The 288358-nt window shown below is 40.9% G+C and overlaps 1 protein-coding gene and 3 long non-coding RNA genes across 5 annotated transcripts; 3 read left to right on the forward strand and 1 right to left on the reverse strand.

The window, feature by feature from the left end:
* The first annotated feature begins 135519 nt into the window (after positions 1–135519).
* MTPN (myotrophin) lies at positions 135520–198203 on the forward strand. Of its 2 annotated transcripts, none has more exons than XM_033432385.2 (4): positions 135520–135868; positions 173115–173228; positions 174078–174161; positions 192421–195066. In XM_033432385.2, the coding sequence occupies exons 1-4, from the start codon at positions 135797–135799 to the stop codon at positions 192451–192453; spliced, it is 303 nt and encodes a 100-aa protein (XP_033288276.1). In that variant the 5' UTR covers positions 135520–135796; the 3' UTR covers positions 192454–195066. The 2 variants fall into 2 exon arrangements, with proteins under 2 accessions (XP_033288276.1, XP_004272213.1); XM_004272165.4 differs by having other exon boundaries at positions 135524–135868; positions 194991–198203.
* Positions 179811–216922, reverse strand: LOC125965479 (uncharacterized). Its single transcript, XR_007479385.1, has 3 exons — positions 214784–216922; positions 204321–204376; positions 179811–180219 (listed from the first exon to the last, which is right to left on the reverse strand). It is a non-coding gene; the product is annotated as an uncharacterized LOC125965479 (long non-coding RNA).
* On the forward strand, positions 199124–207570 carry LOC125965478 (uncharacterized). The gene is made up of 2 exons (XR_007479384.1): positions 199124–206172; positions 206988–207570. It is a non-coding gene; the product is annotated as an uncharacterized LOC125965478 (long non-coding RNA).
* Positions 216923–279670: 62748 nt separating the features above from the next.
* On the forward strand, positions 279671–286103 carry LOC125965475 (uncharacterized). The gene is made up of 4 exons (XR_007479381.1): positions 279671–279793; positions 280343–280554; positions 282567–282685; positions 285982–286103. It is a non-coding gene; the product is annotated as an uncharacterized LOC125965475 (long non-coding RNA).
* Positions 286104–288358: the final 2255 nt, after the last annotated feature.

The following is a 288358-nucleotide window of genomic DNA, read 5'->3' on the forward strand; positions in this document are numbered from 1 at the left end:
TAAATTGTATTTATTCAGTCATACATACTAAAGCAGACAAGTCATTTTCTCAGCCAATTCAAAAATGAGATGATAATATAACTTTTAAAAATCCTGTTTACTTGGTATAAAGAAACCTATTCATAAGAAATTCAGTGATTCAATTGATCATTTTTCTAGATAGCATAACCAGCTTGTTATATTTTCCTAATCTTGAAATGGGATGATTATTATCCTATTTGGATCATTATCTGGAAAAATGATTTTTTTCTTTTACCTAAACAACTTGTCTAATGGCACAATTGTCTGAATATTTCATTTTTTCAGTAAGTTACTTTGACTTTGACAAAACCTCTTTTACTCATTATCTTTAAATAGTGAACCTCATGTTCTTGGTTACTGGTCATTTATTTGTTTAATCATTCATTCAGCCCACCTTTATTGATCATCTGCAATATATCAAGAACAGTACTAACATTCTGTGGGCTCGGACAACCCCTTCCTGAAAGCCAGGAGTCCCCCTTTGACAAAAGCATCACCACTTTTACCCATTCCATATAGCATCTGAGTGCTTCCAACTTATCCAGACTTTTAAATGTGCCCATTTCTTAACATCCAAATAAAATAGGCCCAACTTATAAACAGAAAATCTAGTCACTTTCTAAATATTTCTGAGGATTTTCTGGGAGTGCTTACATGTCTTAATTGATTCTTGTCTTCTTGGAATCAAGATGGCTGTTCCTCTTTCTCCCAGATCGCTCCTGGATGTATGTCTTCTGCTTCTCCATGAGTTAACCTCTCCACAGCTGGAGGAGGGAACGCAGCCAGCGGCCTGCATTCCCCAAGGCAGCTTGCACACAAGACAGGCATTTTAGCTTTACTGAAATCTGAGAATATCCTAAGAGAATGATAAAGCAGAAAAGGAAAACAAAACTCAAAAGCCATATTACTGCTCTTAGAGTCCACCGGAAGGAGTTTTTTGGGGTTCTGAGCCTCAAAGCCCATTCCCAGGCCTCAGCCTGTCCCACTCCACATCTGCCACCAGAGGAGGCTGAAAAATCAGTCAGTTAATATCTTGGGAACCCCTCAGACGAAGAAAACTACCCTTTTGCTTTATTATGGTTCTCTTTACCCTTACTCATTCCTTTCAGGTCATGCTTAGGCCTTGCCTTCACATAACCTATTAACTGTTTTCCCAAACAAAAGGATATTCCTTCTTCTAAGATGAATTCTGACACAATTCTTAGAATGTAAAAACACTTGCAGTCCACATTTTGCTACAATATTTGGATTTTCTGTGTACTTTCTACATCTATCATATTCTACTACGATTTTTTTAAATGAAATATTCTTCTTCCTGAAAAAAAAAATGTGAATAATTTAACGGGAGTCCTTGAAGGTTTCAGAACAAAAGGAAGTGATGAGAACTAGGGAGCTGCCTGAGGGGCCTTTGCCCTGAAAAAGAGTTTACTTTTGAGACACATAACATTTTCACTTCTGGATGTTTTTAATTGATCTCCTACTAGTCTTCATTATTTCTAAAAGACTAGTAGGACAAACTCTTACTAGGTTTATTTTAATACTGTGTTTCTTTAAAGACTTAGATGCAATAAACACTTAGTACTAAGCAAGGGAACTCTATTTTGGTTGAACATCTTTGGCCTAAATTAAGAATTTATTTCTTCGACAGAATTCTGTGAGAAAGAGAATATTTGTTCCTTTTTCTTTCCTAGAGATCTCCCTCCTGATAGCCCCTTGGCCCTATTTAATAAAGGGGGAAAAAGAAGATGGAATTTTGTTCCTATGTCAGATATTTCCTGTAAACTCCTCTCGTTATCACTCTGCCTATACAATATCAAAGCACCCGAACAGAAAGCCAAAACTGAAATCACCTAGCTATGACTGACCACTTTTCACCTTTTGCCTAGATGTTTTGAGGCCCTGAAAATACCAAAACCAACCTGAATTCATCTAAAGAGATTAAAACATAACTGTTCTTATTGGGCCCACTAAGCTGCCTTGATTTTCTCAGCGTGACTGAGAACAGATCAAGGAACTAATATGAAAGTATTCAGGAATTTGGTATGTGCTCTTTGTATTACACCATCATCATTATCTGTCAGTTCCAGCTCTATTGTTTGCCAGCTAGCCTTAAATTGCTGGTATTTATTCTCATGAAAAAGAAAGTTAATATTTTTCTGATGATTAAAAGTATGTATAATAATTGTAAACAAAAGTGAAAATATAACATAAAAAAGGAAAAAAAAATCAGCTCTGATTCCACAACCCCAGAGATAATCAGTTATAAATTAGTACATTTCCTTTCTATCATTAAATGCGTATACTAGAGTCTAACATTGGTGATCCATTGACATTGTAATTTAAATTTCCTTGTCTGCTGGTGTTTCATGATATTTTAAAGTCTTGGTCTTTCCCCAACTCACAACCATCCTGATGAGCAAGAAGCTCTATTTAGTTTCATCAAAGTCCTCGGAGCTTAAGTCCAGCCTGAGCCTAGACAGTACCTTCCCTTGGACACGAGGGAATGCCGATGGATGCCGATGGACAACCCATCGGAAGTCAGAGGAAAACTCTTCCCAAGATGTCAGACACAGAGACGTGGTCCAATAGTAGAGCCTCAGCCGTTGGAGGGGAGATGCTGTCTTCAGCATGGTGTCTGTGGCTCAGGTTTGCCTTCTAGATCATTTCTGGTTGATTTGTGCTCAGCAAACCAGGAAGCAGATAGGGCTACAGGTCAAAGTAAATGAAAGTACTGTTCACTAATATTTCTATAAAACATTGGGTTAAAAGTAGCTCTGCTTTGGGAGCCATGTGAAAAACCTAAGAGAAAAGGAGGCAAGATTCACTTCTGTACAGAATCCAGCACAGCTTTGGTTCATTGAGATCCCAGAAAACATTCCTGCCCTTTGGCCCCTGGTGATCTCCCAAGCACCCCTAGTGGAGTCACCTTAAATTAATGACAGCTCAGATGGGGACACTGAAGGCAGTAACTATTCACTAAAGGCAGTTTTAAAGACAGTGGAAACCCTGTCAATAGCTTCCACCCACAGGGCCAGACTGGGAGAGGTGAAAAAAAATCACAGTCAATGCATAGTAGCTTATTAATTAGCAAATGTGAGATAAGCCGAGGACGGGTATTAGCAGTAAGGGTAGTGAGTAGGGAAGGCTTTTTAGATAGAGGTCCTGCATTAACAGGTGGAAATAAGAAACATGGACCCCACCCACAAAAGGGAAAATTCCTTGGCCCAAGAAAACCCTTTTGTAGAATTTGCTTACCTTATACATAAAATTGTATTCCTGAAAAGCCAACAAATATGTTTTTCTGTCCTTAGTAGATAAATTAAATGGTTACAGCATTCTCTACATATTCATTATGTGTATACTTGAAGACTATGAATGGTCTTTAATCTCTATTAAATTAATCCAATTATTTTTGCCTTTTCTGAAGCCAAACCCAAAGCCATTTCTTCTGGAATGAATTTAAACATCCCTAGCTCTGGAGCCTGGCTAAGGAGAGGCACTGGATGAGAGTCAGAGTGAGACCTCCTTCTGTCCCACCCACTAGGGAGTTTACTGTTTTACCCTGCAAAGCGAGAAAGCAAGAACAGAGCAGAATGCCTCTAAAATAAACCCATTTGCCAATTTCTCTTCTCAAAAGACAAATACTACTTGCTTCAACCCTGAGCAAATAAGGAGACAGAAGGACTAATGTCCTTTCAGTCATCTGAGTCATCTGTGAATTAAATGGTCGTGAAATAGTAAGGAGAACCCAGAAAATGACAAGCAGCATGAGTTGAACATTTGTACAATGATTATAACCACGGGCTGCAGTTTTATCATCACAGACAATTTTGGTTGAACTTCTCTGAAAGATAAATAATGAAAATTCACTCTTCATCATCAAAAAAAAAAAGTTTGATGCTGAGTCAATCAACCTGCCAGGATATGATGATGATGATGATGATGATGATGATGACGGGAATTAAAACACACTTACAGAGGATACTCCATGCCAGCTATTCTTCTAAATGCTTTATTTGAGGAACTCATTTAATCCTCACAACAACCCTATTAATTAAGTGCTCTTATTAGCCCCTAAAATAAGGCATGGGGAGATTGAAAAATCTGTTGGGGTAATGTGGTAAGTGGAGGAGCCAGATTTCAAACCCAGATACCCGCGACGTGACAATTAGCAACATGCCAACATCTAAATCAAACGTTTAAAAGTTTAATCTACCACCTTGATATTGTTGATTCTTCAGAATTTTGAAGTTGCTTCAAGTGACTGATTTGTTTTCTTTTCATCTAAGCAGCTTAATCATAATGAATAAAGTCATTACATAAAAGGCAAAACATAAAAATTAAATAGATTTTGAAAACTGAATAATGTTTCACTTCTAGATAACTGAAGTTCAATTAAATAACAGTGTGAAACTATGAGATTCAACCATTTGCATTTTGTATAACAGAGGTCAATATTTATTGGAATGAGATTCATGTTCTACATAACCCCATTTTCCAGAACAAGGGAAAAATGACATAGACTTGAATTAGCCACAGATCAAGTCTTTGGGACAAAATTCATTTTTCATTTCCTTGTTGAGAATTAAAATCACGTAGGGTAAAGCATCATTTTTTTCCCTTCCTTCTTGTTTCCCATTAGCACTTGGGGGTCTTTCAGGGAAGAGTCTGGGTTTTTAAGCAAGCACACTGCTCACAAGCACCATACCATCCCGCCAGCAGCTCACTGACCCTCCTGATTTCCACCCTTCCCGCACTCAACTCCTTTGAGACTTACTTTTTTCTATGGCCAAGTTTTCTATGAGCGAAAAAGTAATTGAAATACTCAATCGGTCTTTTACTGTTTCTCGATAAATTTTACTAAGCAACAATTATCATCAATGATATTATTAAAAGTGGATTCAATTTATCCAACAAGCCGAAGTACACCCAGAAGTCAGTCTATTCAGAGGACTTGGCAATGGTAATAGGAATGGCCCCAAAGCACAACCAGCGGTGTACCATGTCTTTTGTCTTGCTAGTCCCCATATCTACATATCCTGGGTTCTCAAAAATGTTGGTTGGATTTAATTAACTTGAAATGTGAATACCAAAGCTAATAAACAAATGAGGTTCTTCATGCTGCCAAACTTGAATCTGGTTACAAGATATGTCCAGTTATGACTGCTAGTTCTGGAGAAGCTTGACATGTACGACTAGAGGAAGAGAGAGAGAGAGAAGGAGAGGGAGAGAGAGCAGTAAGGGTGAGGTGAGATGGTTGTGGAATCCCAGATGGGTGATAAACATGAGAAGGGCTGAAGCAGGGCAGAGAAAAATCAGAATATGGGGAGATTGAAGGACACTGGAAGAAGTACCACCAGGAATAAGCTTGCGCCAGATGTGATCTCCTCCATTCTGTCTCAGTTCATTTGGGCTCTGCTATAACAAGAACACCATGGACAGGGTGGATTAAACAACGAGCATTGATTTCTCACAATTCTGGAGGCTGGGGAGCCCAGGACCAAGGCACTACAGATCTGGTGCCTGGTAAGAGCCCCCTTCCCGGTTCACAAATGGCTATTTTCTCTTTGTGTCCTTGCATGAATGAGGGGGTAAGGGAGCTCACCGGGGCCTCTTTTATAAGGGCGTTAATCCCACTCATGACGGCTCCACTCTGGTGCATTAAGCACCTCCCAAAGACCCCACCTCCTAATACCATCACTTTGTGGATTAGGATTTCAACACGTGAATATGGGAGGGACACAAACATCCAGTCCATAACACATCCCTATTCAGGTTGAAGTCCTGGGTTAAAGCAGAAGATAGTCTTACTGGCTGTTTCCTCAGGACTTCCATACCCTCCTCTCCTCTGTACTCTGCCTCCAGTTTGGTATCTCTGTTGGCCTTTGAAAGTACAGGCTTAAAATTTCCAGTTCAACCCTTTTTCATTAAGATATACCCATGGAGCAGGTTTCTCGAGAAAGTAGCTCTTCATTCCTTATGTAAGCAACACAATGAATGCACATCTTAAAAGAGAATCATAAAGCAGTTAGGAGAAAGGAGCATTGCATGCGTGTGAATGTGGATTTGACCCATAAACATAAAACCCCTCATCAGCAAGATGTTTCATCCATCTTAACACTGGAGCCACTTTGCTCTTTGCTGTACTCCAGATTGCTCCTCACTAGTGTTTGACGGAAGTTCATTAGTGTCATAGACTACAAAAACTATCATTGCATGAACAAAATCCCGGCGCATGCTTCAGTGGAACGATTCCCAGAACTTGCCGTTCCTGAACTTCTTTACTGCTTCCTATCTGTTCCTCCCCCATCTGACACTAAGCCTAAAACGTATAACTGACCCAAATGAGGATGAGTTGAGAGTCGAAAGATACTGACTTTGTTTTCCTTTCCAGCCTTAAGTTAAATATTTCTCCTTCTTTCTCTCTCTTTATTTTGACATTTTTATTGTGGAATATATCATGCATAAGGAAATGTATATAATGTTTACACACACACCTACAGTTTAAAGAATAATATGACACACATCTGTGTGATTTAGCTCTCTTTCTCTCTTAACGGAATTTTTTAAACACTTACTGGACTACTTAGGAAATAAGAATGAAAACGATAAGTTCGAAGGAAGAAAATACACATTAAAGCCTCCTGAGAAATAAGAAAACAATCTTAAGACTGGGGAAAGTTTCCTTTTAAGTTGAAAAAGAATTAAAACAGATCCAGCTGCCTGCTTTGACTTTGTCCACTTCCCTTCTTTATTTTCTTTCTTCTTTTCCTCTCTCCCTCTTTTTTCTCCCCTATCTCCCCTTCCCCTGAACCTTAAGTGACATGAGACAGGTAAGAGACAAGCCACAAGGCAGAGAGCTCTTCAAAGAACAGTTCTGACAGCAGCTAACATGAGACTTAGGCCAAGGATTCCAAGGAGATGTGAGGACATGCAATCCTCTCCCAACGTTCCAACTACACGTTTTATAGCAGTTTCAGTGGAAGAAAACTGCTCCCTGAGTCAAGACCAGGATCACATACCGAACTCTTCTCCTGTCTCTGTTGAAACTCCAGCCCCGCTTCTGATGAGGAAGTTTTCTAACCCTGAGGTGCTCCCTGATATGCATCAGCTAACAGAGCCTTTAAACTCTATATGAGTTGCCTGAACCATTTTTTCCCTTTTTTAAAATTAACGGGCACAACGCTTTACCGCATTGTCTTTACTTTTCGCCCGAAAGAGGACGCTCAAGGATGGACTTGCCCTCCCAGACAAGCAGGATACCCAAGATTTCCTCACCACTCACTAGGCTTTGCCAGTAGAGGGCAGTGGAGTGGTTGGAAGTAGTAACCTGTCATCCCTAAATCTGTTGCCCACCGCGGCTGGCATCATTGGGATTTTCCCAACGTCATCTTTGGAAACTTCCTACCCTGAATCCCTCCTCCACTCACTCCTCCATCAGGTTTTTTCTCTCCCGTGTCTCTCCGTCCATCCAGAGAGAAAAGCAGCCATCTGCTGACAGGAACACTGTGGGGCAGGATGAATGATTCATCTCTCCTCTGGGGAGCCAATCTGGTCCCGCGTGAGCGTTGAGTGACCAGTCATGGTGGCTCACTCCCCCGTGAGAGGAGACGAATCGGAGAACGGGCGTTGTTTCTTGCATTAGATTTCTGCATTCTTCCGAAAAACCCTCTGAAACCCAGACCGCTGAACTGACATGCCCAAGATCACAGAATTAGTGTCCAGGCTGAAATTAGAATCTGATATCCGTCCCAGAGACTTACACTGAGTGTTGATAAGTAATGGTAATAATAATGTTTATTGAGTACTAACCATGTGTCAGGCACTATTCTAAAAACTTTACATGCATTCACTCCTTTCATGCTTACCAGAAGCTCTTTACTTTGATGTAGTCCCACTTGTTTATTTTTGTTGTTGTTGCGCTCTTCCAAAACCTGATGAGTCAGAGGTCAGTATTATTTCTATTTTAAGGATGAGGAAACTGAAACTCAGAATAATTAAGGAACAGCTAGTGAGGATTTGATTCTAGGATGTCTTATGTCAGACCTAGAACTTATAAAACCACTGACATTTTCGCTGCTCTGTGGTAAATGAAAGAAATAAGGATGGCACAGTGCGTTTTTCTTAAAGCTAGATTTATTCTATTTTAAATACTATCCTTTATTATATTCTGTACTTCTTATTTTAGAAAATTAAAAATGCCCTTTCTTTTATGAGAAAATAGTGAGAGGACATGGTAGTTGTTGGTGTTTTATGAATTTTATTTTTTAATGGAATATATTTTCAAAGTTGTTTACGTATATGAAATTGCAGAGTCTGGAAATCACTTCCTTGCATTTTTTGCCTCCTGTTAGGAATTCTGGGAGAACTTTAATACTTTTATGCTTCCTCTGCAGGGTTCTGGCCTTAACTGGGGGAATAGGGAGGTGCAGAATGACAAAACTTTATTATGTTCCTTATATCAGTCAGGACTCTTGACTGCAAGTAAATAACTTAAGTAAAAAATTAGTATATATTAATTAATTTAGCTGAAGCATTTGGGGATCAGTGGCTCAAATTATGTCTTAAATTATATTTCTCAGCTTTGCTCTCTACATATATCAGCTTAATTCTGAGGCTCTGTGGGAGCAAAATGGCTACCAATGGCTTCAGTCTTTCTCTATGTTCAAGTTCAGAGGGGGAAAAGGTATCTCTCCCTAGCAGCTCCCACATTGGATTGTCTTTTGAATGGCCTGATTTATGTTGATCCCTGAAGGAGTCATATAGCCAAGGGTGCATTGATGCTACCTGACCACTTCTGAGTTACACGTTATACTCCTGAAGCTGGTAGTAGAATCAGCTCCACTGGCAGCGCTTCCTCAGACAACAGGAAGAGGATGGTTCTCAAAAGGGAAAATCAGATACTGTCGCCAAAAGAACGGATGCTTGGTGGTCCAGCGGGCAAATGTTCATTATTCACCTACCGTATGTCATTCGCTGGGCTGGGTACTACTCAGGGATCACTTCATGTAACTCTCATAACAATTCTGTCAGGCAAATAATAACGTACCAGTGAAGACACTAAGGCTCAGAGAAGCCAAAAAACACAGAAAACGTCAAAGACTAGTTGCTGGGAGATCCAGGAATCAAATTCTATTCTGACTAACTTCACTTCCCAAGCTCTTGATTTTTATTTTCTAATTTGCCTATCCTACCCATCCCTTTACCATTAAAACTGAGGATAAAGTAAGTCATGCTGTGTATTTCAATGATGGCTTGGTCCAGGGGCTCAATGACCACCTTTCCCAGGCCCACTCCTACGGAGGGGTGAAGCGTTAGTGACCTCTGACTACTCCCTTCTCCCACTTCACCAAGGACTAAGAATTCTTTAAATATGTATTTCTGCTGTCCTCACCACAGTTGAAAAGCCAACAATCAGAAACACTGATTACGTCTCACCGCTGGGTTGAAAAGAAATATAATCTGGAGCAATTCTAGATGGATGTTAATCAAATAAGAGAACAATGTTTCTTTGAAGTTTGATTTAGAATTTTCCAACATGTTAATCATGTGACATCCACACCTCAGAGAATAGGTCCTTTAGCCTTAAAAAAGAAGTGCATTGGAAGAGAAGGATTTCATCACTAATATATTGAAGAACAGTTTCTCTATTCACTCTGTAGCAAACATCATAATCACCCCACGACAGTTCCAGGAAACTATTCTCTGAAACAGTAAATCTGTCCAATCAAAGTTAAGTGTTCAGAGTCATAAATAGTATTCAATGCTTCATCAAAAATCTAAAACAAGACCACTATTTGCAGCTCCAGATATCATTAGGCATCCAGACTTGGGTCATAAATAAAATTCCTTTAATCAAAGACAAAGCCAAGACTGAGATCATGAATCTCCAGATTCACTCAATGTGAAAAATAATTTTCATTATTTTCCAAGGAAAGTGTTCACATTTGGAAAAGAATAATAGTCATAAAATAAAAAGAATTCAAGACTTTAACATTATTGTAAAAGCAAAGTAGTCATGTTAAATCTTGGCTGTCCCCTAATATCAGGCAGGATGGTCCATGGCCTCACATGGACAATATTTCATTTGGAGGGTTCTCTGCTCAGCTGTCAGTCCACACACCATCTCCGTGTGGCTCCAGAAAGCTGACTTGGATCTATTTCTTCCTCCTTCTCACTGCTTCTCTCCACCCCCAGCTCCTCTAAGCATAGATAATGATCATGCTTACTGGACATTTTAGTTCTAGTCACACACACCATGAGGCTCCAGGGTAAATTACGTTTCCAGGGTAAATGGAAATTACAATTTCCATTTCTTCATGGTTTGAAGAAGGGCATTCAGCTTAAGCCTAAACTATGTTCATCACTGAAGTTCAGATATGTGGGGACACGTCCAGTAAACTAATGGGGGACTTGCCAAAAAATAATTGAGGAAAGAAAGACTAAGCACTTCTGGGGAGAGAGTACATCCCAAGAGAATGAGGCAGCCAAACACAACAACCTGGATCCAGTTTTTTAAAACGTCTTGGCTCTTCGAAGGGTCATGAGCTTGGGCAGCAGTGGCCATGTCTGCTCTGAGAAGTGATGCCCTAGCAGCAGGGGCAAAGGTGCCTGGTGAGAGAGTGGGGTGTGGTACTCAGTGGACTTTCAAGGCAGCTCAAGGTACCTCTAAGCAAATGGGGCTGGAGCAGTGTACCAGGAGTGGAATAGCAAGAACCTTATGGCAACCAACAAGGAGCTTGATCAGACACTTGTTTTTCAGTGTACAGGGACTGTAGAGGGAGGGGGAAAGAGCAGGGGTCTGTGATCCTATATTAGGTACTAGCAAAACAAGGATTATATAAAAAAAGGGTACGGAATGTCCTTCCTTAATACCTTCCAGCTCTGAGTTTGAACAACTTTATAATTCTAACTAGCTGATGGTGGGGAAAAGAAACATTGCTCTCTGCGCCCTGCCCCAAACCTCTGCCCCAAGTCCTCACCAGCAGCAAGTTAAGCCTCCAGAAGACAGGAACAAAAGCAACCACTGCTGAATAGGATACCCTTCCCTCCCCCTTGGGAGGGTCAGAGTGTGACTCCTGCCCAGCCTGCCTTCCTGTTCGTGCTTCTCCCTCTTATAAAGGGGCCTCTTCCCCGACTGGCTCCTCCCCCCTACCCCTCATCACCTCGCCCTGGGCATCCCAGAGCATAGGCTTCCAAGAAAAGGCTATGCTCATCTTTTGTGACTCCAAACCTCACTCCAGCTACTTTCACTGAAAAATAGATGTAGGAAACTCCTGATCTCCCTTTGTCCTGGTCCCTGGAAATCCCAAACTCAGGTTCACTATTACTAAGAACATTCCAACATTTCAAATGTAGACAGTCTATGAAGGAGTTTCAACTCAATGGTTAGTAACACAAAATTGTTACTTTTTTCAAATCTTTCTCTCAATCGTGTTTTTTCCAATAACCCTGTCCTACTTCCTAGCAATGACCTCTTGGCACCGTCCATAACTCAGCAGTCCCTTCTGATTATTAACACTACTTATATTAAAAATTCTAATACCTTAGCTAATTAAAAATTGTTCATCTCCCCTTCCTCAAAATAGTTAGATCCATAGGTCCTGGGTTCTTGCCGTAAAGGATGAACACGGTTTGACTCTGAAATAACTTCTCTCCTCTTCTCCTTTCAAGATCTGGCTCTTCTAGCACCTTAGGGGCAGGGAGGAGAAATAAGTGAAGGCAGTGGTGATCATGTCCATGAGGGCAGATGTCCTGGCCTCCCGGTCTCTGCCTAAACACATGGTGTTTTGGGGCAATGCTAATTTCACCTTGCCCCTCCCCAAGCCCTGAGGAGCCCCCCAGAAAAAAGGCCTCCCCATCTCTCATCTGCTCCATCTACAGCGCACGCCTCCAGCCCTTTCTCGGGTTGGGTGGCCCCTCGCTTGACCCAGCAGCCACTGGGTATCCCTGTGCTCCCGCCCTTCCCCTCACCTCTGGGTGGTCCCTTCTGTGCCCTCAGAAGAACTAGGGTGGGTGTGGCCCCATCCTGTTCTCCTCCAGCACCTTCTCCTCACACCCGGGCCGCTCCTTACCCGGCTGGGGACAGCTCTTCCAACAAGCCTCCTACTCAGGAATCTCCAGACTAGTAGCGGCCGTGTCCCCAGGCCTCACACATGGACAGAGGCGTGTGTCAGACTCACCTAAAACTTTCCCGCCCTGCTCTGTACCATGCCCAGGTCAGCACAGAATGAGCCTGCAACTTCTGGAGTTCAGCACCCCTCCATCAGGGAGAAGATACGATGCCCTCAAACCCTATGACTGATGCCCCTTGAAAGCCCTTCCCTTGGCTTCTTGGAGAAGAAAGAAACTCCCATGGGGAAGGAGGCTGGAAACCTCTTACCTGGGCCCTAGTGACACCATGCAGACAGGGATGGGACAGGGGGTTATGGTCATGAGGTGGACTTAACCACCTCTTAGTAAACAAACCCAAAGGGCCCCGGAGGTGGTGACCCTTTGATAACTATCTTCAGGGTATGGGGTACTTAGCTATTTTGTCCTCAGTTTTATACTTTTGCTGTAATTTCAGCACAAAAAGACAAAATCATTCTCTGGCATGGTGCCAGTCCTCTCTACACCATCAAACAGCCACATCCCCAACCCTCCACCTGTAAGGACCTTCCCCCTTAGGGATTAATCTCATCCGTAGTCGCTTGGCACAAATACAGTGAGACCTCCAGCCGTTTAGGAATATAACAATCCTTTTATACAATAACCTAACATCTAGAGACAATAAGAATAACATATAAACAAACCACAACATGACTTTGATACCACCCCTTATTCTTATGACTTTATTTCACAGATTGAAAAATTGAGACCCATCAACTCCCCAATTGCATAGAACGGTCAAAATCATCACTTGAGACCTCTAATAACTTCAAACTACTCCACAGCTCAGTGAAGAACAATGATTTTGTATTCCCAAACGAAAGTCCTAACATACCTTCCCAATGACATTTCTTGCTAATTTTACCTAAAGGTTATTGGAGGAATTCTGATCTTCAAACCAGAATAAAATTTCATGTAATTTTATGTGAAGCCTGATACATTTTGGACATGAGTCTAACTGTCCATTTGTAAAGTTGAAGTTCATCACACAGGGTATAGCATTGTCCCCTGGAAGGTTCTTTCATTTTAAATATATCATTTTAGGGAATATTATAGTCCGGCATAATCTGACACATAGAAAAGTTTGTGAGTGCTTAAAATATTCCAGGCACCGAGTCAGCGTCAAACACAAAATAGGCTTCTTGTTTATCTAAAAATAAACATGAAAGATCAGAAGACTTTGTCGGCCTGTAGCAAATCATTTTCTTAGCTTTTCTGACGCAGTAGCTATTCTGTTGACCATCTGCACTTAGAACATGATTCATTTGCCCATGGCGGTAATGTGAGAGCCCGTTTGTGCTTTTCTTAGCGACCTCCTATGGAGATGGAAAAATGGAGCATCCACATTAGAGTATAAGCCCACCCCCTCGAAGAATGCTTTTAGAAGCCTAGATGTTTTTTTCTTCAAGTTGTGTGTTAATGAAGGCAGTTATCAGTAAGATTCCCAGGCCCATACCAGAGTGACCCAATACCAGGTCTCTCCCTAAATCGCAGTGCACAGTGGCCAACAAATATATCATCATCTCGTTTTGCTGCTGCTGTTATTATTGTTGTGGTTTGTCCTACGGCACCGGCAAAGTTGGCTCACAGCAGCCTTTCCAGGAAGCCACGTTCTCAGTCTAGGTAGCACATTAGGGTCACCTGAGACCTTTTAAAATCCTGATGCCCAGACCACGTAATTCAGAGTCTCTGGGAGGTGTATCCGAGCGTGGGTAGTCTTTAAAGGCCCCGGATGATTTCAATGTGCACCATAGTTAGGGATCCACGGCTGTAAGATAATGATGCTGAAAATGTGCTGAGAAATGTGAGACAGAAGCAAAGAATGTTGACTAATAATGGGAACAGTTCAAAGCGGTGATCAAATAAAATTTGCAAAGAAGTCTCCTTTCTACTTCTTATGCTTCAAAGTATCAATGGTAGCGCTGAGTTTACCTGAAGGTGAGGTTCAAGAAAGTGAATATACAGAAGTAAGTTTGGAAAGGTAGGTCGGCGCCCTAGAATGAAGGACAGTGAATGCAGGCCTAGAACAACGGGCTTCAGGCCAGTCACTAGGGAATCCCTGAAAGTTTGGGTGCAGAGATGTGACATGATTAAGGGGTATTTTAGGAACACCAGTCTGCCAACAATAGTAGGATGGATCAGAGAGGGAGAGAATAGAGTCAGGGAGACCAATTAAGAGGCGATTAGGGTAGTGCAGAATTGAGGTGGCCAGAGCATGTGTACTGAGAGCGGCAGCCCCGGAAATGGAAAATAACTGTAACCATTGAAGGAATGATGGTGGAGGACTGAAAATTGAGGCTTCAAGTCAGGTCAGAGACAAACGGGATGCCAGGAAGAGAAAGAGTTTGAAAATAAGAGAAAACAATTTTCACCTTTTATTTGTGGTCACCGTGAAACACCTAGAGAAAAGGTTTACTGGGCAGCCAGAAATATGAGCGTGGGCCTCAGCAGACAAGTCAAGATGAATCAAAACCAGATCTTTCCTGTTCTCAAAACAGGAAAGGTCATTAGAGAGGTCAGACTCAAGTCTTGAAGGCAAGAGTTATATCTTAATTATCTTTTTTACTGCCAGGATCTGGAAAAGTTCCTGGCACATAATAGATGTTCAATAAATGTTTGTTAAGCTGAAATGAACAGTCTGAAGTGATTAACAGGGAACAGTCGGAGACTCTGAAAATAATTTTTGCCAAAGTCATAGTTTGGGCTAACATCTGCCCTCTGTTGCTTCTGATGGTGTGAAGACCAGTAGAAGCGTGAGGACAGACAGGAACATCCTACCTCAGAGACCCAGTGGGAGCCACAGGTCCACAGGTGAGAGCTGAGGCCCATGGTGGCAGGGAGGAGTGAGGAAGGAGCAGGTGGGATCCAATAACTGACATTTCTCAGGGCTTGATTCCTAAAGTCACTGAAGGAGAATCTCTATGCAGAGAATGAATTAGAATAAATTGAGTAGAAGATTTATATTTTGAATAGAACTCCAAACGTGTCCAACTTAGAAAAAACATTGATACCTGGAGAAAAAGCTAAATGGTTGACAACTCTAGGACAAATGGCTCCTAATTTAACATCATTCATTGTTCAGAAATGGAAGAAGTATTACTTTACACCACAGTGCCACTGTTATTCAAATATGCAGGGATACTGGTATAATTAATAAGAAGTGAAACTTTATGTTAAAAATCATTCTCATACTAAAATATTTAGGAACTAATGTTTATGGCTTTTGACAACATCCAGCCATTATTTTTTCTAAAATTTTTAATTTAATTGTGAATAATTTCAAAAGCTCTATAAAATCCTCTTTTAAATTGTCAAGATTAAATTAATATTAAATTTAAATGTATTAATTTGTTAAATAGTAATCACATTATATTATTACTGTATTAAATTTAAATGTAAATTAAATAATTAAATGTAAATATTTTATCTTTGTTTTAAAATATCTTTCTGTCTTCTTTAAAGGGTATGATTTTTATTACCTACTCTTTTCTCCCCTCTCCTTTCCTGGAGATTGATATGCAATATTTTTATGTTTATAATTAATATTTTTATATGTGTGTATTCAAAACCACCATAGTTTTGAATACACAGTTTTGAATACACAGAAAACCACAGTTTTCTGTGGGGTTTCTAATAAATGGTCTTATACTGTATAGATCCAACTTGCTTTTTGAACTCATTTTTATTCATATTTATCCATTCATTTTAACTGCTATATAGTCTTCCATTGTTTGAATAACTAGAGTTTACCAGCCCTTTCCTTTATTTAGGGTTATTTAGATTGTTTTCTTCTCATTTTTCTTTCTATTGTAAACAGTGTTGTAGTGAAGCTCCTTGCACGTCACCTTATATATATGTGAAAATTTCTCTAAGCTGACTTGCTAGATTTGAGATTATGCACATTTTATAGAATATTAAAATCAGAAGCTTTGCCTGAGATCCTAAAATGATAGATATCAGTTATCAAAGTGAGATGTCAGACCAAGACAAAACATACCATGGCTTCACTACTCTTACACCCTCCATCTGTACTGAATGTAAAAAAGGGCCAGCTTGTTGCAAATGAAGGAGAGAGAATTTGTGATGAGAACGTCTTGGAGAGAATGGCGCTATATGTCCTAGCCTGTTCTGTGAACACCCACCAAGGAGAGAGTCGGGTGTGGAACTACCTGCTTTTCACCTCAATCCAATGAGTAGAACCTGAAAGGCACAATCTGTGACTCATGCAGTATACAGGCCAGCTCCTATCCGGATCATATGAAGGGCTAAAAAGAGCTTGTGGATAAGGGGCAAGTGAAAGAACAGGAGGCTGCATTAGCTCAGCCTACAGCAGCCTCTTCTAACCTCAGCCTCTGCTGAATGTCCAGCACTCAGCAAGAGAGACTGAAGTGGCCTAGTATAAAGCATCATTCCTTGAGGAGGTCAGGCAGCCACCTGGTGGTGGGTCGGTGTTACAACATCTCTTCTGACTCCCGGGGCAGCAATTCCTTTACTTCGCATTATGTGTTTGTCCTTCTTGACCACAGTGCCTCTGCCAGCGCCATGCTGTCTACCAATATGGAACCCCACAGAACCTCACCTCAGAATAAGGAACTCATTTTATAGCAATAGTGATGCATTTATAGGCTTGTGGCCACAGGATTCTTTGGTCTTAACGATGTACCCATCGACCAGAAGCTGCCGATCTGGTGGAATGGTGGGACAGCTTGTCGAAGGCTGGCTACACTGCCAACTGGGGTTCAACACATGTGAAGTTAGGGAGCACGAATGTAGCATGTGCATTGAATTAACAAATCATATTCTCTAGTTTCCAATGGCTGGAAGTGAACTAACAGCCAATGTATTTTGGTCTCTGATCACAAGAAAACCAGTCCACTCCGGTAACCAAGGAGTGAAATTAAAAGCAGCCCCTCTCATAATCATACCCAATGGCCCACTTGTGGAATTCATACCCCAAATTTGGACTCTGAAGGGTTAGAGGTACTGGCTTTCTTGGAGGAGGGGACATCAGTAAGACTTACACTAAACTGAAGGGTACAGTACCGCTTAGCCAGCAGGCAAAGAAATAACTGTAAGCTTGGTGGCTTACTGGTACCCTTGAAGAAGTAGGATTGCTACTTCACAATGGGAGCAGGAATGAGCATGTCTGAACACCGGGGTTTGGGGTTCACTGGGTATCTCACAGTACTACCAAGCCTAGTATTAACTGTCAATGAGCAATTACAGCTAATGTGTCTCAATGTGAGATTCCCAGAAACAAACCCTGAAAAGGATTTGAGTATGAGTAGTTTATTTGGGACTAAGCCCAGAAAACACCAGTAGGGAAATGGGAAGCAGGACAGGAAGAGAAAAACCAGTATTATCAACCAATTTACAACTGCGGGCAACAGGCATGCAGCCCTCCTGGGCAACTCTAACTCAGTGTGGAACACACAAAGCTACACAGTGGGGAGCGGGCTGTTATCCATCTCCAGGTCCATCTGTGGTTGAGGACTGGTTCCAGGGGATTCTCTTTATGATGCTGCCAGTCTTCTCCTGGAGTATGGGCTTCTTCAGTCGTAGAGTTTGCAGGTGTTCTCGGCAAGCAGGCTTCTGCTTGTAAAGGTGAATGCTGAGGGTACATAAGCAGGACACAAAACCGTCTGCTATACACCACCACCCAGCAAGGGCAGAAGAGCAAAAAGTTTGGGTGAAGGTCTGGGCCACTACACCAGGCAAGCCATCCAACCCAGCTTAATTGCTGACCAAGCAGCGAGGAATCCAAGATGGTGGTGGTGAAAGGAGACAGAATATAAAGTACAGCGTCAAGACCAACTACAGGAGCAGGACCGTCAGACATGAAACACTCACCTGTTGCCATATATCCTCCAAGACATCACAACTGGCTACCACTTTGAAGAGGACTTCTTCTCTTTTCTGAGAAGAAATTAGAATAGCCCAAGAATAAAAATGGAGACTGTATTACAAAAAGGAGCCTAAAATAAGGGGAGAGCGTGATTAGATCTGAGAGGCCACAAGAAAGACACTGCATCTGACCCTAGTCATTCACAGCATCTCAGATTCCCTTGCCTCCTGGACCATGCTGCCGCACCCAGGGGTTGACACGCACTTGTCCTGTGTGTGCCCGGACCTCCCCTTCATCACTGTCGTGCGACCCAGAACAGCAGTCACACAGGTAGTTTCTGCTTCTCCCACCACTTCTGGCCCCAAATGAAACACCCCACGTAGAGCATGGATCTGGCCTCCTGAACCGTGCTGAGCGGGCAGATGACTCAACCCAGAAGTGTGCTGGAGTGGCCTTCCCAGAGGAGAACTTTGACAGGAGGCAGGAGATAGAAGGCACCAGGTGGGTAAATCTTTGTTCCTCCTTCCTCCCCTCAACCCATCTTCACTGCTCTGAGGCATTTTCTCTGCACAACCTCATTTCTGAGCACCTGCTCCACAGACTTCCTCACTGAGGATGGCCAGGGCAGGAGGACCTCATGACATCACCTCCCATCTCCTCTGCCTCGGTTCCCTCTCCTTCATTCTAGCTGCCCTGGATTTGCACTTCCCAAATAAAGCCTCAGCACTTTAAATCCTTGCTCCAGGATCAGTATTTTAGAAAACCTGGCTAACTGCATAACACTTAACCGGGGCCGCTCTAAACTCAGCACACCTGTGGGCGGGGATGGGGTACTGGTGTTTCAGATCACACAGGTAATGTGAATTCCAGCACCAACCCCATGGAATGCACACTTATGATTGAGAATTCTCAGAAGATTTTTAATTTAATTTAATTTTATTTATTTATTTTTTTTGCGGTACGCGGGCCTCTCACTGTTGTAGCCTCTCCCGCCGCGGAGCACAGGCTCCGGATGCGCAGGCTCAGCGGCCATGGCTCACGGGCCCAGCCGCTCCGCGGCATGTGGGATCCTCCTGGACCGCGGCACGAACCCGCGTCCCCTGCATCGGCAGGCGGACTCTCAACCACCGCGCCACCAGGGAAGCCCAGAAGATGTTTTAAATTACCATGCCACGCTATGCTTTGCCAAGACGGATGAGACAGGTAAGTCTCGTTCTGCAGGGAACATTTCTTTCACCCTCAGCAGGCTCAAGTTGTTCATCAGAGGTCTCTCCTTTCTCGGGCACTGAGCTATCTTTGTTTTCTTTCCTGCTTTGTTCTTTCCTCTCTTTTCTTTCTTTCCTATCTTTCTTTCCTATCTTTGTTTTCTTTCCTGTTTCTTTCTAAATAAAGCTCAGGCTCCAGGTACAGTGCGATCTGGGGTCCGGAGCTCACTCACTCCTGGGGAATCACGCCTTTCTGCATCTCTGGTCTCTGAGTGTTTTTCTCTTTTACTTCACGCTTTTAAGAAGTTGTTTCTTTTTGTTTCGAATTCGGCATTTTAAGTACCCAGTCCTGGAAGGGTTTTCTTGAGACATCTAGTCCACAATGTTGCCAGAAAAAAAATTGTTTTGGAGAACATTCTGTTTTTGAAACTATCTTGAATGTACAGAAAAGTTGCAAGTACAGTATGATTTTTCCAGAAACATTTAAGGTAAGTTGCCAGCATGAGCCTGTCATCCACCAGTCCCTAAATACTTTAGTACGTGTTTCCTGCAAAACATATATATATATTTATATATATATATAACAATTATAGTAATTCTCCTGAAACGTCATTTAACCATCAAAATGAAGAAATTAACACCAATATCCTAATCCCCAGATCCTGCTCAAATTTTGCCATTTCACCTAATAATGTCCTGCTCGGCAAAAGGATCCAATTCAGAATCAAGTTCTCCACGTACTTGTCGTGTCTCTTTACTCTCTTTTTATATGGAACAGTTCTTCCTTCTTGCCCTGACTTACACAACGTTGACAACTCGATGAGAAAGGCTGGTAATTCTGCCAAAGTCCCCTGAATCGTGGTTTGTCTGATGATTATGCATCTTTGGCAGAAACATCTTGGAAGTGAGGCTGTTTCATTATTATTGCATTTTTTTCAGTTGGCACATGATTTTGATTTGTCTCAGTACTGATGACATTCACTTGATTGAGCTTGTGTCTACCAGCCCACTCTATTGGAAAGTACCTCTTTTTTGTTTTATAAGTAATCAGTATTTTGTGGGGATTTTGAAATTATGTAAATTTTCCATTGCTCGTCAAAATTTCACTGTACTCATTTGGTAACCTCTATTGGTTTACACACGTTGTGTTGTAAACTGTTACCATAGCTATTTGACGTGACAGTGACATTCAGTGTGATGCTCCAGGTGTCCCCTATTTCAATCCCAGGCCATCCCAGTGGAGTGCGCTTAGAAATAGCTCATGTATGCATGTAATACATACGTACATGTATATCTGTGTTTGTTCCTACATCTACCTATACTGAGAACCTTGACTCCACGCAGATGTCTCCAATTCCAATCCAACAACTACATGATTGTGGTTTCGTCCCTTTCTACTTAGTAATTCTCTCCCTCTCTCTGACAGTGGGGTATCTGGCTCCCAATTATCTTAATATATTTATTTATTTGAACAACACCCCATATGTAACTAATCTCCACTCCCATGTGGACACCCTCGTCACCCTACTCAACTTCACCACCTCCCACATAGGGAGACTTCCTCCTTCCCTGTCCTGGGCTCTGACACCCTGGGCCAGGTAGCCCCTGTGCAGACGCCGTTCTCAGGCTGCTGCAGGGACACCCCCCTCACCCCACTCAAGCTTCCACACCACGCACCAGGCCGCCCATGGTGTAGATGCCCACCTTACTCTGCTTGGGCTCTGTCACCCCACCCTGGGCCACTGGGACTAGTACCTGCCTGCCCCAGCGTGGATGCCTGTCTTGCCCTGATAGCTTTGAAACTGGATTGTTCCAGAAGAAAAGGGCAAGGAGAAGAGGTACCAGAGATTTTTAATGTACATGCTTAACACAGAGTAAAGTTAGCCAATAATCCTATCTTGTCCCTAATTCAAGGACTCTAGAAAGTTTAACTTCTATCCTCACTATACTCCCCACCTCAGCTTCTTACATGTTATTGTTGTCAGAGTTTTTTTCTCCTTTTTTATATCTCCAAAATTTATAGTCACCTTAATTATTATTTTGTTTAGTCAATGCTTATTTATGTTAAGCGATATTTTACTTATTTGTCCCCCATTGCTTCATATAGTCCACTCCCTCTATCTGGATTCAGTTTTCTTTTTTGCCAAACTCTATCCTTCATTGGCTATCCTTCAGTGATCCTGTCAGACCATTGGTCTGCAATAGGTGAACTTTGTCAGATGTTGTTTTTTCACTCTTACTCTCTAATGACAGTTTAATTGCATAGAGCAATTGCATAGAGTGTAGGGTGACCAAGTGTCCTGGCTTGCCTTAGGCTGGGGGATTTCCCAAAACAGGAATTCAGTGCTAAAACCAGGACAGTCCTGGATGAACTGGAATGATTGGTCACTCTACTTCTATATTCTTTTTTTTTTCCCTTGACAGTATTAAAATTATTATTCTATTGTCTTCTGATGTCTATCAGTACTTCTGAGAAAACTTCTGTGTGATAAACTTTTTTTCTTTGAGAATAACTTATTTCTCTCTGGCTGCTTCTGTGATTTCCTCTTTCCTTTGATAGTCTACCAGAGTATTGTTAAATAGCTTTATTTCTTATTCATCCTATTCAGGATTAGTTACACTTACTGAATATGACGATTCATCTCTTTCATTAATTCTAAAATATATTTAGCCTTTATCTCTTCAAAGATTTCTATTTCTTCTTTTCTGTTTATTCTTTCCTCTGGAACTCCTGTTAGATACATTCTGTGTTCTCATTACATACATTGTGCTTCTTAACCTCTCTTTCAGATTTTTCCATCTCTGCAATTCTCAGTGATATATTCTGAATAATTCAGCTCTGCCTTCTGGGTAAGTACTTATCATTTCAGGAGTGTCTAATCTGATGTTTAACACATTCACTGAGTTTTCAATTTCACTGGCTAAAATTTCATTTCTAGAAATTCTACTTGGTTCTTTTTCAAATGTTTTTATAATTTTTCCAGAGTGTTATGCTACTTACTTATATAGACTTTTTTTCTTTTATCTCTTTAAATCCTTTATTTAAATCCTTTAAATCCTTTAATTTAAATCCTTTATACAAAAAACATTTATTTTGTATTTTCATTCAGATTATTTCATTTAGTTCAAGGACTTTACCTCCCTGTGTATTTTGTTGACTTACTCTCTCCCTTTCTCTGTCTCCCTCACTCTCATGATGGATTATTTTCTCACATGAATTAATATTTTGATTATGAGATAATAATTAGAGTGATTTGACTTTTCTACGAAAAACCTGCAGGCCCAGTTATGGGAGTATATTTTCAAAGTGTCTTTATCCTTGCTACAGCCAGGTGCCCCAGGATATCAATACATAGTGATTAACTCTAATTATTTTTCAGTTTAGGGATTTGGGGGACACCTAAGTGGTTTTTAGGAACCACACTTGTGAGATACAGGCCTGAGTTATAAGTTCTTCTTGGGAGAATTTTTTTTTTATCCAGAGCTCAGACCAAGAGAGGGAATATCCTCTTTATCTACCTACAATGGTGGACTGTTTTCTAGACACTGTTTACATCGAGGGTACAGTTTTTGAGGATTTTTGCTTTATGCAAGGGTTGCATTTACAAAACATCTTTTCACTTTGGCTTAAGGTCACCAAGACAGAAACTCTCACCCCAACCTATACCCATATCAGGACAGATACATCAACATCCATAACACTCCGGTTTCATTTTTTCTTCATTTCTGACGTGGTATTTTCTTTCTTGTGACCAGAACTATGTATTCAACATTGTTTTATCTAGTATTTCTATGTATTTGTAGTGGGAGATTTTGGACACTGCCTTAGTCCACCTCTTGCCAAAACTGCAATTCCCCGACGTAGCCCACACCTCTTATGTACCACTTAACAGCATCTCCACGGCACCTGCCTCTTCTGGCCTCTGCTGTACTTATAACTCTGCTTGGATTCTGACCAACTTCATTAGGCACAACTTGGCAGATTTTCTAAAAGTTCCCATTTTCTTCTAAACAAGGAAAAGAGACTGAGAAGTTGTTCTTCGATAATGACAATAGTATAAATAACAATCTCTAGAGTTTTTCACTCATTTCCATGTTCTTCCACATGTGCATCTCATTCAGTGTCTATAACAACACTGGTGCCAGCTCAGATCAGAGCTCTCAACACCAATGCTGATTACACATTCTTGCCACACAGCTTGAACACCACCCCACTTTCCTGTTTGGATACCAGACTTTCCCGTTGTTTCCAGCTTTAGTCTGCACCCCAGCGTCTAACTTGATCTTCTTCTGAGTAATTATACCATTCTCATTCATTCTACCTGTGGATCTGAAAGGAAAGATGTTTCCTGCCTTTGAAGAAAACTTGACAAAAGCCAGGACCATTTACACTAGTTGCAGAATCAATGGGAATTTTTAAAGAATTGATTCTTAACTAAAACAAATTTAGATCTCTGAAAGAGAACCCCCAGGACAACATCAAATAAATTAGGAAAAAATTTTACTCACTCTTAAGGTCTGTCCCAATGCCAGCATGCAGTAGCTACAATGACCAGAACTCATGCAGTCAACTACCCCCACCCGTATACACACACACACACACACACACACACACACACACACACACACACAGTGCCAATATTGTCTGACCTGGCTTCATGACTTTCATATTTCTCCACCTCTAAACAGTCACTTTTCTTTTACTCATACTGAGGAACTGCAGATCTCAGTTCCCAGCACAGGTGGAGGGTCTGGCTGCAGCATATTTTATTCTGGATGTGTATATATCTTCAGAAATGCTCTGTAAACAAAAGAAAAGTTAGAATTTATGGGAGCGTTTTATGAAAAGTGTGTAATCTCTCACATACAGTCATCTCTTGGTATCCAGAGGGCATTGATTGATTCCAGGACCTGCTATGGCTACCAAAATCAGCAGATGCTCAAGTCTCTTATATTAAATGGTGTAGTATTTTCATATAACCTACTCACAACCTCCCAAATATTTTAAATCATCTCTAGATAACTTATAATGCAAATGCTATGTGAATAGTGTAGATACAATGTAAATGCTATATAAACAGTTGTCCACACACAGCGAATTCAAGTTTTATTTTTTGAAAGTTCCTGGAAATTTTTTTAATATTTTTGACCTGAGGGTGATTGAATCTGTGGATGCAGAACTTGTGGATAATGAGGGATAACTATATAAATAATTCCATACATACAAAAGAATTAAATACTATCTCTTATGTTTTACAAAATTTAAATTAAAAAAAAAAGAGCTGGAAGAATAGAAGATCCCAGTCAATTCCTATCAAAAATTAGAACTGGTACTGGGGATTCTGAACATGTAAAACACTCCAGGTCTAGATCAGAGAAGAAGAGTCATTTTTACTCAAAAAGATACTGGGGACTCTGCATGAACCCTGACTTTTGACAAAACTAAACCTGGATAAATCCTGACAATGTTGGAGATAAGTTAACAGAAAAACAAGCAAATAAACAACACATATGGTATAATAAAATATTTTCTTGCAAGGAAAAGAAAATATTACTCTGAATACACATAGGGAGAATACACACTGAAAATTATTTTCTGTAGGAAACATAATATAATTTTATTGTGGTATAATATACATAACATAAAATGTATCATTTTAATCATTTTTAAGTGTACAGTTCAGTGGCATTAAGTACATTCACATTGTTATACAGACATATTTTTTTATATTCCTTTACAATATCTGCTTCCAAAAAAAATACAAAGAGAGCTTCTGAGTTTAAAAAAAAAAAAAAAGTACAGGAAGCCAATAGAAGAGAACAGATTGAAATAAAGACAGAAATAAAAAGGAGGTGACTAAAAACTAGGGTACAAGTTTTGATGAAACTGCATTAAAATTCACGTTGAAGGCTGTAAAAATCAAAACTGATTAAAGAAGAAAACCCATTCAGAGGTGTGGAGGACAAACCTCAGAAAGTCTCCCAGAACAAAAAAGAAAGATGTAAGAAATTTAAACATTGAGAGAGGTGATAACAGAAATGAAAGGAAGAGGTTGACTGGTCAAGGCAGCCCTAGCCCCACCCACCATCATAGTGATTGGTTCAGAGCAGACATGTGACCTATGATTATCCAATCAGAGTCAAACACAGAACTTTTATTCAGCAAATGTGAGAACAGATGTCCTCTCTCCTCCTAGACGTGAATAAGGAAGCTGGTAGCTCTAGAAACTGCTGGCAACATGTCACTTAAATGTGAGAATGTTTGCTGAGAATGCAGCTTACAAAGGATTAGGGAAGGGCAGAGCCAAGAGAACTGACAACCTAAAAACAACATGAATCCAGGATATATGTTGCTTGTACACTTTTCTATCTCTGGATTGTTTAGTTTTTGATCTAATAAACACTTTATTATTTAAGCTAGTTTGAGATGGAGTTTTCTTTATTTAGATTAAAAAATATTTCAATGAATACTATTAGTAAAATTTCTCAATTAGTAAAATTCCTTTAAATCAGAATGCCCAATCTGGAAACTGAAAAAACTAAGAATATTTCTAAGAAAATTAATTTTTAAAAGACCTACACTTAGGTCTAACCTGGTGAAAGTCTTAAACGTCAGTGGAAAAAAAAAATACTAGACGTTTTCAGACGGAAGATACAATTAAATATCAAGCTGACCTTAGACTTCTTGGAAATACTAAATACTGGTGTACCGTTAAACAATGACTATAAAATGTTATGGGAATTCTTGTCTTGACTGAAGAATTCAAAAATAGGAAAAGCCTTCTTTAGATGTGAAAAAAACAAAGACCTCACAAGCTATACAAAGATTGTGGAAGTATACCAGTAGCCTTCCTAAAAACTGCTCAAAAACACAATATAAGTAAACAATTGATGACTCAAGATTATAAATGCAAGAAAGGAAAAACTATAATATAAATAGACTGACAGTGAGCACAAAAAATAATCAGCTGTTCTTAAAATGCTTGAAAAATTCAATTCAAAGTCCAAGTTACCAGTATGTCTCAAAAGATAATTTCCATGGTTAAAACAATAATTGAACTCTTTTGTCTTTAGCTGATGATGGCGTTTAAGGTGAGGGCTTCAGCCATTTTGGTAAGTTATTTGATTTTTCTGGGTCTCTCCCACGTATACATCTTATTAAATTTTTATTTGATTTCTCTTGTTAAAAAAACAATAGGGCTTCCCTGGTGGCGTGGTGGTTAAGAATCTGCCTGCCATTGCAGGAGACATGGGCTCAAGCCCTGGTCCAGAAGATCCCACATGCCGTGGAGCAACTGAGCCCAAGCACCACAACTACTGAGCCTGTGCTCTAGAGCCTGCAGGCCACAACTACTGAGCCTGTGTGCCACAGCTACTGAAGCCTGCACACCTAGAGCCCATGCTCCACAACAAGAGAGGCCACCACAATGAGAAGCCCATGCACCACAACAAAGAGTAGCCCCTGCTCGCCACAACTGAAAGCCTGTGCGCAGCAACAAAGACCCAACACAGTCAAAAATAAATAAAAATTAAAAAAAAACAATAATTGATATTTAATAAAAATATGGCTCCTTTATAACAATTTAAATTAACAAGCATTGATAGTGGAGAACAGAGGACTTCCCTGATGGTCCGGAGGCTAGGACTTTTATGTTCCCAATGCAGGGGGCCCAGGCTCAATCCCTGGTCAGGGAACTGGATCCCACATGCCGCAACTAAAGATTCCACATGCTGCAACTAAAAGATCCCACATGCTGCAACTAAAGATCCCGCATGTCACAACTAAAAGATCCCACATGCCACAACTAAGACATGGTGCAGCCAAATAAATAAATAAATAAATAATTTTTTTTAAAAAAAAGAAAGTGGAGAACAGAAAATGTGGGACTTGCAGGTATAGACATATGAAATCCCTCACTGGGCATAAGGAGTCAAAGTTATCATTCTGTTCTTGACTTCTATAAAGAGAGAAATATAAATTAATTAGATATTTGGTAATATTGAAGTCAATCACTACTACAAGTAAAAGGAAAACGTTTAATTTCAAAAACACAACGGAAGACAAACTACGTAGCACATGTAGTCAAAGACAAAAAACACTGGAAAGCATAAAGAGACACAAAAATAGAAAAAATAAAATAAGCATCAAGGAAAACCAAACATAGGTAGATGAAAAAAGTATAAAGGTAATTGGTTATTTTATTGAAAGAAATTTTTGTCATTAGAATTTTTTTTTTTGGCTGCCTCGGGTCTTAGCTGCAGCATGTGGGATCTTTCATTGTGACGCATGGACTTCTCTCTAGTTGCAGCATGCAGGTTTTCTCTCTCTCGTTGAGGCACATGGGCTCAGTAGTTGTGGCATGCGGGCTTAGTTGCCCTGCGGCATGTGGGATCTTAGCTCCCCAATCAGAGATTGAACCCGTGTCCCCTGCACTGGAAGGTGGATTCTTTACCACTTGACCACTGGCGAAGTCCCATCATTAGAATATTTTAAAACACAAACCTATGTTAATAAAAATTATGGTAAAACAAAAACAACAAAGAAAGATTAAAAATACAAAAAATAGCAATGATAAATTTTTGAGGTTGAAGGGGACATTTCCTGTTGTTTCAGAATTTATTTAGAGCCCCAAGGCTGAGTATATTAGAAGCCAAGTATCACCAAATTCTAAAGAAAGCACTAAGTAGCTCTCATACGCCTCCAAAGCTTATAAGACGCCCACACCCCACCCTGCTGACATAAAGAAAAATGAACAATTCAAAGGAAGCTTGGTTGAATTGGAAGAGGTTTTAGAGTAGACTTCATTAGGAAAATGTGCTGAGGCTTTTAGCTCCCCTTGTGGAGGAGGGTAGCGAGTACGATCACCCAGATCCTTGAAAACAATCTAGAAAGATTGGGGGTGCCTTTAAGAAGAGGAGACCTGCATCTCAGTTTCCTGTCAAGTACACAACATGCTAAACTATGGAAACTTGTAAACCCTTCCTGTTGTTGCCATCAGAGCAGAGGAGCAACAGGTAAGAAAATTCTTTGAAGTTTGACGTGCATCCCAGGGAGACTGGGGCCTTAAAGAACAGAGAGACAGGTGTCTGGTACTCCTCTGAACAATTCTGAAAGCTGGAGCCTGGCCGGAGGAGCATGGAAGGGAAAAGAATAAAAGAGGCAACAGTGTAGTGGAACAAGGGTGAGAGAGTTTTCTCTGGGCCAGGAGGACCCCGGGAAGGCAGGCAGGCTTGAGCATGGTTGAAGATAGTCCTCCAGGGAGAGTGGCTTTCTAGGGTTAGGAAACCCAACAGGAAGAAGAGTGCTGCTGGGGTAAGAGTCGTGGGCAGGGTTCATGAGATGATTTATGCAGTGGGTCTGTGACCATTAATGTTATGCATCAACTTGGAGAGGCCACAGTACCCAGATATTTGGCCAAACATTATTCTGGATGTTTCTGTGAAGTCTTTTTTAACAAAATTAACATTTAATTAAGTAAACTTTGAGTAAAGCAGATGAGCCTTCAAATGTAGGTGGGCATCATCCAATCAGTTGAAGGCCTTAAGAGAAAAAAGACTGGCCTCCCCCCAGGAAGAAGGAATTCTGCCATCAGACTGCTATGGCGCTCGAACTGCAGCACCAGCTCTCCCCTGGGTCTCTGGACTGTTGGTCTACCCTGCAGATTCTGGACTTGCCCTCTCGCACAATCATGTGAGCCAATTCTTTAAAATCAATCAGTCAATCCCTCATATTTTCTCCCTCTCTCTTTCCCTCCCTACACACGCGTGCCTGCATATGCACACACACATCTCATTGATCTGTTTCTCTGGAGAACCCTGACTAATAATACAGGGTGCTACCACACAGGAAGTATCTAAGGCCAGATGGTGTTACCCAAGAGATTACCATGATGCAAGGTCAGTTTTTTTTTTTTTAAATTTTTAAGATTTTTGCTTTCTTCTCTTATTGCTTCTCCTATATACACACCCACGGCCCCGACCCCAGAAGAGCTTCAAAAGGAAGGGAAAAGAGGAGAAAATAGTGGGGGAAAAAATAGACCCTGCCTGTCCCATCAGTGTCCTGAGCTTAGGGTTCTTGGGGAGGGGGAGCTGGGGAAAGCTGCAAATGGTTGAAAAATTAGACTTTTGCATTAGACTGAAATTAACATGGTGGTCATATCATCAGAGAGGAAGGAAGAGAAGTAGGCAGGGCACATTTAAAGACAGAGACCTGAGAGAAATAATGCGCTTCATAATTGTGTCCCAAACGTTTCACAGATTTCAATAAGCCAGTTATTGCTAGATCAGAAAAATAACAAAATGTAGGGGAAGGAAAGAGGAAGAAACCAAGGAAGAAAAGGAGGGAGAGAGAGGGAAGGAACAAAGACATAAGTAAGCAGCTGAAGCAATATAATTACCAAAGTAGGAAGAAGTCAAGGGAAAAAGTCATTAAACTGGACTGTGGATCACTATACATTAATTAAAGTATAACTCACAGTAACATTAGAACAGACAGGAACCTACTAAATTAAATAGTACAACATAGATATGAGGAAGAAAATGGAGGTAGGGGAAGTCTAATCTTCTAGAACTGATTCGAAAAATATTAGCCTGAAGGGGTCAATAACCACAGGAGGAATTGAAAAAGTTATCAAATCATCATTTTCCATAACAGGTCTCAGTTAAAATATTTTACAGCTACATATCCAAATACTTGAAAGAACAGATAATTCCCAGGCTACGTAATTTTTTCAGGACAAAGAAAAAGATGAAGAGTGACCCAATTCATTTTGTGAACCTAGCATAACCAACTCTGACCCTAAAACCTGACAAAAATGTTTTAAACAAGAAAGCTGTATGTTAGTATCATTTTTTAGCATGCTAATTCTAAATAAAAAACTAGCAGATTCAACCCAGTTGAACTTTAAAAGCATAACCCACTATGATCAAGTAAAATGTATCCCAAAAATGCAAAAGTGGTTCAATATTAAGAAATTAAAAATAACAAATCAATAAACCAGTAATAGATAAACCATGATAGCTTATGCAGAATAGGCATTTAATAAAATTCCAAGCTTGTCCCTAACAATCTATCTTAAGCCTAGAACTAATATATTTAACAATGAAATATTAGAGATATCCCCATTAAAATAAGAAGCAAAGTATATGATACTCCATATCATCTCCGTTATTTAATATTCTGGAGGCTTTAGTCAGTATAAGACTCAGAACAGGAAATAAGAGAAATAAAAAAGGAATCTTTCTTTGCAAACAAGAAATAATAATATATCTAAAATTTCCAAGAGGATCAATTGAAAATTTATTGGAACATAAACATATAAAAATCTATCACCTTTATGTATGGCAGTAATAACTAGTTAGAAAATATAATTTAAAATTCCCTTTGTATTACAGCACCAAAAACAAAAATTGTAATACCTCGGAATAAACTTTTAAAAAGTAGGACTTCCCTGAAAAAGAACTAAACTTTACTAAAAGGCTTTGCTGTATAAAAATCATGTAAAAAAATAAGAAAGAAAATAACACCCTTCAACCAAACACATGATCATTAAAGAGAAAGGTAAACTGAACACATATTTTCAAAAGTAAACCTCATTAATAATCAAAGAAATGCAGATTAAAGCAAAAACGACACCACTTTTCACCTAGCAAATTAAAGGAGGTCTTTATTTGATTAAGTCTCTGTTTTTAATGATACCACCCAATACTGGCAAGAGTGAGGTAAGGTAGATACTTTGGTGTTTTCACATACTGCTGGTGCCATGTAATTGCAACAATCTCTCTGAAAAAAAATTTGTCCATGTATATCATTAATATTAGTTATAATATACATTTGCACCTAGTAATTCTCCTTCTAGGAATCCTTAGGGAAATTTTTGGGTATATCAACAAACATTTGTTCTAAGATGTTCACAGCAACATTATAGCAAATAAAAGGGAGGTGGGGGACTTCCCTGGAGGCCCATAAGACTCCAGGCACTTCCACTGCAGGGGGCTCAGTTTTGATCCCTGGTTGGAGAACTAAGATCCCAAATGCCAAATGGTGCAGCCAAAAGAAAAAAAAAAAGGGAGGTGGGGAAGTAAATTTAAAACATCAGAAAAACGCTTAAGCACATTGTATTTTTACACATAATTTTTAATGGTTATATAATATTTCAGTTTATATACTATTTATAAATATATGTATATATTTACCATTAAAAATGATGTCTACAAAGAGTTTTTCATTTCATTGGGAACTGCTTATTATACTGTTAAGCCACAAAATCAATATATAAAATCATATTAATAACATAAGACCAACACATTTTAAAAAACGAAAATACAAGGATCGAAAATAAATATGTCCAAATACTGTGAACAATAGCTGTTTTGGTGCTGAAGTTAAAGGTAATTCTGCTTTTTGATATTAAAATTTTAAGAACATATAGTATTACTTAAAAAGAAAAATATTATAAGCATTCAGACCCTGGGGTTGGTGGATAGATGGACTTCAGCATGTCCATGACTCAGGTAAGACTGCATATAATTATTTGTGTTACTGAATTTGCCTGGAGAGAGAGTGATAGTTTTCAAAGGGCTTCATCATGCCAGAATTATTAGAACCCACTGATTTAAAACTTTTAGAAAGTGGTTTAGAAGGGTCATTATTACATATTGACCATGTTCCAGGTTTGCTCCCACTCATTTATATTAAAGGTTTATGATATTTTAAATATCATTATTTTAAAAACTAAGCCAGAAAAATTGTACTTGTCTTTTATTCAAATGGAAAAACTCTCAAGATATTCATGAATATCTTTCTCATTTAAATTGTAACTGCTACTAAAATTGTAATTCCATAAATATTTATTGAGCACCTATATAAGCAAGGTCCCATGAAGCTTGAAAAGCTTTTTCAAATAAGAACTCCAGGTACAGTGAAATAAGGAAGATGAATGACACCTTCACATGATGATTTGATTACTTACGTGTGCTTATGTGTGTGTGCACATAAGTATTGGGGTATTATTTTTATTCATGCCTTTGTTCAAAAAAATATTTAAGGAAGCTTACCCAAATAAATATAACATAGAATGAAATGTAAAATAAGTAGGCGAGTCAACTGGGACAAAGGCTAAAACGAGGTAGAAAAGGTAAGACGAAGCCAAGAGCAAGGTCAGTACTCCCAGTTCATGCCAAAGTTTCAAGTTTCCTTGTAGTCTAAACAAAAGGTAAACATGATCTGTTACATGATTCTTGGTGCCCAGAAGATAAAAAGAAACCAGTTACTCAGGAGAAGTCCAACTATTCCAAGTTCTACCACCAAAGGGAAAATTCTCCCACGGGGCCTCATAAAGAGGACACTGTGTAATATAATGAACAACATCTTCACAGGGTTAAGTAATGAACAACATCCTGATGTAAAATACTCAGCAAAATATGTGGATCATACGCGGCATCAGTTAAGAGTCCTTCAGTGACAACCTATTTAAAATCACAACTCCCCATCCCCCTTTCTAGCTTTTTTTTTTGCAGTACACGGGCCTCTCGCTGCTGTGGCCTCTCCCGTTGCGGAGCACAGGCTCCGGGCGCGCAGGCTCAGCGGTCATGGCTCACGGGCCCAGCAGCTCCGCGGTACGTGCGATCCTCCCGGACCGGGGCACGAACCGGCGTCCCCTGCATCGGCAGGTGGACTCTCAACCACTGCGCCACCAGGGAAGGGAAGGGAAGGGAAGGGAAGGGAAGGGAAGGGAAGCCCTCTAGCCTTTTTTGTTCCCATAGCACTTATCATCAACTCAGACTTTATCTTTTTTTAATCTGTCTCTCCCTCCACTAACTTAAATATAAATTCAATGAGGGCAGACATTTTTGGCTATCTCATTCATGGGCATTCCCAGGGTTCAAAAGAATTTTTGACACCTAGAAGTTGCTCAGTATATATTTATTGAATGAGTGAATTCTTAAATTATCATATAATTAATAATGAGTAGTATTATCAATATATCAGTGTTATTAGCAGGATTCATAGAACTCTTTTATATTATATTCAAGGTAAACAGAGGATAAAATTAAAACACAAATTTGTGAAAGCAATTCTATGAAAGTCAAAACGATATGGCATAAGAATGTAGCTTTCAGCAGTCAAGATACGAATTTCCAAACGTCTAAAGGAAGCAATAAACTGCATATTTTTGGACAGTCCTTCTTAAATAAAGATTTGATAATTATGATGAAGCTACAAGTTAGGGTTATATTTCCTGAAAGCAGTTGGAAAACAGCTCTTCCATGTTCCCGTGAAGAGCACAGCTATATGGCTTGGTTCAGCTAAGCTGGGTTAGGAATAGAAAAAGTGGTCTAAAAATGAGGTATTCCTGAAAATAAGTTTTAATACCTGCAGAGACAGGCCAAGAAATCAACCCTAGCCAGAACCCAGTTTTTTCTCAGGAAGAGATTAGGTGTCCATGTTAACATAAAGACAGTTAGATGATACGGGCCCCAAATGTTTATGCTATAGATTAATAGCCCTAAAGATTTTAGCCTAGAAAAAATTTAAAGCAGGATTCCCAAATGTTCATCTGAGCCACACGACATCTTAGTAAGACTCCCATACAGTGACATCCTTTCAGTATATCTTGATTGCAAAACATAAACTGAAATAAGCAAATAAGTTAACTTGCTAAACAGGGACGTTTTCCACAAGGGATTTAACTATGGAGAGCCATTTACATATCTGAGAACATTAGTTTGATAACCAATACTCTGTAGCTATTCTTCCTGAAACTATTATATAACAGAATCAGATGTCCATTCAAGTCAGTCCTGGTTGCTGATACTAAAACCACATATTGGGCATCGAGGAGAATATCTTTTTTTTCTCTTGGGGATTGGAGATGGGGAGGTCATTCATCTAGCTCAACTTGAACAGGTTCCTTTCTTGTTTTAAGTGAGTGAGAGGAATCATAAAGCCTCCCTGTTTTATTCCTACCGAATATCATTATTTGATTCATAAAAGCCCATGCACACCAACCTCTCAGTGACAGCTGAGTCTCAGTGACGCACAATGGGAAGTGATGTGTGTCTACAGTGCGTGCTGAGGTGCACCCCCAGGTCCCCCTTTAGGATGTATGCCCCCGACTGCCAGGAGTGCTGCCCACATTCCTGCCTCACCTGTCAGCCTCTTTGGGGATCTGCTGAGGCAATCTGTGCCTGGCCCAAATGCATAGTGACCCCCATGTACCCCTGGTGTGCTCTCCTGGGCTGTCCATCTCTGTGTGTCCAAATCCAACCTGCCCATCGGGGTCCTGCTCAAATACCACCCTCTTCCAGAGGCCTTGCCAGATTCTTTCCTTTTCTGAATGACCATGCTCCCTTCCCAGGGAGCGTTGCCAGATAAAATACAGGACACCAGTTAAATTTGAATGTCAGATCCATAGCAAATAAATTTTAGTGTAGTTATGTCTCAGATATTGTATGGGATACACTTGTACTAAAAAACTGATCAGTGTTGATCTGACGTTCAAATTTAACTGAGCATTGTGTATTTTTATTTGCTAAATCTAGCACCCTTATTCCCAGGCAACCAGAACCCCGTAACTATTCTACACAGAAGGATAAAGGCCCAGCCCCTCACCCCAACTTGGTATAATTCTGAAGAGTCATCCCAGTTTAAGAGCTCCCCCTGGGGTCAACTGAGGTCTTTCACTGAGGCTGTATCTCAGCCCAGCTTCTCCCTCTGCCCGATCCTACTTCTTTGTCTACGTCAGTCATTAATCCCAAAGAGCACTCCATAATAAACGTCATGCACACGAATCTCCCTCCTAGAGTCTGCTGCCCTGAAAACTCAACTTGGGACAGGGCGTAAGAATGGATGAAAAGCCTTTTGACTGAATCACAAGGTGAATGATATGAGAGGTGGGAGGTGGTCTGGAGAGAAAGATTCAGGTCAAGTTATGAAGCGTACACACACTGTAGTTAAATGTTGCAAGATGGACTAGTTCATAAAACACACTGAGTGTTATAATTTAGAAGTTAGTATCTGGAAAATCCCAGTCACTCCCCGTGGAGAGGCTGAAGAAGAGGAGGTAGAATGGTGAAGAGTTAGTTATTTACTTGTCTCTGATCAGTGCTTCCTACACCTTTCCACCAGCACAGGGTATAAACCTCCATGGTCTGGGGTGGCATGAAATTCCTTTGAGGTCTTTACTTCAAATATTGGTATAAATCATGACTTTGGTTTCATAATTTATTACTTTGCATTTTTAAAAATGTTTTTCCCAAAATTATTCCATTAATTGACTTCCAGGAAGATGTTCCCCTATGTCCTGTAGCTTCACACACTTCACAGAATCAGCCACTCACCTCTAAGGATATTTATATCCCAGATCGTGTAGCACAGCTTTGAAGGATTTGTTTCCCTTCTTTCCTTCAGGGTTTAATCTAAGGAAAGTCATGTCAGCTTCTTTTTTTTTTTTTTAAACAACAGACATTTATTTTCTCAGAGTTCTGGAGGCTAGTAGTCAAAGATCAAGGTTTTAGGAGGGTTGGTTTGTGGTGACAGCTCACTTCCCAGCTTGCAGAGGGCCACCTTTTCTCTGTACCTCACACGGTCTTTCCTCAGTGCACATGCATGTCTGTGTCCGAATCCTCTCTTATAAGAACACCAATCATATTGGTTTAGGACCCACATGTCAGCCTCTCTTGAGTCCAGGATCTCTTTCTCCCTCTAGCTTTCTCCTGGCTAAAAGTTTCTGCTCATGTGAAGAAAACACTGTACCATGACAGGGCATCCTAACTCACCATTGCTTTTCTACACCAACTCCAGATTTGTTTAATGGGCACACAATGCCTGAGGTTAATGTACGTCTTTTGTCTAGGTTGCCCTAGCAACTAGATTCAAAAATTATGTTTAAAGATATCGGATCAGAAGCTGAAACAGCCCATAAAACATATAATTGGGTGGTATTATTACCCCATAACTTGGGTCAATTTCCCCTCAATGTACTGTCTGCTACTTGCCCACACAGAAGTTAGTGAAGTTTGACATTTCACTACGAAGAAAAGAGCACGATTATGTGGAAACCTGGAGTTTCACTGTACAATCCTAATTCCAAATTATCTATAAAAATCCTCATTTAAAATTCCAGATTTATTACTAACGCTCTCAGGTCCCAAATGTTACCACTTCTCCATCAAAAGAAAAGCCCATTCATCCCTGTCCCACATTTTCTCTTGTGAAATCAAATCTCTACTGCATCATTTTTCTTTTGCTGCTGTAACAAATTACCACAAAGGTAGTGACTTTAAGACAACACACGTGGATGACTTTGCAGTTCTGGAGGTCAGGACTGCCACATGGGTCTCACTGGGCTAGGATCAAGGTGTCAGCAGGACCGTGACGTTCCCTTCCGGGGGCTCTAAGTGATAACCCACTTCCTTGCCTCTTCCAGATCTAGAGGATGCCTGCGTCTCTTGGTTAGTGGCCCATTTCCTCCATAGCATCTCTCTGACTTGTTCCATCATCACATCTCTTTCTGATCACAGCCCAGGAAGGTTCTTTTAAGGACCTGTGTGATTAGATTGCATCCCCCACCCCAGATAACCCAGAATAATGTCTACATCTCAAGGCTGTTAACTTAATGACATCCACAAAATCCTGTTTGCCAAGTATGGTAATATATTCACAGGCTCTGGGAATTGGGGGCAGGGAGTGGAGGAGGAATTTTTCTATATATCACATCTGCCCATAACAAAACATACTTGCTCATTCTCACCCTCATCCTATGGTGAGTCACTAAAACAGACTCAAAAATATTTGGAGATTTTAAAAAATAAATTAAATGCAAGTATATCAGATAGGAAAAAATAAACGAAGTTACAGTGAGCCACACACCAAGCTTCCCCTTCTCTACAGGATTCCCCGTGAAAAGATGTTGGTTAGATGACCAAGATATAATCTCTCCTTGCAGAAACCCATCCCCCAAATTCTGTGTCGGTTAATGCAACTTCTAACAATGCAACAACTAATTCTGCATCCTAACAGCTCTTCTATGAAGGCTAAGTCTATGTAGAATTAACAAATTATTTTAATACTTGTAGAATTTTCCTGAAGGTGAAAAATAAAGAGTGTTCATGGACTGTGAAATGAGTCCTATGTTGATCTGAATGGTAGGTAATTGTCTCATATATAGGAAAATTCTTGAGATAATTATGATTTCAAACTCGGAGCTATGGAAGTGACTTATTTCTATATGAAATACATTTCTGTCATAGTCCTATCAATGCAATATTTATATTCCTCATTAAGTGGAAGTATTAGAGGTACATCCTTCTTCTGCAGCAAATAGAAACAAAGAATGCTTACCTCTGATTATTTGCATATTGTTAAGATAATCTTCCACTTGGGATATCATGAGAGTCCTAGAAAAATAAATAGCATCATATTTACTTTATGGGGGAAAATAATCATCTATCTACTTTTCACGATATAAAAGATATTGTTCTAAGCTCACTTCCAAACTCTTTGACTTTTTCAAATTTCTTGAGAAATCTATATGCAAATTCTTATGCAGGAGGCAGCTTTTGAAACTAAATGCAGCCAAGATTTATTGGTTTTCCTTCCTCTGTGAAAATCTATTATGCCCATCTGATTTTCTAAAAGACCTCAGAAAACAAACCTTTGTGGGCCTTTTAGACATTTTTAATATAAAGTTATGAATAATCACTTCCAATAGACATCAGATACCCTCTCCTCTGAAACTGTCAGTGGCACTGCTACCACCACCACGCCTTCAAGAACTAACTGGAAGCTAATGTAAACAGTGAAAATGAGTCTCAGAGAGGTGCTGATAAAAGAGAAGAAAGGAAAGTCACAGGGAAAAATGAAGAACATGAATAGGTTGCTCTAAAGACAGCAGTGCCTAGGGCAGGGGCTGGCAGGCAGTCCACACACAGTAGATATTTGTTGAATGGGGGGGCTCTTTGTTATCTACTGAACAGATTTTCACTAGAGCCATGAGCAACCTGCCATTAAAAGACAGCACCTGGGGATGAGAATATCAGTGGGAAAGGGGTTGGCAAATGGGTGGCTGGAGACCTCTGTTCTGGTCACAGCTCTGCAACAGCTAGCTGTCTGATTTGGGGAAAGTCACTTAAATGTCTGGATCTCAGATTCCTCAGCTGAAAAGTGAGGGTATTAGACTCTGATCTGTAAGATTCCTTCAAACCCAAATTCTACGATTCCTACAACACAAGAAGGGATGCAGTTGTCATGACACTGTGCCCTGGCCTTGGCCTTGGCCAGGAGTCGGGTTTTGCCTGTCTTCCTTCACACTCTCTGTGGCTGTGACCTCTGACCCTATCCTACTGCTAGCTCCAGCCCTACCTTCCTCTGATCATAAGGTCAGCCAGTGGTGGAACCACCAACAGCAATAAGATTAGTGACCAGCCTGCACAGGGGCCTATAGAAAACCACTCTCCCCTCAGTTTATATTCTCAAAGGTTTTTGTTTTGTTTTGTTTTTTGATATTCTCAAAGGTTGTATATTATGGACCCATGCTTTTTTTTTTTTTTTTTTTTTGGTCTTTCTTTTGTTTTTGTTTAGTTTTGCTTTCGGTGTGGAAATTATCCTGCCAATAGATACATAGCTGGGTTTGGGGCATGTTAATAATGAAGTTAAGAGTACCAGGCAGATATACCTTCTCTCTGTTCCATGAACAGGCACTGAACTCTAGTTACAGCGACCTATCTCATTGACTGTGAGAAAGAATTTAGGCATAAACCAAAGTCAATCCTGGAAAAACCTTCCCAAGAGCATTCTCCATTGCTGATCCTGAGTTCTATCAGCTGTACACAAAAGGAAAAGCTGTACATATTTCTCTCATCTCTTCTCTTTCACTTAACCCTGGCATCAAAATAGCAGGTTCCTTATAAACAGACTGAAAAACAAATCATATTCCATTTAGAGCAGAGGTCCCCAACTCCCAGGAGGTGAGCAGCGGGCAAGTGAGCACAGCTTCATCTGCCGCTCCCCATCGCTCCCCATCGCTCGCATTACGGCCTGAACCATCCCCCTCCTGCTTCCGTGGAAAAATTGTCTTCCACAAAACCACTCCCTGGTGCCAAAAAGGTTGGGGATCACTGACTTATAGGGCCAGATTCAAGAAAAGAAAACGTTTATGTAAGCCACTTCCCAAATATTCAGCTTTTAATAGCAGCTAGAAAACCTCTTTAATGTTGTACCCCAAGGCTCCCTGAGGATCCGAAAACACAAATGAATGTAAATGATGTTCAGGAATTCTTACTACATTGATCAACCTCCTTTCATTCTGACCTGTCCCTGAGATATGATCAAGTGAGCTCATTAGTAAAATCCCTTTTTAAATAAAGAATGCTTTTAATGCAAACCAGACAAGCAGATGGGTGGCAGCACTCAGACCCACCATTCCACCTCATTTTTACTGATCAGCCAGTAAACATTTCAAACACTCAATGAATTATATGGTTTCCTTAGGGTGGAAATGCAGGGGAGGAACACAAGCTCTTATTCTATGGACATGGCTCTTTTAAAATAAATTCCAGAAGAAGAGGCTTTGGTTCATTAATTTTTATATCTGCTGAAAAGTTCAACTAGTGGCAAAGCACAAGTTCAAAGTCTAATTTGTCAACTCAGAATCTGAGTATGCAAATTTAAGGAGACATAAATCAATAAGGTTGACTCCTCTAAATTAGTAATCAGTTAATTCTTCCAGTGCGAAAAGGGACTAAAGTTAAGATATTTTCAATAAAATATCATGAAAGGGCTTCCCTGGTGGCACAGTGGTTGAGAGTCCACCTGCCGATGCAGGGGACATGGGTTCGTGCCCCGGTCCGGGAAGATCCCACATGCCGCGGAGCGGCTGGGCCCGTGAGCCATGGCCGCTGAGCCTGCGCGTCCGGGGCCTGTGCTCCGCAACGGGAGAGGCCACAACAGTGAGAGGCCCGTGTACCACAAAAAAAAAAAAAAAAAAAAAAAACATGAAAGATATCAAATAATAATTATTTTGCCAAACTAAAGTCCCTTGGGTTCTACTTTCTGCCTGAGCAGAAAGCTCATCTACCTCTCTCCTATACACAACTTTGCACAGGGTCATGAAGCCAAAGCCTTCCCATAAATGAAGGTACTAAGTCCCACTGGATGCAGTGATTCTCCAAGAAGATTGAGGGATTTAAATCAGTGGTCCAGATATCCTTGGACGCTATTTCCTGGACTAAAACAGAAGTAAGATTTTGAAACCAAATAGCTTTGATGTTATAAAATGATCTCTTTCAGATCCTAATTATATTTTAAGGGGAATCATTAACTGAGAGAATGAAATAAATTCCATCTCATTAGATAACGATGGGCATTTTGCAGCAAGCAACAAAATTGAAACTTACATAACAAGTCAAAACAATGAGGATAACTTCAAATCAATTTATAAAATAAAACAATGTGACAGGGAGAAGTCCTTGAAGAAGTGTCAGACCAAACTGATATTTAGAATCCACAAATTTTATACAGGGCATACATCAGCAGAGACATTGGGTATTTTCCTGTGTCCAGTCTCAATTTACATCTGAGTTTATTACAATGGAATGGATAATGAAGGTTTTAATATCCTGCACAGATTATTAGACCAAATGTAAGGTGACCTCAAATCAATTTCATCAGGTTACTTTATTCCTTCCCAAGACCAACCTGAAATAAGGCACAGTAGAAATGGGATTTGACAGGGATGATTCTAAGTGTTGAAAGGGAGGTCAGTCAAAATGGGGAAGGGGCAGGAAAGGAAGGGCTTGGCAGCCAGATGGCATCATGGGAACAGTGGGTGCAGAGGGTCAGGAAGAAGGTAGGTAGTAAAGATGAGCTTCCCCAAAACCCTTCCTGGGGCTGGTTCCACATGGAATGTTCCCAGATCTTCCTTCTCCTCCATACCCACCTGCCTCCCTTTCCTGAAGTTTAATTTGAGAGTTATTTCCTAGCAGTGCTTATATGAAGAATACGAGAAGAGCCCCACCACCACTTACCAAACTTCATCCTCAAGGTTAAACACTTAGTTGTACTTGGTTTTCTTTCCATTTTTCAAACTGAATTATAATTGATGCAAATTCTCCTCCATGTAGCAGGGAATGAAAGAAACAGCTATCAAATATCTACTTCTAGCCCCTTTTCAACCCTGGCACTTGTTCAACCTATACCTTCCTAAGGTGACAAGGCCTGGAACTTAGTAAAACTAGCCACAAAAATCATCTATCCCTTTCTTTCAATACCATGATTTCTAGAAACTACTGGAAATGGCAAACACAAGTACAGATTTTTTTCTCTCAGCTGGAAAACATACTAATAGATTTTAGATTTCCCAGCCACTGCAAATAGGTGTGCCTACCCACAGTTTACACCAAAAAAGATTCTGAATAGATATGTCCTTTGAGCAGCCCTTGTCAAGGAATGATTCTCAGCATTGAACCCCTAACTTTTTCTTCCAAACACAAAGAATCCCATGTAGATTCTCAGCTCAATGCTCATAATGGCCTGGGACTAGTTTCTGCTCTAAGAATCTGCTTGGTCCTGTTGAGTCATGGTCTGTCCCTAGATAGGGGTATGTATACAGGTGCCCTCTTGCTTTGCTTAGAGAAGGAGGAGTTATAAGTTGGGAGTAGTCAGTAAGTGTCTGCCTCAGTCTTTGAGATTTCTCAGTGCATCTAGCTGTTCTGGCACTGACACTCACCTGATGGCCTCTTAGCTATGCCTAATACAGTCCCGGTACCCCAAACACTACAGTGTTGTGAAGTCACAAGCCAGAAAACTCAAAAATGGCTACAGCTGTTTTATCAACAAGAGATTGTCAATGGGTTGATGGAAAGGGATCTCCTTAAAAATAATTCTTTACATATACGGAGCACTTGACAGTCCACAAATTATTTTCTTATGTTATATGACAGAATCCTCGCGATAATCTTATAAGATGGGAAGATAATTTTATCTCCATTTTAAAAGGAGACAGAGACTCAGAAAAGCTAAATGGCCTTTTGACAATTGTAGGGTTAATATGTAACAGAGCCAGAACTTGAACCCAAGACTCCAGATTCCAAGGTTGAGTGTGCTTTTCAAGGTGCCACAGTGCCTGTCATATCAGAAAATAAGAAAACCAAATCTGGAAGCCCAGCACATACCACCAGGGATGCTTGCAGACCAGATATGACGCAGCACTACAGACCAGGAAGAACTCAGCGAAGCCAGAATACCACCATTGGCCCGTTGTCTAGATGTGGCTACTGAAGGATCACCTTTGGTTTATCAGTGCCCTTGGCATCCTAAGTGGTGTGTCAGAGTTATCCAATGAGGTCTAAACAGCAAATCTCTGCCCCGGCAGTTTATAGAATCTTTTGTTGAGTGTTATTAAAATTCAGATTCACAGACCTATTAAAACTCAGATTCCCAGACCTGGCCCTAGACCTACTAAATTAGAACCTCTAGGTATGCAGCCTGGGTAAGTGTACTTTTTATAAAGCTCTAAAGGGACTGCTGACACAAACTTAAGGCTGCAAACCCCTTTTCTTGAGCACAGTGAACTCAACATATCAATTACTCTCATAAAGCAACCATCAAATGAAGGGGGCTCGAGATTTACTGGATACGGTAGTAATAGGCTAAGTTATACGTTTTAATAAATGTTTTTCAGTTTTCATAGCCATAATTCTTCACATTTTTAAGAACTGTAATTTTTCCTCTCTCTGAAAAGCCAGGTTGGGAGAGAGGACCATCCTCTTCCACCTTCTGTCATGCTTATCGTTGAGGCAAGGCTCATTAAAAAACAAACAAATTCCCTGGCTTAGAAATAATGATAATAGGAATTTCTGCAATTGCAAGGAGGCAGAGTTGCCCTGAATGCCAGCCTGAAGCCCTGCAACTTGGTGTAGACAGCTTGCGGTGGGGGACAGTGAACAGGAGTCCGGGTCCAGAGGCAGCTCGGGAGAATGTGCCTCTCCCAGCAAATGCTCGTAGCCATCTGCATATCTAACCCACCAAAGCCAGAGCGACAGAAGAACCCCTGTAACTAGCACTGACCCTCACGCAACCCCTACAGATAATTAGTTATGAAATGACTTTTAGACGTGCATCCGTCAGACTTTTCATCTACTCCTACTTGTCACCTAAGAATGGACACTGCATCATGCCACCCTCTCTGAGTTGGCTGCTAAAAATTTTAAATCTAAATTGAGTGTACGCCTAGCGAAATTTTAAAAGTCCTTAGAACATTCATCAGTTGGTTCTGTTTACTAACCTCACTTCTAGCATCACCTTATCATTCCACCTTTTTAAAAATATTTATTTAATTATTTATTTTTGGCTGCATTGGGTCTTCATTGCCGCACACAGGTTTTCTCTAGTTGCGGCGAGCAGGGGCTACTCTTCATTGCAGTACGTGGGCTTCTCACTGCGGTGGCTTCTCTTGTTGCAGAGCGTGGGCTCTAGGCGCACAGTCTCAGTAGTTGTGGCACGCAGGCTCAGTAGTTGTGGTGCACGGGCTTAGCTGCTCCACGGCATGTGGGATCTTCCTGGACCAGGGCTCAAACCCATTACCCCTGAATTGGCAGCCAGATTCTTAACCACTGTACCACCAGGGAAGTCCCCCAACTTTTCTTTTAATCCACTTGCTTGACTCTCTTATATTTAATTGTATTTTATTTTGTTACATGCTATATATTTTTATAAGTTGCCCCACATCCTTTGGGGGAACAAGGAAAGAGAAGGAAAAAAATTAGAAGGGAAGGGGAGAAAGTGGGAGAGAGTACTCTAGAGCAGCTGGAGACCAAATTCTCTCTCTTCACTAAGTGTTTTGTATTATTTACTTATTACAGATGATATTCTTAAGAATATGGATATCATATTACTTCAAGATATTCATAGCTCATTGCTGTGGTTTTCTAAAAATGTGTTTATCTGTTCTAATAAATAAGACAAATAAGACTATTCTTACATTTCTCAATTTAGAACTGTAAAATAAGTGAAGCAAGGGATAAAATTAATTTATTTCTGTAGCAAGTTCCCTACTAAGCACTTACCACACTACATTGTAATTACATATTAGTCTATCTCCCCTAAAAGACATGTCATGCTGGCCACAGCATCCTGGCACGTGATAGTTGTACAATAAATTTTTGTTGAATGAGTGAATATGATCAAAGCAAAGTGTTATATATTTGAGGGTACAATCATGCCTAAAACTGGCCCTCAGCTCTCTGTAGTCTCTAGACTGTGATAAACATATATTAATAAAACATATAAACACATATATGCAAATGATTGTCCTATAAGGTAAGGTGTGATAAGTATTATTTAAGTGGCAGAGAAAATAAGTGTTATAGGAATTCCAAGAGGGGAGAGCTTCCTTTTAGGGTAGCACTCAGGGAAAGACTGATGGAAAAGGTGACGGTCACTAGCTGGAGGCAGCAGAGGACATGCATTTCAAGCAGAGAAAAACCCACAGGAACAAAGGAAAAGTGGGAAAAAGCAGATGTGTTCAGGAGACAAGTTGACTAAAAAAGTGAGTTGAAACTGAAGGATTATGGGAAATAGCGATTGATGTGAAAGAAATAGTTCAATATTTCCCAATATCTATCAACCCCTTCTACTTTAACAACAGAACTCTGATTTTAGCTGGTCCCCTCTTGCTGCCTCACTAAGAGATTCCATTCCCATCCTTTCTAGAAGTTAGGTGTTTCCATACAACTATGTTTTGACCGATGGAGTGTTACCTGAAGTGTCGTGTGGGACTTCCAACATGGCTCTATAAAACCTACAGGGGTACACCCTTCTCTTCTTCATTATGTACCTAACACTCATTTGTGTAGACTGAAGCCTTAGCAGTCATCTGGGACCATGAGGATGAAATACCTAACCTAAGGTTGGTGAGTCCTTGAAGAAGCCTTGGTCCTTGAGGATTTCATAGGGCCACACACCAGGCCTGCACTACCTACTACTTGTTTTGTTTTAAAAAAGAAATAATTTCGGGCTTCCCTGGTGGCGCAGTGGTTGAGAGTCCGCCTGCCGATGCAGGGGACACGGGTTCGTGCCCCGGTCCGGGAAGATCCCACGTGCCGCAAAGCGGCTGGACCCGTGAGCTATGGCCGCTGAGCCTGCGCGTCCGGAGCCTGTGCTCCGCAACGGGAGAGGCCACAACGGTGAGAGGCCCGCGTACCGCTAAAAAAAAAAAAAAAGAAGAAATAATTTCTATAATGTCCAAGACTTTCATATCAGATTTTAATGTTATGTGAAGCAAAACCTAATCCAAACGGATACATTAAAAGAAATATATGTAAGCACAACATACACACACACAACCACACAAAACAAAAAATATAACCCTACTCCCTTGAATTTTTCAGCCAATTTTTCCACTTGTAACTTTTTGACTTTCCTAAACCCGGATGACACAGCTCTGCTACCTTTAAGTAACGTTTACCACCAACATAGCCCCTGAGAAATCATCTTCAATAGCAGCCTCGAAAGCAATTTTCCAGCATCTGATTTTGGTGTAAATCATTAAGATTTTTGCTTTGGCATGCCACAGTTACAGCTAGGCAGGGCTGCAGCATGGAGTTAATCAAGGCATTGTAACCAGGTCAGCTTCAAAGGACTTCTTAGTTTCCGCAGGAGATGACGGCAAGGACAGGGGAAGGAGTGCCACTAAAACTTAACTGACAAGGCAAAGAGCTGCTTGTTCTCCCTAAGCAGGTATGAGAAATACCAAAATCATGTGACTCCTGGATTAAAGGGGACAGTGGTGCAGCAAGATGAAATTCTTATATTTATTTGCAAAGCAAAATCTGGAGTCTTCTGAATAAGTACAGGAAGGAAGGTTCTGTGGTAGGAGTTCCATGGAGTATTAAAAAGGAACACAGGGTGCGCAGGAGTAGACAGAATGGAGTTTGGGAAATAGTGGTGCTGATGAGAACCAGAAAGAGAGGAGACTGGCTGATCCTGTCTGATTAATCATCCAGCTGCCCCCTTCCCCAGAGACCTGAGTGGCCCCAGAAGTTACGTCAACATTTGCCAGTGACTTGGAAAGTTCCCCTCCTACCGACTGAGCACATTGCCAACTCAGGCCATGCGGAATGTGGAGGTTTCTTATCCGCTACCTCCATCATCAGAAAGCTCAAGACAAAACCCATACTTTTATTACACTTTATTTATTTATTTATTTGGCTGCATTAGGTCTTCATTGCTGCGTGCGGGCTTTCTCTAGCTGCGGCGAGCAGGGGCTACTCTCCCTCGCGGTGCACAGGCTTCTTTTGTTGCAGAGCACGGGCTCTAGGCTTCAGTAGTTGTGGCACGAGGGCTCAGTAGTTGTGGTTCACAGGCTCTGGAGCACAGGCTCAGCAGTTGTGGCGCTCCGGCCTAGTTGCTCCACGGCATGTGGGATCTTCCCGGACCAGGGATCGAACTCGTGTCCCCTGTATTGGCAGGCGGATTCTTAACCCCTGCACCACCAGGGAAGTCCCTACAGTTTAAAAGCATTTCCACATATAACTTTTGATGCTAAGAACAATTCCAGTGAGGAACTGAGTCCCAAAGAGTTTCACTTCATTCACAACCACTATTGAGTGATTCATGTTTTGCAGGTCTGCTCTAGGTAGTGCTGGAGGTGCCGATGGAAAGGAAGAGGGAAGGAAGGGAGGGAGAGAGGAGCCTTCGTGAGCAGTGGCAGAAGCCAAAGAGTACAAGGTACACTTGAGAAGAGGTGTTTGGTTTGGATGTGGATCCATTACCTAGAGAAGGAGGAGGTCAGGATGGAAAGGTATTGAGGTCCAGATTGTGGAGGACTGACTCAAAGGCCAGGCAGAGACCTGTATTTTGATTCCATGGTCAATGTGAAGTCAGCGATGAGTATATATGTGCAGGCTAGTCGCATGCCTTCAGAACTGGCTTTAGGGAAACTAATCTGAACGTGATGCGTGAGTTGTACACAAGTGGAAAAGCCTGAGACCAGGAAGACACTTTGGGGAAAAGTTTATGAGGTAACAAATAAAAGTTTCTCTGTTACACACTATAAACCCATGGTTTCCTTTATGACCAAAGCAGTTCCTAAGCTGAGCTTTCCTTTCCTTTTGGATGCTCCTACATGCAGAGGCTAAGCAAAGCCTGAGCGTTTGAGAAGCCCATGCGTACATCTCTTAAGGGACCCTACTCTTTCTCCAGCAACTGCCAGCCATCACCACAAAACAAATAAGTGTGACTGTTGACAGAAAGCAATAACCCTTCCTCAGCTGTTGAATAGATTGCCTATTAGCAGTCCCACACCATAATTCATGTCAGATTATGCAGATTCAGCCCTTATGAATGAGTGGAAAAATCTTATCATTAAATGAAGTTCTAAACCAAATCCCTAAGCATTTTCTTGTTATTTCCTAAAGCTGCTCCTCCTTCCGGCTCATGCCTGAACTTTCTGAGAGCCGGCAGAATCAAAGATAAGCAAAAAGTCCATACTCTCTGTATACCGTTCCTCTGGGGAAGAGCCTCTTGGGTCCTTGGGATTTATATTTTGGAACCATAATTTAAATGCAGATTTTTAACTCCCATGTTGGGCAGCCAAGAAGGAGGTTTCTGACTTGATTAAAATACCAAAGCATGAATTTTATACTTAATGGTTTCTTTCTACAGTGGGGTGGTATTGAAGAGATGTTTTTAATGAACTTGTGGGACATGATTGAGGTCTCCAAGAAAATTTGTTTTCATAGATCAGTTTTCTAAATCTTAAAGGAACAGCAGCCTGCTACTTTTTCAACACTATTTTTTTTTTTTTTTTTTTGCGGTACATGGGCCTCTCACTGTTGTGGCCTCTCCCACTGTGGAGCACAGGCTCTGGACGCGCAGGCTCAGCAGCCACGGCTCATGGGCCCAGCCACTCTGCAGCATGTGGGATCTTCCCGGACCGGGGCACGAACCCGTGTCCCCTGCATCGGCAGGCGGACTCTCAACCACTGCGCCACCGGGGAAGCCCTTCAACACTATTTTTTAACCACATTTCTTACCAGTGTAAGCCCGTAAACTGATGGGACACATTACTACTTGGTCTAGTTGGGGGGACAAAGGCAAAAGCTAAGAGACGGGAGATGAAATGTGGAATGAGCGGTCAGGCTGACTGGCATTCTACGGTTTGGGGTGGGAAGATGTCTTAAGTATTCTGAGCCTCAATTTCATCATTTATAAAGGTGGGAGTGGTTACCATGATGAAATGAGATAGCAATTGGACAGCAGCTGAAACGCAGACGTCACACAGTAGACATTAGTGCCTCACTCCTGCACCGAGGGCATCTGGTTTGCCATTTACTTTATGAACTTGCATAAATCACTTCATCACTCTGGTCCTCAATTTCCTCTCTTATAAAAATAAGAAAGTTTAGATTAGGTGATTTCCTAGGCCACTTCTAGTTCTAAAAAGAATGACTTTGACTCTACTCTAAGCATCACAACAACTAACCAATAAGGACACAAACACTGTAAGTGGTAGGCAAGCAGTGATAAGTGGTTCAGTATACGAGAAAATATGTATATAACAAATAGTATGCGAAGTGTGAAAGAAGGGGGGAAAGAAAGCAGAAATTATCTATTGCTTATTTTCTTCTCCTAGCTGCACATAGGCCATCACTTCAAGGAAAAGAAAGGAGGATGTCATGGGGGAGATGGTGATAAACAGAAAAAGTCAAGAAGGAATTAAAACAGAAGATATACAATATATAACTTAAATACCATATAAGATATACCATATAAAGCAGAAGATATACAAAAATTCTATATTAGAGACAGAAGACCCTCTTAATAGCCATCCCAAACGGTCAACATCTTTCCTTCTCTTTCACAATTAAAGCTCTTATAGTCATGAAGACCACCTTGGGATCTGAGTACAAACAACTCTCAAATGCAGTTCTAATTCTCTTAGATCTTGTTGACAATGACTAGGCAATCTAGTAGACAAAGAGAATGAATGTCAGTTGTGTTCCCCAGCTGCCAAAAGGAGATCGTTAGTGAAAAATGTTTCAAATCACAAGGACCAACCATCCCCACTCCTTAGGAAGCAGTAGGTCTTATTTCACTATGCACAGCAGTGTTCTTGGGAATTCAGCAAGAGTCAAGCTTCAACCACCGGCAGCAAAAGACATGGGGTTATTCCTCAAGAAAGTTCACCTAGAGGGGTGGGATAGGGAGGGTGACGCAAGAGGGAAGAGATATGGGAACATATGTATATGTATAACTAATTCACTTTGTTATAAAGCAGAAACTAACACACCATTGTAAAGCAATTATACTCTAATAAAGATGTAAAAAAAAATTAAAAATAAATAAATAAAAACACAGCTCTCCACAAAAAGAAAAAAAAATTAAAAATAAATAAATAAAAACACAGCTCTCCACAAAAAGAAAAAAAAAGTTCACCAGCCTTTCCAGGCATTTCATCACTCTGTTACAGACAATTAATAAAGGAACATGTTGGTTATACTGAACTCAAGTATAACAATCATACTAATGTCAATTAACCAGAGGAAGCAGAAGATACTCTTACCTTTAACCCCACTAGGAGAAACCATGTTGATGATGGACTTTGAGATCTTAAGCCAAAAAACGATATGAACTTGGTTGCTTGAAAAAAATCCCTAAAAATTACATTTCTGGCAATACTACTTGCTAGATACTTTGTAATAATCTTTCTCTGCCTCCTGCCGACATTTTCATACCTCTCTTTACTAAGCGGATTTGTCAATAGTGCTTTGTTTTGTTTTAGTTTTAGGTATGATTCGCGTGCCGCCTGCTGCTTCTGGTTTTGCCTTTTGCCATTTGTGAGCCTGAATTCTTTGCAGTGAAACTCGCGTCTGCAATCCCGCCTCTGACCTCACGCTGATCCTGCTATGGTCCTCCCGCTGTAGAACCAGGCTTTCCACAGTTCTCCCTCTGGTAGGACTGGAGCCGAAGGATTTTCAGCAGACTGCACTTCACCACACGGAGAGACTTGGCGTTAACACGTTAGGGCACTCTTTCCGAGAGTCGGCAAGGTCAAAGCTAGATTCCTAATAACGTTAAGGACTTTTTCACTGTCGATATTTGCAAAAGCAATAGTGGATGAGACAGCCGCTTAGTAGAATACAAACCAAGGCCATGGTGCCAAGTACACATAAAGCCCTTCTGTACATCCAGGAGTGCCATGTTGTCTCAAGGAAAAGCACTTGTGTAAATGTTTGAGTTGTGAGCTGAAATAGCTGCTTTTTCCATGGAACATAATTTTGACTTGGAACAACTGCGAGATAAACTATAGTTACTCAGACATCCAGATACTTTCTTAAAAATGAACAAAAGGAATCTATCACTTCAAGGAAAACGACTGACAGTGTTTGTTGCCAATAATAACATTGGAGCTCTCAGGCAAAAATTAGAATTTCAGAAGACTTGAATCCACTACCTGAGCTGGACATGTCCCAATTCTTAAAGATTATTTTGGTAAGATCAGTGGTGATATTAATGAATATGATTTTTTTATATTATATAATTAAATGTCCAGATATTTGGAAGCTCAATATAATTCTATGAATCAATTTTTTCCAAATCACGGATGCACAGTGTTATAAAATCATGCATGTGTAAAAGATCCATTCAAAGTGCAGGACAGACCCATAGATTTTAATGTAATAGCGTAGGAACGTTTATTAAAGTGCTTTCAGATTCCACATAGCAAAGAACCTTTAAGGAAGTACAACTTGTCAAGTTTTGGCACCACATCAGAGAAAACTATCCACAATCATCTGAAAAAACTCTGAACGTACTTCTCTCGTTTTCAACGACATATCAGTGTGAGGCCAGATTTTCTTCCTGTATATTGATTAAAACACAATCTCAGCAGATTGAATGTACAGCCTGTGCCCTGTCCAGTGCAGCCTCAACAGCTGGTTAGATCCCTAGCTTATGGAGCTCCCAGTCTCCCCCTAGGGACCCCTTCACTCGTGTTTGCTGTAAAGGCTCTCTGTATCCCTTACTTTCCATTGACCGTTTAATCATCCAGCAACACTGGGTGTTAAATACTATCACTATTGCCATTAACCTGAAACAAGGTGATTCCCATTAATCTGGCTGCTAAGTGGCAGCACAGAGGCTGAAACCAAGGTGGGCCGGCTCCCGAATCCAGCCTCCCACCTACCACACTTCACTGCTTCTGTGACAGAACCCTCTCCAGGTGAGGGATATGCTGTATCTTCAATTCAGAGCTTAAACCATCTTCTCCAAACCAGCTGAAAACACCTCTTGCCTCTTTATTGATTTCTTGAAACTAAGACTTTTCCTTCCAATTTTGCCTCTAAACGAAAATACGAGCTGCTATGGGCTGAATTGTGTTCCTCCAAATTCATATATTGAAGCCCAAACCCCCAATTTGGAGGCTGGATCTTTGGGAGATAATTAGGTTCAAATGAGGGCCACGATGTGATTAGTGCCTCTATAAAAGACAGCAGAGAGCATGCTTCCTCTCTCTCTCCCCTCATTCCTCGCTCGCATGCAGTGAAGAAAGACCATCTGCAACCCAAAGGGGAAGCCTCACCAGACGCTGACACTGCTGGCTCCCTGACCTTGGACTTCTAGTCTCCAGAACAGTAAGATATAATTTCTTGTTGTTTAAGCCACCTAGTCTGTGATATTTTGTTATGGCAGCCTGAGCAGCCTAACACATGAGCACATAACTTTTTAAAAAATTAATTCTCCATTTCACTTGACCTGCAATGAAGGTGCCTCCTGGTTCAGTTTTTCTCAGTAACACATGACTAACTAGTGCTGTCCTGAAAATGAATAAGTTGATAGAGGACTATGTCGTGGTAGAGTGGCCATCCTTCCCCGGTAGGTCTCCAGGCTCTGGAAGATCCACATCCTTGTTTCCAATCACAGAAAGCCAGAAGAGGTTTGCCCTTGGAGTTCTTACCCACATATGACATTCCTGCTACCTCTAACCTTTCTGTTTTTTTAAACTTCACATTCTCCTAAACTTCTTGTGAAACATGTAATGATATTTAATCTTAATTCCACGCGACAATGGATTTTGCTGATTAGAAATGGAGGCTTCTTGATGCCTACGTTAATCCTCTTTAAAAACAGTGCCTGGGGCTTTCTGCAGCTGTAACTTATCAAAACAAAAGCAGGATTAAAAATACACATGTGTGGTGAATAATTATTTAAAATGCCACACATCAGGTTTAAAAAGTATGTAATAAGAATGTATCCTTGGGATAAATGAGGCATTAGAGGTATAACTCTTGATTATTGGTTGCTCTTCTCTGGTTTTATAATGTAGTAATAATAAAAATCACTCCAAAGGGAAAAATTAACTCATATCTTTCTCTTCTTGGGCCCAGAGATAGAGACAGATAACAAACATGAGGAACCCTTCTGCTTCTGTTACAATAGTCACCATCTTCATTATTCCCATGATTCCTCCATTACCTGCACTCAGAGAACATTGTCTTTTCTTTCAGACACATCTAAATTTATAACCACAGTGTAATTATTTGCCACTAGACTGTAAGCTTTATGAGAGCAGGTCCTATGTTTATTTTTATCACATCATACTCCTAGCTTAAGGTGATGTATAATTCCAGGTTGCTTGGGACTGTCCCAGTTTTAGCACTAAAGGTCCTGCATCCCAGGAAATGCCTAGGGTGCAGGCAAACCAGGATAGTTGATCCCCACCCTCTAGCACCCACTTCAATAAACAGTTTTTGAATGAAGGAACAGCCATAGGAGTAGCAAATGTCATGCCTAAAAGAAATAACACGTATGAACGATAGAATGGTGTTGTTGTTAAGAACATGACTGTGGAGCTAGATAGCCTGGGGTCAGCTCCAAGCTCTGCCACTTAGCATCTATGTGAACTTGACCTTGGGTTACTTCTTTGTGTTGCAGTCTCCTCATCTGTAAAATGGAAAACTAATAGTACCAACCACAAAGGGCTGTTTGAAAATCAAGTTTGTTAATACACGTAAAGCATTTAGAATGGTGCCCACTGCGTGTTATTAAAAATCATGAAAACCTCTAACATAGTACTTGGTCCAGTAGATGTCAGAGCTTATTTAAATTAGTATGGGCAGGAAAAACCCTGAGCCAAACTGTGAACTAAGTAAGATTGTTTTTCAATTTCTTTGCCTTTTTTCTAGGCTTGTCAAAACACAGATCAGATGCCTCCCTCCTGAGTATTCCATATAAGACCTAGCTAACTGGGCCCCCACTGTGGTGCACTCTCCCTTTCCTCTCTAACCGCGTACCACATGCTCTGGACTCATGCCTTCTTTGCTCATCAACCTGCGCTCTGTATCTATCACTGCCTTTGTCCTTTTATGGAACTGAGTTGTTGGTGGCTGATGAATTGATTTGTGCTGAAATGCCACCTCCCCATCTTACCTCACGTCCTACCCACAGGGATTTAATTTTCAAAAAACTCCTAGAAACCTCATCTTTAATCTACGGGAACTGATCTCTAATGACTGGGATTTGAGGCTATGTGGGAGGGGAAGGGAGAGTTTGGGTACAGGGTCGTTTCAATGGCATCTTGCAAATCACTGTGAGGGCAACTGCCTGCTCCACAGAGAACTAATCTGGCTGGATGCTCTCTCTGAAAATTCTTACTTTGAGACACATATTCATCACTGGCTATCTAATATGTCCCGATGCTCATTATGTTGGAAAGTTGCAAACAGATGAAGACTTATACCTTACACTTGAGTAGAGATGCAAGGAAAAGTCTGAAGAGATAATTTGGACAGAATAGAAGCTGTCACCAACCACCCATTTATTAGGGTGAATTTCTGGAGGCAGGCAATGCCTTGAGATGATTGAGGATGAAGCTCAGGATGAGTGAAAAACACCTCCACTTTGACCTTCATCTTTACCTGGGAAAGGAGTCTTAGACATACCCAGCCAAACACAGTTGTGAAGTGACCAGAGGTTAATTTATAACTTCCTTCCATTGCTAACTCCCTCTCTTGTTATAACCTGGTCTCAGACATTAGATGCCAGCTAAACCCACCCTGATGATCGTTGTAAGTCTGTTTTCCTATATAGTATCCCATTCTTCCGACTCCCCTCTCATCAAAACTTACCTGTTCCATGTCTCAGTTCCTCAGAACTTCATTCCAAAGCAAATCTAATAGAGTAAGTTGCACCAAGAGCTGATGGATTTTGGTCACCATGTGACCCCTCCCATTTGTATCCCTGTAGTGCCTTAACCTGAAGGCGTATCTCAAGCATAACAGATTTCAGGTAGAATAACAGGCACGTAGAGGAAATCCTTAATTAAGAGTGTGCATGTTGTACCGCAAAACACACCCTGAAGTTTTCCATTGATAATTAATTAAGGTAGAATTGAGGGCAATAGTCTCTTTCTATGGCAAGATTTTCAAAAAATTCTGATCTTATTTTGTATTTAATGACTGCTTAAAGATAAGGCATCTTTAGCTTGGAATTTTAATTTTACAAAAAAGAAACATGTTTAACAGCTCAAGTTGACACTTGGTGACTGCCTACTGCCCTTCTAATGCTCCTTGTTTAAGAAAATCAATGCAAACATTAACAGCCCTGAGTACTCCAGGGACAAGACTCCTACCTCCTTCCTCAATAAGCCTGGACAGGCCCTGACCAAGACTACTAAAACCAAAGGTTAATGAATAAGGAATTGTCTGGAAGCTCTGAAGTTCAAGGTTAACCATGGGAACTTCTACAATAACATCGTTGGTTAACACACAGCACTCAGTAATCAACAAACTTTAATCAGAAAATGCCTCTGGAATACAGCTGGTTACTTGGGTTGTAATATAAACTCCTTTTCCTTGATTCAGTTTTCCAGAGTATGGAAAACCAAGGTGTGGTGTCTGGTCCAGACGAGTGGCATGAATTCTTTCATATATGATGTCATCTGGGGGGCTTTGACTTATTCTCCCGACAAAATATTTTCCTTTCCCAAATTTCCTTTCCCCACTTTTCCCCCCAAGGCTGAATCTCTCTAAAATTCTCTGAGTACCACAGAAGTGGTAACACGTTAACACAATATCTATCATTAGCACTTTTTTATTGCTATGGAGGATGGAATGAAAAGAGGAACATAGTATTCTGATATGGAAGATCTACTGAATAAATGAGTAAATGAAGTAAGTACTTAAACTGATGTATTGGAGACTTCCCAATAAAAGTGGATTTATGTACAAGTAGGATGGGCTGAATTGTGTCCCCCACCATATGCATATATTGGGGTCCCAACCCCTATTAACTTAGAATGTAACTGTATTTGGAAATAGGATCTTTAAACAGGTCATTAAGTGAGGTCATATGGGTGGCTTCTGATCCATGTGACTGTATTTGGAGAGAGGGCCTTTCAAAGAAGTGATAAAGGTACAGTGAGGCCAGTCGGGTTGGGCCCTTTCAAGAAGAGGAAGAAACACCAGGGATGCATGCAAATAAGAGAAAAGGCCGTGTAAGGACACAGCGAGAAGGCTGCTGTCAGCAGGGCAAGGAGAGAGGCCTCGGGAGGAACCGAACCTGCCAACACATTGATCGTGGACTGCCAGCCTCCAGAAATATGAGAAAATAAATCTCTGTCATTTAAGCTACCCAGTGTGGTATCTTGTTAGGGCAGCCCGAGCAGACTAATCCAACAAGGATCCCACTTATATGTGAAATGATGCTGCATTTGTCTTCTTCCGAAATTACAGATAACCATGCATGTTGGGTTCAGGGGAGTAACTCAGTACCCAGTAGTGCCAGCTCATAGTGAGCATCTAGTTGCCTAAATGATATGATAGAGGAACAAAAAGGAAACAAGCTACTGGTATCAAACGTATTTAAAGTGTTGCCTGCCTGAAAGTTAAATAGTGAAGGAGAGCAGGAAATACAAGTTTTTCTTTTGCTGGTTGTCTGCTATTCCTCATTATTAATGTTATAAATGTAGGGGAGGAAACATAGTTTTCCCTCTGCCTTCTAGGTTCTTGGCTGAGACCCCCCTGTAATACAGAGTGAGAGGAGGAAGAAGTTTAATATGTATTCCTCCTGTTCACATAGGAGAGACCCAGCAAAGCTGAGTAACTCCCTGAAATGGCCCAAGCTACCATCTTAAATGCCATGTCCAGCTAAAGACAAAGATGCTGCAGGGAGAGGCGCAGTTAGGGGAGGTGACCAGGAAAAGCACAGGAAATAAGGGTAAGGTTGTCCTGTAGATTTGTCTTCAGTAGGTACCTTCTCCATCGAAACGTTTCATGTTGTTTCAGTCATCTTTCTCTTTTTGTACAGAGAGGACACCCTTACAAATGGAGGTTTTCCTTATAATGTAAATGTCTTTTACAAAAGGGTAACTTTTACTCGGGTTTTCAGAATTTCTCCTGTGTCTGAAGTTTCTTGAAATAATCAGCTCAAGATAATCCTTATGCCAAGGAGGCATATTTTGGGGGCTTATACTCTGCTCCCCTTCACTTGGTTGACTAGCTTTCAGCCACCTTGCTCAGAGCACAAAGATTCCAACTTTTGCCACAAAGCAATTTGCTGACCTTAAACCACTAGATATTTTAGGTAGCAATTATCTTTCTCTGTGTCTCTCTCTGTACCCCTTTTCTTTATCTGTCTCTACTCTTATAGCAGAATAATTTTATGGCAGATGAAGAAATGGTAACAAGTGAAACAAAAAGAGGCTAATCTTGGGAGGCTGTAGCAGATCCTTTCGGTGACCAGTCCATATACCTGTGGGCCCAGCACTTAGCACACATCAAGAATTCCAGCTAGCAGCATGTGTAACTCACTGCTCAGGTGATTCTTACGACTGCCACAACCAGGTCCCCATGTCTATGCAGTGCTGGATAACTAATGCCCCGCACAGGCACACCACCCCCTGGCTACCTTCAACCAATGACTACAGGAGTTGGTGCATAAGTACTCCAGCTCCCTTGCCCCTTCGGTGGGAGTAGCTGAGGCATGTACTACACAGAATGAAGAAAGGCCAGTTGCCCACACTAGTAACTTACTAATTAAGTTCCCTGCATTGTCTGTCTTCCTCTCATTTTCTCACTTGTTCTTCACATCCCAAATAAACTAATTGTACTTGAATCCTTAATTCAAGGTCTGTTTCTAGGCAAAGCCAAATTACACAGGACAAATAGACCTGGTTTGGAATCCTTGTTCTACCACTTACAAGGTTAGGCAAGTTAATCATCTCCCACAGTCACAACTTATCTATTTTTAAATGGAAATTGTTAATACCTACTTTGTAGGTTTATTTTTTATTTTTTTTAACATCTTTATTGGAGTATAATTGCTTTACGATGGTGTGTTAGTTTCTTCTTTACAACAAAATCAATCAGTTATATATATACATATGTTCTCATATGTCTTCCCTCTTGCTTCTCCCTCCTCCCACCCTCCCTATCCCACCCCTCCAGGCGATCACAAAGCACCGAGCTGATCTCCCTGTGCTATGCGGCTGCTTCCCACTAGCTATCTACCTTACGTTTGGTAGTGTATATATGTCCATGCCTCTCTCTCGCTTTGTCACAGCTTACCCTTCCCCCTCCCCATATCCTCAAGTCCATTCTCTAGTAGGTCTGTGTCTTTATTCCTGTCTTACCCCTAGGTTCTTCATGACATTTTTTTTTCTTAAATTCCATATATATGTGTTAGCTTACGGTATTTGTCTCTCTCTTTCTGACTTACTTCACTCTGTATGACAGACTCTAGGTCTATCCACCTCATTACAAATATCTCAATTTTGTTTCTTTTTATGGCTGAGTAATATTTCATTGTATATATGTGCCACATCTTCTTTATCCATTCATCCGATGATGGACACTTAGGTTGTTTCCATCTCTGGGCTATTGTAAATAGAGCTGCAATGAACATTTTGCTACATGACTCTTTTTGAATTATGGTTTTCTCAGGGTATATGCCCAGTAGTGGGATTGCTGGGTCATATGGTAGTTCTATTTGCAGTTTTTAAGGAACCTCCATATTGTTCTCCACAGTGGCTGTATCAATTTACATTCTCACCAACAGTGCAAGAGGGTTCCCTTTTCTCCACACCCTCTCCAGCATTTATTGTTTCTAGATTTTTTGATGATGGCTATTCTGACTGGTGTGAAATGATATCTCATTGTAGTTTTGATTTGCATTTCTCTAATGATTAGTGATGTTGAGCATTCTTTCATCTGTTTGTTGGCAGTCTGTATATCTTCTTTGGAGAAATGTCTATTTAGGTCTTCTGCCCATTTTTGGATTGGGTTGTTGGTTTTTTTGTTATTAAGCTGCATGAGCTGCCTATAAATTTTGGAGATTAATCCTTTGTCAGTTGCTTCATTTGCAAATATTTTCTCCCATTCTGAGGGTTATCTTTTGCTCTTGTTTATGGTTTCCTTTGCTGTGCAAAAGCTTTGAAGTTTCATTAGGTCCCATTTGTTTATATTTGTTTTTATTTCCATTTCTCTAGGAGGTGGGTCAAAAAGGATCTTGCTGTGATTTATGTCATAGAGTGTCCTGCCTATGTTTTCCTCTAAGAGTTTGATAGTTTCTGGCCTTACATTTAGGTCTTTAATCCATTTTGAGCTTATTTTTGTGTATGGTGTTAGGGAGTGATCTAATCTCATACTTTTACATGTACCTGTCCAGTTGTCCCAGCACCACTTATTGCAGAGGCTGTCCTTTCTCCACTGTACATTCCTGCCTCCTTTATCAAAGGTAAAGTGACCACATGTGCGTGGGTTTATCTCTGGGCTTTCTATCCTGTTCCATTGATCTATATTTCTGCTTTTGTGCCAGTACCATACTGTCTTGATTCCTGTAGCTTTGTAGTATAGTCTGAAGTCAGGGAGCCTGATTCCTCCAGCTCCGTTTTTTGTTCTCAAGATTGCTTTGGCTATTCGGGGTCTTTTGTGTTTCCATACAAATTGTGAAATTTTTTGTTCTAGTTCTGTGAAAAATGCCAGTGGTAGTTTGATAGGGATTGCATTGAATCTGTAGATTGCTTTGGGTAGTAGAGTCATTTTCACAATGTTGATTCTTCCAATCCAAGAACATGGTATATCTCTCCATCTATTTGTATCATCTTTAATTTCTTTCATCAGTGTCTTATAATTTTCTGCATACAGGTCTTTTGTCTCCTTAGGTAGGTTTATTCCTAGATATTTTATTCTTTCTGTTGCAATGGTAAATGGGAGTGTTTTCTTGATTTCACTTTCAGATTTTTCATCATTAGTGTATAGGAATGCCAGAGATTTCTGTGCATTAATTTTGTATCCTTCTACTTTACCAAATTCATTGATTAGCTCTAGTAGTTTTCTGGTAGCATCTTTAGGATTCTCTATGTATAGTATCATGTCATCTGCAAACAGTAACAGCTTTACTTCTTCCTTTCCAATTTGGATTCCTTTTATTTCCTTTTCTTCTCTGATTGCTGTGGCTAAAGCTTCCAAAACTGTGTTGAATAAGAGTGGTGAGAACGGGCAACCTTGTCTTGTTCCTGATCTTGGTGGAAAATGCTTTCAGTTTTTCACCATGGAGAACGATGTTGGCTGTGGGTTTGTCATATATGGCCTTTATTATGTTGAGGAAAGTTCCATCTATGCCTACTTTCTGCAGGATTTTTATCATAAATCGGTGTTGAATTTTGTCGAAAGCTTTCTCTGCATCTATTGAGATGATCATATGGTTTGTCTCCTTCAATTTGTTAATACGGTGTATCACGTTGATTGATTTGTGTATATTGAAGAATCCTTGCATTCCTGGAATAAACCCCACTTGATCATGGTGTATGATCCTTTTAATGTGTTGCTGGATTCTGTTTGCTAGTATTTTGTTGAGGATTTTTGCATCTATGTTCATCAGTGATATTGGCCTGTAGTTTTCTTTCTTTGTGACATCCTTGTCTGGTTTTGGTATCAGGGTGATGGTGGCCTCGTAGAATGGGTTTGGGAGTGTTCCTCCCTCTGCTATATTTTGGAAGAGTTTGAGAAGGATAGGTGTTATCTCTTCTCTAAATGTTTGATAGAATTCGCCTGTGAAGCCATCTAGTCCTGGGGTTTTGTTTGTTGGAAGATTTTTAATGGCAGTTTCAATTTCAGTGCTTGTGATTGGTCTGTTCATATGTTCTATTTATTCCTGATTCAGTCTTGGCAGGGTGTCCATTTCTAATAATTTGTCCATTTCTTCCAGGTTGTCCATTTTATAGGCATAGAGTTGCTTGTAGTAATCTCTTATGATCTTTTGTATTTCTGCAGTGTCAGTTGTTACTTCTCCTTTTTCATTTGTAATTCTATTGATTTGAGTCTTCTCCCTTTTTTTCTTGATGAGTCTGGCTAATGGTTTATCAATTTGTTTATCTTCTCAAAGAACCAGCTTTTAGTTTTATTGATCTTTACTATCGTTTCCTTCATTTCTTTTTCATTTATTTCTGCTCTGATTTTTATGATTTCTTTCCTTCTGCTAACTTTGGGGTTTTTTTGTTCTTCTTTCTCTAATCGCTTTAGGTGCAAGGTTAGGTTGTTTTTTAGAGATGTTTCCTGTTTTTTAAGGTAGGATTGTATTGCTATAAACTTCCCTTTTAGAACTGCTTTTGCTCCATCCCATAGATTTTGGGGCATCGTGTCTCCATTGTCATTTGTTTCAAGGTATTTTTTTATTTGCTCTTTGATTTCTTCAGTGATCACTTCATTATTAAGTAGTGTATTGTTTAGCCTCCATGTGTTTGTATTTTTTACAGATCTTTTCCTGTAATTGATATCTAGTCTCATAGCGTTGTGGTCGGAAAAGATACTTGATACAATTTCAATTATCTTAAATTTACCAAGGCTTGATTTGTGACCCAAGATATGATCTATCCTGGAGAATGTTCCATGAGCACTTGAGAAAAATGTGTATTCTGTTGTTTTGGGATGGAATGTCCTATAAATATCAATTAAGTCCATCTTGTTTAATGTATCATTTAAAGCTTGTGTTTCCTTATTTATTTTCATTTTGGATGTCTGTCCATTGGTGAAAGTGGGGTGTTAAAGTCCCCTACTATGAATGTGTTAGTGTTGATTTCCCCTTTTATGGCTGTTAGTAGTTGCTTTATGTATTGAGGTGCTCCTATGTTGGGTGCATAAATATTTACAATTGTTATATCGTCTTCTTGGATCCATCCCTTGATCATTATGTAGTGTCCTTCTTTGTCTCTTCTAATAGTCTTTATTTTAAAGTCTATTTTTTCTGATATGAGAATTGTTACTCCAGCTTTCTTTTGGTTTCCATTTGCATGGAATATCTTTTTCCATCCCCTTACTTTCAGTCTGTATGTGTCTCTAGGTCTGAAGTGGGTCACTTGTAGACAGCATATATATGGGTCTTGTTTTTGTATCCATTCAGCCAGTCTGTGTCTTTTGGTGGGAGCATTTAGTCCATTTACATTTAAGGTAATTATCGATATGTATGTTCCTATTCCCATTTTCTTAATTGTTTTCAGTTCATTATTGTAGGTCTTTCCTTCTCTGGTGTTTCTTGCCTAAAGAAGTTCCTTTAGCAGTTGTTGTAGAGCTGGTTTGGTGGTGCTGAACTCTCTCAGCTTTTGCTTGTCTGTAAAGGTTTTAATTTCTCCATCTAATCTGAATGAGATCCTTGATGGTTAGAGTAACCTTGGTTGCAGGTTTTTCTCCTTCATCACTTTAAAGATGTCCTGCCAGTCCCTTCTGGCTTGCAGAGTTTCTGCTGAAAGATCAGCTGTTAACCTTATGGGGATTCCCTTTGTGTTATTTGTTGTTTTTCCCTTGCTGCTTTTAATGTGTTTTCTTTGTATTTAATTTTTGACAGTTTGATTAATGTGTCTTGGCATATTTCTTCTTGGATTTCTTCTGTATGGGACTCTCTGTGCTTCCTGAACTTGATTAACTATTTCCTTTCCCATATTAGGGAAGTTGTCAACTATAATCTCTTCAAATATTTTCTCCATCCCTTTCTTTTTCTCTTCTTCTTCTGGAACCCCTATAATTCGAATGTTGGTGCGTTTAATGTTATCCCAGAGGTCTCTGAGACTATCCTCAGTTCTTTTCATTCTTTTTTCTTTATTCTGCTCTGCAGTAGTTATTTCCACTATTTTATCTTCCAGGTAACTTATCCATTCTTCTGCCTCAGTTATTCTGCTGTTGATCCCATCTAGAGTATTTTTCATTTCATTTATTGTGGTGTTCATCATTGTTTGTTTCATCTTTAGTTCTTTTAGGTCCTTTTTAAATGTTTCTTGCATTTTGTCTATTCTATTTCCAAGATTTTGGATCATATTTACTATCATTATTCTGAATTCTTTTTCAGGTAGACTGCCTATTTCCTCTTCATTTTTTAGGTCTTCTGGGTTTTTATTTTGCTCCTTCATCTGCTGTGTGTTTTTATGTCTTCTCATTTTGCTTATCTTACTGTGTTTGGGGTCTCCTTTTTGCAGGCTGCAGGTTCATAGTTCGCATTGTTTTTGGTGTCTGTCCCCAGTTGCTAAGGTTGGTTCAGTGGGGTGTGTAGGCTTCCTGGTGGAGGGGACTAGTGCCTGTGTTCTGGTGGATGAGGCTGGATCTTGTCTTTCTGGTGGGCAGGTCCACGTCTGGTGGTGTCTTTTGGGGTGTCTATGTCCTTATTATGATTTTAGGCAGCCTCTCTGCTAATGGGTGGGGTTGTGTTCCTGTCTTGCTAGTTGTTTCGCATAGGATGTTCAGCACTGTAGCTTGCTGGTCGTTGAGTGAAGCTGGGTGCTGGTGTTGAGATGGAGATCTCTGGGAGATTTTCACCATTTGATATTATGTGGAGCTGGGAGGTCTCTTGTGGACCAGTGTCGTGAAGTTGGCTTTCCTACCTCAGAGGCACAGCACTGAGTCCTGGCTGCAGCACCAAGAGCCTTTCATCCACATGGCTCAGAATAAAAGGGAGAAAAAGTAGAAAGAAAGAATTAGTAGAAGTAGAAAGAAAGAAAGAAGGGAGGGAAGGAGGGAGGGAGGGAGTGAGGGAGGAAAGGAAGGAAGGAAGGAGTGAAGGAAGAAAAAAAGAAAGAAGATAAAGTAAAATAAAATAAAGTAAGATAAAATATAATAAAGTTATTAAAATAAAAAAATAATTATTAAGAGAGAAAAAAAAGAAAAGTGACAGATAGAGCCCTAGGACAAATGGTGGAAGCAAAGCTATACAGACAAAATCTCTCACAGAAACATACACACTCACAAAAAAAGGAAAAGGGGAAAAAATTATAAATCTTGCTCTCAAAGTCCACCTCCTTAATTTGCGATGATTCGTTGTCTATTCACTTATTCCACAGATGCAGGGTACATCAAATTGATTGTGGAGCTTTAATCCACTGCTTCTGAGGCTGCTGGGAGAGATTTCCCTTTCTCTTCTTTGTTCTCACAGCTCCCAGGGGCTCAGCTATGGATTTGGCCTACTTTGTAGGTTTAAATGAAATACTGTATATGAAGCTTTGAGTCTGACATAGCATTTGCCTAATAAGTGAGCTTCTCCCTCTTTAGTTTGGCTCTCTCTGCAAGAGATTTCAAACCAGCTAAGAGCTGTATAGTTTGGATTTGCTGTGTAGCAAACCACCCACAACTGAGTGGCCTAGAACACCAATGTTATTTAGCTCACAATCCTGAGGGTCAGCAATAGGGGTTTGGCTCAGTTGGATGGTTCATCTGCTGATCTGAGTGGGGTTCACTCACACAAACATGAGCAGGAATCAGTCAACTGGGTGTTTGTGCTCCTGGGAGTCAACTAGCTGCTGGAGTGACCAGATTGACTGAGCTATATGTCTCCTATCTCCTAGAAGGGTAGCCCAGGCTTCACATGGCACCTCAAATCCCCAAGAGCAGCAAGATGGCAAGGCCTAATGCACAGGTATCTTGCAAGTCTCTGCTTGTGTCATTTTTGCTATGCTACTATCTCTTTGGCAAAAGCAAGTCCCATAGTCTAGCCCAGATGCTAGGAGTACGGAAAGATTCTAGTTCTTAATGGGAGGAGCTATGAAGTGATACTTCAAACTTGTGGATATAGGCAGTGCAGGAATTTGTGGCCATTTTTGCAATCTACCAGAGACTCTGCCTTAAATAAATGAGAGGCTTCCATAGGATGTCTGGGGGAGTGGCGTGGAGTGGAGCTGCCGTCGATACTGGCTCTTCCCTCCTCCCCATGGTCCAGGCAGCTGGTCAACTGGCTCTTGGCCCTCAAGCTGAGCCTGTCCCTTATTTAGTTATGGGGAGTGCCTGGCCGACGTGAGGTCTGTAGAGAAGGACATGGAGGGCAGAGATTGTTGAGAAGTCAGAGGCCTGAGATGTGAGTCACGAGAGAGTCTAGAATGGGCTTTCTGCTGAGATGGAAGTAGGCTCTGTGCAGCAGTCCCAGAAGACTTGCACAAAAAGAGTTTCAGACAACAGAAAATAATCCTAAGCAAATGTGCAGTAGGTTTTCATTGAAAGTGACTTTTGCTGGATTTGGGGGATGTAAAGTTGTAAGCATTGAATCTTTGAATGAGATTCATCCATCTGAAGATAGTGGAGAGTAAGACGTGGAGATCACCTTTCTCCCCACAAATACATCAAAAATACAACTACATGTGGAACAACTCCTACAGAACACCTGCTGAATACTGGCAGAAGACTTCAGACTTCCCAAAAGGAAAGAAACTCCCCACATAACTGGCCGTGTGGCTGACAGGGTCTTGGTGGTCTGGCCAGGTGTCAGGCCTGAGCCTCTGAGGTTGGAGAGCTGAGTTCAGGACATTGGTCCACAAGAGACCTCCCAGCCCCTCATAATGTCAATCGGCGAGAGCTCTCCCAGAGATCTCCATCTCAACACTAAGACCAAGCTCCACTCAATGACTAGCAAACTACAGTGCTGGATACCCCATGCCAAACAACTAGCAAGACAGGAACACAACCACACCCATTAACAGAGAAGCTGCCTAAAATCATAATAAGTTCACAGAAACCCCAAAACACACCACCAGATGCAGTCCTGCCCACCAGAAAGACAAGATCCAGCCTCATCCATCAGACCACAGGCACCAGTCCCCTCCACCAGGAAGCCTACACAAACACTGCACCAACCTTACCCACTGGGGGCAGACACAAAAAACAATGGGAATTATGAACCTGCGGCCCGTGAAATGAGACCAGAAACACTGTAAGTTAAGCAAAATGAGAAGACAGATAAATACACAGCAGATGAACGAGCAAGGTAAAAACCCACCTGACCAAACAAATGAAGAGGAAATAGGCAGTCTACCTGAAAAGGAATTCAGAGTAATGGTAGTAAAGATGATCCAAAATCTTGGAAATGGAATGGAGAAAATACAAGAAACGTTTAACAAGGACGTAGAAGAACTAAAGAGCAAACAAACAGTGATGAACAACACAATAAATGAAATTAAGAATTCTCTAGAAGGAATCAATAGCAGAATAACTGAGACAGAAGAAAGGATAAGTGACCTGAAAGATAAAACAGTAGAAATAACTACCACAGGGCAGAATAAAGAAAAAAGAATGGAAAGAATTGAGGACAGTCTCAGAGACCTCTAAGACAACACTAAATGCACCAACATTCGAATTATAAGGGTCTCAGAAGAAGAAGAGAAAAAGAGAGGGACTGAGAAAATATTTGAAGAGATTATAGTTGAAAACTTCCCTAATATGGTAAAGGAAATAGTCAATCAAGTTCAGGAAGGACAGAAAGTCCCATACAGGATAAATGCAAGGAGAAACACACCAAGAAACCTATTAATCAAACTATCAAAAATTAAATACAAAGAAAAAAATATTAAAAGCAGCAAGGGAAAAGCAACAAATAACACACAAGGGAATCCCCATAAGGTTAACAGCTGATCTTTCAGCAGAAACTCTGCAAGCCAGAAGGGTGTGGCAGGACATATTTAAAGTGATGAAAGGGAAAAACTTACAACCAAGATTACTCTACCCAGCAAGGATCTCATTCAGATTTGACAGAGGAATTAAAATCTTTACAGACAAGCAAAAGCTAAGAGAATTCAGCACCACCAAACCAGCTTTACAACAAATGCTAAAGGATTTTCTCTAGGCAGGAAACACAGGAGAAGGAAAAGACCTACAATAACAAACCCCAAACAATTAAGAAAATGGTAATAGGAACATACATATCAATAATTACCTTAAATGTAAATGGATTAAATGCTCCAACCAAAAGACATAGACTGGCTGAATGTATACAAAAACAAGACCCATATATATGCTGCCTACAAGGGACCCACTTCAGACCTAGGGACACAATATTCCATGCAAATGGAAATCAAAAGAAAGCTGGAACAGCAATTCTCATATCAGACAGAGTAGAATTTAAAATGTTACAAGAGACAAAGGACACTACATAATGATAAAAGGATCAATCGAAGAAGAAGATGTAACAATTATAAATATTTATGCACCCAACATAGGAGCACCTCAATACATAAGGCAAATGCTAACAGCCATAAAATGGGAAATTACAGTAACACAGTAATAGTAGGGAACTTTAAAATCCCACTTTCACCAATGGACAGATCATCCAAAATGAAAATAAGGAAACACAAGTTTTAAATAACACATTAAACAAGATGGGCTTAATTGATATTTATAGGACATTCCATCCCAAAACAACAGAATACACTTTCTTCTCAAGTGTTCATGTAACATTCTCCAGGATAGATCATATCTTGGGTCACAAATCAAGCCTTGGCAAATTTAAGAAAACTGAAGTTGTATCAAGTATCTTTTCCGACCACAATGCTATAGAACTAGATATCAATTACAGGAAAAAACTGTAAAAAAATACAAACACATGGAGGTTAAACAATACACTACTAAATAACCAAGAGATCACTGAAGAAATCAAAAAATACCTAGAAACAAATGACAATGAAGACACGACAACCCAAAACCTATCGGATGCAGCAAATGCATTTCTAACAGGGAAGTTTATAGCAATACAATCCTACCTCAAGAAACAAGAAACATCTCAAATAAACAACCTAACCTAAAACCTAAAGCAATAAGAGAAAGAAAAACAAAAACCCCCAAAGTTAGCAGAAGGAAAGAAATCATAAAGATTAGACCAGAAATAAATGAAAAAGAAATGAAGGAAATGATAGCAGAGATCAATAAAACTAAAAGCTGGTTCTTTGAGAAGATAAACAAAATTGATAAACCATTAGCCAGACTCATCAAGAAAAAAGGGAGAAGACTCAATAGAATTAGAAATGAAAAAGGAGAAGTAACAGCTGACACTGAAGAAATACAAAGAATCATGAGAGATTACTACAAGCAACTATATGCCAATAAAATGGACAACCTGGAAGAAATGGACAAATTCTTAGAAAAGCACAACCTTCCGAGACTGAACCAGGAAAAAATAGAAAATAAAAACAGAGCAATCACAAGCACTGAAATTGAAACTGTGATTAAAAATCTTCCAACAAACCAAAGTCACAGGCGAATTCTATCAAACATCTAGAGAAGAGCTAAAGCCTAACCTTTTCAAACTCTTCCAAAATATAGCAGAGGAAGGAACACTTCCAAACTCATTCTACGAGGCTACCATCACCCTGATACCAAAACCAGACAAAGATGTCACAAAAAAAGAAAACTACAGGCCAATATCACTGATGAACATAGATGTAAAAATCCTCAATAAAATACTAGGGAACAGAATCCAGCAGCACATTAAAAGGATCATACACCATGGTCAAGTGGGGTTTATCCCAGGAATGCAAGCATTCTTCAATATATGCAAATCAATCAATGTGATACACCATATTAACAAATTGAAGGAGAAAAACCCTACGATCATAGTAGATGCAGAAAAAAGCTTTTGACAAAATTCAACCCTCATTTATGATAAAAAACCCTCCAGAAAGTAGACATAGAGGGAACTTACCTCAACATAATAAAGGCCATATATGACAAACCCACAGCCAACATCATTCTCAATGGTGAAAAACTGAAACCGTTTCCACTAAGACCAAGAAGAAGACAAGGTTGCTTACTCTCACCACTACTGTTCAACGTGGTTTTGGAAGTTTTAGCCACAGCCATCAGAGAAGAAAAAGAAATAAAAGGGATCCAAATCGGAAAAGAAGTAAAATTGTCACTGTTTGCAGATGACATGACACTATACACAGAGAATCCTAAAGATGCTACCAGAAAACTACTAGAGCTAATCAATGAATTTGGTAAAGTAGCAGGATACAAAATTAATGCACAGAAATCTCTTGCATTCCTACATATTACTGATGAAAATCTGAAAGAGAAATTAAGAAAACACTCTCATTTACCATTGCAACAAAAAGAATTAAATACCTAGGAATAAACCTACCTAAAGAGACAAAGCACCTGTATGCAAAAAACTATAAGACATAATGAAAGAAATTAAAGATGATACCAATAGATGGAGAGATATACGATGTTCCTGGACTGGAAGAATCAACATTGTGAAAATGACTATACTACCTTAAGCAATCTACAGATTCCATGCAATCCCTGTCAAACTACCAGTGGCATTTTTCACAGAATTAGAACGAAAAATTTCACAATTTGTATGGAAGCACAAAAGACCCCAAATAACCAAAGCAATCTGGAGAAAGAAAAATGGAGCTGGAGGAATCAGACTCCCAGACTTCAGACTATACTACAAATCTACAGTAATCAAGACAGTATGGTACTGGCACAAAAACAGAAGGATAGATCAATGGAACAGGATAGAAAGCCCAGAGATAAAGCCAAGCACCTATGGGAGGCAAGAATATCTTTGATTAGGGAGGCAAGAATATACAATGGAGAAAAGACAGCCTCTTCAATAAGTGGTGCTGGGAAAACTGGACAGCTACATGTAAAAGAATGAAATTAGAACACTCCCTAACACCATACACAAAAATAAACTCAAAATGGATTAAAGGCCTAAATATAAGGCCAGACACTATAAAACTCTTAGAGGAAAACATAGGAAGAACACTCTATGACATAAATCACAGCAAGACCCTTTTTGACCCACCTCCTAGAGAAATGGAAATAAAAACAAATATAAACAAATGGGACCTAATGAAACTTCAAAGCTTTTGCACAGCAAAGGAAACCATAAACAAGACCAAAAGACAACCCTCAGAATGGGAGAAAATATTTGCAAACGAATCAATGGACAAAGGATTAATCTGCAAAATATACAAGCAGCTAATGCAGTTCAATATCAAGGAAACAAACAACCCAATCCACAAATGGGCAGAAGACCTAAATAGACATTTCTCCAAAGAAGATATACAGGTTGCCAACAGACACATGAAAGGATGCTCCACATCACTAATCATTAGAGAAATGCAAATCAAAGCTACAATGAGGTATCACCTCACACTGGTCAGAATGGCCATCGTCAAAATGTCTACAAACAATAAATGCTGGAGAGGGTGTGGAGAAAAGGGAACCCTCTTTCACTGTTGGTGGGAATGTAAATGGACATAACCACTATGGGGAACAGTATGGAGGTTCCTTAAAAAACTAAAAATAGAACTACCATACGACCCAGCAATCCCACTACTGGGCATATACCCTAAGAAAACCATAATTCAAAGAGAGTCACGTACCACAGTGTTCATTGCAGCTCTATGTACAATAGCCAGGATGGGGAAGCAACCTAAGTGTCTATCGACAGATGACTGGATAAAGAAGATGTAGCCCATATATACAATGGAATATTACTCAGCCATAAAGAGAGATGAAGTTGAGTTATTTGTAGTGAGGTGGATGGACCTAGAGTCTGTCATACAGAGTGAAGTAAGTCAGAAAGAGAAAGAACAAATACTGTATGCTAACACATATATATGGAATCTTAAAAAAAAAAAATGGTTCTGAAGAACCTGGGGGCAGGACAGGAATTAAAAACTCAGATGTAGAGAATGGACTTCAGGACATGGGAAATGGGAAGGGTAAGCTGGGACAAAGTGAGAGAGTAACACTGACATATATACACTACCAAATGTAAAATAGCTAGTGGGAAGCTGCCGCATAGCACAGGGAGATCAGCTCCGTGCTTTTTGACCACCTAGAGGGGTGGGATAGGGAGGGTGTGAGGGAGAAGCAAGAGGGAGGGGATATGGGGATATGTGTATACATATAGCTGATTCACTTTGTGACACAGCAGAAATTAACACACCATTGTAAAGAAATTATACACCAATAAAGATGTTAAAAAAAAGTTGTCTGCGGACCACCAAAGTGAGTGGCAGGATTTGCCTGGGCTGGGCAGCTTGCTCTATAATTGAAAGACAGGCTGACTCTCACAGGACACAAGGCAATCCCTAAGTTTCACTTACTAAGTAAGCTGAGGAGGCAAAAAGTATAGCTTTTATCTTTGATCAAAGCTAGAAAGTTTTGTTGGAAGAAGATAAAGAAGAGGTTTTTAAAAATCCAAAAATATATTTGTTATTCTAAATTGTTTAGGTGTGTTAACACCATTTTTCACCATTGTTGTTGTGGTCATACTGATCACTGAAATGGATGCCTATACTCCTAAATACAGATATTCACACAAACACGTTCTTCAAGATTTTGTCTAGAAATGTAAGTATAATCAATCCAGGGCACTGTTTTAAGCTAGGGTGCCGCTTCCTTCCACCAAAGACCAATTAATCACAAGCCTGAAGACTAGAGAAGGAAGATAGCAGTAACTGCTGCTGCCTCATGAAAGCAAACCATTTTTCTAAGTTGATTATAGGTCGTAATTACTCATCTTAATTTCAGTAATCATTACCTTTATAAAGTTCCTTATAAACATGTCTTTATAAGACTCTGCTTTATAAAAAAAAAAACTTTCCTAATAAAGGAAGAAAAAAATTATAAATAACCTCAGAGAGGAAAACAGTGCCTTCGATTTGGTAAATTGCAAGCAGCATTTCTGGCCGCTGAACAAAATTTGATCTGCTCAGTAAAATCCAGAAAGGCTTGGGGCATAGCTGCGAGATTGAAATAATTCTTAGGCTCTTGTAATTGCATTTATTTCTTATTCATCTGCTACGTACTTCTGATATCTTGTTAGACTCTGTGTGTAATTAGGATGAAAGAATCACGGCTTGAGAGTCAGCCTTCTAGGAGGCTCCTGAGAGGACTGGGATGGTGGGGACAGTCCTCTCCCCAGCGCACATAAGAGTAACCGCCATCAGCTTGAGCCAGGCTCACGCACTTCCTCTAAGTAATGCGACCAGGCCCTCAGGACTCAGGGCAGCAGCTGAGACAAATGAATAAGTCTCCCTCTCCTGTGTGTATAAACAGAAGAACAAGTCAGTTTCTTGCCAGTCACCGTGCAGCTCTCTCTGGGCCCCTCTGGAGGAACACCTCTCCAAGGCAGGACTGAGGTTTGAGTCATCCTCTCTAAATATGGAATCCATGAGGATGACTCTTCTGCAGGCAGAGCAAAAGGGAAGTTCCAGGCATAAGGGAACTCTGGGCTCAGCTAAACACATTAACTGCACAGTGAGATAGGATGGCATGCACTGGCGGGTGACTGTATCATTTATCACCCAAACCAGGATATGTTTAATTGTGTCAGGAAACAGGCATAAACCAGAGCGGCCCCCAGTTTGAGCAATGTCTATATGAGAGAGCTAATAATTTATCTGATGACTTAGGGGGAATTTTTTTTCTGGCCTTGTGAGACATGCTGATCAGACCAAGCAGTTACAGAGCAGGAGGCAGCTCTGTCACAGGGCCTCTTTCAGCACCCAGCATCCCAGCAGGACTGTCACAAGCCACACAAAATGTAGACTCGGCTTCAAGTAGGTGACCGCAGCCCCCGGGGCCACCCGGGGCCCATCCCTGTGACTTTGGGGAGAGTCAGGAAAATATATGGGAGGTTCTTCTAGCCGTGGTCCTTCTACTCTACTCACAACGTCAGCCACTAAGGGAGAAAGAAGGATCCGTATTCACGTCTAACACAAATGCTCAGTGGGGCCGAACTGGTGGTTTGACAAAAGTGCTCAACACTAAAATGTCCTCTGGGAATTCTCAAGAATCCTGACCACCCTCCCCATGTCAGACCTGGGGGTCTTTCCAGTATTTTATCTCCCTGTTCATACCAGGGATTCCTTCCATGCACCTTTGGAATGATCTGGCCACATTCATCTGTGTCCTCCTGGGGTCAGCTCTTGATGTCACAGGCCCAGAAGTAGCTCTGTTAATTACCCCCATAGCCTACCCTCAACCCTTGTGCGTTGGCCTCAGGGGTTCAGACAACAGAGAAGGCTGCACTGTGGTTTTACACCTCTCTCCCTTTCAAGACAAGAGAGGGATTCGAATTTTAGTCTTCCTTTTGATTATTTTTATTTCTATTTTTATTTTTTTTATAAATTTATTTATTTATTTATTTTTGGCTGCGTTGGATCTTCGTTGCTGTGCGAGGGCTTTCTCTAGTTGCGGCGAGCTGGGGCTAATCTTTCGTTGCAGTGTGCAGGCTTCTCATTGTGTGGCTTCTCTTATTGCGGAGCTCGGGCTCTAGGCGCGCGGGCTTCAGTAGTTGTGGCACGCAGGCTCAGTAGTTGTGGCGCACGGGCCTAGTTGCTCTGTGGCATGTGGGATCTTCCCAGACCAGGGCTCGAACCCATGTCCCCTGCATTGGCAGGCGGATTCTTAACCGCTGTGCCACCAGGGAAGCCCCCTTTTGATTATTATAGAACTTCATCTAGGCACTTCATGGGAGGAGAAAATGCCCTCTCCTGCCCTAAGTGAACGCTTACGCCACAGAGGACAGTGGGAAGATCTTATAGGGGCTCAATAAGTATTGAAGTATTAGAGTTTTATCTCATTTGAAAGAACCGACTCATGCCGTGTACATGCCAAGTTTCTTTTCTATTGCAAAGTCACCAAACATTACTGTATAAAAACAGGTTTGCTGACATAATGCAAATTGCCATGAAATCTTTACGGCTAACACTCCCTCCATCATGCCAGGCACCAAGTGTTGGATCCTGCCCCTCATATTAACCCCTGCCATCTGAAACAATGCCTGCCTTAATCCTTCCTCTCTCTCTCCACCACCCACAGCCAGTCACTGTCATTTCTTCAGGATGAGCCCCTTCCTGTTATGCCCGCTTCCCTCACCCCAGCTACTGATCTGTTGACCTCACGCCAGCACCAGAGCAGCAGCCTTCCGACTGAACTCCCAGTTCTCAGTCTCATCCACCTTTATTATCAGTCCTGCCCTTTAGTCAAATTAACCTTCTCAAAACACCATCTCTTGAAACATGCCATCAATCCGTTTCAAGTCTGTATTAGTTCTTTCTTACCTTGGAGAGAATGTCCAAATGCTTCAGACCTGCCAAAATCTAATGTCAATCCAATCACCATTGTATCCCTTCCTATTCACTCCCCAAACGGGCCAGAGACCCCTACATTCCCGCGGTAGGCCGGGACTGCTTCCCTCCAGGAGTGCTCCCCAACTTTCCCAATGCTTCTCCCATTGTCCAGGTTAGGGGTCAAAGTGGTGCAGTTGCTGGTTTTGAAGGTGAAAGGGGCCCACGAGCCAGGGAATCCAGGCAGCCTCTAGGAGCTGGAAAGGCAAGGAGATGGAATCTCCCCTAGAGCCTCCGGAAGGAAGCTCTGCTGACACCTTGACCCATTTCAGACTCTGGCCTCCAGAACATGGATAATAATGTAGTGTTTTAATCCCCCAGTTTGTGGTAATTTGTTATAGGAGCACATCCTAATCACTTACAATGAGGCAGACGCTACACTAAAAGCTGAACTCTCACTACTTCACTCTGTCACCCCACAGCTCTATGGGGCAGTTACTCCTATTACCCCATGTTATTTTTTTATTTATGAGGCAAGATATTTAAACTACAAAAAGTAGATAAACGATTAATAAACCCATGAAAAGATATTCAACATCATCAGTCATCATAGAAATGCAATTAAAACTGCAATAAATATCACAATAAACATCATTAGAATGGCTAACATAAAAAGTACTGACAATACGAAGTCTGTATGTGGTGCAGTTGGAGCACTCATACTTTGCTGATGGGAGCATAAATTGGTAAAACGGCTTTGGAAAACCAATTCAAAGAATCTACTAAAACGGAACCTATGTAGGTCCTATGACCCAGCACTCCTGGATACATACTCCACAGAAAGACACAAACGTGGTCACCAAAAGCCAAAAGCTGTGTGTTGGAAGCATTATTTGTAACTGGAACCAAGCCAAACGCCCACTGACAAAAGAATAAAGAAAGAAATAGTGATGAATTCATACAAAGGAATGAATAAACCACAGCTCCATGTACCATAAAGTTGAATGAAAGAAGCCGGACACAGAGTCCATTTTTATGAGGTTCTAGAACAGGCAGCACTAGACAATGGTGTTAGAAGTCAGGATGTTGATCACTCCAGGGGACCAGGGGCGGGGGAACACCAGCTGGTATTAACCCCATTTTATAGGTAAAGAAACTGAGCCCTAGGAAAGTTACCTAAGGTCACGCACACACAGCTGCTAAGTGGTGGAGCCAGGTATCAAACTCAGGATCCTCACGCCAAATCCCACGCAATAATCACCTCAAACCTTTCTCAGCTGTGGGTGAAGGCGGGCTCACAAGGTAATAATGATAGGAAGAGGAAAGGAAATGGCATTGCCACCCCGGGGCTGGCAGACGCCTGGGAAAGAAAGGCTGTTGCTCTTTTTAGTGGACCTCCTAACCAGTAAAAAGAACAGCCTCTTTGCCGGAGCCTGGTAAGCAGGCAACTTCTGGGAACTCTCTCACACACAGTTTTTCTCTTTTCTTCTTGCATCTTCTTAAAAACAAAACAAAATCTTTTTGTAGGCTGTGGGAATAAGGGGAGGGGAGTATGGGAGTGAAGTTGCTCTGGGTACAAGTCTGACTCTTTCCTTTGCTAAACAGCCTCCCCCAGATAAAGGAGAAGATCCTGGGCTGGAGTAAATGGGATGTTCCCTCTGAGTATCACTTCACATTTAGATTTTTAGTCCAAACTGGCTTTCCCAGATCTCCCTCCCCCAATCACACTTGTCTTTCAACCATCTCACAGCACTGAAAATCCTTCCTTTGAAACATTGTCACTGTTAAACTTTTCATTGTATTTGGGGGGTTATTTAATTAAATGTCTCCCCAGCCTCCATGTAGTTAGGGGTCACGTCTATCTTGGTTCACATTCTATCCTCAAGGAGTCATCCTTGAGTTCTGTCTCTCCTAAACCCCCCACAGAGGACCTTAATCAGCAAATCCAATCAACTCTACCTACTAATTTATATCCTGAATCCCTCTGCTACACCATCTTATTGCTATCATCAGTGGCCAACCCTTCATCACCTCTCATCTGGGTTATTGCCGCAGCACCCTGCTGCTACTTCTGCAAGGCAAAGTGCCTCTCTGCACAACAGCAACTGATTACAATTACAATAAAACCCAGACCCTTTAACCTATTTCCAAAGTGCTGCAAAATCTGACCCAAGCCTTCTTTTCCTAACTCATGCCATGCCAACCTCATTTGAAGGCCTTTCTGCTCACTCAATAGGTCAAGTTCATCCCAGCCTTAGGGCCTTTGCCCTCATGTTCTCTGCCTCAAGTGCACTGCCCCCATCTTCCTTCACATGGCTGATTCCTTCTCAGCATTCAAGTATCAGCAAAGTCACCTCCTCTGATGTTCCAATCTACAGCAACCATCTAATTACCCCTGCTCTATGATATTTATTTGCTTCTTTGTTGATTGACTACTTTTTTCGTTTAAATTAAGCTTCATGAGAGCAGTGACATTGTTTTTCTTGTCTCCACTGTCTCCCAATGGCAAGAACGAGGTGCTCACTAAATGTTCATTAAATAAACGTATGAATGAGTGACTTCCTGGCGCTTTGCCTGGTGTGCTTTCAGCAAATATTTGTTGAATGAATGCACAGTAATTTGTTTTTAAATTACAATTTTCTGCATTTTCTATTCAGTTTGATGACACAGTTATCTTCAGTATTTGAACATTCTGATTTCAAAGCATTAATTTGGCATACATAAATGAAAACCTAGCAAAACTTTAAGATACAAATCTGAGATCCAAGAGTATGCAATGCAGCTTCACTTTGAGCAATAAAATAAAAGCTTGCTGGTTCTGGGTCCCTACTTTCTACACATTCTGAGGTCTACCTAGCAGATAGAAGCACAAAGAAACTTGTAAGATGCCTTCAAAATGATCCCTTACATTTGCATAGCTACCTAACAAATAACACTCAAGTTACTGGTCGTTCCTGCTGGGGTGAAATTAGGATTCACAGTAAAAGCCATGAAATGGTAAACATTTGGAGGGCTCTGCTCCCAATTTCTCTGAGAGGGCTGCCTGACCAAACTTCCCACCCACGTTCAAATCTGTCACAGAAGATTTTCCCTGGGGCTGTCCTCCACGTGCTACATGAACTAACCTCCTTTGCAGTCACATGGAAACATTTCCCTCCTTTCCCGCTTTTATTCACTCTGGTAGAAGCTCCAGTTGCTGCTGCTGACAAGAGCCCACCAAGGCCGCCGCTGGTGAGGCCCCGTGGGGTGGCCCCTTCTCAGTAGCTCTCATCTTCTCTGTGATGCTGCTGCCAGGTCTCACATGCTGAAGGGGGCATTAAAGTGCTCTGAATGACACCGAAGGTCATTTCCCATCACTGCTGAAACGGCTGCCACCCACCTGCTGAGAACTTCTTTGTGGTCTCAACACTTGCCAGACGTTTGAGAGAAGCCATGGTTGTTAGTATTGACTTGCTTATTTATTGGAAACTACCCTCAACCCATCCCTCCCCAGAGTAGACAAGTTATATTTTGCTCTGAATCAGGTTGCCCTCCCTGTGGCCATGACTCTTGAACCAAACTTATGTATTTTAGCTTTCTCTTTTTTTAAATAAGCCATTTTTCAGGGTGCCGGGTGGCCAAGCGTACAAATAAATCATTGATAGATATGCCCTACTAGTCCTTGGTTACTCTGAGATGAACACAGCTTATGCTTATGTTGACCTGGCAGCTTGCAAATTACTCACGTATATTTCATTTGCTTCTCATAGCAATAGTGAAGTGGAAGCAAGATGGCAATTTCTACAACTATTCTGTATATAAGGAAATAGAAAAATGATCAAATGAATTGCCTAAGATCACACAGTCAAGTTACTGCTGGAGCTGGATTTCAATTCAGGTCTCTAGACAACAGCTCTAGAGCTCTTTCTAATATATCAAGGTGCCTCTACCATCTCTGAAACTAGCTGCTTCCCCAACTCTTCCCCACACTTGAAACGTCTTGAATCTCTTGAAGTTCTACTGATTTCTAAATGAAAGTTTTAGTTTTCACTTTGGTTTTTACTGAAGCAATTGTCAAGCCCCCAGTTCTGCCCCTCATAACAGTCACTGATGTTCCAAGGCTGAATTCTTACAGCTTCTAGAATGGGATCTACCAGCCCAAATCCCATAATATCCACCAGGGTCATCAGCTGTGCTTATTCAGAATAAAGGCACAGAGCTGAGCAAGTTGAGCCCCTGTTAAACTGAGTCCCTTCACCTTTATTCCATAAGTAAATAAATTTTCCCGAAAAGGATTTGCCTCTCTTCTATGAGTACATGCATTACTCCCATATTATTCAAAAGGATGACGACACCTTTTATCTTCTTCACATGGATAATCATCTTCTCTGACCCTCAGTTTTCTCATCTATGAAAAGGAGAAATTAACACAAATTCATAGGTTATTGTAAGCATCAAAAAGATAACCAATAAAATTGCCAACATGGGGTTTGGCACAGAGCAGGCACCAGTAAATGTGTCCTTACTTCCTGGCCTACAGAAAATTTAACAATTAGAATTTTACATACATTCTCTGTTCTCTTCAAGTTTACCTGACACGTTGTAAAGAATCTATGCAAAATTCTTCATAAATTATTTTTTAATCCTTTGTCTTGTTAGAAAATTTTGATTCTTTATATTATACAGAGTAAATTGATTTTGGCCAAAGTCAGAATAATGTAACTCCTAACTAGTGACTTAACTGAACATAGTAACTGTAGAGGGATTGGGAGTAGGAAGGGAGAAATGGAGAGGGAGGAGGGAATTCATCACTGTAACAGGAAATCAATCACTACTGACTAAAATCAACCAATCAAGAAGTAGCAGTAAAGGCATACTGTTTAGCTATGTAGAGATAAATATGAAAAGAAGCAGCTAAGTTTGTTGCAAGTGGCTGTCTCTGGGAAGCACCTAGAACATTGCCCAGCAGACTGTGTATTAATCAGAACTATTGCAGTTGCAAGTGACAGAAACTCAGATTAAACTAGCTTTAGCAAGAAGAGGGATATGTTAACTTATATAACTTAAAAATAATAAATCCATGCATCAAGGTAGCTGAAGTCAGATTTTCAAATAATGTCTATATAATGTCTACAAGAAATAGTCTCTGTTCTCCATCTCTCAGCCGTGTCTTCTTTCCCCTAGGTTGGCTTAAGTTTCAAGCAACTTTTCCCCATGTGGGAGCAAAGATGGCCCCTGCAGCTCTAAGCTTACTAGGACTTAACACCCAGACTCTGAAAATGGGACAATGACTCGTTCCTGGTAGTTCCAGCAGAAATCCCAGGAAGGGCTCTCATTGACCTGGGTTTGGTTTTGTCCATCCTTGAAGCAGTCCCTTTGGCCAGGGTAATTTTATGCTATGATTGTATGAGCCTGTTTCGCATGCTCACCCTTGGAACCAAAAATGAAGGCAACGCCATCTGAGGCCCATGGACTAAGGGTCAGGAGAGCAGTTCTCCGGAAGTAAGGCGGGGTATGTGACAGTTAATTTTTTTTTTAAAGAGGATGACCCAACTTACCTTTTTAAAAAAATATATTTATTTATTTATTTTATTTTTGGCTGTGGCAGGTCTTAGTTGAAGCATGCAGGGCTCTTCTTTGAGGCACACAGGCTTCTCTCTAGTTGTGGCACGTGGGCTCCAGAGCGCGTGGGCTCTGTAGTTATGGTGTGCAAGCTCCAGAGCGTGAGGGCTCTGTAACTGTGGCTCATGTGCTCAGTAGTTGTGGCACTTGGGCTTAGTTGCCCCACGGCATGTGGGATCTTAGTTCCTGGACTGGGGATCGAACCCTCATCCCCTGCATTGGAAGGTGGATTCTTAACCACTGGACCACCAGGGAAGTCCCGTGATGGTTAATTTTATGTGTCAACTTCGCTAGGCCATGGTACCCAGATATTTGGTCAAACACTAGTCTAGATGTTGCTATTAAGATATTTTTTAGATAAGATTAACATTTTAATCAGTATACTTGGAGTAAAGCAAATTATCCTCCATAATATGGGTGAGCCTCATCCAATCAGTTGAAGGCCTTAAGAGGAAAAAAAACCTGACATTGTCTCTACCCACTCCTTTCCCCACTCCTGAGAAAGAGGGAGTTCTGCCTGCAGACCCTATTCAGACTCAAGCTGAAACATCAGTTTTTCCCAGGGTCTGCCTACCTTACAGTTTTTGGACTTGCCAGCCTCCAACTATTACAAGAGCTTACAACTATTACAGTTCCTTAAAATCTCTCTCGAGATAAAGATAGAGATGATAGAGATAGACATATCCTATTGGTTCTGTTTCTCTGGAGAACCTAACATAGAAACTCTTACCTAAAGAAGGAAATAAAGATGCTGGGTAGACAAAAAAACAAACAAAAAAACATATCTACTCGTTGATAGGTTAACGATTGCTACAGAAGGCAGATTGGCAGATTTTTTTAAGTAAGGCAATCATTTCTACCTTAAGTGGGAGGACAAAACACATGAGTGTCCATAAATCCTCAGTAACAAATGCCCTTGCAAAGCTAAAGACATGATTTATGCAAAGTGAATAAGTATTTGTCTTTAAAGTCCAGCTTCCAATTGTTTTCTAACATGGAAGATAAAGTCAGTTTAAAGACTTTGCCAGACGAGGAAATGAACAGAAGTGGGTCCAAGAAGCGCTTTGTGGATGACCAGAGACCTGGAAACAGCAAAGAGCAGGAGCTGGCACTACAGAAGCCAGTGTAGCTGAGAGATTCCAACCAGGCCGAGGACTTTTCGGGAACACCTGAGTACCCTGGACTTCCAGGGATGACTGTACAGAGACTTCATGGAACTTTCAACTGTTCTGGTCTCCCTACTATTTAAAGTCTAATTATTGTTTGGGTTTCTTTTGCTTGAAAACAGGATCCTTTTGCTAAACCATGGCCAGCATCCTTGCAAGTGAGAGAATTGGTGTCAATATTTTAGGGATCGTGGAAACAGATTTTTTTCGAAGTCTTTGGACACGGCCCCAACTTGTTCTAAGGAAAACAACCTTAAAAATTAATCCAGGCCATTTCAGTCTGTGACACAAGGGTTGCACAATGAAGCTTGCTATACAGCTTCCTCCAAAGGATAGAGAGGAAGTTAATAAACATTCCTCACCCACCTTAAACAATAACAATAATAATTTTTAATACTACATACAGCATGCCTATTTCTGAGGCGCACAAGTTTTTTAAATAAAAATGACAATTTAAGGAATTTTAAGTTACTGGCCTCTGGTCACACCACCTTGCAGTCCAGTCTATACTGAAAAGAGCTGGCATGCTGACACCATGCCAACACCCGCTAAAAGGACTAGCTTCTCATAAAATTTCCCTGAGGGCAGCACACGTTGAACAGTTTGAATTTCAAACAACTCTTGAGTGAAACATGCTTCTTATAAAGAAAGTATAAATAGGGAACTGAGATGATGACAAAGCAAGTCATAAAAACTGGTACAAATCTGTCTAACTTGAAATTCATTTCCTATACTAAACAAAAATGCAAAGAATTCACCCCAAATTCAATTTCACTGTTTACAAAAAGTCATAGCAAAAAAATAGTCATAGCTATGAAATGATCAAGTTGAATAGATAAAATTAAAACTTAAAAAGTGAATAAGAAAGAATAGTGTAAATGAGGCATGATTAAATAGATGTATTAAAAAGGTAAAATGGTAAATTGTTTTAAAAACAACAACAATGTTAGGTAAAAGTATTCTAGAAGATGTAAGTAGCATAAGAATAGTTAAAAAATAAATATCAATTAAAAGAATATCAGAAAACAAGAAAATAAAATTACAAACATTTCTAGAAATTCAGAAGTCCTGTGATTAATACCCTGTTGAGAAGTAAACAGGGTCTCTTAACTACCATTAGATGACTAACGGTAGTTTTCCCTGAACTGCAAGTCACTGCTGCAGTTTCATGAGGCTTGATACTTCTGGGAAAATATCCCTAAATAGGTGCAGGTGGTCCAGAGAGTGTCTCAAAGTAAGGTCTGTAGATCACATTTCCAACTACTAATCACCCCCAAAAAAATCACATCATGAACAACACAACCACAGAAGCCAACCAACTTCTTGGCAGACTGCCTAGAGAGGAATAACAAGGCTCTCACAGAGTCCCCTCTAAAATTCTAAGTTCTCGGAGGGGGGACCCCATCATGAAGAACAGAGTCTGAGAGGAGCTCTCAACTGACCTGGACAGAGCTGACCCATTCCGTAAACTACTAACCTTAGGGAAAGTGCGCGCTAATGACATACTTAGTCTACTCCTTTAATCTCAAAACACGTCACCAACTTCATTCTCTTCCTCAAGGTACATCACGGAATGCACCTCATCTCAAGCTAGAGAAGTCCAGTCCCTTCAGGATTTCAGCACCTGAATGAGAGCTGTGAGGACAGAAATTGGAGGTGGACTGAGGCCACATACTGGAATTAGCATAGCAGGGCACAGAGTGTCATTCTTGTCAGGTGTTGTTCCAAGGTAAGGCCTGTGGACCCCCTTTCTCAGAATATCTGGGGATGCTAGTTCAAGGTGAGGTTCCTGGGGCACATCACAGACCTAACACATCAAAATCTCTAAGGTACAGCTCAGGAGTTCTGCACTCTGAACAAGTACCAAGTGACTGGTATGTTCACTAACACTAGAGATTTACTGACTTCAAGGGAAGGTGGGATCAGGGAACATTGGAGTCAATAAGCCAAAAATGCCTACTCTGGGTAGGAGCAAGGATGTAAAGCAGAGACTGTGGGCAAATCCAGCAGCAAAAGCAGGGTCACAGGAATCAAGGTCACAGATCCAGAAAGGTAATGTTAGGGTCTCAATACATTTTCTGGATCCCAGCAGCATGTCTTTGGAAAACCACAGTCTGCCTTCCCCTCCAGGCATGCCTCTGCAGCTATTAAAGGCATGGTGCACTAACAGATTACAGCTCCTTACTAATTAAATTGTAAATCTTGTTTCAACTGTCTAAAAAAAATGAAGGACACTAACACGCAAGCATCTTGAAGCTAGCGTAGAGTCACTGTCTTAATCTTGAAAGAACACAGCACCCCAACAAAATCTACATCAGGGGGAAAGCAATGAGTCCTTGAGAGCTGGAGAGGGAGCTGCTAGCTTGATAGAGTGCAGTTAAATGTTACCAGGACAAAATGTCCTGCACAGGCCCTTGAAGTCTCAGCAACAACCTGAGAACCTTCTTTCCATATTTATAGCCTCCTCAAAAGGTCGCACTGCCACACACCCTCAATCTTGTGCTCAATTCTAGATTTCTTCTAAAGACCTAGGTCTCTCACACTTTTTGAACCTTAATGTTAGTGTTTCTCAAATCCACTGATTTTAATAGAACACAAAAGTCTAGAGTCCCTGATCTAGGAGATTCCTGGGAGATCAACATGTTACCCCTCTACTCTAAAGAAGAAGGCAGCTACAAACACTGTTTACAAAAGATATCTCTGCTTGCCACACCAGTTCATGATAAGGATTCAAATAAAAATAGTCACAGGACCACCTTTCACATACACTTCTCACCCGTGTCAATTTCTTAAGATGAGGAAGTGGGATGACAAATATTAGACTTGGACTTGGTAGGGACCATCTTCTATTACCTGGCTTCAGGTTTCCGTAGAACATCAATGTAGCTCATGACCTCTCCCAACACACTCACTCATTTTATGCCGTGTTTGGTGGAATGATTTCCGGGCCTGTTGAGGTCTTCAGCCTCAGTTTCCCATCCTCTGCCTGCCTGCAAAGAATTCCGATCTGATCGTCCATCTCCTCAGGGTTGCAAGGAAGCCCGTGGTTTACAACTGAGTAGGTGAACCTCCCTAATTCTGGGGTAAGAAGCCAAGAAGCTCAGTATTGCCAGAGGCTTAAGCCACATTCTCCAAACTAGCCATTATTACTAACAGAGGGGATACTTGGCGTTCCATCTGGCATATTCATTCTCTAGCTCTCAGTCGGCTCAAAATCCCATAGAAAGGAAAGTGGAATAGTGTCTTGGCTGCCTTCAAATCTCCAACATTTGGCTTCTACTTTCAGTTTAGGAAAGAGCATAAACCCCTCTGGTCAGAGCCATAGAGAGCTCCCCTCAGCCCGACACCACTGATTCAGGCTGTGGGGCAGAACAGCTCCCACTATGGCTCATTACTTATGTCTCAGAGTGATTGTTGGGAGAAAACCAAAAACAAACCGAAAGCACTGGTTGCACAGGACTTACGTAGGTATGCAGGTCTGGATTACTATTGGACTGTAGGTGTCATTGCTCTGTGATCTGCCCTCAGTTTCTGGTTCTGAGCGGACTAAGTGTATGCCCCGTTTGCCATTTCCACGATGTTTGATATTTTCTCACCTGCACACCTTTGCACATGCTATCCCATCTGGAATGGCCCCTCTCCTACCCACCCTCCACTTTAAAAACTCCTGCCTCTGCTTCAAGACTTAATTCAAATTTCACTTCATCCTGACCTTTTCAGACAGAGTTAAACACTTCTTTGTGCTACTAAAACGTCTCATTTCTATCTTTATAAATTGCTATCATTACTCTGTCCATGCCATTCCCCTCCTCTCAACCCCTACCCTGTTAGACTGAGAATTCTGGAAAGCATAAACTGCCTTCTTTATAATCTCCCACCCCTAAACCAGTGCCTGGCATGTGGTAACATTTAATAAATATGTAAAGAGAGGCAGATGGAAGAAAGAAGAGAGACAGGAGACAGAGAGACACACACAGAGTCAGGAGAGAGAAGGAGACAGATAGGAATAAAGACACAGAATGAGAAACCAGAAAAGGGAGGAGAAGCCATGAAGAGGAAAAAAGGAAGAAAAGAAAAATTAAGTCATAAACATAACTACATAGCCCCCCCGCTCCTACAAAAATATTTGCTAAGTTCTTGCTGAATGCTGAAGATAGCTATCAATGGAAGAAAACTAGACAGCACAACCAGGTACAAGGGTACAGGGAAACGGCTAAGAAGCAAAGTGGCTGCTTTGAAAACCGATCTGGAATCTAGGCAGACCTGCAGACCTTGTTCTTCTGCTCGTCAGAGTTTAGAGGGAAGAGAGAGTCGGCTTGCTGCAAGTATTCATGAACCCTCCCACGCATGGAAGCTTTCTATTTCAACTGTGCTGTGAATAAATGACTTATCTCTTGCTAAGAGCATTTCCCAATCCTTCTTGAACTTGTCTCATTATTTAAATGAAGAAGAAAAAGAGTTTAAATGGATTTGTGTTTAATTTTGACCTCTAAGCCACATGGCCTGACTGTGGGACTTTCAGGAGATAACTTAAACTTTAATGTTTGCAACCTGTAGGCATGCAGTAAACCTGCAAGATGAACTGTGATTCACTCCTGTAGGTGTTAGTCTGTGATTATGTAAGCATTCCCAATAATTAAAAAAATCACTGGAAATTATGACAAAGGACAAATGAAAGCAGCCATATCTAACGAAGTGTTGCATCTCCCTATCGTAATAAAAGATGATCTGGGAGTAAAGTAGTTTATAACAGCTAGCAAGCCAATCAACATTTTTTAGATGATGATCAGCCAAGTCATCACGTACCAAAGAAGAAAAACACAGAACAAAACATAGCCATGTATATAGAAATAATTAATTAGAGGTCCTCATTTTCACACTGCTTCCTCCAATGAGTTGGATTATTCCTTCAGAGAGTAAAGAGGCCCATGATATATACAAAGCATTTCCAACGCCTACCTTAGTGTGTCTATACTAGGCTGGCAAGTCCTAGTGGTCAAGGACCAAAGTAATTCCTTGGTTAGCATTTAGGACAAAAGCATGTAAATAGGCTTTTATGTTTTTATCTTGGTGGTAGCGGTGGTTTTGTCTTAGGGGTGCTGTTTCTTTTATGTTTTATTTCCAACTCCACGCAACCAACATTTTACTGAGCACATTCTCTTTGGCAAATACTGTGCTAAGACCTGAAAAAATGTTTTAAAAAACAAATAAGGCTCAGGCCCTATATTCAAGGATCTCAGGGACAGTGGATTTTTACAGACATTATGTCTTCTACCAACATGGTCCCCAGAGTTTCCCCAGGGAACTTAACAGAGAGTGAGCTTAGAGGTCCAGTCTGCCACCCTCCATCTCTCACTTTCCCATCAAGCATGCCTTGTTGGGTTTATTCTACTCTTCCAACACCTATGCCTCTGTGTCAATGCCATGTGTCTACTTGCAATATCCTCTAAGAAGATCATAGGTGTTTTGAGCACAAAAATAGGTCTTACTTGTTTTGGTATGATCCAGAGCAAGGATCCCAGTGCCTAGACTAATAAACTGTTTTGACTTATCTTCCTAATGGCACCATGAGTTCTTTGAAGGCTGAATTATGTCTGATTTTTTTTTATGATAGCCAAATACTCCAGCATAGCACAAATTCCATTGAACACTCTTAGGAAATATTTGTTGGATGAACTAATAGGAAAACGAACTACCCAGAGCAGAAGCATTTCTGTCTGCTAGCCTGATCCCGTTCTCTTCTGGTTCTGGAATTTTGTTCTGCTACTTTGTTTATTCCTCTAAGAATGGTTTTATGTATCTCAAAGTGTATTATAAAAATGAAATACTTTGAAATGCTCTATCAGTTCTTGGCACTCAGAGAGTGCCCCAGTAATGGTAGATGTTGTATAATGTAACTCTCAAGACTACAGGGTTAATCTCAGGATGAAGGAAGACCCCTAACTCTTACCTTGAGGGGTGAGAGAAATTGAATCCCCCATGCTCTGGCCTTAAATATGTCTTCGCCCTCAAAAATGCTTGATTTGTCAGATTTATAGATGGAAACTAAAGGAATTTCTCAGGGTCTGTATAAGAGTATGGCAAACAGTGGTTTTTAGCTTAGGGGTCATGAATGGGCTTCAGCCAGTTCATTAGTTCATAAATGCATCCAGAACATACATGTGGGCATGTAGATGCATTTTTCTAGGCAATGATTGCACAACTTTGATTAGATGCTCAAAAGAATCAGGGGCTCATAATAGAATTAAGAACTCCTGTTATTGAATAAACTTAGGGTAAGTTCTGCTTTTCCCTAAAAATCATTGAAGAGAATTTTCTTCAGGAATTGAAGTGTCCAGGAAGATCCTTGCACCTAGGGTGAATATCATACTTCATAAAGTCAAAGAATTAATAATTTTACAAAACAGAGAACTGAGAAAGAAGAGGAAGATCTGATACCCAGAGGAACAAAATAGAAATATACCCTATGAAGAAACAAGTACCAATGATTAAAACCTGACACATGCTGACTTCAACACCTGGGCTTGAAATACGCTAGAAAGAAATGTCATAGTAATTAATAAGCTTCTACTTCCTCTCCATATTCATTGGGAAAAAAGAAGTTGAGCAGTTGCAAAAATCAAAGAGTGGAGTTTTTTGTTAGTTCCACAAGAAATTCCAAGGAAGGAAAACGTATTTTTTTTTAATGAAATAAGCCACCAGCAGCTGAAAGATAATATAAGGGAAATTTTGTGGCAATATAAAAATATTGTTTCATGGGGCCAGCTCCGTAAGTTTGATTTTAACCATCTCAGACTTGAGAGGCCCCTAAAACACCACATTTGCAGATATTCTTCTGTTAGCTTTACTACTTAAAATTATCCAATTATTTCCTTAACTAAAATTTTACCACTGCTTTTTTTTAATTGCTTTTTTTCCTAGCTTGCTGTTTGTTATCATTAATAAGTGTTGATTTTATTGAATGCTTTTTTTCTGCATCTGTTGAATTGTTCATATTTATTAAAACATAGTTGATTTACAATGTTTCAGGTGTACAGCAAATGATTCGTGTATATATACATGTATATATATATTCTTTTTTATATTCTTTGTCATTATGGGTTATAGGTTATTACAAGATATTGAATATTGTTCCTGTGCTATACAGTAGGTCCTTGTTGTTTATCTACTTTATATATAGTAGTGTATATATGTTAATCCCAAACTCCTAATTTATCCCTCCTTCCCCCACTTTCTCCTTTGGTAACCATAAGTTTTTTTTTTTTTTCTCTATGTCTGTGGGTCTATTTCTGTTTTGTAAATTAGTTCATTTGTATCATTTTTTTAGATTCCACATATAAGTGATATCATATGATATTTGTCTTTCTCTGTCTGGCTTCATTTAGTATGATAATCTCTAGGTCCATCCATGTTGCCACAAATAGCATTATTTCATTCTTTTTTATGGCTAAGTAGTATTCCATTGTATATATTTACCACATCTTCTTTACACATTTTTCTGTCATTGGCCATTTAGGTTGCTTCCATGTCTTGGCTATTGTAAATAGTGCTGCTGTGAACGTTGGGGTGCATGTATCTCTTTGAATTAGAGTTTTCTCCATGTATATGCCCAGGAGTGGGATTGCTGGATCACATGGTAACTCTATTTTTAGTTTTTTAAGGAAACTTCATACTGTTTTCCATAGTGGCTGCACCAATTTACATTCCCACCAACAGTGTAGGGTATGCTGTCATCCCTCCCAAGTTCAGAGACACCTGTTCTATGTCCCAATTCCAGATTCCTGGGGAAGGGATGCTGGCTCAACTTGAACCAGGGGTTCATGTGTTGTCTGATCAACTGAGGCCAGAGGAATGATGTTCCCTTGTGTAAAACAGCTGCCAGGGAAGTGCTCTGAGCTGGGCACACACTCTAAAAAGATATTGCCATATCCAACATGAAGCTTTTAGTCACCTTGATTATATTATAGTCCCTTGATTCTAAGACATCAGCCATTATAAAAAACATCAATTACTGACAACTTTTCCAGAAAAATCAAACACCATATTAAATATATATACACATATATATATCTTAAGAGTCTATAAAAGTTTGTATTTGTTCATATCATCACATTCCACTTTCTTCTCCAGAATCAGTATGACCATCATACTGATTTGACTCTAAGCTTCACTTACAAAATATAAAAATAATTCTGAGTCACGTTGGGGTCATAAAGATATTCTAATTTTCATTACCCAAGTCCATTGTCTTGACAGCTGTAACAGTTTTTGGATTGGTAATATAATTTAAAAACATATTGAAGAATCTGGAATTTTGTCAACATTTCTGCTTTGATTATACTTATAGGATTTTTTTTTTTTTTTTTTTGGCCACACGGCATGTGGGATCTTAGCTCCCCAAGAGGGATCGAACCTGGGCCCCCTGTATGGGAAGCACGGAGTCTTAACCCCTGGACCGCCAGGGAAGTCCCCTTATAGGATTTTTTAATGGACTTACATGTCACTGGAATTTAAACTGCTTTCCTTGAAAGTCAGCTAAAAGCTTTTATCTGATGTTCTGAGCTTGAGTGATAGACCTTCACAAAATTGGTTATACACACCTTTTTCCTAGCTTTGAAAATTCCATGATGTATTCTGAAAAACTTGGCCTTCTCTGATGCCTTTAATTGCATTGCCTGACATGTAAAAGGCAGTCTTCTATTGAAACAATAACTTTTTGTTTCTATGCTGCACTATGGTACAAGCTTGTTTAAAAATATTTTTGTTGGGCTTCCCTGGTGGCGCAGTAGTTGAGATTCCGCCCGCCGATGCAGGGGACACGGGTTCGCGCCCCGGTCCGGGAAGATCCCAAATGCCGCCGAGCGGCTGCGCCCATGAGCCATGGCCGCTGAGCCTGCGCGTCGGGAGCCTGTGCTCCGCAACAGGAGAGGCCACAACAGTGAGAGGCCCGCGTACCGCAAAAAAAAAAAAAAAAAAAAAGCTTCCTAATTAATTGCATAGTAGCCAGCAAAAGTCATTAAGATAAGATTAGTTAATAATAAGAATCAATCTATCTTGATATTATTCAATTAACTGAGCTATTGCTGTTTTTCTGAGAAATGTGGACAGAGCTACTAAGCAGCTATGGTATATGTAAATATCAATTCTGGTACCAAGTTGGATAAATCACAAGTCACATGTACTTAGTTCTCTCATCTAAAATTCGTATAACCATTTCAAATGACAATAATAATAAGTGGAAAATAACTCGCAGTTAAGGTTTTGTGAGGCGCTCAGCTCTTTCCTCACCTCCTCTGGTCCAGGTGGCCAAAGCAGGACAGCACCATCCTCACCATCACTTTCACAGGAAGGGAGACAGAGCAGATGAGTGTGAAAAGGCTCCTTCCCCTTTCACGTAAGGATTCTGCCTCTGGAAATGGTACCAAGGGGTGGAGTGTGGGACAGCAAGAGGTCATTCACCTCAAAGTGTCAGAGGGCAACTCAAGCACAACAGCCTTTTTTAGGAACATTAATATCATCTAGGGGCCTATATCCTTTATCAGGAAACTGTTATGCTTCCTCATCCTGACCTGCCAGGGCTGGGTGAGGAGGGCCTTATTCTAGCCACAGCCAATAGCAAACGTCTTGACTAGTGAGTAAAAGTGAGTCAATAAAGTTTACAATTAATGTTATAATTACAGCACAAGGAACATTTGCAGTCCAAGAATGGTAACTCATTCAGGGCACCAGAGGGTTCATAAGATTTCCTTCCCCACCCTGGAAAGCCTCAATGACTTTCCAAAGATTGTGCAAAGGCTGTGATTGTTCTTTTTTTAATAGATTATCTAATGAACTGAAGAAATGCATTATTATTGTTTAGAGAACTAAATAGAAGACACAGAAACCTTTATGTGAGGGCTTTAAATGAGTTTGCCTTGTTTTTCATTTCCTTCTATTACTTTCAGGCTCAGGGTTTGCTCTATCCCCATCTTTCTGGTTTCTTCCCCTTTGACATTTCCATTTCCCTGCTGCTAATCATGCTCATCTGTGTGGCTTTTAGGTTAAAACTGGCCACCTTCTGGTTGATTTGTCCTTTTCTTTCTTTCATTTATATTTTCATTTATTTGTGCTACAAACATTTATCATGTCCCTACCACATCTCACGTCCTGCTAAGTATGTTTATCTATGGTACTAATTCACTGGGAACATTGCAATCAGTTCAAACAAACACTTTGTTTAATAACAAACAGAAAATTCAGTTCTACTCTTCCCTAGAACTACAGCTAGCTTCTGAGTTGCCTTGGGGCACCTTTAGAATAGAACCTAGATCTGCCCATCCTTATGGCATCATCCCTGCTGTGCTAGGGGAACCTTGGCAGTTGGAGGATTGTGGATTTGGGCATTGGTCAAATCTCGTCCAAATTCTATATCGCTTACCAGGTGTGAAACCAGAAATAAGTTTTCTAAATTCTCCAAGTCTCCATTTCCTCATTTACTAAACATCATTCACATCCATCTACAGGGTAGTTCAAAGAATCAAACATGTTACTGTAAGTAAAGTAATGCAGGCGAGAGAGTGAATGTTACTTCTCCAAGCCCCTCTCCCTTTCTTATTTACTTATTCCTCCTATTTACATTGTGTTAAGTGTTCATTCTTTATCTATTTAATGAGTACCTGTTATGCGCCAGGCACTTGGCCTGGCTTTGAGGACTCAGTGGGAAACAAAACTGACAGGAAGCACATCCCATGGAACTTACTGTCTGGTGAAAAAGATAAACTCTAAATAAATATAAAGAGAGTTAGACATTTGTCTTCTAAAACAGGGCAGAAAAGAATGACAGCTCCATAAGTTCTAAATAGGAAGGGCTTACAGGCGCTCTGGATGGAACGGAGACTTGCCTTAAGGCTTTTTGTGCAGAGCAAGCTAGCTTCTTCTTAAGATCTCTGCACATGGGGCTGGGACTGGGAATGCTGATTCCCACCCTCACTGCACCAGCCAACCTCCCCACAGGGAATACCTCCTTCTGCTTAGACCTGAATGGTCTCAGCTACTGCAGGCCTGACCCGTGCACGCCGGTGTTTCAGGCTGCCCTCACTTACAAATCAGGTGAAAAGAAGATTCCACTGCTTCCCACATCCTTGTGCAGAGTCCCCAGCTCTCCTTCCAAACTGGCTTCCAGGAAGGTAACTGACTTCTCTGCTGGTTAAGCTATTCTGCCCTGGCTCTGGATGATGAGACCTCTTAAGCCAGCTTCCTTCAACGCGCTTAGTCACTGGATTCTTTTTCTTCTACTCACAAACCCATCATTTACAAGCCACCCATTCTTCATTTATTATTGGTGATAAAACCTTTTTTATTTTTTATTAAAAATAAAATTTAAAGGAAATTTTTTATTTCCTTTGTGCTTGAGTTTTCTGATTTGGAAGTGAAATAATTTTATGTGTGTATAACTCTTGTTTAGTGGTTTTTTAGGCCATATTTCACATATATTTAACTCTTAGGACAACCCTGAGATGTAGGTGTTATTACTCCTCCTATTCTGAAGATTTAAAAAATCAACTCTTAGAATACCATGTAGGAGTCTTCAACTCCATATGCTCTTCCCATTACCCCAATATTGAAGAATTACTACAAATATTCTGCAAACAAATTCACAAGAATAATAGGATACAAAAACAATATATGCAATTGACAACTGATGCATACACGGAAATTGCCTTTATTCTTTCATTTGTTAGATATTTGGTCCTAAGCACTCAGGCATCTTCTATTCTGAAGACAGCACCTGAGTCTAAATTTTGAGAAGCAATATCTCAACTAATTCATCCCTTTTAAGGAGCTATTCAGTAGTATATTTTCTTAAGTGTCTGTAGGCCAGAGGACTTTATGAAAGTAATAGAGTACAATTATTACCATACACATCAATTATTTGTGTCTGTATTGTATTTATTTACTGACAAAGCCTTTTTTCCTAGTGTGAGCACTATATCTTTAATATAGCTTTAGAAGAGAGTTGTGTTCTCCTCTGGCTCATACATCACTAACAAAATTACTAGGAAAGATCCAATTCTCAATTACAAGCACAAAAGAGTCCTACGTTTTAGCATATATCAAGCCCATCTAGTTCAACAACTGTTCTCTGACATTGATGTATTTCATCAGTACGGGACAAGTCATTAGAAGACCTTGCAAGTTCCCCTAATATGATATTATTAGGTTGTATTTTTCTTTTAGATCTTCAGCTTTTGCCTTCACATCATAAAATCAACAGTGACCAGTTTTAAAGCAGATTTTTCAAGGCATGTGTAACTCTGACACTTCACCATCATGGTGGGAAAACTTTAGCAAATTCGGTCAAGAAAATTCCTCTAATTTTACCAGTCAAGTTTCCTGGGGCAACCAGCCTACTGCTTTATTCTCACCCACCCTAGTAAATGTCCAACAATATAGCATATTGTAAATGTTACAATATAAAGGCGTGCCTTAGTCTGCTCGGGCTGCTATAACAAATTACTATAGACTGGGTAGCCGAAACAACAGACATTGGGAAGTCCAAGGTCAGGTGCTGGCATGGTCAGGTTCTGGTGAGAGCTCTCTTCTTGGCTTACAGATGGCTACCTTCTTGCCATGTCCTCACATGGCAAAGAGAGAGCATGCAAGCTCTTTGGTCTCTTCTCATAGGGCATTAATTCCATCATGAAGGATCTACCCTCATGACATCATCTAAACCTAATCACTTCCCAAAGTCCCTACCTCCAGATACCATCACATGGGGGGTTAGGGCTTTAACATAGGAATTTTCAGAGGACATAAGCATTCAGTCCACAAAAATGCCCTAATCATCTGTGATGTGATCTGTCTAAAAGGCTTTAAATTGCTAGTCACATCGCTGGCTTGTGTTCAACACCAACCATCCCTAAAGTATCATTTTGCTAATTGTAATAGCAACAAAAAGCCAAGGTACGACTAGGGAGGGAGAGTAGAAGAAGGGGATAAGTTAGGATAATAAAAAGAAGAGACAATGAAGAGTCCAGGGACCTGGATCTTGTACAAGCTCTGCCACTAATTCTGTTTACTTAAATTGCATCATTTCCTTGGGCTGTACCTTGCTTACCAGAAAAATGAGTGAAGCAGGATGATCTCTTAAGTATCACCAGCTTTAATAAATAAGTAAAGATTCTATGACTATGAATAATGTATATCCTGAGATTGTTGAGAATATACTGTAGACATCACTGAGAAGAACTTTGCAATGAATGCATGTAAACAAAGCAGCTTACTAAAATAGTCTTCCTGCTCGCTTCTTTCTTTATTTCTAAAGGAAATGAACTTAAGTGAGATCAACAAAACTTTTCCATTTGGAAGAGATTAACTCTTCACATTGTAAAGTATGAATTTATAATCTATAGTACAAATAATACTTGCCATTTGTTGGTTTGATACTCTGTGCTGGGCACTTTATGTCTTTAGCTCATGTAATCCTTAAATAACCTGCAGAGTAGACTCCATCATTTCCTTCCTCTCTGTGCTCCAATCACACCAGTTTTCTGAGTCCTTCAGATACAACGAGCTCACTCCCACATCTCCTGGCTCATCACACACCTAATTTCTTCTCATCATTTGGGTGTCTACTCAAATGCCACATATCATCTGAGTGTTTTCCCTGGCTAAAGTACCAACTCTGCCTTTCACCCACAGTCCCTTTCTATCCCATTGCCCTGTATTCTTCATACCACTTATCAGTACGTGGAATTACTTTATGTGTATTTTTTTCTCCCTCCACTTTCCACCCTGACTGTACTGTGAGCTCTATAAAGGCAGGTACTTAGTTTGCTCACAGCTACTTCCTTAGCACTTAGGACAGTGCCAGCTTAGTTACTCTATGTTGAATGAGTGAAGGTCATCCACTTTACAAATACAGAACTTGAGGTCCACAGAGGTCTGATGACCTCCCCAAGGCCACATGCTAAAGTGCTAGAGCTAAGACCCAAGTCCAATGTTGCCAAGCCCCAACATCCGTGACCTTTCCAGTGTTTCCCAAATTCACGGGGGTTGGAATCCTCTGTACAGTAGTTTGTTTTTTTAGTTCTGTCGTTCTGTTTTTCTGATAATCTAAAAGAAACCATGTTCAGAATGATATAGCATGTCATCTTATCACTTTATAAATGAATACTGCTCCAAAATTTTAGGGCCTACTTTCGGATTTGCCATGAAATTAAGTACCCATTCACATAATGAAAGGTAATTTAGTATTTAACAAACTATCATTAAATCAGTGTTGTAGATTTGGGTTCTATTGGTCTTCTAGGTTGTATATAACTAGTTTGTAAATTTGATTTTTATTATAGTTATATAAGAGCTATAAGCATAAAGTGTTGCTGTCTGGTTCTAGATTTATTCATATGGGCATACCTCATTTCATTGTGCTTTGCAGATACTGCATTGTTTTGTTTTGTTTTGTTTACAAATTAAAGGTTTGTGACAACCCTGTGTCAACAGAGTCTATCAGCACCATTTTTCCAACAGCATTTGCTCACTTCATGTCTCTGTGTCACATGTTGGAATTTTCAAAATTCCAACATTTTCATTATAATTGTATTTCTTACAGTGATCTGTGATCAGTGATCTCTGATGTTACTATTGTAATTGATTGGGGTCATTGCAAATTGTGGCCATATAAGTAGGCAGGTTGGCCCAAGAAACTCGACTGATAAAGTTAGAGGAATTTTCTTGGCCAAATTTTCTAAAGTTTTCCCATCTTGATGGTGAGGTGTCAATTTCAAAGTTACACATGTCTTATTTTGAGAAATTGTTGCAGCTAACCCCAACCTTCAGCGACTACTGCCCTCCCCAGTCAATAGCCATCAGCATGGAGGCAAGAGACCCCACCAGCAAAAAGGTTATACTCACTGACGTCTCAGATGATAACATAGTAATAAAGTGTTTTTTAATAAGGTATATACATTTTTTAGACATAATGCTATTGCACACTTAATAGACTTCAGTATAGTGTAAACATAACCTTTATATGCACTGGGAAACCCCCAAATTCATGTGACTCTCTTTATTGTGATATTCGCTTTATTGCAGTAGTCTGGAACCAAACCTGAAATATTTCTGAGGTATGCCTGTATTTAATCAATATTTTAACAAAATAATTTAAATCACACTTGAGGTTGGAAGACATTGTTATGTTTGTGAGTTCTGGGCTCTGCTCAGGCTCAGGTCAGTAACTCCAAGAGTTTTTTTTTGTATTTTTTTATTGAAGTATAGTTGATTTTAATGTATTTTTTTATTGTATTTTTTAATGTATTTTTTAATGTATTGTATTTTTTTAATGTATTTTTAATGTATTTTTTTATTGAAGTATAGTTGATTTACAAGGTTGTGTTAGTTTCTGGTGTATAGCAAAGTGATTCAGTTATACATATATATATTATTTTTCATATTCTTTTCCATTATGGTTTATCACAGGTTATTGAATATAGTTCCCTATGCTATACAGTAGGACCTTGTTGTTTATCCATTCTGTATATATCCATTCTATATATACAAACAACCTCATTGTTTATCCATTCTATATATACTAGCTTGCATCTGCTAATCCCACTTTCCCAACACACCCCTCCCCACACCCCCTCCCCCTTGGCAACCACAAGTCTGTTCTTTAAATCTGTGTGTCTCTTTCTGTTTCATAAGTTCACTTGTGTCATAGTTTAGATTCCACATATAACTGATATCATATGGTATTTGTCTTTCTCTGACTTACTTCACTTAGTATGATAATCTCTAGGCCCATCTATGTTGCTACAAATGGCATTATTTCATTCCTTTTTATGGCTGAGTAGTACTGCATTGTATGTATATGTGTATATACATATATATACATATACCACATCTTCTTTATTCATTCATCTGTCAATGGACATTTAGGTTGCTTCCATGTCTTGGCTACTGTGAATAGTGCCGCTGTGAACATAGGGGTACATGTATATTTTTGAATTATAGTTTTGTCTGGATATATGCCCAGGAGTGGGATTGCTGGATCATATGGCAACACAGTGTTTAGTTTTTTGAGGAACCTGCATACTGTTCTCCATAGTGGCTGTACCAATCTACATTCCCACCAACAGTGTAGGAGGGTTCCCTTTTCTCCATACCCTCTCAAGCGTTTGTTTTTGTAGACTTTTTAATGATGAGCATTCTGACCTGAGTGAGGTGGTACCTCATTGTAGTTTTGATTTGCATTTCTCTAATAATTACGATGCTGAGCAGCTTTTCATGTGCCTGTTGGCCATCTGTATGTCTTCTTTGTAGAAATGCGTATCTAGGTCTTCTGCCCATTTTTTGATTGGGTTGTTTTTTTGTTGTTATTGAGTTGTATGAGCTGTGACTAGCACATTTTTGTTTTCCCATGGAAAGAACTACCTAAGAGGGTGCATCCTGGTAAAACTGAGTTTCTGTAGTACTACAGTGACTATTACCTAAGTAGCGTCCCGAACATTTGGGTATGAGGAAGCCTGAATGAGGAGGACATTACTCACTCCTCAGTATTAGAAAATGTACTTTGGGCTGACTTTCCCTCTGCAGTCATGAGTTGTACTGAATCACATTTTCTCACTTGGTTCTCCTAGAGGTTGATGGGAGAATCCCTTGGTATAGAATTTTTCTTAGCCTTAAACTACTTGTGCAAAATCTGACCTTATCAAAATTTAAGATTCACCTGGAATATAGGAAGGGAATATTCTAAAATACTCCATCCATACTGGAGGACTGAAAATATTCCCTTGAGTTTTCTTATGGAATCAAGCAGTCCCAGTCCCCCTTTATGACACCAACATTGAATTTGCATAAGAAACTTAATGAGAATTATATCAGACACAAGAACCAAACCAACTAGTACAAAGGTGAAGGATAAAGTCTCTGGACACATTCATTTTGCTCTCTCTCATTGAAGTTTATCAAATCTACAACCCCTAGTCCCATTTCTACCTCTCCCTCTTCCTTTAGGGAACTCTTGACAAGCATGTGATCACTTGGAAATTAAGCCCTAATGACTGCATCTCTAGTCAAGTTAAGTTGGGTTCTTCTCTCATTTGTTATTCCATAAATCATTTGAACTTTTAAGTCTTCCAACAAGCATAATTCATAAATTTATTTGCTATTGAGTTTCTCAATATAATTTTAGTCCTGTAGTTTAACGAACTGGCTATGGCAATATTCTGAAGACATCACATCTCACTATTGATCCTGTTTTGGTATACTGTGTTCACCCTGCCTCCTATCTATGTGTTTATTCTTTCAGAGAATTAACTTATTAAGTCAAATTTCCAGAAGAGGGCAATATTTAATCCCACCACTGTTTGTGACTCAAAACACATACAGTAATTGGTTTTGTACAGAAAAGAAGCAGCCAACTATATTAATATGTAACACTATCAAAATGTATATATCAAATGCTATTTTAATATGTTGACTATTGTTTAATAAATTATCCAAATATTATCAAATATGTTAATGTTTACCTGTACTTTAAATCAAGCCTCTGTTTTACACTTTTTTTAGGAAAGGGTTTATATAATTGATTTCCTGTTTTGTATTGAATTAGACTAAACAGAGCATTAGAAAGCTCATAGGAACTGTTCAGACACCTGAGGTAAAAGCTTAAAAATAGAACAATACTTTTTAGTGTTTATTAAAAACATTCCCCACAAGGCTTTTGAAGGGAATCATTTGAAGGGCTATAGCAGTTTAGTTGTTCTGGAAATGAGGTTTTATTAAAGAGAGAGGAGAAAACAAGATGTTACTGAAGAAATGGAATTTCAAAGGAACTTTGAGTTAAAACTAAAATGTAATTTAATGTCTCAGTTCACAGGATTCTTAAGACTTCAGCTCAAGTTTTAGTCATGACTGAAAATATGATAGGAGTATTCGGATGACCACAGTCTTCTCCCCTCGGCGACCCATCGCAAGCTTCCCTCCTGCTCAGGCCCTTCATTTGGAGAGACTATGAGAGAAGACTGCCTTCACCCCTTCTTTAAGAGTGTGGGCATCTCAAGAAATTAAGATATAACATGTTACAGTTAGGAAAGGGAAAAAGACAAAGATTCTAGTACCAGAGAAAAAAAACTCACCCAGAGATAGGTTTAAATATTGCCCAGAGAGGCTGTGTGTGTGTGTGTGTGTGTGTGTGTGTGTGTAGATATATATATACACATATATAGTATGTATATGTATATGCATATATATACCATAATCCATATATCTATATACATGTATATGGATAATTATACCTTATATGTACATGTGGAGAGAGAGAGCTTGTGCTTTCTTTAGGAAGATTCTGCTCATTTCTAGTTTAGCCTTTTTGTGCATAATCTTTTAAATATATAGTATATATTTTAAAGATCATCTGTATATCGATATCAATATAGATATCGATAAATATATAGATACAGATATGTTAACAGTAGCAACAGAAAGTTTTTTTAAAATACTTTGGGATTGACATGTACTCACTGCTGTATTTAAAATAGATAACAAACAAGGACCTACTGTATAGCACAGGAACTCTGCTCAATACTCTGTACTAACCTAAATGGGAAAAGAATTTGAAAGAGAACAGATACATGCATATGTATAACTGAATCACTTTGCTGTACACCTGAAACTAACACAACTCTACTCCAATACAAAATAAAAATTTTAAAAATACCTCGGAATAAATTTAACTAGAAATGAGCAGAACCTTCCTGAAGAAAATGTTATATCTCTACTGAGATCCATAAAAGAAGATTTAAATAAATCACATACCTTGTTCTTGGGATAAAAAGCTTAAACTTGTAAAGATTTCAATTCCATTTAGATTAGTCTAAAAATTTAGTAAGATCCAAGTAAAAATATTGGAAAGGCTTTTAACCTTGTGTAATTGCAATTTTTTTCCGTTTGTATAATTTTATCGGCTAATTCTTTCAGAAAAAAATTAAATAATAATGGTGAGGTTTCATCATTGTCTCCTTTTTTATTTTTACTTGAAATACTTTTCATCATTAGGAGTTAGGCCAGCATTGGTTGATACAACACACACAAACTGTAATTTTTTAGTTACATGAAATAAACTTAACACTTCTATATTCTCATTTTACTTAACTTATTAAATGCAGTCAACGCAGCTTATCTCTCTTTCCACTTTTTTCCTGTGGCTTCTAATACTACCATACACTCCTGCCTCTCCTTCACTATAGTCCTTTGCTGTCTATACCTCTTTAATCTGACATCTACAAATTGGAGATACCTCAGAGTTTCTCTTTATCTAAACCCTTGTTCATGTAATCTCATCTGGTCCATCTATAAAATCTTAAATTAAAAGAGCCAACCTGGGCCTCTTTCCCAAGCTCCTTCCTCATATCCAACTACCTTAATGACATCTCCACTTGCTTGTCAAATAGGCATCTCAAAACTACCATGTCCAAAATAGAACTCTTTATTCTCTCTGCCCCTAAATCTGTTACTCACCTCACACTCTTTGTCTCAGTAAATACCACCAACCCACTCAGGTGCTTAAGTCAAAAGCTGAATTATTCTTGATTCTTCCCTTTCTCTCATCTGGCCCTTTTGATTGTACCCCCAAAATATCTTTGAAATTTATTCCTTCCTATCTCTACTCCCACCATCCTAGTGCAAACAACCATCATTTCTAACCTGGATCATTGTAGCTGCCTCCTGGCAGGCCTCCCTGCTTTCACTCTACTTGTATCCCCCACCCCACAGCCCATTCTCCACTCAGCTGCCAGAATGATTATTTTAAGCATTAACCACGTCTTGTCACTCCTCTAAAGTCCTCCACTGGCTTCCCTTTGAAAGTAGCATAAAGTCTAAGCCCTTCTCTTCACCACAGCCAACAAATCCCTCCCTGGTAGGACTCCCACTCACCCATCAAACCTCAACTCACACCAGACTCTTCTTTCCATCACAGGTTTCCAGTCCTCTGGCCCTGAGGCCTTTGCCTTTGTTGCTCCCTTGGAGTAGGATATTCTCCCTGTCCCTTTCCATTCCCCATTTACATGAAAAAACTGCTATAAAATCAACAAGGTCCTACTGTATAGCACAGGGAACTCTACTCAATACTCTGTAACAACCTATATGGGAAAAGAATCTGAAAAAGAATAGATATATGTATATGTATAACTAAATCACTTTGCTGTACATCTGAAACTTATACAATGTTGTAAATCAACTATGGTCCAATATAAAATTTTAAAATTTTTGTAAGTCAAAAGAAACTGAAAAAAACATTTGGAACACATCGAAGTCTCATTACCTTAATATATAAAAAGGTCTTTAAAAATATTTTCATGCAGTAAAATTTTTTAAAAATATAAGACAATTATCTTGCTGTGGAATACTGAAAATAATAATTATAACTCATCTCTAGTTTCTGTAGAAATTCCAGAGGAATGGGGGGGTGTGAAAGGGTGGTAATGAGTTAGAACAGCTAAGATAATTTTGAAACTAGAGTAATTGAAAGAAAACAGCTTTATTAGATGTTAAAACATATTATAGAGCTACAAATAACTAAAAACATTAAATAAGAGCTATAAATTTAGAAAAGTAAGGGACAAATATTTGCAAATGATATGATTGTATACTTACAGAGCCCCCAAAAATGAGATTAAAAGCTTTTTAAAAATGGGAATTTAGTTGGAGGACTGACACTAAACCCAGCTTCAAGACTTACTATAAAGATACAGTAAACATGACAATGTGGTAAGAGTGAACGATTAGGTAAATAGATCATTGGAACAGAATAAAGAGCCTGGAAATAGACCAATACAAAATAGTCAACTGATCTTTGACAAAGGAGCCAGGGCAATACAATGGAGAAAAGACAGTTTTCTCAACAAATGGTACTGTAATAACTGGACATCCATATGTGAGGAAAAAAAGAATTTAAATACAGACCTTACATCCTTCACAAAAATTAACTCAAAATGGATTGTAGACCATAATGCAAAATACAAAACTGTAAAACTCCTAGAAAATAATATAGGAGGAAATTTAGATGACATTTGGTGATGACAAATGGTGATGACCAATTTGGTGATGACTACAAAAGCATGAAGTATGAAAGAAATAATTGGTAAGCTAGACTTCATTAAAATTTAAAACTTCTGCTCAGCAAAAGACACTGTCAAGAGAATGAGAAGACAAGCCACAGACTGGGAGACAATATATGCAAAAGACACATCTGATAAAGGACTGTTATCCAAAATATGCAGAGAACTCAAAACTCACCAATAAGAAAATGAACAACCCCATTTAAAAATGGGCCAGAGAACTGAACAGACACCTCACTAAAGAAGATATACTGATGACAAATAAGCATATGAAAAGATGCTCTATGTCACAGGTCATAAGGGAAATGCAAATTGAAACAACAATGAGATACCACTACACACCTATTAGAACAGCCAAAATCCAGAACACGGACAACACGAAATGCTGGCGAGGATGTGGAGCAACAGGAACTCTCATTCACTGCTGGTGGGAATGCAAAATGCTGCAGCCACTTTGGAAGACAGTTTCGCATTTCCTTACAAAACTAAACATACTCTTACCTTACAATCCAGCCATTGCACTACTTGGTAGTTATCCAAATGAGTTGAAAATTTATGTCCATGCAAAACTCTGCACATAGATGTTTATAGCAGCTTTATTCATAATTGCCAAACCTTGGAAGCAATCAAGATGTCCTTCAGTAGGTGAATGGATAAATAAATTATAGCACATCCAGACAATGAAATATTATTCACTGCTAAAAAGAGATGATTAAGCCATGAAACGACATGGAAGAAACCTAAATGCATATTACTAACTGGGAAAAGCCCATCTGAAAAGGCTACATACTATAAAATCCCAACTATACGACATTCCAGAAAAGATGAAACTATGGAGAGAATAAAAATTCCGTGGTTTCTGGGAGTTAGGGGAGAGGGAATAATGAATAGAGCATTGGGGAATTTTAGGGCAGTAAAACTATTTATATTTTTCAAAACTCATAGAATATACAACACCAAGAGTGAATCCTAATGTAAAGTATGAACTTTGGCTGACAATGATGTGTCAATGTAGGTTCATCGGTTGTAACAAATGTACCATTCTGGTGGGGATGTTGATAATGGGGGAGACTATGGTGGGAGCAGGGAAGTAAATAGAAAATCTGTACCTTCCACTCAGTTTTGCTGTGAACCTAAAACTGCTCTAAAAAGTAAAGTCTATTTTTTAAAATGAGGGTTTAGTAAAATTACAAAATAAATATGGAAAATAAACATAAGAATCTATATTTTAAAAATTGATACTAAGTAGTAACATATAAAAACAACATATGTAGAAACGTAACATTAAATAAATAAAGAGACATACTTAGATATTTGGTAGGAAGACAACACTGAGAAATATAAATTCTTCCCAATTTTTCCTCTAAGTTCTAAGTAATCTCATTCAAAAGGGAACTTGACAAAATTATTTTAAAGCTAATCTGGAAGAATAAACAGTCAGTAAATTTCTTAAAGAAGAATATAATGAGCAGAGTTCTAATACACCAGCTATCAAAATGTATCACAAAATATTGGGGAAAACAGGTCAGTGGAGGGAAAACAGAGTTCAAAATATACAAAGGAATTTATTGTCTGATGAAAAGGCATTGCAAATCCCTCAGTAAAAGAAGAACCAGGGTGTTGAGTCAATTGACTAGTCATTTAAAAATAAGCACACACTCACACACACACACACACACATGCACACGTAAGCAAAACTGCGGAAATCTGATTAAGATTGATGGATTGTATGAGTATCAATATCCTGGTTGTAGTGTCATACTGTAGGCTTTCAAAATGTTACCATTGGGGGGAAATGGGTGAAGTGAGCAAGGAATGTCTATGTTATTTATTACAACTGCCTGTGAGTCTACGGTAATGTCAATAAAAATTTCAGTGAGAGAGAGAGGGTTCCAAGATTATATAACTCTTTACACCAAAACTTTTCCAGATGGCTATTGTATTTACATTTATTAAAAGAAAGAAAGGGCAGAGAGGGACAGGGATCTGATTAACTTTTAATTTCGTTTTTTAAAATTTTATTTATTTTAGTCTTGGCTGTGTTGGGTCTTCGTTGCTGTGTGCGTGCTTGTGGCGAGCGGGGGCTACTCTTCGTTGCAGTATGTGGGCTTCTCATTGCGGTGGCTTCTCTTGTTGCAGAGCATGGGCTCTAGGCACATGGGCTTCAGTAGTTGTGGTGCGTAGGCTCAGTAGTTGTGGTTCACAGACTCTAGGGTGCAGGTTCAGTAGTTGTGGCGCACGGGCTTAGTTGCTCTGCAGCACGTGGGATCCTCCCGGATTGGGGCACGAACCCGTGTCCCCTGCATCGGCAGACGGACTCTCAACCACTGCACCACGAGGGAAGCCCGCTAGTATTCTATTTAAACAATTCTTGTCCTTTGCACTAAATCTAAACTCCCTTCTACCACATATAGTCAACACTTTCCCACCCCATTAAGTGCACAAGAAATTTTTATTGAAATGATCTTATATTTAGCGAAACAGGCAGACCAAAGAAAAATGAAATGTTGAATAGGAGGGTAATTATGCTGTACAAACCAATATTCCTGCTAAATTCTGTGCATGTGCACCTGTGCTTGGGGGAGACTTTTGGACACAGCTTCTGATTGTGGAACTGCATCTTATCTTCAGCATCCAATCGAAGACAGTTAACTGTGAAGCAGTGGAAGTTTGTTTGGGGGTTCCCTGGCCCCCTTTTCTTATTCCTTTTCTTACTGCCTGCCTCACAGCCCTTCATGATTCCTCCATCCCACTCCCTCCGCCCCAAACCGGAAGTCACTCAGCATCATTCACCTGTCTGGTTTGCATTAGTAAATATGATCCAAGGCTCATTGCAAGCATTTGTCATTTAAACTTTTATAAAAATAAAGAAGAGAAGGGCTTTGTTTCCTATTAAGGGCTTTGGGAAGCTTAGGGAAACCCTCCATAGTCACACTAGGTCATTCCCTTTAGGTAAAATGTATACGTTCTTTAAGGACGTGTATCCAAGCATATGTCGTAAATTCCTTACAGTGATTGCTTAAGATGGTGGAAGAAGTAAGTACAGAGAAATGGGATTGGTGATTGTATTCGTTTCCTATTGCTGCTGCAACAAATTACCAAAAATTTAGTAGCTTAAAACAGCACAAGTTTATTTTCTTCTAGTTCTGGAGGTCAGAAGGCCAAAATGGGTCTCACTTGGCTGAAATCCAGGTGTTGGCCAGGCTGTGTTCTTTCTGGAGGTTCTAGGGAGAAATCATTCATTGTCTTTTCCTGCTTCTAGAATCCGTCAGCATTCCCTGGCTCGTGTTCACCTTCCATCTCCAAAGCCAGCGCTTTCATTACCCCTGACCTCTGCTTCTGTCATCACATCCCCTTCTCTGATGCTGACTCTCCTCCCTCCTCCTTTCATTTATAAGGACCCTCGAGATTACACTTGGGGCTACCTGGATAATCCAGGATAACCTCTTCATCTCAAAACCTTTAATCACATCTGCAAAATCCCTTTTGCCATATAAGGTAACATATTATCTGGTTCCAAGGATTAGGGCATGGATATCTTTGAGGGGGAAGGTGCGATTAGATTGCCTACCATAGTGATGAAGGGGAAAGAATAAAACAGAGCAAGAGAAAGATAAATTAACAATAGAGATAACAATGTGTCTGTTAACTCCATGCATCTGAGGTTAAAGACTCCTTGTTTCACCAGAGGACAAACCAGTGGTTCTCAGACTTAGCTACACATTTACAATCACCTAAGAAGTTTTAAAACCTCCCAATAACCAGTTCACACCCTATGCCAATTAAATCAGAATCTCTGAACATGGGAAACATCAGGAGTCTTTAATGTTCCTCAGGTGACTCCAATATGCAGCCAAGTTTGAAAACCCGTGGTGTAGGTACTTGGTGATTAGTGAAGGCCTCTTCCTGTGGGTTTTTGATTAAAGATGTGTTCCTAATAGGTTAAGGGATCTGCAGCTCTCCCAGTTAGCTGCCACCTACTTCCAGATACTTTTCAACCCTGACTGTTTCCTCCATCCTCGGGTGAACGGCACCCTGTCCTAGTCACTGTCTCCAAGGGCTTCTGTGTCCTCCTTTGGACCCGAGCCTCCAAGCTACCAGGATCCAGTCCACCATCTCACTGAGCTCTCCCCCTGCTTCATGATAGAAGCTGCTGCCTAAATCTCTTCTACCCGATCCTAGCCCCCTCCCAAAGTGTGGCGACAGTGCTTTGCTTTCTGGAAAGATCATTCCCACTTCCTCGGCCCGGTCTCTGTTTTAGGCTTCCAACATCCAAGACACCCAGAGCAGAGCAGCACAAGAAACACTCAGAGGGTGGAAGTGAGGATGTGGAATGAAACACAGGAAGAAGACAGCTGCCTAAGCCCCCAAAGAATCGAGAGGTTAGCTCCAGATGGAGTGTGTGTACGTGCGTGTGTGTTTTAAACTGCATGTGTAAAAAGTACTAGTGGTTTTCATTTTGAATAACTAATGGGAAGAAAAACTGTAACATCTCGTCTTGATTCCATAAAAAGTAATACCAAGTGATTTTCATGAATTGTTTATTATTTGCATAGTCATTATGCAGCATGAATATTTTATATATATTATATATAATTTTGTGCTGCATAAATATATGTGTGTATCTATCAGATTATAAATTTCATTTGACAGTGATGCTTACAGCTCCTTGTATTATGCATATTACAGGTTATAGGTTTGTAACATCATATCAAAAGTTTTGGTATATGAGGTTCAGTTTTGAAATCCATTGTTTGACCTACAACATATCCAGTTAGTACAAACTGAGTCCTATTCTATCCAGTGATTCTTCACAGAGCTTTTTACAATATTCTGTCTGATAAGGTGCCACCCTCTCTCTGTGACCTGGTCTAGAAACAGGACTGATTAACTGAAATATTTTCAGTACACTGCACATAGCTATAGATAGTGTATAGAATATCCATTCTTCCAGCAGGGGGCTCTCTCATCATTAGAAGTATAGATGGGAAAAGTTATTTAAAATTATTCACTCCGTTGTTCATTCATTCATTCATTCATTTGTTCATTCACCAAAATATCATTGAGTTCCTACTAACTGCCAAGTTATGTTACTTTCCAGGAATAGAGTAGGGAGGCCTTTGTTCTCAGGGAACTTAGAATCTGATTTTTAATTTTTAGCTACCTCTACTGGAAATAATCAGTTTCCTATGTAAAAGCTTTTATTACTAGGACATTCATTTGGGGAGGGGATGATTCCGGTTGCTGAGAAAGTAAGTGCTTTGAAAAGACTTGGAGTACACATTCAATTTTATTTCTTTCTCCTCTGTACTCTGAGAGATGTATTCCCTCCTGCAATTAGAAGAGAAATTGCCTCTGTTCCTTCGATAGCCTCTCCTGAGATCCAGCCAATGCTGGATTCTGAGAGGAAATGACTGATCTAGAGGTAGAAGCTTCTTGTGCCAACAATTTCAAATTTCTAATCTTAGAATCTATTATTCTAAGAGCAGTGAGGGAATTAGAAACAATATTCAAGATGCAGAGATCATAAACATCATCTAGTACAACGGTCGTCACATGGTTTTATACAAGGACCAAATCAATCTCAAGATTTTTGAGATTACATTTTTGTCTTCCTTCCAAATGATAATGACATCATTGCTTCTTATGGGAGGAAACCATTCCTACAACTTGGATTATCCACTTTAACAAATTTTTTACATGTGAGTGAGAAGATGGGTACTGTTTTATGAACCAGTAAAACATTAACATGAGAACATATGTGAAGGGTAAAACATGGTGGCAGCTTCTAATCTTTCTACTTAACATTTCAAGCTGGGCACAGCTTCAGGGCCACGGAACGTACCTTGATCCTGTGTCCAACCATCTCATTTTGCAGATTAGGGATCTAGAGGCCAGCGAGGGGCCAGGACTTGTCCACGTCATACAGTGAGTTCTCAGGGCATCTTTTTTCAGGATTAGTTCTTAAAGATTGTGAAATCAGAGATTCTATGAGTTAAAACACGTCTTAAAACCAATCCATCCTGCCCAAAGCGAAAGCCAGTTCAGGAGCCCCTCTGGAAAGACATCATTTAAGCAGGGACAGAATGCTAACTGTCCAGATTCCACCCCTCAAAGGGACCCACTCCATCCTGAGAATTCCCATCGTATAAAATCACACATTGGGCCCAAAGACAACTTCTCATTGTTTCTAGTTTTGTTTTCTGCTTCTGTATAAAGCGTTGCACTGCAATTATTTAAGAACAATGATCATAACTTCAGTTCTCTTTTCCAAGTTAAACACCCTCAATTTTTCAGCCATTTTCCATATGTCATAGTTTCTCCTCAAATCCCACCCAGATCCTAAAATGTGGTGTGTAATGTGAAGTTATTTCAGATGACTCTGACAAGCAGTGAGTACAAAGCAGTGAGTGGGATGTATGCAGATACAAAACACGTCCATTTCCCAGAAAACATTTTATCTATAGATGAGTGAATAAAGAATAATCACTCTGAACAACTAAAAGAAAAACCGCCTTTCATGCCATTTCAATCTATGGAAGGCTTTTTCAGTTTAGCCAGTTCTCCAATCTAAAGACTGAGTTTATTTGGAAAAGAAAAACCAAGACATCTCATCAATATGATAGCAGAGTACAAATCAACCCAGAAATTCTAAACACCGCTCTCTCCGCCCCAAAATCCCAGGACTTGAGCTCAGGGTTAACTGTGTCCAGATGGATCAATGAGTGCCGAGAGATTCAGTGCTCTCTTGGGGACATTGCATTGTCCTGGAGCACATATTCTCCAGTATCTAGGGATATAACTATAAGGTGTCTTCTGATTCAAATAATAAGCATACTAAAAAAAAAACCACCAAGGAGTCAACAGTGCAAACTGCTTCTATTAATAAATAATATATTGATACGTATATGCAAATCAATGAGTAAAAAATACCCATTGCAACATTTTCCAAATAATATCCAGTTCCTAAAACTTGTTTTACCTAATTAACCATGGTAAAAACAAATCCATTGTCCTCAATCTTGCTGAAACTCCTTATGATACATTGAGCGAATCAGCAGTTACTCAAAATAGTCCCAGCTTAAGGCCAGAAAGTCAATATTGGAAGTTGCTCAAATTTCACACTAGCCCCCAACTACTTACCTGTTTTGTCCTCTGCACCTTTTCAGCCAGAAGCCAGCCACGTGTTCACCTTCTTGTCTGTGTGTCAGGAGAGACTTTCCTTTCAGAGACTTATAGTGACCATATCCACTGAGTCAAAAAAAAGTTGACTTATGGGAACAATGGGACAAAATATTTGAATTAGTATCCTCAGAAAATTTGGAAGTCACATGACTAATGCTCATCCACATTTGGACTTGGACTTGTTCAATTTGCTGAGATCATGTCTTAATGGGTAAACTATCAAAATATTGCATGCACTCAATTTACTTTCTTTGGGAGCATTTTAACCCCCAAACGTGGGACATTAAGATAGTAGCTAATAATATACTTAATGTGATTTGTTGGGTCCCTTACTTAAACTATTTCATTTTTCCTTCATAAAAAATACTTTCATATAGGTACTTTATTCATCCACATTCTGCAGATGAGAAAACTGAGTTTTAGAAGAGTGAATTCACTTGTCCAAGGTCGCTTAGCTAGGAGGCGACAGAACTGAGAATTGGATCCCAGGTCTGCCTCCAGAGTTTATGCAAAGCACCACACTTCACAAAGTATGCTTCTCATTAAGGAAGAGAGCATCTGGCTGTGGCTCTGTGTCTTCTACCTGGAAAGAGTAAAACGTACCTGGGCTGGGAAGGACGCACTTCCACTTTTGACAGTTTCCCTAGACAGCAAACCAAATATCTACACCCACTTACAAAACACTTATTTTTGAAAATTCTAAAATCACCTTAAACTCATTGTTGAGATCCAAATCTGTTTGCTCTTCCACACAGAGGCAGCTTTGTGGAATGAAAATTATACAGAATTGGAAGTCAGAAAACTGCATTCTAATTCCACCTTCCCCATCTACTACTGTGGGTAAGTTATTCCGTGGAATCTATTCCCTCAAACCTAAAATGAAAATAATAATGTTATCAACTTTCTAGAGTTGTTATAAGTATTCAATAAGAATAATATATGTGAAAAATATTTCTCAAAATCCTACATGAACATTATTATTATTATGCTTTGTGTTTATATGATTTTCTCCTTTATTCATAAGCTATAACCATCTGGAATATTTTCATATTTCCACCTTTATTATGGCTAAACAATAATAAAATGTCAACATAGTGAAGTAATTTTCAAATGTTAATTTTCATACTTTGCCAAGCATACAAAAAAAATGCTCTAACTTTAATGTTCCTACCATTTTATTTTACATGTTCTAACAAGTACAGAGAACAATGAATTTAGCTAAGAATGATTTCAGATTAACTTCTCTAACATAAAGCACTCAACTTTTATAATATATGTGGAGCAAGTAATAAGCACAGGAATATGCAATTGCTTTTTAAGAAATAATTGTTTTCATTTTATTTGGTTTCAGAGTAATCTGGAAGACTAAATTATATTATTTTAAATGGTTGTTTGTCAGGTAAAACTTTCAGGGTCAGTAATAGATTAGGAAATAGAAGCATAGTCATAGAAAAAAGAAAAATAAACTTTAAAAGCATTGGACCTTAAGCTCTACCATTATTCCATAAACCACAAGAAGACCACACAGTGATTATATAATATTCCTACCTACAGTTAGTTGTACTCTGTTATAACATTGTTTGTTTGTTTGGTTGGTTGGTTGGTTGGGTTTTTTTGCGGTACGCGGGCCTCTCACTGCCGTGGCCTCTCCCATTGCGGAGCACAGGCTCCGGACGCGCAGGCTCAGCGGCCATGGCTCACGGGTCCAGCCGCTCCGCGGCATGTGGGATCTTCCCGGACCGGGGCACGAACCTGTGTCCCCTGCATCGGCAGGCGGACTCTCAACCACTGCGCCACCAGGGAAGCCCTATTATAACATTTTTAAGTGTAGATTTTAATCCAAGGTTTTCTTTTTTATAACCAAGAAATAAATGTATATGTGTTCATCTTGGTGCTAACTTATAATTTCTTTCATCCTGTATCTTATTTTCATGGTTTTTAAAAAAAATCATATTTAGGAAATGCTGTTCAATGTATACCCGTAGGGTCCTTCTGACCCACAGGTTTGGTGACCCACCCCCATTTCCTCTGACTTTACACTATTCCTGAACTAAATTCTCAGAATTTCCTTACTCAACGTCTGCTGTTATTTGCAGCATGTCCCTCCTGCCAGGCCCTATCCTATTCTAGCTGCATCCAGCTGTTTGCTTTGTGCATCTAGTTATCTGCAGGCCAAACTGCTCCCTTCATGGAACTAATGAAAGACCAGGTAGACAGGATATCTTCATCCTCAAAAGAAAAATCCGACTTCAAAAATAGCCTTAGCATGCTCTCTGCCCAAAAGTAGGGATGCCAGATGGGCCTTAGAACAATCATTTGTGCATAAGTTCATTCCTGTAGCGATGATGTAACCAAGCGGCAAAAGCACCATCTCTAGAACAACTTCCATTCCCAACTCTGCCACTTATTCGCTGTGACCTTGGGTGACTTAACCTCTCTGTACCTCAGTTTCCTCACCTATAAAATGTGGGAAATAATTGTACCTATCTCATAGAGTTGTTGCAAGATGTAATTGAGTTAATATGCGTGAAATACTTGAAGAGTGCCTGGTGCATAGCATATGCCCGATGTGTTCCTATTAGTATTACTATCATTTTTTGTTTTTATTCACTCATTAAATATCTACTGGTCTCTGCTAGTGCTGTTACTCTAGGCATTATAATACAACCCTGAGCAAAGCAAACAAGAAACAGCCCTCATGGAACCTACAGAGAGACCAACACAAATCAAATAATCTCACGAATATATAATAATAAACATGATATACATGCATGAGGGATGACTGCCCCCCTAAAAGTCATGAGTCTATCTACCACAGTTCTTAATACCTGCAGTGCCTCTATTTTTTCCAGGTGACAGGAAGGAGTCTGCCTGGTTACTGACTAGTGAACTAGTAATGACTTGCTTATCTGATTCCTTTGTGTCTTATTTCCAAGAAAAGGCCTGGTTCCCACTCCTCCCCATCTTGTTTTGGAACAGCCCTATTCAGCAGTAGAACCCATATCTCATGCTTCGTCCATCTCAGAGCTGCCCCTTTGAAACTCAGCCCAGGCCCTGACTCTATTTAAACCAGCAGCCCTCCTGGGTTCTTCCACTCAGAGGGCAGTGCAGCCTCACTGTTTGCGTACTGCTCCACGTTGCCCATCTTCCTGCAACCTTCTACGGCACACGTTTTAGGATACCTGGATCTGGCTTCAAACGCTGCCTCTACCGTTTGTTACTGTGTGAGTTTTACCAAATTACTCAGCTTTTCTCAGCTTTTGTAGTCTCATCTGTAAAACAGGAATAAAAATATCTACACCGTAGACCTGAGCAGCTTTACCTCCTAAACAACTTTTAGGGTCTAACATTCAATAACTAAATTCGTTCATACAAATATTTATCCCCAGGCACTGAGGATATTTATCCAACCAGAACTTACCCCCAAGCGCTGAGGATACAAAGGTAAAAAAAAAAGACATCAATTGGTCTCTTCGTTTGTGAAGATTATATTCTATCAGGAGAGGCAATTAAAAAGTAAAATAATGTCAACTGTAGTAAGTACTATTGGTGAGATAGAAAAACATAGGGACCTTACTAGAGGTAGAGTGGTCAAGAAACCAGAGGTAGGCAGAGGAAGGAGGAAGGAGCAAATATCCCAGAGGTGGGAAAGATTAGCAAGTTTGAGGGTCTGAAAGACCACAGCGGCTAGAGATTGGTGAGCCACGGGCGGTGTGGCACAAAATAAGGTTGGAGAGTAGACCTTCTAGACCTACGTGAGAAATGGTTTGGCTCTTTCTTGTAAGTTAATTTCTTTCCCTCCTACTACCACTTCTAGGCCCCAGTTTTGTTCTCTAAATAACAGATAGGTATTGTTACACAAAAGTCTAGTCATCTCCATTTTAGGAATTAATCTTGTTACTACTAATCCAGTTCCTTATGGAATAAAGAAGGGAAAAGGAGAGCTGGACAGTGTGATATACATAATGTTCTTCTGTTTTCTTCCTTCTCTTCAAATGGTGGTGTGCCCTGAGGGTTCAGTCCTACATCCATGCTTTCCCTCGTAATCTCCTTCAATTCCGTGGTTTTCTGTAGCATTGATATGGCAGTGACTCCAGTTTATATAGCCAGCTCTGACCTCCCAGAGCTCCAGATGCATATCTAACAAAGGGTCTGCTCTACCTCACCACTTGGGTGTTCAACAGGCATCTCAAATTTAATGTGACCAGAAGAGAGACATTCATCTCTCAGACATTGCCCTCCAAACCTGTTCTGCCCCATCTTCCCTATCTTTACCACCATCCAACCTTTTATTCTGCAGATAAAGTCCTTGACCCTTTCTCATGCCCTCCCCCATCTAATCCATCAAGTCCTATCAACAGTACATCTAGGAACTGCCCTGGTGACACAGTAGTTGGGAATCTGCCTGCCAATGCAGGGGACCCGGGTTCAACGTCTGGTCCTGGAAGATCCCACATGCCACGGAGCAGCTAAGCCCGTGCGCCACAACTACTGAGCTTGCACTCCAGAGAAGATGAACCACAACTACTGAGCCCACGCGCCACAACTACTGAAGCCCACGCACCTAGAGCCCGTGCTCTGCAACAAGAGAAGCCACCGCGATGAGAAGCCTGTGCACCACAACGGAGAGTAGCCCCCACTCACTGCAACTAGAGAAAGCCCGCGCACAGCAACAAAGACCCAACGCAGCCAAAAAATAAATAAATTTATTTTTTTAAAAAACAACAGTACTTCTAAAGTAGATCCCTTATCTATTTCTCACTCTCAACAGCCATCCCTCTCCCCTGGTCAGTCTGTAATCACTTGGACTACCTGGGCTACTGCAATAGTCTCCTAAATGACCTACCTATTTCCCCCATTAATCATTTGTTGATTGTTATCCCTGACAATCAATTCTCCACGCACCAGCCAAAGTGATCTACTGAGAGCATGAACACGAATCACACCATATTACTCCCCTACTTAAGACTTCCGGTGCTTCCCACTGCACTTAGAATACAATCCAATCTCCTGACTCTGGACATGAGATCTTACTGGCCCCTTAGCTTCCCTCTCCTGCCTTACCTATGACTCCTACTACTCCTCTCCTCCTGTATTGCTAAGCTCCCACCATACTGTCTTCAAACACACCTGTACAGACAGGCCACTCAAGATGGCTGTTCTTTTGCTCTCTATACATCTTCAGGTCATGCCTAAATACTTCTCTCTCAGAGAAGCCTTCTCTAGCTTCTCATTTTAAAGAAGTCCCTCATTCTCCCAGTCATTTTCTACAATAGCACTGCCTAACAGGATTTCCTGGGATGGAAATGTTGGAAATGTCCTAAAACCAGTGCTGATCAATATGGTAGCCAAGACCCAAGCCACATGTGGCTACTGAGCTAAGGAACTAAATTTTTCCTTTTATTTAATTTTAATTTATGTTAATATGAACAGTCCCATGTACAGCTCTATAACATCACCATATTTTCTTTTCTCAGTGCACTAATAACTACCTGAAGTTATGTTCATTTCTTTCATAAGTTCCATGACGGCAGGGATCCGGTCTACCTAGAAAAAGTGCTGGACCCAAAAATGGTACGGTATCAGTTATCTATTTCTGCATAACAAATTACCACAATCTCAGCAGCTTAAAACAACACTCATTTATATCACAGCTTCTGTGAGTCAGGGACCCTGGGCATGGCTTAACCAGGATGCTCTGCTCCAGTGTCTCTCACAGCTCTGCAGTCAAGGTGTTGACCAGGGCTGGGGTCTCACCTGAAAACTTGACTGGGGAAGGATCTGCTTCCAAGCTCATATCGTTGTTGGCAGAGTTCAGTTCTTTAAGGACTGTTAGAAGGAGAGTCTTCTCCTAGCTGGCTGTTGCCTGGAAGCTGCCTTCAGTCCCTGGCTATGTAGGCCTCCCCAACATGGCAGCTTATTCCATCTCAGCTCAATTTATCAAACATTCAAGCCAAGAAGGAAATGAAGAGATTGTGCGAGCAAGAGAGAAGTTGCAATCTTACATAAATTGATCATGGAAGTGACATCTCATGACGTTTGCTGCATTCTGTTGGTTAGAAGCAAGTCACTAGGCCAGCCTACAAGCAGCGAGAGAAGATTACTCAAGTACGTGAATACCAGGAGGCAGAGATCATTAGGGGCCACTTGAGGGGGTCTGCCTGCCACAGGTGGTTATTAAATGTTCTCTGGATGAATGAGTGAATGAATGAAGACTCTATTCTGGCTGAGTGGTTTTGCCAGGTGTAGCACTTTTATTTCTCACTGTGCAGGGTAAAGTCTCTTGAAGTGATCAAAGAAAAGAAAAGGGGATCCTTCCCTGAGGAAATATGAAAAATTAAAAGAGCAATGGAAAAGGAAACTTCTTACCAAATTAGGCCGGTCTCTACTTGATAACCGTTAAGAGCACGGGCCCTCACATCAAATTGCTCAGGTTCAAAGCCCAACTCTGCATTTTCCCAGTTGTGTCCATAAGTTCTCTGTGACTCAGTTTGCTCATAGGATGGTTGTCAGGATTCAATGAGATAATAGATGTGGTGAATTTTGAACAGTACCTGGCAGAGAATAAGCACTCAAGAAGTTATTATTGGGCTTCCCTAGTGGCACAGTGGTTGGGAGTCCGCCTGCCGATGCAGGGGACACGGGTTCGTGCCCCGGTCCGGGAGGATCCCGCGTGCCACGGAGTGGCTGGGCCCGTGAGCCATGGCCCCTGGGCCTGCGTGTCCGGAGCCTGTGCTCAGCAGTGGCAGAGGCCACGATGGTGAAAGGCCCGCGTACCGCCAAAAAAAAAAAAAAAAAATCATGCTCATCATGGAGAAATCATTAATGACCACTTTAATGGACATTCTCCTTTAAAAATTATTTTGACAGTCCAGCATTGGAATGCTCATCTTATGTTTTAGAAATTCCCCTTCTAATGAATCTTGGAAGGAGGCAGGCTTAGCCACAACCATAGAAGAAGAAGATGCTATATCCTTGCTATTCTGGCATCTCTCTGAGACCTAGCCTCCATCAGTCAGATGGTGCCAGCTGAGAGCCCACGCCAGCCACGTGGGGGCTATGAGACTTGAATTCTGTGGTGGTGACACAGCCGAAGGAAGACCAGGCTCCTCAGGGCAGTTGGCTGTATGCAGCATCTGGAACTTTACAATAGTGTGGAAAAGTGCTGAGACACGATTCATGTGCAGGTTGGTAAAATTGAAGTTTAAATCTTCATTATCTAATTCAGCTTGACTCATCTTTTTTTTTAAATAAATCTAGTTATTTATTTTTGGCTGTGTTGGGTCTTCGTTGCTGCTCGCGGGCTTTCTCTAGTTGCAGTGAGCGGGGGCTACTCTTTGTTGCAGTGCACGGGCTTCTCATGGCGGTGGCTTCTCTTGTTGCGGAGCATGGGCTCTAGGCACACGGGCTTGAGTAGTTGTAGCACACAGGCTCAGTAGCTGTGGCTCGCAGACTGTAGAGCGCAGGCTCAGTATCTGTGGCGCACGAGCTTAGTTGCTCTGCGGCATGTGGGATCCTCCCAGACCACAGCTCGAACCCATGTCCCCTGCATTGACAGGCGGATTCTTAACCACTGCGCCACCAGGGAAGTCCCAGCTTGACTCATCTTAAATAATGGTTCAACCAGGGCGACTTTGCCCCTTGGGGGGCATTTGGTAATGTCTGGAGATACTCTGTTTGTCACAGCTGGGGACAGGGAGGGGCAATGCTACTGACATCTAGTGGGTAGGGACCGGGGATGTTGTTTAACACCCTACAATGAACAAGACAGCTCCCTGCGACAGACAAAAAATCATTCCACCCAAGATGTCAATAATGCCCAGGTTGAGAAATCCTAATGTGAACACAGTGACTTTCGTAGGCATTTCCAGTTTTCCTTCTTCACTCCCTAGTCCTTTCTCTTCCTGGCTAGAGATCTCTTCTGGTTCTCAGGTCTTTGAAGAAGCAAGATTCTTTCTGAGTGGTCACCCCAGAGCTCATCCTCACGCTTGAGCTGTAGTAAATGATGTTACCGCCTGCTCTTCCATTCTGAAAATTCTTTGAATAAATTTACCTCAGTAAATACTCCTTGGGTTTGAGCCTTTTCTGAAACACTCAATTATGTGTATTTGAACCTGAGATTTAACACACTTAACTCCTGTTCTCACCAAAGGTGCACATCTGCCCCCCTGTTTCTCTGAACAGTATAGTCCTCTGTGGGCATCCTGCTTCTCCACCTAAAGCTCACGTGGCCTTGGAAAGTCATACAAGCTCTCCCTACTTCATTTCCACACCTGCAAGATAATATAATAAAAGTAACTTCACAAGGAGTTTGATGCTCAGATAAAATAAAGTAAAAGCATTTAATAATCTATGAAACAGTAGAATGTTTTTGCCATTATTATTCTTTTCCTCGCCAACTCTTTTCCATACCTTACTCCCCTGAGGTTAATCTGTGTAGGCCTCCTTGATAAGGATGTCACACAGCATGCCAGTTAAACATTTGCTTTTAGCGACAAAATCAGCATATCTGTAACATGCTTTTTTGTTACCCTTGTTCCTACCTATATCGGCAGTGAATCTACGTAGTTATGTTTTGAAGAACAGAGAATGGATGACACTGCAATTGGACCCTCCCCAAACCTAGTAGGAAAAAAAATTATAGATGGTTCAGGATTTTTACTCTAAGATACCTGGGGATAGAAAATAAAATGAATCACCACAAAATGCTATATTTTCTCTTAGGAACAATCATGATTTGTGGTTTGGGGGGAAAATGGCATCAAATAAATCTAAGAAAGAGCAAACAATAAACAAAATTCTATAACCTTTGAAACAGAAATTTACTCCAACCAATAGAAAATAAACATAACTGTGTCATTCAGATTGATATGTAATATTTGTGTTAGTCTTAACGTTTATAAAACTTTTTTATTGATGACTTGGATAGTTTATGTTATGAAAACACAGCTCATGAAAGTTTGAATTACTATCTTCCTTTTCCCTTAGTAAGTTTCTCTAAACTTAGCAGAAATAATCCATTTACCTTGGAGGGCCTTGAGTCACTCAGTATCTAAGCATTTGAAGCTTTCCCAAAGAACCTGAGTTCCCCATTGCCTCTGTCCTCCACTATTAGATGGGAAAACCAGACACATAAGGAAAGCTATAAAGAAATGAGTGGCATAAAGGACAATCCCAGTCCTTTGGCTGTAAACATTGGAAGGTATTAATGAGTCGACTGTTGATGACAGAGCCTTTTGAGCAGCAGGTCATGGAGACCCATCCTCTCCCCTCATCACGTTGTTCCCCGAGTTACTGCCCAGAGACAGCAGCATGAAACACTACTCCAGAGACTGCACAATGAGTGTGTCTATTCACAACAAAGTGAATCCTGGGGGTCAACCATCCAGTTACACACATTAGTATCTATTTGTCTCTACTAGTAAACCAACTTTCAATTTTATAAAATTTGATTCCTTCTCCCCTATATGTATTCTTTAGTAAGTATATACGAAGAAGACATTTCAGCATTATTCAGTCAGGAATGTTATAAATGCAGATATTTTGATGTGTGTGTCTTGAATGGAAAATTCACTTCCCTGCAGCTACAAGCCTGTTTCTGGAAATTATTCTTGATGCATATGATCAGACTTTATGCTGTGTCTCCATCCTGTTACCACAGTCAGCACTGGCCATCTACTGATGCGCTCCTGAGGGCAGATTGTTGTTTAATAGTCCAGTGAGATTTCAGCTCTTCCTTTAAGAGGTTGTTAGTTGTGTCATGAACTCAACTCAATGTGGCAGACTTTGCAAGCTAAATCTGTGTTTCTTAATCCATCCTGTGTCGTCTAGTTCCCTAAGGGTCCATTTCAGCAATTGCTGTCACTTGTGGCAGCATGACATTTGCCTTTTCTATCTTAGGTTCAGGATTGCAAAATTAACACCTCAGAGACGATTCATCTCAACCCAGGGATGTGCCTGAAAATTCAAGTACTGCCGAAGGCGAGTCGTAGTGCCTGGCGCTAGGATCCACATAGGTATGGACTGATAAAAGGAAAAACAGCATCCTTTCCAACTGATTGTATTTTGTTTATAACAATATATTTGCTTCTATAAACCAAGGCAGTAACAATAAATTATCCTTTAATAATTAAATATAAAGTGAAACATAATTCAGAACAAAGAAAAATTTTAAATATCTCAGTAAATTCTCACAAATAAACATCTGCAGTAAGTCAGGATCTTCCCTTGTCTCTAAACTAAACATCTCTGTTTGGTCAAGTTAACTCACCATCTTCCTAAAATGGTTGAGGCTGTTCAAGTTCAGATGACTCTCATTCTAAACATGAATCTAGATCCTTTGAAGTGGAGGCACCTAGACAGCTCTAGCACCATACTGATAACTCGAGTTGTGTGCCCAGCCCATATGTTAGGACCTCCCAGATTCATGGCCATCCCCGTTCGCCCACACATAAGCACACACAGCATGGTCAGTATGCTGCCCCCCGGCCCAGCTTTGGTCTTGGACTATCAGCCATCAGCACCTGCTGCCTGGAACTCAGTGCTGATACCATGTGTTAATCTTAGAGCACATAATCAGGGCATGGTGAAGAACGGGGCTCCCTGAAACCTCATCTTGAAACTGTTTAACTCTAAGGATATTAACTCTTCATGACGTGGAATCTACCTGAGGCATATAACCTAAATAAGAACTTGAGGGAAGCAAGAGAAATAGGAAACTGAATTTTATACTCATTAGACTTTCTAGGTGATGTTAGTGGCATTTTAGCACTGCACTGTCCTTACCACAGTGGAAAAGTTTGTCAGTAATATTCTGCAGGTCAGACTTTCTTTTCCTCCAAGAAAATCCCTGCAACACATTCAGTAAGTCCACATTACTGTTAGGACTTGCCCTGACTATTCACTTACACATACCTACTCTCTGAGCACACCCAATCCCTGATTCTGCCAAGCCTATACCTGTCTTGGCCTTTGCAATTGCTGGTCCTTCTGCCTAGAATGCTCTCCTTCTGCCTAGAATGCTCTCCCTACAGAAGTGGTTCACTCCTTCTCATCCAAGTCTCAGCTCAAATATTCTGCTCTCAAAGAAACTACCTTTCACCACCTTATCTAGCGAACGTCGCCCCCCTCCAACAGCATTCACTATTATAACACCTTTCTCTAGTTTCTTCATAGCACTAAATACTACCTAAATTATCTTACTAATTTACTTGTTTATTATCCTCCACTAGACTACTTATCTCCCTGAGAACAGGTATCTTATCTGTTTTAGTAACCACTTTCTTCTCAATTCTCCAAACAGTGTCAGGCATATTTATTGAATTAATTATTTGCTGTGAATTCATATTATGTTTGAATATCTGATAAAGCTATGTCCACCTCATTACTCTTTCTTGTCACCTCACTTTATACACTTTTGTTTTATCACAATGACTGCAACTCATTTAATTGAATTGGACATAAATTCTGCTCTACCTAGATATATGACTTAATAAAAGTAATTTTATTTTTCTGATTCTTAAATTAATATTTGCTGATAGAAAACTTAGAAAATACAGGAAAGTATAGGGAAGAAAGCAAGAAATCAACCAAACTCCCATAACTCAGAGAATGGTATAATTAACACACACACAATTAAGGGTTCTGTATCCAATTCCATTGTATATGGGGAGGAGGTAGGGGGAGGGTGAGAGAGGGGTTCTCCACACCAACAAGAAATGTTCAGATACCAGCTGGGTGTCCTACAGTTCAACCTAATTATGACACTATCTACCAGGAGATAGCATCAGATTCCAGAGGTTAAGGGTTCAGTCCTACAAGACTGCCCCGCCCCCCTCAGTTTCAGAAGCCAGCTGAAAGCCCAGGTTGTTATCTGTGCTTCTGACTGACTGGCTATAAATCAGGGATGCCTTGACCCTCTCCTTAGGTTCGGTTACTTTGCTAGAGCAGCTCACAGAGCTCAGAGAAACATTTTACTTACCTGATTACTAGTTTATTATAAAAAGATGTAACTCAGGAACAGCCAGATGGAAGATATGCATATGGCAAGGTGTAGGGAAAGGGCATGGAGCTTCCAAGCCCACTCCAGGTAGCTTACTCTCCCAGTACCTCCACACATTTACCAGCCCAGAAGCTCTCTGAACCTAATCCTTTTGGTTCTTATGGAGGCTTCATTATAGCGTCATGATTGATTAAATCATTGGCCATTGGCAATTGATTCAACCTCCAGCTCCCACTTTCCTCCTCTGAGGTCAGGGAGTGGGGATGAAAGTTCCAACCCTCTAATCACATGGTTGGTTCTCCTGGCAACCAGCCCCCATCCTTAGGTGGGGTCCCAAAGTCATCTCATTAACATAATATAATTCACCTTTATAGCTCTCACCGCTCAGGGAATTCCAAAGGTTTCAGGAGCTCTGTGTCAGAGACAAAGACCAAATATATATTTCTTTTTTTTTTTTTTTTTTGCCGTACGCGGGCCTCTCACTGTTGTGGGCTCTCCCGTTGCGGAGCACAGGCTCCGGACACGCAGGCTCAGCGGCCATGGCTCACTGGCCCAGCCGCTCCGCGGCATGTGGGATCTTCCCACGCTGGGGCACGAACCCGTGTCCCCCGCATCGGCAGGCGGACTCTCAACCACTGCGCCACCAGGGAAGCCCCTATATTTCTAATTATAAATCACAGTATCACAATAATCTTATAAATCCATTTTTATATGCTTTACTATCTCAAATTTAAAGTGCATACCATAGTTCACCAGTTCTGCTGAACTCTGTCAGTGCTCACCTATGGGAAAGTAAGTGGAATGATGTAAGAGGGAGATCAGAGACTGCAAGAAAGGGTATTTTCACTTTTTTACTCTATGTACAGGGATGTTTTCTTAAAATTAAAAAAATAAGCATGCGTTCATGCGGTACTTTTTAAATGGAAATTAAAGAACATGGCCTTAGGTAAAATTGTCATGGCCCTACTTAAGATTATTCTTACTGTGTGTATTTTGAAGCAACCTCAAAATTAGTTTTGAAAACTCTTTAGGCCCTGTTTGCTGGCATTATCTTGGTTCATCATCATGCAAAAGTGAGGTGACCTTTCAGGCACGAATCTTGGTTAATTAAAATTAAGGTCCCTAATTATGCTAAGAGAATTCACCCATGTATTAATTCAAGAAATATTTATTGAGCACCTACTATGAGCCAGTGTAGTGATAAATATCTGGTATATAACTTACAGCAAGATAGACAAGATTCTTGTTCTCATTAGGCCTACTTTATAATGCAAATGGCAGACAATAAATAGGTATTATTCAGGATAGGCTAGATTATTCTGCAGTAATATACAACCACCAAAACTGTAGTGACTTAAAACAAAAGACTTATTTCTCATTGATGCTACTTGTCTATCACAGGTTGGCAGGGGAATCTGCTTCTCATAGTTACTCAGGAACTCAGGCTGAGGGTTGCCACCCTATTGAAAAAGTATATTGGAGGAACTCACAATGCCAATTAAATGTTTGAATGTTCTTGGGAATTCCCTGGCTGTCCAGTGGTTAGGACTCAGCACACTTTCCCTGCTGTTGCCTGGGTTCAGTCCCTGGTCAGGGAACTGAGATCCCGCAAGCCACACTGCACTGCACGGTGGAAAAAAAAAAAAAGTTCTGGCCCAGAAGTGATATATCACTTACGTTCATGACTTGTTTGCCAGAACTAATCACATAGCCCTACCCAATCACTAGGGGGCAAGAAAGTGCTCCAAAAGAGACAGCATGAGCAGGCAAGACTAGTGACCACCAGAGTCCACCCTGATCATCAGATATTAGGGTTATTTTTCTTCCCACATGCAAAATATATTTATGCTCTCTTCTAGAGCAATAACACAAAAAGTTTTATCCTATCACAGTATCAAGCTCAAAGTCCAGGATCTCACAGTAGTCAGGCCTAGTTGTATCGTCTCTTGATCTGGAGACATATGAGGTAAAAAAAATCTGTGCCACACCCCATACCTAATAGATAATGGCAGAGTAGGAACAGGATAACTGACATAAATGCTCCCATTTGAAATGGTGAAGAATGGGATAGAGATAGCAATCACTAGTCTATGGCAATTGTGGAATCCTACCAGGCAGAAATTGCAAGGATCCTCTCCACTAGTGTGGGGAATGTTTCTTGATTAGGCCCCAGTCCTGATCCACGGTAGGCTCCCCTCCCCCATTGCATTGTTTTTCTGTGATCCTTAGGCTGACCTTCCACCTTCTAGGGAAGTTCTTTTTAATCATCCCCCCATGTTCTTATATTAAGTGAGCAGAAAGAATAAGTCCTCCTTAGATTTTGAGCAGCTTTCTCAGACTACTTCCTGACCACAGAAAGCTGAGGCCCAAGGGTCCTTTTAAGTCTCATTCACAGTTGCCTTTAGCACTTACTGGTAGATATTTTGGCACTACCCAAAAAATTTAATCATCTTCTATATTTGATTCAAGTCAGTCCCATATGCCATAGTCACAGCCACTATATTTTCTGAGATACAAATTTTTTCTTTTATTTCTCTCTGTGGGTAACTTGAGCCCATCAGGCTTTGTTAATGGGAAGACCTGGACCATTTTATCCAACTTACTGGGAACCGGCCCTGAACCAAGATGGCGGAGAAGAAGGATGTGCTCTCACTCCCTCTTGTGAGAACACCAGAATCACAACTAGCTGCTGGACAATCAATGACAAGAAGACACTGGAACTCACCAAAAAAGATACCCCACATCCAAAGACAAAGGAGAAGCCACAATGAGACGGTAGGAGGGGTGCAATCACAGTAAAATAAAATCCCATAACTGCTAGGTGGGTGACTCACAGAGTGGAGAACACTTATACCACAGAAGTCCACCCACTGGAGTGAAAGTTCTGAACCCCACATCAGGCTTCCCAACCTGGGGGTCTGGCAAAGGGAGGAGGAATTCCTAGAGAATCAGACTTTGAAGCCTAGTGGGATTTGATTGCAGGACTTCAACAGGACTGGGTGAAATAGAGACTCCACTCTTGGAAGGCACACACAAACTAGTGTGAGCATTGGGACCCAGGGGAAGAAGCAGTGACCCCAGGGGAGACTGAACCAGACCAACTGCTAGTGTTGGAGGGTCTCCTGCAAAGGCAGAGGGTGGCTGTGTCTCACCGTGGGGACAAGGACACTGGCAGCAGAAGTTCTGGGAAGTACTCCTTGGTGTGAGCCCTCCCAGAGTCTGTCATTAGCCTCACCAAAGAGCCCAGGTAGGCTCCAGTGTTGGGTTTCCTCAGGCCAACAGGGAGGGAACCCAGCCCCACACATCAGCAGTCAAGAGGATTAACGTTTTACTGAGCTCTGCCCACCAGAGCAACAGTCAGCTCTACCCACCACCAGTCCCTCCCATCAGGAAACTTGCACAAGCCTCTTAGATAGCCTCATCCACCAGAGGGCAGACAGCAGAATAAAGAACGACAATCCTGCAGCCTGTGGAACAAAAACCACATTCACAGAAAGATAGACAAGATGAAAAGGCAGAAAGCTATGTACCAGATGAAGGAACAAGAAAAAACCCCCGAAAAACAACTAAATGAAGTGGAGATAGTCAACCTTCCAGAAAAAATGCAGAATAATGACAGTGAAGATGATCCAGGACCTCAGAAAAAGAATGGAGGTAAAGATCGAGAAGATGCAAGAAATGTTTAACAAAGACCTAGAAGAATTAGAGAACAAACAAACAGAGATGAACAATACAATAATTGAAATGAAAACTTCACTAGAAGGAATCAATATCAGAATAACTGAGGCAGAAGAACGGATAAGTGACCTGGAAGACAGAATCGTGGAAGTCACTGCTGTGGAACAGAATAAAGAAAAAAGAATGAAAAGAAATGAAGACAGCCTAAGAGACCTCTGGGACAACATTAAACACAACAACATTCGCATTATAGGGGTCCCAGAAGGAGAAGACACAGAGAAAGGACCCGAGAAAATATTTGAAGAAATTATAGTTGAAAACTTTCCTAACATGGGAAAGGAAATAGCCACCCAGGTCCAGGAAGCGCAGTGAGTCCCATACAGGATAAACCCAAGGAGAAACACACCAAGACACATAGAAATCAAATTAGCAAAAATTAAAGACAAAGAAAAATTATTGAAAGCAGCAAGGGAAAAAAGACAAATAACATTCAAGGGAACTCCCATGAGGTTAACAGCTGATTTCTCAGCAGAAGCTCTACAAGCCGGAAGGGAGTGGCATGATATACTTAAAGTGATGAAAGGGAAGAACCTACAACCAAGATTACTCTACCCGGCAAGGATCTCATTCAGATCCGATGGAGAAATCAAAAGCTTTACAGACAAGCAAAAGCTAAGAGAATTCAGCAACACCAAACCAGCTCTACAACAAAGGCTAAAGGAACTTCTCTGAGTGGGAAACACAAGAGAAGAGAAGGATCTACAAAAACAAATGCAAAACAATTAAGAAAATGGTCATAGGAACATACATATTGATAATTACCTTAAACATGAATGGATTAAATGCTCCAACCAAAAGGCACAGGCTTGCTGAATGAATACAAAAACAAGACCCATACACATGCTCTCTACAAGAGACCCATTTCAGACCTAGGGACACATACAGACTGAAAGTGAGGGGATGGAAAAAGATACTCCATGCAAATGGAAATCAAAAGAAAGCTGGAGTAGCAATACTCATATCACATAAAATAGACTTTAAAATAAAGAATGTTACAAGAGACAAGGAAGGACACTACATAATGATCAAGGGATCAATCCAAGAAGAAGATATAACAATTTAAAATATACATGCACCCAACAGAGGAGCACCTCAATACATGACGCAACTGCTAACAGCTATAAAAGAGGAAATCGACAGTAACACAATAATAGTGGGGGACTTTAACACCTCACTTACATCAATGGTCAGATCATCCAAAATGAAAATAAATAAGGAAACAGAAGTTTTAAATGACACAATAGACCAGATAGATTTAATTGATATTTATAGCACATTCCATCCGAAAACAGCAGATTGCACTTTCTTCTCAAGTGCGCACAGAACATTCTCCAGGACAGATCACATCTTGGGTCACAAATCAAGCCTCAGTAAATTTAAGAAAATTGAAATCATATCAAGCATCTTTTCTGACCACAATGCTATGAGATTAGAAATGATTTACAGGGAAAAAATGTAAAAAACACAAACACATGGAGGCTAAACAATATGCTACTAAATAACCAAGAGATCACTGAAGAAATCATAGAGGAAATCAAAAAATACCTAGAGACAAATGACAATGAAAACATGACAATCCAAAACCTATGGGAGGCAGCAAAAGCAGAGGGAAGTTTATAGCTATACAAGCCTACCTCAAGAAACAAGAAAAATCTCAAATAAACAATCTAACCTTACACCAAAAGGAACTAGAGAAAGACGAACAAACAAAACCCAAAGTTATCAGAAGGAAAGAAATCATAAAGATCAGAGCAGAAATAAATGAAATAGAAACAAAGAAAACAATAGCAAATATCAATAAAACTAAAAGCTGGTTCTTTGAGAAGATAAACAAAATTGATAAACCATTAGCCATACTCATCAAGAAAAAGAGGAAGAGGACTCAAATCAATAAGATTAGAAATGAAAAAGGAGAAGTTACAACAGACAACACAGAAATACAAAGCATCCTAAGAGACTGCTACATGCAACTCTATGCCAATAAAATGGACAACCTGGAAGAAATGGACAAATTCTAAGAAAGGTATAACATTCCAAGACTGAACCGGTAAGAAACAGAAAATATGAACAGACCAATCACAAGTAATGAAATTGAAACTTTGATTAAAAATCTTCCAACAAACAAAAGTCCAGGACCAGATAGCTTCACAGGTGAATTCTATCAAACATTTAGAGAAGAGCTAATACCCATCCTTCTCAAACTCTTCCAAAAAATTGCAGAGGAAGGAACACTCCCAAACTCATTCTATGAGGCCACCATCACCCTGATACCAGAACAAGACAAAGATACTACAAAAAAAGAAAATTACAGACCAATATCACTGATGAATATAGATGCAAAAATCCTCAACAAAATACTAGGAAACAGAATCCAACAACACATTGAAAGGATCATACATCATGATCAAGTGGGGTTTATCTCAGGAATGCAAGGATTCTTCAATTTTCACAAATCAATCAATGTGATACACCATGTTAACAAACTGAAGAAGAAAAACCATATGATCATCTCAATAGATGCAGAAAAAGCTTTTGACAAAATTCAACACACATTTATGATAAAATCTCTCCAGAACGTGGGCATAGAGGGAACCTATTTCAACATAATAAAGGCCATATATGGCCTATACAATAAAGGCCAAACCCACAGCAAACATCATTCTCAATGGTGAAAAACTGAAAGCATTTCCTCTAACATCAGGAAAAAGACAAGGATGTCCACTGTCACCACTATTATTCAACACAATTTTGTAAGTCCTAGCCACGTCAATCAGAGAAGAAAAAGAAATAAAAGGAATCCAAATTGGAAAAGAAGAAGTAAAACTGTCACTGTTTGCAGATGACATGATACTATACATAGAGAATCCTAAAGATGCCAACAGAAAACTACTAGAGCTAATCAATGAATTTGGTAAAGTTGCAGTATACAAAATTAAGGCGCAGAAATCTCTTGCATTCCTATACACTAATGCTGAAAAATCTGAACGAGAAAGTAAGGAAACACTCCCATTTACCATTGCAACAAAAAGAATAAAATACCTCGGAATAAAGCTACCTAGGGAGACGAAAGACCTGTATGCAGAAAACTATAAGACACTGATGAAAGAAATTAAAGATGATACCAACAGATGGAGAGATATACCATGTTCTTGGATTGGAAGAATCAATATTGTGAAAATGACTATACTACCCAAAGCAATCTACAGATTCAATGCAATCCCTATCAAATTACCAATGGCATTTTTTATGCAACTAGAACAAAAAATCTTAAAATTTGTATGGAGACACAAAAGACCCTAAAAAGCCAAAGCAGTTTTGAGGGAAAAAAATGGAGCTGGAGGAATCAGACTCCCTGACTTCAGACTATATTACAAAGCTACAGTAATCAAGACAATATGGTACTGGCACAAAATTGGAAACATAGATCAATGGAACAAGATAGAAAGCCCAGAGATAAACCCATGCACCTGTGGTCAACTAATCTATGACAAAGGAGGCAAGGATATACGATGGAGAAAAGACAGTCTCTTCAATAAGTGATGCTGGGAAAACTGGACAGCTACATGTAAAATAATGAAATTAGAACACTCCCTAACACCATTCACAAAAATAAACTCAAAATGTATTAGAGATCTAAATGTAAGACCAGACACTGTAAAACTCTTAGAGGAAAACATAGGAATAACACTCTCTGACATAAATCACAGCAAGATCTTTTTTGATCCACCTCCTAGAGTAATGGAAATAAAAACAAAAATAAACAAATTGGACCTAATGAAACTTCAAAGCTTTTGCACAACAAAGGAAACCATAAACAAGACAAAAAGATAACCCGCAGAATGGGAGAAAATATTTGCAAACAAATCAACGGACAAAAGATTAATCTCCAAAATATATAAACAGCTCATGCAGGTCAGTATTAAAAAAACAAACAACCCAATCCAAAAATGCTCAGAAGACCTAAATAGACATTTCTCCAAAGAAGACAGACAGATGGCCAAGAAGCACATTAAAAGCTGCTCAACATCACTAATTATTAGAGAAATGCAAATCAAAACTACAATGAGGTATCACCTTACACCAGTTAGAATGGGCATCATCAGAAAATCTATAAACAACAAATGCTGGAGAGGGTGTGGATAAAAGGGAACCATTTTGCACTGTTGGTGGGAATGTAAATTGATACAGCCACTGTGGAGAACAGTATGGAGGTTCCTTAAAAAACTAAAAATAGAACGACCATATGATCCAGCAATCCCACTTCTGGGCATATACCCAGAGAAAACCATAATTCAAAAAGACACATTCACCACAGTGTTCACTGCAGCATTATTTACAATAGCCAGGTCATGGAAGCAACATAAATGCCCATCAACAGATGAACGGATAAAAAAGAAATGGTACATATATACAATGGAGTATTACTCAGCCATAAAAAGGAATGAAATTGGGTCATTTGTAGAGACATGAATGGACCTAGAGACTGTCATACAGAGTGAAGTAAGTCAGAAAGAGCAAAACAAATATCGTATATTAACACATATATGTGGAATCTAGAAAAATGGTACAGGTAAATCAGTTTGGAAGGCAGAAATAGAGACACGGATGTAGAGAACAATTGCATGGACACCAAGGGGGGAAAGTGGTGTCGGGGGGGTGGGATGAATAGGGAGATTGGGATTGACATCTATACACGGATGTGTATAAAATTGATGACTATTAAGAACCTGCTGTTTAAAAAGATAAATAAAATAAAATGAAAAAATTAAAAACACCCAACTTACTGGGAACTACTTTAATCCACTCAGAGGTTTTAGTCATGAGTATGACTGTCATATCCTTGATTTGATCCTTGACACATGGATGAGTTCTAATCAGCCTTTGTTGCTCATCTCAGTTAAAGATGAGAATCATTTGTATCTTCCAACAGTGCAAGTCTCCAAATCTCTGGACTCTCTGTAATCTCCTCCATTTCTAGTTGCAAGCTCAACAACTATTTTCTGATTAATCTTTTCCTATAATAGCTTATGTAAACAATAATTACCAACATCCAAATGTACCTAACAAACATATACAGAACTTTCCATTCAATAGCAGCAGAATATGCATTCTTCTCAAGTATGCATGGAACATTTTTTAGGATAGATCATATGTTAGGCAATAAAACAAGCCTCAACAAATTCATGAAGATATAAATTATATCAAGTATCTTTTCCAACCACAGTGGCATGAAACTAGTAACAGGAGGAAAGCTGGAAAATTCACAAATATGTGGAAATTAAACAAAACATTTCTAAACAAACCAGTGGGTCAAAGAAGAAATCAAAAGGGAAATTTAAAAATATCTTGAGACAAATGAAAGTGGAACACAACATACCACAACTTATGGGATATATCAAAAGCAGTTATAGTGGGAATGTTTACAGATATAAACCATACGTCATGAAAAAAGGAAGATCTCAAACAAACTAGCATTATACCTCAAGGAACTAGAAAAGAACAAAATAAGCCCGAAGTTAGCAGAAGGAAAGAAATAATAAAGATTAGAGCAGAAATAAACTTAGAGAATAGGAAAACAATAGAAAAGATTAACAAAATAAGAGTTGGATATTTGAAAAGATAAACAATATTGACAAACCTTAGCTAGACTCAACAAGAAAAAAAAGAGAGAGGACTCAAATAAAATGGAAATGAATGAGGAGACATTACAGTAGATGCCATGGAAATATAAAGGATCATAAGAGACTGCTATGAGCAATTATATGCCTAGGTTGTTCTAGACAATCTAAAAGAAATAGATATGTTCCTAGAAACATATAACCTACGAAGACCAAATCATGAAGAAATAAAAAACCTAAGCAGACCAATAACAAGTAAGGAAGTAAGGAAATTGAATCAGTAATCAAAAATCTCCCAACAAAGAAAAGTCTAGGACCAGATGGTTTCAATGGCAAATTCCACCAAACACTTAAAGAAGAATTAACACCAATCCTTTCAAACTCTTACCAAAAATTGAAAAAGAGGGAACACAATGGGGGAAAGTGGTGGTGGGGGGTGGTGTGATGAATTGGGAGATTGGGATTGACATATATACACTAATATGTATAAAATGGATAACTAATAAGAACCTGCTGTATAAAAAAATAAAATAAAATTCAAAAATTCAAAAAAAAAGAAAGTTCACCAAATCATCAGACTAGAAATGCATAAATGCCAGCTGGTAAAATGGCCATGCTGTAGCCAAGAAAAATGGGAAAGAACATTTGTTTTTCCCACAGATCCCCATCATTCAACAGCACCACCCTGTCACAGATCTCATAAACCTCCCAACACTCACTCTCACCCAATACTGACTCCAGAGACCCTCCCCCCATCACACACCCTCCACACCCTCCCATCACTCCAAATTTCCCCATCATTCACCCTACAGATTCCCCCATCACTGACTCTAGAGACCTCCCATCACAGACCCCACAAATGCGCCATCACATACACACACACACACCCCCCCCAAAAAAAAGAGGGAACACTCCCAAACTCATTTTACAAGGCCAGCATTACCCAGATACCAAAGCCAGATAAGGGAACTACAAGAAAAGAAAACTACAGGCCAATATCCCTGATGAATATAGATGCAAAAATTCTCAACAAAATATTAGCAAACTGATTCAACAACACATTAAAAGGATCATTAACTATGGTTAAGTGGTATTTATCCCTGGGATGCAAGGATGGTTCAACATACACAAATCAATAAATGTGAAAAATCACATTAATAAAATGAAAGATAAAAATCATATGATCATCTCAATAGACACAGATGAAGCATTTGAAAAAATTTAACACTTTCATGATAAAATTCAAACAGGGTATCAGAGATGTCTGCATTCCCATGTTCATTGCAGCATTATTTACGATAGCCAAGTCATAGAATCAACCTAAGTGTCCTCTGACAGATGAATGGATTAAGAAAATGTGATACACTATACAGTGGGCCATGAAAAAAAGAAGGAAATCCTGTCATTTGTGATAACATGGATGAACCTTGAGGGCATTATGCTAAGTGAAATAAGTCAGACAAAGACAAACACTGTATGATCTCATTTACATGTGGAATCTAAAAAAACCCAAGCTCACAGAAACAGAGAGTAGATTGGTGGTTACTAGGGGCTGCAAGGTGGGGGAAATGGGTGAAGGTGGTCAAAGGGTACAAAATTCCATTTACAAGATGAATAAGTTCTGGGGAATCTAATGTACAGCATGGTAACTATACTTAACAATACTGCCTTGTATACTCGAAAGATGCTAAAAGTAAATCTTAAAAGTTCTCACCAAAAGCAAAAAAAAGTTACTATGAGGTGATGGATGTGATAACTATCCTTGTTGAGGTAATAATTTTGCAATACATACACATATCAAATCACCATGTGGTATATCTTACACTTATACAATGTTATATGTCAATTATATCACAGTAAAACTGGAAAGAAAGTAAATAAAAACATGCCCGCCCTCCCCCTCCCCTTCCCCTCCACCCCAGGCAACACACAAAAATAGCTCCCAACACATGCCACCAGCTTTCCATTTCCCAGCCTCTTCCACTAGAGCTACAAGTGTACAGGGTACGTTATCTGTCTTCCATGCATCACCATGCTATCACAGGAGATTGTTTTGCCAAATGTTTCACTCCTGTGAAAATGACTCACTATCCACATGGCTTCCAATATCACTTCCTTTGTTGCGTACTCCCTAGGCCCTAAACCAATGCCATGTCTTTAAGGTTTTTGTTCGAGTAACAGCTCACTTCTGACAATAATTTCTGTGTCGGTCAAGACTGACTCAGTGTTGCTGCAGTAATAAACACCACAATCTCAGTGGCTTGAAACAACAAAAGTTTAATTATTATTTTACTGGATATCCACTATGGGATGGAAGAGGAGTTCTGATGATTGTAAGTTGCTCAGGAACCCAGGCTGACTGCAGCCACTGTTTTGAATATTGCTGGCTGCTGTGGGAGAGGGAATAAAGCACTCTGAAGCATCTTGCATTGGCAAGCCTGGAAGTGACTCATGTTACTTCTGCTCGTAACTAATAGGCCAGAATTAGTTACATGACATTATCCAACCACAAGGAAGCCAGCAAGAGCAATTCTCTCTTATGCCTAGGATGGTAGACAAAGGGAAATATCTGTTGGATACCTGCCAAAATAGGTAACAACAAGAAGAAACAATAGTGAAAATATTTATGATAAGTGAACTTAAAGAGGTTAAAAACAAAAAAAGTGGACTATATGGTAGACATGATTGAGGGACCTGTTTAAAGTGGATGGTCTGAGAGGCCTCTCTGAAGAGGTAACATTTGCACTGAGACCTCAGGAGTGAGCAAGAATTAAAAGAACATTCCAGACAAGAAGAAACAAGCATAACAGCCCTAGGGTGGAATAAGCTTGGTTTTTTCTGAAACTGACAGAAGATGAGATCTATGGGAAACAAAGAAGCAATGGGGTTGGCGGGGAGTGTCATGAAATAGGAGAGACCATCGGGGTCAGATCACAGAGGGCCCTGAAGGCCATAGCAAATAATTTAGAATTTTATCCTAAAATGCAGTAGGAAGCCATTGAAAGGTCTAAAGATAAGAAATGCATGTTTGGGGCTTCCCTGGTGGCGCAGTGGTTGAGAGTCCGCCTGCCGATGCAGGGGACACGGGTTCGTGCCCCGGTCTGGGAAGATCCCACATGCCGTGGAGCGGCTAGGCCCGTGAGCCATGGCCGCTGAGCCTGCGCGTCCGGAGCCTGTGCTCCGCAACGGGAGAGGCCTCGACAGTGAGAGGCCCACATACCACAAAAAAAAAAAAAAAAAAGGTAACTGGCTATGTGGTGAATTAATTGGAAAAGGGTGAGAGTGAAAATGGGAAGACCAGCTGGAGACGACTGTATCAGTGCAGAGATGACAGGGCTGGGAAGGGTCTTGGGGGGCCAGCAAGCCGGGAAGATGGTGAGAAGTGAAAAATTTAAGATATATTTTGAAGGACTTACTGATGGTTGGAATAAGAGAAAGGTTGGGAGCAGCAGGGGTTATATATGACTCCCATTGTCAAGGATGAACAAAGCAGGGCACTAGTTAAAGTGGTAAGGACAGATTTTATCAGTAAGAAATATTGCTATAGGGAAAAAGAGTCCAATGTGAACTGAACAAAACTTCCATTTGTATAGAGATGAATAGGTGTTTTGAAGGGAGAATGAGGGAGGGGTGGTGGAGTGGGGGCTCTGTAGAGTCAGGGAAGTAAAAAATTACAAAAGATTAGTCAGTGTAAATGCGATTAGGCCAGCTGTGTCTGCTAGTGGCAATCATTGAAGTTAGGGTTCTACCCTCCTACACAGACTGGGAGAGAGAGGTCCCATCCTCAGGTGTTGACTGGAACAAACAGGGGCCTTGGCAGCCTTGAATTTTCTCATGCAGCCACTTTAAGGGGGACTGGCATTATTTTAGGATGTGGCCTTGAGCTGATAGGGCCTGTGTTCATGTTTATTCAAGTCTTTATAGACGAAGGTTGAGGCCTAGTCAAGAGGGCTCACAGAGGCCTGGATAGAGTTTGGTTTTAGTGACAAGGTGGTTGGTGGTGTCATTTAAAGAGAAGGCGTGGTCCAGGGGACAACTAGGTTTAGAATCTAGAAGAGACCAAATCCTGTTTCCGACATGTTAAGTTTGAGACATTCAAATGGGTAAGAAGTTGAATATCAGAATGGATCACATAAGAGAAGTCTGGGCTAGAGACATAAACCAAGAGCTGTCAGCAGAATGTAACTCAAAGATCACACAGGTGGGAATTAGAAAAGAGATAGGAACTCCAGGATTTACCTAGCAAATTCATCCTTGAGATTTGTTCCCAGAAATGTATCATCATTAGGTATGTGAAATTGCATTTCTGTCAGAAAGTAAAATTAACAGAATAACAATCAAGGTAGCTATTAAATATTTGGAGATTTTTCTTTTGATTTGAATCCTATCTCTATTTGCTAGTTCTAAATCACAGGCGTATATATATATATGCGCTTATTGAACACTACTGTCATATCCCCTTAACAAATATGGAAAACTGAACAGGGCAGGGTTAAATAACTTGCTTGAGGTGACACAAAATTAACAAAGGTTGGGTCCTGTATTCAAAACTAAGCATTCTGGTTCCAGTCTGTGTTCTGAACCCCTATTCTATATGGCAAGCCTAGTAAAGGAGTTTATCATTTATCCGTTTAGTGGGTCATAAATAATGGACTATACATATATATGTAATAGTTCCAATAAGCATTTTTATTGGCTTTCTTTATGTTCATGTGTGCACGCCTGGGTCATTAGGGTTGAGGCACAATTCATTTGGTGGCTGTGCCCCAGGGTATTACAGCCAAACTCTAGGAAGAGTAGAACCGGTTTCACTAGAACGGTCCTGAAGCTTCAAAGCATTAAAAACAAACGAACAAAAAAATTTAAAAAACACAAATTGTACCGGTCAGTTAAGTTTGCTCTGCCCTATGGCATCAAACTGAATTCCTAGTCTCTGGATATCATTTGCTGGTCGGGGAGATGAGTAGAGTTTTTCCCTCCACAGAACATTACACGTAGTATTGGCACACTGAATTCACATTGTTGTCGTAAGTATGGAAGCGTTCCTTGAGGGCAAGAATTGGTTTATGCCATCTTTTTTCCTACAGCCTCTGTGCCTAGCAGAGTCTGACATGCAGTAGGAGCCTAAAGGATGCTTGACAGTAGAGGAAGGAAGGGAAGGAGCAAGGAAGCGAGGGAAGGAGAAAGTAAAGGAGGGGAGGAGGGAAAGAAAAGAGAAGGCAAGGAATTCAAATCAAACATTCCTACTGCACACTAGGAAGGTGAGCAACATGCCCTCCAAGGCTGTGGGTTTCTCTTAAGTTTTTCCCGCTTATGGGGCGCAGAAACGTCCTGATCCCCTCTGGAGTACCCTAAATCTCCCGCCACACACTTTCTGCCCTTCCTGACCTCCGACCCCCTTGTTTGGCCTCCCAGACCCGCCCACTCCTCCCCCAGCAATCTCCGCCAGCCGTCCCAGCCACTGCGCCTGCGCACGCGGGGCGCTCGGCCGCGGGCCGTCGGGGCGGGGTCCCGAGCGGGGCGTTCCGCCGACGGGAAGAGGAAGAGGAAGTTGGGGGAGGGCCCTAGCGGGGAGTGAACCGGAAGTGCAAGCGCTCCAGCTTCCCTTCGGCCAGGCGGAACCTTCTCAGCTGGGCCCGGTGGCCGCAAAAAACTTTCTTTCTCCCGCCCTAACGGTCGCCGCGGCCAACTGCCTCGCTCGCCTGCCAGCCTACCCCGCCTTCTCTTTGCTCCGGCTCCGCGCGGCCCTGTCTCCCGCTCGCCCGGCGGTATCCGCTTGCTGCTGCCACCGCCTCCTCGTTTTCTGCCTGGCTAGCCGGCCCGCCCCGCTGCAGTAATGTGCGACAAGGAGTTCATGTGGGCCCTGAAAAACGGAGACCTGGATGAGGTGAAAGACTATGTGGCCAAGGTACGTGGGGATGAGTGGAGTCGCGAGAGCACGGAGGTGGGATGGAGGGGAGGCTTGAGGAAGCTGCTGGGAGCTGGGCTGGCGGGGGCGGGGGTGGGGGAGACCTCCCGGGTGGAGGCGGCACCTAGAGAGCCGGGAGGCAGGGAGCGTCCAAACTGAAAGATGGGTCCACACAACGCGGTCGCGTTCTGTGTCAGGTAACTGCCGTGGTGACACAGTCAGGCTCTTGCCTTCCCGACCTCTTGGGGGAGGGGAGAGTGGTGACCCGCTCTTTTAGAGTCACTTACGAGCCCTGATGACTTGAGTTCGGCCCTTTTCTACTCCAGAGTTACACTTAAATCTTTTTCTGGACGAGGTAATTCTCCATCTTGGACCTGCCCACTACTGAATGAAGTAACAAGTGATTAGGGTCAGAGGAACGTTTTCTTTAACTTTGGGCCTGTTATGAATTTAAAGTATTCATTGACCGTGAAAAAGAGTACCGAAAATAGCAGTAGTTAAAATTCTGAAACTTGGTATCACTTCACTGTGAAGTCGTTTAACTTTGGGTGTGGCCTTTTCCCTCTCCCCCGCTAAAACAAATAACTTCTTTGCTTCCAGTGGTAAGGTTGTCATTTAGCATCTGGGCGTCTTTAAGTTATCTGAGCAGTTTCCAACAAGTGTGTGAACTTTGGTTACTCTGTCTTTCTCCTTGATTCCATCAGAAATGCTTATATGTGTAATAAATAGTAAGGCAGTTTAGTCACAGTACTCTTGGGGGTAGAATCATGATGAAGAAAGCTAATCGCAAACCTAAACCCAGATGTGAATCCACGTTGTGATCAAGTGGTAAACTTAAAATTTCCAAGCTGGCCTGCCTTTGGACCCTGAAATTGTGCATTGTGTAATTAGGAGAGAACTTACATGTGATTTTAATATGGTGATCTAAAAAGAAATCTTTGAAAACAAAAGTATGACTTTATTACCTAAGCATGGAGCACATCTTGCTTCTAAAAAGTATAGCTTTATGACATGATCAGGGAGGGCATCTTGCTCACCTTCTAAAAGTGTAAGAAGCCAATCCAGATTTTAGTTCTTCAAAGGATATGACCACTGGTATGTTGCTATGTTTTTGCTTCAGAGTTCTGTTAGAAACAAGTAACCAGAAGCAGAGTTTCTTAAAACTTACAGGATTGTGCAAGGCAAGCTACTGATAGTTCTTACTCTGTTTAGTACCATTACAATTTAGACTTTTCGCATAGTCTGAAATCGGACTTCTTGGATGTTTCCCTTAAGATTAAAGGAAGGAAATTACTTGGAACACTTCAGTCCATGGTATGGTTCCAGTGGTGGGACACTGAAGTACTCTGGAAGTGAGTGGGCTTTTGTTTTTCTGTTAATGGTGGAACCTAGGTTATTTGATATTCTTGAGATACGAAAAGTTCTTAAGTACTGAGCTTGCAGCTATAAAAATAAGTTTATATAGTGTCTTCCTGTTATATTATTTAGTATCATCCTTGTGAGTCTTGTAAAGTAAGTCCTTTTATTAGTCCCATTTTACAGATAAGATTACTGAGATGCAGGGTACTTAAGAGGAAAAAAAAAAATCCAAAGTTATAGAGAGAACAAACGAAGGCAGAACTAAACTGCTGACTCCCAAACTTAGACTCCTTAACTTCTCCATGCAGTCTCTCACAATCTAAACTGTAATTGTGAAAATTTATGATATCAAGATTTCTAGCAGGACATTCCCAAGGTCCACATCCAGGCAGATTATGCATAGTTTTCAATCACACAAAAACATTTTTGTAAAAATATGTGCCAATACCAATGGATTAATTTATTTTCAGTTAGTTTTTATATTAGGTCATTCTATTCAGTTTGATTTTGATTTTTTCCCTATTACTACCATACTGCGTACTGTCATTAACAAAAAAGATGTGCATGAGAGGGAAGGATAGACAGTCAAAGCAAAGTAAAAGGAAGTATTAAGAACTGGTTTATCCGAAAAGGTTTGACTCTAAAGTAATTCTATGAACAGACCATTGAGCTTTTTCCTTTCTTAGTTTTTATTGGGTAACTTGAGTCTCTTCAAATATCTTTTGCTTTGTTAATGAAAAATAATAAAAAACAAAACAACCAAAAACTAGCACTCCATTTTTTTCTGACTGAGCTCCCTTATTGTGCCTTTTCACATTTCAGGTCCTCATAACATGGTTTCTTCTGCTCAGCCTCTATCTTCCCTGCTTATTCACTGATTTACCTTTTTCATCCACCAGTTTATGCACACATTATTATTCTCTAAGTTTATGTAATGTGCATTTATCTGAGTGTGTACAAAGAAAGTACGTAAAGAAACATTTGGACTTGTGTAGTTTTCCTTCTAAGGGGTGAGAATCTTTAAAAATACTCTTCTGAGTACTCCTGTGAATATCTCTCACATTGCTAACATTTAAGAATGGACCTGTGGGTGAAGCATTTTAGTATTTCCCTTTTTTAAAATTAATATTTTAAAAAACAATAATTGTATTTTTCTATCTGCTTCTGACTTCTATACAGAAATCTGGAGTATGAATAGGCATAAATTGTTGGTTTGGGGTAACTTCTTGAATTCTGAAAAATAAGTTCAGAGTTCCAAAACCATTGAAAATTGTTATGTTCCTAAATGGAAAAAGCAGCATATAAAGAAAAACTTAGATTACTCCATATTAAATATTCATCTGTGTCATTAAAACAATATCTGAAACAAATTGGTTTCTTGACTGACCAAAAGACCATATTTACTTAATTCATCCATTTTTCTTGGGCACCTTTCAGGCCCCCAGCACTTTGCTAAGCCTGGCATAATAGTGAAGAATTTGGACGCAATGCTCAGAAAACTCATATGTTTATATTAAGCAGACCTATGTGGAAAAGCGTTCATGGATTTAAAGTAGCATGCAAAGTAAAATAACATCTCACTTTTGTAAGCAGTTTGTCCAATTGGAAAACAAGAGAAAGACGCAAAGTAAGATATTCATGAGCAGTAATAGTAGATATTCACCCATTTTCAATCTGTATGATTCCTCTTGGTGCCTTATTTTTGCCTTCCATTTCTGCCTTTATGTTAATGTCTCCCAATGGAGTTAATTCGGCCCTCACTTGAGCTCCGGACTGCCTAATGGGTAGCGCCATTCAGATAAATTCCAAATTGAGCTCACATTTTCTTCTCAAAAATTGTTTCTATTTCTCTTGTCCCCATTTTGACTAATGACATTATGACCCAATCATTTGCACAAACTAGAAATTGGGGAATTTTCCCAAATTTCTGAGTGTTATCAGGACTCCCTTTCTTAGTCTCTCTCATCCATTCCTTACTCTACATTCTTATTATCACTACTTTAGATTAGTTGCTGCTGCTTAACCATCTGGACTGTATTTTCCTTGACTGTAGTTCCCCCCTCTTTCCTGATCAACTTGAACATCTCAGCTGGAGGGATCTCTCTCTAATACGAATCTGAGCATCTTATCTTTTTCAGCCAACCTTCTTCACTGCCCTTACACTTTTGTGATTCCCCATTATTTATTTTAAAAAGGGCCAACTCCTCCTTGGTTTGGCGTACTAGATCGTGAAAATCTGGCCTATGCTTGCCTTTTTAAACTCTCTCTACACGCTCTCTGCTCCAGACCCTGCTAGGCTGTTTCTTACTTGTGTATCTTCACATGTGCTCTTTCATCCTCTTTGACCAAGTCAGCTCACCTCAGTCCCTAACTCCCAACCTGGTGAGCTATTTTTCCTCTTAGCTTAAATATCATCTCTTCCAGAGAAGCATTTTGACTTCAAATGGAGTGCTGCTTCTTTTACTGTTTCACTTATCAAATTGCTGTGATTTTGTTTATATGTCTGTCTTTAATTAAAGGCTGTGAGCCTCTGGAGGATAGATACTATATCCTTTTTCATCTTTGTGTCTCCAGTATAGTGCCAAGGAATTTCACACATTAAAAGCATATGTTCCAAGTAAGAAATTCTTTTTATTATTAACTTCACTATAGTTTCAACATCTTGCATTAGTTATATAATAATAATTACCATTGACAGGATGACTTATATTGCCAGGTACTAGAAAGCATTCTGTAAGATTTTTACGTAAATTTTCATTTGCCTTTTACCACAGCCTTTCAATATAGGTAATAGTATTCCCATTTTGAAGATGAGGAAATTGAAGCTTAGAGAAGTTAAGTAATTTAACAAGGTCACAAAATAAGTAGCACAACTGGGATTTAAACCCAGAGCTGTCTGAATCTACAGCCCATATATTTTTCACCAGATCAGTCTGCCTTGAAATGGTTATCTGGCTTCTTAGCTCACAGTTGCTTAGCATGAGCACATTAAGAAAATGAGAAAGGGGCTTGCAGGAGGCAAGCACAAGTTATCTCTGTGAATAAGGAATAGTAAAAGGGGTAGGTTTTTAAATTTTCAACTGTTTAATTGTAAAATTGTTACATTTGGAAATAATTAGCATGGAGACATCGCTATAAACTTTAAGCCTTGTCAGGTGCTGTCTTTCTCAAAGTGTCTGTAAAGAAACTGATTAATTGATTGATTGATTGAAAGCTTGTGGAAACTTTTTTGTATGTGTCGTCATGCGTAATCTTATAATTTGTATTAATAATTATGATCCTGTACAGTACAGGAAAAGTTAAATTGTGTCTGTTTGCCTTAAGAAGAAACAAAAGTTAACTGAAGTATTGAGACTTCTATTCAGAATGGTTTAAATTAAACAAATGGCACTTTTTTCAAAAGATATATTCTTAAAACTTTATATATTTGAGTACTGTGATGCCATGTACAGGTATAATTTCATTTATTTATCACATCAACCCCTGAACATAGTTAATATTGTTAACCCAATTTTAGAGATTTTAGAGATGAAGAAATAGAGGCAAAGATTAAATAACTTGCCCAAGGTCATACAGCTCTTGAGTAATGAAGCTGAGATTTGAACTTAGTCTCTCTGACTTCAAAGCTCCTTGCTATTTATGTCAGCATACCATTGACTTTCATTTCTCAATAATGCTAGGTAACTCAGGGAGTACTGTATTATTGAGTAAGTATTAAAAATAATCACAGCAGGATGTTAATTATCCATTGAGACTACTTAGAGGTGAGCTTTGTGATTAGTTTTGAGGATCCAACTCTCTTAGAGGTGAATGCTTGTGAGTTATATTGATAAGTAGTACCTTAGAATCTACAGTAGGTCTGATATATATACTCTCTTGTTTACATGTGCTTCTGTTTCACTTACTGTGAAATACTATACATCAGGCCTCTAACTTCCCTTTCTCTGTGGTTTCCTTTCCCTCTCCAGCCCCCAATCTAATTACACCTGCCTTTGACACTCTGGTATGTTTGAAAAGCAACAATTGTTCACCTTGTGAGAGAAAATGATCTCTTGAACCTGAGAGAAAAGTATCAACTCTAATCTTTAGAAATTGCATGACTTATTGGGATCACTTTTCACTTTCCTAATAAAATAGGCAATTGAAAAGCGGTCCTGATTCACACTATCTTGCATGTATCAGTTTTATGCAGTTTCCTTTTTTGTTGTTTCTTTTTGTTTGTTTGCTTCTTTTTTAAATTATCAGTTTCTTTTTTTTTTTTTTTTTAACATCTTTATTGGAGTATAATTGCTTTACAATGGTATGTTAGTTTCAGCTTCACAACAAAATGAATCAGTTATATATATACATATATTCCCATATCTCTTCCCGCTTGCGTCTCCCTCCCTCCCACCCTCCCTATCCCACCCCTCCAGGCGGTCACAAAGCACCGAGCTGATCTCCCTGTGCTATGCGGCTGCTTCCCACTAGCTAACTACCTTACTTTTGGTAGTGTATATATGTCCATGCCTCTTTATTGCTTTGTCACCGTTTACCCTTATCAGTTTCTTTCTTATAAAAATTTGTCACTGTGTTATGCCCTTTCTGCAGCAGGGCTTGTGACCCAGTCAGAAAGCCAGTAGGTCAGCTTGTAGAAGAAGGTGCCCTCAGTAGATACAGAAAGTTTAGTATAGATACTTTTCTATTAGTCTTTTACTTTGAATTTAAAATAATGCAAGATCTTTTTAACATTGGAAGACAAGTTTTCACTCAGATGTCCATATGTAGTGTTTTGCTTTGAGATTTTAAACATTATCAAACTAGGGCAAACAATTTAAAGTGTAATATGTTAAAGCTGATTTAAATTTTAAAATGATATATGCTTATTATTTAAGAGATAAAGCTGTATTGATAGAATAAAGTGCAACAAAGGGTCCCATTGCCCATTATCCCTACCCAGGTGGTTTTTTAAATTTAAAATATAGATTTTATTAGGTATTTTTAAGACAGAAAAGTATTTAAAAAGGCAAAAATTGGCCCACAATTCTACTCTGTAGATAATTCCTATTAACTTTAAAAAGTGACATTAACTCGGGGACAGATTAGAAAATGCAAGACCTGTGGCTCTCTTCCCCAGTCCCTGTGAACAAAGTTAACCACACTTAACAGGTTCACATAATTAATTCCAGAGAAACATTGGAAAACCTGCTTACTCATCCATTTCCCCACTTAAAAATAATTCTATACACACTTCTGCACTTTGCTTTTTTTAATTCCTTAATAGTTTATTTTAGATTCTACATTGAAATTTATTCATCCCCCTGCCTTTTTAAATGGTGCATGCCTCCATTTTATGGATATACCATAATTTATTTAACTAATGCTCCATGATAAACATCTTTTTCCAGCGTATGTTATCATGATTACCTTTGTACATATGCTTGACAGCTTCTCAGGCTATATCTGGATGACCCTCCCGATGAATTTTATCAACTTAGACACACATCAGTAGCACTTGAGACTGATCATTCCCTAAGACATTGCATTTTTGCCATTTGAATAGGTGATTTGCATTTCTTTAATGAGGAAATCAAACATCAGAACTTTATTAGCATTTGTATTCATTTCCTCAGATTTCTTGTTTATATCTTTTGTTCATTTTTCTAGTAGGTAATTGGTCTGTTTTTTATTGATTTGTATGAGCCCTTTATAAATTAAGGAAGTTAGTATTTTGGATTTGTTTGTTTGTTTATTTATTTATGGCTGCGTTGGATCTTCCTTGCTGCGTGTGGGCTTTCTCTAGTTGCGGGAAGCGGGGGCTGCTCTTCATTGAGGTGTGCATGCTTCTCATTGCGGTGGTTTCTCTTGTTGCGGAGCACGGGCTCTAGGCGCACGGGCTTCAGTAGTTGCGGCATGTAGGCTCAGTAGTTGTGGCGCACAAGCTTAGTTGCTCCGCGGCATGTGGTATCTTCCCTGACCAGAGCTCAAATCTGTGTCCACTGCATTGTCAGGCAGATTCTTAACCACTGCACCACTGGGGAAGTCTAGGAAGTTAGTTTTTTTATCATATGTTTTGCAAATATTTTTTCCAGTTTGTCTCTTGGCTTCATTTTTTTGGTTGTTGTTTTACAACAGTCTTTACTTTTTATGTGGTTAAGTATATCCCTTTTTCCCCCTTTTGTGACTTGGATTTTGTGTCCTATTTAAAGAGACCTGTTTATTCTCCTCTATCAGATTATGAATAAATTTGGTCTTTCTTCCAGAACTTCTGTTTTTCATTTTTTTGCATTTTAGGCATTTGATCCTTCAGTTACTTATTTTGAAGTAAGACATGAAATAGGAATATAGTTTGTGTATTTTTTTAACAGTTTCTACATTTATTGTAATTCCTCTTTACCTACTAATCTGAACTATTTATCATAAAGAAAATTCCAATATGTGTTTGGATTTCTTGCTCTTTTTCTATCCATACTAAACTGTTTTAATGGTAGTTTCATAATATGTTTTAGTATGGGATAGAGCCACTTTCTCTCTTATATTCTCTTTAGAATTTTTGCAGGAGGGTTCCTATAAGAATTTTTCCTTTTTTCTATCATTTCAGGGAAACAAGGAGCATTTTTGGAACCTACCTCACATTTAACCCATATGACTTCATAAACATTAAACTTTTTTTTTTTTTCTGGCTCGCTGGCAGCATGTGAAGACATGATGCTTTAGATTTTAATTCTTTATGAAGTATCTTAAGATAGGAGGATATGGTACAGTACAGCAATATTCTGTGTCAAAGTATTTGAAACAATAAAGTTGTGCTTAGGTCATCAAATCACAGCTGAATTGATAATTAAGAATTACTTTATGGTACTACATCAAAAGCCACCTTGTAATGAGAAATATGGCTGAAAGTAATTTTTTTGCAACTTGATTTATTTTTTTAGTCCAGAAACCATTATAAGGGTGTAGAGGACCTGTGATTAATGAAAGCAGTGAGAGAAGAAACAAAAACATAAGCTGACCCAAGAAAATGAAGAGAAAAGAGTCACATTATCTTAAAGTTCCACAGAACCATACAATAATTAATATGTATAAATGTAACCTTGAGCTTCAAGAAAAGTTAAAATTTGATCTACTTTTATTTAAACAGAGATGTGTATGATATATTTTGGAAAGATTTCTTTTTCTTTTTCTTTTCTTTTTTTTTTTTTTTTTTTTTTTTTTGTGGTACGCGGGCCTCTCACTGTTGTGGCCTCTCCCGTTGCGGAGCACAGGCTCCGGAAGCGCAGGCCCAGCGGCCATGGCTCACGGGCCCAGCCGCCCCGCGGCACGCGGGATCCTCCCGGACCGGGGCACAAACCCGTGCCCCCTGCACCGGCAGGCGGACTCCCAACCACTGCGCCACCAGGGAAGCCCGGAAAGATTTCTATTTGACCATATAAAGTAATGAATATTTTGATACTTGGGTCTAAATTCTTGGCCCTCTGAAAAATTTAGATATCAGAAAAAGGTAGATAATAAACATATTACCCATAGCATAATAAAAACCATAGTAGCAAATTCCCTGTCCTTAGGGAATTTGGAATTTTGTGATTGGTTTAACTATGATTGAATGTATTGGCTTTGCAATTAAATCCTCCAGCTGTGGCTCTCTTACTAACTGGATCACTTTGAATGAGTTAGCTAACTGCTCAGAACTTGAGTTTCCTCAATTGGGGAAAATGGGGATAATGATACCTACCTAATATATGTAAACTGTATACTGTTTTCCCTGCCATATGGTGAGTGCCAATAAATGTTAACCATTGTGATTAATAATAATAACCAGAAATTTGTTTAGTAGCAAAACTACTTAAAGATCATCTAGTCCGTCTCCCTTATTTTGTAGATGAGGAAAAATCAGATGTTAAAGGACTTGACCCAGATTATACTGCTAATTAGGATTAGGAGTTTAATTCACTTTTCCTGACCTGAACAGGTGCCTTTTTCACTACACTACAGTGTTTTCTAATGAGGTGCTTTATACTAGCTGTTACCTCTGTTGGAGTATTCTTTTTTTGCCCCACCCCATTTGCTTGGTAAATTTCTGGTTATTTTAAAGTTTTTGTTCTGCATAGCATTCCCTGACTGTAGTTAATCCCTCGTTTATGCCAACATGGTATCTAATATAGAGCTTTCTTATTATATTATGTTTTAGTGTAGTTTCTTAAACTTGAGAGCTATGGGCTCCTGACTTGACTGACAAGTCCCTGGACCTGAGTTTGAAAAACTGAGTGGCTTAAGAAACTCAAATCTTGCTCTGTGAAATATGTCTTTAAGTTTTGAATGTTGAAAAAGAGTTTTGTCTTAATGACTGGTTAAAAAAACAAAGGTGAATGTATAGGAGTATATCACTTGTTATTATTTAAGTATTTGAATAGGTATTTGAGCACACAGAGACTCCCCCTCAAAATATTTCTGCAAATCTTGATTTAAGATACAGTGTTTGTAGAGGGGGGGTTGTTTTCTTGGGGGTGGGGCTTCCCAGCCTTTGAAGCCCCTTCCTGTGTTTGAGGAGTTCCCTGCTATATAGTATGAATCTTGGTGAAGTGCAAGCCCTGGCTCCCACTACACAAAAGCAAAAAAGGACAAATAAATTGCTTTCTCGTGCCCAAACTTTAGGAAATTGGCCCATAGCCCAAACATGACTAATTGGATGCTTTTATCTGGAGCCTGTGTCGGCACAGTAAAAGATGTAGTGGCAGCAATAAAGCATTCAGTTGCCAAAAGGAGAAGTAGTGACATCTCTTCTGTACTCAGGTGGTTCATGTCACAGATTTTGATTTTTATTTCTTGCCTTTAAGCCTTCTCGCTCAGTTCCTGCCCGTTTACTGAGTGCAGTTCTTCAAACTTCCCAGCAATTCTGAGAACCACTTTTAATGCCTGTTTAATGCATTACATTTCTGTTGATCAGTATGAATTGGTTTCTGTTGCTTGCAGTTAAGAATCCCATATTAATTTTTACCTGCCTGTCCCCTGTTGGGCTATGAATTTTTTAGAAGGTATCTTTGTATTCCCAATCTTTATCACATTGTCTTTTATCCACCTATATAGTTTAGTTAAATTTGCGTTGAAGCCATATCTCTAGGAATTAACCCTTCCTTGCTTTGTTGTTTTCAAAGTTGTTTTACCACATACCTCTTTAAAACAGATGTTCTTAGTGTAAATGATATTCCTGCATTTCCTCACTTAAAAATAGCTCAGTTTTCAAACTTGGTTCACTTTTTCCTCACTACTGTAATAGTTGTGAAATACAGTAATAGTGATAGCAGTTGTATAAATATAACACAAACTTCCACTTGTAACCTCTCGTGGCCATCATTTTAGAATTTCAGTTAAGAATTTTTAAATTCTTAATTTCATTGCAGCAGTATTTACAGTAGCCAAGATATGGAAGCAACCTAAATGTCCATCAGTAGATGAATGGATAAAGATGTGGTGTATGTATATACAGTGGAATATTACTCAGCCATAAAAAAGAATGAAATCTTGTCATTTGCTACGTGGATGGGCATCAAGGGTATTATGATAAATGAAATAAGTCAGAGAAAGACAAATACTATATGATTTTCACGTATATGTGGAATCTAAAAACCAAAATAAGTGAACAAACATAACAAAACAGAAATGGATGCATAGATATAGAGAATGAACAGGTGGTTGCCAGAGGAAGGAGAATGGGAGGGGTGAGTGAAATAGGACATTAAGAGTTATAAACTTCCAGTTACAAAATAAATGAGTCACAGGAAAGAAAGGTACAGTGTGGGGAATATAGTTAATAATATTGTAATAACTTTGTATGGTGACAGATGGTAACTATTATGATGATCATTATGAAATGTATAGAAATATCAAATCACTATGATGTGTACCTGGAACTAACATAGTGTTGTAGGTCGTTTCTACTTCAATTAAAAAAAAATAAGATTACATATATGAAAAGTGCTTTGAATAAAGACGTGAAAATACTGTTACTGAGGAAAATACTAAAATCTATAAATGTCTTAAATGTAAATGTTTCCATTTTATTTACTCTATATATTAATAATTGCCTTAAATTGTCATTTAATCCCAATATAACTTAAGTTGTTAAAAAAAATAAAAAAGAGGATTTCCCTGGTGGTGCAGTAGTTAAGAATCCACCTGCCAACGCAGGGGACATGGGTTTGATCCCTGGTCCAGGAAGATCCCACATGCTGCAGAGCAACTAAGCCTGTGTGCCACAACTACTGAGCCTGCGCTCTAGAGCCTGCAAGCCACAGCTACTGAGCCTGTGTGCCACAACTACTGAAGCCCGCGTGCCTAGAGCCCGTGCTCCACAACAGGAGAAGCCACCACAATGAGAAGCCCATGCCCTGCAATGAAGAGGAGCCCCCGCTCGCCGCAACTAGAGAAAGCCCGCGCACAGCAATGAAGACCCAATGCAGCCAAAAATAAATAAATTTAAAAAAACCCTCAGCTTTCTCATCTGAAAATAGGGATTACAATAAGTACCCAATTCACGTTTTAGCCATAAATTTTATGCAAAAATTTTACCCAATTTTTAAAAGAGATAATTAATGTAAAATTTAACAAAGCAGTGCCTAAGATATTGTAACTGTGTAGTAAATATTTGCTATTTGTGTTGTTTTTATTTAGACCCTTTCCTAAGAGGAGGCTTAGAGACATCAAGGCTCTCTTACAGCCTGTGCTTTGTAAGCCATACAGTCTCTATCACAACTGTTCATCTCTGCTGTTGTTAAAAAGCAGCCATAGATGTTATGTAAACAAATGAGCATGTCTGTGTTCCAGTAAAACTTTATTTACAAAAATAGGCAGCAGGCGAGGTTGGCCCCACTGGTCATAGTTTACTCACTCCTGCATAACATTGAAGTTACAAAAACCAGGTTGTCCGATAAACTAAATTTCATTTCTTTCCCCTTGAGTTTTTGAAATCTAAAATAATTAAAATATATGATCAAATATAAAACTTATTTTCGGGATCAGCCTTTCCAAAAGTATGATCTTTATGGTTTAAAGGTATTGAACTGTAAGGAAAAGCAAGGCATGGAAAGCCATGTACAGATAGGGGGAAGAGAGAAGAGAGGCTGAATGAAATTCTTTAAAAGAAAAAGTATAGTGTTTCTACAGTAAATGTGAACCTTTAGGCAAGAGGCCTAAAATTATTCTGAAAATTAGGAATCATTACTTATAAACATGCAAAGAGAAACTAAATCTTTAAACTGTGAAAGGGAATTTTACAAAATCTTCTCAGCTATCAAAGGTCATCCATCACCAAAAACGTGCCAGAATTCTTCTCTTTCCGGCCCTAGTGCCAGTCGCGTGACCTGGCTTGATTTCCAACTCTAGGAGTGAAAGAGAAGGCTAGTTAGCACAGTTCTCACTGGTTCATTCACAGTTCATTCATCAAATATCATTTGAGACCTACAGTGCTGGCCAGTGTATTCAATAACTCTTCTGAGGATGAGTTTTCTTTGGTAGGTTCAGATAAAAGGGTGTACAGGACAAACAACAAATAAGATAGTTGTATGGGTTCTCAATAAATTATTTCCCTATTTAATACGTGACATATGAAAAGAACTTAGAAAGCAACTATACAAACGTGTTAAGAAAACATACAACTGTATAAAAAGAATAGATTGCTGTAAGAGCCAAGAAATCATATTTGGTTGCAATATAGAGGAGAATGAATGCTATAGAACATCACATTCAAAATGGAAGATAACGAGAACAGAATGCCTTCCCTTTGAGTACTCACTCTATGCCAGGTATGGTTCCACGTAATAAATATACATACAGATATGTATGAAATTTAATCCTCACATCTACCCAGGTAGGCCTTATCTCCATTTTATAGTTAGGGAAATGGAAATTAAGTAACTTGCCTGCAATCCTACAACTAATGAATGGAAGGATTGGATTTGATCTGATTCGTTCTAGAAGAGTATTCTTTCCACATCATTTGTAATGAAATGTTTCAGAACTACATGTGAAATACTAGATGGAAAAAAAATCAAGATTAAGTATTACAGTAGGTAAAACATTGAGATCAAACCAGCAGAAGATAGGGAAGAACATACAAGTTTGAATTGATAAATAGAAATACAAGTTTTCAGAAAAAAGACCCCAGATTGGAAATAGACGGTCCCTATACTTCTATTCAAAATTAATAAACCCAAATGAAGAGCAAGATACATGCTGGCTAAAATGATTAACTATGAAATTTTTTTTTTTTTAGTCTGTAAGCTTCTGGGCAAAATAATAACATTAATTTCCAAGGGGTTAAAAAAAAATCATCTTACCTTTAGATTATTTTCTGTGATGGTACTGGAAAACAGTGAAATAAGCAGTTCTGTCAGGAATAAAAGATATGAATATATTTAAGTTGTCATTCATGTATGATGGTGACAAAAAACAATCTTAAGAAAATATATAACCCCCTTCCCACTCAGCAGATTTCTACAGAGATCATGCCTGAAATTTTAGGGACTGAATTTTTCTTTCTCTTCCCTTCTCTCTTGCCCTGTCCTTTCCTCCCTTTCTCCCTCTCTCTCCTTATCATGGGATTATTTACAGATACAGCCTTTAAGAATATAAACCATTGGAACAGAGTACAAGGGGTTTCCCAGGCTACATAATATTTTTAGGAATTTATTCCAATTATGGAGCCATGAATTAGTTTCTTGAAAATGAAGCTACTTTTTGATCATATTAATCTTTTTCCACATTGAGATACTGCTATAATGTTTTGGATGGATTTTCTTAATTTTGGTAGTCTTTCTTCATATAGAAATATATATTTTGTTAAATTAAAATTGTAATTTTATACCATCAGTAAAAATTTTAATACTTCACTATTTTCAATTAGAAAATGTCTAATTGCTTTTAAACCTTTCAAAGAAGAAAAGTGTGCTTTTAATAAGTAAATCAACTATATAAAACTAATTTAAATGCCTGAAGTAGTCATTTTGAAAGAAAAAAAAAAAACTTGAAAGTTCCAGATAGATGTATAGATGGTATATATGGTAACATACCATAAGATTTGGGACCTTAATTATTGCAGGCTTCCATTTTAAAACTTTTTTTGTTAGTAAGAAAGAAAGATGCTTAACACTTTTATGGATTAAAAATACTTATAAAGACTTACACATTTGCACTTAACATGTTTTCTGGTGCACATTTTATTTCTTTGCTTTCTGTTCTGTGTGATGCTGCTAATAAGTAAATTAATGAAAATGAACCTATAGTTTGAATACATACTTTCAGAACCTTGAATAGTCCTAGGTTAAGAGTCCCAGAGACAGAGATACATAATTATTTGTAAAATGGTGTTAAAAACACAGGACTTCGTTTTATTTTGTAGTTCTCATCCTTAAACAAGGTATATGTGTTTTGTTTGTTTTTTACTGCAAACAGCTTTTTTCTTTTTGGCCAGATTCTCAGCCATCACAACCATTGAAGTGTGTCAAAATTACTACCACTCATAGTAATTTTGTCAGTGAAAATAACCCTCAATTGGGAACATATCTGAGGTGACTCATCTGTTGGATATTAGAAGGTGATCACTTTGGTCAGGATCAGCCTAGTATGGATTTTTAACTAGTAATAAGAAACTATTGTTTAAAACATTTAAAGTGCTTTATGAAGCTGTATCTTCATATATTACATTTATTAAAGAGATGGTCATTAAATGATTGTTATGGGTATCATTGTTCATTACTTTGAAATGAGTTCATATTTATAACATTGAGAGTTCGATGCATTTGGTGTGACAGAACTTTACTGTTAACTTTGTAGAAACTATGTGGACTAAGAGCAAGCTGATTTTATTTTATACTATTCTCAGACTTTCTACCTTTCTGTTGTGCCATCTGTCTATATTCTGTATCGTAAAGTTTCATATAATATTATCTGCAACTCTGGTACTGGTATTTATAACTCTGGTACTGGTTTTACCCACTAATGTCACCAGTGCAGTAATATATGATTTTTCTTGGCAAAGTAATATCCTAAGGTAAGGACTTTTAACCTTGAGTGGCAGGGGACGGAGGAGGACAGAGGGAGGGTCATAGGAAAGGAAGGTCCATAGCATTCATCCAGTTCCCAAAAGGATCTGTCATCATAAAAATACTGAAAAAGAAAAAACAAAAAAAACCTAAACACCCGAGTCTTACAGGCTTTGAATTCTAAGTGGGGACAGGTAATACTTAGCTGTAACTGAATTACTAGGGACATTGACTCAACTGTATAGAATTTGTTAAATTTAATAGTTTTGCTACATTCTACAATCAGTCAGGTGTCCAGTATTAATTTACGTGCTGCACTACAAAATGGTCACACGTATGCTAATTTAATCTACTCTTTGCTAAGTACCTTTTGAGGACACTGGTTTCTTGTGACAGTAGAGTATGTACTTATGCCTTAGAGCTCAGTTGCAGCAACGTGTACATATCTTAAAGATCAAAGGAAGAGAATTAGTCATTTCTTTTCACCTGAAGAAAAGCCTAAAAAAGTAGGAAAAGGCTAAAATAGTAGTTCTCTGCAGGAGCCAGATAACCATTTCATTTAGAAATATTTTAAAGAACACTGTCCCATCCAAATGTTTATTATTCAAATGAACCTCATCCTGTGTAGTAGACGCCTATAAGAAGTACTGGATCTATAGTAACTATCTCCACCAAACTATACTTTTGAGATGCATTTTAAAAATGTTGCTATTAAGGATAGGAAATCTGAAACTATTAAAAATATGTTTTTATTCCATATTAAAGCCATGTAGGAGAATGGGGAAGGCAAAGATTGAGAAAAACTAGGGGAAATCTAGTGAAAGGAAGAGTTAGACATCTAAAAATATAGAAATACTAAGTAAACTAGACTGTTCCTGATTTACTCTGTATTTGGATTGTGGGTGTTAGAGATAGAACACTTCCTATCATAAAGCCCCTTGAAATTTCTTTACTGGTGTACCTAACCTATTACCCTTTGTTTGCCTTAAACTTCTAGTAGCTGCACTTGCAATGAAGTAGTAACAGCAGCCTACCAGAAGAAAATTTGCTCTCTGGACCATATAAGTGATTAAACTAGTAATATCCCTAGAACACGGATAAAGCAAACCAGAGACCTAATTTATTTTTCTTTTCTATTGAAGTATAGTTGATTTACAATGTTGTTTTAGTTTCAGGTGTACAGCAAAGTGATTCGGTTTTTATATATATATATATATATATATATATATATATAAAATTTTTTTCAATTCTTTTCCATTATAGGTTATTATAAGATATTGAATATAGTTCCTTGTGCTATACAGTAAATCCTTGTTGTTTATTTTATATATGGTAGTGTGAATATGTTAATCCCATACTCCTAATTTATCCCTAACCCCCCTTCCCCTTTGGTAACCATGTTTGTTTTCTATGACTAGAGTCCTAATTTTTGCACTGTGCTATGAAATAACAATAATCACAATATCCCAGTGGCCACTGTTTAATGTGAGGTTGTTTACTGAGTGCTTGGTCTACATTTTTTTGTTTAATTGTCAGAAAATTTTGTTTTAAAAAAGACCATAAAAGACTTTTTGCAGATGAGGTAAATGAGACTTGAAGAAATTCAAGTAACTTGCCCAGGGTAACCAAGCTAGTAAATGGCAGAGCCAGAATTTATTTCTGGATCTGTTAGATTCCAGAGAGCACTCTTGTTCCATTACAGGAACATGAGTATTATTATTTTTTTAATTAAGGAGGGAGAGGAAGAATGGAGTTTGAAGTTTTGTTTGACTTAGCACAAACTGTTGTCAAAAGAGAAACTTTTAGAACCACAGTGACCATAATCCAGCTCTTGCTGAGCAGGTTACAGGCCATTACTTGACCTGATGAACTTTGCCTGTTTTGTTCACTTCTGTATTTCTACCACTTAGAATAATGTATAGCTCATAGTGGGAGCTCATAAATATTTGTTGAATGAATGAAGGAATGACTAAATAAATGACTAGTGAATGAAAAACTCTTTAAAGCTTCAAGGTCTTATGAAAGATCTACAGCTGTGTATACCAGGGTAAGAGGAGTTTATGTAGAAAGAGCTTGCAGCTATTCTCTATCCAGAAGGCAAAATCAAGATCAGATTAAGGAATATCAGGTCAAGGTGAAAGTCATTGGTAAAATTTAGAGTCTAAATGACAGGAAAAGAAGAGCATCCAAAGTCTGAATAGGAAAGAGGGCATTAGCAGAGTCCAAGTGAACCAATTCACCTCCTTCTTGACGTTAGCAAACTGGCAGATAGGGTGTCTGAATGGGGAGGGGCGGGGGGAGTAACATCCTTATAGGATTTAACTCTTGCCACCCAGTGCATTAGGGGGGTTCTGTGTTCTTTGATACTTTTAACTACTTCTAAGGTGTAAGTAAGACGAAGGATGAGGAGATCAAATAAAAAAGATGCCAGGCCGCTTTGACTTAATCATGTAAAAAAGTGGTTCAGCATTTCAAGCTTCATAATTAAATAATAATTTAAGTCCTTGTAAGACTTCTTTACCTTTGGCACAGAATGTTGCTCATTGTTTTCCCCTAATTTGTTATTCAAGAGGAAACAGTCAAATTGCTACACAAGATCACCAAAGCCAGGTATTAGTTTGCCAGTTTTGTTTAAAATGAAAAGTGAATTGAGCAAGTACTTTGGCTTCTAGACTTTGATTCAAAATATTAAGACTTTTTTTTTTAATTAGCTTGGAGATTTTCTGCAGTTAGTGCTGTAATTGCTGTATATTGTTCTTAATTCTTTTCTTCTGTTCTGAATGTTCATTTTTATAAGGATATATATAATTTGAACAGTGTCAGGTTTGGGAACAATTATTCTAAAGGAAATATTGATGGATATATATTATATATGTACGCATATATATATTTATAAATATATATAAATATTGGGGGGTTTCTCAAGCATTAGGAACTCTAATGAACTCTTATTAACACTGATTTTTACAAAACTAGAAGGATAGATCTTTCAAGTCAGATGTTCTGAGGTTAATTTTCTTAGGAAGCAAGATGCATTGAATGGTGTTTCTATACAGACTTTTTTATGGACTTCTAAATTTGTAAAGATTGTCATTACCTTTCAGCTTATATGAAAAGTTATCACAATTAGTGTACTTAAAATTTTTGTTGTTGTTTCAAGACTTAAGCAGAATTATAAATGTTTTCAAAATCTAATGTGAAGTAAAAGAATTGTGGCAGACTTTAAAAATCCATACTTTTAATTTAACCATCTCACAAAAGCTCACTTGGTTTTGCACAGTTTTGGTTCTGTCTATAAGTAATATTCTTTAATATAATTAACATTTTTACCTTATTTTCAAAATAGTCTAATTCTAGTATTGCGTTCCTCTTTACTCCATCAGTAATTTAGGACATTAAGTGTTGGTTTGGTTGTGTGTGTGTGTTTGTGTGTTGTTTTGTGTGTTATTTTTGTTGTTTCCTTGGTTTTTTTGTTCTGTTTTGTGTTTGTGCTAAAGCCTTTGGTACTAATTTTTAGTTTTATTGCATTGGGATTAGAGAATGGGTTCTGTAAGCTCCTAAACTTGGGAATGTATTGAGGTTTTCTTCGGTCTATTATAAATGAGTTTTGTTAATAGTCAGTGGAAATAGAATTGTAGTTTCCATAGAGTCGAGAGTTTGATATATGTTAATTCAATCTCATTAATTATTAATCAAGCGTGGCTATATTCTTAACTGCCAAAGACTGAGATTATTATGATAGTCCCTCACTCCAATGCTGTTTTTTTAATGTATACTTCATTTTGCTGATTCTTTCTTCTTCTTTCCTCAGCAATGGTTATAGGAGATTGATAGACCTTTTTTTTTGAAGTATAGTTGCTGTAAATGTTATATAAGTTACAGATGTACAATATAGTGAGTCACAATTTTAAAGGTTATACCCTATAGTTATTATAAAATATTGGCTAGGGCTTCCATGGTGGCGCAGTGGTTGAGAGTCCGCCTGCCGATGCAGGGGACGCGGGTTCATGCCCCAGTCCGGGAAGATCCCACATGCCGTGGAGCCTGCGCGTCCGGAGCCTGTGCTCTGAAACTGGAGAGGCCACAACAGTGAGAGGCCCATGTACAGAAAAATAAATTAATTAATTAAAAAAATATATATTGGCTATATTCCCCATGTTGTACAGTTATCCTTGTAGCTTATTTTATTTTTTTATTTTATTTTTTTTGTAGCTTATTTTATACATAATAGTTTGTATCTCTTAATTCCCTACCCCTGTATTGCCCCTCCCCCCTTCCCTCTTCCCACTGGTAACCATTAGTTTGTTCTCTGTGTCTGTGTGCTTCTCTTTTGTTATATTCACTAGTTTGTTGTATTTTTTAGATTCCACATATAAGTGATATAGAGTATTTGTCTTTTTCTGTCTGACTTATTTTACTTAGCATAATGCCCTCCAAGTCTATCCATGTTGCTGCAGATGGCAAAATTTCAGTCTTTTTTATGGCTGTGTAGTATTCTATTGTGTGTGTGTGTGTGTGTGTGTGTGTGTATATACACATACATACCACATCTTCTTTATCCATTCATCTGTCAATGGACATTTCGGTTGTTTACATGTCTTGGCTATTGTAAATAGTGCTACTATGATCATGGGGTACATGCGTCTTTTCAAATTAGTGTACTTGGGTTTTTTTGGATATATACCCAGGAGTGGAATTGCTGGGTTATATGGTAGTTCTGTTTTTATTGAGAAACCTCCATGTTTCCATGGTGGCTACACCAATTTACATTCCCACCAACAGTGTACGAGGGTTCCCTTTTTTCCACATCCTCACCAACATTTGTTATTTACATTCTTTTTGATGATAGCCATTCTGACAGGTGTGAGGTGCTATCTCGTAGTGGTTTTGATTTGCATTTCCCTGATGATTAGTGGTGTTTAGCATCTTTTCATGTGCCTGTTGGCCATCTGCATTTCCTCTTCGGAAAAATGTCTATTCGGTTCTTCTGCCCCTTTTTTAATTGGGTCGGGGTTTTTCTTTGTTTTGTTTTTTTTTAATGTTGAGTTGTGTACAACACTATTTTTGTCAGTCGTTTTCTTGATATTCAGATAAAAATTCATGACTGACGTCTACATTTTTAAAAATGTAAAATGAACATCTTTTTCCCATTTACTTTTCTTTGCCTTTAATTCTACTTTGTCACATATTAATATTACTCTTCTTAGGGTTTTTTTTGTTCTTTTTTGGGTTTTTTTTGTTTTTGCGGTACGCGGGCCTCTCACTGTTGTGGCCTCTCCCATTGCGGAGCACAGGCTCCGGACTCACAGGCTCAGCAGCCATGGCTCACGGGCCTAGCTGCTCTGCGGCATGTGGGATCTTCCCAGACCGGGGCACGAACCCGTGTCCTCTGCATCGGCAGGCGGACTCTCAACCACTGAGCCACCAGGGAAGCCCCTCTTCTTAGTTTTTTAGATATATGTGCCTGATGTATTTTTGCCCATTCTTTTATAATTTTCTCATATTACTTTGTTTCTTAGGTGTGTTGCTTAGTAACAGCTTCTAGTTGGATTTTTTGTTTGCTTTTCTTTTTGTTGTCATTTAACAAAATTCAAAACAAAATGAACATGAACAAAATTCATTCTTTATCTTTGATAGATAAACCTATTCACATTTATTGATATAACTGATCAATTTATTTAAACTTTATGCTTTTTAGACTTTGAATTCACTTTGTTTAAACTTGCTTTCATTTTGCCTTTTTTAGCTGTCAGAATTTATTTTCTTCTTTTTCTTCCGAAAAGTTACTAGAACTTAAATTTATCGGAAAAAAAAATGTTTAGGTCTAGATTTTGCTAAGCAGTAGCCTTTGATTTTAGTTTTTCAAAACAATAATATCTATCTTGCTTTAATCTATTATAAAAGTAATGCATGCTCATTTTTAAAAAATGTAATACTACTAAAATAAGAAAGTATGAATATCCTCATAATCCTCTTCTCTAAAGGTAACTACTAATAAATTTGTTGTGTGTATTCTCTGAAATTTTATGATTATGTATAAGCATATTTTTCTAAGTTTTGAAATAAACAGGATCGTACCTGCTTTACTGACTCAATAGCATGGTAATCTTGCATTTCAACAATACAGAACTTGTATGAGTTACCTTCTCTGTGCCTTAGTTTCCTTGTACCAGAACAGTAGTACTAGCTTCCTAAGGCTTTTGTGATAATTAAGTGAATTAATACCTGAAAAGTACTTGTAACAGTGCCTGGCACATGGTAAGCATTCAAGGAGTATAAGCCACTCTTCATTTTCATTTTGAACAATTCCGCATAGTATTTCATGGAGGTTATGCCATCGTTTATTTAAAAGCTTCCCATGTACAGCATTTAGTTGTCAGTGTGTCACTTAATAAGACCTTGTGTCTGAGAATCTAGTAGGCTTTTTATTTCCTCACCTCCTTTCTACTTTATATAAATGTGTGATTGTTTATACTTGTTAAATTGTATATCTACTCTCTCAAGACTTATTTTTTAATCATATATGCTTAAGTAAAGGCTCATTTAATTTTACTTTTCATTATTAATTTTTTTATGCCAGAATTCCCCATTCTTGTGTTCTAATTTTGAATTCCTCTCTTTTGTTTCACTGGCGCAGCAGTTCTCAAAGTATTGTAGATCTCCAGGGGCCCCAGAGACCTTTTCAAGAGATCCATGAGGTCAAAACTCTTTTCATAATACTATTAAGACTTTATTTTCTCTTTTGATTGTGATCATAATTTTACTGATGGTGCAAAAGCAAAGGCAAGTAAAACTGCTGTGTGAATCAAGACAGTGGCACCAAACTGTATAACTGCTAGTCATTGTGAACTTTACCTACACACATGTGTAGTTAAAAAATATCCCCTTGGTGAAGATTAATAATAATTCACTTCTAAATCTTGATTGTGGAGTACACTTCTTTAGTATTCTATGTGAAGAAATGGGAAGTGTTCATAAAGTACTTCTACATTCGTTGGGGTTGCAGCTTGCTTGCACTAGCTCCTTTTTTTATGAAACACCATTAAAAAAAAATCCACTGACAAATTATAAATTCAGCTATTCAGACTTGGGTATTTGGCAGATATTGTCTTGAAGACGAATTTAGTGAGACTGTCAGTTCAAGGAAAACAGCTGATAATTTTTATTGCCAAAGACAAAATTCAAGCTTTAAGAGAAAATTCAAATTTGGAACATTTATATCTGCCATTTTGAGTTTGACAGCTTCCCAGTATTTAAAGACTTTTCCAATGAGATCTGAAATGATATCATTGAATGTGATGTTTTGATATTGTATAAAGAAATTTGTCAACATTTGGAAGATCTGCATAGCTCAGTAAACCAGTATATTCTAAATTACCAATGCATGAGGTTACAGAATCATGCTGCATGGATAAAAGAGCTATTCAAAGTGTAAGTAGATGGATGGATTTTAATGTAACAGAGTATGTTACATTAAATACATTTAATGTATTTATGAGGATGAATAAATACATTAAATAAATAAGTACAGAATATGTTACATTTTAATGTAACAGAGTATGAAGTTTGTTGATACAATTTCAGATTCCACATTGTAAATAACCTTTAACAAACTGCCACTTGTTGAGTTTTTAATACAGTGTCAAAGAAGAATATCCATAATTGACCTAAAAGACTTAAAATTTTTTTTACTTGTTCAACTACATATCTGTGGGAGGCCAAATTTTCTTCATATATTTCAGCCAAAACAGTATGTCAAAACAAATTGAATGTGGAAGCAGATATGAGAATTCAGTTGTCTTCTATTGAAGCGAACATTTAAAAAATTTACCAAAAAAATTGGGTTGGCCAGAAAGTTCATTCAGTTTTAAGTAAAAATAAAAGACATATTTTTCATTTTCTCAAAGAACTTTATTGAACAACGTATTCGCTAAGCAAACGAACTTTTTGGCCAACCCAATATAATACAGTGCCATCCTCCTCAGTTTTGGGGTGGGGGAAGTATAGTTATTTTTTATTAAAATTTCATTTGTTAACATGTAATGTCTTTTGTTATTTCTAAACGAATTAATAAACAGTTAAAAGGCTTTCTAATTTCAAATTTGATCAGTACTTGTAGATATAACCCATATTTTTTTAAAAAAGAAAACCCTAGGATCCTGAGACTAAAATGTTGGAGAATTACTGCACTAGAAGTCTAAGGTTTGCCTCATGTTTGCCTCCCTCTCTCAGGGGAGCACGGGTGACATACCTGCTGATTTGCTGATACCCAAGACTGCCTTTACACATGAATATTGATTTGCATAATTTATTCTTTCCAAACTGCAAATCAGAAATTCTCAACCTTCTGCCTGCGTCCAACACCTCACACATTTCCCATTAGTATAAGTGTCAGTAACTCTCCTCAGGGGATTATACCTGATACCCAAGCCTCCTCCAGATATCATTATTGTAGATAGTTTCTCCCTCTTCTTTAGAATTCAGTGTTGTAGGGAGGTCAAAAATAAGAGATCAGGCTAATTTAATTTTCTTTCCTGTTAATGTATTTTTTACTTTTTATTTTATTTTTATAAAACAGAAATTGTAAAGCTGTATTAATGGAGGAGATCTATTCAATTTTGTCTGTAATCTAATGAGCTTTTATGATCTGTAGGCTCAGGTCTTTCTTGAGCTCAAAAAAAATTTACTTTTATAACTAGTTCGGTTCCCTTTGTTCTGGTTCTGTATTATTTATAGGTTTGAACTTTAATTATACCAATCATCTTTTTCAAATTATTTTTTTTCTTTGTTTATCAGCTCCGTATTATGGGAAATTTTCTTAAGCTTGTTCTCAATTCTTTATTTAATTAAATTTTCTTAATTTGAGTAGTGCTGCCCAACTCTACTGACTTTGGTGCAGATTTTAATTTTGCAATTGCAATTTCAGTTTCCTTACTATATTTTACTTTCTCAGCCAGCTTCCTTTTCTTATCAGCTGGCATCTCAGTTGTTCACTTTGTATGTTTGCCTGTTTTCTTTTTAAAATACCTTTTTCATAGAAACCGTATCTTTTGGATTCCATTTTGGTAACTCTGTAAGTGCTTTCTAAAATTGTTGAGTTTTCAGTATGATATTCCTTTTCTTTTGCTATATGATTAGTTTTCATACATCCCCATATTGTTTTTCTTCTGGTAGTTCCTTTTTTTTTTTTGGCCACGCCATGCAGCGTGTGGAATCTTAGTTCCTCGACCAGGGATTAAACCCTTCCCCCACCCCCACCCCCCGCAGTGGAAGTGCAGAGTGTTAACCACTGGACTGCCAGGGAAGTCCCAGTTACTCACCTATTAAAGAGGGAAAGCTATCCAGATTCAGGGTTGTGAACAGATAGAATGTGAGGATTGCTTCTGACCATACTTATCACCTGCGTATGTGCTAGAAGAATTCTAGTTTGGGGTGGCTTTGTTGGCCTGATGTGAGATCTTTTATACTCTCTATTGCCTGCTTCTAATACACTATGTAAAAAATTCTGTCTTAAGGCAGGAATGTGCCTATGTCTCTCTGACTCTGTCTCTGCTTAAGATGATCCTTTGTGGGTGGAGAAATAGTGGGTCACTTTTTTTCCCTCTGACGGGAGCAGACCCTGCAGCTAAGAATGAATATGCAAGTAATTGGCCAATACGCTTGGTTTTCTGAGCTTTTTAGGGTAGTCTTTTTCTGTCTGTTTTCACAGAAGTTAGGACAGGCATATCAGGGAATGTTTCCTTCAGGATATATTACTTATACTAGAGTTCAGTTTGCTTTCCTTTTAAGTCTGTGAACATAAAATTCAGATGATGTCAGAACTTCCACACATTTAGTATTAGCATTAGGGTTTAATGTGTTCCTATTGGGTTTAATTTATTTAAAAGCATGAACATTCTGTTTAATTTTTGAGCTAAAATTAATTGATGGCAGACTCACCCAAATTTCATAAGAATAATATCAACAGGTCCTACTTTCCATGAATTTCACCATTTTATGTTCTCCAAATTCAGCATAATTTAATTCTGTACTTCACATTTTAGCATCTTGATCCAGTCATTTATTAGTTTCCGTAGCAAAGCAAGGCATAGGAATGACTGTTAGTGTTTTTACAAAGCATATAATCAACCCATAACCCCTTTCCCCACTCACCAAGGTAAAGTGGTAAGACTTTATTTTCTCTTTTGTGACCTGATTTCAGACATGTTAAAAATACAGGAAAATGTGTGCTTTGGAATTCATGAAATATGATATTGTTATGTTCTATAAAATAAGAACTTTAATATTTTAGGGTATTTGGTATTAACCTACATGTCCAGAATTAGGAGAATATTTAAGTAAACTGGCACATCTATTTGACAGAATATTATGTGGCTTTCAAGAATGATAGCAAGATATTTCATATATTAAATAATAAATAGTGTGATTATAACTTTTTCAAGCAGCTTTCATAGAAAAAAGTAAACAAGTACAGCAAGGTAGTAATAATGGTCATATTTTGGATCGCAGGATTCACTAGAAGAAACATCTCTTATTTTTCAAATTTTATTTATTGATCATGTTACTTTTTAAGTGTGTGTGTATGTTAGTAGTAGGGTTGTTTGTAACACTTACAAAGAGATCACTTAGACCTTAAGTCCTGCCATAATAATTTCCATTTTTGCAGTTCCTAGACTGTTAGATAAAGGAACTCTCAAGCATTTCATTGAAATTTGGATGTTTTAATGGTATGCTTGGGGGCATATGGGAAAGGATAGTTAGATGAGAGTGTGATGAACTAGATTTAAGACTGTTTGAACAGTAGTACCCAAATACACTACCTATCTCTTTATGTAGCAAACTGAAGGAAGTTTCCTGACGCTGGTGGGGCTCATTCCCTAGACTTTTCTTACTTAATTTTAATGTCTTTAGGTGACCATCATGAAGATAGGTGAGATGCAGCTGGAGGGAGGGGCAGATGAGGACTAACAAATTCCTTTTAATAAGACTCTAGAAAGAACTTGGCAGCCTGGAAAAATAAGACGATCATTTTAAGATGCAATTTAGTAGCAGTTAATGTAATGGCCCTCCATATATACTCAAAAAGTCAGTAATCCAAGTTCAGGATAACAGCAAGTCATATAGAAAAGATTTCATTTTAGTTACTATGTCATCTGACTGCTAAACAATTAATAATCTAACATGCAAATAGGGACTCCTTGTTCCATGTGTCCCCAGAGGATAGGATCAGAACCTGTAAACAGTGAATTTTCCAGCATTTAAATAAGGAATAGACTGATTTGTAAGGTCTTGAATTGCCTTTCATTAGAGAGATTCAGTTATGTGTTGGGCATGCACAAGCAGGGATTCAAACGTAATATGGGTGGTTGAATTAGATAACAGAATCCTTTCCAACAAGGAGATTATGTGGCTTTCAGACACTCTTAACAATGTTTTTTAAATACATACCTCTTTATATTTGTTTTGTATATGTATATGTTTTGGTAAACAACAGGTTACATAATATGACAAAGATGGTATAAATGATTACACTAATTCTTTAAATTGGACTTTTATGCACAAGTCACCCACAGACATTGTAGACAATATATATAAATAAGTAAAGCATTGTCCTTTCTTTAACGGAGTTACATCATTGAAATACCTAATTAAATAAACGTAAATGTAGTAAGAGACATATAAATAAGAACTATGAGGATTAAAAGGAGGGAATTTTATATCAAGAGTATAGTGGGCAGGGGAGTATCAGGTAAAAGTTTTAGAGAGAAAATAGATCTTGAAGGGTAAGTGGAATCTCATTACACCAAGACATGAGTGGAAGTGGGGTGACTATGCCAAAGAAAGGCGACATCATGAAGTTTTCCAGATGTGGGAAAGCACATCTCGTGTGTTGGGAGCGCAGTGTTTCAGAATAAAAAAGCCAGAGTAGTAAGTTGGTGTTGAATTGAGGATGAGTATCATGGTGAGGATTTTCTATTCAACAAAAGGGAGCAGTTGAAATTTTTTTGCATGAGGAAGAGGTGTGATCAGTGTTACTCTTTAGGAACTTTAATTTACTTGATTTACATTTGTTGAATTGTTGAAGGTGGAAAAATTGAGTGGAAAACTATTCAAATGAGAACTATTGAGGCCTGTAATAATAATAATATTGGTTGACATTTTTTGAGTACTTACTGTACAGGTACATTATGTTATTTCATTGAAGCCTCAAAACAGCACTGTATATAGTAGATGCTTTCCAAATGAGCACCTCTTGGATTTCCAGTTGGCCTATGAGAATTAACATACACCATAATATATCAATTAATTTCTCCAGGCACTATTCTCGCATATGCATACCTCCACACTCTCCAAATCAGTAGACACCCTGTTGAATACTGTTATTTCTTAATTTAGCATTTTATACTATGCTATTATAATCAGCAATCAAAACAAATTTTTATTGAGGTTTAAAAACACCATATTTGGAATTATGGTAGAAATGAAAAGTGTAAGATGCAGTTTCTGACCCCTAAGAACCTTTAAAGTCTAATTAACAACACAAGATAAAAATACATGAAAAACTAAATGGCAGTAAAAGATGAATTGCCCACACACTAAGGTATTGAACATTCTGTTCATTAAGGCTCTTCTTTATTTTGTAGTACTCAACTAAATGGCATTCATTTATTTGCCTGCTAGCTTCCCAAGAAGGCAGCAAATTCTTTGAGTCAGAGCTGGGCCTTTCTATTTTATCCCAAGCAAGTAGCACAGTAGCAAGTAGGCTCGTAAGTATTTGTTGAATTAAATTAATTGTAAATAGTGTATCTTTTTCAAATACTGTATTTCATCAGTTTTAGATCCATGCCTACTTTTGTTAGTAAAACAACTCAAAGTAATAATAGATTTGAAAGAAAAAAATTTTTAACTTTGAAATGTATGTATATATTTTTTACATTGTTCATGTTGTTGTATTAAATCTTCTTGCTTGATCCAACTTTTGTGGAAAGTTAAATATACCTACTGTAGCAGCCATTTTCTGCATCCAGTCTCTTAAACTACTTTGTTTTCATGGCCGGAAGTACAGAAACACCTATTTCTCTGGTCTAGAATATAAGGGGGGGCGGGGGGAACAATTGTTCCCAGATGCATTTAACCGTAAAAGTAAGCTGACTATAAAAGCCTTTAGAGGTCATCTCCTCCAACCACAGATTTTTCAGTGAGGAAACTAAGGTCTTCCAAGCTTCTTACTTCCCCATTGTGGGCAGTAGCAGAGGTAACTTAGAGCCGAGGGCTTCTGTTTGGTGTTCTTTCCACTATTTAATACTACTTCTCTTCATAAAGTAGAAAACTAGGCAGTGAACGTTAGAGGAAGGGGTTCCTAACCTCTCAGGGGTCATGGCCCCCTTTAGACTCTAGAAAATTTTATGCACACACAAAGAATTAGTAAGCTTTTTGAAAGTCTGTTCACTGATTGCCTGGTGGTCTGTAGATCTCAAGAGGAAAGGTACACAAATTAGCATACTATATTCATGGCATCAGAAATAGATGAGACTGAATTAAATTGTACTGTGCTCTTCAATAGTCAGCTCATGGTCTTCCAAGGAGTTACTCTAAGCCATAGAGTACACATGGCCCAAATTCCTGAAGCATCCTTGGGCAAAACCCATAGCAGTAGCTATGGGTTTTGAGCTGTGGCTTTTATATTAAAACAAACAGAACATACATATGTATATATGATACATGCATATTTGTGCAGATATATTTGAATGAATTTTTAATTTGTTTAGGATTCTACTTTCAGACTCAGAGAAGCATATATTTTCTATCCTTTGCTATTTGGAGTACTTCAGTGAAAAAGTTTGAGAAGTACCGGGTAGAGAGTTAGTAGGGTAGGTTATTTTATATTTTTGTGAGTGTATTAGGTAGATAGATAGATAGATAGATAATAGATAGATAGATAATAGATAGATAGAAATTCATACATATTTTGTTAAATTAGTTAATAGTGAAGAGTAAAGTTCTTGTGGGCAGAGACCCACAATTCCACTTTCTTGTACCCTTAGCATGCCTAGCACAAGGCTAGGAACATGGTTTCTCAGTAAATGCTAGTTGATTTATTGATATTAAAGATAGAACTAGATCACTGTACCAATATATTTCTAGTCAGATAAGAGAATTTATCAGTATAGCTGAGGCTCATGGTTATTTAGAGCAGTGGTACTTGAGACGTAAAAAAAACATGACCAGCTTTCTCAAATGCCAATAATGTCATTATTGAGGAGCATCAGGAATCAACACATCCTAAAGCATTCATTCATGGTCACTATAGTGGTTCTGGATAGAGTATATTAATTTAAACTACTCACCAGAAAATATCATGAAACAGTATTATTTCATATATCCAATATTACATATATATGTTATATATACATATATAACATCTGGAATATGTCATATTTAGAAAAAAATAGCATCAAAACAACTTTCTTGGTACAAGAAAAATATGGTAAAAAGTACAATTTTAATGTAATAAAAATCTGTTGTATATTTAACAACCAACAGGCTTCATAGTGCAATGACAGGAAGGAGATTAAAATGAAACTGGTTAAATTATTCTTGCTAAAAAGGGAAAGGTGAAGCTAGACAAGCCTGGATGTGGTGACAAGTTAGATTTGTCAGTCTGCTTTACTTGAACTGCATATGGCAAATAGAAGCTGTGTGCAGAGTTACTTGTCACCTGCCTGGTTATTTACACCCATATCATGGTGAGAATTTATTGCTGCCCAACTCTGTGACAGTGATATTACTGCATGATGATGTCTTTAAAAACACATAAACTTTGTCACTAAGGAAATCCCCCCAAATTCTGTAATCAAGGTATTCCTATAAAGATACTATTACAAGACTATAAGGCTAACCAAATTTTAGCAACTGTTTGCATTATAAATATATGATAATCTGAATTCATAACCAGGATTTCAAAAATTTGTTTTAAACATCTAGTAGAAGTGGACAAGTCAGAAGAGGAAACAACGAAGGAATAGAGAGCAGGAGGAAAACTACAATAATGTGGTGTCCCTGAAATCAAGGGAAGAGAGAGTGTTTAAAAAAGGAAGGAGTGATCAACTTTATCACTGTTGGGAGGTCAATTAAGGTGAGGACTAAGATAACCTTTGCATTTTGCAACGTGGAGGTCTTTGATCTCAGCAAAAATGGCTATGGTGTAGTATTGAGGGTAGAAGCCAGATTAAAACAAGAAGTAAGAAACTGGAGATAGCAAATACAGACAATGCTTTTGGCAAGTTCAGCCGTGAAAGGGAGGGAAGAGAATAGTAACTAAAAGGTGAATATCACGTCTAAGGATAGTTTTTTTTTTTCTTTAATTTTTTTTGCGTCTAAGGATAGTTTTTTGTGTTGCTGTTTGCGTTTTTAGCCGAAGAGTTGAGAATGGCATATTCTGATGAGAAGGAGCCAGTACAGCAGGAGAGGTTGAAAACACAGGCAAGAAAAGGGATAAATAAAGAAATAAGTTTAAGAAAACAAGAAAGGATGATATCCAAAACTTAGGTGAGGGATTGGCTTTAGATAGGAAAGGATTTGTCAGTTGCAGGAAGGTGTGGCAGAGAGAAGCTCGGGAGGAAGTTCATGTCCGAAGACAGTTTTCTGTTTGAAGAAGGATATGAGGTTATCTGCTGAGAATAAAAAAGAAGCAGGAGCCTTATAAAAAAATGAAAGAGATTTAAAATAGCCGCTGTGGAAGGTAGAAAAGCAAGATAAAAAGGAACATGGTAAGATTGTCATGTAATGCTAAGGGACCTGTTGAAATTGTGCATCTCTCTCTTCTATCCCCAGAATCTGGGAGACAAAATTAGGGTTAAATTTTTCTCTGTAGCTGGTAATGTTTCATGAAGTTAGAATGAAGATTACAGAATAGGTGTCTAACATCCTCTCTTCTGATGTAACTCACTAATGCCAAGGGTGAGGAGAAAGGAACTAGATAGAGCACTATCTTCCTTCCCTATTTCACCACCACTACTGAAGTTACCACCCATCCAGACTGCTGGAAAGCTGGTGAAATTGTCATTCAAACCCCTACATCAGTAAACATACCACTGATCTCAAGTAACTGCTGCTGTTACTGGATAACTAATGCATTATCAGTATTTGCTTGAAATAGAAGATGACTTACTTCCAAGTCTTTTGCTTCAGCAATTTCACCATTTGTTCAGTCTAAAAGCTTCTCTCGTGTAAAATTTAGTATGTGTCAGAAGGTATACTAGGCACTGGAGCTGCAAAAGTAAATAATAGTGACATGATACCTGACCTGTGTTCACAGAGGATACAGACAGAGGCAGGTTAAGTAGAATGTGACAGGGAAATACAAGGTGCTTTGGGCACCCCTGTGAAGGTCGTATGACTCAAAGTTGCAGTAGTTAAAAGATGACTTTCCAGAGGAAGTTTGATTAAAGCTTGATTCTAAAGAATTAGTAGGAATTAACTGAACAAAGGACAGTGGGGAGGAGTGCTGTGAGAATTGAAGCTGGAAAGGTAATCACTGGATATAGATCACTCCAAGTCTTGTAAACTGTGTTTAGTTGTTTAGACCTATTCTCTAGGAGCAATGGGTGGTCTTCAGAGTACTTTCAAAAGGGGAATAATGTGACCACATTTTGTGTTTAGCAAGATCCCTGTAGCTGCAGAGTAAAGGATGGAGTAGGCATAATGGGGCTGGAAGTTGGGGGTGCCGAGTAAGAGGTTTTTTTCAGCAATCCAGACAATTGTTTTGACCTCTAAAGCCCACCCAGCTAGTAGGAGTCATATGGATCCACTCTTATCCCACTTAAAAACTTCTTGTTCCGTGTAGTTTGTTGGTTACAGAAGTCAGGAGCTTCTCATTCAGTACTAACAATGAAGGAACTTGACCTCAAATAGCTTTTGCTCTTTAAGTCTCCCATGAAGGTAGTTACTCATTCCTACACCTATTCTACCTCAAATATTGATTTGTTAGCATCTCATTTTACAAGAATTAGAGCCACAGAGACTTGATTTAGGAAAATCTATGTTACTGAGGTGTAATTGAAATGCAAGAAACTGCAGATATTTAAAGAGTGCAATTTGATAAGTTTTGACACGTATACAATCATGAAACCATCACCATAGTCCAGATAATGACTAGATTTCATTACCCTCAAGTGCCCCTTCATAGTCCCTCCCTTCTGTTACCCCCAAATAAGCAACCACTAATCTGCTTTCTATCAGTATATATGTTTACATATTTTATAATTTTATGCCAATACCATGCTTTCTTGATTACTGCAGTTTTTAATAATTCTTGAAATCAGGTAGTGTTAGCTCTCCAAATTGTTCTTTCTTTTCAAAGTTGTTTTGGCTGTTATAGATTGTTTGTATTTCCATATGAAATTTAGGGTCAGTTTGTCACTTTCTTTTTAAAATTTTTATTTTATTATTTTTGGCTACGTTGGGTCTTCGTTGCTGTGCACAGGCTTTCTCTAGTTGCGGAGAGCGGGGCTACTCTTTGTTGTGGTGCGCAGGCTTCTCACTGCCGTGGCTTCTCTTGTTGCGGAGCACGGGCTCTAGGCGCGCAGGCTTCAGTAGTTGTGGCATGCGGGCTCAGTAGTTGTGGCTCACGGGCTCTAGAGCGCAGGCTCAGTAGTTGTGGCACATGGGCTTAGTTGCTCCGCGGCATGTGGGATCTTCCCGGACCAGGGCTCAAACCCGTGTCCCCTGCATTGGCAGGTGGATTCTTAACCACTGCGCCACCAAGGAAGTCCTGTCAATTTCTTTTTAAAAAGCCTGCTAAAGTTTTAACTGGTATTGCATTGACTCTATACATCAATCTGTGGAAAATTGACATCTTTACAGTAATGAGTCTCCCAATCCATGAACATGCTGTGTATCTCTCCATTTATTTATTTAGATCCTCTAATTTCTCTTCAACAGTGTTTGGTAGTTTTCAGTATATAGATATTGTACATTTTTTGTTAGACTTACTAAGTATTTCATAAATTTGTATGCTATTGTAAATAATATTGGTTTTGATTTGCAATTATTATTTGCAATTATTAATTGCTAGTGCTATACAAAAATGCAGTTGATTTGGTATATTGATCTTTTGTCCTTCAGCATTGCTAAAATTACTTATTAGTTCTAGTAACTCTTTGGTAGATTCCATTGGACTTTCTGCATAGACAATCACACCATCTGCAAATAAAGACAGTTATACTGCTTCCTTTTCAAAAGAGATGGGGTTTGTTTGTTTGTTCCCTAGTTGCACTGGTTAGAACCTCCAGCACAGTGTGGAATAGAAGGTAGAAACTGACATCTTGTCTTGTTCCTGATTTTAGGAGAAAAGCATTCAATCTGTCACAAATTAAGTATGATGTTAATTGTACTTTTTTTGTAGAAGCCCCTTATTAGGCCAGGGAAGTGTCCTCCTTTTCCTAGTTTACTGAGTTTTTATCAGTAAAGGATGTTGGATTTTGTCAGATACTTTTTGAGATGATTATATGATTTTTCTTTGTTTAGATGTTAAAATAGTGAATTATGTTGACTGACTTTTTCAAATATTCAACCAACCTTGTATTCCTGGGGTAAACACTACTTGGTCATGGTCTATTATTAAACTTTCTATATATTGTTGGATTCAGTTTGCTCAAATTTTGTTTAGAATTTGTGTTCGTGAGGGACATTAGCCTGTGGTGTTCTTTTCTTGTAAGTCTTCGTCTCGTTTTAGAATCAGAGTAATGCTCACCCATAGAATGAGTTTGGGTGCTTTCTGTTTTCTGGAAGAGTATGTAGAATTGGTATTACTCTTTTTTTCCTTAAATGTTTGGTAAAAATTTACCAGTGTAGCCACCTGGGGCATGGGAGTTTCTTTGTGGGAAGATAGTCTGTGAAGTCTAATATTAGCACTTTCTGTCATTTTTTTTTTTCTGATCATTCTGGCTAGAGATTTATCAGTTGTATTGATCTCAGAGAATCAGATTTTCATTTCTATTATTTTCCTGTTTTCATTTCATTGATTTCTGCTTATTTTGAATTTAATTTTTTAATAGACTATTTTTTAGAGCATTTTTTAGGTTCATAGCAAAACTGAGCAAGGTACAGAGATTTCCATATGTCATTTCTCCCCCTAGTTTCTTTCTTTTTTTTTTTTTTTGCGGTACATGGGCCTCTCACTGTTGTGGCCTCTCCTGTTGCGGAGCACAGGCTCCAGACGCGCAGGCTCAGTGGCCATGGCTCACGGGCCCAGCTGCTCCGCAGCATGTGGGATCTTCCCAGACCGGGGCACGAACCCGTGTTCCCTGCATCGGCAGGCGGACTCTCAACCACTGCGCCACCAGGGAAGCCCTCCCCCTAGTTTCTTAAGGTAGAAGTACAAAGATCGTTAATTTGAGGCCTTTCTACTTTTCCAATACAGGCATTTAGTACTATAAATTTCTCAGTAAGTACTGCTTTTGCGAAGGCCTGCAGAAGAAAATCCTTTCTTTCCTGTCATTCACACAAAGCCTTTCCAGTATTGTCACTTTTGTCTGCTAAAATAAGAATTGTAAAGCAGCATCTGCAGGGATAAAGGAGAAAGTTTAAACTCACAACAGTTCCTTTTCATATGCATTTTGCATGCTTGTACTAAGTAAGGAAGGAAGATAGTGCATATTTTGACTCAGGAAAATATCTTTTTTTTTTTTTTCTCTGCGGTACGTGGGCCTCCCACCGTTGTGGCCTCTCCTGTCGCGGAGCACAGGCTCCCGACGCGCAGGCTCAGCGGCCATGGCTCACGGGCCCAGCTGCTCCGCGGCATGTGGGATCCTCCCCGACCGGGGCACGAACCCGTGTCCCCCGCATCGGCAGGCGGACTCTCAACCACTGCACCACCAGGGAAACCCAGGAAAATACCTTTTTGACAAAGCTATCTTGTTGAATACTTACTGCAGTTATTTCTTTACTTTGTTTCACTGAAAAGGCCTATCCAGTTAATCCTCTCCAGTTAATCCTCTCCAGTTAATGTAAATAATGGAAAAGAAATAATAATGAAAGGAAAACTAGTTTTATCCAAATCATTTGAAGGAGTACCTCTTTGCCTCAAAGCCTCACATTTCTACAGTTGTGAATAAAGACTAAGGTGGTACCCCAAGTCACCCTTACGTTTAAATTTGTTTCTGAATATAAAGTATATTGTAATAAATCATATCTTTGTATTTCAGCCATTATGCAGAAACCTGCATTAACCTAATTTTGGATAATCTTTTAGAACCAGTATAAACCAACATTAGGAATGCACAGCAATAATACTTAACCTCTATTAAACATATTACCCTGTGAGGTAGTGTGTTAGATACTTTACATGGATTATTCATTTGATGATACACTAAACACCACCCCCCCCACCCCCCCCCCACCCCCGTGAGGTTTATTTTTAGTCCCATTTTACAGATAAGAAAACAAAGATTTAGAAAGTAACTAGTCTAAGGTCCTACACCTGACTGGTAGAATTGGAGCTCTAACCCAGCCTTCGTTGATCTTAAGTATGTTATACACCTTTCTTCTATATTCATATACTTTATAAGAGGCCCTATTTTACTGTAAATGTCACATGTTGACTTGAATAAACAACCCATTAGAAGTTACTGCTGTGAATTACTCAAGTACTCTTAACAGAAAAGGGTTGTTTTATTATTAATTCAAAAGAGGACAATTATTTTTGATGAAATTCTTGATCCTCCACAGAGACAATATATTTGAAATATACATCTGGCCTGGAACTCGGGAACACTGTAATTTTGTTTCCTGACTTAAAGCTCTGATGCCTCCACTGATTGTTGTGACAGGCACGTGATCTCACCTCTTGGAATGCTTTTTTTTTTTTTTTTTTTTTTTTTAAGTACCAGCCCTTGAACAATAAGTAAGATAATATAGCTCACTCTGATACTTACTGGAGGATGTAAAACCCTGGAGTTAAACTTTTTCCTTAACGGAAAAAAAAAATACCTCTATATATTTAAAGATTTCAAATTGTTGTTTGAATTTAATAACTTCATTGTTTGAAAAACTGATGCATTATCTTTATAGTGACCCTTAACATTAAAAAGAAAAGACTGAGTAATGGATTTCATTCAGAATTTGAGTATATCTCATATGTACATAGGTAACTTATAATAATAGCTAATCATATTTCTATTAATATTAGCTATAATATCTTAAGTGCTCTACATGGATCATTTAGTTTAACCCTCACCACAACTCCATTAGATGTAGGTATTGTTATCGTCATTATGTTTCGTCATGTGATTATTTGATTAAAATCTGCCTCCCACACTGGATGGTAAGCTCCGTGCCGTCAGCAGCCATTTCTGATTTTGCTCACTATTGTCCCCTGTGTGCACAGAGCTGGCCATACAATAGCGCTTAAATGCTGAATGAATGAAATGAATTCTTAATAGCTAATACTCATTACCTTGTGATGATGATGTCTGCCTCCATCAAAGTAGTGATGCTTTCTCTGAAGTATTAAAATACATGTCATATGATCTGTGTAAAATCTAAGTATTTGAACTCATCAGTCTTTGGTGGCCACATCCTGACATCGTGCTGATTGAACTCCTTAGAAATAGAGCACAATAATAGATTTCATTACATTTAGCATTTTTTTATTGTTTTCAGCTTGACTAATCATGATTTGAATTGCTGTCATGCTGTGTGCTATTTGTACAGAATTTAAAGTTCTTGGTTACTTATTTCACTTTGCAAGAAATGTAATTCTTTCATGAAACCCTTGCAGCTTTAAGAAAGTAAAAATAGCAGGTGCCTCAGTTCCCTTCTTCAGTCTACCATCCTTATGAATATTGTTTTCATTTGGCTTCTTTTATAAGGGAGAAGACGTCAACCGGACACTAGAAGGTGGAAGGAAGCCTCTTCATTATGCAGCAGATTGTGGGCAGCTTGAAATCCTGGAATTTCTGCTGCTGAAAGGAGCAGATATTAATGTATGTAAAGAACATTGTCATTCTAGAAAAAATTCTTGTATGCTTTTGGGTAATTGTTTTCTGTAGATTTATAAAATAGTTACTGGTGGAAACCTCATATGAAGTAAGAATATAGTCTGAAATTATACCAAATTTCTGTAACTTAGAAATACATAGTTGTGATTTTTTTTTAAAATAAGCAGAACAAGTTGATTTTTTTTTTAACTGATAAAACTGGGGGGTAGATGTTTCCTTTTCAAGTTCTAAAGCAATGTGAGAGTTAGTACTATCTGTAGGTGGCAAATAGCTATCACCCAATGGAGCATAGGGCTCTGCAGTCATGAGAAATCTAAACTGGATTTTTGGACAAGAGTCAGACAGCAGTCATCTCTTGACTCTTGCCTTTTGTAGCTGTTGCATTTCAGAGTTTTAGAAAAATGTTTAAGTAACCATGACAGCAAGTGAGATGAACTTTTCACATCTCAGGGGATACCATGTCACGTGGCCCAGTTGTGGCAATCTTTTACCTCTTCATTGGCTATGTTCCACCCCTCTCGAGATTCCCTTCCTGCACCACATTGGCACGTCTACAGTAATGCGGAGTTGAGGCTCAGAGAGGTTAAGTAATTAGTCATGCAGTAAGTGGCAGAGCCCAGATTTGAGATGGGGTCAAAGCCCTGCTCCATCTGTTTCACTAGGCTGACTCCCAAGGAGAAACTGCATGTGGGCTTGGGCCTCTAGCAGCTCCTAAGAGGCTAAAAATGGGTAAACACCGATTTTGAAATATTTATGAGCATTCCCTAATTAGATCTAGAAGGAAGGAATAAATGAAAAATGGATGAGGTGATCTATATCTTTATTATTTCATAGGCTCCAGATAAACATCATATTACACCTCTTCTGTCTGCCGTCTATGAAGGTCATGTTTCCTGTGTGAAATTGCTTCTGTCAAAGGTGAGGTCAATTGCTGATTTTTATTGCTTTTTCCATTACTATGTAACTGTTTAAGCTAAGTATTTGGTTGTTAATTTACTTAAATTTTGTGTGGCATCAGGGACAGAAAAACTAGAGGTAATATCCAAAATTGAGGTCTAGAGCAATGTTGCTCAAAACAGCTGGTCCACAAGCTGTTTGTTACCAGTTCATGGTGGGTAAAGAGGTTGGGCTAGAAAATAAGTCAACACAGTCTCCTTCATCAAGAATATCTTGCTATTTAAAAAAAGTTAGCCAAACTAGGCATTGTAGTTAATAATCAGTAATATAGAAAATGTTGTCCCATGCTAGTAACAGTTTGCAGACTGGTACCATATTCACATACCACACTTTGAGTAACGCTGGTTTGAAATTTGTATAAACTTCATTTTCTGTAGTACGTACTGAGCAAGATTATTAGAGGCAGATTGCTGTAAGGGCTCTCCAAGTCATCTGGTTTCTTGATGTGATTGAGATCATGGTAAATTTGTAGTTTTCCAGTGTTTTACCTTTGCTGTTAACAAGCTCTTAGATGAAGTTCAATGTCCAGCCTCAGAAATTAACCAGTCAGTTGCAGCCATTCTAGGTGTATAAGATGGGACCTGCAAATCTTGGAAGACAAGAAATCTTCATAAAATAAGGCACCAGTATCAATCCCAAGGTTATCATTTCATGGCCATAATCTGGAAAGTGCTGTTCATAACATTTCATTTGGAATTTTAAAAATAAGCCCTGCTAAAAGAAGAATTAGAAATTAAATGAGTAAATGTATATGAAGCATTTTGCCACAGTATCTGACACATAATAAGTACTCAATAAATAGTAGCTTTTATTACCTCTAAGACTAAAGAAGATTTTTTGCTTCATAGATTGAACTTCAGTAAGATTTGGAGAACGTTGAGAAAGTAGCACATTTGTCTCAACACTTCATTGACAACTTTTCAAAGATACTGTCTGAAAGCAGTTAATTCAGGTCCTCTAAAACTAGGGGGTTTACCCATACCTTCATGTTAAACACAACTACCGGATTCCTTTAAATGTGTGGTGGTGGTGGTTTTTGAAAAACCACCGGGGGAGGGGTTGGGAGGTTTTGGCATATGGCAACAGGAGTTTTTCTATATTATACACCGTACTGATATGAAAAGCCAAAATAAAGGGGGATATTATTCTTTGCCACTGTAATGGATCCAGAATCTGTGGTAGGATGTACTCACAAAGATTTCCAGCCACTGTCTTTCTCCTTACTGTCTATTCCTCCACAACACCCATGAAAAGATTAAAAAGTACCTTTGAAAACTACTGGATAATTTCATCCCTGGGGGAATATTTTTGCATATTATGTTAAAAACTCGTTGTCGAAGCCTACAGATATAAATTTACATTTCATGAAAGATTTTTATAATTTCAGTATTTTGTTGGTTAGGACCCTGTATTGCAAGTAACTAAACCCGGCTCACACAGGCTTAAGCATTAAAGAGATCGTGTTGACTCACATAGGTCTACAGTCGAGGCACAGCTTGTCCATGGGCATAAGTCACGTGACCAGCATCTGACTTCTCTTTTGGATATTTCTCAGCTCTTCCTCAGTGTTGACTTAATTCCCTTGGCCTCAATCTATCTGCTAAGTGTAGAGCAAAAGAAACAGTTAATACTGTATTACTGATATATTTGAAAGTTGCTAATAGGGTAGATCTTTAAAGTTCTCATCAAAGGAAAACAATTTTTAAACTATGTGAAGTGATATTAATTAAACTTATTGTGGTAATCATTTCACAGTATATAAACATATCAAATCATTATGTTGTATACCTTAAACTAATAGTATTATATGTCAGCTATATCAATTACAAATTAATAAATTCATAAGTCAGAATTAAAACAAACAAGAAATGAATGGTTCCTTCCTTCCCCTTCTTTCTCCCTCTTTCCCTGACCTTTTCTATCTAGCCAAGGGTTTTCTTCTCTGAAAATAAAAAACTCCATGGGATCCTTTTTAGCTTAGGGCTCTGGTCATTTACTAAATGAAATGCCCCTAAGCAAGCTCCTCCCTCCTAGCCAGATCTCAAACTGTAGGTCAGAGCTGTATTTCTTTCTGATAAGCTTCTCTTTCCTCCTAGGACAAACAGAACAAGATGTAATTATTCTTATGATAGAGCCAAAACCATTGTTCCATATTTCTTATTCCCAAAACATGATGCTCTAGGTGACCGAGACCTTGTGGCTATAAGATTCCACTGTTAAGAAAGAATCTTCTACATTAAATAAGTTCATGAAAAGCTGGCTTGATTTGAATGTACGTTAGGCTCCTGATATGTTATCCCAGAAGGGTCTTTATAAATATGTGCTGTGTTGCTGAATTACTGGTTATAAGTTGAGTTTCCTGACTTTTAAGTAGTTTTTTAATTTTACTTGTGCCCATAATATTCTTTCATTTGTGTCTGATCCTTAATTTTTGTAGCTAAACAAGTGACATTCAGAGATGGCTGTATTGATTGGCAGACCATTTGTAACCATGTAGAGCTGTTACTGATTTTAGATGAAAGGTTTTTTTTTTTACCTTTTTGAAAGCAACATAAAATTTAGTTCTTTTTTCAAAATTAATTACTTCAATTTTATTTTTGCATAAGCTCCTTTAATGTGTACCCTATAGTTCTGTTAACCAAATTTTTGAGGGGGGAAACTGTGCTCTTTAAAAAATCCTTAATTGCTAAAATAAGGCTATTCCAGTGCACTTTTTTAAAGTGCAGTCAATGTTTGTATTATGAAATCTGGTTTATTCTGTCTTTTATCAAAAGTAGAATCTTTATCAATTACTATTAATTCATTTTAAAAGTATGTAGTTTAGAAGTTTTCCACATTCATTGACATCTCTAATGTACAACTGATCCGTGAACAGCAAAGGTTTGTATTGAACCAGTCCACTTATACACAGATTTTATTCAGTAGTAAATGCTGCATATACTGCACGATGCATGGTTGGTTGAATCCACAAATGTGGAGGAACTGCAGATATGAAAGGCCGACTGTAAGTTACAAGTGGATTTTCAACTACAGAGAGGGTCAGCGCCCTTAACCTCCCCCCACCACGCTGTTCAAGGGTTGACTACATTATTCCACTGGTATATCGTTAGCATAGGAAAAAAGCCAAAACAATAAATTTTAAAACTCAATATGATCACAACTAATAGAGAAACACATAAATTACAGAAAACAAAAGAATGGTAGAATGTATAAAATCAAACTCTATGCTATATGCTGTATTACTTACTGGACTTTTTAAAAAAACTTCAATGCGATGGAAGATGAAGTTTATGACACAAGTAAAAATTTAAAACATTTAATTCTTTATTGTCCATATAGCAAAAGAGGAAAGTAACATCTGTGGGAAATCTAATATAATCTTTGTTTATATAATCTCCAAATACATAAGTATAATCATCTCCATTTTATGGATGAGGTGACCATCTGTCCTGAGGAGGTTAAATAACTACCTGAAGTCTAATAGAATATAATGAAATCAAGATTTGCTCCAAGTTATATGACTCAAAAACCCATGTTCTTTCTACTACTTGAGAGTGGCTTTCAGACTTACTGTCAGGGATAGCTATGAGAAATGATTATGTGTATTTCCGCAGGTAAAAGATATTTGGCCTGATTTTTAATTGATACATTCATGAATGAAAAAAATGTAGCGATCAACACTTGTGGGACTTCCACTTGAAGCCTGAGGTCTGAGCACATGCCATGGTATCTCCTTTTTGCCCTCTGATGACAGAAAAGATGTTTTTAAAATGAATGAATCAACATCTGTTTTAGACCATAAGACAGCAGGGTTCATTAGACAAGAAATTATAATGAAGCCTTGGGAGACAGAAGGCAGGTAGGATGAAGTTGAAGAAGAAAACATTCCCAAACACGAGCATGAGAGGACTGTTGTGAAAGGTAGGAGTTGATCCAAGGCAGCTTGAAGCCCAGAAGTGGTCAGTACCCTTGAGGAACAGATGAGTGAAGAGTTGGATGTGCTTTCAGGAAGAAACAAATGAGACCCAGAGGTGAAGACTGAAGGAGGTATGCAAGAAGTCAGTATGTGAATAAATCTAAACAAATATTGAAATACAAAACAAACATGAACATTTAAAATAAGCTAAAACAAGGCTCCCCTGGTGGTGCAGTGGTTAAGAATCCGCCTGCCAATGCAAGGGACACGGGTTCGAGCCCTGGTCTGGGAGGATCCCACATGCCACAGAGCAACTAAGCCTGCGAGCCACAACTACTGAAGCCCATGCTCTGCAACAAGAGAAACCACCACAATGAGAAGCCCTTGCACTGCAACAAAGAGTAGCACCCACTCGCCGCAACTAGAGAAAAGCCCACGCCTAGCAATGAAGACCCAATGCAGCCAATAAATAGATTAATTAATTAAGCTAAAACTATAGAACTGTTAAATAGTAACTTAACAAGAAGCAAGGGAAATGAACAAAACTCCTGGTATTCTCACCAAATCCAGAGTACATGAGAAACATTAGTAAAACTGGTGAAAGGAAACTGATGAAGCAGGTAAAAAATGCAGGCTCGAGAAGCATCCTGGGTAATTGAGTGGTCCCAGGGAGTAAGAAGCCCAAGTGAGAGTATGAAACAGAAGAAGTGGCAGCTGCACAGCAGTCATTAAAAAGGCCAAGCCTAACAGACTTCAGCCTGATGTTATGAAAGCAAAAACAGACGGTGTAAGCACCTGTCATTTTGAATCATAATTATCTCACGGTTGAATAAGGTTCCTCCTTCTTTGCCCTAAAAAAATCTTAACAGGAAATTTTTGGAATAAAAGAGATATTTAAAAGATGTATAAAAATATTACTGAACTGATCTTCCTGATTAGAATCTCAGATACCTGAATAATAGCAGCGTTGCATGAACACATTATTTAGAAGAGAGTTAATCTTGAAGTGGTACTCTTGAACTATAATGTTATAATCAATGGATGTTCATAAGTCCAAAATTCATTTATTTTTCAGTTACATATAATTTGAAATCATCTAGTTTCTGTGTAGTTAAAGAAACAGTTCTCTAAGAGAAATAATAGTTTACCTGTAGCATTAATACACTATGTTAGACATTTCCTTTAACAGTATAGTATATAGTATTTAATATATACCAAATTTCTATAATATTTATACTTATTAAAATTCTTTATAATCTATGTAATCCCTTTGATAATAAAGGATTTTAAGAAGTATCCTTATTTTCTAAGGAAAACTGTTTCTAAATAATCCACTAAAGGATATTGTGGGGAAAGGGGAAATACTTAACATCTTTAAAAGATAATACAAGTTAACCTTTAAGTTCGCTATCATTTAGAATTCAGACAGGTAAGCTTTCAGTCATTTACTCTAGTGTGGTTTATACTCTGTCCTTTATATACTATATATTGCTATTAAAAATGACCAGTCAACCTCCTATTAAAACAAGAATTCTTTTAAACAAATAAATAGAAAAATTACCCCAGCATGAGAGAATCACAGATCTCATGAACTGAAAATTTAATGAAAGTTTTTAAAACATTATAATTACTGTTTTATTCTTAGATTACAGAAACAAACTGACAGTATACTTGTTATTATAAACCCATTTGTTGTTAGTGATAATACGAAGCTATATCTGAGAGAGAAAAGTCCAAAAGAAACTTTGCTTTTTTGTTTTCCATCATCTCTCTGCTTTATACTGTGTCAAAGAATTTACCTCCTTAGCTCAGTGCTTTGTGACAGCCTGGAGGGGTGGGATAGGGAGGGTGGGAGGGAGGGAGACGCAAGAGGGAAGACATATGGGAACATATGTTTATGTATGACTGATTCACTTTGTTATAAAGCAGAAACTAACACACCATTGTAAAGCAATTATACCCCAATAAAGATGTTAAAAAAAAAAAGAATTTACCTCCTTAGGATATCTGCTGTAACCTTACAACGGAAATATGTAACCACTGATGCTTGTGCAACTCTGATGTTAGTGAGGCACAGCTGTTTCAGACCACTCTGTACATTCACTGTGTGGGACAAATGAGTGAGAAACAAAGGTTTACTCAACAACCTTCCTTTTATAAAAAGAAAGTCAAAATGATTAACGTCTTACGTACAATTGCTGTAGAGAAGAAAAAGTACTAAAAATCAGGCTGTTAATACAGAAAACCACCTTATCTGATAACACTGATGATTTTGCCCCATGTATTTTCCGTGCTGTATTTTAAAAAATCAAGCGGCCAGTTAATAATAAAATTTGAATACCCCTCTCAAAACCAGCATTGTCAAATCCTCAAGAAGGATCTACGGTACAGATTTTGCTGCTTGAATTGAGATCAAGTGCGTACGATATAAGGACTTAGAAGTCAGCCCTTTCAGCCTAAATAAGTAGGTGTGCTGGTAGGTAGAAACATTTTTTTACTCAAATTACTCACTGTTCCACTCCCAGTAAAATCTAAACAGTTTCACACATTCTCAAGCACACATTTTATGATTACTTGGAATCCCCAGAGTTCTCCATATAATGTGGGCAGGTTTGGTTTCAAAAAAATTTTAGGACAGATGACCTGCAAAGAACTGAGCAATGCCTTTCTGAATTGCCTTAGTTTAAGAAACTGTTAGAAAAGGACTAGCAGAATTGATACAGCTAGAAAACTTACCCCCCTAAATAACTGAAGAAACCAGTTGTTATGCTGTTTTGATATATCTCACAAATCTCATCCACAAGTATGCCCATTGTAAGCTCATTGTTTTTTTTTTTTTTTTTGCGGTACGCGGGCCTCTCACTGCCGCGGCCCCTCCCGTTGCGGAGCACAGGCTCCGGACACACAGGCTCAGCGGCCATGGCTCACGGGCCCAGCCGCTCCGCTGGCATGCGGGATCCTCCCGGACCGGGGCACGAACCCACGTCCCCTGCATCGGCAGGCGGACTCTCAACCACTGCGCCACCAGGGAAGCCCAGCTCATTGTTTTTTTTACCTATTTAGCTCTTTTAGACTGGAGTGCATCATTATTTTAGATAGTTTCTGTTAGTGACATAAACTGTGTGTTGTGACATCACACACCCCCAAGTTTGGTTCTGAGTTCTCCTTCCTAATACCTTTGGGGCTTTGAATAAATTCCTTATCATCTCAGTCTAAGCATCCTCTTCTGCAACATGGGGCCAGTACTCATCACATAGAGTTGATGAGCAGGTAAATTAGCTCATAGTTAAAATAGTACTTATACATAGGAAATGTCATTTAAGTGCTTTACATATATTAATTCACTTAATCATCACAGTAATCCGATGAAGTAGGTACGATTTTTATCCCCCATTTTACCATTGGGGAAACTGAGGCCCAGGGCATTAGGAAGCTTTCCCAGGATCACACAGCTCGATAGGAGGAGAGTTAGGATTCAAACCCCAACACTTTGGCTCCAGAGCTTGTGTCTGTAACCACTACATTACACTGCCTCTCAGTGTAGCCAAGTAGTTAGAAGAGACACTGTATGCAAGTCATTGACGGCAATACTGAGCTCATCATAAATTCTCAGTAAATACTAAGACCAGTTAGGATTGATGCAGATGACTTTGATGTATTTCTCAGAAAAGGGAAGACTTGCTGCAAGAATGAGGGTTCCCTGAAAAGCAAGTTTTATGAAAATGACTGTTTCAAATATAAACAAACTTTTCATCCAAAACTTACAGTGTACCACATCATAGGTAATATATTGGCTTACTATCTGAATGTCTTTGGAGAGAAGTAATTTGAAGGCTCATTTATACTTTCTCCCATCCCTTATATTTCCATGATGAATTTCTCTCTGAAACCTTGAAATGATCTTTCTGTTTTTGCTAGATATGACTACAGTGGAGATGTTAAAAATCATATTTTCACAAGGGGTAACATAACAAATCTAAGACCATTATATATGCAACTGAAAATGAACTGTAGTCACTGTCTCCAAAGGAGAAATAAAATGAAGAGAAATGTAGAATACATGTCATTCCCTGTTGCATGGTTAGCATGTTGTTTAGAGAGGCAGAGGGGGTGCAGATGAGGAGCATGGCATTGAAGTTAGAAAAGCAAGATTTAACACCTGGTCCTATGGTTTCATATCCAATGAAGCACAGTTAACAGATAATAAAGGACTATGGCAAGTGCTGTAAGGGAAGTAGGGTTCAACTGTAACAAAAACTCCTACTACAGAGATTTAAACAAGAAAGTGGCTCTTCTTTTTTGTGGCTGAATAATATTGCATTGTATAATTAGTTCTTATTTTTAAGAGAGATTAAGAGAATTTTTGATCTAGGAGTTACTGCCGAAATCATGTTAGGTTTACCATTTTATTTGCAGAAAGCACAGAAAGGTTAAGGTACTTGCCTAAAGTTACACAGCTAATTTGTGGTAAAATTGGGTGGCCAGGTTCAGTATGTCCTTGAACCACACCACCTGCTTTTCTTATCTTGAAGTGTAGTTGATGTACAATATTATATAAGTTACAGGTATACAATATAGTGATTCACAATTTTTTTAAATTGAAGTATAGTTGATTTACAATATTGTGTTAGTTTCAGGTGTACAGCAAAGTGATCTGGTTATACATATATATGTGTGTGTGTATCTATATACTTTTAGAAATTCTTTTCCCTTACAAGATATTGAATATAGTTCCCTGTTCTATACATACATCCTTGTTATTTATCTATTTTATATATGGTAGGTGCATCTGTTAATCCCATACTCCCAATTTATCCCTCCTCACCCTTCCCCTTTGGTAACCATAAGTTTGTTTTCTAAGTCTGTGAGTCTGTTTCTGCTTTGTAAATAAGTTCATTTGTACTGTTTTTTAGATTCCACATAAAAGTGAAACCATAAATTTGTCTTTGACTTCACTTAGTATGATAATCTCTAGGTGACAACATGGATGGACCTTGAAGGCATTACGCTAAATGAAATACGTCAGAGAAAAATACTGTATGATCTCACTTATATATGGAATCTACAACAAAAACGAAACAAACTCAGATACAGAGAACAGATTAGATTGATGGTTGCCAGAGGCAGGCGGCTGGGTGGAGGGTGTGTGGGGTCAAAAGGTTAGAGGCCTAGAATTATCAGGTAAGTCAGTCCTGGGGATGCAACAACGGCACGGTAGCTATCCTTAGTACTGTATTATATACCTGAAAGCTGTGAAGACAGTAAGGCTTAAAAGCTCTCATCAGAAGGAAAAAAAATCGTAACTCTACAGTGATGGATGTTAACTAACCTTATTGTGGTAAATTTTGCAATATATACATATATCATATCGTCATGTTGTACAACTAAAACTAGTATAATGGTCTATGTCAATTATATCTCAACTTAGAAAAAAAACAAGTGGCTCTTAATGAAATGCCTGAAGGTAAGCAGTCCAGGGCTGAGTAGCTGGCTCCACTTGTCCTCAGTACCCCACACTCTCTTCTCCCCTGTCTTCCCCACTCCTTACGGTTGCAAGATGACTGCTGAACCTCCAGGCATTGTGTCTGTTTGGGGCAGGGAGAAGGGAAACAGTTAAGGACACTCTCCTCCCTGAGGCTTTATTGGAAAAGGAAAGCTATCCACGAGATGCCAGCTTTGTGCCAGATGGCCACCTGTAGCTTTAAGGGAGTCTGGGGATTCAGTGCCTTTTCAGCCTCTATAGGAGAGGAAAGCACAGAAAAAAGGGGTTTGCGCTAGACTTTGGATGAGCCAAGCTGTAGTACTGGGTTGGCCAAAAAGTTCATTTGGTTAATGAATCCATTCAATAAAGTTCTTGGTGAAAATGAAAAATGTGTCTTTTATTTTTACTTAAAACCGAACAAACTTTTTGACCAACCCAGTATACACCTTGAAGTATGATCAGCAACGTGCCAGGGGGCATACAGGAAGAGAGGGAGCCAGCTGTCCTGGAAACTCCAGAAGGGCTTCACGGAAACAATTGAATAAGAGTTAATCAAGTGGTTAAAGGGAGAGCACAAAGAATTGCTTTGTTCCTTTACATTTTAAGAGTCCTTGTTGGGACATTTAATATCAGATATATTTATTCAGGCATTCCTTTTGTACTTGATTCTAACCCACTTTCTTTCCAAAAGTGAGTTGAATATACCAAACCATGGTTGCTGAATTTTTATTTCTGAGATAGTGGTTATATTGCAAGGTTGTGAAACAGTATCTAGCAACATAATACAGAAATGTCCGCCAAGATGTCATGTGTGTATCTAAATGCTAATTTTTTAATTGATTTGATAAATTTTGCATTGAAACAAAGCTGCGTAGTGTTTTAACAATTGATTAGTATAATTATAATTGTCATCTTTGCCACGAAAGCCTTCTGTCAAGATAATGTCAGATAACCTGAGTACAAGTTTAAGAGTTTCATTCTTTAAATGTTACTAATCCAGTTTTCTGGCCTATTTGTCCAGATTAAGAACTGGTGGTAATTTTTTAAAAAACACAAAAAAACCTGGTGGTATAAAGCAGAATTGAGCTATCTGAAGTAAGAAGTAGATAAAGATGCACTCTTGTTTCATGCCAGTATATCTTATCTTTCTAGCTACATTGTAAACTATTCTATTCAAGGGCAGAGATAGTATGATGAATTTTTTTAAACATTCCCCATATTCTACAACTTAACTATCAAATAATACTTGATTGTCTAAAACGGTAACTTTTGAAAATGAAGAAATTACTGGTGAGGTTTTAAAGCTTTTTTACTCCCTAGAATGACAAATGGCCTGTCTCTCTACTTGGGCCACTTAACTTGGCTGTAGCAACCTTTTCCTCCTCCAGGAAACTATCACAATCAGAATCACGCTGTAACTATAAGCAGGTGAGCCTAGTCCTGATCTAGTCCTTTATTGTATGTGTACAGTCCCTGTCTATATCAATTAATTTTAAAAAACATTTAATTTTTCTAATATCATTTGATAGCCTGTTATTGACACTGCAAGGCCTTGTGATTTCAGAGACTGATAAACAAAATGTAAAACAAGTGCACAAAGTGTTGTGATTGCTGTGACAGGAGTTTATGTAACAGCAGACACCTAAAGGAAGAAGAGGTCACGTGTGGTCCTGGGAGTCAAGGGCATAGTGTGTTATAAATAAGGATGTCATTACAACTTTAGGTACCACAAATGTAACTTCAAAAAGCAGTTGACACTTGAGTTGAATCTTAGCAACTTAGTGTCCAAGAATCTAATAGAGAACTGGAGTACCTTTCCAAGCAGAAGCAGCAATGTGAGAAGGTTGCAGAGGCAAGAAAGAACCAGCTTTCAAAGAAACAGCTTTTAGTAGTTTTATTGATTTTTGCTATTGTTTTCTTCATTTCTATTTCATTTATTTCTGCTCTGATCTTTATGATTTCTTTCCTTGTACTGACTGGGTTTTCTTTGTTCTTCTTTCTCTAGTTGCTTTAGGTGTCGTGTTAGATTGTTTGAGATTTTTCTTGCTTCTTGAGGTGAGATTGTATTGCTATAAACTTCCTTCTTAGAACTGCTTTTGCTGTGTCCCAGAGGGTTTGGGTCATTGTGTTTTTGTTGTCATTTGTTTCTATGTATTTTTTTATTTCTTCTTTGATTTCTTCAGTGATCTCTTGGTTATTTAGTAGTGCACCGTTTAGCCTCCATGTATTCGTGGTTTTTTACAGTTTTTTTTTTCCTGTAATTGCTTTCCAGTCTCATAGCATTGTGGTCAGAAAAGATGCTTGATACGATTGCCATTTTTTAAATTTTCCGAGGCTTGATTTGTGACCCAAGATGTGATCTAGCCTAGAGAATGTTCCATGTGCACTTGAGAAGAAAGTGTAATCTGCTGTTTTCTAATGGAATGTCCTATAAATATCAATTAAATCTGGTCTATTGTGTTATTTAAAGCTTGTGTTTCCTTATTAACTTTCTGTTTGGATGATCTGTCCATTGTTGTAAGTGAGGTGTTAAAGTCCCCCACTATTATTGTGTTATTGTGTTACTGTCGATTTACTCTTTTATAGCTGTTAGCATTTGCCGTATGTATTGAGGTGCTCCTATGAGGTGCATACATATTTATAATTGTTATATCTTCTTCTTGGATTGATCCCTTGATCATTATGTAGTGTCCTTCCTTGTCTCTTGTAACATTATTTTAAAGTCTATTTTATCCGATATGAGTATTGCTACTCCAGCTTTCTTTCACTTTCCATTTGCATGGAATATCTTTTTCCATCCCCTCACTTTCAGTCTGTATGTGTACCTAGGTCTGAAGTGGGTCTCTTGTAGACAGCATGTATATGGGTCTTGTTTTTGTATCCATTCAGCAAGCCTGTGCCTTTGGTTGGAGCATTTAATCCATTCACATTTAAAATAATTATTGATATGTATGTTGCTATTACCATTTTCTTAATTGTTTTGGGTTTGTTTTTGTAGGTCCTTCTCTTGTGTTTCCCACTTAGAGAAGTTCCTTTAGCCTTTGTTGTAGAGCTGGTTTGGTGTTGCTGAATTCTCTTAGCTTTTGCTTGTCTGTAAAGCTTTTGATTTCTCCATCGGATCTGAATGAGATCCTGGCAGGGTAGAGTAATCTTGGTTGTAGGTTCTTCCCTTTCATCACTTTAAGTATATCATGCCACTCCCTTCTGGCTTGTAGAGTTTCTGCTGAGAAATCAGCTGTTAACCTTATGGGAGTTCCCTTGTATGTTATTTGTCGTTTTCCCTTTGTTGCTTTTAATAATTTTTCTTTGTCTTTAATTTTCGTCAGTTTGATTACTCTGTGTCTCAGTGTGTTTCTCCTTGGGTCCTGACTGGGACTCTGTGCTTTCTGGACTTGGGTGGCTATTTCCTTTCCTATGTTAGGGAAGTTTTCAACTATAATCTCTTCAGCTATTTTCTCTGGTCCTTTCTCTCTTTCTTCTCCTTCTGGGACCCCTATAATGTGAGTGTTTGTGCATTTAATGTTGTCCCAGAGGTCTCTTAGGCTGTCTTCATTTCTTTTCACTCTTTTTTCTTTATTCTGTTCCATGGCAGTGAATTCCACCATTCCGTCTTCTAGGTCACTTATCCGTTCTTCTGCCTCAGTTATTCTGCCATTGTTTCCTTCTATAGTGTATTTTTCATTTCAGTTATTGTATTGCTCATCGCTGTTTGTTTGTTCTTTAATTCTTCTAGGTCTTTGTTAAACATTTCTTGCATCTTCTCAGTCTTTGCCTCCGTTCTTTTTCCGAGGTCCTGGATCATATTCACTATCATTATTCTGAATTCTTTTTCTGGAAGGTTGCCTATCTATCTCCACTTCTTTTAGTTGCTTTTCTGGGGTTTTACCTTGTTCCTTCATCTGGTACATAGTCTTCTGCCTTTTCATTTTGTCTGTCTTCCTGTTAATGTGGTTTTCATTCTACAGGCTGCAGAATTGTAGTTCTTCTTGCTTCTGCTCTCTGCCCTCCAGTGGATGAGGCTAGCTTGCATTAGAATTTTCATATGAAAATCTTGAACTAAGAAAGTAGTGGTAGCAAGGACAGGTGGAAAATGTTAGGAACATTATGGTCTAAAGATTTGGTGACTGATAACATGTGAAGTAAACAAGAAGAACTGCATAGTGTCTCCACAGTTCCTGGAAGGTGGTTCTTACCATGATAGTGAATACTGCAGAAAAAGAAACAAGTTTGTAGGAAAAGATCATGGATTCACTTTAGGAATCGTAGAGTTTGCGGTATTTCTGGGACTTAAAGTAGATAAGTCTCAGTGGCATGTATATGTGTTTATATATATATGGGTTTAAAGATCAGGGTAGATATTCAAAATGAGTATAAAGGTTGGAACTTAAATTGTAACATGGATGAGATCAGGCAAAAAGCGAAGAGTGCCAAAGACCAGAACCATGGAGAATCCAGCATTTAAACAAAGCAGAGAGAAAGTAAAGGGGAGGAGGGTGGAGTGGAAGGTAGTGGGTGCAGGAAGGAGAGGCAGGCTAGACAGACAGAACTTGGAGGTAATATTCTAAAGCATTTTCAGGACAGCATAGATTAGACTATAAATTGCCTTCTGTGTCCATTTTTTACTCTTTCTTTTAGAAGGGGAACCCCAGGTTTTAACTGGGTGCATACATTGCAGCCTAGCTAGTCCTTGTATCTCAGTTATATGACTTTGTGTCTAAGTTTGGGCTGATGGGATGTGCACAAATGATGTGTGCCACTTCTAGATCATCACCTAAAATGTGAAGCCACTTACTGGGGACTTTCACCCCCATACCCAGCAGGCTGGAAGCACATGTGGAGGTGAGCACACTTAGCAGTAGACTGTTTTATGAGAGAGAAATAAATTAACTTAGTTTAATACATTGTGTTTTAGCCTCTCTTTGTTATAGCAGTTTAGCCAAACCATAACAAATTGGGTCAAAAGTTGTTATTTGTAAATGAACGAACAGGAGTGGGGAAAACTTGGGTGTGGATCTCCCGATTCTGTCACTTGGGAGAGTTGCACAGGGTTTTTGATATTGGAACAATAGAAATAAAACTGATCATAGTTTGTCTGCTAGGTGCCACAGTGAGCAGTGTTTACCCAGAAGTAATTTAAGCACTGTTTATATATTTTAACTGTAAAAGTCTATCAATATCCAGGACCAGATCGCTTTACTGGTGAGTTCTACCAAACATTTAATGAAGAATTAATACCAATCCTTCTCAAAGTCTTCCCAAAAACATCAATACAGATGGGACCGCTTCCAAACTCATTTTACAAGGCCAGCATTACCCCTATACCAAAACCAGACAAGGATGCCACAAGAAAATTGCAGACCAATATCCCTGATGAACATAGATGCAAAAGTCCTCAACAATATGTTAGCAAATCAAATTCAGCAATACATTAAAAGGATCATACTCCATGGTCAACTGGGATTTATTCTGGGGACACAAGGATGATTCAGCATCTGCAGATCAATCAGTGTGAACACCACAATAACAAAATGAAGGATAAAAATCATATGATCATCTCAGTAGATGCAGAAAAAGCATTTGACATAATTTAACGTTCATTCATAATAAAAACACTCAACAAAGTGGCTGTAGAGGGAACATGCCTCGGCATAATGAAGGCCATATTATGGCCACAAGCTATACATCATAATCAACAGTGAAAAACTGAAAGTTTTTCCCCTAACATAATGAACAAGATGAGGTTGCCCACTCTCACCACTTATTTAACATAGTACTGGAAGTCCCTAGCCAGAGCAGTTAGGCAAGAAAAGAAATAAAAAGCATCCAAGTTAGAAGGGAAGAAGTAAAATGTTCTCTGTTTGCAGGTGACAGGATACTCCATATAGAAAACCCTCAAGACTCCACTAAAAAATTGTTAGGGGCTTCCCTGGTAGCACAGTGGTTGAGAGTCCGCCTGCGAATGCAGGGGACACGGGTTCGTGCCCAGGTCTGGGAAGATCCCACATGCCGCAGAGCGGCTGGGCCCGTGAGCCATGGCTGCTGATCCTGCGCGTCCGGAGCCTGTGCTCCGCAACGGGAGAGGCCACAACAGAGAGGCCCGCATACAGCAAAAAAAAAAAAAAAAAAAAAAAAAACTGTTAGAACTGTTCAACTAATTCAGTAAACTTGCAGGATACAAAATCAATATACAAAAATCAGTTGTGTTTCTATACACTAATAACAAATTAGAAGAGAATTTTTTTTAATTCTCCATAAAATTGCGTCAAAAAGAATAAAATACCTAGAAAGAAATTTAACCAAGGAGGCAAAAGACTCTTATGCTGACAACTGTACAACATTGATGAAATATATTAAAGACACTAATAAATGAGAAGATGTTCTGTGCTCATGTATTGGCAGCATCAATATTGTTAAAATGTCCAGACTGCCCAAAGCAAGCTTTAATGTAGTTTCCATCAAAATTCCAATGGCATTTTTCACAGAACTAGATTAAACAATGCTAAAATTTTTATGGAACCACAGCAGATCCTGAATAGCCAAAGGAATCCTGAGAAAAGAGACAAAGCTAGCAGCATCACATTTCCTGATTCCAAATGATATTACAAATATGTAGGAATCAAAACAGTATAGTATTGACGTGAAAACAGGTACATAGATCAATGGAATAGAGAATCCAGAAATAAACCCATACACACACACACACACACACACACACACACACACACAATTAATTTACCACAAAGCAGCCAAGAATATATAATAGGGAAATACTGTTGAGAAAAGTGGACAGGCACATGCAAAAGAATGAAACTGGACCACTATCTTACACCATACACAAAAATCGACTCAAAATGAATTAAAGACTTTAAAATAAGACCTGAAACCATGGAACTCCTAGAGAAAAACATAGATAGTAAGCTCTTCGACATTCGTCTTCGTGATGAGTTTTTGAATTTGACACTAAAGGCAAAGGAAACCATCAACAAAATGAAAAGGCCGCCTATAGAATGGGAGAAAAATATTTGCAAACCATGTATCTGATAAGGGGATAATACCCAAAATATATAATGAATTCATATAACTCAATAGAAAAAAAAAACTCAGTAGAAAAAAAAAATCTGATTTTAAAATGGGCAGAGGATCTGAATAGACATTTATACAAAGAAGATATACAGATGGCCAACAGATACATAAAAAGGTTCCTCAACGTCACTAATCATCAGGCAAATACAAATCAAAACCACAATGAATTGTCACCTCTTACCTATGAGAATGGCTGCTATCAAAGATAGAAGAAATAATAAGTGTTGGCAAGGATGTGGAATAAAGGGAACCCTCGTGCACTATTGGAGGGGATATAAATTGGTGCAGTCTCCGTGGAAGACAGTATGGAGGTTCCTTAAGAAATTAAAAATAGGACTGCCATGTGATCCAGCAATTTTACTTCTGGGGGTTTATCTGAAGGAAACAAAAATCCTAACTCAAAAAGTTATCTACACCTTGTGTTCACTGCAGCATTATTTACTGTAGCCAAGACAGGAAAATAACCTAAGTGTCTATCAACAGATGCATGGATAAATAAAATGGGGTGGGTGTGTGGGTGTGTATATACACACACACATATGCACACATAATGCAGTGGATTATTACTTAGCTATTAAAAAAAGAAGAAAGTCCTGCCATTTGCAACAACATGGATGACCTTGAGGGCATTATGCTAAGTGAGATAAATCAGAGAAAGACAAATACTGTATTATCTCACTTATATGAAGAGTCTCAAAATTCACAGGTAACAGAAAACAGATGGGGGGGCGAGGAATGGGTAAAGGTGGTCAAAAGGTAGAAACTTCCATTTATAAGATAAGTAAGTCCTGGGGATATAATATACAGTATGGTGACTATAGGAGGAAAAAATCAATCAATAAACAACAGTTTTTACAGAACCGAATATAAAAGTTAATCTTGACAAAATAGAAAAGCTGGCAATTTAAGAGGTAGAGGGAGTAATGGGAAGGTGGAGAAAGTATCTTATAAAGTAGAGGAATTTGATGGAACAAGAAACAGGTTTTAAATACAAACATATTTACAAAGAAACAGAAACTGCTATTTGAAGTATAAGACATTGGGAGGATGTGGGGAAGGGATGTGCTCCCTGCTAGAGCAGCATCCATGCAGCAGGGAGTCAGAAGGTAGTCTCTGAAGTTAATAACTCAAATAGTGGCACGAGTATAGTACTTAGAGCCACGGAGATAATCACTAGAACTAAGAACTACTGAAAATGGTTTCCTCGGGAAAGGGGTGAGGCCAGATATACTTAAGTTCTCCAATAACTGCATCAAGTATCAAAAAATCATTTTCTTTTAATATCCTTTTCCACGTTGACAAAATTGGTTTATCTTTTTTAGAAGAACTGGTTTGAGTTCATTAACTTTATTCCTAACATTTTATTCTTTTTGATGCTATTATCAATGGAATTCTTTTTACCGGGAGTTTTTTGGTGTATATTCTGAGTTCTGTGATTAGTTTGTATTACAATTAGAAAAAAAGATGATTTATATAAAATTTTTAATACTTTTATCAGATTTTGGGGGTTGCATATAGCAGAAGTTGACTCTAACAAGTAAAAAAGGAATTTTTGAAGATGTTGGACTAGTCAGAGAATCAATAGGAAAGCTGGAGGACCAGGCTCAGAAGAGGCCAGAGCTATGGTAGCTGTAAGACTCTAGATAGCAGGAACTTCTCAACTGTCTCTTCTGGGTGATAACACAGAAATAAATGAGCTCTGACTTCTTGTTGTCTTTCTTTTGTTCTCTCTAATCAAGATTCAAAATCCAGAAGTGAGCGTCCTGCTTTGATGCCTGGCAAGGAAAGTACATGGCACCTTAAGTTACAGTTCTAGGAGTCCACACAATGGGGACAAATGATTCCCCAGAATGAAATTAGGGTGCTGTTATCAAAAGAAGGGAAGTCTGGCAGCTAAAAAGCAACAGATAGTCACTATGATATTTAAGTTTTTGTTAATGCAGAATTACAGTTTACAATGTTAGTCATAAAAACAGTTATCAATATTGAATAAGAAATAATTTGTTTTGCTAAAAATAGAATTACCATATGATCCAGCAGTCCCACTCCTGGGCATATATCCAGACAAAACTATAATTCAAAAAGATACATGCCACCCCTATGCTCATAGCAGCACTGTTCACAATAGCCAAGACATGGCAACAACCTAAATGTCCATCAACAGATGAATGAATAAAGAAGATGTGGTACCTATATACAATGGAATACTACGCGGCCATAAAAAAGAATGAAATAATGCCATTTGCAGCAACATGGATGGACCTAGAGATTTTCTGACTTACTTAACTTAGTATGATAGAGAAGGACAAATACCATATGATTTATATGTGGAATCTAAAATATGATACAAATGAACCTATCTATGAAACAGAATCAGGGACAGAGAGAATAGACTGGTGGTTGCCCCAGGGCAGGGGGGTGGGGGGGGCAGTGGGAGAGGGTAGGAGTGGGAATGTGGGATTAGCAGATGTAAACTACTATGTATAGAATGGGTAAACAACAAGGTCCTACTGTACAGCACAGGGAACTGTATTCAATATCCTGTGATAAACCGTAATGGAAAAGAATATGGAAAAGAATATATACTGTATATGTATATAGCTGAGTCACTTTTGCTGTACAGCAGTAATTAACACAACATTGTAATTCAATAAAAAATAAATTTTAAAATTTGTTTTCGATACAATGGTCCCAATTATTGTCACTTAACCTGTGTTGGAGTACTCACCACACTGAAGTTCTCACAGATTTCTCTCTCACTTAACTGTAAGTTCCATATGTTCCATAATGCAGTTAAATTCAATTAGAAAACAGACTTTTATAGTCATATTGAGGAGGACTTTGTGATAATTTAACACTTGCTAGAATGTCTGTCATCTTCTTCCTGGTTTACCTAATCAACTTGTACTTACTCAAGGCTCAGCTCAAGCATTACCTCATCCAGAAGGACTTTCTTACACTCTCCTAACCACATCCCATTATGGTTTACAGACCACTCATCACTGTGCATAACGCTATTGTTCTCATCCCACTGTGTCATACTGGTTGACTTGTCTGTCTCTCACACCAGCCAAACTGGCAGGCTCTATCTTGTTTTGTGTCTATGCATCAAACATTCAGTAAATATTTGTTGAATGAGTGAATGGATTTGCCAGCAGAAAGGGGGCAAGGCATTCCATATTCCAACAAGTGTAAAGTCATGGCACCTGGTACATTGAGGAATGGTGACATTCCAGAGGATTAGAGTATTGAAAGATTAATGGGAAAAGAGACTGGTGAATTTGACTAGAGTTTGTCTCTACAGGACCATGCATGCCAAGTTTAGACAATTCCATAGGCCTCAGGAACAGAAGAATGAGTGAGACTTGGCAATGGGAGGAGGACAGGACACAAGAGGTTATTTGGTGAATAAATACAGGTTGGGCTGGAGCTAGCAGAGAACCTTTCCATGGTGGAGTGTTGCTACCTGTGGAAGTTAGAGAGGTTCAGACTTGGTTTGGGAGCAAATTCACCCACCATGCACTAGGTACTTTTTTAGATACTGGGGACACAATAGTGGATAATACGAACAAGATTTCTACTCCCATTGAGTTTTCACTCTAATAAGGGAAGACAGATAAAAACAATAGACACAAAGGTATGCGTACACATTCTCGAAACTAGAGTGCCATGTTGCAAAGTAAAATGTTCCATGACAGCACTCTCTGCATGAAGCATTGACAGCAAGCTGGAGAGAATTTCCCTAGATGATAGCAGGTATCCTCCTTTCCTAGCCCACATCCCAGCCATTTACTGCTAAGTTTTTGTAAGTATAATGACCAATATTGTACATGTTCTTTAGGAATTTGTCTAAAATAAAAGGTTTGTAAGTTCTAGATTTTACAAATGTGTGTATTACTTATGCACTCTCCAAAAAGTGTTGCAAAGAAGAAAAAAAGATAATTTTGTCGCAGTAATACTTTCTTCTTTAGCAAAAGTGATTTCCTTCCCAACCCTCCCTGTTTTATACTACATAGGGATCTTCTTTTTTAAAGCTTAATTGAGTAAATATATGATAGTATAAATAAAAGTCAGTCATTGCCTATGTTATTGGCAAGTTGTGTTTCTAGTTTACATTTCTAGTGCCTGAAAAATAATCTGGTGTTTTTACAGCTTAGTCTCTAACCTTGCCAGCTGTTCGGGGCTTTTCCTTCACTAGAATGGACTCCGGTAGTAAAGGAGTTTTGCCTCTGCCAAGCGCCCTGGCTTTCACTCTCTTCTCCTGGCTGTGGGCATCGTTTAATGATAAAGGCTCTTTCCTCTTTTCCAGGGTGCTGATAAGACTGTGAAAGGTCCAGATGGACTGACTGCCTTTGAAGCCACTGACAACCAGGCAATCAAAGCCCTTCTTCAGTGATGGACGGATGGGCTAACAGCTCTGGAAGAATGACTCTCCTGTGGCCTCACACTGCTGCCTGTCTGTCTGTCACTCTCTATCTGCCAGCTTCTTCAGCTAAAATACTTCTAGAGGGGTGAGGGGAGAGAGAAATTCATAACAAATCAGACTACCAGAAAAAAACAATGTTTGGGAGGAGAGGAGAAAAACAAGATCAGGCTTTTACTAGGATTCCTGATCAGGTTAGCCTCTTTTCCATTTCCAGTAAAAAAAACCACAGCTTATACCCATGGGAGAGCAAAGACAAAATATACCATTAACGTTTGACCTTTTCAGCTCCCTGGCTAATTTATTAATTAGATTGCGTTGAGGGTCTGACTCTACCAAGGCCAACTATACATTTGGTAGCCCCATCTGTGCGAGCAGTAGTGGCTGCTGTGACGTAACTTAGGGTGCTGAGATAAGCAATTAGCTCTAGCCTTCTGCCTTAAGATTCACTCTAGTGGGGATCTCCCGGCATAGTTAAGAGCGCTGCCTGTGGTTGGTGACCAAATCTTCCCTCGGTGACTTCCAGCTTTATGTGAAGGCTCATTTAAGGCGAGGAGGGGCACACTCCTAAACTGCTGGGCGGCTGAACTTTGGATTTCCTCTCCCCCTTCACATGGATTTCATGTATCTTTAGATAAAACTGACTAGTTTTATTTATAAAATCTCAAAATTTTGGAAGTCTAAAGGAGAAATCATTCCAGTATGCATATTTTTTTTCCTCTAGATTCAGACATTTATAGAACATTGAAAACACTTTCAAACTCCTGCTGGTAGTAAAAGGGGATTTAAAAATAGAATCATAGTCATAAGCCTGTTAGTATCATAAAGAGAGAACAGTTGTCTTAGTACCTATGGATTTTCTTCATTTGCTATTTGAATGGATTGGCCTCAGTTGTGTTTGGAGAATCAAGGAACATTCTTTGGAATGCCTCTCTCAGACCCATCCTGGATGCTGACTACTTATTGCACCAAAGCTATCACTGGGGTGAGATTTACTGTTTCGACAAACTTAACCCCATCCCTTAAAAATATGCGTGTTACCAAGTTTCCCTGAGGTGTTGATAGGCTTCTGCTGAATGTATGCCAACCCACCTGCATAATATATATTTTTTCTTTTCTATATTATGCATTGCATAAAATGTGAGAACTTCAAATTGTATTCTGTGTTCTTAAAATACAGTGCCCTAAAATGGTGTTCTTGGGACCTGCAGAAAATATTTAGACACATTTTCTAATGTTTATTTCATGAGCAGTACAGCTAATTAAAACATATACCCTTAAATTTGCTGTCCTGCATATAAAATATTAAGATTCCTTTGACTTGCCATCCGTATAAGCTTACTAAAAATATAAGGGTTTTTCCTTAGCCATGTCATGGAATAATTGAATGTACCTCAAATTTTTAAAACGGGGGAGGGTGGGTGAGGGACTTGTATTCAGATTGTGGATAACAAAGAATTAATGATGATTTTTTAAGGCAATGTAGCATTCTACAGCAGGGTTAAACTAGTACCAAGAACAGTCAGCCTGGCCAACAAGTCTTACCACTTGCTGATTGGTTGGTTGGTGTGTGGGTTTGTGTGTGTGTATTTTTCCCCATGAACCCTTTTTTTATCCTGTGGCTTTTTCACTTAAAACTAGCCTAACCCTGTAATTTTCCTGCATCCAAGAAAACAATCACAAAATGCTGGTTTAAATACTTTGATACATTTGGCTAATTCTGCTGTCTTAATGCAGCCTATTTATTAGAGTTGGATTAAAAGTCCGTAATCAGTACTTCATAACATCACTGAACTGAAACACAGAGCTATCCTCACTGAAGATGGAGGGCACTCTATCAGACTGTAACTGTCAGCGTAGTGACAAGCTGTTTTGATATCTCTGTTTCCACTTCTTGGCATAGTGCTGTTTAAAAGGCTTGGATTTTACTCTCTACGCAGTTTTACCTTTACTCTCAAAGTATTTTTTGTAGTTGGCTGCTGCAGAGAGTGCACTGTCCTGTCATTCCTAAACCTGGTCTGCTTCCATAGTCACCTGGTCTGGAGACCATGTGATTCTGTGTACAGTTTATCCTCATGTTCCTTGTAATGCAGTAGAGGCTACTCTGCCTTCCCTCTTCTTTCTCAGCCATTTTGTAAACCCCATAATTATGAAGCAGTTGCTTGAGAAAATAACAGATAAACAGAATAGACTGACCAAGATGGTTTAGTTTCTTTTTTTTAACTAGGTTATTTATAATGTATTTCTGAACCACTTGGCAGAGAAATTCACAACACTTAATGTTCATATTTTGACTAAAGGAAGCTAAAACCTTGTCTGCTTTTTGGTACTACATGCATTAGTAAAAGATTAAGTAAGTTTTGTTCTCCACTGAAGTAATATTTAACATCTCAGAAAAAATCTTGCATGTTCTGTAGTTTTGTATTAAGTCAGTCATATCGTATGCACTGTATCAAGTGAAAACAGGTGGTTTACCTGTCTACATTAGTATACTAACAGATTCCCCCTTGCAGCTTCAGACTGGTATCTGTAGACTTACAGTTGAGCTACGGCACGAGAATCGATGCAGTAGTTCACAGCTCACCTTCTAAACCCAGTGGGGCATGAAGGAGAGGTAGGTGGGTGCAGTGAGTGGAAGCTGCCAGCAAGTACGCCCTTGATTCATTGATTTCTTTCCCCCAAATAATGGATTTCAAATCTATATGTACCTATTTGATTTTTTTTCCCTAAATCTTCAACTGAGCTGCTGTTTTCTTCCATGCAATACTGTATACTCGATTGTGTATAGAAGAAGCTGGTGAGAGTGCCCTCCTGCATAAGTAACTGCAGTGTTTTGCATGCAAAATTTTAAAAAATTTAAATTGTCCTGATTCTATTTTGTAAATGGAGAAACAATCATATCTTTCTAAGCAGTAATGGAGGAAGACTAGTGCTTTGTGCATTTTGATATATTTGAGTTCATTTTTTCCACAATGTAATGCGTTTGACACAATTGGGTTTCTCATATTATCCTAGTTCATGTACATCAGAATGCTAAATAATATTGTGTTGAAGTTTTGTGTTGCAAGAACAAATGGAATAAACTTGAATTGTGCTACAGCCAGCGTGTCAGCATTTCCCTCACTCCGTTACTATCGCCTTCCTCCTCCAGTCTTCTCTACAACTGTATCGGTGCTTTGACTCAAACTTTTAATTAATCTGAATTTCCCCCCTCTATCCCACTTCTGGAAAAAAATAAGTGGAAAGAAAATAGGACATAGGAAAGATTCAGTAGAAATAAACTATATTACTTATCTCATCTAGAGGTTTTGCTCTTCTCGCAGTTGCCTGATACAAATTGTTTGCCTGTAATAAATGTTGAGTAGTTACTAGGAGCAAGCTGTAGCTAGGAAATACTAGAGTGTCAGGATCTTAATAGGTGTTAAAGAAAACAGGGTCACAGTAAACCTCTTTAATCCTTTCATATGCTCATTTAAGCTATCGCAGAACTTTCACGTAGCACAGTATATCAGACTGTTAGATCTTTTTTTCCTCTTCCTGTTAAGACCAGTGATTCTCAAAATGTGGTCTCTAGACGAGCAACCATGACCAGGGAACTTGACAGAAATGCCCAGCAATCCGTGTTGTAATAAAGCCTCCAGGTGATTCTGATGCACACAAATTTGTACGAGACAATTAAGAGAAAAAGAAATAGTCAGAAAGCTTCTAAATAGGATGTCATCAAGGGTGGCTTTCTAGAGAGTAAATGGAAGCTGTAACACATGAGACAGCAAAACTCTGGACACCCAAGAAAATCTTAAGATGAACTTCAAAGCTACGTTCTGGGCAAAAGAAGTCGGGTTAAGATATAACAGTGGCTCCAAAAATGTAACACTGGTAAGAATGACCCTTCACGGGGCTTCCCTGGTGGCGCAGTGGTTGAGAGTCCGCCTGCCGATGCAGGGGACACGGGTTCATGTCCCGGTCCGGGAAGATCCCACATGCCGCGGAGCAGCTGGGCCCGTGAGCCATGGCCACGCCTGCGCGTCCGGAGCCTGTGCTCCGCAACGGGAGAGGCCACAACAGTGAGAGGCCCGCGTACCGCAAAAAAAAAACAAAAACGAATGACCCTTCATTATTAGGGATTTTTCCCTGAAGGATGTCCCATGAGTTGCCATGGACAGTATTTCCACAGTCCCCAGCTATGGTGTTACAGTCCCCATAGCTGAATTGCTGAGGCTTGAGCCTTGCCCAAGCCCTTTGAGTTCCAAAGTGGAGTGAGGGAGGCATGCAAGGACGTTGGGGAGATAATGTCATGACCCTCCTTATTTCATGCTGAGCATACTGTGGGTCACTGGCAGGGCTCTAATCACTTAGCTGTGCCCCTGTCGGCTTCTGCCTAGCTAGTCCTACAGCAGGAGAGCCCTTTGGGAGACCAGTTGCTGCTTTCAACTCTGCTTCCCTGGGCTGGCATTAGTGCCTTAAACATGGATTCTCCACTGCAGTGGGTGCACCACCGGCTCAGAAACAGCCACCTTTGTGCCAGCGAACCATTTCCTGTTTTAAATTTACCATCTTCCTCAGACACTAACGGGATAATCACACATCAGCCATAGGATATCTTTCTTCAAGGCTTTTACTTCATTGCAATATAATTACTGATTGAAAATAGAATTTATCATCTTTAATGGCACCTGATACATGGCAGACATTCACTGTATTTGTTCTGAACTAATGTCAAACCATTATACAGTCAAATGCGAGGTAAGCTTTGTTTTAGTAAATCCTGGCTAAAGGATTACTGGCTTTTGGGACCATGGGGCTACACCTAAGTGTCACTGTACTCAAATATTGGCCAAGCAGCCTCAAAAGTACTACTGAAATTTCAAACCCAAATCAATGAAGTAGAGACAAATATCACAGTCACAAAGATTCACTGAGGAAACCGCTGACCATGGGGTCAAATGCAGGTCACTGAGCTATTTGTGGCATATACTAAAGCACAGCTGTAAATAGAGTAGCAACACAAAGGACTGTCTGGTCACCCCAGCAACTTCTATGCATTCAGCAGCTGCAGCAGCAAGGGTATTCTTATTCACACCATTTGGATAGAATGATGGGTCACATGTCTGGCAACAGCGTCTTATCACACAAAGGAAAATAATGCATAGACAATTCCTAGCAACTGGATGCTGATATTATTACTAGATAACTTTTTTCTTTTTTAAAGAAACTGTGTTTTACTAAAGTTTTACTAACAAATCTGAGAATGTATCTGTATATCCTTCTCCGGATATCTAGTAATGTCCCATGTGTTTATGCAAATCCCCTGTGGCAGGCCACCAAGTCTAGCTATGTGCCACTGCTGGTGATTTGCTAGTCTAATTTCAGTAGGCTTGAAAGTACTCAGATCTAAGTTAACTTATATTAATTTTACTACTAAAATTTTTTAAATAGTTATTGTATTACAGCTAGTTGTGCTGAGAACTTTTTACCACATTACATTATTCAATTTTCACAATAATCATATGTTTAAAAAAAAAGACTAAGGTTAAAAAACTTGCAGTAAACAGCTCATGAATGGTACAATTTAGTTCTGTCCGATTTTAGAGCTCACATTCCCGATTTTAGAGCCCACATTCCTTCAAATTAAATGAAGAGTAAAAGCTGTTCTTACCCATATATCCAAAACCAATGCTCATACCTACTCCCTTGCAGAAAGCTCAGAGAGGCTCTGCAGCCCTGTTGCCCTTTTTTTTTTCCCTCTTAGCAATAGATCTCCAGAACTTATTTTGCATAACTGAAACTTGGTAACCTTTAACCAACACCTCCCCATGTTCCCCTCCCCCAGCCTTTGGCAATCTCCATTCTGTCTCTGCTTCTATGAGTTTGACTATTTTAGATTCCACACATAACTTCTTTTTCTGGCTTATTTCACTTAGCATAATGCCCTCAAGGTCCATCTATGTTGTTGCAAATGGCAGAATTCCCTTCTTTTTCCAAGGCTAAATAATATTACACCTTATGTACATACCACATTTTCTTTATCCATTTGTATATCAATGGACATTTGTTTCCCTGCCTTGGTGATCATGAATAATGCTGCAAGGAACGTGGGAGTGCGTTCAACTATCAACTATCTCTTTGAGATCTAGATTTCACTTCTGTTGGCTATATACCCAGAAAAGGGATCACTGGATCAAATGGTAATTCTATTTTTAATCTTTTGAGGAACCTCCATATTGTTTTCCATAGTAGCTGCACCAATTTACATTCCCACAAAGTACAAGTGTTCCCTTTTCTCCACATCCTTGCCAACATTTATTACAACACGGATTGCTGGGCATTTCTATCAAGTTCCCTGGTCTAACAGGCGTGAGGTGGTATCTCATGCTTTTGATTTGCATTTCCCTGATTATTAGTGACATTGAGCTCCTTTTCATTCATCTGTTGGCCATTTGTATGTCTTATTTGGAGAAACATCTATTCAGGTCCTTTGCCCATCTTTTAATCGAGTTATTTGGGGACTTTTTTGGCTATTGAATTATAGGTGTTCCTTATATATTTGAATATCAACTCCTTGTCAGATATATGGTCTGCAAATATTTTCTCCTATTGCGTAGGTTGCCTTTTCATTTTGATGGTTTCTTTTGCTGTGCAGAAGCTTTTTAGTTTTATGTAGTCCCACTTGTCTTGTTTTGCTTTTGTTGCCTGTGCTTTTGATGCCATATCAAAGAAATCATTGTGCAGTTCAATGTCAGAAGCTTTTTCCCTACGTTTTCTTAGTCTTATTGTTTCAGGGTTTGTATTTAAGTCTTTGATCCATTTTGAGTTGATTTTTGTATATGGTGTGAGATAATCCAATTTTATTCTTTTACATGTGGATATCCAGTTTTCCCCACACCATTTATTGAAGAGACTCTTTTCCCCACTGAGTCTTCTTGGCTCCCTTGTCCAATATTAGTTGACCATACATATATGCCAGGGTTTATTTCTGGTCTCTTTTATTCTTTTTCATAGTCTGTCTGTTTTTATGCTAGTACTATACTGTTTTTGATTACAGTAGCTTTGTAATACATTTTAAAATGAGGGAGCATTTCAGCTTTGTTCTTCTTGCTCAGAATTGCTTTGGCTATTCGGGGTTTTTATGGTTCCAAATGAATTTTTAAGATTGTTTTTCTCTTCCTGTAAAAATGTCATTGGGATTTTGATAAGGATTACACTGAATCTATAGATCACTTTGGTAAATACTGACGTTTTAACAATATTAATTCTTCCTCTCCATGAACACGGGACATTGTTCCATCTGTCTTTATTTCTTTAGTCAGTGTTTTCTAGGTTTTAGTGTACAAGTCTATCACCATTTTGGTTAATTTTATTCCTAAGTATTATATTCTTTTTTTTTACACTATTGTAAATGGAATTTTCTTAATTTCCTTTTGGTTGGTTTGTTTGTGGCCACCCATGTGGTTTGTGGGATCCTAGTTCCCTGACTCAGGATTGAACCTGGACCTTCAGCAGTGAGAGTGCAGATTCCTAACCACCAGACCGCCATGGAATTCCCCTTAATTTCCTTTTTGGATAGTTGTTTGTGTATAGAAATGCAGCTAGTTTTTGTAGGTTGATTTTCGTGTCCTTTGACTTTACTGAAATTGCCTATTAGTTCTAACAAATTAAAATTAAGTTCTTGAAATTAAACTGTAACACTATGAACCTGGAAACCCTATCATATACCCCGGCTTATCAAAAATTACTATTTAAGGGAGTTAGATCACCATTTTAACTGATCATCTATTGTGGTCTGGGCATCATGCTAAGTATTTCATGTGAACTGACTCAATTAATCTTCATAAAAACCCTATGAGGTAGGACTATTGTTATCTATTTTCAAATGAGAAAACTAAAGCTCAGAGAAGTCAGGTAACTTGCATGTGGTCACACAGCCAGTTAGTGGTAGTCTGGATTTAAACTCAGTCTGACTCTAAAGTTTGTGCTCTCTGCACCTTATAATACCTCTCCAACTCTCACTGAACCAACCTATGACATTTTATTCAGTAAATGCAGTGTTTTCCAAGTTCTTAAAAAGATACTTAGCAAAAATTTTATGAGTTTATGATTTTAAGCAATTAGATGAAAAATATCATGTAACATGCCTTGATCAATTACTTCTTATGATGAAATCAAATTCTGCAGAGATGAAATTTAGTTTTCAGTTTGAGAAATAGAAATACTTGAATGTAATACATTTTGGCAGTCTAGAATTATTATGATATAGATCAAGAATCAGCAAACTATGGCCCACAGCTCTAACCTGCCCTATCACCTGTTTTTTATAAATAAAGTTTTATTGGAACACAGCTTATACCCATTCTCTTACATATGATCTATGGCTACTTCTACTTCATTAGCAGAGGTGAGTAGTTGCAACAGAGACTTTATGGCTCACAAAGCCTAAAATATTTACTCTCTGGCCCTTCACAGAAAAAGCTTGCCAACTCCTGATATAGATGTTTAGTTGGGATAGGTTGAGGAAAACTCTGTAGGATTGGCCAGGACCTAATTAGAGAGTGATGAGCAAGTCATGGGAGAATGTAACCTGTTAATTGAAGCAACTTAAAAGCCAAGCCTATAAATAATGCACCTCTCTTCATACCTAGGGTAGATTGTTACAGTAATGATCCCCAGTGACTCATGCCTGGGTATCCGGGCCCTTGTGCAACCCCTTCCCAAACTGACTCTTGGGCTTGGCCATGTGACCTACCAGGGCCAAATGGGACAGCAAACATGAAGCCAGCAGAAGCATGAACAGGTGCTTCCTTGTTGGGGCATGCCCCCTTAGGTCTCAGCATGGAAACAAGCCCAGAGTTATATCTCAGGAGAGACCACATGAGGAACTGAGGTGTCCCAGTCCACAGTCCCAGCTACCCGCCAGACAGGTGCGTGAAGCCATCTTGAACTATCCAACACCAGCTGAGCCCCCAGATAACTGCAGCCGCAAGTGACCCCAGGTGAGATCCGAAGAACCACCGGCTGCACCCAGCTCAAACTGCAGAATCATGGACAAATATACAGTGGTTGTTTTAAGCCACTAGGCTTTGGGGTATTTTTATGCAGCAAGAGACACCTGATGCAACACCCTAGATGAAGGAAATCTACTGATGAGGGCTCAGGAGCAGTACCTGGGGGCAAGAAGACATGTCTAATTAAAAAGAAAGTGAATTTTTAAAATATACACACCTGCGAGATACAAACAAATACAATGAAGGGCCCAGGATTTCCTTTTCTTTCAGACTCTTGAAGAAGAGAAAACCTTAGCAAAAACCTTTGGCTTTCTGTCTAGGAAAGGTTAAGTGCTATAAATAAACTCTTGTGTTTCTACAGAATCCTTTTTATCCCTATCTGCCCAGACAGAGAAAGTGTCTCCTGCATCCTGGTACGTTTTTCCTTTTGCCTCTTGGAGGAGTCAAAGGCTAATGGGGATTTGCTGGTATGAGCCAAATACCCGTGCCAAGCTAGCGGCTTTATGGCAAAGTAACATCTTAAATAGTATGGGGAGGGGGTGGAAAAAGGGGGCAGCACGGCATGAAATAAAGAAGAGCCACAAGGGCTGAGACTCTCATCTGTGATTCCCACGCTAACCGCCAGGTGAGCCAGTGCTGGCCTTCCTGCCAGACATGAAGGCAAGGGGGCCCTCAAGCATGGCCAGCAGGGTGTGGGCATGAGAGCTGCATCCGGAATGGCAACAGCAGCAAAAGGTCCCTCACCCTTAATTGTTTATCACCTCCCAGCACTCTCAGTCAAGACCTGTGGAATCGTTTCAAAGCAGCCTTCCTAAGACCCAAACCAGCCACAGCGGCTCCAGAAGCTAAAATGCCTTGGGTTCCAGGGGCAAAAAGGGAGGTAGTGAGGAGAGCCAGTTCTCTAAATTGTGAGTTCATTGGTTCATTCAACAAATACTTATTGCGGATCTATATATGTCAGGCCCCGTTGTGGGCACTGTAGCGATAACAGTCAGCACTACGGACGTGACTCCTACCCAGATAGGGCTTACATCCTAGGAGGAGAGAAAAGACAACGGCTACTCCCTAAATAAAACCAGTACAGATGCTGACATGTGCTGGAAGGAAGTGGACAAGCTGGGCTAGGGTACGCACGGTAGGGTGCTGGAGGACCTCCTGGCTCGCCTACGTCTTACTGGTTTCTGACGTTCAAGGTGTTTATACCTTCGAGGGAAATGCTTTGGCCTCAGGTAAGTAAAGCTCCACGTGGTTAGATTTTTTCCGCATTTCGGTTTATTGTGTCGGGTAATATTGATGCAGGCTAAGACATGGGAGGGAGGTGGCGAATGGCAGCAGCGCTGAGACCAGACAAGACGTTGAGCAGGCCCTCCGGTGTGGGGGGGGGGATCGCCTGGCACCCCACTAATGACCCTGCCTGCAGGGCAGGCAGGGCAGCAGTTCTCCAAGGCCATCTCTCTGCGCTGTGTGTGCTCACTGATCAAGCAGCATCAGCAGCAGGGCCCTGCCCAAGCTAACTAGATTGCCCTAATGGGACCACGCGGGAGACAGAAGCTCAGCGCTCTCTGTAGGGAGCTACTAATGCTTCCAAGTCCAGGGAGAGGTCGACCAGTGCTTGGCTTGCTTTACAAAATAGGAACAAGGTCCCCAGGCTTTGTCACCTCAAGGAAGATGTGCTTTCTAATATCTCCTCCTCACACTAAGCACAAAATGCTAGAGAGTTGCTTGTCCTCTTTTTCTTATCCCCTTTTCATTTTGAATGAACCATTACATAAATCCTGTGTTCATCTCATTTCGGTAGCTGTGAGCTTACATCTTGTTTCATGTCATTATCAGCAATTCTTTTCATGATGATAAGAATCAACACAAACCCCAGTTAAAACCTGGACATCTGCCACCCAGTTGCCACAGACAACCGAACCACTCACCCAGGAGGTATGGCTGAGGTTTGACGACGTGGAACAAAAAAGGGAATTCTTCCTGAGGATAAGCAAACCAACTGCGTATATTTTGGTTGTGTGACCCAGTGGATTCTATTTTAAAAATTTAAACTCCCTCATTTAAGATTAAAGGTGTGTGTTTTAAAAGGAGGTCTTATAGAGAACAGACTTGTAGTTGCCAAGGGGGAGGGGGTTGGGGCAGGGGTGGCGTGGAGGTTGGCATTAGCAGTTGTAAGCTATTATATACGGAATAAACAACAAGGTCCTACCGTATAGCACAGAGAACTATATTCAGTATCCTACGATCAACCATAATGGAAAAGAATATAAAAAAAGAATGTAGGTATAACTGAATCACTTTGCTATACAGCAGAAATTAAAACATTAAAAATTAACTATAGTATTTAACTATACTTCAATAATATATATATAAATAAAAAGGTCTTACTGATTAAATATTAGGGATTTGTTAAAAATCTAAAACTGCTGCCCAGAACGTTTTCATTTGATTAAATTTCCTTTTTTCTGAGATATTCACTATTATAAGAGCGACTTCACATGCCTCCTAAACTGTGGAGTGTTGAACAAAGGGAAAATATCTTTATTATGATTTCTCTCCTGCCACAGTTATTTGAGTTATACAACCTTGTGCTTCTTGACATTTTAGGAAAGAATTATGTTTGGAGCTTTGCCATGTCATAAATTAACTTGACAATCTTTTTTTGACAAAAATCACATCCATACTTTTGGCCCCAGTCATTCTCTTTGATGTTGTTGTCTTCTTGTTAAGGAGGAAGAAACATGCTTTCACAAGCCTATTGGCTAACATGTCAAAGAGAAGCAGATTCCAGGTATAGGATAAGGGGCTGCCTGAGGATGAACTCAAGCAGACCCCCATGGAGAAACACTTCCTTTGCTCACACTGTGTTTTGTCCTTTCCTGCACAGGTTGAGACTTAACATACAGATGACTTGCATCCTAGATAAACTTGTCCAGGAGCTCACACCCGGCTGAGCTGAAATGTGATTACCAGGAACTCAGACACAGTTCTCACACCAATGATAAACCAAGTTCCTTGTGTCCATAAGTAAATCCATCCAACCAAAATTGAATTAAGAGGTCCTCATTGCCCAATCCTGCTTCCTCCCTTGATGATGCTTAATGGGTCTAACAAGGATCCATTAAGACCACCCAGGCTGAGGCTTCCCTGGTGGCGCAGTGGTTAAGAATCCTCCTGCCAATACAGGGGACACGGGTTCGAGCCCTGGTCCAGGAAGATCCCACATGCCACAGAGCAGCTAAGCCCGTGCGCCACAACTACTGAGCCTGCGCTCTAGAGCCCGAGAGCCACAACTACTGAAGCCTACATGGCTAGAGCCCGTGTTCTGCAACAAGAGACGCCACCGCAATGAGAAGCCCACGTGCCGCAACGAAGTGTAGCCCCCGCTCGCCACAACTAGAGAAAGCCCATGCACAGCAACAAAGACCCAACACAGCCAAAAATAAATAAATAAAATAGATTTTTAAAAAGAAAAAAAAAGACACCCCCCCCCCAGGCCTCCAAGGACTAACGTAAACAGCTGATGAGCAGTACCGCCAGATTTAAACTGGATTGACTAATGAAGTCAAATGTGTGGGTGGTCAAGCAGGAAGACGGCACTGAGAGCCCTGGTAGAATGCCAGTTTTGCAGTACAAGATGGTTATGAAATGATTCAAGATGTTTAAAGACAGACAATGTATTCTGAGAAAGCAGTTGTGTGAGGTTTTAGGAGATTTGAAAACATCCTGTTTCCAATCCCAACAGGGAGGGTTCCAGGAGCATGGAGGCATGGACAAGAAATACCCTGGAAATAAGAGTTTCAGGCCAACTTGATAGAGCCCTTCTGTGTCATAACTCCTAACATCTCATCTCATTCTCAAGGAGACATCTCCACAAAAAGCCCAGCACACCATCAACCCAAGGTACCTAGCGTTCACTTGTTATGCCAGGACTCTCCACCCTGTTGCAGAGAGAAGCTGTACACAACTAGAAGAGTTCCTTACACAGGTGTTTAATATCAAAACAAGAAACAGCAACCCCAAAGCCAGCTCAGGGGTACAGACAAGAGCTCCAGGAGTGCCCTCACCAGGAGAATGACTCCCAAATCCACATCTTTCTTGAAATCTCACCCGGGCTCTGGGCCCTGACCTCCAACTACTTTCTACATCCACAACTAAACCTAGGATCCTCACTGCCCACCCACCCACAAAAAGAAAACATTTCATTCCTGCTAAATACGTTTATGAAAATCAATTAATTGAGTATATATCACAATATCATTTTTTTAATCATGTAGATTCAAAACCTCATCAAAATTGCTTGATTACACACCCTTAGTTTCAGCTTCTCTTGTAGTCATTTCTTCCCTAAAAACCCTCCATGGCCAAGCTTAACTCTCCATTCACATTAGTGCCCCTGCCCCCTCCCCTTGAAGGTCCGGATACTGTCACAACCCCCAGCAGAAAGGCCCTCCCTCTCCAGTCAATTAGCACACTACATTTAGACTAACTTTATCATTATCCCACTTCTACCAATTCATCCCTCTTATGGGTTGAATTGTGTTCCCCAAAAAGGTAAATGCTAAAGTCCTAAGCCCCAGTACCTCAGAATATGACTTTCTTGGGCACAAGGGTTACAGATGTAATTAATTAAGATGAGGTCATACTGGAGTAGGATGGTCCCTTAATCCAATATGACTGGTGCCCTTACAAGATGCTTAGCTATGAGGGGAGGACACCACTTGAAGATGGAGGCAGAGATTGGAGTGAGGCAGCCACAAGCCCAGGATGGATGGCCGCCACCTGAAGCTAGGAAGGGACGAGGAATGATTCTACCCAGAGTCTCGGAGGGAGCATGGCCCTGCTGACACCTTGATTCCTAGCCGCCAGAACTATGAGACAATAAATTTCTGTTGTGTTAAGTGAACCAGTTTGTTCTACTTTGTGACAGCAGCCCTAGGAGACTAATACAACCCCCTTCCCTTCTAAAACCTTCAGTGGCTTCCTATTGCTTTATTATATCAAGTGCGATTCTTTGGCCTGGCTCCTGAGGCCCTTTCCCACACCATCCTCCCTTTACAGATGTATCTCCCACTATTTCTTCCTCACCTTTTCTAAACTCCAATCTACACTGACTTCTCCCTTCTTCAAAGTCCTGCTGCCCGTGATTCCACTAAAGTATCCTTTTACTCTACCAAGTAGATTTCATTGTTTCCCCTAGCAATTCAGAAGCACCTGGAGAAATGGGCTATGCAATTTACCTCCCCTGAGCATACAGATACTCTAAAAGTACTCATAGATTAATTGATCTAGTAGCCTTTACACCTGCTTTGCCCTTGGGTAGGCTGTGAGCAACATGCCGGGCACCACTGTGTTAATCTTTGTGTCCCAATGCCTCACACCATGTCTAGCATTTCATAAACTTTCAATAAATATTTTACTTAATTCATTTTAAAAATCCAGCCTCCAGGTATATCTGTTCTGGGTCCATCCTAAGTAAAGCAGTATCTGCCTCCTTTTAAAGAAATTACTAATGAAATACCTTAAAGTTCTTCAGACAAAAGTGGCTGAAGAGGGGGAAATGCCATTCTCTTTCTCCAGTAGCCTAAAAAGTCAATAGAAGGGCCCCAGCCTGGAGCTTCAGGGAGCCTTATTAGTCCCCCAAGACCCATCCAAGAGGGGAGTCTTCCTCCCTGTTATCAGACTTCTTGTCTAATAATACACGATAGGGCTTGTTCTTCTACCCCATTGTTACCTGTGTTTCCAGAGCCCTTTGAAAGCATAAATAAATGATAGTTGACTGATCCCCTTTCCCCAGGATTTTGCCAGTGCTGAGAATCTTGAAAGTTTTCCAAGACATGATTTGCCACTACAAATGCCAAGTGGGGGAGTTCCTGTCCTCTCCTATTCATAGTGGTGCTTGATAATTCAAAGTGCCAACTCCTTCCAACAGTCAGGCAGACGAACGAGCTGTCACAAATCTTCAGGTGATAGAGCTTGGGCTTTTCAAACAGCCCAAGCCTTTGCAGGTGGGAGACCTTTGCTCAGCAAGGAAGTTATCCAGACCTCCAAGATGCTACACCCAGAGAGCCTGCAGGGACCACCATGTGACTCTGACGGACAGAGCGAGGGAAGGCGCCCAGAGGAACATTACTGCTGTTCCAACTCTGTCAGCCAACCATTGCCCCTCTTCCACCACCTCTTCTACCCACATTCTCCAAAGCATGTGAATTAGCCTCTCTGACAGCGAGATAGCTATTTCCTGGGCCGTACCCTCAGGTTACAAATCCTCTGATCGTCCGCTGGATGTTTAGAGCGTTAGGATGCGGCGGGGGGGTGGGGGGTGGGGGGGTGCAGTGTGGGGAATCCAACCTTGGAAAGTAATTAGAAGCCAAAGAAGAAAGAGGGGAACTTCCAGTTTCCAGGTCCGTATGTAAGGAGCTTAGAAATCACCACTCCATTCTGAGAAATGGAATATTACCTGCCATATCGGTAAACAAAGATGTCATGGTCAGCAGTGATTGCTGCCCTCCAACGTGAGCCAGTGAGCCCTGGAGAAACTCAGGGTGTGAAAACACAGGGATACTGGCCCCAGGTAGCTGAGGTGCATGTCAAAGGTATGATTTCAGTGAGCCCAGACTCTTGCATCTTCCCATACATAGAAAAGCGCTAAATTCCTTAACTTGAGATATCCGGTTTTCTTTAATTAACAATCATCTTTCGACGGTCAGACTACCTGCCCTTTGTTGCAAAACTTCTCTATAACCTGGCTCCCCCCTCGCCTCCCCGGAGCAGTTTTCTCAGGGTTACTGAGATGCTGCCTCCCAGGCTTGAAGTCCGAAAAATTCCCGCTAAATAAAATGTAACTCTCAACATTTAGGTTGTGAATATTTTTTAAGTCAGCAATCCTAACAGCAAGTAAAACTTTGAACAGACTGAAAAAAATCAACAATACTTCTTGCATCGGTACAAGAGCAGGGGACACAGGGCAAACCACTGCCCTTAAGACAGATGGGTGAATACAGGAGTCACAACTTACCAGAGCGAGACTCGGGAGAAGAAACAGCAGGAACTAGTGCCCAGGTAGGACGCGTGTAATGAGCGAGTTGCCGGAGGCTCAGTGTAGACAACTCTGATAGTTGAAAACTTCAGGATGACCAAGTCACGGTGGGCCCACAACATACGGGGAGACTTCCCGCCAGGAGCTCAACCAGCTTCTCGCAGCAAATATATGAGAAAAATTCCCGCGAGCTTCCCGCAGAGGGAGGGGCAAAGGAACCGTTTTTAAATTGACCGGAGCTGCTGTGCTTCTCAACAAGGCCTGCCCGCAGGTGAAGCCAGTTAACCAGAGCCTGACCCTGGGCTATTATTATCGGAGCCTAATTGACCTGTGGAAGGGAAATACCCAGCTCCAGCTGGCTCTGGCTTCCACGGGGAAGAACAGAAATGCCCAGCTCCGGCCCACTCTAGCCTTCATGTCCCACCTAAGAAGGGAGGATAAAACTGAGAAACACTTGTGAAGTTCGCAGTTCAGAGGCACAGGCTCCCTAAAACACGGAGACCTACTTATAGGACTAGAGAATGCTTCCCCTCCCCTCACACCTCACCGCCACATTACTGAAGCCCTATTTCCAGTATTTCCTTTTACCTGGTATATCATGTCCAGCTATCAAGAAAAAATTACAAGGCATACCAAAAGGCAAAAAACACAATTTGAAGGGACAGAGCAAGCAACAGAACCAGATATGGCAGGAGTGTTGGAATTATCAGGCAGTGTTTTAATTAGCAATTAAAACAACTCTAATTATTACACTAAGCGTCCTAATGGATCAAACAGACAGCATGCAAGAACAGATGGTCAATGTAAGCAGAGAGGTGGAAATCCTAAGGAAGAACCAGAAAACAAATGCAAGAGATAAAAAACCACTGTAACAGAAATGAAGAATGCCTTTGATAGGCTCATTAGTAGATTGGACACAGCTGAGAAAATAATCTTGGCGCTAGCGCCTATATCAATAGAATCTTCAAACCAGAAAGGAAAAAAACAAAGACCAAAAGAAAAAAAAAAAAAAAAAAACAGAATATCCAAGGACTAGGGGACAACTACAGAAGGTGTAATACACACATAATGGGAATATCAGAAGGAGAAGAAAGAGAAAGGAACAGAAGACATATTTGAAACAATAATGACTGAGAATTTCCCCAAATATCAGACATCAAACCACTAATTTAGGAAGCACAGAGGTCGCACACCAAGCAGGATAAATGCAAAAAGAAAAAACTGCACCTAGGCATATCATTTTCAAATTGCAGAAAATCAAAGATAAAGAAAAAATTCTGAAAGAAGCCAGAGGAAAAAAATACCTTACCTATAGAGGAACAAAGATAAGTTCAAAGCGTTATCGAAGGGTTCCCTAGATATTTTTGCTAGTTCTCAGCAACTTTCTGACCAACAAATACTCAAAATACTTTGCACATTCCCAAAAGAGTGAAGGAGACCTACTCTCTGTTTTGGGAATGTGAAAAGCTGGGATGAAGAGTAGATTTGGCCTTCCGGAAGTGCATAAACTGTAATGGCCCAAGGTGAACACACACTTCCTCTTCAACATCCATCTCCTGCTCCTGGTGTCACAGGTGCCCTCAGCCATGGGCTGCTGCTGGGCCTCCTTCCCAAGGAATCTGCTTTCACCTAGTGTTACATCATCATACCATCCTCTAATCCAGGGATGTTTGCATTTTAGCTGGGGACTGAAGAACCTTCCAGACTCAACAGTTCATCCCTAAGATAGCTGGAATATAGCAGGATACCTTATTTTCAATCACACAGGTTTCTAGAAGACTCAGAATTCTAGGCACTATGGCAAATGGGAACAAAGACAAACATGTTTAGAAGAAAACAATGTCTGTTTATCACTGGCACCCCAGGAGTGGCAAGCATGCCCAGCACCCAGATCTTGGTTTCTAAATACGAGTCCAACCAAAGGGACCAGGGCTCCTTGAAGAAGTAGCTGATTCCAGGTCTAGGCAAGAGAAACACGAGATGATCCTGGAGCATCTTGTGGTGCCAGAAGGTAAGAATGTGCTCAGAAAGGGTGAAAGAGCATAGAAACCAGCATGAAAGTATTCCCAATGGCCAAAGCCGGCACATTCTGAACAATAAAATGAATAACAATACTTAATTGTAATCCATAGACTAAAGTAAACATACACGAGTCTATTCTCATATTTTAAAATAATTGAACAAATAAGTAAATTGGCAAGAAGGTATAGCTCTTACAAAAAAAATTCCAATGAATAAACGTAGAAGGAAATATAAAATCCCCATTAGTAATAATTACTGCAGGCAAAAAATCACCAATGGATGCTAAAATTATTGGACAAAAGCTTGAGATAAACAATATTTGCATAGTCTAAAAGTATCCCCCCAAGACATTAATTAATTACAAAAGGAAATACAGTAACTTTACAGTGGAAACACCCTTCAGACATACCTTAAATCAGGGATTGAGGAAAAAGCACTAGTCATAAAATTTATTGAGGTCATGTCACCGGGGCATCAGATAAGGGCCCCACCCTTCTGACCTCATTTAACCTTAATTACCTCCTAAAAGCCCTATCTCCAAACACAGTCACAGTGGGTATGGCTTCAACATATGAATTTGGAGGGGAGACAATTCCATCCACAGCATTTTCCAGAAATATATAACCACAATCTATCCATGAAAAACCATTAGACAAACGCACATTGTCTGTGAAACAACTGACCAGTACTCTTCAAACACATCAAGGTCATAAAAGACAAAGAAAGACTGAGGAACTGTCATAGGTTGAAGGATTTGAGGACCTTTCAGTGCAACATGGGATCTGGGATTGAATCCTGTAACAGGAAAAAGACAGTAACAGAGAAACGGGTTAAATCTGAATAAAGTCTATAGTTAATTGTGTTGTATCAATGTTAATTTCTTGGTTTTGATCATTGTCCTATGGCTGGATAAGATGTCAACATTAGGGCAGCTGGGTAAAGCATATCTGAAATGCTCTGTGCTCTTTTTGCAACTTTTCTCTAATACGGTTTCAAAATTAAAAGTTTCTCTAAATGTCCCTTCGCATCCCATACCTTGCAATCAATAGTGGTGGGAATAGAGAACTAAATCATCGCCCATGTTTCCTTTGGGGGGCGGGGTGGGGTGATGGTGCAGAAGGGAGTAACTGCACAGTTCTTCCAACAGGAGGAGAGAGGGAGCCAGGAAACGGAAAGATTCAAAGCGAAAAACAGATTTAAAAGCTAACTTCATGGAGACGGATGTGGAGCACAGAATTCGCAATAAGGGAGCTGAGCGCTGGCCTATTTCCAGGTGTCCAGCTCAGAGGCGGGCCAGGCGCCTTTATTTTAAGACTGTCAGCTGTTTGTGTCCACAAAAGAGAAAGAGGGGACACTGCTTCCACGTGAACAGCCCTGTGGTCGCTCTCCCTCCCAGCTGGTTGGTTCTGTGGCTCTGAGGGCTTCGAGCCTGATTATCGTGGGGATTAGCACCTGACGGTCTGGGAGGCCCAGATAATTCTGTTTATTTAGGACAATCCGCCGTAAAGTGGGTGGCCAACCCCCTCTCTCCCACACCCAACTCTCCGTCTTTCAACTCTGGGCTTCTAAGCACTTCTGTCACTGCTGTTGTTCATTTTACAAAGGCCTTTTTGAGTACCTACCTTGATTAAGGCATAAAGAAGTCCCAGAAGATAGAAAATACCTCTCGGCTAGGAATGGAGCACCAACACGTAGTAGGCTCTCATAAAAGGACTTGCATGCCCTCAGTGCATAACGTCCAGGAAGCTTTTCTACTGACATTGTGGTACTTCTGGCCATAATCTCTGAGGCACAGTGGCCAGACGATAAAATAAATTGCTGTGCTGAGGAATAGCTGTAAACGTTTCTAAAGATGCGATCCTTGATGGAATGACTCCTCTGTACAAGATGCACCATGAACCCTAGATAAAAAGTAAAAAAGAGTAATAATAGTAATAGCTTTTATTGAGTGTTTACCGTGTGCCATGTATGTAAACCTCCCAAGAACCCTATGAAGCAAGAACAATTATAATCCCCGGTCGGCAGATGGCTAGTAACTAGCAGAGCCTGGATGCAACCCAGGTAAATGGAATGGAGTCCATGCGCTTAACCGTTAGGCTCCCCTTCCTTCACATTCCTCAGTTCTGGTCCAACCTGACTGAGGAACATTGGGCGACTCTTTAAAATTCTCTGGGCCCTGATTACCTGCTTATAAGAAGGGGATAATAATTCCGTCTTGCCTACATCAAAGGGTCTATTACCTAAGAGAACATTTATAAAAGGTGAACACATAGTAGATCACAAAGAAATTCCCTAAAATTTCAGGGACTCTATAAAGAGACCACATCGTTGACCATAACGCAATTAAATCCAAAATCAGCCCAAAAAACACAAAAAGATGGTTGGAACTTATTTTAAACTAATGTGCTCATAAATAAGTCATGGGTTAAAGAAAGTTAAGTCTCATTAAAACAACAAACTGATTATATATTTATCCACAAAATCTAATTCCTAAGCTGCAGTGGGGAAAAAGTGAGAAACAGCCTATTTTTGACTTCAGGACTCCCCAAAGATCTAGACATTATGGGAACCAGGAAGCAAGGATGGAGAAAGGTCTGCAAATAGGAGGATTGACTGAAAGTGGGTTTAGGAAGCATGTAGCCCTCAGGGTACCTTCCCTCTGCTCAGCCAGTCACTGCCCCTCCCATCTCCTCCTGTCCAACAGCCCGGGAGGATGTGCATTTGCTAGAGACAGTAAGGCAGTGGGTCTCTGGCCCAGGGAACACTAGGCATGGCTGAAGGTTTTAATACTGAAAACAGCAGATTCAGTCAAACTTATACTGAATATTGACACTCTCCTCTCAGCCCTAGCGGTCTTCCTGGACTCTCAAAATGCCAGTAGCCAGGTTTCTATGCTTCAGGCAAGACCTTGAAAGAGGCTTCACTGGCAAATCTCAACCTAAGGATTCTGAAACTCAGGGTCCCCCAGGAGCTGGCCCAGCCAGAACCCGTTACAGTGACCCTGACAGTCAATAAGCCCTACTAATGGGCTCAGGGCTGCCAATCACCTTTTTTATTTTCTTATCGTGGTAAACTATATATTACATAAAATATGCCATTTTAACCAGTTTTAAGTTTACGGTTCAGTAAACTTTAAGTTTACAGGCATTAAGTACATTCACAATGTTATACAATCACCACCACTATCTATTTCCACAATTTTCATCACCCCAAACAGAAACACTGTACTCATTAAGCAATAATTCCCACTCCCCACTGCCCCTCAGCCCCTAGTAACCTCTATTCTACTTTCTGTCTCTATGGAATTTGCCTATTCTCAATATTTCATATAAGTGAAATCATACAATATTTGTCCTTCTGTTTCTGGCTTATTTCCCTTAGTATAATGTTTTCAAGTTTCATCCATGTTGTAGCATGTATCAGAATTTCATTCCTTTCATGGCTGAAGAATATTCCATTGTATGTACATACCCCATTTTGTTTATCCATTAATCTGTCGATGGACACTTAGGCTGTTTCCACTTTTTGGCTATTATGAATAATGCTGCAGTGAACACTGGTATGCAAGCATCTGAGTCGTCTTTTCAATTCTTTTGGGTATTCCAATCACTTTTTAATTCTTCATAGTCATGAAGTGACAACCAAGGATCGCCAGACATTTGAGGAAAGCATTTATAATGAAGGACAAAACACAAACAGAAAAAAAAGAAACTTGGAGGAAACAAAGACTATCCCGAGAGAAGAAAACAAAGCAAAAAAACTGTGAATATCCTAAGAAAGATACAAAGAAGACACTGCATCTCTAAAATATGAATAGTATGCTCTAAAAATGGAACTTTCAGAGAGCACAAAAAAGTAGTTTCTTAGGAAATAAATGTGTAAGGGCAGAAATAAAATGCTCAATGAATAAACATTTTAAAAGTTGAGGAAATCACCCAGAAAATAGAAAGACAAAGAGATGAAAATAGGGGGGAAAGAGGATAAAAATAGAAACCCTGAAGAGGAGAGGTAGCATCTGACCAAATAGAAGCTCTATAGAGGAGAGAGGAAACAGAAAATAAAATAACAAAAAGATTAATAAAATAACGTAAATAATAACAGAAAATAAATTGTTATTACAATCAAGAAGATTTCCCAGAACGCTTGCACACTGTTGGTGAGGTTATAAACTGGGTCGGCCACCATGAAGCACCATATGGAGGTTCCTCAAGAACTTAAAAATAAAATTGCCAGCAATCCCACCTCTGGGATCCAGCAATCCCACCTCTGGGTATATATCCAAAGGAAATGAAAACAGGTTACCCAAGAGACAGGTATGCACTCCCATGTTGTTGCAGCATTATTCCCAACAGCCAAGATACGGAAACAACCTCAGTGTCTATCAGTGGATGAATGGATAAAGATGACATGGTATATATATACAATGGAATATTGTTCAGCCATAAGAAAGAAGAAAATCCTGCCGTTTGCAAGAATGTCTATGGACCTAGAGGACTTAGGCTAAGTGAGATAAGTCAGAGAAAGACAACTACTCTATATTTTTTTATACGTGAAATCTTAAAAAACCTAAAATTGTAAAAGCAGAGAGTGAAGTGGTGGTTACCAGGGTCTGGAGGGTGAGGGGGGTAGCTGGAAATGGGAGAGCTGTTGTTTAGGGTACGTACTTGCAACTAATAGATAAATAAATCCTGGAGACCTTATACAGCTAGTCCCCAACTTACGATGATTTGACTTACAATTTTTTGACTTAATGATGGTGCAAAAGCAATATGCATTCAGCCGCAGCTCCCAGTCAGACATGTGAACACAAAGGTAAACAGTCAATACAATTACAGCCATTCTGTACCCAGACAACCATTCTGCTTTTCACTTTCAGCCCAGTATTTGATAAATTACCTGAGATTTTCAACACCTTATTATAAAATAGGCTTTGTGTTGGATCATTTTGCCCAACTGGCAGCTTACATAAGTGTTCTGAGCACGTCTAAGGTAGGCTGGGCTAAACTATGCTGTTTAGTAGGTTAGATATATTAAAGTAATTTTCGACTAATGATATTTTCAGTTTACCATGGGTTTATCAGGAGGCAACCCCATCGTAAGTCAAGGAATATCTATACACAGTGCAGAGAATAAAACTGCACTATAATCATTAAACTTGCTTAGAGGCTAGATCTGAATTGTTCCCAGCCCTAGAAGAAATGATCATTATGTGATGCAACAGAGGTGTCAGCTAACGTTACAATGGCAATCACATTGCAATATAAATGTGTCAAATCAGTATGTCGTATGCCTTAAACTTACACAATGTTGTATGGCAAATAAATCTCAAATTTTAAAAAAGTAAAGAAAATATCCCAGAGCTGACACAGGTGAGCTGGGCTCATACCAAGGCACATCATCATGGAACCTTCAGAGCACTGCGGACAGAAGATCCTACAAGCTTCCAAACAGAGGAACACAAAATCACATACAAAGGGCCTGGAGTCCGGGTGACTTCTGACTTTTCCCCAGCAACTCTGGAAGCCGGTGGACAATGGAGTAATGTCTTCAGACTAGTTCGGGACAACAGTTTCTGCCCTAGAAATCTTTTCTGTTTTTAAAGGCACTTGTGCCGCACGCACCCAGATGTGAGATTTTGCTGCGGCGTTGTTCTCCTCCACCCGGGTTCAGCCACCCACCTTCTACCGCCACGGGTTTGCCACAACCACAAACGGCTTGTACTGTTTTTTATCCATTTCTTCCTTAAATTAAGTCACGTTTTCTTACTTTTATCTTTTGTGATAAAGTAAAAGGCAAATATGAAAATAAAATAATTTTAAAAAACAAAAGCGAAGATTTTAAGTCCTGAATGGCTTCTGTTGGCTTCCCAAGGCTCTGATCCTGGAGCCTCCCTCCACATGAAGAAGGAGGACTAGCAAAGTCAGAGAGGTGTGAAAGGCCAGCGCCCCGATAACTCTTTTGATGTAACCAAGAAGACTGAAAGAGATCTGCAGGGACTGATTGTCTCCATGAGTTGAGGTTATAAGATGCCACCTCAGTGCACCCCCTCCACCCCACGCCCAACCATTCTACCAGCTTCCTCTTAAAACTGCCACACCGAAAGGACACAGAGGCCGCATCCCACTCGCCAGCAAGTCTTCAGCACGACCAGGTGGCCCATGTCTATGTAAAGAAAAGCACTAAGCGCCTTTAGACCCCACCAGGCCTAAGACTGGACAAGAACACTAAACCCTGTTTTGGTTTCAAACTGTTTATCTCTGTTCTTCAAAGCTCTGAAACCAAAAGAGGCCCTTCCTGCAAAAGGGCAGGTTTCCTCTTGGGGACCAAAACCAGAGCTTGCTGCAACCAACCCCCGCCCGCATCTCCAAGTTGACTCCAGTCATCTCAGTTTGCCACTTCACAGAGTGGCCTCTGCAGGCCTCTCCCCGCAGGTTTGGGCCACGTGTAAACGGTGGCTTCAGGGGCCTCTTGGGGCCTGTAGCAACACTTACAGTTTCCCTCTGCGTTAACACAACCACTGAGGCTGGTCTCCAGAGACTTGAAGACTCACTGGTCCCTGACAGAGACAGGCGGCTTCATAGCTATGAGTGTTCAGTACACTCTCTGGCAAAGCTAAGCCAGGTCTCAGACTGAAAGACTCTATGTGGCCTGCACTGTCTGCGCCCCCATGACCCACTCCAGCCATGACACAGGTACAAGCAAAGTCTGGTAGTCAAGACACCAAGGAGAGAGTCTAGGAGTTGTGGTTATGTTAAGTCAACAAGAAACTTTTTAAAAATTACTCTTGGCCTGACTAACAACAATAACTGCTCAGCTAAAGCATGTAACTTGGAGGCCCCAAAGGAGCGTGGCCCCTGAAGGCCTCTTTCATCTGGATTTTTTTCTATAAATGTTGGCGAACCCTGCAGTTCACCCTTAGACAATCTCTCATCTTTTCCATTCACCGTCTCTCCCTTGTCAGATCATCCAGTCTCATGGTTTAAATGGTTAAGTAGCTTGTTCAACGTCCCATACCTAGGAAATGGCCAAGTATTCAACTGGAGTCCATTTGGTGTCAAAGCCTATGTTTTAATCACTATTCCTGAAAGATGACTATTTTGGGGTCTTACATCAATCTGGGAGAGTCAACCTCTTGGGCTGTCCTTGCCTGTTCTGCTCTGATGGACTCGTTTGTCCTTCCCAACCCAACAAAGAGAAGATCCAGGTGAGCTTCAGCTTCAGAAAGGCAGCCTCCCATTCTCTCCCACTCACCGGCGTCCGTACCCTGGGCTCCTGGGCAGGGTTAAGCGGCATTGAGGCTGCCAGCCCTCATCCACCAGCAGGCAAGGGCTGGCGAGCTCTGGCCCTGAAAGTTTAAAATAGCCGTCTTGTCCCAAGGGTGTGCCAAGCGCTCAGAGCCAACACTGGGCCCTGGTGGAGACTGACTGAGGACCAGGAACAGATGCATTCACAGGATTTCACAGGGGCTCTTGGGGAGGAGGCCCCACAGTTAATTTGAAACAGTCTTTGGTGATATCTGTGGTTAAACCCAAGGGTCATGGAGAAGGCTGCCAGTCACCCCAAACATGTGGAGCTGGTGAGGTCTGTTGTTTGACACCTTCTGGGTATTGAGAATGAGTCATGATTGAGTACAGGAAGCAGTGCAGGGGCATCAAATGTGTATCTCCTCTCTGTTGACACTTACAGCATTCAAGAAACTAACATTTAGTGAGAGCCTATTACATGCCAGGCACTTTATTCGCACACTTCACCTCCAAAACCCTGTGTGGTAGGTACTGATATCCTTACTTTGCAAATGAGAAAACTGAGGCTCTGAGAGATTGCAAGTGGTGAGGCTCAGCCTCAAATCGAGTCTGTCATATCCGAAGCTCAGACATGAACTTTTGTTACACAAATGTGCCTTATGGGAAGACAAGTGCCCTTGAACTCCAAGGGAGCTTTATATCTCAGAAAAGTAACATGTTTCTAACCAGATATGTCCATAGTACATATGGACAACAAAAACAACTTTCCTATCTGGAAAAAAAAGGAGTTTATTTATACTGGGGAGCACTGAACTTGGAGCAGATGAACGGCCTGAGTGGGAGGGTACAGAGGCGGTAGCCCCCTCCCCCTGTGGTGGAAGAAAAAAAAACTTTCCCACCCTAGAAAGCTGCTCCTAATGTCTTTCCCTGCACCCAAGAGGTGTCCCTTCAGGTTGTTTAAAATATTTATAACTGCAAGAGTCTCTGCAAATCTCTCATGTTAGACTGACCTAGTGGGGAGGGATTGCTTAATCTGGTTCCTCACTGCTGTGGCTGCTGGGAGGATCTAGATCATTTACAGGAATGGGGGATGTAGCTTGAGCAACTCTAAAGCAGTTATCAGAGGTGGTCTTTCCATAGCTCATAAATTTGCTTGTTAATAGCTCTGCCATCAATTCACCGAGTCACATCTGCATCTCAGTTAATGCTACATATCAGGACCCCCATCTGTGAAATGGGAATAGTGTAAGACTCTCCAGATGGGAGAATCCTCCAGCAGCAATCTGGTTTATCCCCCATGCCAGGGACCACCACGCTTTCCACAAGGTGAAGGAGGAATTCCATTCTTGAAGGTGTTTCTCAACTCTCCTATAAGTACTTCCCAGGGTCTAAACATCCCACAAAGAAATTTTTTCTTACATCTGATTTCAAATTCTCCAGGGAAATTCCAGCTCATTTTTTTCTCTCTGAAGATAGAAAATCCTTCTCACAAAAGATTTAAATATATTCAAATAACATGACAAAATCAGGAAAGAAAATGTTGTAAAATATTCAATCTTACCAGCCCACCTTCACTTTCATTTCTGTGCATCCTCTTCCAAATTTTATCCATGTGTGTAAATATTTGCAATTATTATAATCCTAACACAGGCACCATTTTGTAAACTCCCCTTCTCATTGAAACACTTCTTCACACACAAGCTAATTTTCATCTCTATCTTTTAGGCAAATCCTCAGTAGTGGATTTGTATCCTTCCTACACAGATTATTCCTGGAGTCCTCACCCATAGTCTGGAAAAGAGAGAAAGAGTACTTTTGTTTGAGGGGTGTGTTTGTCTGTCCAGTAAGAAGATGGGACTCATTGAGCCAGTTTACCATCTTGCCATATCTTCCTTGAAACCAACAACATTTATGTATAAGATGGATGGTCAAGGTTATGTCAAAGCTTTCTTGTTTTCAGATTAGGGTCCCTGTTCCTTGCCTCCTAATCAACCCAGATATGGACTCGTAATTCACCTGCTTAGTTTTCAGTATGCCTTGACCATGAACCTTAATGATTGCTCCATGCTACCCTGGTAAGGGAACAAAGAACTGCAGGGCTCTGGATTAAATAAGACGTCCTCCCCAGTTGTCACAAAAACATTCACGTCAGTGTTTAGCATCTGCAAACTGAGCTCTTTCTTGACATTACAGGTCTGCTAAGCTCTGGTTTGCTGAGGACAGGGCCCCACCTGACACTTGTGTCCCCATTAGGAGACAGAGTATGTATGGAACACCCTTTCTACTTCAAGTTCTTTCAGCTAAACATCACATCCATGGCTGGGGACAAGGTTGTTCTCAGTATAACTCACTGGCTGCTGAATTGGAAATAAGACCTCCATTATGCTTCTGGTTACAGTTAAATAAGAGGGAAATATGAGGCCTTCCCTGAGCATATCCTGGGAACTAATTTTTTTTTTTTAACAAAGACAGTAAAATTAGAGCACCAGCCCTCAGAAATAGCAACAAGAAAGGAATGCATATATATAGGAAAATAAATGCCCGCCCAGAATAGAAAGTTGATTTCAGTTTATGAGTATAAGACTAAATAAGTGAGACTCCACGGAGCATAATATCGAGCCCCACCTGACTTCCAACCTTTCTTCTACCCGGCACTTGGGAAAAGATGCCATCTCTCAACTTGGAACCATTCTTATTGGCAATCCAATTTCTGAGTGTCATTGTGTGCCCTTCTGCAAGCATAAAGACACAATGACTTTCTGGCAGAAAGCCCCAGGAGAATTGTCAGACATCCTGATAAATAGGAATCATTCCCATTTTCAGTGTTTGACCACACATTTCAATGCCAATCTTCTATAATTTTATGATGTCCACACTGACTTTTCCCAATAGCCAGGCATACAGCCAAGAGTGAGTGAGCATCTCTGCCCCTTACTGTGTAAGTCCTGCTCCTCTCAGAATAATGGACAAGGAGGCTTGTTCACAATGGTGCGCAGCTCGTAAGAGGTGACTGTTAAATTTTCAATAATTTTGTGAGCAGGTTGATATCACCGTGATGGCTGGAAATCAGCCATGGTGAGATGATTTACACCACAGAAATTGGCAGATACGACAGATCAGTGCCAGTTTTTAAACATTCACCAGCACATCAAGCTTGTTGTTGAACTCTTGGGATTTTATAGACATTCAGAAAGGGTCAAAGCTTGAGCTATTTTATTTTTAAATTCTCTACAGAAAAGACCAGCAAAGATAGAAACAGAGAGTCCTAAAATGTTGGGATTGGAAGGGATGCTAGAGGTCACCTAGTGAAAATATTGTGGCCAAGAGAGGTGACAGGAATGTCACACTGCCAGTTACAGACAAAAAGGACAAGACCCAGATCCCTCATCTCCAGGTCACCATTCTTTGCAAAGTCCCAAACAGACTCCAAAAAAACAAGCAAAAGACAGTCATTGCTTTCACTCCATTGTTAAGGAAGTAAATTTTCCCATCTTAAAAATGAAACACTTGATTTCCACCATGACTTTCCTCAAGCTAAGAAGCAGGTGGGTCAAGAATTTCCCAAGCGTTTCATGGAAAAGAGCCACTTCCTGCTTCACTTGAGATTTCCAGATGGGGAGTGAGAGCTGTTCCGAGCAGGTGAAGCACTGGCCTCCAGGCAGTGGTCTTAGTCAGTCGGGCTGCTGTGGCACAGCACCATAGACTGGGTGGCTTATAAACAGCAGACATTTATTTGTTATGGTTCTGAAGGTTGGAAATCTGCGATCAGGGTGCCAGCACAGTCAGGCTCTGGAGAGAACCCTCTTCCATATTGCAGACTGCTGACTTCCCATTGTGTCCTCACATGGTGGAAATGGGACAAGAGGTCTCTCTGGGGTCCTTTTTATAAGGGCACTAATCCCATTCAAGAGGGCTCCACCCTCATTACCATATTACCTCCCAAAGGCCCCACCTCTAAAAACATCACACTGGGGGTTGGGATTTCAACGTATGAACGTTGCAGAAGCATAAGCATTCAGTCCACTGCAGGGTTAGTTCAGGTTGCTGGAGTCTTAAGAGTTAATATCTAAGAGACACCTCTGAGTTCAAGCAGTACTGAATTCCCTGAGCCCCTATAATGCTGAGGAGATAAGGGCCCTGCCCCTTCTTCTACTACAAGCTAACCTGGCACAACTATCCTCAGGCTACCCACGTTGGCGGCCTGGGAAGCACATCAAAATCTCTGCCTGTAAGGGCCCTAAATCTTCATCACCCTGAGGGCTTGGGGAGCTGGGTAGGGAATGGACTGTGACTCCCATTTTGTGGTTTGTGGCAGAGGAGGTTCAACAACTTTTCCAAGTTTACAAGAAAGACAAGGCAAAACTGGGAACTTCTGACCTGGATTTATTCAGGCTGGAAAATAATTGAGAGCATCTCAAAGAATAACAGTGAGGTGTTAATGAGCTAATTAGCACTTGCGCATTGTTTGTTCATAGTTCATATGGGACCAGCGTACCTGCCTTTGGTACTTAGAAGTTTGTTCTAGACACTTAATTAAATAGAGTATTAACTATTCAAAGGAAAAAGTTAGGTGTTAGATTATATGGGTGACTTTACAAAAAATTACAGAATATTTTATAAGAAAAGTACATTTAAGTCAATGCAGTCTAAAATGGCTGATACTCAAGTTCCTCTTGAAGTAAATGTAACCACAGGTCCTATGCTACTTTAAACAGATGTTATCTGCCATGTGGTGACAGACATTTTCAATACATCCATAGCACCTAGTAGGACTTAATCCACCTCATTGACATTAACTGTGTGACTTGGATCTATTTCAGCGAAAGGAAATCATTGCTGTGCTCTGAGGAGTCTTCGTTGCATCACTGGTTCCATTAATTTCAACATTCAGTGAGTGCCTACTGTTTCCAGGAAACAGCCGGCTTCTCAAACTGTAAGGTACATGAGAGTCCCCTGGGCATCTCCTTGCTAAAATGCAGATTCAAACAAGTTCCCAGGTGATGTCAATGCTACTGGTCCAAGGACCAGACTTCAAGCAGCAAAGAGCTGACAACAGAAATAAAATGATCAACAAAGACAAAGTCTTTGTACCTTAGGATTATAAACAGGCACATAGGAAATTTCAATACAATGTTGGTGGTACAATAGAGACACCAAATACCCAGACTCTGGGGCACCAAGAAGAGATATCTAATAGCTAGGGAGGGAGGGATGCCAAGGAAGTCTTCTGGAGAGAAAAGGAGGAAAAAACCAGGGATGGCTTTGTATCAATATCTCTGGTTACAGTGTTTAGAATTTTTTTGATAAGCGGCAAGGAAACCCTAAGGGTTATTGCATGTGGAAGCCATATGGCTTAAGCTGTGTTTAGAAAATCACTCTGGAGTCACTGATGGAGGTTGGAGGAGACATCCTTGATTCTTTCCTTTTCAGGTCCTATTGATTCTGTATCCGAATTATATTTCAATTGCATCCACTTCTTTCCATCTCCTCTGGTAGTCCCTTAGGGCAGCCATCATTTCTGACCTGGAATAGTTCAATCACCTCCTAACTACTTCTAACTGTGCTCCTATAACCTATTTCCATGCAGCAGCTAGAGTAATCTGCTTTGAAGGTAAATCAGATCAGGTTACTCTCCTGATGAAAATCCTCCAATGGCTCCCCCTTACATCCTAAATCCCCAAACCTACCCATGGCCTATACGGCCCAACACAATCCTACCTCATCCGAGACTATTCTTCCCTTCACCTGACGTCCTCCAGCCACGCCAAACGTGGACCTGCCTCAGAGCCCTTCTACTTGCTGTTCTCTCTACCCAGAATCCTCATTCTTCAGGTATTCCAGAGACGGGTTCTTTTTCATCATTCAGGTCTCTGCTCAGATGTTACCCACCCAGACAAGGCTACTCTGAATATCCAAATTTCGTTCAACCCACCAGTTAGCTTCTATTCTATTATTTTGTCTTTGGAGCACTTACTAGTATCTGGAATTATTTAATGTAGATTTATTTAGTGTATAATAGATTTAATTATATAGTGACCTACATATCACTCCAACACATGCTCTATTCTGTTTACCAGTAAATCCCCAACCCCAGTAGTACATATGGTAGGTGCTCTATAAATGTTTTGACTGAATGGATTTGCTGGAGGTAAGATGGGTGCCAAGGAGACCTATTAGAAAGCTTTTGGAATCGTCCAGACGAGAACAGAGGAAGCCTAAACTAAGGTATTGGTAACAGAGATGAAGAGATAATAGGTTGAGAAACATTTAGGAAGCAGAATCAATAGGACTTGGTGATTGAAGAGATGGAACATGTGAATAAAGGAAAAAATAAAGATGACTTGATGACTTCTATCTAATGCATTAGTGAGTGGCAGTGTCACTAAATGAGGTAGAGAATTCCAGAACTAGAGAATGATGAGTTCAGTTATGGATAAGATGAATTTGAGGTTCTCCTGGAATATCCAGATGGAGATGAATATACGGGTCTGGAGCTTGGGAGAGATGTCTGTACTGAGGATATAAATTGGGGATTTGTCAGTATCCAGATAGTGGTTAGACTGCTCAGAGAGAATACATATAAGAAGAAGATGAATGCACAACAGATAAAATCTTGGGGTACACCAATTAGATGGTAGGTAAAGGAAGTGGAGCCCACAATGGGATAGTCAAATAGAGATGATGAGAACCAGGACATTTTTCGCTATGTCAGGGAAGCCAAGGGAACATAAAAGTTTCCAGGAAGCAGGAATGATTAATGGTGTTAGATTTAGCAGAGAGGTCAAGGAAGATAATGAATGGAAAGTACCCATTGGATTTAGCAATTAGGTGCTCAGAGGCTCCTAACATTCTATAGAACTGTGTAGGTAGAAGTCAAATTGTGGTATAATGAAGATCGAATCGGGGAAGAGATGATTAAAAAATGGTATAATGAGGAGGAGATGATTAAAAAATAAGTCTTTCAAGAAGTTTGAATGAGAATGGAAGGAGAAAGAACAGCAGCTAAAGAGGTCACAGGAAGGTTTTGTTTGAGCATGTTTTTAACGATGGGAAAGACTTAAATACAGTATGTTTGTGTGCTAAGGGTACAAAAGCCAGTAAGGAAGGGGAGGTTGAATATAGGAGAGGGGAGCTAAGTGATGGAGCAAGAGCCTAGAGACGGAGGGGAGGGTTAGATGATGGGATCTAGGACACAGGCAGTGGCATCAACCTTCCACAGAAAGAGGGACACTCTATTCTCAGTCAAGAGAGATGAAGGGAATGGTGGAATGAGATAAGTAAATGAGACTAAGAAAATTACATGGCCTTGACCTACTCAGTAAAATAGGAAGTAGACAGATAGTTTAGATTTTTTCATACAAGCAGCAACATAAAAACAATAGGAGCCTAGAAGTCACGTCCGGGCAGCCTGTGCTTCTAACATACCTCTGAACGTGGGAGCCTTGGGGACCCCAGGCACATGGTCTATACCTGCCTCCCATTTTGGTGTCACCTCCCATATACTCTGCTACCAAATGCAACCCAGCTTCCATCCATACCACTCCACTGAAACAGTGCTTACTGTGGACATCTGTGTCAAACAACACACATGAGTTGTGGGAGTTGGGTATCATAAGTATGTCCTGAGTATCAGTGTGGTCAGTCCCAGCATGGCTTTCCAACCATCTGGATCATGTACTTTCATGTATGATTCAAGATATGTCTCAAGAAATTTCTTCAGAAAACCAGATAGCCTTTACTGAATATCAGTTCTATTACCCAACGGCTAAAGTGTAGCTTCCATGACTTCAACAAATGCTAGCTAATAGATCCAAACCCTAGGGCAGAAGTCAGCAAGCTATGGCTCGTAGGCCAAATTCAGCCCAATGCTAGTTCTTATAAATAGAGTTTACTGGCACACAGACATGTTCCTTTGTTTCTGTAGTGTCAGTGGCTGCTTTGGCACTATAGCAGCAGGGCAGAGTAGTTTCAAAGGAGACCCAATTGCCCAGAAAGTCTAATTTACTTACTACCTAACGGTTTACAAAAAATACTTGCTGACTCTCGCCTTAGATGAATAAAGGTCTGCAGGATAAGACACAGAAAAGGAGGATGGAAGTTAGGGAAATTTCCCCATTTACTTGCTTGCCTGGATTCTGACTCTTATTCCCAAATTTTCTGGATTATTTGACTCACAAAATATAACCTTAAGCCAGTGAGGGAATCACAGAAGATTGGGAGAAGGTTTTTCCTTTGCTTGAGAAAGAGGTCTTGGTCAAACAGTAGGAACCGCCATATTTTAGAGGTATTCATTCAATAAATGTCAACAGAGCAGCGATGTTGTGTGAGGCTCTGTGCTGAGGCTCTATCGTGGCACAGAGATAAACCAGGTGCAACACCTGCCTTCCAGGGGCTCCCTGTGCAGGATGTGAACTCTTTAAGGGCAACAGCCATGGCCTATTCACCTTTGTGTCTCTGGTACATAATTCTCAGTGCACCCACGATGAGTAGGTGCATAGTAGCTGGGTGCTGCTCCACTGATGGAACGGAGCAAAGACTGTAGTGGCTCCCAGTGTCTGGGCTTGACTTAGGTCCAAGGAGTTATTCAAAATCCATTTGTGCATCAAACAATATCTTTAGATGGAATAAGTTGTCTTATACACAGGTCTTCCTAAAGGTATGTTTAGTCTGTTTTGATTACTCAGTATATATTCAATTTAAAAGCACTATTGGGGCTTCCCTGGTGGTGCAGTGGTTGAGAATCTGCCTGCTAATGCAGGGGACACGGGTTCGAGCCCTGGTCTGGGAGGATCCCACATGCCACAGAGCAACTAGGCCCGTGAGCCACAACTACTGAGCCTGCACGTCTGGAGCCTGTGCTCCGCAACAAGAGAGGCCACAATAGTGAGAGGCCCGCGCACCGTGATGAAGAGTGGCCCCCGCTTGCCACAACTGAAGAAGGCCCTCACACAGAAACGAAGACCCAACACAGCAAAAATAAATTAATTAATTAATAAACTCCTACCCCCAACATCTAAAAAAAAACACAAAAACTCTAAGGGATACACATTAATTAAAAAAAATAAAATTAAAAAATAAAAGCACTACTGAACACCAACTGCTACAGACTAAATGTGCCTCCCCAAAACTCATATGTTGAGGCCCTAACCCACAAAGTGACAATCTTTGGAGACAAGGTCTTTGGGAGGTAATTAGGGTTAGATGAGGTCACGAGGGTGGGGTCCTGGTCTGATGGGATTAGTGTCCTTCTAAGAAGAGACTACAGAGGGCTTGTTCTCTCTCTCTCTACGCATGCACAACAAAGAGGTCATGTGAGCACACAGAGAGAAGGCAGCCATCTGAAAGACAGGAAAATAGTCCTCATTAGAACCCAACTATGCTGACACCCTGATACTGGATGTCTAGGCTCCAGATCTGTGAGAAAATAAAAAAGAATGAAATGCATGAAATAATGAAAAGAATGAAATAACACCATGTGCAGCAACATGGATGGACCTAAAGATTATCATACTAAGTGAAGTAAGTCAAAAGGAGAAAGACAAATACCAAAGGATATCACTTATATGTGGAATCTAAAAGATGACACAAATGAACCTATCTATGAAACAGAAACAGAATCAGGGACATAGAGAACAGACTGGTGGTTGCCAAGGGGGAGGGGATTGGGGGCGGGGTGGAGTGGGAGGTTGAGGTTAGCAGATGCAAGCTTTTATATATAGAAGGGGTAAACAACAAGGTCCTACTGTATAGCACAGAGAATTATATTCAATATCCTATGATAAACCATAATGGAAAATAATATAAAAAAGAATGCATATATATATGTATAACTGAGTCACTTTGCTGTACAACAGTAATTAACATGTAAATCAACTATACTTCAATTTAAAAAACAAATAAAGCTATTATGAACATTTGTGTACAAGTCTTTGGGTGGACATATGCCTTCATTTCTCTTGAATAAATATCTAGGAGTAAAAAGAAATATATGGCTATGTATTTTGGTAGACGTGTTTAACTTTTTAAGAAACTGCTAAACTGTCTTCCAAAGTAGCTATACTATTTCCCACTGCCTCCAGCAATGTACAAGAGTTTCAGTTGTTCCATATCCTCACCAGCACAAGGCATATTCAGTCTTAATTTTAACCAGCTAGTGGGTATATAAGGGAATCTCCTTGTGATTTTAATTTGCACTTCCATAGCAACTAATGATGTTCAGTGTCTTTTCTTGTGCTTGTTTGCCATCTGTACATCTTCTTTCGTGAAGAGTCTGTTTAAACTTTCTATTTTTAAATTGGGTCACTTGCCTCTTTACAACTGATTTATAAGATATATATTCTTTGTATATGTTTTGCAAATATCTCTCTATATATGATGAGCCTTTTTATTTCCACAACAGTGTCTTTTGAAAAATAAGCATATCTTGAGTCCGATTAATTGATTATTTTTATGTGTGCCCTATTTGAGAAATCATTGCCAAACTCAGTCACTAAGATTCTCACATATGTTTTCTTCTGGAAATGTTATAGTTTCAGTTCTTATATTAGGGTTTATGATGACTGTCAAGTTACTTTTTGCAGATTGTGTAAGGCAGGGGTTAAGGTGTCTTTTTGATTGTTTGGTTTGGTTTTCTGCATATGGCTATCCAATTTTTCCAGCACCATTTGTTGAAAAGATTATTGTTTCCCAATTGAATTGTCTTGGCATCTTTGTTGAAAATCAGTTGACCATATGGTATTGACAAATGTGTGGGTCTATTTCTGGACTCAGTTCTGTTGCATTGATCTACATGTCTATTTTATGCCAATTCCGTACTGTCTTTATTATTATACTTTATAAGTCTTGAAATCAGCTAGTGTGAGTCCTCCAACTTTGTTCTTCTTTGTGAAAGTTGTTTTGACTATTCTATATTCTTTGAATTTCCTTATAATTTTTAGAATTACCTTGTCAATTTCTACCCAAAAAAGAAGGCTGCTGGGATTTTAATTAGGTTTGCTTTGGATCTATAAGTCAATTTGGGAGAATCGACATCTTAACTATATTGGTACTTCTAATTCATAAACATGACATCTCTCTCCATTTACTTAGGGGTTCTTTAATCTTTCACAGCAATGTTTTATAGTTTTCAGCGTGTTCGTCCTTTACATCTTGTGTCAAAATTGCTCCTAAATACTTTATACTTCTGATGCTATTAATGACATTTTTAAAAATTTCAATGTCCAATTGCTAGAATACAGAAATACAATTACCTTTTTTATCAGTCTTCTATCCTGCAAATACAAGATATTAGTTCTAGTAGCTTTTTTTGGAGATTCTTGGGGTTTCCTACATAAAGGATGACTTTACCTGTGAGTAAAAACTATTTTACTTCTTCATCTAATCTGTCTGCCTTTTATTTCTTTTACTTTCCATACTGTACCAGCTAGAACCTCTAGTACGTTGTTAAATAGGAATGGTGAGAGCAGACATCAGCCTTGTTCCCTATCTTAAGGAGAAAGCATTCAGTCTTTCATCACTAAGTATGATGTTAGCTATAGATGTATATACATCTATAGATGTATATAGATGTATATACAGGTTTTTTTTTGTTTTTTTATTTTGATAGATGTATATACAGGTTTTTTTTTTTTTTTTTTTTTTGCGGTACGCGGGCCTCTCACTGTTGTGGCCTCCCACGTTGCGGAGCACAGGCTCCGGACGCGCAGGCTCAGTGGCCATGGCTCACGGGCCCAGCCGCTCCGCGGCATGTGGGACCTTCCCGGACCGGGGCACAAACCCGTGTCCCCTGCATCGGCAGGCGGACTCTCAACCACTGCGCCGCCAGGGAAGCCCTATACAGGTTTTTAATAGGTTGAAGAAGTTCTTTTCTGTTCCTGGTTTGCTAAGAGTTTTCATTATGATGGATATTGATTTCATGCGTCTATTGTTCTATCCTTATATATTCTTAATTTCCATCAGTAAATCATAAAAAATTTGTATTAGGAAGAACTTCTGTTACTCATAAAAGATATTTAATTTTCAGTATTTTCAGTATTATTTATAGGACTTAGGGATGGCAGAAAAGTCAAGTAGGAATTTTCAATTGTAACGACATCTATGTGTTTGCTCTTATGTGATTTTAAGTAATGTATTGTCTGGTTAATTTGAGTCATAAGCACTTCAGAAAGCTTCATTCTGATAAATAATGGTTTATTAAATACTAATTTAAATTCTTGAAAGAAAGAGTTCTAATAAGAGAGAAAAAAGGAAAAGAACACAATTGTATATACAGAGCTTGAGACATTGCCCATAAAACGACACTGGCTTTAAGTTTCTGGACTGTGAGAGTTCCAAGTGCATATCAAGTACTGCTTTCTCTCATTTCTTGCTAATTCACAGAAAATGTTATTCTCAAAGTTCTACTATACCTACAAACTCACCTGGGTAAGACTGACTCAGGCTTACATAAGATCCAAAGAACCTTGAATACCTTATATAAATCTTTCAGATTAATTTTCTTTGGAAGAGAGAGTTTGTCTGGGGTCAAAAGTAAAAATAACTCAATCCTCAAAAAATTTAAATTTATTCCATCACCTAAACAGCACATCTAGATTTGTCAAGATGTCTTCTTTTCTTGCTAGGGACTCAGTCCACAGAGATGAAATAAAAATGATTCATACTCATAAACATTCAGCAGCCTACAGAGAGTTGCCACCAACGCAAATAAATGAAATGTCCTTTTCCCACAGCTGGGTTCTTATATGAATGCGGGAAGTAAAATCCTTGCCCCTGGCAGTCACTTCTTTCCTCTCTTCTAGATGACACCAGCCCTGTTCAAGGCTCAGCCTTGCACTTGCCTGGAGAAAATGACATCTATCCCTGGGAAGGAATCTTCCCCAGGCCAAAACTTTACGCCATCCACAGGCTGATCTCCAGGATCTCACTCAAAGAGAGCCTTGATGATTTGGGTTGGAAGAGCTGGGAATGAGAACGGGTCAGATCACTCATCTGGGCTGGGACCTCCCTGACCCTTCTCACAGCCCATTGCCTCTTTGGGCAGTTCTGATGCAAAAAAAAAAACCCAGCCAACTTCACACTGGGGGGTGGGGGAACACACCTCCCTGTATGTTTCACCCAATGGTCCTTGTTCTACCTCTTGGCAACATGCTATTGAACAGGTCCATCCTTCACGAGAGTGGAAGGCAGTTCTCCAGGGCTTGCTGAATCTCTCTACTCTTCACTGATCCAAACGTATCCCATTATGTCTAGGTATTTCTTACAGCAAGGAGTCTAAGACCATATGTAACAACTCCAAGAGAAGACTGATCCAAACGTATCCCATTATGTCTAGGTGTTTCTCACAGCAAGGAGTCCAAGACCATATGTAACAATTCCAAGAGAAGTCTGATTCCCATGGAATTAGGTTGGATTTACTCCTCTTTCCTGATTCACATTGTGTTTATATTAATGCAGCCTTCTTAAGGTAAATCACATCATACTATTAATTCCTTTCACAATTAGTATGGCCTAGCCCAGTGAAATATAACATTCCATTAAGAAGCAGTTCTTTAAATATGTAAATGCCTCTGGAAGAGTTTATAAATAACACTATAGAGAGGAACCTAGTTGGGAATTGATTTCTCAGATCTCCTTCCTCTGTGGGAAGCCTGACAACTGGGTACTGAGAGAATACTTAATTTGAGGGAAGAAGAGGTAATTTTTGTGAGAACTGAGGAAGCCAGGCCTATTGGGGTACCACAGAGTACAGAATGAAGGGGAGGGGAGGAAGGACACAAAATGAGGAGGGGGCATTGTGTCAAGGACAGAATCCAACTTTTCTGTAGTTTTCCCAGGGTTGATACCTGGGAAAATGTGCCAGCATAGCAAGCCGGCTCTCCCGCCCGTCCTCCCAGCCAGATCGCCAAGAGCAGAGATTCACTTGCTCAGTCGGCCTTCTGGCGTGGAGAAGGGATGTCCCCATTGCTGTGTTCAGCAATTTCAAGTGTCACACCCTCTCCTGACAGGTTCTAACCCAACCCCCTTTCCCTTTAAGCCTTTTTGAAATGACCCCTTCTCTTCTCCTAATCACTATAGTCATAAACAACTGCAGGGCTCCTTAGCTCCCCCGGGAGGAGGGGGCAAACCAGACGAACCACCTACACAGCCTGATCAACAGCTGTCGGACGGCAGCCACACCATTATGGAACCAGAAGGACATCACTGTAGTCAAGCTGCTGGGTTCACATGTCTTACACTGACGCCTAGAAAGACGAGGTGCGGGGGATGGGATGACTGGGCTGAGGGCTGGTATCTAGCTATTGAAAGACCAGGGGAGGGAGGAAAGAAAAGTAATACACTTTGAGCATCTCCAGGCACAGGCTGGGCGCTTGACATACCTTTAACGCTCACACTAACCTTGTGGGGTATGCAGTATAAGGGCCCTGTTACAAGCGAACTCACAGAGGTTAAGCTCACAGACCTTGTCCAAGGCCACACAGCTAATGGATGGATGAATAAGATTTGAGCAACACAAAAGTCCATCATATTTCCACCTTCTTACATAGCCCCCTGGGACTCAAAAGAATCGCATCTGAAGCCATTTGTTCCATTTGATTCTTGGTTGTCAAACTTTTAACACCACGTGCTGAAAACCACAGACACATCTATGTAATCCTGCAGCGCTGAGAAAGAAGGTAATGTTAAGAAAAGGCTCCAGTTCTGCTTTAAGTCTGGAAGGCAGAATCACAAATGACTACAGGGCCTGCAAGTAACAGTTTGTATCTACAAGCTAAGAAGCCACCAATGGGTGAGCAGAGGGAGGGGACCAACAGTTACATATCCTGTCCAGGTGCATCTGCCCTACGTGGGCAGAATCCATACCATCCCCTCACGCTTCGAAAGCAGTGATGTTAAGAAAACACCCATGTACACACAGACATTCATCACAAACGTCACTGTAGCTTTGTTTCCCAACTTGCATCTCATTTAGGTACATAAAGACGCAACTTTGCCACTTTTGCTTGGGAGGGTGGACCTTGGAGTTGGTGGTAACGTGGGAAGAGAAACACAACGAGCTGGAGTGAGCTGTGGTTGGAGAGATGCTGGGATTAGCGGACTGGGAGGTGAGGAGAGGGGAAGGAATGGCTGACAGCCCTGCCCCCCCAGAATGATCTGGAAAATACTGGTAGTCACTATGAAGGAGTAACTGGTTGATTCCAAACACTTGTGCCCATAAAAGAAAAAAAGTAACGTAGTAAAGCCATCGCCTCTCACTAATGTTTAGGGCAAAATTAAATGGCGCGTCTGTCTCCTTGCGATTCTTTCTTATTATAATACATGGAGGATCTTAAACTGTATGCCCACGCTTTGTGAACTCACCTCCCAGCAGATAAAATATGTGAAACACACAAACAAAAAAACTGAATGTCAGAGTTGGACTCAAAAAGAAGATAAACACCTCTGTGGAGCAGTTGCAAAGCAAAGCGATCAGGCCTAAAGAATGGATACAGACCACTGAGCCACAAAGCAGGCAGGGGCCGCACGTGGTCCAGTCACTCTGAAGGAAGCTGTGGCAGCCTGCTCGGGCTGCCATTACAAAGTACCACAGACTGGGTGGCTTGAACAGCAGAAGGCTACTTCCCCACAGTTCTAGAGGCTGAAAGACCCACATCAAAGTCCAGCAGGGCGGTTTCTGGCGAGGAGTCTCTTCCTGACTGGTATTCAGCCACCTTTCCACTGAGTCCTCACAGGGTCCTTCCTCTGTGCACGAAGAGAGGGAAAGAGACAAGAGAGAGCTCCCTAGCATCTCTTCTTATAAGGGTTCCACCATTATGACCTCATTTAACCTGCTACTTGGAGGCCCCGTCTCTAAGTAAGCCACACTGGGGGCTGAGCTTCAAACATTCAGGCCATAGCAGAGGGGACTGGCCTCACATTCACTGTTGGAAGCCGGTTTGGGGAAGGGACTTGGGGAAGGAGGAGATGAGAATTTCCTGCTTTGTGAAAAGAAGCTGAGAAAAAAGGCCATGGACCTGCTGCCTGGGACAAAGCCAGAACCTCATGATCGGGAATTAAGCTGTATCATCTGTATCATCCCCAATATTTCCATGGAGCAGGAACCCCAAAATACCATCATGAGACTTGATTCTGGACTGAGCGCCTGAAAGGCCAGGTGGAAGCGTCAACAATAATTATAAAACTCTAGATAAGAAGACAGCAAGAAAATAAACAAACACAAAATCTTCATTGAAGATGACCCTACAGGTGTCTTTAGTGAGTATTTGTGTTTGTTGCCACCGCTGCTGCTTCCAACGTCTTGAGGTGGGTGCTCAGCTTACGGCTTTTTAGGCTTCTTTTTTGAAATGTACATGTTAGTGCCATAAATTTTCCTTTAAGCAAGGCTTCAGCTGCATCCACAAAGTTTTGATCTGTTGTATTTTCATTATGATCCAGTTCAAAATACTTTAAAATTTTTATTGTGATTTTTCTTATTTGATGCATGAATTATTTAGGAGAATATTCTCGATGTCCAAATATAAAGGATTTTGAGTCCTTTTTTGCTGTTTTTGTTGTTGATTTTTAGATTCAAAATTGACAGCTGAAAACTGTTTCCTTTTAGTTACATAAGTTGTGGTACATCTGTACAGTGGAATACCACGCTGCCATTACACACAAACATTTGACTCTGTATTTATAGACATGGGAAAATGCCCAAAACACATTATTAAGTGGAAAAGGTTAGAAAGCAGTAAATATAATATTGTATTAATTAAGTTTCTTCAGGTTGTATGCAAGAGGAACTGATTCTGACCAGCATAAGCAGAGAGACAGAAGAAGGAAGGTGAGGAAAGGAAGGGAAGGGGAGAGGATGGGAGGAGAGGAGAGGAGGGAGGGGGGAATTTACTGGAAATATGCTGGGCTATTTCATGGATGAAGAAAGCCTAAAACAACTAAAAACAAAGAAAGGATATGAACCCACATAGTTTCAGGAACCTCAGCAGAAAAAAATTTACAAAATTTTTAGATTGGTCTAGATTGGCTCAGATGTCTGCACTAAAACCAATCAGCTTTGGTTCATCAAATAACATAAACATGTTATTTTATGTTTATATAAGACCCACCCAACTCTGATTATTGGGATGTTCCCAGAGTAAGAAGAATTATTGTGCATGTACCCAAGTGGTACCTGTTACCAGTGTGATCCCATTTTTGTAATAAATATGTGAGGGTACGTGTATATGTGCATCTCATGGTGATAGAAAAATGAATGATGTTCATCTTCTTTTATATTTTTCTGTGTCTTTTTTTTTTTCAAGTAACATGGATTATTTTTATAATTTAAAGAAAGCAATTTTCCTTTGGGGGGAAAAACTGTCACTTCAGAATATGCTAACCTATTTTATAAGTCCTTAGACAGACCTGACAGCCAGAGGGTGCAAAGCTTTTATCAAATACTCTTAAGAAAGGAAAGGAACCACCAGCTCTTTTCCTCTTCTCTCCGCTGTCTGCCCACCTCTGCTTCCTTGTCACTCACCCAAATACAAGTCCTTGATACAAAACAAACACAAGGAGATTATCTGGTAGAGTATAGGGTAAAAGTAAGGACAATAGATCCAAATCACCCCGAAAGAAGGAAACAGTTTTCAGCTGTCAGTTCCGAAATCATCATCTGGTAATCTAATCCTCTGAGAAATCTGGAGTCTTTGAGTCTGTGTCTTTCTCTGCTCCTGATTCACAGAAGATGGTTTTTCGTTGCTGTTTCCACTCCTTTTTCTTTATATGTACACATTGCAGGAGGGGAAAAAATTCAGATCTTTTTTTTTTTTTTTTGCGGTACACGGGCCTCCCAATGCCGTGGCCTCTCCCGTTGCGGAGCACAGGCTCCGGACGCGCAGGCTCAGCGGCCATGGCTCACGGGCCCAGCCGCTCCGCAGCATGTGGGATCTTCCCGGACCGGGGCACAAACCCGTGTCCCCTGCACCAGCAGGCGGACTCTCAACCACTGCGCCACCAGGGAAGCCCCAGGTATTCTTTTAAAATCTTTTAAGCACCTCTTGTGCCCTCTGCTCTGCCTGTGTTGGGAGTTTTCACATACATCTCATGAATGAATATTCATTTGACAAACATCGACCATCATCTCCATAAGACAGACCAGCTCAGGCTTTGGCATCAGAATGTCCTGGGCTTGACCTACCTAAGGAGACAAAAGACCTGTATGTAGAAAACTATAAGACACTGATGAAAGAAATTAAAGATGATACAAATAGATGGAGAGGTATATCATGTTCTTGGATTGGAAGAATCAATATTGTGAAAAGGATGATATTACCCAAAGCAATCTACAGATTCAAAGCAATCCCTATCAAACTACCAATGGCATTTTTCACAGAACTAGAACAAAAAATTTCACAATTTGTATGGAAACACAAAAGACTCCGAATAGCCAAAGCAATCTTGAGAAAGAAAAATGGAACTGGAGGAATCAGGCTCCCTGACTTCAGACTATACTACAAATCTACAGTAATCAAGACAGTATGGTACTGGCACAAAAGCAGAAATATAGATCAATGGAACAGGATAGAAAGCCCAGAGATAAACCCACATGCCTATGGTCACCTTACCTTTGATAAAGGAGGCAAGAATATACAATGGAGAAAAGACAGCCTCTTCAATAAGTGGTGCTGGGAAAACTGGACAGCTACATGTAAAAGAATGAAATTAGAACACTCCCTAACACCATACACAAAAATAAACTCAAAATGGATTAAAGACCTAAATGTAAGGCCAGACACTATCAAACTCTTAGAGGAAAACATAGGCAGAACACTCTATGACATAAATCACAGCAAGATCCTTTTTGACCCACCTCCTAGAGAAATGGAAATAAAAACAAAAACAAACAAATGAGACCTAATGAAACTTAAAAGCTTTTGCACAGCAAAGGAAACCATAAACAAGATGAAAAGACAACCCTCAGAATGGGAGAAAATATTTGCAAACGAAGCAACTGACAAAGGATTAATCTCCAAAATATACAAGCAGCTCATGCAGCTCAATATCAAAGAAACAGAAACAAACAACCCAATCCAAAAATGGGCAGAAGACCTAAATAGACATATCTCCAAAGAAGATATACAGATTGCCAACAAACACATGAAAGGATGCTCAACATCACTAATCATTAGAGAAATGCAAATAGAAACTACAATGAGGTATCACTTACACCGGCCAGAATGGCCATCATCAAAAAAATCTACAAACAATAAATGCTGGAGAGGGTGTAGAGGAAAGGGAACCCTCTTGCACTGTTGGTGGGAATGTAAATGGATACAGCCACTATGGAGAATATTATGGAGGTTCCTCAAAAAACTACAAATAGAACTACCATACAACCCAGCAATGCCACTACTGGGCATATACCCTGAGAAAACCATAATTCAAAAAGAGTCATGTACCACAATGTTCATTGCAGCTCTATTTACAATAGCCAGGACATGGAAGCCACCTAAGTGTCCATCGACACAGATGAATGGATAACGAAGATATGGTACACATATACAATGGAATATTACTCAGCCATAAAAAGAAATGAAATTGAGTTATTTGTAGCGAGGTGGATGGACCTAGAGTCTGTCATACAGAGTGAAGTAAGTCAGAAAGAGAAAAACAAATACCATATGCTAACACATATATATGGAATCTAAAAAAAAAAAAAAGGTTCTGAAGAATCTTGGGGCAGGACAGGAATAAAGACGCAGACATAGAGAATCGATTTGAGGACACGTGGAGGGGGAAGGGCAAGCTGGGACGAAGTGAGAGAGTGGCACTGAGAATATATACACTACCAAATGTCAAATAGCTAGTGGGAAGCAGCTGCATAGTACAGGGAGATCAGCTCAGCGCTTTGTGTCCACCTAGAGGGGTGGGAAAGGGAGGGTGGGAGGGAGACACAAGAGGGAGGAGATATGGGGATGTATGTATATGTATAGCTGATTGTTTGTTATACAGCAGAAACTAACACACCATTGTAAAGCAATTACACTCCAATAAAGATGTTAAAAAAAAAAGAAAGAATGTCCTGGGTTTGAAGTTTGGCTTTGCTTTTCCTATTTGCATGTTTGAAAGAAATCACATGACTGTTACGAGCTTTTGTTTTCCAATCTGTAAAAGGGTTATTGTAACTGAGGAGGCACATGGGTAGGACAGCTTTAATCTCATACACACATAAATTGTAGTTCACATGTCTACCTTGCCCTCTAGATCATTAGCAAATTAAGGGAAAGAATTAAGGCTTTTTCATCTTTATATCCCCAAAGCCTAGCATGGTGATGACGGGTTGTGTGGGGGGGCGGGAATATAGAAATAGGGACCACCATTTGTTGAGCTGTATTAGCCACTGTTCTAAACATATACTCTCATTAAATCCCTTTACTTGTCTACATCCCCATCTGTACCCTAGCCACGTTTAAGCAATCCTCTACCTTTTGTGCCTAGAAGGGTGCTAGGTACAAAGTGGGACTCCCATAATTATTTGTAGAATCAATACATGCAACCAGCCAGTCATACACCCTTATATTTAATCACCATCTCCTTCTCTCATATCAAAGGTACTCTTCCCAATAGAGACAAAAGGTCGTGGGAAGTCAGATGTTAATGTTGAACCATTGGAGAAACTGAGGCACGAAGCTATTGAGTGGCTCATAGTCACTGACCCTCAAGTCAATGGAAAAATGTCATTCTATGCACCCATAACCATTCCCTACCCAGTTTCCAACCAAGTGAGAGAAGAGAAAGCCCCAGGGTGTGAGATGAAGAGTAAGCACACCCTGGGATGGGCATAAAGACAAAGGACACCACCCACCAAACTTCATGGAGCACAGAGCCTCATCGAGAGGATAAGAGACCTTCCAAAATGGGGATGGAAATTACTACCTGGAAACCCCATATTTAACCCAAAAAGCCAGAGAGTGAGTTGCCCTGTTGGGGAGAATTCCCAAGAAGCAAATGGTGAACACATGTCTGGAGCCTCCCAAGGCACTATCGGCTCCCAGAGGACTTGGGGACCATGGCATCAGTGAGCACTTCCACTTTCCTCTCAGGAAAAACAAATAGAAAAGAGCCATTTTGCTTCTCAGATGAACTTTTGTTTCTGTAATTCCAGAATGTGCTTGGGCTGTCCAAGGGTGTTGTGTCAGAACACAGTTCACGTTTTATTCCAGTGGGGAGGCCGCTCTTCTTTTTACCAATTACAAAAAAAAAAGAGATTGAAGAAAGGATCAAAATATTGTTGGTTTGTTTAATGGAAGAGAAACTCACTTAAAAACTCACTGTTTTTAAGAAAACCGTGGGGACAATGTAGAATTAATTGCTGCTAATGAAATTTAGGATCAAGAGTGCCAGCAGGTACAATTCCTGCTCAGAACAATTAGCCTCCCATCTACCAGAATGGTATCTGTCACAGACTGCACCCCAACCCTGGCCACTCCTCCACAGATCTATGCCAGTGTCACAAGGTAGCAGGTGGGTCTATGTTACCTGGTCTCACAACCAGAAAAACAACCCAAAGCATCATCTTCCCAAATAAGGGCAAAACACTAAATAACAGGCCAGCCAAGAGGTCTTTCCATGGTTCTGGAAAAGAGCTTTGTGGCTCCATTCACTGCCGTGGATGAATCACCAGGCGTTAAGGATTGTATTTCCAGGGCCAGGACTAGGCTGAAGCAAGTCCTGAAAAATTCAGTACTTCAGATAAATAAAATTCTAACGCAGTATTTTTAAAAATCAGAATTAATGCAAAAGCCTCTATAGAAAATGGTTTGGTGGTCCTTCAAAAAATTAAACATAAAATTACCATATGATTCAGTAATTCCACTTCTGGGTATATACCCAAAAGGAATTGAAACAGAGACTTGAACAGTTAATTGTATCCCCATATTCATCACAGCATTGTTCACAACAGCCAAGGTAGAAACAACCCAAACGTCCATCTCTGGATGAATGAATAAGCAAAATGTGGTATGTACACAAAATGGAATATTATTGAGCCTTAAAAAGGAAGGAAATTCTGACACTTGCTACAACATGGATGAAGCTTGAGGACATTATGCGAAATGAAGTAAGCTAGTCATAAAAAACAAATACCGTGTGATTCCACTTGTAGAAGGAGCCCAGGAGCGGTCCAATGCGTAAAGACAGAGAGCACAACTGTGGTTTCCAGGAGAGGAGAGAGTGGGGAATTAGTGTTTAATGATACAGAATTTCAGTTTAAGAAAATGAAGAAAGTTCTGGAGGTGGATGGTGGTGGTGGTTGCATAACAGTGTGAATGCATTCAATACCACTGAACTGTGCACTTGAAAATGGTTTAAATGGTACATTTTGAGTTACATGTACTTCACCGAATGCAAAAAATGCATGATGAACAAAATGCCAAAATTTTAAATCAAGACAGGATCAATATTATTGATTTTTCCCTTTGCCCTCCCAAACGCTCCATACAGCACTGCTGCTGCCCAGTCTTCCTTTAACAGCTTGGTATTTTGTCATCACAGATTGTTTTTGCATTTTGATTTTTGTAAATACGGCCTTGAAATACTATTCGTCTTGATTTCTGAGATTTGGGGCTCCGCCTTAAATTTTATGACCAAGGGAAGTGCCTCGCTCTCCTCTCTTGCCTCGTCCTGGTCTCCTCTATCTTTCTACTGCTCTCCTGTGAGAGTCCAAACTCCTCCTGTCTCTCCTTTGCTGCTTCTGGACAGAGAGAAGGGACCCAGAAACTGGTGCCTCTGAATCGTCAGTCATGCTTCTGTTTGCGAACCTTCCTGACGGGCCCTGGGTTCATCGTTTACTATATTTTGGGCTCGTTTCACGTGCCAGTCCCCTCTCGCCCTAACCCCGTCATCAACTGGAACCTTCCAGCCTGTGACCCCACGTTACCCTTAGCAGAAAGCCCTGCAGAGCTCCCATGCCAGCTGTTTTTTTCCTCTTCTGGAGGAACTGATTCCTCGTGATCCTCCGAGCTGTAATCTCATCAGGCTGGAATAACTTGACACTCCCATTTGTCTGAAACAGAAGTCGTTTGTCTTCCAAACCTCAGGGTTGGGATTGTTGAGAATTCCACCCACTGGCCTCCTCTTAGAGGGCTGTGACCACTGCATCAGCTGCTTTTGGCTTGCCTCTCAGAGGGTTCATGACTAGTGGGGAAGGAGAAAAATCCTGGGTAGAGAGTGAGTGAGAGCTACAGGCCACGTGGGGCTGGAAATCAATCCAGGACTCTTCTTGCTGACAGCTGCTCGCCACTGTCAGGGGAGACTAGCTCACTGGATCTGGCCCCAAAGGCAAGACACAGCTCAGCAGGGGTCTGCAAACTCCACGGAGGCAGGACTGTCCAGCACGGACACTGATTCTTGGGTCATTGCTTCATCATAGCAGCACATGCCATTGTCATCACACATGACCACAACACCGTGATACTGTCCACGGAGCAGCAAGTGAGGTGTAAGGAAAACTGGCGTCTAGTCCAACCCTGTCCCTTTGCAGCTGTGCAACCTTGGGCCCTTTGGGCCTCAGAGGTTTGACTCCATGATGGGAATAATAACAGCTATTGATATTTCACGGGGGAGCCCAGCCAATAAAAGGAGTTCATCGTCATGAAAATGTTTGTTTGAAAACTCTGCAGCACTAAACCGATGTAATATATTGTTTGATAGTTATCTAACCAAAAGTAAGGATGAGGCACTTTTCAAAATGAAACACCAGGACAAGGGATTGTCTCCTTGTGATACACAAGGCAATGTGGGCCATGGGTTTTGAGAGGACTACTGCAGGGGCAGTGGGGACTCCCCAGGAAGCACGAGGGTGTCAGGACCCAACCCCTTGTTTCTCACACCCTTTTGCTTCATGGGACTACAGACGCGTTATAGGCTGAGGAGGGGCGATTGGGCAGGGGAAGCATCATGACCCAGAACATCATGGAGGAGCAGGTTGTGCTGTCCCGAGATGGACAAGAGAGCACACAGCAGGATAGCATTGTGCCAGCATCTCTTCCAGACCCAACCCTGAGCCTACAGATGAGGAGAAGGGGTCCCAGAGTACCCTGCTTAGAGAAGAGGAGGCACAGTGCGTACTGGTCCCATGAAGCAAAAGACCAGCACATTCCAGATGATAAATGAAAGCCTAGAAATCTGCAGAGCACGTGGCGGAGTGTCATGGACAACTGATTTTCCTTTTGTGGCTACCCAGCAGCCAATCCCTGCCCTTTGTGTGTAGCACGTCCCCCTTGTGCTTTTCAGTAGAAAGCAGAGCCTTCTTCCCACTAGAGGTCCTGAAAAATGCCAAATCGCCTTTTCCCCAGACTCCCTTGCAGCTCAGCAAAGGCAAGGGGCCTAGACCCACACATGCTGAACTTTGAGTCAGGCCTTAGCACAACACAACAAAAAGAGTTTCTAGGGGCAAGAACATCCAGTGCCCTGGGCCAGCAGCAGAGCTGGTCTAAGCAGAGGTGCCCAGTGTTCAATGGTGGCAAAAAGCAGGTGCAGGGTCTTCACCAGGCTGTTTAGAATGTGACTGCGGCTGTGGTCCTAGCTGACACCTAGCCTCTTGTTCAAGCCTGCCCCCCAACCTGGTTCTATAGCCTTCTGAAGGGACCTGACCTATCTGATATCCCTTTAGTAGGTCTCTTCACCCCTTTCGTAAGCAGAAGTAGTATCTCTTGATCGCCTTGATGAATTCTGAATGATACACCGAGTAAAAGAACTATCACAGGCCCCCACCCCCTAACCCCTGATACGTTCCCAGGAGCAACCCTGGCACCGACCCATTCACCCTGGCCCTTGAGTTGCCAACAGGGCTTCTGAGGAGCCCTGAAGCATTGCCTGGGGGCGTGAGAGCAAGGAACGTGCCCTACTGCTCCAGTCACGTGGGCAAGATGAAAATCTCCCTCAGGTGAGGAACAAAATGATTACTATTCCGTTCATGTCAAAAGTTTAAAGAAATGGTGCATTTTGGAGCTTATGTTTCAGTGGGTTTTCTCATAATAAAAGAATTCTTCTATATAGTGACTTTGGCCAGAACCTGGATTAACAGAGAGAACTTCTAAAAGTTAGAATGTATTCCTGGCACACGCCACCTTTGAGTGAATAAATGAGGACTTGGCTTGCTAATTCGGAACGGTTGCCAACCCCTGAGTTAGGGAAATGCAGAAAACTTCTGGCCACTGAACAGAAAGAAGGTTCAGCAAAAAGGGCCTGGCTCCAAGCCAGGCAAGCTCCCCAGCTCCAGGCCTAATCCCCATCTTAGTCATTAGCAACACACTGAGGTCCGGGTGAAGATGCTCTTCAGGCCCAGCTTCACTCCTTAGGAAAGGAGCCAAATGGTGTCTTATCCCCACTGCACAGAATGCAGACTAATGAAAATGGCAGGATTTCTTCTGAGATAATAGCATAAACTCAAGATATAGTCACAGAATTCTGAAGCTGGAGATGGTGGTATGCAGGTAAATACTTAACAACCAGCTCTCAAAAAACCAAAGAAGTGAATGTATGTATATATAGACATACGGCTATTGTAAGTTTCACTGATATAAATCGTGTATATTTACAATACACAATTTACAGATAGTAATAAAATACACAGTTGTCTTTACTGCAGATCCCATATAGTTGATTTTCCTCTTGAATCCGCAGTCAAACCATGGTTGCAATTCAACCATGATTTGACATATAGAATTGCATCTCAGTCTGCTCTTTTCCCAGTAAATGTATTGTCATTACATATGATAAGACCTACTGATAAATTCACTCTGGTACAAACTGTTCATTGAACCAAATCCTCTTTCACCTTCGGCTCTAGTCATTTCAGACTTTTAAGTTTAATCTGCATTATATTTTCTCCTTAACTTTCTTAAATCTAGACAAGCAACAAAGCAATAAATCAAGCCCTGATTTATAGCATTTGCCAATTTCCTTGGTGTACGTATTCCCGTTGTGGACAATTTCAAGCTACCAACATGACATCACCAACCACCAAGTAGAGAAGAGACACACAGCACTAGTACATAGTATTTCCAGTGTATAGATTGAAATAAAATTCATATTTTATGGCAAGACAAGAAAAACATAAAATTTTAGGGCCTCCTCCTTCCCCTTTAGTGTGTGTTGTGCAATGCATTAACCAGACCTCTTTAGGAGATAACTTCCTTTCTTAATCTCATAAAGGGTCACAACTACTTAGGAGATAGCCTTGCTTCTTAATCTTGTAAAGAGCGGTGATGACCCGTGACCCACTACTTGCTTTGTCCCGTAGACCTGGATTGTATAAACTGTGGATAATATGTCATTTAACGTAGCGGCCTCTGTCTCAAAAAATTATATAACTGTGCTTTAGTCCTCTAACGGGTGAAACTGTTCCCGGAGCTTTCTGAGAGGCTGTTCCCAGTTATAATCCTCAGTTTGGCTTGAATAAAATTTTTCATTTCTTTCTTAGATCAACTGTTGATTAGTTTTTAATCGACAGATACAATCGATGTAAAAACTCAAAAGCGTAAATAAAATGTGTGTAATAATTAGGCAGTGATGTGTTTGAGCATTACCTTCGTTTTTAATAAATACGTTTACTTGTACACTTATGTAATTTTTAATAATGGCTGTATTTAACAAGCAGCCCACAAAATCCCTAAAAATTTACCAGCCGGCTCTCAAATGCTGATACGATCAGATCCCTGTCCCCACACCCCCTCCCCACGCACTACTGGCTGGAGGAGATCTGGAGAAGGTCACATTAGCTCTCCACCTGTACAAAATATGTGGAGATGGGAGGTAGGGATGGTAGATATTGGGGTCAGGAAATCCAGCTGTCCCACAAACGTGTCCTGTGCGTTCACACATAGCTCTAGATGTTAAAAGGAAGCCTAAACTCTGGTATGGCTGCCCTGGCATGACGCTCTCCAGCTCCTCACCGCCTTTGTCCATGTGACCTATTTTCAGAGCAAAAAAATGCTGATTTACTCTCCAGTTGCCAACTTTGGCTACTGGTTGCAGAGACCTCGCTCTATCCCTGTAGACACACCCTAGCTTTGACAGCATTTCCCAAAGCTCTGCAGGTCTGGAGAGAATGACACAGCTGGAGATCATTTTGAAGACAATTAAAGCTAATGAGCTGACACAGCAAAAGCAGCAAAAAAAGGCAGGAAATGGCTCTGGCTAGAGGATAGTTTTGCCTTGGTAGCCGGAGAGAGACCAGTCAGGAAGTAAAATGGGAGAGGATCTGACTTACTAGTAAAAATTAGTATTTGCTTACCCAGGCCTTGACCATAGCTGAATTGGAGGGTGTACTTCTGGCAGGGCTGTGGGAACCAGGCACTTTTCTGTACAGAGGGGAGCAGTGTAAACTGGTACAGCCTCTATGGAAGCCAATTTGACACTGGCTTTCACTGTTTTAAATGCATATTCCCTTGTACCAGGATACTCGAGGATATTCATTGCAGCATTATTTGTATTAATAATGGTACTGAGGGACTTCCTTAGTGGTGCAGTGATTAAGAATCCGTCTGCCAATGCAGGGGACACAGGTTCAAGCCCTGGTCCGGGAAGATCCCACATGCCCCAGAGCAACTAAGTCTGTGCGCCACAACTACTGAGCCTGTGCTCTAGAACCCGCGAGCCACAACTACTGAGCCCGCGTGCCACAACTACTGAAGCCCCTGTGCCTAGAGCCTGTGCTCCGCAATAAAGACCGGCCACTGCAATGAGAAGCCCGCGCACCACAACAAAGAGTAGCCCCCGCTCGCCCGCAACTAGAGAAAGCCCGTGCGCAGCAATGAAGACCCGACGCGGCCAAAAATAAATAAATAAATACATTTGAAAAAAATAATAATAAATTTAAACAAATAATGATGGTACTGAATTAGAAACAAACTGAAAGCCTATTAAGAGGTGGCTTGATAAGTTTATAAAAGACAATAAACCCAGAAGAAGGAACACTGTACAACCACTAAAAAGAATATGGCAGCTCTTGCCTGTTGTAGAACTCTCAAATCTGTTAAGTGAAAATAGCAAGGCAATGAACGCTGCATGCCACCATTCGGATGCTTTGCGTGATACACTTTTACACTTAAATGCGCATAAAATACCTTTGGAAAGACACACAAAGAAACTTGGCCACAGTTGCCTCTGAAGAAGAAAGCTGACAGAGGTCAAAAGTGGGAAGGACTTACTTAGCAACATACCCCTTTAAAACGTTTTAATTTTCTACCACAAACTCTCATTTTTTAATCAAAAGATAATAAAGGATGTGGCTATTTTTTAAATGGCAACAACAACTCCACTTCTGTGATTATTAACCACAGTCCTGAGCCTGCTCAAACTTTAGTCAAATTTTAAAGGCACTCATCCACTCCCATTCGCCTGGAACTGTCCGGGTTTTAGCACTGGAAGTCCCGTGTCCTGGGAAACCCTTCAGTCCCGACAGACTAGGAGGGTTGGACAGGCTACTCCCCTCTCCAGATTGAAGTGGTACCCTCAGGCCACCCATGGGCTCCTTCCCCCTGTCCCCAAACCCAGCCAGAAGATGGAGGGCAGGACGCTTGCGCTGCAAGCTAAGCAGGTCAGCCTCCTGGGTACCGAGCTGGGCGAAAGGATGGGGCGGGGTCCCGGAGGGGCCTGGCCTCTTACAGAGGCCTCACTTCATTGACCCGGAACAAGAGCAATGGGCAGGGACTCTGATCCTGGGCTCTAGCCTCGGCTCGCCATCGAGTGACCTTCAGTCGGTCCTTATACTTTTCTGGGCCTCAGTTTTCTCATTTGTAAAGTGAAGGGGGAAAGTGGGCGCCTATCACGGTCCTAAGGGCACATCTCCTCACCTCTCAGACTCTTGAGCACAAGGGCCCACTCCCCAGCTCACACGCATGTTCTGTACTCTCCCAGGGAACAGCCAAAACCTCTCAGCTCTAGTTCAGGTGCATTTCACAGGTAGGAACCAGAAGGTTCTACCCAGAAAGCTCCTATTCAGGATCCAATTGAAAGGTGCCTTCTCTTAAAGCAGCATTTCTCAACAAAGCGAATGAGTTCAGAATGTCAATCCTGGGCCCCGCTACAGAGATTCAGTTGCAGTAGGTCTAGGAAATCAAGGTAGGTGCCCTGCGCTCCAGCCCCACCCTGTACCAGTCCCACCCTTTGAAACCCACTGTCTTAAAGACCAAGGCCACATCAGAGGGTAAGCATTTTAAAGTTCATTTCCTCTTTAATGAAAACAAGCTATTATTCTGTAACAGTTACTTTTTAAAGCCAACAACAAGAGTTTTGAGGCATCAAATCCACTTAATGCACTGCAGCCTGGAACCACACACGGAACAGTAAGGTTGCATTTCAAAACATGATCAAACAGCAGCCTAATCAGCCAGGTGTTAAGACTCTCAATCGCAAGCCTCAAAACACATAATCGAGTGTCAGTAAGCAGGTGTTTGAAGGGAAGATTGAGATCAACAGTTGCTTTTGTGGTTATTTAAGAGGTTTTGAAACATTAAAATGGAGTACCTCACGCTCAAGCCAGGAGACTTCCGGGGCTTCGAGGCTGAATAAATCCAGGCAATTATTAGCACTGGAGAGCTTAACGGGATTGCAATCAAAAAGCTTTGATCCTTATTGAGGAAATCTGTGTCCTTTCTTTTTTTTTTTTTGCGATGCGCAGGCCTCTCACTGTTGTGGCCTCTCCCGCTGCGGAGCACAGGCTCCAGACACGCAGGCTCAGCGGCCACGGCTCACGGGCCCAGCCGCTCCGCGGGTGGGATCTTCCCAGACCGGGGCACGAACCCATGTCCCCTGCATCGGCAGGCAGACTCCCAACAACTGCGCCACCAGGGAAGCCCTCTTGTATCCTTTCCTTTCCTTTCCTTTCCTTTCCTTTCCTTTCCTTTCCTTTCCTTTCCTTTCCTTTCCTTTCCTTTCCTTTCCTTTCCTTTCCTTTCCTTTCCTTTATTTCCACTACCTATAACGAGTTGCCCTCATGGGTGGCAATGCTTTTAAGAATCCCTAGAGCATACTGCACCGTGTTCAGATTGAAGATTTTGATCCCTTTAGAGAAAATCACATGCAGATCACAGGCATACATTCAGTGCAACAGTGCCAGGGACCCATCCCAACTTCCTCCCCTATGTGACAAGTCTAGAATGGGGAGTTCCAAAGAAAAAGCAAAGTTCCACTTTATAAATTAATTTTTGGCTTTGTACACATTTCCAATGGCTTCTTGGTGACATAACTGCCCCATGAAAATCCCTGAAAGGTTTCGGGAAAATTTAAGGTGACCATCCTCAGTAGATGCACCCTTTTTGAGACCCACTATTAATAAGACTAGCCCATCACTTAGGCTTAATAGCACCTGCCCATGTGATTTATGTTAGGGAGTGCAGCAAAGGGGTCCCTACTTAAAATTGTAGCTCGTTAATTTCTATTACTTCCCCTTGATTGTGAGTAGCCATTTAGCTTTCAGAAAATATGCTTCACTTTCTATTTCTCTTCCCTCTTCCCCTGACCTTGGATTACCACCAAAATATTCGTTTCAGTTCTTATAATTGTATCTCCTACAGTTAAAGGTGCTGTTGGAGCATTTGGTCATATGTGATACCAACTTAATAATAAAGCCCCAATCACCCTTACTTCAATGAGATAAAGGTGTTTGAGACTTCAGAAAGTTTCACTGTCAATCATGGATATCCACATGCTCCTCCGAAACAAAATCAAGAGAGTCTACCGGGTCTGAACAAATCAGGGGTTCTGAGACTGGGTTCTAAGGTTGAATAAGCCCAAAGGACTTCATTCTTCCCTCCCACCAGTCAGTAATTGCAGACCACATCGCGACTTCTCTTTCATACCACCTTCCTCTTTTGAGCTGTAGGATTCAGCGGGGCTGCTGATTAGTGTGTAGTTGGGGCTTTTGTGACTCAGGACATTCAAACCTGAACTCTGAGTCTATTTGCAAAGATAAAAGTTTCCTCTCTAATCCAGGGAGGCTGGCTATCTTTAGGCTTTTCTGATCTTCCTTTGTCATGTAATACCCTTCTTTATTTAGTATCTGTACTCTCTCCTCGTTCCTCTCCTGGTAGCCAACAGCCACGGCCCAGCTGGGGAAGTGTTAACCTTAATTTCTCCTTATGCAGGAGGAACTCAGCAGCCCTTTCAGCAGCCCACACCATTGTAGCAGGTTTCACAACTTTAAGTTGGACTAGAAACTCCCTCGGAATTCCATCATGCGAATTATTCAGACTGATTCAATCAGGATTTTTCCTCTTTGCTGTGCTCCAGTAAACCTCTGACCTCCTGTTTCATGGAGAAGATAGAAATCATCAGACGGACGCTCCATCAGTTCCTCGCTTGCCTCCACTAATCTAAGACTTGCCTTCTCCCTCCCCTCCTGGCGCAATGGGAAGGAGGCCCTCTTCCCTCTAGGCCAGTTCCCCACCAAGGCTTGGGACCCACCTCCATTGGCCCCTCTCCTGCATCTTCAGAGTCTCCCTCTGTATTAGCTGTGGCTCATCGCCATTTGTATATAACAAAATGTTATGTTAGAAGTTGGGACTGTGAAGCACCAGGATATAATAAAAGCTACATTTCAAAGGATGTGCTAGACCATATGCGCAATTTCAAAGTAGAATAACCAAGAACAAGTATTATGACTTTTAAATTCCCTCATTCAGCAGGAGGCTAAAGAGTGAAAGGAGTGGGGTTTGAAGAGGATTCTTGAGTAGAGCCATTAGAATGCTGTGGGTCTCAGACCCCAAGGATGGAAGGATGAAGGGGATCTCTGCCTTCTTCTCAAGTCTAGTGAGGATGCTTTAATGGGACAGCTTGGAGAGATGAATGCATGTCCCCTGCAGTTGGGTGCTAGAAAGACTGGGACCTACTCATGCCTGAGAAGGTCAAGGAAGGCAGCAGGGTAGAAGGCTGGGTCTGGGAAGTAACTTCACTCCCGGGGATCAAATTGTAAGAATTTTGCTCAGGGAGAGGCTCCCAGAAAAGAGGACTCCAGGAGCAGGAAACTGTGAGCAGTACTGGGAGGTAGGCGTGGGTTTGGGTGAAGAACTGAAGGTGGATAGGACAAGGCCAGCTGAAGGGTTGCAGTTGGAAGGCCCCACCAGGTGAACTTTCAAGGAACCAAGGAAATGCCCAGCGAGAGTCTGCTGTACACACCTGCTGCCCCAGAGAAGGCAACACCATCCTAGCAGAGAGCCAGCCTCACCACTTATCCCTCCTCCTAGCTCTGACCCTGGGAGGAGAAGCACAGCTGCAAGCAGAGAACGAGGAGAAAGTGTGGGGTGATGGGGGGAGAGAGGAGGGCCATGCCAGCCCCCACCGTCACATCAAGGGGCCATCTGGGGCAGGGCAGGGGGTGGGGAGGGGGGTGGTGTGCACGTGAGAAGATCGAACATTAAACCAGCTGCAGAGTGTTGACTGTTATCTTGGAGCAGACATTCTAAATTAACTAACTGAGACTGAGATTGTAACCTAACGTGATTCAGAACTTTAAAAAAAAGGAACCAAAGAAATGACCAGAACCTGAACAGATTTAAAGGGACAATGGAAAACGAGAGTAAGACTGCTTTTCAGAAAACTTCAGCATGAGCACTGATGTTCCATGGACAGAGAGATGGACATGCTTAGACAGAGGAAGCAGAAACCTCCCCCTGACTCTACATCAACTTCCAGCCTCTCTCCTGTATCTTCAGCTTCTCCCTCTTGACCTTATCTTCTTTCCCTCACTCGAGATTATTAAAGGAGTTTTTCACACTCCCTGCCTCTACTTCATCATCTCCCATAGCCATCTAGCTTCTGCCCTGTCATTACAGTAAGTCCCCTACATACAAATGAGTTCCGTTCCTAAAGTGCTTCGTAAGTCCAACTTGTTCATAAGTGCAACAAAATTAGCCTAGGTACCCAACTAACACAGTCAGCTATATAGTACTATACTGTAATAGGTTTATAATACTTTTCACACAAATAACACATTAAAAAAGCACAAAAAATAAAGGAAACATTTTTAATTTTACAGTACAGTACCTTGAAAAATACAGTAGTACAGTACAACAGCTGGCGTACAGGGGCTGACATCGAGTGAACAGGCAAGAAGAGCTACTGACTGGAGGAGAGAGAGGAGGGGGGAGATGGCAGAGCTGAAGGATGGATGGTCAGCAACAGGAGACGGAGGGCAAGCTGCACGTGACAATGTACGCCAGACACGTGAACTAACTCACGTGATTGGACATGAGAATGCACGTTCGCATCTCTGAAAGTTCTCAACTTGAAGTTTCGTATGTAGGGCATTTACCGTACTGCCCAGAAACATCTCTGGACAAGGTCACCGCTGACATCTTTTTATTTTTTTCTTCCTTTTTTCTCAAAATAATTTTTCTTATTATAAAGCAGATATTTTCATTACAGAAAAATTAGAAACCTCAAGCAACTAAAATGAACATTAAAAAATAAAATCCATAAACCCACCAAGCCAACCACTGTTAGTAGGTTAATGTAGATCCCAGATTACCTTCTGTGTGTATGTTCATGTGCAGATTTAGAGACATATGCACAGAGAATATACACACACATGCACACATACACATAAACATTTGAGTTATTTCAAGCTTTTCATTATTACAACAATGCTAATTTAAAACTTGAATTCATACTATACATATACTACTTAATACATATATGTACAAATTACATGTGTATTTTCACAAGGACTTTGCAGGTGTAAGTAGAGTGCTCACAGAACAAACAAACAAAAACAAGATAATAGGAGATGACAATAGCTTATGTTTCCTGCTGCTTCTGCGTTATCCAAAGATTTATGAAAGTGTTAGCTTCTGTTATTAAAAAAGGCACTCTGTGACAACTTGGCACACCTATTTCCATGTCAGAAAACAGTGGGGGCCAAAGGACGTGATGTTTACTTAACACTTTATCAAACATTAAGCCGTTATTTCATTTATTTTCTAAGTACATATATTGTGGTGTTAAGATAGGAAGAGACAATGGTGGAAATTTTAAGAAGATGATTTTGACATGGGGAATATATTTTACCCTCATAATTGTGTTAAGTCCATCTTTACCAATATGCCAATATATAATTTTTACCACAGAGCATTTTTAGACACATGCCACTATGTTAAAAATAAATAAACAATAGAGAAAAGTAAAAAAATAGGAACTAAACATTTGACTCTCTGGAAAAAGAAAACACTGAATAAATTTGTGTAAGCCTTTCAGACCTTTTCCTAAACATTTAGAACCATATCTATCAATACATAATTTTATTTAGTTATTTTTACAAAATGAGACCATATCATGCTGACTGCTCTGGAACTTGCTTTTTTCATTTAACAGTGTCATGAGCAATTTTCCAAATCAGGACGTACAAATCGATCTCCCTCCTTTGAACAGATGAATATTGCTTTATCATTTATTATGGCCCAAAATTTGTTTAAGCATCTCCTTGCTGAGAAACATTTGAGTTATTTCAAAGTTTTTATTATCACTAGTGAGATCTACACATCTTATACCTATATCTTTTAATACTTATCTAGTTATTCATGTAGACTAAATAACCAAAAGTAGATTTGCTTGGTCAAAGAATAAGCACATTTACATTTTGATGGTACCAGATTATACTCTAAAAAGATTGTATTAGGTACTCTCCCTCACCTTCTCCAAAAATGAATATTATCAGTCTTTTAATTTTTGCCAATCTTATAGGTAAAAAAATGAACTCATTGTTTCAGTTAGCATTTTTTTCATAGGGAGACTGAACTCCTCATATGCTGATTGGTCATTTATTCTTCTAGGAATTGCCTACCCATCTTTGTCTATTTTGTGGCTGGGCCATTTGTCTTTTCTATCGATTTATAAAATTTCTTTAGCTAATAGAGATATTAACCCTGTCGTGCTTATCACAAATAATTTTTCCTAGTTTTTCTTTCTTTTCTTTTTTTTACTTCGTCTATTGGTTTCTCCCCACAAGAGTTTTAACTTTTCATATAGTCAAGTATATCCATCTTTTCCTCATGGTTTCTGGTTTTAATAATATATTATACAAGGTTTCACCACTCCATGGTTATAAAAATATTCATCCTTATTTTCTTCTATTATTTTTATAATTTTACTTCTATACTTAAATTATGACCTCATGGAGTACATATTCTGGTATAAAAAGTGAAATGAGAATCCAATAGTATCATACTCCACATACTATTTTACAATAATTTATTGCATTGTGACCATATTTCCATGTTGATTGATATACTCTGTTATATTCATTTATACTGGCTCCATAACTTATTTAATTAATCTCCTATAATTGGATAATTAGGCTGATTGCAGCTATTTCAAACAGCTGTGTGATAAACATGAGCGTTAAACCCTCATCCATTACCTTGACAATCCCCTTAGCATGCATTTCAAACTGTTTTTATCTTCTCTATATAAACCTTGCCCCATCTTCTCATCACAGTGAGCTGTATGTACATATACCCATCCTATTGTCCAAACCAAAATCTTAGAAGTAATTTTTTTTTTTTTGCGGTATGCGGGCCTCTCACTGTTGTGGCCTCTCCCGTTGCGGAGCACAGGCTCTGGAAGCGCAGGCTCAGCGGCCATGGCTCACGGGCCTAGCCGCTCCGCGACATGTGGGATCTTCCCGGACCGGGGCACGAACACGTGTCCCCTGCATCGGCAGGCGGACTCTCACCCACTGTACCACCAGGGAAGCCCTAGAAGTAATTTTTGATTCCTCACTTTCCCTCAACCTTCAAACTGTCCATCAGAAAAATTCCATCAGCTCTACCTAGTTGTCCACTTATATCCCACTCTTCTCCTCACCTGGATGGCTGCTTGGCCTCTTGCCCACTGCAATCCTGTGTCTACAGCAGGAGAGTATCATTTCAGAATGTAAATCAGATCAAATCATTTCCCTGCTGACAACCCTCAAATGGTTTTCCATTGCACTTCCAGAAGTGAAATAGTAAATATCCCTTACCAAGCCCTCCTTCCAAGGCCTCTGTCACCTGGCCCTACCCACCCCTCTAACTCAAGTCCCCTGTTTCCCAGATGTTGACCACTTTTCTACTCCTTAAATGAACCAAACTTGTTCCTAATTTAAGGCAGGATTTCTCATCCTTGGCACTAACCACATTTGGGGTGGATAATTCTCTGCTGTGGGGCCTGTCCTGTGCATTATAGGATGTTTACCAGCATCCCTGGCCTCTACCCCCTAGATGTCTGTAACACTCCCCCCACCACCAGTTGTGTTTTGTCTCCAGACGTAGCCAAATGTCCCCTAGGGGACAAAATTACCCCTGCTTGAGAACCACTGATTTAGGGCCTTTGCATAAGCTGTCCCATCTACCTGGAATGTTCTGCCTCCTGGATCTTTATGCAAATGTTTCTTATTCAGGATTCAGATCAACTGTCATCTCCTCAAACAGTCTTCCCTGCCCATCCAATCTAAATGAGCTCCCCACTCGTCACCAATCACCCACTGCCACTACCAATCACCCTGTTTTGTTTTCTCAATAGCTCTTATCATTGTCTGAAATAACCTTGCCCGGTTATTGGTTTACTTCTTGGTTGCCTGTCTCTCCTACCAGAATGTAAGTTTCAAGCCAAGAGCAGTGCCTGGTGTGAGTCAGCAGTTGTTCAGGAAATATTTGTTGATTGAAAAAAATAAACTCCCATATGTGGAGACTAAAGATCTATTTGTTCCAAATCTAATAGATAAAGTTCTTATATGAATTCTCTCCAACATTTGACACTCATGATGACCTGCTCTTTCTTTAGGTCATCACTTCCCTTGGTGTTGGGGACCCTGTGTTGATACCCAAGTCTCGGGGACTCTCTCTTCTAGTTTCCCTCAAGAGCTCCTCCTCCTTGGCCCATGCCTGACGTCCTGCTCTTCAGGGAGTCCCATCCTAGTGCCTCTTCTCCTCCAATTCCATATCATCTAGCGAGGTGACCTCAGCCACTCCCATACTTCATCAATGACCATCTATTTTCTTGTGACTCCCAAATCTATACCTCTACCCCAGATGCAAGCAGACACTGGGAAGTCCCACAGGCCCCTCAATTTCAAGATTTCCAAACTAAATTTATCACTTCCACCAACCCCAAGCCACATCCTCAACAACCCCTCTCACGAGACACAGCTAAGCCTCCTGCTGCTGAAGCTCCTAGTTCCTATGCTGGAATTAATCTTCTGGATTATTGTAGCATTGGATCACTGTACCCTCCAATGGGCTCCGTGACCCTGGCCCCGCTCCCAAATAACACACGCTCCTCAGTCTTCTGCTTGAAGCTCTCAGTGGCTCCCCACTGCCCTAAGTCCAAGATCCAAATGCCTGTCCATGCCTTCCAAGACCTTCATGACCCATCTCTTTCACCAGATCAACCATCCGAACTATGACTCCCCTCACCTGTGGGACCACAGATGTGCCTCTGTGTCGTAACCGCACTTGCCATCCCCCTCTCTGTGCCAGGATTCAAACAATATTTATAAAATCAACAGATGGATGGAGGAATTTTCTTGATGTTTCCATTACCCTTGTTCTTTTTTTTTGTTTTTTTGGCTGCGTCAGGTCTTAGTTGCGGCACATGGGATCTTCGTTGCAGTACACAGGATCTTTCTTTGTGCTGCACGGGCTCCTCTCTAGTTGTGGTGCACGGGCTTCTCTCTAGTTGTGGTGTGCTGGTTTTTCTCTTCTCTAGTTGTGGTGTGTGGGTTCCAGGGCATGTGGGGTCTGTAGTTTGCAGCACACGGGCTCTCTTGTTGAGGCGTGTGGGCTCAGTAGTTGTGGTGCGTGGGCTTAGTTGCCCCGCGGAATGTGGGCTCTTAGTTCCCCAACCAGGGATTGAACCTGCGTCCCCTGCATTGGAAGGCGGATTCTTTACCATTGGACCACCGGAGAAGTCCCTTGCTCTTGAGTCTTTTAAAATAGTCCATCACCAGTCCTCAAACAGTCTTTGCTTCCAATGCAACTCGAGATTCCTCTCTGAAACCATCAGTGGGGTTTTTATATCCTACCCATCTTATTTCCCAGGTCCTAATGCTAATGTTTATATCCCTCCCTCAATGCTGCACCACAAGCCAACATCCTAACAACTTTTGGAGGACTTGGGTTAATTAGTAACTAACTAATTGCATCTCCAAACTCAGAATTTAGCTCAATATTTACATTTTGCTGCCACTGGGTACATTCAGTAACAGTGACTAAGCGTCTTGGCAGCTCTCAAATTGTACAAAAGAAATTCAGAGATAACGCAACAGACCATCAAGAAAAACTAATGAACAAGCAATTTATTATAAACAAGATGTGAAATAAGTTTCATATCAAAACAAGTATCCAAAAGGAACAGCAAAACTGCCATCTGCTCCAGAGCTGTCACTGCTCAGCCTCTGTAATCTGTCCCCAGCTCCACCATCACCGTCCTGTCAGTTCCTCGGCATCAGCTGGACAGATTACGTGAACACACTCCCAGCTGAACCAACGTAGGAATAGAGCTGAGAAAACCGACCCCCAGCTGTCGTTCCCCCCAGCTTCCCAGTGAGGCAGCCCCAGGGGCACTTTCAAATGACACATCCCTCCAAGGATCATGCCCATGTTACCTTCCCCCAAATGTTACTACTGGGGTGGACGGTGACCCTGGGAGCCTACAGGTACTGGTGGATGTTGCCTGTGGTATGTGCTGTCTTCCCCAACTGAATAGATCTAGGGAAGAGCAGCAGCGAGTGACGATTGTGCGACAATCCCAGAGAGTGTCCTTGCCAGGCTACCTCTGCTCAGAGGGAGAGAGCGGGAAATCCATCTTGTAGGTGACTGGCCGCTGCTGCTCAAAGGAAGCACGTGGGGGTGAAGCTCGGCCCCCAACAGGGAGCTTCCACATGACTCTGAATTGCAGTTTTGAGGACGCAGGGCCAGGCACCTCCACATCACCTCATTCCTCTGGCCTGGGTGACAATGGACTCCGTCAGTGGTGGGAGCCTATTGTGGCCAATTTCTCAAGGCTTCGCCACAGAAAGGCCTGGAGAGGCCCATCTGAGTCTGAAAATGACCGTGGAAGCTGCAGAGCAACTGGCTCCCAAGGCTTGGGAAGGAGCCTCCTAACAATTATCTGCAGCAAAAGGTATTGATGTTGCAATGCGTTTAAAATAAGAAACCGGCCCTAGTGCTCAGCTCTGCACTCAGCGCTGGGAGGGAATTTAACAAGGAAAATCCCTGCTCTGGAGGTAGCTGTGACCTAATTAAGAAGAAAGAACTTTGCATGTAAAATGATACCTTATGCTGGGGCTCTTGGCCCTCCTGCCCCCTGAGCCCTGTGTGCTCAGCTGCTGAGAGGGTCAGCAGAAGCAGGCCTGAGGGACCATCTGGGGGCCAGTGTGGGCATAGTGCCCAGAGCCTGTGATAGGTTAGGGGCCCATGAAAATGTTCTAACTTGTAAAATCAGAAGAAAAAAGTGAATATAATCCAATCTGAATTGCATTCACATTTACATCGATGCAATCGCAAAATATGTTTTAATTTTTTTATACAAAAGGAGGCCCAAGAAAGGCAAAAATTTCCAAGAACTCCAGAAATTATAATGCAGCCTTGACTGAACAAAAGGGAAAACAAATGAGCAGCTGCAGAAATGCCCAGTTACCATTCTGCCCTTGCACGTGCAGCTGAGCAAGAAACATGCAAACCTCAAGAGCCCTGGAGCACGTCCTGAGTAACCATCCTGCTCACAGGCATGTGGGCGCTGCCGTGGCCCTAGAAATGAAGCGTTGATAGAAGTGATTATGGTGATAATCACTGCAACCGTTTAATGAGTACTTCCAGTATGCATCAGATTCAGTGCTAGAGGCTTTACATGCTTGATCTCATTTAATCACCTCTACGACCTTGGAAGATAGGTATTATTACCTACATTTTAGAGATGAAGAAACCACAACTCAAAGAATTTAAGTAACAAGCCCTGGGCTTCCCTGGTGGCGCAGTGGTTGGGAGTCCGCCTGCCGATGCAGGGGACAAGGGTTCGTGCCCTGGTCCGGGAAGATCCCACATGCCGCGGAGTGGCTGGGCCCGTGAGCCATGGCCGCTGAGCCTGCGCGTCCGGAGCCTGTGCTCCACAACGGGAGAGGCCACAGCAGCGAGAGGCCCGCGTACCGCAAAAAAAAAAAAAAAAAGCTCCCAAAGTGATTCTAACATGCAGCAAAGTTTGAGAACCCCTTGACTAAGTGAAGCCGGGCTTCTGGAGAACTTGGGAAGGAGGGCATGGCAGGTGTATGCAGGTGGACATGACGTATATTCATGGGGTAGGAAGAAGGCCCATCTGAAGGGAGAGCAGAGGCCGTGTAGGGGGTGGGGGTGAGGATAAGAGTTTGAGGAGCAGGCTATGGTCATGGGATTCAGACTTGGAGTAGTAAGAATAGAGTGCTGGAGGAGATGAAGACCGCTCTTAGAAAAGCTTGCTCTGACGATTTGCTGGACAGGATGGAGTGTGGGGAGCCTGAGTCAGGGAGAACAGCTGTTCACAGGAGCCCAGGCAAGAGCTGATGAGATCCGAAAGGCAGGATGACTCTGAGAAGAAAAGTAAACGATGGCAGGCCTGTTGGATTCATTGCCAGGGCTGCTGTAAAAGCACCACAAACTGGGCAACTTAACAAGTTTAGCTTCACATCGATGGGTCGACCGGAAGTCCAAGATCAAGGCGTCGGCAGGGCTGGTTCCTTTGGAGAGCTGTGAGGGAGAATCTGGCCCGTGCCTCTCCCCTCGCTGCTGGTGGTTTGTTGGCAATCTTTGGGGTTCCTTGACTTATAGAAGCATCACCCCGATCTCTGCCTGCATGTTCCATGGCGTTCTCCCTGCACACATGTCTGTGTCCAGATCTCCCCTTTTCATAAGGACATTAGAGTAGGGCCCACCCTAATCACCTCAATTTAACTTCGTTACTTCTGTAAGACCCTATCTCCAAACACAGCCACATTCTGCAGTACTGGTGTTTAGGACTTCAACAGATGAATTGGGAGGGGGGCACAAATTCAACCAATAAGACGCATCAAAGGAAAAAATCTATGCAAGATCAGTTTTGCTACGTCCCAATCAAGGCAACTGCAGTCAGCTGGACGGGATCTCCACTCATATTCTGAGGTTGGTGAGGATCTCATTTTACTGGAGGCAGATGCAACAAATATGAAACTAAAGGGGACTTTCCTTGGCAGGAAAACCCGGCCAAAATCCTTTTGTAATTCAGTTTTTCTTGCATCACAGCAATGACAGTTGATTTAAATGTATCCATGTACAGAGTTGGGATTTGTAGTCCGTGGTGTAATATGAAAAAGCAAAAATGCCATCCTTTGTATGCAGAAATAACTGTCACAGCCTAGCAGAGGTATCAGCAGGCCCCACGTGGTTGAACAGAAAAGGAAATAGAAGATTCCATAGGTCGGCGCTGGGCTCCAACACTGGTCAGTGGACTGAGGCTCATGGGCTCAAGCTTGCTTGGGGGTTTCCAGGGTCAAGATCAAAGGCCACAGAAGTTAAGAAGCCAAAGGATGACATCATGAAGGTGAGGTTATCAGCAAGACACATCCTAAGCTGCTGGACACCTCTGGTGACTCTGGTCTGACAGCAGGGGCAGTGTGTGCAGAGGGAGAGACTGTGATCCGGGTTCGAAGATCCTAAGGGCCAAATTGTCCAGAAGAAGGAAGGTTCCACCTGCAGTAGCCTCATATGTGCCTGACACGGTTCTGCTGCTCCTCACCCAGAAACAGGGGGACGGAGCTCTATCGACTTTTGTGTTTTCTTCTCCTAGTAATAGAGATGGGCTTTGAAGGGCAGCCGTTCTCAGACCTTATATGCATTGGAGCCACTGGAGGGACGTGTTAAAACATAGATTTTCTGGACCCACCCCTAGCATGTCTGATTCAGTAGCTCTGAGGCAGGACCCAAGCATTTGCCTTTCTAATAAGTTTCTGGGTGGCGCTGGGCTGTGGGCCACCCCTTGAGAGCCACTCTGTAGAGTTAGGCACTCTCTCTCCCCCTCGTGCTCAACAATAAACGTTTGAGGAGCAGCTAGCCAAGGTTCAGGGCGCAGTCTGTGACCATGGGTAATGGTCCTCCTCATTATTTAATGAGGATCAAGTTCAGTATCTCCCAAGCTCATTGGCTTCATGCTCCGACCAACTGAATCAAGTGGCCTCCACTTTTAAACTCTTCCAGGATCTAAAGGATCCTGACAAGAAGGGAGTTATTTGATTTTTGTGAGTGAGCATTTAACCCAAAAGTACAAGCTCAAGGTATTTGTTATTGAGAAATAGCCTCACATGTACACAAAGAATCATGTTCGTTGCAATTACTGACTATAATAGCCAAGGTCGGAAAAATCTAAAGGGCCAGCAAAAGGGGACTAAATTATGGCATATCCATACTATAATAAATAATGCTACACAGGGATTTAAAAGAATGTACAAACATGAAAAATCTATAAGATATAATTAGAGGAGAAAAAGGAAATTGAAAAACAATACATACTAAATTATCTAGCTCATGTTTTTTAAAACCCACAAAGATATGTGTACAAATGCATAAAAAAGGGCCTGGAATGATATATGCTAAGCTCTTAAGAGTAGTTGTTTTGAGGAGAGGAGGGCAAATGGGAGAAGGTTTATCTCAGTTTCCCATACCAACAAGATTCTGCCTTTGGCTCCTGCCATACTGGAAAGTGCTGGGCTCGGCCCAGCCCATAGAGGTTCTGGGCCTCTACAGCAGCCCGAGGAATACAACCAGGGTACAACCTTCGACAAATGAAAGACAGGAAATAACAGGAGGCTTCCTTGGGCGTAACTGGTTCCTTGGCGATGTCCCGCACAACCAAGACCATCTGAGTTCTCTTGTTTTCTTGTGAACCTGTGGCCTACTTGGTAACTCCCACCTTACCTTCTTCCTTCCTTGGCTTCACGTCCCCTTTTCTCTCAGTCTCACTTCCCTGGGATTCCCCACTTCCATCCCAAGTATTAGCACAGTAAACTTTGCCTCCGGCCCATTTTTCTAGGGAATTTGAACTCAGACAATCTATTTCTATGTTCTCTGAACTTTGAAAAATGATAATGTGTTCAGCTAATACTTGTAGAAGGATAAAACAGGATTAAGAGGGGAAGGGGGATCGGTTTATGATGAAGAGCAATGTGAATGTCCTGGTAATTCAAGGTGTTTTGCGGGCAGGAGAGTGAGGTAGAGGAGTCGCTTGCTTCAGCATCTTCCAGGTGCTCCCCGAGGAGCCTGGGAGCCAAAAGCTCCCTGCCTAACAACGTAACCTTTTCATTATCTTCCGTGGAGTCCCCTTGCCCCCCCTCCCCAAGTCAGGTCTGCTGGGTCAGACCCTCCAGGAATTATCACCCTCTTCAAAACCTCAGAACCAGCTCCCTTCGCCTCTTTCTTCCTTTCCTGCTTGTGAAAAGGGGGTGGGTGTGTGAAGGTGTGTTACTTAGGTCATTTCAGATTGACTGAACTGGGGGCTCAGAGAAAGAGTCCAGAGGAGAGCCGCCTACCACATCCTTCTTTTCTTCGCATTCAAGAGAGACCTGAGCTCTTCCTCAGAGGAGACAAAGGATGGGAACAGGAGAAGTGGCAAGCTTGACTTGAAGTTTAGCTGGGCCTAAGGTCTCCCCCACCTCCTCCCACAGCAAATGCCCCAGAAGCAAAAGCCACTGAAGGTACAGATCTCCAGATTATAAGAGTGGGAGATAGGGAAAATTACTGGGGAAGAAACATCAGTAAATGAGCAAGTTCATAGAGGCAGTAGCCAAAAGAAATTGTTTCATAAACTCAACGTTTAAGCCCAAAAAGGAGCCGCAATACAAAGTCCTGCCCGTTCCCTGCACTTTTGCGCCAGAGGATAATGGCTTGGGGCTGACCTAGAAGGGCGGGGCTGTCTGGATCCAGAGTTTGCCTTGGCTAAGTGCTGGGTACAATTAAAGGAGAAGTTTTACCTTCAGGGAAGTGTCTGTGGATGCTTTGTAAGCAATATAAAAGAGAAGGGAGCCTTTCTCAGGCACTGTTTGTTTTGTCCCAGAAAATTTCCCTTTATTCTGACTCAGGGATTGTTTGAAAAGACAGAACAAACAAGAGGCTGTGGGTAACCGAGTCCAGGCTTTTAGGTGAGAGAGGATTGGGTCTCTCTTAGACAAGAATCCTGAGAGTCAAATACCCTATAGCTGGACAGGCTTGCTGTAGGAATTTCATCTCAGGATTAGTCGAAAGGGAGGGTTTAACCAAAAGAAGTTTAAACAAGAAAAAGCCTGGGGTTTTTGATGTAAAATGATAGCAATCCGAAACTGAGCACCTTTTCTTAAAGCCGGGCCTGGTTTCAGATTAAGAATGGAGTAAAGGGCTGAGAGATGCCTCCTCCACCAAGATCAGGAAAAGAAGCCCACTGGACACTCCTCTGTCTGACACGAACCTGCTCCTGTCGGCAACTCCAGCAAAGTCAAGTTGGCCTGGACATGGTTGGGCCTGCTAGGAAATCCTACGCTTATGGACTCCTTTTCCACCCAAGCAGGTCCGAGGAAGAACATTATGTCCTGTAACAACATTTCTGTCTCAACATTTGAGAGTTTTCCTGCTTTTTCTGTGGGTTTGTTTGGGAACTAAGGTGCTCCACCAGAAAGCTTTTCCTTAAAATCTCTACTGTTCAATTCCAAGGTCACCCTTGCCCTGCTGACCTGGCTCCCCGCTTCTGCCCCCGCCGCTCAGTCCTACCTGCGGGTGCCCCTCACCTGCAGGCCTAGCCTTACCCAGCCCTGGAGCCAGTCCTGCCCAAGGCTGGAAAGAGATTCAGAGCCTCAGGCCCACCAGCAGATGGGATGTGGAAACGCGTACCTACCCTGGGAGGCCCAAACCTTCTCATGCCCCCCAGGTCATGACCTTCGGCCAAGCCCTGCCACACAGCTGGGTTTCCCCCAGTGCGCCAAGGCCCCAGTCCCTGGTCTGCTTTTGTCAGCTCCCCTCTCTGGGGGACGGAGTGGACCCTGTATCTGCCGTCAGGGGCGGGGCTTGCTTTCTCATGGCCTGCTGCCAGGGTTGCCTACGGCTGTGCCTGTCCTCCACAAGCCTGCGGACGGCCACCCCTAATACACCTAAGCACCCTATGGCTTAAAGCTTCTCAGACTTCAGTGTGCACAAGAATTCCTGCAAGCTTGTTAAGACGGAAGTCCTGTGCCCACCACTGGAGATTCTGCTCCAGGTACCCAGTCCATCCATTCCGCCCAGTCCTGGGTGACTCTAGTGGAAGAGCTCGTGAACCCCATCTCGGTCGACCCTGCTATGGGTGAGCCATCCCCCAGACAAGTCCTGTACAGCTCTGGATGCCTTCCCTGTTCCCCACTGACCCTACCTCTTCATATCCCAGGCTGCTTTGCAGTCACGTCACTCAAGGCATGACATCCATAACATTTTAACATGTGTTCTATTGCATGTAAAGCAGGCTGCGGTTATGGGACACAAGTTCTCTCTCAACCCAACATGACTGTAAATTGCACCCTGGCTTCCCAGCCCAGCGTATACACAGGCTTCTGCATACATTGGGCAGTCAATACATTCTATACCTGGCAGTGACAAGAAGCCCATCTAAGGGATGTACCTTGTTAAAGAGGAATGTGGTATTGATAATTCCAAGCATGATGAATTTTTAATGAACAGTAGTCACACAGAAACCGACAGATTAACCTAAGAAGGTTAAATAAAATAATTTTATATTTGTTCCGCTTGGTCTACCTTCCTCCCTTTTATGTTGTAGCAGAAAACATTTTGATCTGACACCAGAAGGCACTTTCCATCATGGCTTTATTTAAGAAGACCCAGCACCCCATCTGGTGGACCGAGAGCTGTTTGCACAGCTACCCTCTTTACCGTGACACCCTGAGGAGTCAGCCAACCCCGCAACTGTCCAATCCCATTTACTCCCTCGCTGGGAGGGGGTCCAGGCCTCAGGCTTGCCTCCCTCCTTCCCTTACCCACTGCTGTGCTCCCTTTCCTGGTCTGTCATCTTGATTCACAGGATACAACATCGGGGCCTGTATTAGCATGGAGAACGGCAGAGAGAAATGCAGGATGTAGGAGAAGCCTTCTGCTTTCTCCTTTCTCTGCAATTATCACTCAGCTGCTTCAGTAAACAGCAAAACTGTTCCCCACCCACATCATTACCATTCACAAGATTAAAATAGTCTGGAGGTCGGGAAGGGGAGCACAGGTTAGCTTGAGTTTTTGAAATGAATTGCTTTCCCTGGCTAAGCCTCCCCTAACCCTTTCTTTCCTGAGGATGAGAGGCCTAGGAGAAGTTAATGTGCATCTCCCCACTCACACAGGAAAAGATTTGAAAGAGAGACAAAATGAGGAAAAGACAGAGCTCAGCACAGGCCCTCGCTCCGTGTGGGCGAGGCAGGCAGTGGGTCTGGGCTTAGGACGGAGGCTCTCCTGGCACTCTGAACCCATTCCTGGGCCGCGGGCACCTCGGTGCCTTCTCCTCAGGCACGAGGCGTCTGTCTTACCTCCCACAGCTCAAGTCCAAAATGAGTCTTGGGTAAGCAGCTTCATGCTCATCTGCTCAGATTATAGTTTTGAGTGTGGGTGCCCACTCCCCTAAGGGGGCAGAAGCTTCCGACATAACCAGGACAGAGTGACAACGGCCCAACAGGCTAGAGCTGAAAGCATCCTAACAGAGCACCAGGGCCTCCAGGCGCACCCTCACGCTCTATGTGAGCGGTGCCCTGGAGTTGGGTCACACCACGAAAGCCCTAAACGTCAGGGAAACCTCTCCAGATGAAGAGATGTTTTCTATGATCTTAAAATGTGTCCTGAAAGGGTTCATGAGGACCAGTCATAAACGAACGGATTTAGTGAGGCAGATGTTTCCACACCTGGCATAAAGTTTATAGGACAAAATCATGTGCTAAAGGCCAGGAAGGTAACATTATGTGAGTCAGGGCCTAACTAGAGACACATAACACCTGCAGGCCTTCCAGTGCAAGTTTAAAACATGCGCTGCCAAACAAAACCCATCTGAAGACCAGAGTCAACATCCTGGCCTCCAGTTTGCAATCCCTGATCTAGGGAAAAAAACAAAATCAAGAGATCAGAATAAACAAGGGCAAAGTGTTTTGTTCTCCTACTAATTAGCAGCCCACATTCTCTCTCTGCTGTGAAGTATCATTCAGACTATGGAAAATGAGCACCACCAAAAGGACACGCTTTCCAGGGTGTTTTTCTGGGTATCAGGACGGGTTTCACCAGCCAGCACCCACTCTCTATTCTAATCTCCTTTGGGACCAGGGAACATCTGTGACATTAGAAGTACATCTGTGTCCACAGGATGGAGGGTTTTCTTCTATTGAAACTAATTAGCACTGGCCATAATAGAACCCCCACGTCCTTGATACTATTAGTTTGGTATTGTGACAACAGCACTGGCCAGCCCAGTCCTCTGGTACTGGTGAAGACAGGAATAAGCAGACACGTGCTGACTGTGGCCCGACTGGCCATCTGTGTCTGTGCCAGCCCATTGCCTAACAGCATCGCTACCATTCCCCATCTAAGAAGACTACAAACTGGGGCTCGATCCCATCAGCCTAGATTGGAAATGGATGAAGCGCCCAGCTCAGGGAGCATCTGGACAGAACGATTCCTGCAGCTGCTCCCAACAGAGAGATCACTGGTCCATGGAGACTCTCAACAGGCTTGTTGGGAGCAGATGGCAGAAGGGCTGCCATGGCGGGGTTGGAAGCCAGAGAAGGAAGGGAAAGAAATGTCAGGCTCTGGGGACTTGGATCAGTATGTGCCCCACGTGGCCCAGTCCCGTTAAGATCAATGCCGGGGATGGTTGTGAGGATTTGGGATCTAACTAAATAGCTTATAGTTAGTTGGTTAAAAACATTTCCTTCCCCAAATATGATGTCAATCAGAGGCAACTGGTCAGTTCCTTGTCCTTGTGTTTTCCATACGCAGGAAAACTTCAAGGATATGGGAACAGGAATGAGGGTAGCTCTCCAGCACCTGCATTTTGAGGTTCAGTTAGAGAATCTGTTCAAAAACAGCTGGGAAAGGGAATGCTACAACGAGGGAAGGAAAGGATGGCTTTCAGTCACCCTTTGGTAAATAACCACTGCCACGAGCCTCCCTAGCACCTCCCACATCACCACCTCGGCTGCGCTGGGTCCCTGGAACCCTCACCGTGGGCTATTGAGGCCACCCTGGCACCGCTGAGCTCACCAGCCACCCCAGCTTTGTTCCTACGCTCCTGCCCCATCCCCGCAGGTCCCTGTGGCCAAAGCAGGCCTGGGCTCCACAGACACTCGGTGTGCATCGGATGCCCTGAGTTGGCGGCTGCCTGACTGACAGCCGCACTCCCCCAAGGGCACCCTGGTGTGGCACCGATGGGAACTGCAACCTCCTTAGGAAGGTTCAGGTTAGACCAAGTGAGCTACCCTAGCCAAGAAACGCCTATCGTCTGCCCAGGGAGAAAAAGTCCAGGGACCTGTGCACGTGGGAAGGTAAAGACTGAGATGTCACAACCAAGATGAAGAAAAGAAATGCCAGCCGGCTCGGGAAAGTTCCGTATAAACCCCGAGCATTATCGACTCTCTGCCTTTTCTCAGGTGGCCGTTGACTGCCGAGTCAGACGGACAGGGTCCCAGCGGGTGTAGATGTTTTCTTGACCTGTGCATTTTCCGGATTCTCACTCAGTGCTGAGCATGTGCTAGAAGCTCTGTAAGTACAGGCTAATTTCCTCTCCAGAACACTCGGACTTAACTGAAATAACTTACTGGACTGAAGAGAGTCCCTAGGCGGGAACTTAGGTCTGCCTAAAAGGTAAGAGGAACACAGGGCACCGGTCAGGTGTCCTGCTCTTTAGAGATTAAAGCAGGCCTGAGAAAAATTACGTTCAGGGCTTCCCTGGTGGCGCGGTGGGTGGGAGTCCACCTGCCGATGCAGGGGACACGGGTTTGTGCCCCGGTACGGGAGGATCCCACATGCCACGGAGCGGCTGGGCCCGTGAGCCATGGCCGCTGAGCCCGCGCGTCCGGAGCCTGTGCTCCGCAACGGGAGAGGCCACAGCAGCGTGAGGCCTGCGTACCGAAAGAAAAAAAAAAAAAATTACGTTCAGGCAGGGCCTAAACAGGAATAGGGGAATAGGTCTGAGGCCAAGAAGGAGCCCTCTGCCCTCCTTCACTGGGGCTGTGGCCTTGGGCAACCCTCCACACCTTAACTAAAAAACAGCGAGCTTCTTTTGTAATGAAGAGTCTATATGTGATAGCTTGTCCAGCCTTGTTCCATTTAAGCCTACAAATAGCAAGAGTGAAGCTTCCATTCTTGGCAGAATGACTGACTGAATGGTCTTTGTGGGAGAGGGAGACCCCATGCCTCTACCCCAGGAGATGTCACAGCAACCGAGCTTTTCTCCTTTGGTTCATCACGTCTGTGGCCATCACTGAACTGTGGGTGTAACGTGGCAGCCAGGACGGGTGAGCCAGCCAAGGTATTGGCTAGATCTGGGGAGATGATGGAGGCAAAAGTCAGAAGCCAGGCAAGTATCCAAGAGGCAGAAGAGGAAGCGGTGCGAGAGGACAGTGCGGGGGGAAGGGAGGTCAGAAACCTGGAAAGCAGACCCAAGATGCCAGAGCAAAGCCTCCTCGAGCAACAGGCAGCTTTGGGGAGAAAGTGCTTACTGCTCTCCTGCAGGGTTGGAGCTAACCCTCCTGTTAAAGTCGTCTCAGTGAGTGAATGAACTGCACCACCCTCTACTCTGCGGGGCAAAGCAGTAACCAAGAGGGAAGCCTTCTTCCCTAACCTCCACAGATCCAGCTTATTCTGCCTCCTAAACCTCTCTCTCCTCTTCGGCCCCACTGCTGCCTTCCTGATGCAGGCTGCCATCTGGTAGCACGTGGATCAATGGCTCTCAATCTTGCCTGCACCCTGAGATCACCTGGGAACTCCACCCCCAAATATTCTGATGTCATTGGTCCCGGCTGGGGCCAGGGTAGGGCCAGGTGCTTCTCTCATTTCTCAAGATTGAGAGCCACCCAGCCCAGCGACTGCAGGTCTCTTAGCTGGGCTTCTTCCCTCTGGTCTCGCCCTCATTCTCTCCAGTCTGTTCTCCATGTGCTAATTGAAGGAAATCAATCAGACAACGCCAAAGCCCTACCTGTAAACCTACAAAGGGCCTCCCATTGCTCTCAAGATGAAGTTCAGATTCTATTACATGGCTTGCAAGTGGCTTCATGACCTGGTCCCTGTGAATAGTTTTCCCTCCTTGATCAGTTACCTGTTATCTCTGGGAATTAAACTCACAACCACAGTTTCTGGGCACCTAGCTCTGGTCAACTGAGTGAAAAATCTCTGGTGGAAGCACCTTGAACATTCCTGACTTCCAAGCATCTTGTGCGGGGCGGAGTCCCCAGAGAGATAGCGACAACTTCCAAAGTTAACAGAGGGGTCGTCGGCCTCTTTTTCTCTCCAACCAGGTTCTTACAGGCTCACCTTGATGGCAAGCTTCCCAAGGATGCCAGCACGTACTTCCTCTCAGCCTACTCTTCATGTGAATATTCCATTGCCCAAGAGAGTGTCAGACACCTAGCAAGGGCTCAATGAGTGTTCTGGAGGTGAATGAATGAAAGAATGCAGGCAGTGTTTCTCTCCCTTTCCTGTAGCCCCACGCCATTCACAAGCACGTCACACCCCAGTTAGGAACATCTCTTTACACAAAGTGATTCTCTCTACCGTGGGATGGGGAGGCAGACTCAGCTCTGTATCAAAATATCTGAGGCCTTAGGTTTGATAGGGCCTCCACACGCCCCCCAGGAGGTCCTCAAATGTCCATGCTGACCCTTTGGAAAGAAGACGAAAGAAAGCACTTGCTGACTTCCTCTGGCTGGGCATCTGGCCAACCTTGGACAAAGCCAGGCAGAGCCCTGAGGGGCAGTAGAGACTTGGCTCTCCAAGGCTCTGGTCCTCCTTCACATCTGCCCACACACACCGGCTGGGAGACACTCCCAGGGCTGGTGTTGCCATTCCCCGCACAGAAAATGATTAAGGTAATTTTGGTTTCAGAGAAGCAAGTCTCCCAGTCAAATAGGTGATACCCAGAGAGAAGCCAGGGAGCATGAGAGCTCACTGTCGGGCTTCAGTGTAGAGTGGCATTTCCTTCCTGACAGAGATGGTCACAGTCTGTTCCTCCACCTTTGCTTTGCCTTATACCTCCATGCTGTGGGCAGCCAGACCAAGCCCCCAGGCCACTGCCATCTGGGCCTGAGGCACATGGCACACCAAGAGCCAGAGAACCACTTTGTCACCACCACCTATGTGCCTGGCGGGCCCAACACTTAGGTCCCGGCTTCATTCATCACACAGGCTGATCAGCAGGCTGTTGCCCAGAGAGGAAGCACTCAGTACTTACTGATGAATGAATGGATGGATGGATGGATGGATTGATGAATGGGTGGATGAATGAATGAAGGAATGAATGAATGGATGGATGGATGAAGGAATGGATGGAGGGATGGATGAATGAATGAAGGAATGAATGGATGGGTGGGTGAATGGATGAATGGATGAAGGAATGAAGGAGTGAGTGAATTTATGAAAAGACTGTGGAATAGGACCTGAAGGACTGAGACAAAAGAGGGCCCATTTTGAAATGAAGCTCATTGACATGGAATCTGAGAGAAGGACCAGGGTGCAGAGTGGTGGCCTGAGAAAGGGCCACCTGAGACAGGGAATACCTAGAGCAGAAAGTTGTCAAAGGGCAAATCAGGACCGCAGCACCCACCAGCCTCTGAGATCTCCAGGGCCCCTCAGTTCTTCAGTGGGTGCCGGGAGGAGGACATGTGTAGTGGCTGGCGTGCCCGGCTGGACATGGTCCATCACGACCTCACATGGTCCTTTCTCCCACCTGCCACCAGGGAAAAACCAATAGAGTTGTGGGCGCTCGCCCCCAAGGCATTGCACAGCCTGAGGTGAGGCAGGAGGGGGAGGGGAGGAGTGGGCATGGCTTCAGATTCCCACCGCATCTCGGGGCTCCATGAAGGCCTGGCCGGTCTTTCCGGAGGGACTGGCGGTGACTTGCACAGAGACTTCAGACTCAAGCCTCACTTGGAGTCTTGGCAGTCCAGGGTGGCTGCTCTGGTTCCAGTTAATAATCAAAACCTGCTGCTGCCGCCGCATCTGCCCGGGTCATGTTCAGAGTTGAGAACAGCAAGACCCCGTCCCCAAGTACCTCTGACGTCCCAACGGAAGAAGCCTATTTAGAGCCATAAATCCACAAGCAGAGCCGCCACTAGTCATGACGCACTGGCTTCCTGCGGGGCCTGGGGCTAAATATTCCAGGGGTGCCCTCCCTTCCAAGTAGGGGCTTTCATTATGCCCTGTTTATAAAGGAGACTTGGAAGGGTGGAGCTCATGCCCTTAACAGTGACCTTCACCCCTCTGTCCAGTAGGGTCAATTTGTGAAACTAGGACTTGGAAATAAGTTTGTTCCTATAGATGAGAATGAGACATGAGACATTTTCCCAGACATGAGAATAGGAGACCCAGCCACACACACACACACACACACACACACACACACACAACCTCCCGCTGCATCCCTTAGTCCATCTATCTATTAAATAATCGTTTGCCAAGAGCCTCCTGGAGTCTGGTACTGACCTTCATTAACCTCTCCCTGGGTGCTGATGTAGAACATTTGGTATCAGGATAATAGTGGCCAGGGGGCCCGTGCTCCTGACACGGGGGCTCCTGGCCTGACCTTTGGGAGTAGAGTGACTGTTCACCGGCTCCCTTGCCAGGCACATAAGAGGCCAGGCTCCCGAAGATGTTTGCTTTATCGGCAGCTAAAAGCCCCCCCAAAGCAAAGCTCAAAGGGCATCTCTCTTCAAGGACCCCAGGATCCTTTTCATTTTAACAAAAGACATAAAAAGTCTTTGCAAAGTACTTTTTGCGAGGATTGAATTATAAAACATCAGAAAGAGAAGATTATCCACTGTTGTCCCCACCCTCGGCAGCCTGTTCAGTAAAATGGGACAGTAGAGGGGGAGTGGCGGGGAAGGACGGCCTGAAGGACTCTACCATCCAGCTCTGGCAAGGAGCAGCCCCTCCCCAGAACACCCGGCCCTTCGCAAGTGTTGAGCTGGGCCTCCTTCTCGCGGGTGCTCCAGGGCGGAGGCTCTGAGTGCGGTCCCTGGACCGCCAGCCTCAGCATCACCTGGGAGGTTGTTAGAAAGGCAGATTCTCAGCCCCACCCCCAGCCCTAATGACCAGAAACTTGGGGTGCTGGGCCCGGCCATCAGTAACTCTGACACCGGCTAGCCTGAGAAGCGCTGCTCCGGAGGAAGAGAAACACCAGGTGTCTTTCCTCCCCCCGGAGCTGCAGCCCAGCCGCGCAGCCCGTGACGCCAAGCCAAGGAGAGCCCGTGGGACTGGCGAACGTCGCGGCCAAGCTGGCACTTTGAATTCTGACTCTGGAGTCACCCCGGAGCTAGTGCGTTGCTTCCCCGATTGCCGGCACTCCAAACATCTCAAAAGTCATTTTCTGGTCAGATTCTGCCTCCTGCTCCCGTGCCGGGTGGATGGGGGCCGGGCTCCCAAAAGGATCAAGGACGATCACAGACTAAATGAAGCCAATCTTCATGAAGTGCTAGGACGATGTCTCACCTTCACAGGCCTCAAAACCATGGACTCGGGGCTTCCCTAGTGGCGCAGTGGTTGGGAGTCCACCTGCCGATGCAGGGGACACGGGTTCGTGCCCCGGTCCGGGAAGATCCCACATGCCGTGGAGCAGCTGGGCCCGTGAGCCATGGCCGCTGAGCCTGCACGTCCGGAGCCTGTGCTCCGCAACGGGAGAGGCCACAGCAGTGAGAGGCCCGCGTACCGCAAAAAAGAAAAAACAAAAAACAAAAAACCATGGGCTCCCGTTCCTTCTTGCTTCTCACATCTCTCCTGAGCTCAGCACATCCTGATCCAATTCTTCTGATGTCCATGTGAATCACAGACCCTCCATAAGTACCTAATCCAGCCCTGGCAGCGCAAAACCTCTCCCCGTGAGAAGACATCCCAAATCATCGTGTTTTCTAATCCCCCATCCCCACTGAGGGCTCAGAAACCACGTCAGTGCCTCATTACTACGAAAATGTACAGTTTGACACTTTCAGCACAAAGACAAAGCCACGCCGGAAAAGCACCCGTCTGGTCACTCGCTTGTCGGCACAGACGTGGCGATCCCCAGGAACCCCTGCATAAGGGCAGAGGGAGGGCCGTGCTCCATGGGTGATCTGCCTGGTTTCTATTTAAGGGATGAGCGGGAAGTTTGGGCTTAAGGGCCTCAAATTTAAACTCATTCCCCCGTTAGATGGGCCTTCAGCGAGCACCTCCGACAGCGCTAGATGACATTCTTCGGCACAAGTTGCCTAGAAACGGTGGCCCATGATGCCAGGCAGCCAACGAGGCCGAGAGAGCCCTTCGGGGGACAGCAAAGAGCAAGGTACCCACAGCAGGGCCTGTGGGCACCGCTAATGACCGAGGTCTACTTGTGGCCGGGATTCAAGGAGGTCAGTGAGATAGCTTCTGTCTCCTGCCTGGCGGAGGAGGGTGTCACTGGCAAGTTAACTGCGAGGGGGAGCGGCACAGATGTCACCTCTGCCCACCACGCTCCTTCCCCCGCAACGCAGAGCCTCTGCTCATCTGCTTAATTCGCAGCCCTCTGAATTCTCCAGATGTTAGTCTGCCACGTTTCTCCTTCGGAAGGGACGGCCGCAAGGCCTGGGAACAAATTATCTTTAATGAGCCTGGAAGGATCTCATGGGGGCCAACCTGATTTCCACATGCCAAAGCCCCGCCACAGAGAGTTCCCCTCCCCCTCAGTCCCCAGAACCACCTCCTGTTGCATCGCATTTAAAAGGCAAACAGCTTCCAGACTCTTCTATCTCATTTTCTAAGCTCATTAACGGAGACCAAAAGGGACTGAAAAAACATCACCGGATACAATACGTACTCTCTAAAAGTAAAGTAGGTATTCTTGTGTCTTCTGCTTAATATTCGCTCACACATGGGCACAAGCATTCAGCAAGCTCTCCGGCCTCCCCAGCAGAGCCTCATGGGAAAGAACAATTATTCATTCAGTAAATGTTTAAACCCCACATACATGAAGCCAGGCATTGTGCTAGGTGCTGGAGTTACAACGCTGAGCAAAACTGCTGTAGTCCTTCTCTCGCTGGACTTCAGTGTAGAAAGTAGACAGGCATTCAGCAAATAAATACATCTAGTTAGAATCCGTGTTAGGTGCCGAGATGAGAGGCTCCCAGGGAGCTGCTGGGCCCGTGGAGCTCTTTAGGTAGGTTTTGCAGGATGTGGTGAAATGGAGTGACACAGGAAAACTTGGAAATGTATGAGCTGTGCTTTGCAGAGGCCATCTAACCACAGCTGAAGCTTGAGTGGGCCCAAAAGATAACGCATAGCACAGAGCTGGAGTAGTCCCCACTGTGTCCTTCTGCCCTTGATGCCAGAAACAAAAGTGGCCCTGAAGCCCCATTCCTCTGCTGGTGCCCACAGCCTGTCTCCCATCCTCCGTGAATGCCCCCCACCCCACGCCTGGTCTTAGACTCCAGTATATCCATGTACAGAAGAAGGCTTTTAGATGCTTCTCCTGTATTTCTCAGGATAATGAGAAAATGCCTAATTACATATAAACCAGCCAAAACCAAAACACACACACTAATTAGACAGCCACCTGGTGTGAGAATGCAGACCCCAGGGGCTTTCCCAGAGCAAAGAGAAGAGGGGCTGGCGTGCAGTCTCTGGGCTGGTGCAGAATCCAGGCTGCAGTGTTCTCCTATCTTCTTCCAGGGGACACATTAGCCATGTGGTGGGCACGCTCAGGGCTGCCTATCTCACTTGTCCCTGTTCCAGTCTCTGGCTACTGCACTGGTCCTATCTCACCCACTGTTAGTCCCCTGGGAGACTCCTGATTCCTTACATTGCTTAAACCCCCTTCATTAGCCGTTGGGAGATCAGAGAAGGAATAGTGTGTGAGTTTATTCGCTTCAGTCCCCCTCTGCAGACATGGCAGTGGTTTGGTGCCCCCCAACAAAAGCCCTTTGGCAGAACTAGATGTCACTCCCCTGTCAAAACCCTCTTGCAATCTGCCAGTTTTTTCTAGACAACTCCAGATAGGGAAGGAGGGAGAAGGAACCTTTCCAAGTGGCCTTCTGTCCAGGCAACTCCAATGCAAATGTTTGATGAGCGATCACTGATGCCACCGCCAAGTTGAGGGTGCAAGTACCAGCCAAACACAGGGAGTGGCTGTCAGTCACCTGTTCCCTGTCCCACCCAAGATCTGACAAGGAGACGCGCCCCGTGGCACTGGCCGACTGCTGCCGTGAGACATCCCGACTCAAGGAGCAACCCCAGCCAGGAAGTGTCAACTTCATTCATCAGCAATTGGTATTGATAGAATGAACCTCATAAGCAAGGGAATCCGTGACACCTGCCAGAAGCTTCTTCTTGCTTTACGCTGCTCTGCCCCTCCACAGACACACACACACACACACACACACACCCCTACATGTACACACACACACTTCCACACACCCCATACACACCCCTACACACACTCACACATCTACACCCCTCCCCCCTCAATCACACATACGCACACCTATCACAGACCCAGACACACACACATACAAGCACATACACATTGACTTTCTGCTATGCAAGTGATGTCAAGGACTCAGCATTAGAAAAGCCTGTGTTTTTGCCGCTTTCCAGTAGAACCAAGAGGTTGAGGGTATTTTCTACAGGTGGTGCAAATTCAATTACGTGCACTGTGGGTGGGAGGTTGGAGAGAGAAAGAGAAGGAATTGCAGGCTGATTTGTTGTCTGACCTACCGGGGACACCCAAAGCCCACCGCCGGCTTCGTTCCCACCTCTTACAATGTGAGTGGCTCCCAGTGCTGACGTAGGCACAGAACTTACAGCACGAAAACCAGGACAGTTCTAGGCAACCGGGAGAGTTGGTCTCCCTAACGGCGTGATTCCTGTGTTGAAAAATCATTCTCTTTGGGGGAGGCTATATGTAACATACCATGAAATTAAATTCATTATACTCATATGTGGTGTAAATTGTACTCATTCCTATATTCATTGTACTCATTACCATATTCTATATGCTGGACATTACTTTCTCCATTAGACATTCTTACCAAATAATTTGGCCCAGGATTTTACACACATAATAGTTTCATGGTAATATCAGAGAGTTTTCAAAGACGGTTTTGAATCTGAGACTCTTATCTGATGACTCTGAAGCACATGTAGGATGCAAGCCCACTGCAGAGGGACTGGGCCACCTAGAGCCCACAGTAAAACCTACAGGCACAGAAGAATGTCATTTTGTGGGACACCCCGACCAGGCTGTGCACAGCCAAAGCCATTCGTGGCCCAGGCTCGCCCCAGACACGGCTCTTCCCAGCCAGGCTAACTGCGGCCCAGCTGCCCACCCCTGTGAGGCTTGGGTAAGGTAGTGACCCCTCTGTGTTCTCGGCGGCTCCTACATTTGAGACAGTTGCAAACACCTGACTTCACACACTGAGACATTTGATACGAAAGGCTTTTTACAATGTTAAAATGATGCCATTTCAAGGAAGCAAAGCCCCGTCCCTCTGTCTGCCCCTCCCCCCCAGCACCCCACACCCAAGTGCTCACCAGTGTGAAGGTCAATGACCTATGAAGGACAGGGAAGAATCAGAGTGTGAAGTATAAGACCCAGGCGGGCAAGCTGGGTCTGTTCACGGCTCGGAGCTCCTGCCGCTCTTGGGGGAAGGAGATTGATGAGAAAGAAGCTGGTGCAGAGCAAGTCCAAGGTGAGCTACTCTGTGTCTCTGAGAAACCCATGCCGCCGATGCTGTGTGTGCAGATGGTGTATCTGAGCTGCATTTTGAAGACTGAGTAGCATTAGCACCTGGGGCCTGAGAGGGGAAGCGTATTGGAGGCAAGGCAGCAGGGTGACTCACAGCCAGGACGGCACACATTTATGAAGCGCCTGCTTTGCGCAAGGTGACCGTGCCAGATGCTGGGGTGACAAACCGGCACAGGGCTGGGCTGGACCTATACCTGTCCTTGTCCTCAGTGTCCTGGCCACTGGTCCCTCCCCCTCTATTCCATCCCAACTGCCAGCGTCATCTTCGTTAACTTCAGGCTTCAACCCATCACAACTGCCTTGAGAATCTCCTGCAACTCCTTTGGCTTTTGGGGACCATATGCAATGTCCTCAGCACAGCACAGCCCCTGGTCGGCTGCCCCCTCCGCACCTCCTCACGTTTTGCTCACACCCCTCAAATATCACCGACATCACTCATTGGTGCCTTTACTCCATTTGATGGACAAGGACGAGGTAGAGAAGTGGTGGGGAAAGGGGCAGGAGGAAGGGGGACACTGAGTTGGGCATCTGGGAAATTGCTTTTAGGACTCAGCTCTGCAGCTGCTGAGCACTGGGGCCTTGGCAGGTCACCTCACCTCTCAGACCCCAAACGTCCTCACCCAGAGTGGGAGGGGTGTGGCTTTCCCTGAAGGCTCACTCAGTTCAAACACTGGACATACTGCTCCTGTCTCTTCACTTAATTCTCACAATGCCCGGTGAAGTAAACGTGACTGTGTCTGTCTTACTGCAGACACGAGTGGGTTGAACTACTTGATCTCCAAAGGTGCTTTCAGTTCTAATATCGGTGACTCATGAAAGAGTTTAATTCTGAGGCTCCACAGCAGACAGAGGACAAGCATGCTCCCTCTGTGCATCTCTAGCTGCATAACAAGTTACTCCAAAACTTTGCAGCTTAAAGCAATAAACATTAATTATCTCGTAGTTTCCATGGGTCAGGAATCTGGGAGCGGCTTAGCTGGTGGCTCTGGCTCTGCATGTCTATTGGGAGGTTGCTGCCACTGCAGACTGAGGCTACACAATCTGGAGCTGGAGGAACCCCTCCAAGCTCAGTCACATGGTTGTTGGCTGGCCTTCATTTCCCCCTGGCTGTTGGCTGGAGGCCTCAGTTCCTCGCCACGTGGAGCTCTCCAGACAGAGGCTCACAACCCAGCAGCCTGCTTCCCTCAGAGTGAGTGAGCGATCCAAGAAAAGAGAGAAGGCGAGACGCCCCAATGTCTTTTATGACCTAGTTGCTGAGTCACACATGATCACTTGCACCTTATTCTGTTCATTACAAGCAAGTCACCAGGCCCAGCCCCAGGCAGAAGGAGGGAAATTAAGCTTCACCTCTTCAAGGAAGGAGATCAAAGAAATTGTGGTCATCTGTTTAAAAACAGAACACTCCTCTTTCCAAAAAGAAGACGATGCACAAAGGTAAATCCAAGGGGCAAAACATTCCTAACTATGAGAGGAAGTAGATCTAGTGGTTAATAACATAGGCCTTGAATCAAACAACCTTGGGTTTGAATCCCAGTTCCCAGCTACTTAACAAACGTACAACCTGGGGCAAGTCCCTCAACCTCTCTGAGCTTTAATGTCAGTGTCCTCATCTGTAAAATGACAACAATAACAACGGCTTCATGTGGTTATTGTGTATAGAAAATGAAGTGATGGTTGTAAAGCTAATGGGCCATAATAAGCGCTCATGAAATAGTAGTTATCATCACAAGAGGTTCACTCACAGTAATCCTTGCCCATCTTTAACAATAGAAAGTTACTGGGTTAGAAGGACGTGAGGCACTAGGAGAAATATTGATACATTTGGGAGGGGGCGATGAACCCAGATAATTGGGAATTTGATTAGTAAGATTGGGCTCATCTGGATACAATTATCCACATTTAAAAGACTGTATTTTAGAATCTGTAATCCTTCATTACGCCTGTGAAGTTCCCTTTGCCATGTAATTCAACCTATTCTTTCAGAAGTGCAGGGATGAGGCCATGGACATCTTTGGGGGCCATTATGCAGCCTACCACAGATGCCAAGTGGCTTCCCTGAACTGTGATAGAACCACCTAGATCGTCAACAGGGTATAAAAGAGAACTAGCCAGAGGGTTTGGGTTCAGGGACAGGACCCCAGACTCTGAGAAGCACTGACAAGACCACCTCGGAGTCCCTGAGACAGGACTAGCAGGTAAGTGAACTGGGCAGAAATTCTAGACTGAGACGACGAGACAGAAACCAGCTCCCAGAAGGGGCACTGAGTGGACACATAGTTCCCAGTATAAGGCAGAAACCCAGTTACTCTACCCACAAGGTCAGAGCAGTCTGGGGCAAGGTTGGCTAGATATTGAGTCTTCTGGGCTCCTGAATTGGAGTCCTTAGCATCTCTTGGCCGAGAATTGGGTGTGTTCCAGTGTCTCCAGCTGGAAAATTTTTGATTTGAAGAGAAAGAGCTAGGTAAGTCCTCACAGACCTCTTTCTGCAAGCTCAATGCAGAAAATTTGGCAGGAAGAGGGGGGCATAATTCACAGATGGCCTTGTCTTGGCAATATTTCCCCTCTGCATACATTCAAACACCAAAAGGTGGAAGAATCCTCTAGTTAATTCACGGAGATGTCCATCTGCTTTCTTTGTCTTTGATTTGTGTGTGTCTGTGTGTGTCCTTGATTTTTACAGCTAGACCAGTTCCTTTTATCCCTTGGACCTGATGAGATGTTAATTACAGTACTATATGTTACAAAGGTGAAAAATGTAAAGTCCACAATCCAACAGAAATATAAGGGGCAGCAGAGCCCTCCCTAGAGTATATCGCCTTGGTGTAATTGTTTTGGGTCACATCACTCAGACCACAGCAGGTTGGTGGAGGAGGTGATGAAGGGAACCCCCAGCCCACATAGAAAAAGCCCATCTCCTAGCACTATCTCCCCTGTCACCAAAGACAGAAGGGCGACAGTGGTTTTGGCTTCCAGAAACAACTGGGCTTGTTCTTTTCTATACTTTCCACTCCTACTCCCTTCCTCATTCTTGAGACTGCTTTTCCTTCTAGCTTCTCTCTTGTCCCCCAGAAATTCTACTGATGGCCAATCCGAATATGGGCTCTCTCTGTTTCGAGGTTGCTGTATTTAACTGGATTTTCCCAGAACAGGAGGACTACAGGTCAGAGAGGGATACCCTTCCAGTCTGGTAGGTCCTGGACCTACCAGTGCCCTTGAGATGTCTCTAGAACCCCAGTGTGAGATGTACTTAGCAATCACTGCAGGTGGCAAATCTGGCTCTAACTGCCCAAGTCCAAAAGCCCTTCCTGTGAATTTCCTCAACTCGACAGCTACACGAGGCAGAGGTGGACAGAAATGAAGCCCCAAGTATGGGAATGCTGTGTACCCCGCTGATCAGAGTTGGTGAGATTTTCAGAAGCAGGTTCTGTGACAAAGCTCTCTACTCTGCTCCTTCCCGAGAGGAAGTTGCCTGTGGTGGGTGGTGCTTGTCTCTCCCTAGACACCGGATGCTGTGAATCTAGCTTAAGCCCAAGGTCCTCCTCCAGCTCTGCCAGGAGCTCACTGTGTGACCTCTGGCAGGTCATGTCATCTCTCTGGAATTCAGTGTATTTGACTGTAAACCCAGGGATTTGGATTAGATAAGTCTCCTAGCTCAATGAACTTCAGAACCTGCATTCTTACCTCCAATCCTCAACAAAACTTATGGACTGATTAAGGTGCAGGAAAATAAGTGAAATTCGAAGCTAAACACAGACACAGACACAGGCACAGACACACGCACACACACACGCACACACGCACACGAACACACACACAGTAGAAAGACCCGCCTAGATCCTACTCCCTCCATCTTTTTTCCAACATGGGCTCTACATAATTCTTATTAACTTGATAGAACATAATGCTGCAGAATGACTAAAATGCCCATCCCCAACTGGACCGTAAGTTCCTCAAAGGCAATAATGGAGTCATAATCCTTTTGTATCCCCACTGCACTTACCATGGTGTAGGGTTGTGGTTCCCAAACTCATCACGATGAAAAATGCAGATACCAGGACCCCATCCCAGACTGACTGAACTGGAGTCTCAACGAGGAAGAAACTGTCCTGTATTAAAGCTCCCCGGATGATCCTAATCACTGAATGAAGCCAGCATTAGAAACCACTGGCAGGGCACAGTGTGCAGTAGGTACTCAATTTGTTGAAAGCACAATGAAATCCAGCTGCCCAGAAAAAGAAACAGTGTGCTAAAGGTGAGACACATCTAGCTGTCCGGGTCCATGGAGGAAAGCCTCACCTGGCTGATTCCTGTCTTCCTCATCATCAGGTTAGTTTTTTCTGGAATGGCTCTATTTGCCCTTCAGGATAATAATTATTATTTATGGAGTGTCAAGCATACTAAATTAAGAACCCGATAGTGACAAATCCCTCCACCAGCTTTAAGGTACAGGGAAGGGGGCTTGGCTCTTAGGGGTACAAGACCAGCCCAGGAATAGGAAGATACAGCTATTCGTGTCCTTGACCAGTGGAACTTTGGTCATACATGCGTTCTGGATTCACGTCGGGTCCACAATGCAGTGATGTGACGGGGAGGGGGGCGGATCAGAAGGAAGGCAGAGGCGGGAAGGAAAGAGGACAGGACAGAGGGAATTCTTAGGCTCCTTTTTCTAGTCTCCTTTTTCCTGAGCCCATACTGGAGAAGGGAGTCATGCTTGGCACTTGGCCCTCGGCCCTCGGCCTGCTAATATTGATAATAGAGCCCTTGATCTAGACGAGACTCACAGCTCAAGACACGGGCAGGAGATATGATATCGCGACCACTTTCCCCCTTGTCTCTCTCCACGACGGGCATGTGACGTGACGGCTGCCAAAGAAAAGGGAGATGCAGCCGCCAGCTGCAGAGGCAGGGAGGAGGCCAGGAGGGAAGGGCGAGGTTCCAACGGTGATTAAGACGTTTTAGATCAGGAGAGTGGGATCCAGATGTCAGAGCAGCTCCCATCTTGATGGCCGCAGCAGCAGCAGCAGCGACAGCTGGCAGGAACTGGTTTAGTGGTAGAGGGAGGCTAGCGGGCGACAGCTCGATTCCCAGGCTGCTAGGGTGGCCCTGGGCCATCTCGGGGTGGCCCTTCTCCAGGGGAGGGGAGAAACTCTGCACTTCAGCCAGGCGGGAAGGGCCAACAGCATGGATGGCCTTAACACACTCAGTAGTTCTCCAACTTGAGAGCACTTCAGAATCACCAGGCGATCTTGTTTAAACGTTGGATTCCTGGGTCCCAGCCTCCGAGGGTTTTATCTTAACCACCAGTTAAGATAACCAAAGACCTGGAGTTCCAGTGGGTGGAAGCTAGACTCTCCCTTTTACTCTGTTTACACATCCTAGCACTGAGCCCACCGCTTGGGACCCTAACAGGCATACCCACCAGGGCTCGCTTGGTCCCTAACTAACAGTGATGTAGCGGACCCCCGGCAGGGCCCAGCTGCCCCAGCTGCCCACCATGTATTCAATAGGTTGCAGTCAAGCCCCACCCACAGGAGCTCCTTTCTTGCTCTGAAATGGTCAGCCAGACTGGGCTAGCCCATGGGGAAAGTCAGCCCTGGGTATGTATCAGGAAGGCTGCTGATACTTGAGAACTCACTGAAAATGTGACCAGGATTAGATTACCCCCTTTGAGCTGGTCAGGTCAGATTTCCAGATGCAGTGAAGGTCTCCTGGGGACAAGGCTTCAAATGGCCTCCCCCATCATAGTGTTCTACTTCAGACCATCACACTGCCCTGCAAAAAAAGAAAGAGTGCATGTGTGTGTCTATGTGTGTGAATGTGTATACTTAGGAGTAGAGGCGTATACTAGGACATACAGCAGCTGTGGACTCCCTGGATGTACATGGACAGGACTCTTGGAGATCATTGTTTATTTTTCTCTTCCTTTTGTCAAGTTTAAGACCTTTGTGCTTCAGAAGTATTGACTGAGCAGCTCCTCTGTATTAAGCACCATGGGAGATCCAGAGGTCCTTGTACTATCAGAGCTTACAGCCTAGCTAAAGAATTTCCCCAGAACATTAACTGTTTCATAAGAAATGGAGGAGAAATAATGTCCTTTTGAATTTTATACCTCTGATGCTGCCATACAATCTATGGGATTTCGAGCGCTTTGAGGGACAATGATTTCTGTTAACTTGGTCCCCACAAACATCTAAGATGTCAGTAATGTTATTAAGTAATGTTTGCTGACAAAAGGGAAATTGAAAAAAATTCAAATATATCTACTCTGAATATGTGAACTTCAGAGGATACTAATTTTTCAGTGATGTCTTGCATAATTTTTAACCTCTTTCATAGCAACCTCAGTTTGCTTTTCTTTATATGGCAAAACCCTCTTTAATGTTTAATGGAAAAAACACTCCACTCATGGAGCCCAGGCCACTCTCATGCAGCCAGTATTTGCCTACCCCTCTCACGTGCCCAGTATTGGGCCTAGTGCTGTGGGGTAAACAAAGAAGCATAATAAAGTAACTGGGGAGCCAAGTTTATTGTGCAAAAGACTAATTGGAGAAGAATATGAGACAAACCTATAATGCCAGCAACACATACATAACCCAGAGATCTTTCTCCCAAATCACAGTTTTTCTCAAACTAGAGGAAATTTGACCTAAACATTTTTATAATGGGTTTTTTTTTTGTTTTTTTTTTGTGGTACGCGGGCCTCTCACTGCTGTGGCCTCTCCCGTTGCGGAGCACAGGCTCCGGACGCGCAGGCTCAGCGGCCATGGCTCACGGGCCCAGCCGCTCCGTGGCATGTGGGATCTTCCCGGACCAGGGCACGAACCTGTGTCCCCTGCATCGGCAGGCGGACTCTCAACCACTGCGCCACCAGGGAAGCCCCTATAATGTTACTTCAATATGTATAAACATAAAACTGGGTGTAAATTTTAAAAATTTATAAGTACCAAAGCAAATTTAAAATGACACCCCCCAAAAACAAATTTCCTGAAAAACCAATAATATTCAAATTAACACCAATGTAATGATACTGTTTTGCTGAAACCAAGTTAGTGGTGTTGGGTTTAGTAACAGAAAGAGAGAGCCTCGGGTCTGGTTCTTTATTTAATCGGCTTGGCTTTGTAGTTTGACTTCCATAGTACTAATTCAGAGAGGGCCTGTTTACATAAGAGTGCTAGTCAAAACTATATTCATGGTTTTAAGGCTTTGTCTGCTCATTCAGAATAATCAGACCTCATACTTAGCCAAAACTTGCATGCAATTCTCAAATGACTGTGAAGTTAAAATTCAGTTGAAGATAAGATTAACATTGTGACACTCTTGAGTCTACATTAAATTTAATCCGATTATTGACTGTATTAGAAGAAGAATTCTGTGTTGTAAATTTACTACTATACTTACTTATATAAACTACAAGTTGCAAAGTACTCAACCCAGCTGAGCCACACAATATATCTGCTTATATGCTGTGGTGGTCAATTTTATGTGTCAGCTGGACTGGGCTGAGGGATGCCCAGATAGCTGGTAAAACATTATTTCTGGGCGTGTCTGTGAGGATGTTTCCAGAAGAGATTAGCATTTGAATCAATAGACTGAGTAAAAACTAATCACTCTCACTAATGCAGGCAGGCATCATCCCATCCCTTAAGGGCCTGAATAGACCAAAAACGTGGAGAAAGGATGAATTTGCTCTCTGCTTGAGCTGGGACATCTATCTTCTCCTGCCCTCCAGTATCTGTGCTCCTGGCTCTCAGGCACTGGGACTCAGATTGGGACCTACACATTGGCTCCCGTGGTTCTCAGGCCTTTGGGTTAGAACCGGAACAACAGCACCAGTTTCCTTGGGCCACGGGATTGCAGTTGGCAGGTCATGGGACTCCTCAGCCACCATCATCCATGAGCCAGTCCCTCCTAATAAATCTCTTTCTGTGTATCTGCACATACATCCTAGTGGTTCTGTTTCTCTGGAGAAGCCTGATTAATGTGCACATGAAGCTGCAACGGCGCAGGCGCAGTTCTCTGGCATCGGCCTGCACCATGTGAGCCAGGAGATGATTCAGGCCTCCCACCTCGCTTCCTTATTTGAAGCTACAAAGCTTCATTCCTACCACCACTGCAATTTCATTTGGCTTTCACTTGGTGCAAATGGAGATTGGGTACAAAAGTGTAAATGCAAGCATGAAAATATTATGACAGTTTGGGTTTAAAAATGGTCATTCAGAAGATCTTAGATTAGCATTTTCAGATTTTCACTGAATTAAAATCCTAAAGTTAGAAAATGATTGTAAAGAAGCCATAAACCCTTGAGAGGGCTGAGGTGTACTCGTAACCCTCCATTCTGACCTTCCCTCTCCCCTACGACTTCATGCAGGGCTGCACAGGGTGTGCTCAGAAGAATTAGGTCCATTAAAAAGATGAACTCAGTGTTGGAGGGGAAGGGATAAAGCCCATCACTAAGTAAGTGGGACTTTCCCAGACTCCAAAGGGACAGCATTAAAGTGTTAATGCCTCCACAGAGGTGCCCCTCAGGGGTGCACCCTTAGTCCCTAACCTGGCTCCCAGACATAGAATTCCCATATCTCTCCTCAAAGCATCTTCTTTCATCAAACCTCCCGAGCTGGAATCTCCAATGACCTTTGGGGAAAACCAGATCCTTGTACGCCAGAAGGGACCATGATGCCACCACCATCTCCTTTCTCCCCGCTAGTACATTTCCCAGGTCTAAATCACTTAGTCTGAAGGAGGGTACTGAGACTTCTAATTACCACTGGTGTCCACTAACACCCCAGATCCCACAGAGCATCCAGTGGTTACAGCTTTGGAGTGCCTGCTTTCCTTGCGGGGGGGGCAGAAGGGTCTTCTGGGTCCGATTGCCTTTGCATCTCTCACCTGAACGGGTTATAGGCATGACTGTTTCTTTAACTGTTGCACCTGTTGAAACAGGTCCACTGACACGCGCGCATACACACACACGGCACAAACATTAATTCTCAGAGACAGCAGCTTCTACTAGGAAGGAAATATTTCCTGTTTCATAATCTCCACGGTGCTGTCTCCATCCATAAGTTTAGAACATCCTATGATTATACTTCCAGCATGTATTCCTCTGCAGGCTTACAGAATGGGAAAGATTACATGTTCCTTAGCACCTGTTCCCTCAGGTACAGGAGAAGCTTTGAACTGACCATTCGAATGAGGACTCATCTAAATTCTCTGCTACTGGCTTTGTCCTCTGGAGACTCGTCACTGAGGGAAGGGAAGGTTGTGAGACTCACTTCCACTTATAAGTATTACAGGTTCTCATGACAGTCAAACATCCACGTTTTCTAGAGATACCAAGGAGGCTTCATGGCGAGCTGAGGGCTGAGCGGAACCTTGCAGGGTAGGTAGGCTCAGCATAGGTGGAGTGGAGACGAGGAGTGGGGCAAGTGGGTAGGGAAGCAGGAGTGAGGGGCAGGAATTGGGAAAGGCCCGGAGCCTGGTAGGGACCAGAGCATATGTGGGGACATGGGGGCAGGAGGAAATAGTGGGAGATGGGAGTAAATAACTAGGATGGGGCAGGTTATGGAGAACCACTGTATATCCTTGAGTAGAGAATAGAAAATTCAGAAGTGAAATGGTGTTTGGGACAGATAAATCTGGCAATGGTGGGCAGGATGTGTCGGTCTGGACACAAGTTAAGAAGTTATTGCAATAATCCAGGTGATGAAGCGTGATTGTTAGACTTTAGTTCCATAGGCGCGAAGTGCTGCATCACATGTGATAAACCCAGAGTCTACGAGTGCACCTCACATGCAGGAGTTGCTCACTTCTTCAACTAAAGAGGCTAAATAAAGTCTAGTTACCAGGAGCTGTCAATAATGGAGTCCAGGGGAGGATTACAAAAGTCCCTCCCTGTATTCAGGTAGATACCACTCCTACATACATCCGGCTCAAAGAGCCATGATCTTCTGTGTTCTTTTTTATGAAAATACGTCACCAGAATCTCTCAGCACTTTCCCA

Source organism: Orcinus orca, chromosome 9, assembly GCF_937001465.1.
Source record: "Orcinus orca chromosome 9, mOrcOrc1.1, whole genome shotgun sequence".
In the NCBI taxonomy this organism is placed as follows: domain Eukaryota; kingdom Metazoa; phylum Chordata; class Mammalia; order Artiodactyla; family Delphinidae; genus Orcinus; species Orcinus orca.

Excerpts from the sequence above, each read along its gene's own strand:
- MTPN (XM_004272165.4), top strand. The coding sequence starts at position 135,797 with ATGTGCGACAAGGAGTTCATGTGGGCCCTGAAAAACGGAGACCTGGAT. Across the intron at positions 135,869-173,114 it reads TGAAAGACTATGTGGCCAAG|GGAGAAGACGTCAACCGGAC; the intron begins GTACGTGGGGAT and ends TTCTTTTATAAG. Across the intron at positions 173,229-174,077 it reads TGAAAGGAGCAGATATTAAT|GCTCCAGATAAACATCATAT; the intron begins GTATGTAAAGAA and ends ATTATTTCATAG.